Source organism: Balaenoptera borealis, assembly GCF_965194805.1.
Source record: "Balaenoptera borealis genome assembly, chromosome: 1".
Lineage (NCBI taxonomy): Eukaryota > Metazoa > Chordata > Mammalia > Artiodactyla > Balaenopteridae > Balaenoptera > Balaenoptera borealis.
In genome coordinates this window covers 168,605,780-168,810,906 of record NC_138860.1, presented here as the reverse complement: position 1 = coordinate 168,810,906, position 205,127 = coordinate 168,605,780, and the positions used below count along the sequence as shown (strand labels likewise).

Below are 205,127 nucleotides of genomic sequence, written 5' to 3'. Positions count from 1 at the left end.
AAGGTGGTGCCTGGGAGCTTGGGCTAGACTGCTAAGCCTAGAAAAAGAGGTTGCAGGTCCAAGTTTTGGGTTCACAACCACACCATTCTCCCTTGACACGGTGCTCAGGCCCTGGGTCCTGACTGTGAGAGTCCAGGATGCCCACTGAGCTGGATCTTGGGTCCTGGAGAAAAAACTTCACGGGTGCCCATAATTGTAAACCTACAGGGAGTTGTAGTATCTGAAAGGAGCAGTGTACACCAGCGCTAAGAGCGCAGGACCCAGACCCCCAGACTACCTGTGACACAATGTAAACTGAGTTTACCAATCTGTGGAACCTGTCCGGATTCATTACCTCATCAACAGTTATTGAGCACTTACTTCATGCTGGGCACTGTGGTAGGAGGAGGGGATACAACAGTGAAAAGGACATATCAGGATAGTGACCTCACTGGCCTTCCATTCCAGTGGGAAAGATAGATAGTAAATACGTTAACAAATGAATAAGATGAAGAGTGAATTGTGAAAAAAAATAGAAATAAGATAGAGAGTTATGGGGGCAGATACTCACAAAATGGCAGGGAATGGCTCTCCAGAGAGTACAGCAAGTGCAGAAGGTAGCAATAAGCTTGGTTTGCTCAAAGAGAGAAAGGCCAGGCTGGCTGAAGCATGGGGGCGAGGCAGAGAATGGTAGGAGATAAGTTGGAAGAGGTGGGCAGGGGCCAGATCATGGGTCTCTGTAACTGAGTGACAAAGTGAGAACTGGTAGCCAGTATCATTGCTGTTATCCTTGATATATGCCCTCTGGCTTGAGGATCTACCTTGTGTCGAGCCCTGCAGGAGGACGAAGAGGTCCCAACAGGACATCCTACTGTCGAAATCCACTCTGTGAGCCAGGATCCTCTGGGGGCTCAGGTGGGGGCCACACTTCCAGCGCATCAGTCACCAGTGTCCGTTCCCGCACCAGGTAAACTACTTTCTGTCTCTTGTGCCTCACTGTGGGCTCTCAGGAGCAATCTGGACAAAGCTCTCCCTGACTGGGCTCTAGGGTGTGATACCCCAGATGCCAGATGGGGGCTTAAAGGGTGGGGAGTGGCAGAAAAGTCCCAGAGGGTGGGCAGTGGGACAGATGCAGTGGGACATAGTGTAATAAACCCGAAGGCCTGGATTCCAGTTACAGTTCTGCTTCTGATTTGCTGGTGGCTTGGACAAGTTGTCTCCCCTCTCTGGGCCTCCTTTTCTTCATCTGTAAAGTGGACCTAACAATTCTTTCCTTCCTGGGGAATGTTGGAAAGCCTGAATAAACTTATGAATAGGAAGAGGCTCTGTCAGCTCCTTTGTGTGACAGGCCGGATTAGGAGGACTCCATCCTTGCCCTGAGCTGCTTTTCTGGTCCTGCTCCGCAATCCTGTGCCCTAGAAGCGCTTCTTGGTAGGGTTCTCAGGTCAGCTCCTGATGTTGTTCCCTCCCACCCCCAGGAGCAGTTCTGGGACGGGCCTCTCCAGCCCCCCACTGGCCACCCAGACGGTCGTGCCCCTGCAGCACTGCAAGATCCCCGAGCTGCCCGTCCAGGCCAGCATTCTGTTTGAGTTGCAGCTCTTCTTCTGCCAGCTCATAGCCCTCTTCGTCCACTACATCAACATCTACAAGACAGTGTGGTGGTATCCGCCCTCCCACCCGCCCTCCCACACCTCCCTGGTAGGTGCCCAGCTAGGACCTGCTGTGTGTGTGTGTGTGTGTGTGTGTGTGTGTGTGTGTGTGAGTGACATGTTTGGTTTTAGTTTAGCATAGCTTACCCAGAACCCTGTGTGTTTGGCCTCATGCTGGGCATGGGAGGTATAAAAAGAACAGGAAACTGATGATTCCTGAACGCTCACCCCTAGTGTGCTCAGCACCGCACTACACAGTGTAATGGTAGCAGAGATGAATCTGACTCAGATTTTGTCTAAAGGAGCACAGAGTCTTAAGTCCTGTGGGGGAGGTGAGCCACAGGCATACATGGCTATTTCAAGGAGAGGAAAGAGCTCTGTGCAGAAGGAGAGGTGCAGGGGCAGGGGCATGGGTGATCAGAGCAAGAGGGCTCACACACCACTCTCTTGTCTCCAGGGACTGTCCCACTTTCCTCCTCTGGGTCCTGTTCTACTCCTCTAGGTATTTTCCTGGTCTGACTCAGCTGGAGGCCTATGAAGGTCAGAGAGTGGGGACAGTCCTGATGGAAAGGACTGGGCAGGGGGAGGTGGGTATGCGAAAAGCCCGTACATGGGCAGGGGGCCCACGTGACCCCCAGCCTCTGCCCCCTGACAGAATTTCCACCTGATCGACTTCAACTTGCTGATGGTGACCACCATTGTTCTGGGCCGCCGCTTCATTGGGTCCATCGTGAAGGAGGTGATTGGGTCCCAGAGGCTGGCCGGGGAACTCTGGGACTCCCCTTTACCCATGGGGGTACCAAGGAGGTGTACCCAGCCCTTCAACCCTGAGGCATTTCCTTGGGGCTCCCATTGAACTTGGTTGAAGAGTATTACATCCCATCGGCTCTTGGAGTTTCCTGGGCGTCGAGGGAAAGGATTCGCCTTGCCAGGTTCTGCCCAGCCTGCTGCCCCACGTTTCCCCGGGCGGGATCACGGGCCATGCTGGGTGGGATTTGGGCACAGCCCCCATGACCTCCATCCAAGGCCCCATCCTGTCCTATCTCGCCCTGACCCAGGCTTCTCAGAGGGGGAAGGTCTCCCTCTTTCGCTCCATCATGCTGTTCCTCACCCGCTTCACCGTTCTCACGGCAACAGGCTGGAGTCTGTGCCGCTCCCTCATCCACCTCTTCAGGACCTACTCCTTCCTGAACCTCCTGTTCCTCTGCTATCCGTGAGTACCCCTCACTCCACCCCCTCACTGCCCAGCACCTGTTCCTGACCTCTGCCCTGAGTGTGGCTGGGCACCGGGCTCCCCTACCCAGTAGACTCACAGGCAGGCAGCAACAGTACCCTCTCACATTGTCTGACAATATCGTCCTGAGATCAGGACGATTAGCTTTCTTTTGCAGGAGCAGAAACTGAGACGGCAGGCATAATTTCCCCAAGGTGCCATCAAGGGGGAGGTCAGAAGGGGACTCAGATCTGAGTGTATATCCCACAGCTCCTGAGGGGGGATGCACGGGCTTCGTCTTCCTCTCTCTTCCTTTCCTCTATCTCTGGTTCTTTCTCTTTCTCTGTCTCTTTGTATATCTTAGTGTTTATGTAGTCTCTCGGTGCCTCCCCCAGGTCTGTATGCTTGCAAGCACCTGGGTGCGTGCATGTTTCTGTGTGGTGTCTGTGCATGAAGCGTATGTGTGTGTGTGTGTGTGTGTGTGTGTGTGTGTGTGTGTGTGTGTGTGTGTGTGTGTGTGTGTATCTTCACATGCATATCTGTATGTCTGTCTGTGTGTCTGCTTTGCTCACTCACTTCCTCCGTCTTGCCAGAACCCAGATTGTTGAGGATGGAAAGACAGTGTCTGGGAGGAGCACAGGCCTGCCCCTTTCTGGACTAGAATTGGGGAGAGCTTTGGCAAGATGTCCACTCTGGCTGTTTCTGGGGCAGGCTGCTGGCTGCCTGGGCATTAACAGTCATTTCCCAACCCCTGGGCTTTCTGAGTCATGAACTTCCTCAGTCTGGGTCACCTCTGTTCCCTGGGAAGCTTCAGAGCTGGGCACTCGTCTCTCCCCTGTGTGATCAAAAGGTCACTGTCATGGTAGGAGCCCAATCACACTTGCTTTAGTTATAACTAGTTTTTAATTATAAGAGTGATACATGTGTCATGTAACAATATTAAACTTTACAGAAGCTTTTAACATAGAAAATGGAAGTCCCACATAATCTCAGTTCTCCAGAAAACCATTATCTTGCAGCATGTCCTTCTAAATTTTTTCTGTGCAAGTACCCACACATATACATTTTTTAAAAACAGAAATAGGGGGACTTCCCTGGTGGCGCAGTGGTTGAGAATCTGCCTGCTAATGCGGGGGACACGGGTTCGAGCCCAGGTCTGGGAAGATCCCACATGCCGTGGAGCAACTGGGCCCATGAGCCACAGCTACTGAGCCTGCGTGTCTGGAGCCTGTGCTCCGTAACAAGAGAGGATAGTGAGAAGCCCGCGCACCACGACGAAGAGTGGCCCCTGCTTGCCACAGCTAGAGAAAGCCCTCGCACAGAAACGAAGACCCAACACAGCCAAAAATAAATAAATAAATAAATTTTTTTAAAAAACCCAACAGAAATAGGGTTAATCTCTATGCATGACAATGTATAATTTATTACATGTTCACATAGTCATATAACTTGGATATTTTCCCATGGCAGTATATATGGGTCTGCCTCAGTTGTTTAAATGGCCTCATAGTATTCCATTGAATAGACTTTTCACAATTTGTTTTGTTTGTCTTCTGTTGGTGGACTTTTGAGTTGTTTCTAGCTTTTCCCTATTGGAAACAATGAGGCAGGGAACATTCTTTTGCATACATCTTTGCACACTTGTCCAATATTTCTGTACAACAGATTCCCAGAAGTAGAATTATTGCACCAAAAGGTATGTTTTACATTTTTGATAGATATTAACAAATGGCCCTCCAAGATTGTACTGATTAGAAATGTCAGCAGTTGCCTTAATTTGACACTTTCTGGTTACTACTCAGACATCACTCAATGTTCATATTTTGCTTTATTTTATATTATTTAATCTTTAAATTTTTATTAATATAAGACAAGTATATCATAAAAAAATCAAATTCAATAGTGCTAAAAAACTTGATGATGGGAATTCTCTGGTGGTCCAATGGTTAGGACTCCGTGCTTTCACTGCTGAGGGTGCAGGTTCAAGCCCTAGTCAGGGATCTAAGATCCCACAAGGTGTGGTGTGGCCAAAAGAAAAAAAAAAAAAAGCTTACGATGAGAAACAGCCTTTAACCCCACCCTCCAGATTTTTAGTGCCACTTCTCAAAAGCAACCTCTTTTACTGTTTCTGGTTTTAAGTGTTCTCTGAGTTACCTCCATAATTCTAATATCCTTATGCTTTTGTTTATTTCTTTACACATTTATTTCTTGATTTTATAATTGGGTAATAGGTTCACATCGTTAAAACTGAAAAACAGATAAAAGAATGTAGAATGAAAAATTCTTCCCTTGACTCCTGTCTCCCAGCTACCCAGTTTCCCTTCCACTCTTAGAAGGAAGGGAACCTAACCACCACAAGAGGTAACCACCATGTTTCTGGTTTCTTGTATATCCTGGAAATGAATGTTCTGTGCATATACAAGCATACCACACACACACACGCACACACGCACACATGCACACATGCACATGTACATTGATTCCCTGCATTGACAGATGAAGATTTACTTCACCTTCCACCTGTACTGTTCCTAGTATTTGATAATTGTTATTATTTTTAGTTTTCTGTTGGGCCTCTTTTTCAATAATGTGAGTATGCCTATGTTTTTTTTTGCATCAGCAATAGTCAGTGTCTTAATCCCTTTTATGTAAGAACATAATATTAGGAGCCCTATCCATCGGCTTTTCCTCCCCTCTTCCTCCTATCACTTCCTGGCAGCTGTACTCTTATATTGTCATGCTTGACATTCACATTCTCCTATATAGCCACATTTAAGTCTTCCATTCTTTGTCAAAGGCTAATTCTAAAAATTAAAAACCCATAAGTGGCCTTGATATTATTATGAGTGTGAAAATATTATTCACTGCAGGACTGAGTAGTGTGCATAGATGATATTCCTTCTCTATATTTACCAAATTATAATCTTGGGCCTCTTAAAAAAAGAATGTTCCTAGTGTCAAGGTCAAATGGTTTCTCTTTTCTTATATTCCATCAGTTGCTTAAAACCATGCCACATTTTAGTTTGCTTCATATTTAGACTGTAACTTTCTTATATAGCTTTTTATTTTTCTTGGAGTTTCTAATTGCCTTTCTTTTTTCTTGTTGACAAAAGAATGATGGGCCTTCAACATATCCTCAAGTTTATCCAGCCTGTCAATCATACTACCTGTTGCCTGGAGTCCAGTTTCCCCCCAAAGACATCCCTCCTGGAGCCCTCCATCCTCCTGCTCCAGTCTGGAGTGGTTGCTCTTTAAGCCTGCTATACAGCTCTCAGCCTGGGGCTTCCTTTCGCTGCCCTCCTGGGTTGGATCCACTGTTTCTTGGATCCCATGTCTTCCTCTTTCTTGGTTTTCTTCCCTATTTTGCTGGAGTGCATTATGAGGTAATTTTCTTAACAAGGGGTATGTGGGAGGTATATACAGTCTTAGTCCTTGCGTGTCTGAAAATGTCTTTATTCTGCCCTCATACTTGATTGATGGTTTGGCCAAATGTCGATTTCTAAGTTCAAGTTCATATTCTCTCAGAATTTTGAAGATGTTGCTCCATTGTCTCTAGCATCCAATGTTTCTAATGAGAAGTCTGATGCTAGTTTGATTCCAGTTACTTTGTAGATGACTTGTTCTTTCCTTTCTGAAAGCTTTTGGGAGTATTCTGTTTATCTTTTGATTATTTGAAATTTCACAAGAATGTGTCTGATATGGAACTTTTGTCATTCATCTTATCAGTACTCTAGGACTTTTTTTTTTTTTTTTTTATGATATAACTGAATGTGCATGTATTTATTTAAATAATATACACATATAATCAAGAGAACCCTAAATACAAAACAGTTTTTAGACCAAAGTTCCTTAAATGTCCAGGATTTAATTTGTAACTTAATTCATAATAACTTTGCTATTTGGTCACATTTGATAACCTGTTTCACAGGCTGCATCTTGTAACTAAATTATAGAAATCAAAACTTGGCAACCATTATATCTAAATGGAACCTCTAAATGGGGATCAATTCTATTACCTATGAGAAAACTGGATTTTTCCCAAGTTTGTGTAGTCTACCTGAAATCTTTCAAAAGATTGACTTTAATAATTAATTGGACATCATGAAGACAATCTAGTCTACATAGCCAACAAAGATTCAACTCTACAAATAGACTAGGACTTTTTTGACCTGGAGATTTGTGTATTTCTTCTGGTCAGGGCAATTTTCTTCTATTATTTCTTTGATAATATCTTCCCTTTCATTTTTTCTGTTCTCTCTGGGACTTCTCTGCATCGGATGGTAGACCTCATAGATTGGTCATCTGTTTCTCTTATATTTTTCCTCATACTTTTCATCTTTCTCCCTTTCTTCCTCTCCATCCCTCCCTCCCTCCCTCCCTCCCCTCTTTCTTTCTCTCTCCGACTCTGTCTCTCTCTTTCTCTCTCTTTTTCTCTCTCTTTATTTTTACTTTGTCTTTAGGGGGATTTTCTCAACTTCATCTTCCAGCTTTTTTATTGAGATTTTTTTCAGCAATCATATTTTTCATCTCTAAGTCCTCTTTCTTGATTTCTGATTGTTCTTTTCTCATAGCATTCTGTTCTTGTTTTAAAAATCTCTTATGTTCCCTCAATGTTGTCTTTCCACCGGGTCAGTTTTTCTGTTTCATGCTGCTAGTTTTCTAAGTGTAGTTAGTTTCTTTGGTTGTCTGTTTACATTTAAGAGTGGAGGACTGAGTGGCTTGTAATGCATTTTCTCTCCCTCTGCCATTGTATACGTGAATGGGAGTTTTGACTGGGAATTCTAAGTATGTGGGCAGGGCACACTGACTGGTAGACTTTGCTTTAGGAAGAGTGAGTGAGGTGCTAATTGTCAGGCTGTGGGCACCCATAGACCAGAAAGGGGAGGTGGGTATTACTCTAGGGTGCCCCCATTAGAGACCTCAGTTCTCCTCAGTTTATTCAGTTTCTTTAGAGAAGAACCTTTCAGGGCAGATTGTGTCAGGTTTGTAGGAGAATAAAGGGAGTGACTCATAAATGAATACAGATCTGTGTTTAATCCCATTTGTTCAGCCCTGCTTCTCACTTCTACCCTCTATCAAATGTGCCCACTTCAAGCCAGTCTCTCTTGGGTCACTCTGGGCAGATAAGCTCCTACCCGCATTGTAACCCTCTCATGGCACATTGTAGACCTACGCTATCCAGTTTAGTAACTTCTAGCTGCCTATTGTTATTGAACATTTGAAATAGGCTAGTTTTAACTGAAATGTGCTGTTAGTGTAAAACGTACACTGGATTCTGAAGACTTAGTACAAAAAAAGAAAGTAAAATATCTCATTCATAAATAATGATTATATATTGAAACGATAATATTGTGCTTATATTGGGTTAAGTAAAATAGAGTATTAAAATTAATTTTTTCTTTTTTTTAATGCGGCTACCAGAAAATTTTAAATTACCTGTGTGACTCTCATCTTTCTATTAGCGCTGTTCTAGATGATGACCTCCTCATCTGTCGACATGTTTCCATCTGCTATCTAAATTTGTCAGAATCACTTATGTACTGATAACCCCCACTCCCATTCTCTTTGCTGATATGGATTTATTTTCTACTTTTATTTACTTTCTACATTGATACTGTCACATCTAGGATGGAGAGGATGAAAGAGGATCTGCCATCTTCCATGTGAAGTTGTTTCTAACTGATGACCTGTCAGAGCAGCTACTTACTGTTACCAAATAATTTAATTGTATCGGCAGTCCTTCTTAGTGGCAAAGCCAAGAAGATTCTTGAGTACTTGTCCTTAAGGTTGAGTCTGAAGCCCTTGTATGTTCATGTTGGTGCCCCACGCCCTCATTCCCACCGAGTGCCCTGAAGAGTGTTTTGGGAATCCCATTTCAGTGTTCTTTTCTGTCCCACAGAATCATTGACCTCTTTCCTTTCTAAACAAAATTGTACTGATCTTCTACTTTGGGCCAGACACCATGCTGGGCATTGTTGCAAAGATTAAAAGAGGGTATTTATAAAAACACTAGCGTAATGCCTGACTGAGCATAGAAAATCAGTACAAGCTAGGTAACTTAAGGCAAATTAAGGAAACTGAGGCTCTTAGAGATTATATAACTTGCCCTAAATCACAGCATTAGTAAGTGGCAGAGCTGGGATTTTAATCCTAGCCTCTTTGACCCCAAAGTTTATGCTCTTGACCAGAATTCTCTAAGTTATCTTACTTGAACCTTACCCTAGGAGAAGTGGAAGCATTCCCATTTTATAGGCCAGAAAGCAAAAACCCAAAGAGGCTAATTATATGAGTGCCCAAGAACACTCATATATCCCTTCCTGGAAGTTCAGAATAAAGAAAGAGAACATTACTATAGATAAGAAAATGTAGCATTCTCACTGGCTCTGGCTCCTGGCAGCAGCCAGGGACTCTTCTGCAGCTATGTCTGAGGGCCTGGGGAAATTGAGAGGCCCTAAGCTAAAACAAGGAATGCCTGTCAAGAGCACCTATCATGACGTTCCGTGTACTGTGCTTGGCACTTACCCACTTTAGAAGGTTTTTTTTTTTTTTTTTTTTTAATTTATTTATTTATTTATTTATTTTTGGCTGTGTTGGGTCTTCGCTTCTGTGCGAGGGCTTTCTCTAGTTGCGGCAAGCGGGGGCCACTCTTCATCGCGGTGCGCGGGCCTCACTATCACAGCCTCTCTTGTTGCGGAGCACAGGCTTCAGTCGCGCAGGCTCAGTAGTTGTGGCTCACGGGCCTAGTTGCTCCACGGCAACTAGGATCCGTGGGATCCTCCCAGACCAGGGCTCGAACCCGTGTCCCCTGCATTGGCAGGCAGATTCTCAACCACTGCGCCACCAGGGAAGCCCACTTACCCACTTTAATGATCTACTCTTCTGGGCTATGGGTCTGTCTAGTTTTCTCCTTAAATGATATCAGCCACACACTCCATCTCTTAACTAATTAGCTCTAGCCCTGACCTAGGGGTACTCCTCAGGGGAAGTGGTTTGTACTGTTCAAGGGCCCATTTCAGTGCCTGGCACATAATAGACACACAAGAAATATTGTTCCTGAACTGTCCTCCTCTGCAAGCTAAAGAGCTGCCTCCATGTGCACCCATGACAATGTCTACCTCTCCTTTGTGGTACCATGTATATTTTCAATTAATGAATTACTTGTAGTATTTGTGGAGTATCTGTCGTGATCACCGGTACCAGACAGTTCTGGATTTTAATCCCAGCTCTATTACCTCCTTACTAGTTGTGTGACCTTTCGGAATCCACTCCACCTGTCTGAGTCAAAGCTTCCTCAGCTGAAAAGGGCACAAACTAACAGTACCTAACACAGAGTTAGGAGAAACAAAAGAAGAGAAGGCACGTAAAGCACCTAGTACAGTATCTGGAGCACAGGTTGTGCCCAGTGAATGTGGACTGTTACGATTACTGCTGGGCAGCAATAGTCTGTGAGGGCCGGGACTCGTGTCTTGCTTCCTACTGTATACCTGCCGCTCAGCACAGTGCTTGGCATGCACTTAGTGCTAATACATGGTTTGAATGACTGATCATTGGCTGGGAGGCTGGATGGCTAGAGGGACCGGTAGAGTCTCCCCTCTGAACAGCCAGGAGAGCTAAAGCCCAGGAGGAAAGAAGATTCCCTTGGTGGTTAAGAGTTGGGATCCTGGCCCTTGGGCAGGCCTGCCCTCACCACTGTCTTCCCCAGCAGGTTTGGGATGTACATTCCGTTCCTGCAGCTGAACTGTGACCTCCGCAAGACAAACCTCTTCAGCCACATGGCCTCCATGGGTCCCCGGGAGGCGGTCAGTGGCCTGGCACGGAGCCGGGACTACCTGCTGACCCTGCGGGAGACGTGGAAGCAGCACACGCGGCAGCTGTACGGCCCGGACGCCATGCCCACCCACGCCTGCTGCCTGTCGCCCAGCCTCATCCGCAGTGAGGTGGAGTTCCTCAAGATGGACTTCAACTGGCGCATGAAGGAGGTGCTGGTCAGCTCCATGCTGAGCGCCTATTACGTGGCCTTTGTGCCTGTTTGGTTCGTGAAGGTGCGTAGCTTGACCCAGGGAGGGAAGGGGCCTCACCCTGCTGCCTGCCCCCCAGGAGCCCTCTTACTCGCATAAATAACTCTGCTGCTCTTGATGAGATTCCCATATGTGCTCTTGAGGGCCAGAGTGACTACTGCCTTCATTTTAGAGTGGAAAAAACAAGGCTCACTGAATGGATGTGGCCCACACGAGGTCACCCAGCCAGCAAGGGGGACTGGCATTGTTGTTTGTAATACTTGGTAACGGAAGGCAGTGACTTGGTGTTTCAGTGTGGTGGTTTTGGCACAGGCACGTCACAATGTCCTGCTTTGTCATTAAGTTCGAAAGGCAGGACTCATCCAGATCTGAGTGACTCCAAAGGCCTGTGCTCTCTCTCTGGCTTGTATGGCCATGTGGGAGGGTACCTCCCCAGCTGGCTTGACACATTTCTCTGAGGATGGGCTGCACTGAATGATTGGGGGTTGAGAGGACTTCATGTCCGTTGGGCACCTACAACCTGCTAGAGCTTTGATGAGTATTATAATCCTCCTCATGCCTCTCAGAGGTGGTTACTCTTATCCTCATTTAACAGATGAGGAAGCTAGCCCAGAGAAGTGAAATGACTTGCCCGAGGTCACATAGTGACTAAGCAGCAGAGCCAAGATTTGAACTCATTTCCGTTGAACCCCAGAGCCTGTTCTCTGGCTCAGAGTGGGAACAATTTTTCTTTGTAGAAAACTGAGTAGTGGGCATAGGGTTTAAGCCCATGGTTAAGCCACCTTTGTTAGGTGTTCAGTCCTTCATCTCAGGCCACCCCGAGGTCTCTCTAGGGCTGTCTTGATCTCCGAGACAGGTGGGATTAGGGATGGGGGAGGGAGTGAGGCCATTGTGGGTGTCCAAGGTCTCACCCACCTCCCGCTGCCCCCAGAACACACATTACTATGACAAGCGCTGGTCCTGCGAGCTCTTCCTGCTGGTGTCCATCAGCACCTCGGTGATCCTCATGCAGCACCTGCTGCCTGCCAGCTACTGCGACCTGCTGCATAAGGCCGCTGCCCACCTGGGCTGCTGGCAGAAGGTGGACCCAGCACTGTGCTCCAACGTGCTGCAGCACCCGTGAGTCTGCCCTTCTCTGCTCGACCCCAGCCCCCCCCCGGTCAGTGTCTGGAGTCACTCACCTCCCTGCTCATCAACTCATTCATTCAGTCAGCAAATAGTTATTGAGCCATGTCTTATATGCTAGGCCTTGTGGCCAGAGTGGGATATGGCAGGGCCCAGGAAGGACATGTCTCCTGTCCTTGGATAACTTGCAGTGTCTTGAAGATGGGAGGAAGGCAAGTGGTAAATTCATAGACTCATTGACTTTCTCATTCACTGTCTTAGTTACTTGCTCATTGGCTGATTTGCTCATGCATTCACTCATTGCTTCCCTCCTTCCACTCACTCATCCATCCAGTCATTGGCTCATCTGCTCTTTCAGAAAGCATTTACTTCTACCTAAGCTGTCCCAGGCCTGGTGCTGTGTATTGGACAAAGGAGCTTGGACTTTGACTTATAGGCAGAAGGGAGCTATGGAGGGTTTTGAACAGTGGAGGGATCCATTCCAAGGTGTGCCTTAGAAACATCAGTCTGGTAACAGGGTATGGTACTGTGTTAGTTGATAACATACCCTGGCCAGGGAAGAAAAGCCACAGGGAGGAAATGGCTAAGACGAGACCCCTTGAGGAGTTCACAGTCCGGTGCGGGTGATAGCCATGTACACAAAGAGTTAGGATGAGTGGGGTGAAAGAGGCCCAGCTGCAGGATGGCATTGCACTCAGAGCAGAGGCAGAAGTCACCCTGCTCAGGAGCCCTGAGGGACTGGGCTGTCCTCCCCTCAGCCTGACCCATCCTTCTTGGTGCCTAGCATTTCTACAGCCCTTCATCACCGTCTTTTTACCCCGGTTATGCTAATTTCCTGCCTGTATTCCCCCATTAGACTGGAAGCTCCTCAAGGCTGGGACCATCTCTGAATCACATCTGAGTCTTGGGCCCAGCACAAGGCCCAGCCGAGAAGAGGCCCCTAGGACAGGTTTGTAGAGGTAGGCCCACAGAGATGCAAAGGGAGGCCGCAGAGGCCAAGCCTCCTGATGTTGGCCCTCCATGCCAGTCAGGGTCCCTCTCAGGCTCTGTCCAGGTGGTCCAGAGAGGGGATGGATATTGCCAAATGGGCTGAAGTGGGGCTTGGCTTAGCCTAAGGCTCTGAGGGGAGGGGGGAGTAGAAAGAGAGTACATGGCTGAATATGAGGATAAACCTGCCCATGGCTCACCATGGTCCGCAGGTAAGATCCAGGCTCCTTCACGTGGCTTCCCATGGTGAACTGGCTCCTACCAGCCTTTCTGCTCCGTCTCTTCCCATGCCCCAACTCATACTCTGCTCTAGCCAGACCCAGCCTCTTCGGATCCTCCAATTCTGTATGTTCTTTTTTTTTTTTTTTGGCTGCATTGGGTCTTTGTTGCTGTGCACGGGCTTTCTCTAGTTGTGGCGAGTGGGGGCTGCTCTTTGTTGCGGTGTGCGGGCTTCCCATTACAGTGGTTTCTCTTGTTGCGGAGCATAGGCTTTAAGCACACGGGCTTCAGTAGTTGTGGCTCGTGGGCTCTAGAGCGCAGGCTCAGTAGTTGTGGCGCATGGGCTCAGTAGTCGTGGTGCACGGGCTTAGTTGCTCCGCGGCATGTGGGATCTTCCCTGCCCAGGGATTGAACCCGAGTCCCCTGCATTGACAGGTGGATTCTTAACCACTGCGCCACCAGGACGTCCCTGTATGTACTTTTGTATCTAGGTTTTTGCCTATGATGCATGTTTTGCATGGAATGACCTTTCCAACTTTCTTTTCCTGTTTAATTCCTATTCATCCTTTAGCACTTTGCGTCCTCCAGGAACACTTTCCTGACCACCCAGGATAGGTTCAGTGTCCCTGCCCTGCCTGTACTCCCCCTCTGCTGTGTTTGCTTAGTTACTTGCCTGTCATTCCAAGACTAAAGCTCCTGGAGGTCAGGGTCCTTGTCTGTCGAGCACTCGGCCATCTCCTCACTCCTGGCAAAATGCCTGGCTTGTGATGGGTCCAACAGCAAATTTTTTGTGTTTTTTGTATGTAAGCTTTTTTTAAGGTAAAATTTCCATACAGTGAAATTAACAGATCTTGAAATTTCCATACAGTGAAATTAACAGATCTTCCCCCATCAAGATACAGAACATTTCCAGCCCCTCAGAAAATTTCCTTATGGCCCTTCCCAGTGACCCCCTCCCCCTGGCAACCATCTTTTCATTTCATTTCACCATAGGTTAGTTTTGCCTATTCTACAGCTTCATGTAAATTAAATCATACAGTAGACATTCTTCTTGGGTCCAGCTTCTTTCATTCAGCATATTGTTTGTGAGGTTCATCCATGTTGTTGCATATGACATGGTAACTGTTTCTTAAATGAAGGAATCAACAGGACAGGAGCATGAGATTGAGCTTCTTGCGGACAGTGATTCTCAGTCCTCTGGCCCAGGACCCTTAGAGTTCCTGGGAGATCTCAGAGAACAATGGGAGAAAATTCACTGGTCCCACAACCTTATTCATGTGCTCTCTGGGGCATCTCTGTGCCAGGCCTTGTGGCATGCTCCGAGGACACAGAAATGAATTGGACACCATCCCTTCCCCTTCAGTGCTCCCAGACTAGTGAGGAATACAGGGAAATAAATAAGTGACAACACATTGGGGAAAGTGGACCAGTAGCAGGAGATTCAGGGAGCATTTAAAAGATGCTGAACTCTGTGGGATAAGGCATCTGGAAGAGCAGTCCAGCTGGAGCGAGCATCTTATGCAGAGACAGGAGCAGTCAGGTGTGCTGGAGGAACTAGAGGCAGTTCTGGGTGGCTTGAGCAGGCGCTGTGCGGTGGGGGTCATGGAAGGCCACACTGGGACTCGGAGGCCGTAACACATCGTTGGGGATTTGACTCCAGGGACACCAGAAAGCCTTCAAAGGGTTTTGAGGAGAGACTAGTCAGGCTCGGCTTGGTGTTTTACAAAGACCACTCGGGCAGCTGTGTGGTGGACTGCTGGGAGGCTAGAGGTGAGACTGATGGGAGCCCAGATGAAGAAAATGACCCCCTGGGAGGGAAAAGGGTTTTCTCCAAATCCCTCAGAGACATGAATGTCAGCCCTAAACCTTCCGACTCCCAGTGCAGTGAATTTCTTACAGTTCTTACCCATTTTACACAAAAGGCAACTAAGACCCAGAAAAGGAAAGTCACTGTGTCTAAGTGATAGAAATGGGAGTAGAGCCCTGGTGGTCACCCCATGCCCAGTCTTCTCGCATCCCCTTGTGTGGGTGAGCTGGGCATAAGGGGGTTCTGTCGGGCTGTGCCTCCAGGTGGACTGAAGAATGCATGTGGCCACAGGGTGTGCTGGTGAAGCACAGCAAGAACGTCTACAAAGCAGTGGGCCACTACAATGTGGCCATCCCCTCCGACGTCTCCCACTTCCGGTTCCACGTGAGTCTCCTCCCCTGGGAAGGAGGGGTGGGGCCTGATCTAGAGGGCAGGAGGATCAGCTGGGCAGGAAGGTGATGTCATAGCAAGAGGCGGCTATTTTCAATATTTCCCAAATCCAAAAGAAGACAATGCACATGTGCAGCCCAAGGACAGCCATACAAATGATCCCTTCATAACTGTAGCTCACTTGGTACCAGATCTTTGAAAGCATTGGGTGGAGGTAGAAAAGATGATACAACAGAAGGAGGGGTTCTTGGTGGTGAAAATAATTACACTCGTCATTCCTTATTGTGTGCCAGGTACTGTGGTAAACACTTCCCATGCACCCTCCCATTCAGTCTTCACCAGAACCTTGTGTATGAAAGAAATACCAGGGCTGTCCTGGTTTTCAGGTACTGAAATCAGCTTAGAGAGTTTAACTTGTTCCAAGGGTGCCTTACTGGGAAACTTGGGAACTAATGGTAATGGCTCATGGACTCAGTACTATGGAAAGGGCTGCTCAAAATCATCTGGGCTGGTGGTCTCCATTTTATTTACTTATTTTACTGTCAAAATCCTTTTTTCCAACTCAGTCAAACTAAAGTTCAGTATATAGGACCTCATGGCGCTGCTCTGTTTGAAAGGGTTGGAACTCCCCTCACTTCCTGCTTACCACTACGGTAGCCCCTAAAAGACCTCCTGGAACCTGGGGCTCTGAGGAACACAGTTTGAGAAATCATTGATCTGGGCTAACCTCTTCTTTTCCCAGTAGAGAAACCTGAGGTTCAGACAGGGAAGGGACTTGCCCAAGGTCCTGCAGCCTGTCAGGTGCAGAGCTGAGCCTGGCGTGCTGGTCTCTCGGACTCCTGTTTCCTGGCACTTGTCCTGCCATCCTATAATCAGCTCTTGAGGTTTAGGTACCTTGGCCCCTGCAGAATCAAGATCCCTGGACATCGATCATTCTTTTAAACTGACCAGAAAATTTTTCTTAGTCTCTACACTCTACCTTGCCCTGTAGACACCAGGTAAGAGTGATGTGTCTCCGTGTCCCCTGGAAGCTTCTGGCCTAGCGGGGGATGCTACACATGAAGTAGTAAATGACTCAGGCTGTAGAGTCTATAATAACTTTCCATGCCTCTGTCATAAGATTCTACTTTGTTCAGGCCTGACAGTACCCAGGAAGTCACATATAATAAGGTGTTGGTTTTCGACCAGCAAAAGTTTGAGAGAACAAGCAGGACCTCTCAAGAAAAGCTTCTGGGAGGAGGTGGAAGTTGATCCGGATCTTTTTTTTTTTTTTTTTTTGATCCGGATCTTAAACAGCTTCTGTGGGAAGCAGTAGTCTTGACAGAAGGAACACCACAAACAAAGGCAGAGAGATGGCAAGGTCCACGCCCAACCCTACGAAGTCTTCCTCCCCACCCAAGTCTGCATGGGGCCCAAGAGCTTGACCCCTTCACTGGCCTACCCAGAACCCCCTTCCAAGAGGCAGGTTTCTGGAGCCCACTTTCCAGTCCATGCCTACTCTTTCCTGGGCAGTTCTTTTTCAGCAAACCCCTGCGGATCCTCAACATCCTTTTGCTGCTGGAGGGCGCTGTCATCGTCTACCAGCTCTACTCCTTAATGTCCTCTGATAAGTGGCACCAGACCATCTCACTGGCACTCATCCTCTTCAGCAACTACTACGCCTTCTTCAAGCTGCTGCGAGACCGCCTGGTATTGGGCAAGGCCTACTCGTACTCGGTCAACCCCCAGAGGGACCTAGACCACCGGTTCTCCTGAGCCCCAGGGCGACCCAGGGACAGCATCCAGGCTTCAGCCAGGGGCTCCCTGGGAAGCGGCTGTGGGAGAGGGATGGGTGAGGGGCAAAAAAAAAACAAAAACAGACAAAAAAAAATCCACCAGAGCTTTGTATTTTTGTTACATACTGTTTCTTTCTTTGATAATTGATGTGATTATGAGGAGAAAAAAAAAGTCCTATTTTTATACTCCCAATAAGCCTGTGTCCTGTATTTCTTTCTCCTTTTCTTGCCTGTCAGGCAGAGAGCAGAGGTGTGGGATTCTTGGCCAGGACACCCCATGCGTGGCTTCTGGGGCCCCTGTGAGCTCTGCCTTCTCCGGTGGAGAAAAGATGAGACCCCCGAGGTCACCGGAGCATGGTAGCTGCTGCTGGCTGAATGCTCGCTGTGTGCCAGAGGCTGCTCTACGTGTATTACAGGCCTTGTCTTAATCCAGTTTTTATGACAACCCTAGGAGGTAGGTGCTGTCACTCCTATAGATGAAAACAGGAGCTCAGGGAGCTATCTATCATGACTTGCCCAAGGTAACACAGCTAGGAAGTGGTAGCGCTGGGTCCCAAAACCCTCTGAAAGATGACACTACCATCCCAGCAGAATGTGATGTACTGATTCCCAGCACGCAGTCACTGAGACCCTGCTCTGTGTCAGATGCCGTGGTAGATGGTGAAGATGCCAAGACACAGAAACAAGTCACTACACTGGGAGGGGTATAACAGTTACAAGGTACAGAATAGCACAGGGGAGAGAACATTTAATGCTCTCTGGACTTCTTGGAGGAGGGGATAGTCTGAGATGTATCGGCCACTTCCTAGGTGGACAAGAGGGGGTAAAGGCGCTTCAAGCCGAGCAGTAGCATTCTGGGGTATTTGGGGAAGGTAAGCAGAAAGTGGTTCCTAGAGCAAGAAAGATAAGGAAAGTTGGGGGGAGATGGGCTGGATCTGGAAAGGTCTGCAGGGACTGGATCAGGGAGGACCCATGGCTCTAGGCTAGAGAGGGTGTGTGAGCAAGGCCAAGGGCTTGAATGGAAACAAAGCCGCTTGGAAGGCCACCTGGCTCCTGTGGAGCATAGGATGGAGGGCTCAGGGGCTGGCAGGAGAGGAGACATGGTCATAGCCATTCATCTAGTCTGCCCATGTCCCCTGAGCCCTTGTTTGGCTACAAGTTATGCAGATGCTCCAATGGTGGTGTACAGGAGGCAGACACTGCAGCAAATGTTTGTGGTACCTCTGCTGAGGCAGGCATTGTGCCAGGCAGTGGGACAGAAAGATGAGGAAGATACTGTCCCTTCATAGACAACCAGGAGAGAGAGACACCTTGTGAACAACTTAGATTGCCAAGTGCTGAGGAAAATGTGTGTCCAGGGCACTGGGGAGCAGAGAGGACAGATAGTCTGACTCTGTCTGGAAAGACAGGCTTTTTCAAGAAGGTGAAAATTGCATTCGGTCTCGAAAGTGAGTAGTTCACCTCTAGTCAAGGGGGAAGGGAGGGCATTGCATTCCAAGCAGAGGAAAGAGCATATGCAAAGGCACGAAAGAAGATAGGAGCATATTTGGGGGAATGTGGTTCCCCAAATATGGATGGAGCCTGGGTTGCCTGGTAGGGAGTAGCCCAAGAAGCCAGTAAGGACCAGCCTAACTGTCAGATTGAAATGTTTGGTCATTACCTAAGGCCGTTAGTAGGAAATCACTAAGCAGAGGAGGGACATGATAAGGTCTCTGCTTTTAAAGAGATAATGGGTGCAAGTGGGAGAACCTGGAGGCACACCAGTGAGGAGGCAGGTAAAATAGACCAACGGAGAATGAAGAGGTCTGACCTTGAGCAGCGGCAGTAGGAAGAGAAAGATAACACTCCCTTTCCTGACCCTGAGTCCTAGAATTGGCTTTTTGAGTTGTTTCCCTCAGTGGGCCAGGTACACAACTAGAGGTGGCAATTTGTTATGACAGGACCTGGGCTTCCAAAAGATAGCTCCCTCTTGGGACCAGTGACTTGAAGACATAGCCTTCCTCTGTGTGTTGAGGTGGGGGACAGTAGGATCGGAATCCTATTATGCAAAAAGGGAGGTCTAATGTGTACCAGCCATAAGTTCCATGATTCAAAAGACACATGACGGGACTTCCCTGGTGGTCCAGTAGTTAAGAATCCGCCTTCCAATGCAGGGGACGTGGGTTCGATCCCTGGTTGGGGAACTAGATCTTGCATGCCGCAACTAAGAAGTCCACATGCTGCAACTAAGAAACCCACATGCCCCAACTAAAGATCCCGCGTGCCGCAATTAAGGACCTGGCACAGCCAAAATAAATAAATATTAAAAAAAAAAAAAAAGACGCATGAACCTCAGAGCCTCAATTTCCTCATCTCTAAAAAGGGAGATCATATCCCTTTTTTTGTGTAACTCACAGATCTGTTCATTCGTTTGTTTATTCATTCAACAATTATTCATGGAGCACATACCACGTGCCAGATGCTGTGCTAGGTGCTGGAGATCAGTGATGAACACTATAGAACCGACTTGTGCCCTCAGAGAGCTTGCAGTAAGGATAAATGAAATAGCTCTGTCAACTATAAAGCACTGCACCGGTCTCATTATTTTTCTACTTTTTATCTCCCAATAAGATTGTAATCGGGTTTACTCTAGACTTCTTCATTTCCTTATCGCTATATCCTTGAGCAAGTCACTTCACCTTTCCAGATGACTCCTTATTCATATCCAGCTCAGGGTCTATGGGTGGTTTTAATTACAAAAGGAAGGAATACCTTTCTGGAAGAAAAAGTTTCTAGGGGAGGAGACCTCACTACAAAAAGGAAATAGCAGAAAAAGCTGAGAAATCCTAAGCACACTTAACTTTCTTTAGTAGGTATCCCTCCCAGTTTTTCTCCACCCACTCCTTTCATATTCCATCCTTATTCCCCGCCTTTAGTAGCTGCGGTCTCTTTAAATGCGGTCGTCGCTGTGAACTAGGCGGTGGGGCCGAAAGCGCGTTTCTTCCCGGGATTGAATGTTAAGTTGTTTGTCCGTTTCGGGCTGCCGTCCTGCAGATCCGCCATATTGTCTGCTGAAGCTGCCGCCGAAGCTGCCGCCGCTGCCGCCGCCAAGTAGGAGCGAGCGGAGCCGCGATGGGTGAGTAAGGAAACCAGGCAATTGGGGACTCGGGCTGGGCAGTCTCGGGGCTTGGAGTCTGGCGAGAGCCTGTCTGCAGTCTGCAGAGGATGTCTGAATCGCCTCCAGATAGGTTTGAGGGGAGAAGCCAGGCCGGGAGCGCCGCTCAGGCCAGTTTGGGGCCAGGTTAGGGCCCAAGCGGGGAGCAGTCTTTGGGGGCTGGTTCCGGGAACACCTTGCCACTTCTGGAGCCCCCACGTGGTGGCCCTGGGCCGGATCGCACGCGTTCCCGGAGGTTAGAAAGGGGCTGACCCTCCGGTCTGGGCCGGGCTCCCGGGGGCAGGCCCGGGGGCCGGGCTCCCAGTGGCAGGCCCGGGAGGCGTTTAAGGCAACCCTCTCCAGGCGTGTGTCTGACCGACGCGCCTCTTAACTGGATTCACTGGTTCCCCTGAACTCAGGGAGATCCTCCCTACGTCGCAGAGAGAGTTCTCTGGCGAAGGGACGCCTGGCGAGCCAGCTCCAGGCCTGTAACCAGGGGCAGCCATGCCGAAGGCAGCCTGGGCCGCTGAAGGCCGGGAGAACTTCCCGAGCCGCGGCGGAAATGGGGTGGTTCGGTTGGGTTCAGAGTGACAGCCTTCGCAGTGGTAGAAAACCAGTGCCAAGATCTCGTAGTCATATATAGGTCGGGGGCTTTAGGTTTCTGGGCCTGGCCCTGGTTAGGAGAAAAGGAGCGACCTGTTGCTCTTTCTAAAGGGACTCCAGGTAGCAAGGCCTGTGCTCAGAGAGAATACGATGGCGAAGTCTTTGGACTTAGGGACAGAACCATCAGTGGTACTTCTTCTCCAGCAATGAGAACTATTAAATTTGCTAAGCTCTTCCTGTGTGCAGGCATCGCTCTGATTGCTTTACATGTCACGTTTTATTTCATATGCACAACCTGTTTATTGAGATAGATACTGCTGTTATCCCTATTTTACAGATAAGGAAACTGAAGCTTAGGGAGGTAAAGTAACTTACCCAAGGTCGCACAGTCAGTGACTTAAACCAGGTTGATCGCTCCAGAGCCCTAGTTTATAGCTGTTGTTCTTTATGGCCTGGCCCCAAGTGATTGGGCTGGAAAAGGGGGAAAGAAAGCTTTTAATCCTAGGCAGAGTTGTAAAGGTGTTTTGTATTTTTGCTCGTGGGCCCACTTTGAAATCTTTAATCTGAAAGAAACTGGAAAACTCCAAAGTGAATTGCTAACCCCAACTATTGTGGGTGTGTTGGGGGTGGGGATTGAGATTCTGGGATTGAGTTTTGTAAGAAACCTGATCCTGAGGAAACAAAAATTACTCCTTTGAGCTGCACGGCAATGACTTTAGAATCAGATCTGGTATTATAATCCTGCCTGCTACTTCCTAGCTCTCATCCGGAGAAGTCACTTAAATGTCAGATGCAGTGATGCATATGGAAAACATCCAGCACAGTCCACGATAAATGTTATTTTCCTTCCTTTCTGAGCCTTCCTTTCCTCATCTCTAGAAAGAGGGGAGGGGGCAGAGTTATCGAGGTGTTTGAGAATTAAATAAGATACCACAGTGTTTGGAGACCAGTAAGAGCTCTATAAATATCAGAACAGATTCTTTTCCACCTTCAATAATGTTTTCAGTAATGTTTGTTCCTTTCCTTTAAGCACTCTGGTTTCCAGAATCCTCCATTAAGACTGGTAGGCTTGTCTTTGTAGCTGCAACTTTATGTATCAATTAAAAATTTTAGGGGCTTTTATGTTATAGATTTTGTATTGGCCTTCAATTTCAGGAACACTGCTGCCTCAAAGGGAAGGGGCTAATATTTAGTTTATTAAGCCCAGTGAAATAAATTTGGCAGCGATTTACTCAGTTTTTACAGATGGGGAAGCCACCTCAGAGAATATAACACAGTTAGTTACGGCAAAGCCAGAAGTGAGATTCTTACCCATTTTGCTGCACATAAACCTCTAAGAAGACTTCAGGTGTGATTAAATTTAGTCCTTTTCTGGTAAACTTTGAAATGAAAGTACTTCAATAGAGCAACAGAACCTGACCAGGGTCCTGAAGGGGAGTTTTAGTCTAGAGTCAGGCAGCCTCCCCTCTTCTCTGCAGCTCCATTTCAGGTACCTCCCCGCCACCCCCATCCCACCTTGCACCTTGTCTTTCTGAACACCCGGCCATTGGGGTTTTTGTTCTGTGGGGGTTTTGTGTGTGGGTTGGTTATTTTTTGTTTTTTTCTCTGATCCTTATACTACAGGGGTGAAATGTATCCTTACATTTAATCCTAACATCAAATCCGAGATAATTTGGGTTATCCCCATTTATAAATGAGTAAACAGGCTTTGAGAAGATTAGGTGATTAAGTCCAAGGCTGGTGATCTAGGCCCTAGGGCTGGGGACACTAACATGGCCTGCATCACACCTCCGTGAATCTAGAACCTGCTGTGTTTCACTGCCTCTCAAGAGTACGCTCAGTCGAGCTCTGGCCTATATCCTATACTATTTCTCCTGTGCCAGACTTCACTAGCCTTAACAGACCTTTGCAGTGATTTCATTGCTCTTAGGAACCCTGTGGGGGTGAGGCTTGCAGCTCTGGAACTTACTTTTTCTAACCCTCCCTAGCAGAGACCACAGCCTCTCACGACTAAGTCTTGGCAGACATCGGTTGTTTTTATCACTGTTCCTGCCATCCTGCTAACCAGGAATCTGGCAGCACCTTCCCAGCCCCAGGGGGTATCTTGATTGATATAAACTAAACCAATCATTGTAATTCTATCTCCCTAGGCAGTGATTGATTTAGGTATGGGCATGTGATGCAGATTTTGGCTAATGAATGTGAAGGGAAGCCTGGAGGACTTCTGAAAAAGCCTTCCTTATTTGCCAAGTTTTATTCTGTTGTTTTTTGCCGGTTTATATTTTAACCCAGGTATCACCAAAGTGTGAGAGCTTCAAAAAAAGAGAGATGGGAAAGCTATAATAATAGCGAACACTTATATAGAACTTGCTATGTGCTAGGCAGTAAGTACTGTAATACTAATTCGTTTATTTCTCAGATTCTCACATTCTAGTTGAGAAAACTGAAGCACAGAGAGGTTCAGTAACTTAAGCAAGGTCAGAGCTAGTAAATAGAGGAAATACTCAGGTAGTATGGTTCTAATCAAAATATGGGCTATTAAGGGCAGTGTTCTGCCTCTGGAAAGGAAAGATCCCTTTTCTGACTCTGAAATTGCCATTAGCAATGCTGGGATCATGAGGCAGAATTTATAAATAAGAGCAGGCAGTTCTAAGGGTGAGGGTCGAGAAGACGGAAAGAATCTGATCTCTTCATGATGTTTTGGAACTGTGCTGTCACTGGGCTCTAGGATACTAAAAGCTGCTTCTGGTTTGCTGCAAGCAACAAAACCTTTCTGATAATGCCTCCAGGTCAGGAAGTAATTTAGCCCATTTCTTAGTTTCCCTCCAGCCTTGCCCACCCACCCCACAGTTCATAACAGCAACTTAGAGAACTACTAAACTAAGTGTCCCACAAGCATCAAACTCACTCCCCCTTCCTGGTGTACCTTTCCTACATTTTTGTTAATGGTGGGACCATTGGCCCAGACACTAGGGCATAAGATAGAAATCTTACCTATCTTTGGTTCCTTACTCTTTTCTTCCCTTCCTATATTGGCAGTTGTTGGATACTGTGATCCTGTTACTGATGTCTTCCCTAAATTGTTTTGTGTATGTTTTTCTCACAGCATAGTCCCACAAAGACTGTTAATTGTGTGGTCTTTAAACTTGCTGAGTCTCAGGCTCCTTGATGTGAAAATATGATAATACTATTTATTAATGTTGTTAGTGAAGTGTCAGTGAAGTACTAGATGTCAGAAAATATTGTAAATTGTAAAGGTGTTGTTATTTCAGGAGCCTTCTAAATCTGTTCTATAGCCTCCTTACCACGACCAATTCTGCTGCAGCAATGTTGCTAAAACACCCTTCTGGTCTTGTCACTCTTCTCCTTAGTTTAGGAACCTTCATGGACTCCTTATTGTCTACAGGATAAAATCATAACCCATAGGGTATGGTATTCAAGGCCTTCCTATTGACTTTACTAGTCTTATTCGATTTAATATTTATCCATATATCCTGCATTCCACTCAGACTACCTCCTTGGTATGTACTTCACCTTTCCTGGTAGAGAAAGTGACAAAAGCAATCCCTTCCCCACCCGTCTTTTCCTATGAAAATCTTGCCTCTTTTACAAGATTTAGTTTAAATGCTACCTCCCTCAGGGACCTTTCCCAAATATGTATGTTATGCCTTCCAAACTGGAAGTGAACTGTCCTTCTGAATTCTGTAGCACTTTGTTCTTGCCTTTCATATAGCTCTTTTCATATTTTATCTTGTGTTACAGTTATTTCATTCTGTAATACAATTAGAGCTTTGACCAATTGCTTAATCTCCAGAGATTCATTTTCCTTATCTCTTTTTTTTTTTTAATACTTTTTTTAAACTTTTTTTTTTTTTTTTTTTTTTTTTTTTGGGCTGTGTTGGGTCTTCGTTTCTGTGCGAGGGCTTCCTCCAGTTACGGCAAGTGGGGGCCACTCTTCATCGCGGCGCGCGGGCCTCTCACTATCGCGGCCTCTCTTGTTGCGGAGCACAGGCTCCAGACGCGCAGGCTCAGTAGTTGTGGCTCACGGGCCCAGTTGCTCCGCGGCATGTGGGATCTTCCCAGACCAGGGCTCGAACCCGTGTCCCCTGCATTGGCAGGCAGATTCTCAACCACTGCGCCACCAGGGAAGCCCCTAAAATGATAAATATTTTGAGTGGGGCAGTCCGCAGTACTATGGGTTTATAGAATAAGGGGGTCCACCCCAGCGTAGGGGGATCAGGGAAGGCCTTTAAGCTAATGAGAGCTGATCTGTGGATAGTTGTCAGTGGCAGGGTGAAATGATTATTTCACAAGCAAAAGATTGGTAGGCTAGGTGGGTTGGTAGCATGGGGGGAATGATATTTGGACCTTATCCTGATAACAGTGAAATGCCATTGAAAGGTTTTAATCTCAGAAGTGACGTGATCAAATTTATTTATTTATATTACTTGACTGCTCTGGGGAGAATGAATTAGACTGTGATAACATTCCAACCAGGAAGTTCTTTTTTTTTTTTTTTTTTAATAAATTTATTTTATTATTTATTTATTTATTTTTGGCTGCGTTGGGTCTTCGTTGCTGTGCGCGGGTTTCTCTAGTTGCAGCGAGTGGGGGCTACTCTTCGTTGTGGTGCGCGGGCTTCTCGTTGCAGTGGTTTCACTTGTTGCAGAACACGGGCTCTAGGCGCACGGGCTTCAGTAGTTGTGGCACGTGGGCTCATTAGTTGTGGCTCGCGGGCTCTAGAGCACAGGCTCAGTAGTTGTGGCGCACGGGCTTAGTTGCCCTGCAGCATGTGGGATCTTCCCAGACCAGGGCTTGAACCCATGTCCCCTGCCTTAGCAGGCGGATTCTTAACCACTGCGCCACCAGGGAAGTCCCAACCAGGAGGTTCTTGAAGTAGTTGGTTCTTAAGTAGTGTGGTAGTCCTAGCAAGAGATGTTGATGGAGATTGAGGTAGTAACAGTGGGGAATAAGAGTTAGGAATTTGAATTAGCAGGGCTTGGTTATTGGTTTCATCTGGAGGCTGAAAGTGGTTGGGGCAGGGTGGAATTAAGCATGACTCCTAGGCCTCTTGCCTTGAGCAGCAGAGTGGATAGTGATGCTTTTAACTGAGTTGAGTTTAAATCTGGACATTTTGAGATATCTCCGTGACCTCCAAGGGAAGGTGTCCAGAAAACAACTGGATAGAGAAGTCTGGGGCTCAAGCGTGGGGTCCGGGGATGGAGATAGAGGATTGATCATCTGTTTATATATGGTAACTAAGACCTTGGGAATCACTGATAGTGCCTATGAAAAATGTATATCATGGGAGATGGGCTGAAAAGAGAACCTCAAGTTTCATTAGCTTTAATGTGCAGGAAGAAGGGGATCAGCAGCCACAATTTGAAGAAAACAAGGAGTGATTGATGTCTCATAAAGCAACGGAAAAGAGTATTTCAAGAAGAAGGACATGGCTGTCAGGATTGAGTGCTGCCAAGAGGACCAGCAAAATAAGGATTGAAAAGGTCTATTGAATTTAGCATCTTGCACTTGATCAGTGTCTTACAAAAACAGTTTTGATAGCATGGAAGCAGATTGGAGTGGGCTAAGAAATAAGAGAGGCGAGACAAACTGTTTCAAGAAGTTTGGAATAAAGAGAAAAGGAACAGGTTAATGAGGCTCTTATAAAGTCTAGGCAAGAGATCATGAAGATCTGAGTTAGGGTAATGGCAGTAGGAATGGAGAAGAAGAGACAGAGACAGTCCAGAAATAGGAAATAAAGCTGACCATTACTAGTGATTGGATATGGGGATAAGGGGAAAGGAATTGTCAAGGGTGACGCCCAAGTTTCTGACTTGTACAGATCCCTAATCCCTTATATCATTGTTTCCTCAACCTTTCCATTCATTATCACCTTCCTAAGAAACCATTTTAGACATCTTTTTTCCCTAATGCATCCCTCCCATGAAATTTTAACATGCAGATATACTCTATATCTTTTTATGTACAGTAAGTATGTCTGTGCTTTATACATAAAATGAGTAAGCATAAAGCTTGCTTTTTATTCAGTGCAAGGTTAAGAGTGACTAAACAAGATTTTTAGGTTAAAAGTTAAATTAAAAAGCTATTTACATTTAACTAAGTTTTATAGCTATATTTGCTGAGTAACTTTTATTTACTTATATAAGTTGTAATGTATCAAATTGCATATGCAAACTGTTTCAATACTGTTTCACTGTATTTATAAATACAGAAACAGTGTAATCAGATTTTTAAAAATCATTTAAAGTTGTTCATTTTCCAGCAAAAACAAAACAATAGAAAAAAATCAGTTTCTTAAAATTATTTTTAGTAAACTTTTTAACTTTTGCCTGATACGAGAAAATAACTTTAGCTGCTAGATAGCTGTTCAGATATTGTTAACATTTTTCTTTTCGCACTTGGCATAATTAATTGGGACACATTTTAATTTGTAGAATTAAATAATAAAATGTAAATTTTAAATTTAATTATCAAAACCCATGTCACACACAAAAGCACTGAGGATCAAACATAAATAACATCCACAGGGCAAAACAGGCATGCTCAGGCCACCTCTTGTCATATGACTTCAAGATTCAGCCATCAGTCAAGAGAAAGTCCCCCAGTCATAGCTGTCTATTTGCCATAGCTTTGTAGTACAGTTCTTGCATACTTTTTGTCTGCCTTTTATGAAGTCAGTGTCAATGCTGCTCATGTAATACTCAAGAAAATCCAGCAAGAAAAATTAGATACTAGGGAATAAGTCTTTATTGATAAGGTTGAGCTTTGGAGGGCCACATACCATTGTAATATCTTAAGTTCTCCCCCTCCCCCATGAACCAGTTTCACCCTTTTGAGTGCATAACACCTCCAGCAGGGTCTGGGATAGAGCCCTGTATAGTCAAATAATACTAATATTTTCAGGCAAATCATTTGAATATTAATTGAGTGGGATTAATAAGGGCTATAAAGAGTCTCATGTTAATTTTGTTCAGGTTTTGTTGCTAAATGTATTTTGTGTTGTATATACTAAAAACCTTCTTATTTTCAGAGCTCTTTTGATTTCAGAATTCCAGATATGGGTTTGTGGATAATGAAATGTGTAAGGAATGTATGAGGAGCAGGTTTATGGAGATGATGACTTAAAAAAAAAATTTTTTTTTAAACCATTTGAGGTGCTTATGGAACATAGATAGAAGGAACCCCTTGAGTGTTAGATATGCACTGCAGATGTAGGTGTGAAAGTCATCAGCTTTTAAATCTTCCAAAGAAGCAATAATTGTAATGAGACGTGGTTAGAATTGCTTATCTTGGGGTGAGGTAAATGGTAGAGAACAGGCCCTTTCTTAAAACTCTGGCTTGGGACTTCCCTGGCGGTCCAGTGGTTACGACTCCATGTTTCCACTGCAGGGGGCACAGGTTTGATCCCTGTTTGGGGAACTAAGATCCTGCATGCCACACGGTGTGGCCTAAAAAAAAAAACAAAACAAAAAACTCTGGCTTATTGGTTCTTACAGCCTAGCTTTGGAGGGAATGAAGATGGAATAGAAGGATAAAGGTTAAGAGAAAGGAGCTACAGTGTTAGGAGAAAGGAAGAGGAAAGACCACCTGCTAATGGAGAGCAAGGAAATATAGTCATCCTCTTTGACTCTGACTTCTGGGAAATTGCCCTCATGGGGAATTGAAGCCTTTCAAAGTAGGTGCTGAGAAGAACAAGGAAATACCATTGATTCAGCATTTAGACCCTAGACACTTTCACGTTACCTCATCAATCATACTGGGCTATAAAGTTTATTATTCTCATTTTATAGGTAATGGAAGCAGAGACTCAAAATAGTGGGTAATTTGCCCATGGTTATTCAGTTGGGATTGGAACCAACTCACCTGACTCCCAAATCAGTGCTCTTTCTCACTACATCATATTGGAAGGAGCTGACAAGGTTTGAGGGGCAACATTGAGTGTCTGTCCATAGCATGTCTAATGAGGACAGAGAGGGTTCCCTTTGTGTGGCCTCTCAGTCTGGCTCTTCTTCCCCATATTGTCCTGGGCTCCTCAGAAGATTGCATCCCAAATCTAGCTCCTTCTTTTTGAATTAATATGTACAGGTTAGAGAAATCCTGCTTTTAATTTGTCACAAGGGCTGTTAGAAAAACCCTTTCTCCTATTACCAAAGGTTGAAATGAAGAGCCAGTCAGAGAGATTTGTGTAATTCGCCTACAGGCCATGCAGAACCCTCCTTGCCCGAAGACTGGGGATTGAGGGGCATAGTGCTGCACAGTAGGGGCCAGCAGTTCACTGTTACATCTCAGAGACATTTTGCTTGTGGGCCTTTGTATTTATACCTCTCTAACCAAACTGATCTTGTTCCTCAAACCAACCTTGGGCTTTCTGATCTCTAATCTTTGCTCCTGGTAAACTGCTGTCCCTCCCTACACCATTACCTTTAGAAATATTAACCATCTAGCCTTCAAAGACCACTCCAGAGCTCACCACACAGTAAAAATAGTTCTCACTTCCACTCTCTGACATCATTGCACACTTAGATTCATTATCTTTTTTGTTCTTGATGCTGCGAGACTAAACTAGGTTGTAAAGCTTCCTGAAGGCAGAAGCTTCTGCACAGTGCCTGGCACATACATTTTATTAAATGAATAATAAATCACTTGTCCATTTGAGTCAGTTTGGAGATAACAATTTGGATTTTTCTTTTCCCCTTGATTCCTTGAGCAGTGTGAGTGCTTGGGAGATATTCAGTGAATGTTTTTGCATTGACTGAAGTGGAAGGTAAGCGCTTTGGTTTTCCTACTTTAAGTGATTCATTTTAGTTCCTTGTAGCACCTAGTGGTAGTGGCAATGGGGTGTCCCTAGGAAGGTAAGAGCCTCCAGATTCTGCACAGTCTACAAGAGATATTTGGAATTTTTCTTTTGGAGAAATTTGACTGTAGCTATCCTGGGCCTCGCCTGTGTCTCTCACCACCCCTTACTTCCCCATTCCTAGGTCTGAGCATTGCATTTATATATAGATTCAAGGGCCAAAAGGACTAGTAAATCCTAGGAGAGAATTAGGATTAGAGAACTTGGACTATCAACTGTCTGGTTGATGCAGTACCTCAGTGTGCCATGCTTCACTTAGGCCTTGAGCTTTGAATATATAGTTGTGTGTACAGAAGATTGTTTTTCCCACATGATCTTTTAGCCAGACCTCCTGATTTATAGATTCAGCTTTGTTTCCTGGAGTGATCATTCTTCAGCCCAGTCCTGTGAGGATCTGCCAGAATATGAGCAGCCTTATTATGGCCCCATTATGGACTAATCCAGTTGTCCATAGAGAAGTTTCTCCCATTGTCTTGGTTATTGACAGTTCTGACAGGCTTACAAATAACACCCTGAGAACCTCATGCCGTCAGAACTGTTTCATATTGTTTCCTTGTTTGCAGTATTTCTTGGTCATAAAAAGCTCTGAGAGAAATTCCAGAAGTTTGAAAAACTATTACCAAACCGAATCCTACCTTACTAGCACAGCATTTTACTATTTACAAAGTGCTTTCATGTGTATTCTCATTTGATCTTCACTGTAACTCTGAGGTAGACAGGGCAAGGGTAGGAAAATTGAGATACAGATAAGTGACACCCAAGGCTGTACACTTGTTAAGTAGCAGACCAGAAATCAGATTGTCTGGCTTTGTAGCTCCTTTCACTGATACCACACTATTCCAGTGTGCCTGTTGATACTCTATCCAGCACAGTGCCTTCGCTCAGCCTAAGTATTTCCTTTTTTTAAAAAATTAATTAATTTATTTATTTCTGGCTGTGTTGGGTCTTCGTTGTTGCGCGCGGGCTTCCTCTAGTTGCGGCGAGCAGGGGCTACTCTTCATAGCACTGGCTTCTCTTGTTGCGGAGCACGGACTCTAGGCGCACGGGCTTCAGTAGTTGTGGCACACGGGCTCAGTAGTTGTGGCTCGCGGGCTCTAGAGCGCAGGCTCAGGAGTCTTGGCGCACGGGCTTAGTTGCTCCGCGACATGTGGGATTGAACCCGTGTCCCCTGCATTGGCAGGCGAATTCTTAACCGCTGCACCACCAGGGAAGTCCCAGTGTTAAACTTTTTAAAAAGATTTTCAAACCCTACACCAGAACAGGGAGGATTAACTCAAATGGTTGTTTTTGTTTTTCCTTTGAAGTGGCAAATAGCCTTCAAATGACTACCTAACTACTGCCAGTCCCTACAAAATTCTACTTCCAGTCATATTTGTGTTGATACCTTCTTTTATTCATTCATTCATTCATTCATTTAGGCTCTGCCGGGTCATAGTTGTGGCACGCGGGATCTTAGTGGCAGCATGCGGACTCTTAGTTGCAGCATGCGGGATCTAGTTCCCCGACCAGGGATTGAACCCAGGCCCCCTGCGTTGGGAGTGCAGAGTCTTACCCACTGTACCACCAGGGAAGTTCCTGTGTTGGTATCTTCTGATATTTGTATTCCCTTTTCTTGGCAAGAACTGGACCACATGTCATTGACAGATTGAGTCAGGCAATGGTTAGGGTGGTAGAATCCAAGAAGAAACATTGACACACTTCTTCCAAGAAATAACAAAGGAGTCCCCTGCGGCTAGTATGCTGTTGAGTAGAGTATATGTAATAGAGAGAGCTTTGGCTTTAGTCAGAAGGATCTGGATTAGAGTCTTCAAAGATCTGGATTAGAGTCTTCCACTTATTAGCTGGGTCCTTCTGCAAGTTATGCCTCAATTTTCTCACCTCTAAAATGGGGGTTCTAGGGACTTCCCTGGTGGTGCGGTGGTTAAGAATCCGCCTGCCAGTGCAGGGGACACGGGTTCGAGTCCTGGTCCGGGAAGATCCCCCATGCTGCAGAGTGATTAAGCCCGTGCTCCACAACTACTGAGCCCATGTGCCTAGAGCCTGTGCTCCGCAACAAAGAGAAACCACCGCAGTGAGAAGTCCGTGCACTGCAATGAAGAGTAGCCCCCACTCGCCGCAACTAGAGAAAGCCCGCGCACAGCAACAAAGACCCAATGCAGCCATAAACAAACAAACAAACAAATAAATATTTACAAAAAAGAATTTATAAAAAATAAATAAAATGGGGGTTCTGTATGAGCTTAGACTTAAAAGCTAAGCAAATTGTTTCTAAATCATTACCAATCAAATTTGAATTTTCCCTGGGAACATACCCTCTGCAGAGATTAGAGATTGACTTTGGCATTTTTTGTTTGTTTTGTTTTTTTAGGCCGCACCCTGTGGCATTCGGGATCTTAGTTCCCCAACCAGGGATTAAACCCATGCCCCTGCTTTGGGAGTGTGGAGTCTTAACCACTGGACCACCAGGGAAGTCCCTGACTGGCATTTTTGAAAGAGCTTTCAAAAGGCTTTTAGTAGATAAAAACTTTCCACCACGGCCAGAGACTTTGGAAAGCATTCTGGACTGGACTTGAGAAGACTGCTTCTTTTCACATCTAGCGGCAAGGACACAGATGTGTGATTTTTTTGGCAGGAGCATCATGATCCTTGCCTGCCTTGGTGCCTGACGGAGGTCTCCTAGCAGGACATGGAAATAAGTAACTTGACACAGGAAAGGAACTTATATACCACAAGAGTTTGTTAGTTTAGTAGATTGGTTCTATCATAAAAACTTTGAAGGCATCTCAATTAATGCTAAATTCATTAAGAAAGGACTTGTGTGAATCACTGGTTTATTTTGATTATCCTAATGTGCTATTGATATATATATTGCCTAAAAAGAATAAGTATGCATATGCAGAAGAATGAAGTTGGACTCCTGTCTTACATCATATATAAAAATTAACTTAGGGACTTCCCTGGTGGTCCAGTGGTTAAGACTCCTTGCTTCCACTGCAGGGGGTGCGGGTTCGATCCCTGGTTGGGGAAGTTCTGCATGCCGCGCGGTACAACCAAAAAATAAATAAAATAAAACAGTAAAAATAAAATTAAAAAAATTAACTTAGATCAAAAACTTAAATGTAAGGAGCTAAAACTATAAAACTTTTTTTTTTTTTAAATAAATTTATTTATTTATTTATTTTTGGCTGTGTTGGGTCTTCGTTGCGGTGTGCAGGCTTCTCATTGCGGTGTCCTCTCCCTCTGCGGAGCACGGGCTCTAGGCGCGTGGGCTTCAGTTGCTGTGGCACGTGGGCTCAGTAGTTGTGGCTCGCAGGCTCTAGAGCACAGGCTCAGTAGCTGTGGCGCACGGGCTTAGTTGCTCCGCGGCATGTGGGATCTTCCCAGACCAGGGCTCGAACCCTTGTCCCCTGCATTGGCAGGCGGATTCTTAACCACTGTGCCACTAGGGAAGTCCCTATAAAATTCTTTTAAGAAAACATAGGAGTAAATCTTCATGACCTTGGATTAGACAACAGTTTCTTAGATATGACACCAAAAGCACAAGCAGCCTCCCACACCCCAAAAAGAGATAAATTGGACTTAGTGAAAATTTAAAACTTTTGTGCTTCAAAGGACACCATCATGGATATTGAGAATTATGTAAGAGCTCACTCATATTGCTTTATTTTGGCTGACAGGTAGCTGACATGTCAAAATGCAAGTCAGTTTCAATAATTAAATGACTCTTGGGTTCTGCTGATCTGCATTCATCTTTCCCCATTTTCTATACAAATGTGTATATTCCTTTTCCAGATTTTTGGGTTTGATATTTTTTATTTTGTTGAATTTATTGTAAACCACTTCAGATCTTTTGGAAAACTGAAGTTTAAAAATGTTGAATAGAACATTTGAGAGTATGTATGTGCTGTGCACTGTGCTACACATTCTTGCTCTCAAAGAGTTAATGATCTAGAAGTGAGGTGATGAGTTGTGAACTAAAACAGGGCCATTGGAGGTTGTCAGTGGGAACCAGTTTGTAGTAACAGGTAAACAAAGATAAACACAGATAAAGTTGGACACCAAAGTGGTAAGGACAGATTTTAATCAGTAATATACTATTGCAATAGGGAAAAGTGTGAACTGATTTCAACTTTGTGCAGAGGTAACTGGGTGTCTTAAAGGAAGGATGAGGGAATGGAGGTGGGGGTGAGAGAGAGCTCAGTAAAGTCAGGGAAATGAAAAATTACAAAATGCAAGGAAGGAGGAGGTGGTCCACATGAAACCCAACTGGGTTTGCTACTGGGGCTTATTGAAGGTAGTCTCCTACCCTCCCACAGATCCTGGGAAACAGGAACCCTATATTCAGGTGTTGGCTGAAACAGTAAATTCACTTGGCAGCCTTGAGATTTTCTCAGTCAGGCACTTTAAGGGGGGCTAGGGTCATCTAGTGATGTGACCTTGAGCTGTTAGAAACTATGTTAGTGTTTTTTGTTCAAATCTTGATAGGCCAAGGTTGAACCTAGTTGAGAAAGGTCTCAGAGGAGCCTGGATAGAGTTTGGTTAAGGAGAGAATCTTTGGTATAGGTGAAGATCAGTTTGCCAACCTGTTGTCTTTGGGGAATAGAAAGTTCATGGCTTACTCTAAGACCAGGTGAATGGTAATGGCATTAACTCCTAACTAGGGAACCTAGGAGAAGAAACTGGTTTAAGGAGAGAGAAAGTGAGGTGGAGATAGCCAGTATGCATTTGGAAAAACACACAGGCAGAGGTTGTGACAACAGAGATTTGGTACTTAGTGTAAAAGTGGAGGTTGAAGCTAAGGGAGGTCACTTGGGAAAGGGGGCTGCTTCTGCTGAGGACCAGAAAGGTAGAATTTTGATACACACTGACATTGAGAGATTGGCGTTGGGAGAGGAACACAGTATGAAACCTGAGAAGGAGTGGTTAGAAAGGTGAGAGAACTGGGAGAGGGTGGTGCCTTCAGAATCATGGGTAGAGTTTCAAGAAGTCAAAAGTGATCATCAGTGGCAAATTAGAAAGTCAAATAGAATGAATACTGACAAGGCCACTGGATTTAGCTGTCTAAAATGTCTTTTTCTGAGCCATTTGTGTCCTGCAGTCTTTTTTTTTTTTAAAGTTTTTTATTTGTGTGTGTGTGTCCTTACAACAGAGCGTCTATTCAGTTTTCATACCAATTCTGGAGGAAACCTGTGCTTTCTGGGTTTCTAGGAAGAAATCTTTCTAAAATCTGCTTTTGGAAGTTCTGCTCCACTCCAGTCACAAGGAAGATTCCTTTGCTGTACATTTCTTCCCTTACCCTACACTTACTGGCAAACACTTGTTAAGCAACTTTTACAGCTACACCTTGTGTCTGGGACAGTGTAGGTGCTCAGTAAGTATTGAGTAGATATTTGAACAGTGATTCAGTCAACAAATATTTGTATATATCATAGATGCTGGGGATACAACAAAAGTTTTTTTGTTTGTTTTTTTTAACATCTTTATTGTAGTATAATTGCTTTACAATGGTGTGTTAGTTTCTGCTTTATAACAAAGTGAATCAGTTATACATATACATATGTTCCCATATCTCTTCCCACAACAAAAGTTTTTGTAGAACTTACACAGGAGGAGAAGAGATACAGATTGTAAATAGTGTAACGAAGGAAATAAAACGGGTGTTCTGACAAAAATGGAGTAGCTTACTTTGGGTTAGTGTGACAGAGGAAGGACCTAGCAATTCTAAGAGCTAGGGAAGAGCATTGTGGACAGAAAGAAAACAGGAAATGTGAAGACTGTATCCGGAAACAGCTTGATAGTTTCCAAATACTGAGAGAGCCATTGTGACAGGAGCATATGATGACTGAGGGTAAAAAGTTGAATGAGATGAGATGAAGATATAGGCAGCGCCTTAAATTGTGAAGAAGATTTTACTTCTACATGGGAGCAGTGCTATGCTCTGATTTTGTTGTGTGGTGATGGATTGGGGGTGAGTTGTCGTAGTAACCAGGCAAGAGGTGATAGTGACTTGGATGGGGTGAGAGAGAGGTAAATACATTCAAGATACATTCAGGATTTGTCAGTAGGTTAGATCAAAAAGGTGTGAGTAGGGAAGGAGTCAAGGATGATGTTTTTTGTTTTTGTTTTTGTTTTTCATATAATGTCTGAAACATTTATATTAACATATTTCCATACATATTTCCATACAAATACAAATATAAGATTTTTAGAAATTTCATGTAATGTCTGAAACATTTATATTAACATATTTCCATACAAATAACCCAATGAAAGTTTAGTATTAGTTGTTTTGTTTGTTTGTTTTTTTATACTGCCGGTTCTTATTAGGCATCAATTTTATACACATCAGTGTATACATGTCAATCCCAATCGCCCAATTCAGCACACCACCATCCCCACCCCACCGCAGTTTTCCCCCCTTGGTGTCCATATGTCCATTCTCTACATCTGTGTCTCAACTTCTGCCCTGCAAACCGGCTCATCTGTACCATTTTTCTAGGTTCCACATACATGCATTAATATACGATATTTGTTTTTCTCTTTCTGACTTACTTCACTCTGTATGACAGTCTCTAGATCCATCCACTTCTCAACAAATGACTCAATTTCGTTCCTTTTTATGGCTGAGTAATATTCCATTGTATATACGTACCACATCTCCTTTATCCATTCGTCTGTTGATGGGCATTTAGGTTGCTTCCATGACCTGGCTATTGTAAATAGTGCTGCAATGAACATTCGGGTGCATGTGTCTTTTTGAATTACGGTTTTCTCTGGGTATATGCCCAGTAGTGGGATTGCTGGGTCATATGGTAATTCTATTTTTAGTTTTTTAAGGAACCTCCATATTGTTCTCCATAGTGGCTGTATCAATTTACATTCCCACCAACAGTGCAAGAGGGTTCCCTTTTCTCCACACCCTCTCCAGCATTTGTTGTTTGTAGATTTTCTGATGATGCCCATTCTAACAGGAGTGAGGAGATACCTCATTGTAGTTTTGATTTGCATTTCTCTAATAATTAGTGATGTTGAGCATCTTTTCATGTGCTTCGTGGCCGTCTGTATGTCTTCTTTGGAGAAATGTCTATTTAGGTCTTCTGCCCATTTTTGGATTGGGGTGTTTGTTTCTTTAATATTGAGCTGAATGAGCTGTTTATATATTTTGGAGATTAATCCTTTGTCCGTTGATTCGTTTGCAAATATTTTCTCCCATTCTGAGGGTTGTCTTTTCGTCTTGTTTATGGTTTCCTTTGCTGTGCAAAAGCTTTGAAGTTTCATTAGGTCCCATTTGTTTATTTTTGTTTTTATCTCCATTACTCTAGGAGGTGGATCAAAAAAGATCTTGCTGTGATTTATGTCAAAGAGTGTTCTTCCTATGTTTTCCTCTAAGAGTTTTATAGTGTCCAGTCTTATATTTAGGTCTCTAATCCATTTTGAGTTTATTTTTGTGTATGGTGTTAGGGAGTGTTCTAATTTCATTCTTTTACATGTAGCTGTCCAGTTTTCCCAGCACCACTTATTGAAGAGACTGTCTTTTCTCCATTGTATATCTTTGCCTCCTTTGTCATAGATTAGTTGACCATAGGTGCGTGGGTTAATCTCTGGGCTTTCTATCTTGTTCCATTGATCTATGTTTCTGTTTTTGTGCCAGTACCATATTGTCTTGATTACTGTAGCTTTGTAGTAGAGTCTGAAGTCAGGGAGTCTGATTCCTCCAGCTCCATTTTTTTGCCTCAAGACTGCTTTGGCTATTCGGGGTCTTTTGTGTCTCCATACAAATTTTAAGATGATTTGTTCTAGCTCCGTAAAAAATGCCATTGGTAATTTGATAGGGATTGCATTGAATCTGTAGACTGCTTTGGGTAGTATGCTCATTTTCACAATGTTGATTCTTCCAATCCAAGAACATGGTATATCTCTCCATCTGTTGGTATCATCTTTAATTTCTTTCATCAGTGTCTTATAGTTTTCTGCATACAGGTCTTTTGTCTCCTAGGTAGGTTTATTCCTAGGTATTTTATTCTTTTTGTTGCAGTGGTAAATGGGAGTGTTGCCATAATTTCTCTTTCAGATTTTTCATCATTAGTGTATAGGAATGCAAGAGATTTCTGTGCATTAATTTTGTATCCTGCAACTTTACCATATTCATTAATTAGCTCTAGCAGTTTTCTGGTGGCAGTTTTAGGATTCTCTATGTATAGTATCATGTCAAAGGATGATGTTTTTTTTTAACCTAGGATTTGGATTAAGTAACTTGTAAATGCTGTTGCTCTTGGTATTGCTGGGGTGGGGGGCGGGGGGAGGGTGTAAGAAATTAAGTTAGTTTTGGATAAGAAAGTGAAGATTTCCATAGGTAGTTGAATATATGAGTTTGGAACTCAAGAGAAAGGACTGGGCTGGGGACATAAATTTGGGAGTTATGGGAATGGATGAAATCACCTCGAGAGAGTGAAGATAGAAACCAGTATGTAGATAATAGGGAGGAGGAGCCATCAAGAGAGACTGAGAAGATTGGATGAAGTTGGCAGTGGTGCCAAGAAAACTGAGTGTTTCGAGAGAAGGGATTAGTAACTACTATTGAGGGGTTAAGAAAGAGGACAGAAATTTCTATCCATTAGATAAGGCAATGTGGAGGTTATCGGTGACCTTGATAAAAGCAGTTTCTTTGGAGTAGAAGGAATGGAAGTCAGATTTGAAGAGTTAGAGTGAAACAGAGCACACAGAGATTCAACAATATTAGCAATGCCTATTTTTTAAAGTTGGTTATTTCATTATGTTATTATATCTTACACATAAAATGTGTAATAGTCAAGAAACATGTCACATTAACTTTATGTGAATGGAGACTTAGGGTACATAGATGACTTTCAAGAAGAGAGATCTGATTACCATCAGATTTAGTATCATCTGGGCAGCCTGCCATTAGATGCCTTCTGATGTGATGTAGTATGAAGCGCAGAACATCACCTATATGTATTCTTGCCAAAAATGTATTATTAACCTGAATCTGTTCTAGTCTCTAGACCCAACTTCCGTTTTGCAGGAAACACACAGGATAGGGGTATAAATTAACGGCACAAAACTAGAACGTGGGGCATTCTTTAAGACATTAAGGCATTCTTCAGAGAGTCAATATCACAAGTAAATAAAAGGGGGGAAAGGAGGACAAGGACATTGTAGATTAAAAGTGACCAAATGTTGGAATAATGATGTAATTTTAAAAAACGTTTTTATTGTTTGGAGTTACATACTGAAAAATATATGTTGTTGGAATGATATGCCAGGAATTTGCTTAAATAATACAGGGTCTGTGGAAGCATAGATGAATGGCAGCTAGTTGATCATTGAATCTGAATGATTGTTGCATTGAGTTTCATTTTATTTACTATTCTGTCTACTTTTGTATATATTTGACATTTTTCATAATAAAATGTTAAATAGAAGGTTAAATACAGTGGGTGAAACTTGACTAGATTCTGATTTGGGCAAAAAAACTAGCTATAAAAGCCATTTTGAAGTAAGGAAATTTGCATATGGACTAGATAATAGATGTTTTGTTAATTTTCTTAGGTTTGAAATGGTATTGTAGTTATGTAAGAAGGTCCTTATTATGAGACAATTACTAAAGTAATTAGGGTGCAGTGCCAAGTCATGACATTTGCAACTTTAAGTGTTTAAATAATTCATAATAAAGAGGGTAGGTAGTCCTCTTTAATAAAAAAAACTATTTTTCTGCTGAAAAAATAGTTTTCCTATTCATTAGAACAGAAAAATAGGGCAGTAGCTTGGGAGGGCAGGTAGTCAATGAAAAGATTCAGTGTCTGGCTGATTCTCAGTATGAAGAATTGGTAGGTGGTGAGATTCCTGGAACTAGTCCTACAGTGCTGATTTTAGCTAACAAAGTTATAAATCAATAGTGTCAAATCTGTTGTATACCTGAAACTTTTATAATATTGTATATCAACTATACCTCAATTTAAAAAATTTTAAAATGTACCAAAATTTTGCCATCAACTTTGTATGCATTCACAGTAGTTATCTACCAGGTAGACCAACAAGAAGACAGGCAAAATTTAAGCCAGTCTTTGTTGTCATCTTTGATAAGAAACTCGGCCATGTAAGTTTTAGAAGAACATCATTGAAAATGATTGCATTTATTAGTCTCTGTATCTGTCACTTGTATATTGTGTGTTATCTTCCTACCCTTCCAATCCGAGCGTCATAGCTGGTTTCATCCACTTTGGAGGAATTTTGATTTAATTAATTCTGATGGTATAGGTGTTCACAGAGGGTCAGATATACTTCAGTTTTGTGGTTGGTTGGATTTGTGGTCTAGGGAGAGAACTCACTGCAAAAGAAAAACCTGTATTATGAGGTTGAATTCCTAAAAAGTCAGATATGGTGGGTGGAGGGGGAAATCTCTTAGGCAAACGTCTTTGGTACTAGTTTTTGTTTTTGTTTTAAGATTTATTTATTATTTATTGATTTATTGATTTTATTGATTTTTGGCTGCGTCAGGTCTTAGTTGTGGCATGCGGGATCTTCCATTGCGGCTCATGGGCTCTTCGTTGTGGTGCACGGGCTTCTCTCTAGTTGTGGCATGCGGGTTTTCTCTCTCTAGTTGTGGTACGCAGGCTCCAGAGGGCCTGGGCTCTGTAGTTTGCAGCACGCGGGCTCTAGTTGAGGCACACGAGCTCAGTGGTGTGACGCGCGGGCTTAGTTGCCCCGCGGTATGTGGGATCGTAGTTCCCTGACCAGGGATCGAACCCAAGTCCCTTGCATTGCAAGGCGGATTCTTTACCGCTGGACCACCAGGGAAGTCCCAGTACTAGTTTTCAGTTGCTCCCAGTTCTTATGCACTAATTAGAAAATTGATTGCCAGTAACTGTTTGGTTTTTTTATGTTATTTCATTTTTTTTAACAAGATAAAAATTTAATGAAAATTAGTCAGTGGTCAGTAATTCTTAAGTTAAAATGACCGTGAGTAAATAGATCAAGATGGATAGAACCTAGTCTAAGGGCAGGAGCCAAATTGAATAGAATTATGTGTCTTATCAGAGGATAAAAAGAAGTAGTTCTCCGAGGTTGGATGAAAAGAGAAGGCCTATGGAATTACAGGGTCTAGATCTCAGTCCCAGCTTCACAACTTGATAGCTAAATGATCTTGTGCAAGTCACAGCACCTCTGAACCTGGTTCCCTAGCTGTTAAGTGGATATGCTCCTAATTGACTAATCTTTCTCATTGGTTGTTGTAGAGGTCAGCTAGATCTTGTGTATGAATACATTTTTTAAAAAGAGAGGCATGGTGCTGGGGTTTATGTAATTATTTAATTGTCCTCAAACCAAGGGCTGTTTAACAGCTGATTTCACCCTAGCCCTTGTTAAAATTAAATTTTGTTTGGCTGGCGCAATGTTATGAAAATTGAGTGTGAGCGCAATCCCTGTTGTTCTATTATAACTGTCCCATTAAAAATCATTAACTTCAGGACTTCCCTGGTGGTCCAGTGGTAAAGAATCCGCGTTACAATGCAGGGGACACGGGTTCAATCCCTGGTCAGGGAACTAAGATTCCACGTGCTGCGGGGCAACTAAGCCTGCACGCCACAACTACTGAGCTCGAGCACCTCAACTAGGGAGCCCGCGTGCCCTGGAGCCTGCGCGCCACAACTAGAGAAGAGGAAGCCCGCGCAGCACAACGAAGATCCCACGTGCTGCAACTAAGACCCGACGCAGCCCAAAATAAATTAAATAAATAAATAATAAATCTTAAAAAAAAAAAAAAAATCATTAACTTCTTGGGAATTCCCTGGCGGTCCAGTGGTTAGGACCCAGCGCTTTCATTCCCATGGCCCGGGTTCAATCCCTGGTTGGGGAACTAGGATCCCACAAGCAGTGAAGCACAGCCAAAACAAAAAAAAAACATTAACCTCTTTACCTTTTTTTTTTTTAACCTCTTTACCTTTTAAGGCATTTTGAGTTTGTGGTTAACTGAAATTCTGGAATGGGAGCAGATTTGTTTATTGGTAACAGAGCAGGCCCCAACCCAGAATTCTGATGGATTTGCTGTTGTGCTCCCTTTGGCAGCACATATATTGATGGATTTGCTGTTACCAATTGCTTCCCTTTTCAGGAAATGATAAGAACCTGGAGTTTGGGACCAACTAGATCAGGGTTGACTTATTAGCTTCTGGCTTGTCACTTAACCCCTGAGTCTCTTTTTTCTCGTCTGTAAAATGGATTCTCAGGATTGTTGTGAAGATTGGAGATTATATCTACACAGAGTTTGGCACATTATCAAACCTTACTAGGCTATAAGCTCTATATCCCAGTATACTCTTAGCTCTTCCTTTTTAATTAACTGGCATGTGGCCAGTGTTTTAACTCAGGAATCTTACACTGATGCATATTTGGTAGAGAATTCTTAGTGAGAAGCAAGAGAGGCCGGCTGAAAAAAGCCATTTCACTCTGGGAGGAATCAGGTTTCTTACATTCCTGAAGGAAGAGGCATTAAGTTTAGCTCATTTTCTGTGCCTGGGAAGGTACATTTTATTAGAAACTTGCCGTCTGCAAAGAGGAGCCCCCACTCAGTTTAGCACCAGGACAAGAGAATTTATTTGTTTGTTTGTTTGTTTATTTATTTGCCACATCGTGCGGCTTGTGGGATCTTAGTTCCCGGACCAGAGATTGAACCTGGGCCCTTGGCAGTGAAAGCATGGAGTCCTAACCACTGGACTGCCAGGGGATTCCCCTGAGAAATAATTTTAAAAGGCTGACTGACTGCTTCATAGTGTTAAATACAGACCATGAATGTAAGACTTTGGTTTGCAAAGTCCTAGAGCCAGCAGCTGTCGTAATATCATTCCCATCCCATACATAGGAAAGCTGGCTATATGTAGTATGCCTTTTTCTAAGAAAATGTGCATAATTTTTAAGATTTTATGAATCTTAAAATTTTAAACATACCATTGATTAAATGGAATACTGCAGTAATCTGGCTATTCCCTTAGTGTGTGACTTGAGACTCAGGTTATTCATCTGTCGATCAGGGCCTGTATTAATTTGCTAAGACTGCATAACAAGGTACCACTGACTGGGTGGCTTAAACAACAAAAATTTATTCTGTCATAGTTCTGGAGGCTAGAAATCGAAGATCAAGATTTTAGCAGGGTTGGCTTCTTCTGAGACCTCTCTCTTTGGTTTACAAATGGCTGTTTTCACGTTCACATGGTGTTCTCCCTCTAAGTGCATCTGTATCTTAATCTTCTCTCATATGGGCACTCGTCATATTGGATTACGCCTTACTCCAGTATCCTCATTTAACTGTAATCATCTTTTTAAAGACGCTATCTCCAAATACAGTCACATTTTGGGGTATTAGGGTTTAAGACTTCAACATATGAATCGGTGGGGGATGGAGTACAATTCAGGCCATAACAGGGTCCGTACTTATTTTGTATTTTTATTGCTTAGTCCCTTGGTTCTCAAAGCTTAGAAAATGCATGGCAACATTAGCCAGTTATTTCCTAGAAATGAGAGGTACAACTTCAGGGACCTATTCACTTTGAGAGAGTTCCTTGACTAAGAAAACTCAAATGCTACCTGAGACAGTCAGATGCTTGAAAAGGTATTGATATATTTGTATTGTGGATTTCTTGATCTGGGCTCAGCAAGTAAGGGAGAGCATGATGAAAAAAGCCCCTCTGCCTGATAGTCCCTGAATGAGAGTCCAGCATTCCTTTGGTTGCTGATTCCAGATGTGCTTCTGCAAATGTTCCTCCTTCCAGTCTAACCTCCTGCTTGGCTTCTCCAGTGAAGTCATAAGCAAATATTTGTGATAGTTTCTTGTCACCATGGTGACTAAAGAAGTACAGCCTGGTTCTCCTTCCAGCTTCACTGTCAGCTCTGCTTGAAGGAAGAGAGCCCTCTGGGAGAGCCCAGGCTCAGAGTTATGAAAAACCATGTGTCAGGTAATGGGGGAGAGCAGTCCACAGTGCTGCCTTTAGAAATTTGTCCTGTGCCTATTAGTTTCCAGGCATAGGGGTAATCAGGGACCCCAGAGAGAGGCCACTGCAACCCCCTAGAACTTTTAACAGTAAATGGACTTGAACTTTGCCAAGTGGATGTGGAAACTTGCACCTTGTAAGACTCTGCTGCTACTATTGGTTTGCCTAGCTACTTTCCAGAATGAACAGAGGCACCTTCTCTGAAGTTTCATTTCCTTATTTCAGCTGTCTCCTCAACTTCCATTCTATATCTCTTTTTCACTCAGATTCTCTTAATAGACTACTTTTCCCCCTCACATTTATGTACTTTCTTATTCCATTTGTGTCCTCAAGGTGATCTCCTGCTTAAAGAACCAGCCCTAATCTTGCCTTTGGGAGCTTTCTTTTTAAACTCTTCATCATGATCACCCCAACCACTCCAGAAAAGAGGCAATATTAGAGTTAATTATCCCTTTCTGTGTGCCTATAAAACTTATTTTTCATCCCTTTTGCAATACTTTTATTAACTGTTTCAGATGAGAAATGCCTATAAAGGGAGAAAGAAACAAGTTGGTAATGCTTCCTCTACTCATACTTCAACATTATCACCTTCACTTTTATCAGTTTTTTAAAATAATGAGATTGTTTTTAAAATGTAAATATTGAGTAAGGTATGATAAAGTCACTGAGGCCACAGGAGGAAACAAGAATGAGGTTTGTAAGGAAGAAGTTTATTATACTCACAGGTCTGGCTGGGGCGGGGTGGTCAGGGGGTGGGAAGTGGGTCACCACTGGCCACACAGGGTCACAGAGGAAGACACCAGGGTGGTCAGGAGGCAGAAGGGGCAGGAGCAAGCAGAAGGTTTTGGCCAGAGCCTGGAGTTTCAGAGGGAAAGTGAAGGCAGGGCAGAGTAAACAGTTTAGGATTCGTTAATTTGAATAATTCTGGAGGGCTTTGGGCTATGAGAGTAGTCTCTAGTTGCCTACTACTTTTTGGGCCCTGGGATGGTTGAAGCACAGGAATATTGCCTCCTGGGTGTACAGGCAAGATAAAGTAGATATGGCTCTGGATTGGTTCCTTTGCAAAGGCATGCTCTTAGGCACGATTGTTATCTGTGGGAATTAGCTAGCCATGGGAGTGGCAGTCTCTCCTGGGTTTGTAAGGCCCCCAAGTGCCAGAACATCAGGAACGCAGAAATAAGAAAATATATTTAATATAATTGGCCCTGAGATGAATGGATGCAAATAAACAAATACAGAATGTTAAAAAAAATTTTTAAAGTTAAAACTGGGATTGTATGTTAGATTTAAATGGAGGAGATATGCTGCAATTAAAAAAATTTTTGTGGTAAAATATAATTCACCATTTTGACCATTATTATTATTATATTTTATATATATATATAAATTTATTTATTTATTTATTTTTGGCTGCATTGGGTCTTCGTTGCTGTGCATGGCCTTTCTCTAGTTGTGGTGAGCAGGGGCTACTCTTCCTTGCGGTGTGCAGGCTTCTCATTGCGGTGGCTTCTCTTGTTGTGGAGCACAGGCTCTAGGGCGCACGGGCTTCAGTAGTTGTGGCACGCAGGCTCAGTAGTTGTGGCTCACGAGCTCTAGAGCACAGGCTCAGTAGTTGTGGCTCACGGGCCCAGTTGCTCCGTGGCATGTGAGATCTTCCCGGAACAGAGCTTGAGTCCGTGTTCCCTGCATTGGCAGGTGGATTCTTAACCACTGCGCCACCAGGGAAGTCTCACCCCTATGTTTTATTCTAAGAGTTTTACGGTCTTAGCTTGTATATTTAGGTTGTTGATCTATTTTGAGTTTTATGTATGGTGTAAGCTAGGGATCCAACTTCATTCTTTTGGATCTGAACATTTAGTTGTCCCAGCACCTTTTGTTGAAGAGACTGTTCTTACTACATTGAATGGACTTGACATCTTGTCAAAGATCAGTTGGCTGGCTGTGGATGTGTGAGTTTATTTCTGGACTCTGTTCTGTTCTGTCAGTTCTTTTTTTTTTTTTTTTTCTTTTCTATCAGTTCTATTCCATTGATCTATATGTTTATCCTTATGCCAGTACCACACTGTTTTGATTACTGTAGCTTTGTAGTGAGTTGTGAAATCAGGAAGTGTGAGTTCTCCAACTTTATTATTTAAGAATCTGTAGTTTCCACATACTTGTGAATTTTCTAGTTTCCTTCTGTTGTTATTTATTTCTAGCTTCATTCCATGTGGTGAAGGAAGATAATTTGTCTGATTTCAATCTTTTAGAATCTGTTGAGACTCTTTATGGCTTAATGTGGTCTGTCTTGGAGAACGTTCCATGCACACTTGAGAAGATGTTTTCTACTGTTGTTGGGTGGGAGTGTTCTATATATCTTTTGGGTCTACCTGATTTATAATGTTAAAGTCCTCTATTTCCTTATTAATCTTCTGTCTAGGTTCTATTCATTATTGAAAGTGGTGTACTGAAGTCTCCAAATGTTACTGTAGAACTATTTTTCCCTTCACTTCTGTCAGTGTTTGCTTTATATATTTTGGGGCTCTAGTTGGTGCATTTATAATTGTTATATCTTCTTGATGAATTGACACTTTTATCAGTATGTAATGTCCTCCTTTGACTCTTGTAACAGTTTTTGACTTAAAATTTTTTATCTGGTATTAGTATAGCCATCCCAGCTCTCTTTTGGTTACCATTTGCATAAATATCTGTTTTCATCCATTTACTTTCAACTTGTTTGCATGTTGGGATATACAGTAAGTCTTTGCAGGCAGCATATAGTTGGATCATGTTTTTTTAATCCTCTGCCAATCTCTGCCTTTTGACTGGAGAGTTTAATCCATTTAAGTATAATGTAATTACTCGGGAATTCCCTGGTGGTCCAGTGGTTAGGACTCTGTACTTCCACTGCTGGGGGCCCAGGTTTGATCCCTGGACGAGGAACTAAGACTCCTGAACTGTGTGGCGCAGCCAAAAAAAAAAAAGTATAATGTAATTACTGGTAAGGAAGGACTTCTGCCATTTTGTTCTTTTTTTCTATATGTCTTATGCTTTTTTAGTCCCTTTCTTCCTCTATTACTGCCTTTTGTATTTAGTTGGTTTCTTGTAGTGAATTGTTTTCATTCCCTTCTCATTTCCTTTGTTTTTAATTTTTCCTAATTCCTAAACATTTCCCTAAACATTTCCTAATGTTTTTAATTTTTATTTTGTGTGTGTATATGTATATGTATAGAGAGATTGTGGTTACCATGGAGATAACATTTAACATCCCAAATTTATAACAATGTAGTTTGGATTGATACCAACTTAACTTCAGTAGCATACAAAAACTTTGTTCCTGTACAGCTCCAATCCCCTCTTTATGTTGTTGCTGTCACAGATTGTATCTTTATATATTGTATGCCCAATAGCATTTGTTTATAATTATTTTATATATTTTTCTTTTAAATCATGTAGGAAATAAAAAGCGGCATTACAAACCAAAAATCCTATAATACTGGCTTTCGTATTTCCCCATGTAGTTAACCTTTACTGGCTTCAAGTTACTGTGTAGTGTCCTTTCATTTCCTTTCATTTTCAACTTGAAGGACTCCCTTTTAGCATTTCTTATAGAGCAAGTCTAGTGGTTAACAAACTCCCTCAGCTTTTATCTGAGAATGTCTTAGTTCCTCCCTTGTTTTTGAAGGACAGTTTTGTCAGATACAGGATTCTTTGACAGTTTTTTCTTTTAGCACTTTAAAAATCTCAGTGCCTTCTGGACTTCATGGTTTCTGATGAGAAGTTGGCTTGTATGTGATGAGTCACTTCTTCCTTACTGCTTTCAAGATTTTCTTTTTGTCTTTGGCTCTCAACAGTTTGATTATGTATCTAGATGTGGGTCTGAATTTTTCTCCTTATGATTAATTGGGTATCTTTATGTGTACATTCATGTCTTACATTAAATTTGGGAAATTTTCTGCCATTATTTCTTCAGAATTCTTTTTCCCTTTCCCTCCCATTTCTTTGACTCCCTAAATGTATATATTGTGATTTGCTTGTTGGAGTTCCATGGATCCCTAGGTTCTGTTCACTTTTCTTCATTCTTTTTCCCTTTCTGCTCAGACTGCATAATTTCAATTTTCTTGTCTTCAAGCCTGCTAGTTCTGTCTGATGCCTGCTCAGATCTGCTGTTGAACCCCTCTAGTGAATTCTTCATTTCAGTTATTATACTTTTCAACTCTAGAACTTCTCTTTGGTTCCTTTTCTATTTGTTGATATTCTCATTTTGTTCAGCATTGTTTTCCTGATTTCCTTTAGTTGTTTGTCCAAATTTTCCCCTTAGCTCTTGGAGTGTATTTAAGACAGTTGTTTGAAAGTCTTTGTCTTAGTTTGTCCAGTGTCTGGGCTTCCTCAGGAAAAGTTTCTGTCCATTTATTTTGTGCCTTTGAATGGACCATACTTCCTTCTTTCCTTGTATGCCTTGTAATTTTTTAAAAATTAAAAACTGGACATTTGAATATTATAATGTTGTAACTCTGGAAATCAGTTTGTTTTCTATTTGTCGTATGTTCTTGGTTCTTTTTTCCCTCTTTACCTGCTTTCTTTTGGATTATTTTTTATAATTCTCATTTTATCTTCTTAGGTTTAAGGAAATTTTTTTTTTTTTTTTTTTTAAACTTTGGGTTTATTTATTTATTTATTTATGGCTGTGTTGGGTCTTCGTTTCTGTGCGAGGGCCTTCTCTAGCTGCGGCAAGCGGGGGCCACTCTTCATCGCGGTGCGCGGGCCTCTCACTATCGTGGCCTCTCTTGTTGCGGAGCACAGGCTCCAGACGCGCAGGCTCAGCAGTTGTGGCTCACGGGCCCAGTCGCTCCGCGGCACGTGGGATCTTCCCAGACCAGGGCTCGAACCCGTGTCCCCTGCATTGGCAGGCAGATTCTCAACCACTGCACCACCAGGGAAGCCCTAAGGAAATTTTTTAAATGGGAAAGTTATTGTATCTGTACCTACTTCTTACCATTTCTAGTATTCTTCCTTTTGTGAAGATCTGAGTTACCTTCTGGTATCATTTCCTTTCTGCTTGAACAACTTTAGCATTTCTTTAGTGCAGGTCTGCTAGAGACAGAGTCTCAGCTTTTGTCTGAAAAAGTCTATTTCACTTTCATTTTTGAAAGTGTTTTCACTGGGCATAGAATTCTAGTTTGGCAGTTTTTTTCAGTACAGTTAATGATGTTATTTCATTATCTTTTTTAATTTTATTTTATTTTTTATTGAAGTATAGTTAATTTACAATGTTGTGTTAGTTTCAAGTGTACAGCAACGTGATTCAGTTATACATATATATATATGTATATTTTTTCTCAGATTCTTTTCCATTATAGGTTACTACAAAATACTGAGTGTAGTTCACTGCGCTATACAGTGAACTACAGGTCTTTGTTGTGTACCTACTTTATATATAGTAGTATGTATATGTTAATCCCAAACTCCTCATTTATCTCTCCCCTACCTCCCTCTAATATTATCTAGAATTTTTGTATCCTTGTTCATAAGTGATATAGGAAAAGTATAGGACCTTCTCATATTATCCTTCTTTGGTATTGTTATCAAAAGAATGTCCCTTCCGGTACTTCCCTGGTGGCACAGTGGTTAAGAATATGCCTGCCAGCGCAGGGGATACAGGTTCGATCCCTGATCCAGGAAGATCCCACATGCCGCGGAGCAACTAAGCCTGTGTGCCACAACTACTGAGCCTGTGCTCTAGAGCCCACAAGCCACAGCTGCTGAGCCCATGTGCCACAACTGCTGAAGCCTGCGCACCTAGAGCCCGTGCTCTGCAACAAGAGAAGCCACCTTAATGAGAGGCCTGCACACTGTAGTGAAGAGTAGCCCTGCTAACTGCAATTAAAAAGAAAGCCCGGGGGGCTTCCCTGGCGGCGCAGTGGTTGAGAATCTGCCTGCCAATGCAGGGGACACAGGTTCAATCCCTGGTCCGGGAAGATCCCACATGCCATGGAGTAACTAAGCCCGTGTGCCACAACTACTGAGCCTGTGCTCTAGAACCCGTGAGCCACAACTACTGAGCCCGCCTGCCACAACTACTGAAGCCTGCGCGCCTAGAGCCCATGCTCCACAATCACAATGAGAGAAGCCACCACAGTGAGAAGCCCGTGCACTGCAACAAAGAGTAGCCCCCACTCGCCACAACTAGAGAAAGCCCATGCGCAGCAACGGAGACCCAATACAGCCAAAAATAAATAAAATAAATAAATTTATGGAAAAAAAGAAAGCCCAGGACTTCCCTGGTGGCGCAGTGGTTAAGAATCCGCCTGCCAATGCAGGGGACATGGGTTCAAGCCCTGGTCTGGGAAGATCCCATATACCACGGAGCAACTAATCCCATGCGCCACAACTACTGAGCCTGCGCTCTAGAGCCTGTGAGCCACAACTACTGAGCCCACGTGCTACAACCACTGAAGCCCGCGCACCTAGAGCCCATGCTCCGCAACAAGAGAAGCCAGTGCAATGAGAAGCCTGCACACCGCAACAAAGAGTAGCCCCCATTCACCACAACTAGGGAAAGCCCATGTGCAGCAACGAAGACCCAACACTGCCAAAAATTAATTGATTAATTAATTAATTAATTTAAAAAAAAATAATCTGCCTGCCAATGCAGGGGACACAGGTTTCAGCCCTGGTCCCTGGTCCGGGAAGATCCCATATGCCACGGAGCACCTAAGCCCATGCGCCACAACTACTGAGCCTGCGCTCTAGAGCCTGTGAGCCACAACTACTGAGCCCATGTGCTACAACCACTGAAGCCCGCGCACCTAGAGCCCATGCTCCGCAACAAGAGAAGCCACTGCAATGAGAAGCCCGCGCACTGCAATGAAGAGTAGCCCCCTTTCGCCGCAACTAGAGAACGCCCGCACACAGCAACGAAGACCCAGTGCGGCCAAAAATAAATAAATAAATGTATTCATTTATTTTTTTTATTTTTATTTTTAAAAAACAACTATGAATGCAACTATGAACAGGTAGCAGCTGGAGGGAGTTCTTTGTGATGAAGGAAAAGTTTTGTATCTTGATAGTTGTGGTGGGTTCACAAATCCACAGGCGTGGTAAAATTGCATGGAATTACACACGTATGCACAAACACTCAAATGAGTACACGCAGAAGAACACATACACAAATGAGAACATGTGAAATCTGAATGAGGTCTGTAGATTGTACCAATGTCGATCTCTTTGTTTTGATATTGCACTGTAATTATGTAGAATATTATCATTGTGGTACATGAGATCACTACTATTTTTAAAACTCCAGGTGAGTCTATCATTATTACCATTATTTTATTATCACAATAATCAAACAAAATCAAATCATGAATTAGAAAGTAATCAAAGAGGGCTTCCCTGGTGGCGCAGTGGTTGAGAATCTGCCTGCCAACGCAGGGGACACGGGTTTGAGCCCTGGTCTGGGAAGATCCCACATGCCGCGGAGCAACTGGGCCCGTGAGCCACAACTACTGAGCCTGCGCGTCTGAAGCCTGTGCTTCACAACAAGAGAGGCCGCGACAGTGAGAGGCCCGCGCACTGCGATGAAGAGTGGCCCCCGCTCGCCGCAACTAGAGAAAGCCCTCGCACAGAAACGAAGACCCAACACAGCCAAAAATAAGTAAATAAATAAATAAGTAAATAAATTTATAAAAAAAAAAAAGAAAGTAATCAAAGAATAAGATGCATTTAAACATTGAGTTCACTAAAGGGACTAGTGAAATATCAACGCCTATCCAGAAATTGTTTCAATAAGAGGAATAAGAGTTATAAAAGTTATGTTCAGATTTCTCTCATGTTTCAAAGTTTTGTTTAAAATTAAAACTTAAAATTGAACTTAAAAACAGAAATTGCAGTGTTGATCCCTCTGGGGACTTCTAGTAGCACTGACAAGGGTTTTAGCTAAATATTCCAAATAAGATCTTCTCTGGAAGTTCTTCTCTTCAGGTCAGGGAGTTGATGTCTAGGGGCCAATCCATTCCCATGGATGCTTTGTGGAGTCATATATTTTCTGTTAAAACACTGAGAATCAGGGAATTTTACCAACATTGTTACTTAAATAACCCCTTTTCCATTAAATATTCACTTTGTCTTTCTCTGGCAAAAACAAAACAAAACAAACCAAAAAAAAACCTCATTTGTAAAACCATTTAAACCTGGCATTTTCTTTGTGGGAATATTCTTTAGTGCTGATTCAGTATATTTAATGGTTGTAAGGCTAGTCACATTCTGTTTGAGTCACTTTTGGCAAGTTATATTATTCTAGGAATTTGTCTTTTCAAACATGTTAGCTAGCATAAAGTTGTTCATATTTGCTTTTCAATCTCTTTAGTTACCTAACATTATTTGTGTCCTCTTTTGTTCTTGAGAAATCTCACCAGAGACTTGACTATTTTTCATCTTTTGAAAGTTCCAAGTTTTGCCTTGTTGATTCTCTCTGCTGTATGATTTCTCTCTCCTGTCTTTTTTTTTCCTAACCTGTGTACCTAAGTCATTAATGTTCAGACTTTGTGTTAACTTCCTAAAGCTTATACACAAATAATTAAATTTCAGGTATATGAAACACTGGCATGTAAAGGGCAAGCTTTAAAACTTTCAGAAGACATGAGAGGGTATCTTTCTGACCTTGGGAGCGTGAAAGGATTTATTAAACAAGACACACAGAAAAAGCTAAGTATTAAAGAAAAATTTAACTACATTATAATTAAGAACTTGTTAAAGAACTCCATAAAGTGAAAATTGCAAAAAATGAAAAGATACAAATTCCTAAAAGATATTTGTAATACAAATAACTAACAAATGGTTAATAACTAGAATATCTAAAGAACTATAAATCAATAAGAAAAGGACAAGTAATTCAATAGAAAAATATTCGAAGTACAGTAAACAGACATTTTTCACAGAAAGGGAAACATGGCTAATAAACATAAAATCTAACCCTATTAGTAATGCAAATCATTACCCCAGTGAAGTACCTCATACTCAGTAGATTGGCAGAAGTGATAATTCTGAGTAATAGGATATACATCAGTGGGAACCTGGTACGTATTGCTGAGCTAATGTGAATTGGCATCCCATTGGAGGGCAACGTGATATCTGGTGAAGTTTAACATTTACTTGCCTAAACCCAGCAATTCATTCCTTAGAGCAGGGGTTCTCAAAGTGTGATCTGCAGACTATTTCAGAGGGTCTGGGAAGTGAAGACTAAGATGTTATTTGCCAACTCAAAATAGATTAAAGACTTAATTGTAAGACCTGAAACTGTTAAAACTCCTAGAAGAAAACACAGGAAAAAAGACCTTAGTCTTGGCAATGATTTTTTTGGATATGACACCAAAAGCACAAGCAACAAAAGCAAAAATAAATAAGTGGGATCACATAAACGAGAAAGCTTGAACTAGAAAACTTAAAAGCTTCTGCACAGCAAAAGAAATGGTCGACAAAATGAAAAGGCAGCCTATGGGAGAAAATATTTGCCAACCATATATCTGATAAGGGATTAATATCCAAAATATGTAAGGAACTCACACAATTCAACAGCAAAAAAAAAACCAAATAATGCATTTAAAAATAGGCAAAGAACCTGAATAGACACTTTTACAAAGCAAACATATAAATGGCCAACAGGTTCATGAAAAAGATGCTCAACATCACTAATCATCAGGGAAATGCAAATAAATTATGATGTGTTTATTACAGTAAAATAATATGACATAGGAAAAATTAAAGAAATACAGCTCCATGCAAAAACATGGGTGAATCTTTTTTTTTTTTTTTTTAATTATTAGCACCTTTAATTATTATTTATTTATTTATTTTTGGCTGTGTTGGGTCTTCGTTTCTGTGCGAGGGCTTCCTCTAGTTACAGCAAGCGGGGGCCACTCTTCATCGCGGTGCGCGGGCCTCTCACTATCGTGGCCTCTCTTGTTGCGGAGCACAGGCTCCAGACGCGCAGGCTCAGTATTTGTGGCTCACGGGCCTAATTGCTCCGCAGCATGTGGGATCCTCCCAGACCAGGGCTCGAACCCGTGTCCCCTGCATTAGCAGGCAGATTCTCAACCACTGCGCCACCAGGGAAGCCCAAACATGGGTGAATCTTAAAAACCCAGTGGAGGGGCGACAATTCTCAGTACACTAAACATAGTATGATACAATATTTAGGAGTAAACATATATGTGATTAATAAAAACAAAAGCAAAGATAATGACAATTCATCATAGCAGTTTTCTTTTGGCTGGAATTGGAGTGGGGATGGAGGGGCCTGGGATAGGGAAAGACCCTACTACTAGATTCAGGCATATTAATAATCTAGTTCTTAGGTTTAGTGGTGAGTTGACAGATGCTCATTGTATTATTTTGCTTGGTAACTTTACATTATGTTTCATCTTTTTGTATGTAGCAAATATTACAGAATAAAATTTTAAATTTCTTTAATTTAAAATATAGATGGGTGGCCACATGAGTTATTAAAAAAAAATACATGGTATTCCACTGAATTGGGTACACTATAACGTATATCACCTGGGTAGGTTAAATATATTTGAGTTTATTGGGCAAGTCATATAACTTTTCTGTCTTGTCATAGAAGTGATCATAGCTTGTGAGCATTTACCATATGCCTGTTGTTCTAAATAGTACTTTGCATGTATTAAGCTATATAGTCCTTCTAACAACTCCGTGCTCATGTATTAAGCTATATAATCCTTCTAACAGCTCTATGAAATAGGAATTATTATATCCCTGTTTTAAAGATGAGCTCCTGAGGCATAGAGGTTAAAGCAACTTGTTGAAAGTTGCACAGCTAACAAGTAGAAGATCCGGTATATGAACCCACACAATCTGCCTCCAGGGCCTACACCTTTTAACTCCTCTGCTTATATCAATTGCTATAAAAGCACTTACTTAATAAGTTTGTTATGATTAAAGGAGACTGTGTTGTTTGTGTGGGGGTGGTACTAGAGATGTCAGGTGCAGTTACTGAGATTATTAGGCCTCCTTGGGAACCTGTGAGTCCCCCTGAGAAGGGGAGGGTGGGTAGGGAAAGAAGCCATTGAGAAGGAAATGCTGTCCTCCTAAGAGCCTTTGCCAGTATGTTTGTATCTTCCTTCTTCCAGAGACCATGGCGAGCCCAGGGAAAGACAATTATCGAATGAAGAGCTATAAGAACAATGCCCTAAACCCTGAGGAAATGAGGCGAAGAAGAGAGGAGGAGGGCATTCAGCTCCGGAAGCAGAAACGGGAGCAACAAGTGGGTTAGCCCAAGTATTCTCAAACGTGCTCTTCAGGGAGGCAGGCCAGCCACCACGGGTGACCTCCACCTTGCACTCTCACTTTCCTCTTGGGAAAGTAGCTTATCTCTGTGGGCCGCTCATCCAGCTTCCTTTGTTGTAAAGAAATTTTGGAAGCTTTGAGAAAGAACTGTCCCTTATTCCTTTTCCATAATTTAGAACAACTTGGACATCATTTATGTCTTCAATATAACATTCTAGTGCTAACCCCTTGTTTTTACCCAGTAGTCACTGTTAGGACTGGCCGTCAAGGCCCAGCCCCAAGCCTGGCCCTTTACGAATTTTGTCAGCCATCTGGGCTGCCTTACTTCTATTTCTTGAGTCCATTCTTTGTAAGTCTCCCTAGAACTGAGACTGTATTAATGCCTCATCGTCTACACTCTGCCATGCACCATGCACCACACGCCACCACCAAATTGGTTCCTTGCCCAGGTCTAGATGCTAACCTGCTTTTGCCCACCCTTTTGCTTTACCATTATTTCTTTCCTTCACAGCCTTTTATATGCATCACCTTTTATACAAAGGGCACAGGAATTTTAAAAGATTTTTTTTGCTTATAAAAATGTTCTCCAAAAATGTAAACAATCTATAACATAGAAAATAAAGCCCTTGAATATCTTTCCATATCAGTATATTAAGCTTGGCATTTCCTCATACAGTAGCATTTCCTTGACAGTTATGCCATAATTTAATATTGGGTCATACTTTGTTTTCTTTGTTTCGGTAAGAAGTCTTACCACCATCTCTTCTCTTTACTTTCAGCTTTTTAAACGGAGAAATGTGGAGCTGATTAATGAAGAAGCCGCCATGTTCGATAGTCTCCTCATGGACTCCTATGTGAGCTCTACCACTGGGGTAAGACCCTTGCAAGCTTCCCAGGCAAGCTTGGGAAGTACCTGCTTCTGCAGAACAGAAATTGGTCAGTTCACATCATCTAGTTAGCTTTACCAACAACCATGCTAAGCTCTTTATTCCATGGGCCCTTTTGTAGCTGGTCAGCTTAAGGAGTCAATAAGGATTCATCTCTGATGGAAACACCAGAGGAAACATTTAAGGGAAGCTGTCAGTTGCCTCAGAGGTTAAGAATCACTTCCAAATGTTCCAACTTGAAGCAGCTGTGGATTAAACACCTTCTGAGCCTGCTGTTACGCCTTCCTCTTGCCCTGAAGTCTTTAGAAAGCAGGATTCCAAACAGGATTATGGGCTCATATCTGGCTCTAGTATTGGTTTGCAAAGTCGTGAACCTGTTTTATGTTCTAGGAGAGCGTGATCACAAGAGAGATGGTAGAGATGCTCTTTTCTGACGATTCTGACCTGCAGTTAGCAACCACACAGAAATTCCGGAAACTGCTCTCCAAAGGTACAAAGCCTAGTCTTCCCCAGGGGGCCCTGCATGACTTTAGCATCTTGTTTCTTCTCACTGACCTCATCAACTACTCCCTTTCACTCATTCTGCTGTAGCCCTACTGGCTTTGGTGTCCTTGGACAAGCCAGGCACATTCGTACCTTTGCACTGTCTATTTCCTCTGCCTGATATCCTTTACTTGCAGATAACTGTGTGACAGCTGCTGCATTTCTATGATCAGATCCTACCTTCTCAGTAAAGCCTACCCTGACACGCTATCAGAAATTGCAGCTCCCCCCACCCCTGCAGCATTTTTAGTCTCCTTACCCCACCCTACGTATTCTTTTTTTTTCCTATTACACTTACTGCCTTCTAACATAACAGGATATTTCTCATCACGAGGATATAAGCTCTACGAGGGCAGAGACTTTTGGTTTTGTTTACTACTGTATCCTCAGTACCCAGAAACATGTCTGGCACATAGTTTGTGCCTAGTAAAAATTTGATGTATGATGGGAAAAATATTCCCTGACTTTTCTTCCTCCCAAGAAAAGAATGCTGGTCTTGGAAGGGAAGTGTTTAGACAAGGGTTGATCCTCCCTTGGTCTTCTCTCCCTTAATTCTTTACTTGCTTAGGTAAGTAAGGTTAGTTACTTGCTTAGGTTTAGGAAGCCAAAGGTGAGCATAGTTAAATTAGGATTGGCTTCACTCTTTGGCATCTCAGCTATTTTATACAGTTCAAAAATGACCAGCTATTGTTTTTTTTAATATATATTTATTTGTTTATTTATTTTTGGCTGTGTTGGGTCTTCGTTGATGCATGTGGGCTTTCTCTAGTTGCAGTGAGCAGAGGCTGCTCTTCGTTGCGGTGCGCGGGCTTCTCATTGCGGTGGCATCTCTCGTGGAGCACAGGCTCTAGGTGCGCAGGCTTCAGTAGTTGCGGTGCGCAGGCTTCAGTAGTTGCAGCACGCGGGCTCAGTAGTTGTGGCGCACGGGCTTAGTTGCTCCACGGCATGTGGGATCTTCCCGGACCAGGGATGGAACCCGTGTCCCCTTCATTGGCAGGCGGATTCTCAACCACTGCGCCACCAGGGAAGCCCCATGACCAGCTATTGTTACCTCACCAAAAGGGAGTTTGGGAATGTTTAGAAGGATTGTCAGGAGTATCTAGGAAGGATGGTGGACTTACCCCCATTAAAGCATTAGCCAAAGCCTCTCCTGACTTTTCCTCTACCTCTTCCAGAACCTAGTCCTCCAATAGATGAAGTTATCAATACTCCAGGAGTGGTGGATCGGTTTGTGGAGTTTCTGAAGAGGAATGAGAATTGTACATTACAGGTGAGGCCTGGGGTGGAGAGTTACCAGATGAAAGCCCTTTTGCCAAGAAATTGTAGTGGCATGTTTCTACAGACACATCTCTTAGGATATAGACAAGATATTGAGGGAATGTTTAAGAGATGCTGTTACCTCAGAGGTCTTGACCTCAATCAAATAAGAGGCCCACAAACTCTTCCCTAAAACAATCTCAAAGGAAAGATACCAGAATATGACAGACTGATTATTCAGAGGTTATATTATAAATTATAAATATAAATATATTGGGTTAGCCAAAAAGTTCGTTCGGGTTTTTCTGTAAGATGTTACAGAAAATCCCGAACGAACTTTTTGGCCAACCCTAGAGGTTCTAGTCCACTTCTAACCGTGAGATGAACCATTTTGCTTCTCTGGGTCTCTCTTCTCACAAATGGGTAATGAGTAATCCATTAGAACTTATTAGAAACTTGGCTGAAAGGGACTTTTAGAGACCCATCTCACTCTTATCCTGGTTTCAGAGATGAATAAAGTGAAGCTTGGGAAATAAAAATGTGACTTGCCAAAGGACTCATGGGTGCTGTGGTAGTGCAGGACTAGACCTGGGACCATGGAAGCCCAATTCTGTCTTCCCATTATGTTATATCACTGCCAGCACCTCTTCCTATCATTTAAAGGTGGAGAGGGAAAGGCTTGTGTGGTTTTTGTTTTTGTTTTTAAGTCAGGGGCAGGAGGCTTATTGCTCTGAGCCAGCTAGTAGGCACGGCTGCTCAACTGGAATGACCTCTCACTCATGGCTTTAATCTCACTTTCAGTTTGAAGCTGCCTGGGCTCTAACGAACATTGCCTCTGGAACCTCTCAGCAGACCAAAATTGTCATTGAAGCAGGGGCTGTCCCCATTTTTATAGAGCTGCTTAACTCGGACTTTGAGGATGTACAGGAACAGGTAATGCCCAAATTTGACTTAATTCTTGATGGTACCAGTGGTACTTATCCCCAGTTAAGAGGTTAAGAGCAAAGAGCTCCTGAAAACATTGGGATTTTCTTAGTGATAGAAGTGTCTTTTGTTATTCCTAAAGAGCCCCTTTGGGACACACTTGAGTCTGTGCTAATGCGGTGACCTAGATAGTTAGCTTCAGGAAGGGAGGTCTAGTCATCAGAAAGACCAAATTTAGGATTAGAGGATAGGAACCCTCAGCCCCACCCCACCCCCACTCTTCCCACCTCTCCACCCCACCCTCCCCAGGGAGGTTAGAGGGGCTAGGGATTGGGTTATAAAAAGGCTTGAACAGTGAGATTCAGAGAGCTTCTGGGTTGGTTAACACTCAGTGTGCTGGGAAGGTGATGTGCCTGGAGAGGGCTTGGAAGTTCTGTGCAACCCCACTCCTCAACCCACACCTTGCCCTGTGCATCTCTTCCATTTAGCTCTTCCTGAGTTGTATGTATTACAGTAAACTGGTAAACGTAAGTAAAGTGTTCTGAGTTCTGTGAATCATTCTAGTGAATTATTGAACCTGAGGAGGAGATTGTGGAACTCCTGAATTTATAGCCAGTTGGTAAGAAGTATGGGTAGCGCCTGGGAATTGCAGCTAGTATCTAAATTGAGGGCAGTCTTGTGGGACTGAGCCCCTAGCCTGTGGGATCTGCCCTAACTCCGAGTTAGTGTCAGAATTTAACTGAATTGACACAGTTGGTATCAGAGAATTAGTTGTTGGTGTAGAAAAAACTCCACACATTGGGCATCGGAGGTGGTGCTGGAAAAAAGACACCACAATACCCATTTCTCAGCACCTACAGATCATAAAAACCCAACTTCCATTTCTTCCACTGGTTGGATAGAAGTGGAGAGTGGTACTAGGGTTTTTTCCTATATTACTACATATAGGGTTGGTCCTATGAGGCTACAAGAATGCAGTTTTCCCATCATTTTCTCCTTTTCTGGGGGGGATAAAGAGGTCTTGGTTTGGCTTCTCTGGCTGCAGTACAATGTCAGCCTGCCTTCCCCAATGAACCAGGAACTCTCAGAGGAAAAGTCCTCATAGAGCAAGTGCTCAATAAGGATGTTAACAAGGAGGGTACCTGAGCTTATTTAGTGTGTTTCAGGTCTTGATGGGGTGTTTGTCCTGGTTACTGGTGGGTGTCACTCTGTAGTTGTGAGTATAAAGTACTCACAGAAGCCGCTAGGCTCTGTGGGTGACAGTTCCATCATCCCTTTTTTAGGCAGTCTGGGCACTGGGAAACATAGCTGGAGACAGCTCCGTTTGCCGAGATTACGTCTTGAACTGTTCCATTCTTAATCCTTTGCTAACGTGAGTAATTATTATCATCTGCACCTGGGGTATCTTTCCGGCAGCCATGTGGCAGATCTTTGGGGAGCAGTTTACCTTAAGACGATGAGTGAATACAAAAATGATAAAAGTGCATTCTCATTGCCAGAGTAAAAGATAGTATCTTTTGAGAGTAAGAAGATTGTGTCACTGGTCTGTGTCTTGTGCTTCCTCACTTTGTAGCACTGTAGAATCTCATGTTGGTCATACCTGTCATTGTTGAGCCAGAGGAGAGAGGAAGGACTAGCCCATCTGGAAGAATCTAACCTTCTCTACGGAATGCATTGATTTGCTATGGGTTTATGCCTAGTACATTGGAGAGCTCTGTTGTAAGCCACAGATCTAAGACCCCATGCAGAGTCATCTGGATGCTCCCATCCCTTCCTCTGTACCCTTATAGTAGAGCTACATCTAAACCAAAACAGAGGGAGGAGCTTTTCTTGAGAGGCCACAATCTCATAGGCTACTATTATAACTCCTTCTTGGGCCTGTCACAGAAAATCATTCCATACTGCATGGCTAAAGCCCGCACACTAAACCTTCAGCTTTTATTTCCAAACACAACAATACTCTTGTTTAGAACTTGTGGCCACAGTTAGGGGCACAGTATGTCCTATCTTAAACATTTAGCATGCTTACTCACGGTCCAGCCCTCTGTTTGTCCTTATTAGCTATGGTCTTAATAAGCCACAGCTGGTCCTAATCCTCTGTGAAGATGTAGGTCGGCCTCCTGGGCCAAACAGGCTCACTTAACTTAAATCTATGGGTAGGACGAAACAGGCTGCTAGAGTCTTAGGGGTCTGATTGGATTTGCTCCTGGGGGTCGTAGGCAACAGCTCTATGCAAAGAGCATCATTGCTCAGGATCTGGCTTTGCTGTCCCCTTCAGGCTGCTTACCAAGTCCACACGACTGACAATGACACGGAATGCAGTCTGGGCCCTGTCAAACCTGTGCCGAGGCAAGAACCCACCCCCAGAGTTTGCAAAGGTAAGACAGCTTCTCTTTTTTTTTTTTTTTTTTTTAATACTTATTTATTTATTTATCTGGTTGCACTGGGTCTTAGTTGCGGCAGGTGGGCTCCTTAGTTGTGGCATGCATGTGGGATCTAGTGCCCTGACCAGGGATTGAACCTGGGCCCCCTGCATTGGGAGCATGGAGTCTTATTCACTGCGCCACCAGGGAAGTCCCAAGAGAGCTTCTTACCAATTCCTGAGTGAAAGCAGTTTCCTTCATATGGAGGAATTTTGATATGGGAGTTTTCAAGTCTTTGGGGAACCCTCAGAGTCTCATCCTTGGGAAACTGAAAAAGGCAGTCATCAATGAAGTAGGTGATCTCATATGCCTGGATGGTAAAGTGAAAATGTGGGCCTGATGGTTTAATGTAGTAGAAATCTCCAGGTTTTAGACTTACTTAGTAGAGGAGGGCTCAGCGATGTCAGGGTTAGTGGTAGAGATGATGTAACCGTGTCCGCCTGAGTCCCTCTCTCTCTGCTTCCAACAGGTCTCCCCCTGTTTGCCTGTGCTGTCTCGCCTACTCTTCAGCAGCGACTCAGACTTGCTGGCAGATGCTTGCTGGGCCCTTTCTTATCTGTCTGATGGCCCCAACGAGAAGATCCAGGCAGTCATAGACTCTGGAGTCTGCCGGAGATTGGTCGAGCTTCTAATGTGAGTGATCTCAGTTAGAAAGGGTACAGATTCCCTAAGCTTCTCCAAGCTCAGAACTGCAGTCAGCAGTCTGCTGCCCTATCCAAAGGTCTGGAGCCATGAGTGCTGCTGGCCTTGGTGGTCAGCCGAGTTGAATGCCATGTGCTGGCCCTCTACTGATCAGATCACCCTCCTCTGTAGGCACAACGATAACAAAGTGGCTTCTCCTGCTCTGAGAGCTGTGGGTAACATCGTCACCGGGGATGACATCCAGACCCAGGTAAGGAGGAGGAGGAGGGCTGTCTATGGACAAAATCCTTCTCTGCCACAGACTTTGGTCCTGGTAGAAGGCAACATGATCTAGGAGAGAAAGCATAGGCTTGAGTGAAAAATTCCAGCTCTGCCACTTTCTATATTATTTGGGGGCAACTTGGTTGCCTTCATTTTTTTCTATAAATTGGAAGCAAGTCATCATCCATTGGGTGCTATTGAAGAAAAACTAAATGGAATAACCTGACTCACTACCTGGGACATTGTAAAGTAATTGTTAACAGATTTTGAGTTATGGTACCTTTGAAATACTAAAAGCTATGGAACCTCACCCCTACTTCCTAGACCTTTAGGATCCCATGTCTCGTGTTAGTCTCCTGTTAGTAACACTCCCACTGAGAGCACAGTATACAGTGTTTCTCTGTTCAAAGGCTAGAGATCTGAGTATTCTTTGCGTCTTGAGTAGTTTGCATAATTCTGTGGGATTCTTCACAAATTTCTTACAGGTGAGCAGTCTCACTCAAGCCCACACTCATTTTCTAGGTCATTCTTTGTGTGTGTGTGTGCACGCGTGTGCCTGTGTACAGATATTCATAACTTTTTCTGTTTTTACAATTTTTAAGTATAGTTCACTGGCATTAAGTACATTCATATTGTTATTCAACCATCACCGCCATCCATCTCCACCACTTTTGCATCATTCCAAACTGAAACTCTGTACCCTTTAAATAATAACTTCCCATTTCCCCCTCCCCTCATCCTTTGGTAACCACCATACTATTTTCTGTCTCTTAGGAGTTTGACTACTCTAGGTACCTCGTATAAGCCGAACCATATATATTTGTCCTTTTGTTTCAGCTTATTTCACTTAGCATAATGTTTTCAAGGTTCATCCATATTTTAGCATGTCACACCTTCATTCCTTTCTGTGGCTGGATAATATTCCAAGTGTGCATGTGCCACATTTGGTTTATTTATTCATCTATTGGTAGACACTTGGGTTGCTTCCACCTTTTGGCTAGGATGAATAATGCTGCATTGAGTATTGGCATACAAGTATCTGTTTGAGTCCCTGCTTTCAGTTCTTCTGGGTATATATCCAGAGGTGGAATTATTGGATCATATGGTAATTTTATGTTTAAGATTTTGAGGAACCACCATACTGTTTTGCACACAAAACAGTGCAGTGGCTGCGCCATTTTACATTCCCACCAGAAGTGTACCGGGTTCCCATTTCTCCGCATCTTTACCAACACTTGCATTGCCTGGATTTTTTAAGGATAACTATTCTAATAAGCGTGAAGTTGTATCTCACTGAGGTTTTGATTTGCATTTCCCTAATGATTAGTGATGTTTGGCATCTTTTCATGTGCCTATTGGCCACCTGCATTTAAAAAAATTTTTTTTGTATATTCTGGATATTAATCCTTATCAGATATACAATATGTATATACTTTCTCCCATTCTGTGATTTGTGTAATTCACTATGTTGGTGGTGTCTTTTGGTACCCAAAAGTTTTAAATTTTGATTAAGTCCAGTTTATCTAATTTTTCTTTTGTTGCCTGTGCTTTTGGTGTTCTAGGTCATTCTTAACTGTTCAGCCCTCCCTTGCCTCCTCCACTTGCTGAGCAGCTCCAAGGAGTCAATCCGAAAGGAAGCTTGTTGGACCATTTCAAATATCACTGCTGGCAACAGGGCTCAGATACAGGTAGAACAAGCAGGAGGGAAGTTGGGGGGGGCAGCAGGTAGAAAGGCCTGGGAACATGAGACATTGTGGGATATTGCCCTCTAGAAGAAAAAATTTATTTCCCTTTTGAAATTGGGGTCAATGGATGCTATCAGTCAAAGATTCTGTGTAACAGAAGCCAGGTTCCTCTGTAGCGTCTTACCTATGTGAAAAGAACTTTCAGGAAGGGGAAGATGTCTTAATCTTTTAGCTGATTTGGGGTCTGGATTTGCTTATTCTTCTTGAAGTGACTTTCTTTCCTCCCCCCACCCCACCCTCCACCCCCCAATTCTTCTCAGGCTGTCATAGATGCAAATATCTTCCCTGTGTTGATTGAAATCCTTCAGAAAGCAGAGTTCCGTACAAGGAAAGAGGCAGCCTGGGCCATCACCAATGCCACATCAGGAGGAACCCCTGAACAAATCAGGTATCTCAGTCCTTTCCCATTGTCTTGAGTGCTATGTGTACTCTACCTCTTGGCTCACAGTTTACATGTGACCTCTAAACTGCCTTTTCTGGGATAGGTCTGCCCCTGTCCAGTAGGGTTTAACTGGTAAGCTGCTAGAGTGTAGCATGGGAATCTGAAGTAGATTCCTATAAACCATGTACCTCTTTTCCCTCCTGGAGAATGGAAACTTATGACACAGACATCTCTCTCCTCTGCCTCTTTCTACCCTCAAGAGAATTTAAATCTATGTAATTCTCAATTATCCATACAAATGAAAGAGAACCATGCTATGGCTCTTTCAGAGCAGCTTCTTTGGGAAATCATTTTTGGCAGTGATACTTGGGAGAAGCAAATAGGAAAGCTATTTTGTGTGAGGATGCTCTTTGATTCTGGGTTCCATTATCAACTTGAGTAGGAGTGGTGGGAACTGGAGAAGTGCCTTGCCTTCAGCTTGTAGCTTAGGAAGGGGAATATATTCAGTATAAATAAAACCTTAGGAGAAAAGGATAGCCACTGAGTGAAGCTTTTGAGGATACAGGGTTGTAAATGGCATTTTGGACAGGAAAAAGCATAAGTAAGTAAAGGTACAAAAATCAGAAACCTGGAGACCTTTACTGTTTGACTGGAATGTGATATTCTCGGAAGGGAATAATGAGAGGGGAAGCTAGAAAAGGTTAGGAGCCAGATTGTATTGTTATGACTGTAGAGCTGGGACTACAGAAATTTTAGGCAGGGAAATGATGTGCTCAGAGTAGGTAATACTGCAGCAAGGAGACATTAGAGACAAAGAGGAGGAATCCATGGCAGCCTTCTACATGGAAATGAACTAAACCAGTAGCATTGGGAGGGTGATGAGATTGAGATAAAGGATGGGTGGTTATGAAAGCTCAGTCAGAGTGAATTGCTGAGAGCATTGATGTGTGTGAGGGAGACCCAGAGACCCCATAGCACCTGCCTGGCACCTCCCTTGCCTTGTCTTAATTTAGAACTTACCTGGTCTCTGCCCCTCAGGTACCTGGTCTCCCTGGGCTGCATCAAACCCCTGTGCGACTTGCTGACTGTGATGGATTCAAAGATTGTGCAAGTCGCCCTCAATGGACTGGAGAACATCCTTCGGCTCGGAGAGCAAGAGGGCAAGCGCAGTGGCTCAGGGGTCAATCCCTACTGTGGCCTCATCGAGGAAGCCTATGGTAGGTGCCCTCTCCCCAACCTCATGTCTGCTGTAAGTAGAGAGAAACTCTGAAATAGTATACATATGTGAGGGTGTGTGTTTTGAGGGGGTCATCATTGAATGCAAGGTTTTATCCCACCAGTTCCATTTCCTCTGAGGAGCAGTAGATGAGTTCTGTTTCTGATAGGCTCTACCTAGTAAGTAGGTTATGGTACAGATGCAAAAATAAAGCTCCAGAATTGATAATAGAATCAGGAGCTGGAAGGCATGTTTTCAGCTGAGTTTCTAGCAGCAAGTTCTTTTCTTTCTTTTGTTTTGTTTTTCCATTACAGTTTATTACAAGATGTTAAATATAGTTCCCTGTGCCATACAGGAGGTCCTTGTTGTTTATCTGTTTTGTTAATAGTAGTTTGTATCTGCTAATCCTAAACTCCTAATTTATCCCTCCCCACCCTTTTGCCTTTGGTAACCATAAGTTTGTTTTCTATGTCTGTGAGTCTTTTTTTGTTTTGTAAATAAGTTCATTTGTATCATTTTTTAGATTCCATGTAAGTGATATCATATGATACTTGTCTTTCTCTGTCTGACTTACTTCGCTTAGTATGATAATGTCTAGGTCCATCCATGTTGCTGCAAATGGCATTATTTTATTCTTACTTATGGCTGAGTAATATTCCATTATATATATGCACCACATCTTTATCCATTCATCTGTTGATGGATACTCCAGTTGCTTCCGTGTCTTGGCTATTGTAAATAGTGCTGCTATGAACACTGGGGTGTATGTATCTTTTCGAATTACAGTTTTCTCCAGATATATGCCCAGGAGTAGGCTCGCTGGATCATATGGTATCTCTATTTTTAGTTTTTTAAGAAATCTCCATAGTGGCTGCACCAGTTTACATTCCCACCAACAGTATAGGAGGGTTCCCTTTCTCCACACCCTCTCTAGCATTTATTATTTGTAGACTTTTTTATTTTTTTGGCTGCACCGCATGGCTTGCAGGATCTTAGTTCCCTGACCAGGGATCGAACCCAGGGCCCCGGTAGTGAGAACGCTGAGTCCTAACCACTGGACCACCAGGGAATTCCCTTATAGACTTTTTGATGATGGCCATTCTGACTGGTATAAGGTGTTACCTCATTGTAGTTTTGATTTGCATTTCTCTAATAATTAGTGATGTTGAGCATCTTTTCACATGCCTATTGGCCATCTGTATGTCTTCTTTAGAGAAATGTCTATTTAGTTTTCTGCCCTTTTTTTAAGATTCTGTACACCTACAACACACACATTTTTAAAAAATATTTATTTATTTTTTATTATTTATTTTTGGCTGCGCCGGGTCTTAGTTGCGGCATGCAGACTCTTAGTTGTGGCATGCAGACTCTTAGTTGTGGCATATATGCAGGAACTAGTTCCCCGACCAGGGGTCGAACCCTGGCCCCCTGCATTGGGAGCACAGAGTCTCACCCACTGGACCACCAGAGAAGTCCCTTCTGCCCATTTTTTTATTGGGTTGTTTTTTTTGTTATTGACCTATACAAGCTGTTTGTATATTTTGGAAATTAAGCCCTCATCGGTCTCATCGGTTGCAAACATTTCCTCCCATTTTGCAGGTTGTCTTTTCGTTTTGTTTATGGTTTCCTTAGCAAGGTCTGTTAGTGCTGGATTGACTCACCACTCATCTCCAAGAGATTCGGAACAGTTAACGGTTTGCCCAGGTTAAAAGCAGAATCGGGACTAGACTGTCCGGTTTATAACTGACATTTTGGTCTTTTTCCTTTGGGGTTATGTCATTTTAGGTAAAGATCTCGGCTCTCCTCTTTCAGATCAAAGAGAGATCTGATCATATTACTTGTGTTTATAAATGCTAACATAACTCAGGGAAGGAAAAAATAGATTGTTTCATGGACCCATAGAAAAGCACTCAAAGTTTACTCTTCTCCCTCCTTTCTTCTTGCCACCATAGGCTTGGATAAAATTGAGTTTCTCCAGAGCCATGAGAACCAGGAGATCTACCAGAAGGCCTTTGACCTCATTGAGCACTACTTTGGCGTAGAAGATGATGATAGCAGCCTGGCTCCCCAAGTGGATGAAACGCAACAGCAGTTTATCTTCCAGCAGCCTGAGGCCCCCATGGAGGGCTTCCAGCTATAATGTCTGCCTCCGGGGAGGGGAGGGGATGGGAAGCACCACCAACCAGCGGAAAAGCAGCCCTCTGGTGGGCGGGAAGCCAGCCCCCCCACCATCAGCCACCACACACCTCTGCTGCCCTGGAAACTGTGCTCTTGACCTGCTCCGCCCCCTTCCCTGGAGGGAGCACCCTCTGGACAGACAGAACCATCTGAGGCTCACATTTGGGTTTTGTGACAAGAAGGGGACGTGTTGGGTTTTTCTTCCTTACACTAGATTTTGGCTGCACATATGTCTTTAACCCAGGAGCCCAGGGGTAGACAAAGGAGGACTGAGGTAATCAATTTTGCACCTTTTTTATTTTTTATTTTTTTTCTTTAGTGGTGACTTCCTTCCCTTTTATCTTCCTTCATCCTTCCCAGTCCTCTGCCCTGATCTCTGTAACTCTTATCTTGGGTACTTGAGCAGATGGAATATTCCACAGGTCGGGGGTGGGAGGGGAGGGGAGAAATCCAAAACAAAGTGTTCTTGCTCTGACAGAATATTAATCTTGTATGCTTGGATTGCGTTATTTAATTTTTTTTTCTTTTGCACATTTTTCTTGTATTACGATTGCTCTTTCCCAGAGCCATGAGTTCCTGGTTTTAGGAATCCCAGCTGCCAGCATTGTCTGGGACTAGAGGCTGAGGGGGAGGTCACCATGAGACAAAGGCCCCTCCCTCCCTTTAACCCCTTGCCCAGACCTCTTAAGTTTGGGAGATCCCCTTCACTCTCTTGGGGCATGTACACCAGTGGGAGTGAGGGGAGAGGAACACAGGCCTTCAGACGGGGCTTCCCATGTGTCGCTACTGATCCCATGTTTCCTACCCACCTTCCAATGGTGCGACCCAACTTCATTTGTTTACTTGAAAATTCCCCTCAGAGTTGAGATGAACCTCTGGGGTAGCTGTATTTTCTCCTAAGCACGTGACAGAGGGCTGTGGTCCTTCCTTTCTCCTGAGGAGAAAGTCCTTGCTCTGGTGACCCATAAGTTGCAGAGGAGCTTGGAGTGAGAGTGTCATGTATTGGGATAGCCAGTGGATCCCTGCCTTTGGCCTTTCTTCTTATTCTTCCTCTTCCGTAGTTGGATCATGTATATTTTACTTCCAAAGGAGAGAATGTCAAAAAGTTCTGTATTTTTTTATATTCTATATATTACGTAGGTCAACCTTAATTGGTCTCAAGAGGAAGAACTGTCTCTGTAATTTCTGTGAGTAGGATACTGTGAGGAAGACCAAAAAGAGATGTGGAAGCTCTTTTGCTCAGGAAGCCTGACCTTGATCCTTCTCCTCTCTGCTTGGGTTCCGGGCCACCACCAGGGGCCAACCCTTAGCTCTGGAACCTTTATATAGCAGGGCAGCCTGGTCTGATTGTCCTAGTACCTGAATGGAGCAAGGATGGCCCCAGGGCCCGGTAAAGTCTACCACTCTAGTCCTTACCACTGAGCATCCTGCTTACATCAGGAAACCCAGAAAGCAGTCTGCCTCCTCAGATTCAGTCTCAAACGCCCTTGTCCACATAAGTTATCACAGATGGCTGCCGTGTCTCCTATCCGAGAAATTTAGCAGCCTCAGGACTTTTTTTGAGTGATTGATGTCTTCCCTGATTGGGATCCTTGTACATGGTTTGGATTTTACCCTTCCTGTGACAAATATAATCCTAATGGCTTTTCTTTCCCTTTTGAGTAGAGCTACTGCAGTGCCTCAATGGCTTGCCTGTGTGCTTCAATGGATTACATGTGGTAGTAAAGCCCAGGTGTTGGGGGTGGGGTGGAGGAAGTTGTTGGCTAAGTGTAGGCCAGTGGTGGAGCTGAAGGCACAATCTGCCCTGTCCCTGCTTCCTCACAGAGGTTGGGCAGAGGTGCCCTACTCCAAACTGTATTTTCCCTTCCCCAGAAACAATGCCATTCTTGCTCCCATTCCTACACATCCCCCTCTGGCTCAGGTGAAATCCATGCCACTCTGCTTACAGATAAAACGTTTAGTTGTTTTTGGCCACTGGTCTTGAATTTGCCCTCTGTTTCCAGTGTTGAGATCCAACTCCAGAGGCATTTTCTGAGAAAGGTGGTTGGGGCTGGTGGCTATCACTGAAAAGTGACGCCAGTGCTGTACCGCCTAAGTGAGTCAGATGCTGCTCTGCAGGTTGGGTATGGTAACTACCAACCCCACTTCCCCAGGCAGGCAAGGCGCAGGACCCTCTTCACTTGGCCTGCCGACTCCATTACAAAACCATTTTCCTACAGATCAAAAGAAAGCCACCCCCCACCCCTTGTCCTTGTCCAAAGGGCAGAGCATTTTATTTTAGTAAGATCTACTTTGTACATCTCTAGCAATAATTAAGTCCCTGACATTGGGGCCAAATTCTTATTGTGAGACATACACATCCTGCCTTCCCCAGCTGTTCCTCCCAAATCTACTTTTGCTTCAGATCCTGGGCCATGCACCAAAGAGAAGACTCTATTGATCATCGGCTACTGCTCGAAGCCTGTTTTCTACAAGGACTCCAAAGGCTGAAGTCTCCCAGGGCACATGAGGACAAATTTCTCTTCAGATAAACATGGCCTCTAGGAGCTTTCCTTTGCTAGTGTCTTCCTCAGACCGTGCTTTCCCATTGTATTCCTCTGACCCCCTCTTCAGTCAACAGGTGAAGTTCTTCCAGCCCACAGAGGCAGTAACATCATCTTTTGTGTCTCCTTCTCTCCTCTGGCCATCTTGGGAAGCAAAATACTATTTCTTTTTAGCCCAGGCTTGACAGCCACTCTTTGTGGGCAGTCCCTATCTGGACTCCAGACCCTGGCCTAGGTGAAGTCAGAGCTTTCTGACAGATTTCTGAATGGATGTTACAGGGATGGAGGGGCTCCCCAACCTGCTGTAGGGAGTAGCCTGAGAAGACTTGTGTTTGCAATCTTAACACTTTGGCACATAGCTATGTCCATTTTAAGATCTCTGGTGGGTTGGAGATACTTAGGTGTGGATTAAGGGGACAAGGAGCCTTTTTCTTAGCTAAAGTGCTCAAATACTGTTCTGAACCGTGTCAGCTATTCTTTATCGCCAGCCCTTCTGGGCATCCCACACCCACGTCTTCTTCTCTAGTATTAACAGGCTCTCTGGTCTTAGAAGCCTGCCTTCAGGTCTGAGCTATCCCCAGTGACTGACTGGCCATGGTATTGGCTGCAACCTTGTTAGAACCACATAGGTTCCACCCTTACCTGGCTAGCCTAGTTACTTGAGGCAGTGGGTACAAATGACCCTTCCAAGTAACAGGTGTTGATGACTTCAGCTTTCAGGGACCCTTTGTGTTCCTCCTTACCTAGAACCTTTAGATCTACTCCTGTTTTCTTTTCCCGGGAAGCCTCTTTCCAAGAGCCCTATTTAGAGCTGAACTGCACAGATTATAGCTGCTACCACACTTAAGGAAGAGCGAAAGAAGGCTTTCAGGCACTGACCTTCATTTTCTCTTAAGCCAAACCAGTTTAATATGAAAACTCTAGCAGAATGAACTAGATTTCCATTTTCTCATGTCTGCCTACCCCCCCCCTACACTGTACAATTACCCGTTTCCAGCAAAATAGAAGGGAAGGAGATGAACGCCTAGCAATACTTCCCTCCTTCTCCCACATGCCCTTCTTTGAAGGCCTCAGCTTATTTGTTCAGGCCACGTCTCTTCTCTCCAAGACTCACTCGGCTTGATAGCCATCATCTTGAATATTCCTCAGTAGATTCATCTTGTGGGCTTGGCTTCTGGATTCTCAGTTGAAGGCAAGGAGCCAGATTCTCCAGGTCCTTGCAGGCACTACAGGGACCCATAGGGAGAAGAGGCTGGCTGGGGACCTCAGGATTGTGTGTGCCTGTCTGCCTCCCTGGCAGGCTGAGGAAGGGTGCAAGGCTCAGCGCACTGAACCACAGGAAAGCCTCACAACCAGTAGCAACATCTTCCAGGTAGGACTATCCTAGAAATAAGTGCATGTGAGACTGAGAAATTGCTCAGAGTAGGTTTTTTCCATAGCCGTTTTAGGATTGCACATTTTAGACCAATCTTGTCCAGTGTTTTTTCTGTCTTGTCTTTTGTATTTTTTGTTAAGCCAACAAGCTGAGAATTTGGCCCTGCGGGGATCCATGTGGTAGGCAATAGCTGCTCTTTGGCCAAGGCCTTCATAAAGGATTCAGTCATCCCATTGGCTGTTCCCTAGCCCCACCCCCAGATGAAGACCATGGTAAGGGAAGAATTTTGAGGTCAGTACAAACCAAGTAAGTCTGTTAATTAAAGCTGTTAGTTTTCCTCTGAGAGGGCATTTTGCATCAGGCCTGGGCTACATGCAGAATCAAACCTGGCTGTGAGTTAGAAGAGGCACCATTAAATTTGGGGCCCAGAACACCCCAGGAGAAAGGTTTGTGTAGTGTGTCATAAAGGTCTGCAGTGCATTTGGGCGCACCTCACTACTTCTGGGCCAGCCTGACTGCTGATGTCCACATTAGCACATACCTGAACCCCTCCGCTAAACTCTAGCCCTGCTCCCCTGTGTAGGTCAGATGTTCGGCCTCTGGGTTTGGGAAGAGAAAACTCTGCCATGGCGACAATCCTCAGGCCCTGGAGTTGGGTATTGGCTCTTTTAGCCAGATTTGTGGGAATTGCCTTTGATTGAACCACTAAAGAAGCAAAGGGGTATGAGGTCCCAGTTACCCAAGACAGACCAGATGTCCCTCAAAAACAGCTTGGGTTCCCAGCTATAGACCTTAGGAAGGTGAATCAAACCTTTTCCCTCACTAGTTTTTCTTTCCAAATTTATTTGCTTTTAAGAACTATAAACTCTGGCTATTGTTTTCCATGTTCTCAGGGCCCCTGGGTAGACAGACAAAGCTTGATGATTTCAGAGCAGATACAGGCCAAGAAACCATGGCATTGAGTGTGCTGAGTCCAGACAAATGATATTTATATACACATCCAAATTTGAAGAGAAAATGTATTTCTTTAGGTTTCAAACACTGTAATAGATATAAAGCAAAAATAAAAACCTGTTGCAAAGTTCTAAATCGTGTTCTTTGGAGTGATCCTAGACTGGATTTTTTGGAAGTCAATGAAGTGAGGGTGTTTAAACTTTTGACCTGACAGTGGAATTAAGAATTGTTACAGCCTGCTTCTGCTATGAAGAATTTTTGAAATCAGCTTTATTGAAATATAATTGACGTACAGTAAATGGCACATATTTAAAATGAACAACTTGTTAAGTGTTGACATATTTGCATCCATGAAACCATTACCACAGTCAAGAAAATGAACATGTCCATCACCTCTAGAAGTTTCCACATGCCCCTTGGGAATCCCTCCTTTCTGCCTAACCCCCAGCAACCACTGATGAAAGCTCTGTCTCTCACTATGGTTTAATTTGCATTTTCTAGAGTTTCTGTAAGATTTTCACATTTCATCACCACTCCACAGCCCTTTGAGCCCAAAGTAGTTCACAAACTCCTCACTTTGGTTTAGATCAATTCCTAAAGCGGCGATTACAGACTAGCAGCCAAAAAGTTGATACAACCCAAAAGGAGAGTTTTGGTTGGCTGACAGAGTACGTTTTAAGTTTTAATTCGTCGCCAACATTAAAAGATGTGTCTATATTTTAAAAATATCTGGCACTCCTGGGCCTGAGTTTCTGCATGAAAACAATCTGCAAGAGCTCTATTACCGGTCACCATCACCACCATTCCCAACCACCACTCCCAGAGGGCTCCCTAACTGACTCTGGCAGGCGCTAATATTGTTGCCATTTTCTCTTACAGCAAAGAAGTAAGTAACTTTTTTAACCCATGTTTCTATCAAATTTTCTTACTCCTTGCCTGTCTGTTCTTCTCATTACCCAGCTGGCCCCTGGAGACCACCGTTGACCCTTCCTGGTGCACCACTCCACCTCTCACCCCATGTGTACCTTGTTATATTATGTTCTTTATCTCTGCCTAGAACACCCTCTTCCTATGGAAATCCATCAAGGCCTGATTCATATGTTACCTCCTCAAGAGATTTCCCACATGCTTTTCTGGAAATAATGAGGGCCTTGGTTTTGAGAGACTTGAATTCCAATGCTTTCTGAGCTTGAGTTCCACCTTTATACTGTTACACCAATATTGCCTCTCAGTGTCACCTGGTAGACACTGCCTAAGTGGCGGGAAAGAGCACTGCGCTGAAGTCTCTTCAACTAGGGGAAATATTTAACATCTTACGAGCCCTAAAACGATGCCCAATTTGCACAACAATTTAAAACATTCTCTGCCTTCTCAGCCCCCAGACTGTTGCTAGGCTTTAGGACTAGAGTATTTAGCCAACAGTTCTTGAACGTTCAGTGAGTTGTAAGTAAATAATTTCAACACCTCATCGCTAATGCTGTAATAGAACTCTGTCTAGACCCAGGGAGCTAGGACAGACTGCAGAGTACTGAAAAGGTTCTGAAGTGAACTTTGAGCTCAGTGGGCCTCAAAAGATTGTTTTACCAAGAAGGGAATTTTGGAAGGTAGAAAAGCACCTGCAAACACCTGGGAAGTCCTGGAGATAGTAAAAGTAGAGATGTAACAAAAAAGGCAGAGGGGTTGGGCAGGATTGGCTGGAAACAGAAGCCAAACCAACCATTTAGGCATTAAATTCCGGGCACATGGTTTGCTGGGTTTTATTCCATTATCTATAGACAAATAGATAAAGAATTGTGATCTTACATCTGGAGAAAAGCTTGGCTTTTTTTCCCCTTTAGCCCCAGTGCAATTGGGACTTTGTAGAGGGTGGGCCAGTCAGAAAAGGCTCAGGAATATGTTGAGACCAAAGTCCCCCTTGCAGGGCCCCCTCAGCACCTTCCAAAGAGGGGCTCAAGCTGGTAATGAAGATGGAAAAATACTTTCCCAAGTTATTTTGATTCATCCTCAAGGAAAGCCTACGGCGGTGGTTGTTTCTTCTGAGTAAGAGACAGGGTAGTCCAGTAGTTAAGATGGGTGCCAGACTTCCTAGCTTTGAACCTGCTCTAATCAGTCAACAGCGATGTGACCTTGGACAAGTTACCTAACCTTTGTCTTACAGTCCACAGCTGTAAATTGGGAATAACAAGTAGTCCAGTATTTACGAGGATACCGGGAAAGCTAGTGTTCAAGAAACTACTATTAAAACCTTCTATTTGCATACGGAAATTGAAGCCCTGGGAGGGAAAAGAAGGCCGTCACATAGCAAATTAGTGATGAAGTTGGGACTGGAATACAGGTCTGATGCCCAGCCCAGTGTATTCTCTCCCTCGTCCTCAGGGTTCCTAGATAGTCATAGATGTTCACAGCAGGAGGGAAGGGGTGGTGGAGGCGTATCGGAAAAAGCAGCCAGGCGCAAGGCTCTGGGAGCTGAATCATAGCTCCTTCGAGACAGAAACGAGGCTGACGTGAGTATTTGTGCAGAATGACTGGCTCCTTTCGGACCTCCTGGGTCTGCGGCTCCGAGGACTAAAAACCCTACTGCATCTTGGGAGTTGGGGTCAGCCCCGGTGCATGGAGGGAAGCGTAGTCCTTTCCCTCCCCTGCCTTCCCAACTCACCCGCCTCGGAGGCCGCCTTCGCTTCATCTTTCCCAGCAAGCCCCGCGCGAGCGCCGGCTATTGATTGGCTGCGGCGCTAGCAGGAGGCTCTGCCGGCAGCAGTTATCCAGGGTTTCCGGTACGAGGGCAGAGCGGGCGAAGCCGTTGGGGCGTCGGCGGTGAGGTGCGTACTGCGTCGGCTAGGGGTACGAAGCGAGCAGAGGGTCTGTGGTCCCAGACGCTTCTGGCCGGTGCGAGGAATCGCGCGGATTCCGTGTTAGGGCTCGGGCCGGGGGGGCAGGGCTGAGGCCTGTGCGCATGCGCGGGCGGTGCGCGCGCGGCTGGAGGGCGCGCGAGGCGTGGGAGGCTGCGCGCGGGGTGGGGGGGGGGGAGCGGCACGTGGGGCATGGGGGGCGGGGAGGGACCGGGAATCCAGCGTCCCGCCACGTCAGTCCCGGGCCCTGAACCTATCCCGCGCGCGGCCTGTGGTGAGAGGGTCGTGTTGTGCCGGGAAGTGGCTTCAGGAAAAAGGAGGCCTCTCCTCCCTCGCTCCTGGGCACACCAGGCGCCCGTGACCGACCAGAAACTGGGAGAACCGCTGGCTCCCTCCGTGGAAGGCCGGCCGGTTTGTTTCAAGAAGCTTTGCGCGCCCGGTGTTGGGATTTCTGATCCAGGCTGCGAAGAATTTTAAAGTCTGGAAAATAGCAAGTGTGTTTGTTTCTATAGGATCTGCTCCTAACCTAACATTGCAAACCACAATGAAGAACCAAGACAAAAAGAATGGGTCTGCCAAGCAATCAGGCAACACTTCCAACCCAAAAAACACCCCGGGGCAACCGGAAGCTGGACCCGAGGGAGCCCAGGGGCGGCCCAGCCAGTCGGCTCCTGCAACAGAAGCTGAAGGTTCCACCATCCAGGCTCCAGGGAAGGCTGAGGGTGTGTGCCAGCTCTGCTTTTCCAGCGGGCAGGGGGAGGAGTTTGTGGTGCGCCGGTCCAGCTTCTGGAGTTAGAGGCCAAGGCCACTGTTTACCCAGCAAGGAGGAAATGTAGAATGAGAGGAGGACAGCGCTGAGTCTGTGCAGTCCCCACCGGCTGCTGGGGAGTTGATAGAGGCTCCCACTCTAAGCACAGGGACAGAACTCTCTTGAGAGAAGGCTCTGACAGGATCAAGTCAGGTTGGCAGTCAAATGAGACACCCAACCAGCAAATCCAGGTTACAAACACGTCGTTCACCAGTGGGTAACTGCTGTTTATATTTGAGGCATTTCTGGGACGTTTTTTTCCCCCCACCAGAGAAGGAAGGATTTATTACTTGCAGCAAGTAAGGAGAACGCTTGCTTTCCCAAAGCAGTGTCTCCTCTGGAACTTTTTTTTTTTTTGGCGGCACCAGCAGCTTGCGGGATCCTAGTTCCCCAACCAGGAACTCATGCCTCCTGCAATGGAAGCATGGAGTCCTAACCACTGGACCGCCAGGGAATTCCCTGAAACTTTTTTAATGGCAAGAGGTGACACTGGCTGGGAGGAGAAGGGGATGGACTGGATGTAGAGTTCCTGCTACATGGTGCCACCCCTGTGTGTTGGATGGTCTACTTACTTGATTTCTTTTATACTCACAACAAGCGTGGTTGGGCAGTAGTGAGAAATAGTTACATCGTTTTACAGGGAAATAAACTGAGGCTTAGAGAAGTTAGACAACCCAAACCAGTACGTTTGGGCCTGAAAACTCCCAACCAGTGGCATAACATCTTATTTCTCTCTCTGCCCCTCATCCTCTCCTGCTGAAGGAGCACAAGCCAAAACTGCTCAGTCTGGGGCCCTCCGGGATGTCTCTGAGGAGCTGAGCCGCCAGTTGGAAGACATCCTCAGTACATACTGTGTTGACAACAATCAGGGTGGCCCAGGCGAGGATGGGGCACAGGGTGAGCCTGCTGAACCCGAAGATGCAGAGAAGTCCCGGACCTACGCCTCGAGGAATGGGGAGCCCGAGCCAGAGACCCCAGTAGTCAATGGTGAGAAAGAGACTTCCAAGGGGGAGCTGGGCACAGACGAGAGCCGGGCAAGTGACGAGGTCGTAGACCGAGACCACCGAAGGCCACAGGAGAAGAAGAAAGCCAAGGGTCTGGGTGAGCAGAGGGCAGCTACTTGTGAGGCTGGTGAGGGGAGGGAGTTTGGACCTGACATCCTGGGCTAGCCTGCTCTGCCAGGATTCAGAGGAAACCCTACTTCCAGAACTGTCAAACTACGTCGTTTAATCAAAGCCGGGACAGTGGTGCCATAGATAGAGGTGTACAGGTTGTTCACTGCACAAGGGTTTCTGGCCTTGGGAGCAAGCAGGAACCGAAGTCCAACCTGCTCTCTTTGAGAGATGGAAAGCAGGAGTCTTGAGTAGGCAGTCCTGTGCCGGCCAGCACCATTTCTAATCTGCTGTGTGACCTTGGGCAAGACCTTTCTCCTCTCTGGTCCTTAGTTTTCACTCCTCTGCACAGTAAGAGAATTGGACTAGACTGGGGTTGAAAATTCAAATAAGCCAAGCTAGCCAGAGGGCCCCATGAGACCAAGAGAATGCCTCCTTTATCCAAAAGCTTGACTGCCACCTGGTCCCAGTGAGTTGATAGCATGTAAAAACTGTAGCTGCCTTTTTTTTTTTTTTTTTTAAGCCAGAAATCTAGAGTTACTATGTGAAATCTCTAGATTTTAATAGTTGGCAACTAATACGATAGGAGCCAAACAGAACCCATCTGTGGGTTGGATTTGGCCTGTGTGCCCATGATTTGCATTCTCTGCATTGATCTCTCAGAGCCTCCCGGGGTTGACACTTAAGGAGCCTGGCACAGTGCTATGTATGGTGGCCCTCTCTTTGACTCAGGCACAGGCATGGGGGAGTCACTTGGGTGGGGATGGAGGGTTAGTGTGTGTCAGAGAATCAGAGGTGGTATTATCCCCACGTCTTAGTCGCTACTCTCCCACCCTCTACCTGTTGTCCTAATTTAAAGGGGTTGTTTTTTAGTTATTTTAATCTTAGGATCAAATATTGAAAGGTATATTTATTAATTGGGGAGGATAGTCATTTTAAAGTGCACTCTTGGCTGCCTCTGTTGACTGGAGTGCAGTGTTCTTAAGGAGACCTGTTTCTTTTGCATCCTTCCTCTTTCAGAAGGGCCTTCCTTGCATTGAAACAGCACTGACTTCGCAGGTGGAACACCTTTCTTTCACCTGTAGGTAGAGTAGGCAGTTTTCTTTCTCCCGCTCGTGGTGCTCACCACGGGGATTTGACAGAGACTCAGTCATTCATTTAATTAGTATTTATTGAGCATGTTCTCTGTGATGGGTACTGGAGAATAGGGGAGGTCTACCTCAAGGCAGAAGAGTGGGCCCAGACCTGAAGGGGGGCCCCCAGAGAAGGGGGTACATGCCTTTGCTCCCTGTGCTTTGCAGGAAAGGAGATCACGTTACTGATGCAGACGTTGAACACACTGAGTACCCCAGAGGAGAAGCTCGCGGCTCTGTGCAAGAAGTATGCTGAGCTGGTCAGTTCTCCCCCTTCTCCTCGTACCCTCCCTGCCCTGGGAGGTCAGCACATTTTTTTTTTTTTTTAATATATTTATTTATTTATTATTTATTTTTGGCTGCATTGGGTCTTTGTTGCTGCGTGCGGCTTTCTCTAGTTGCAGCGAGCGGGGGCTACTCTTCATTGCGGTGCGCAGGCTTCTCATTGCAGTGGCTTCTCTTGTTGCGGAGCTTGGGCTGTAGGTGTGCGGGCTTCAGTAGTTGTGGCACACGGGCTCAGTAGTTGTGGCTCGCAGGCTCAGTAGTTGTGGCACATGGGCTTAGTTGCTCCGTGGCATGTGGGATCTTCCTGGACCAGGGCTTGAACCCGTGTCCCCTGCATTGGCAGGCGGATTCTTAACCACTGCGCCACCAGGGAGGCCCAGCACATTTTTAATTACTCTGAGTCGCATTGTATTTCTCCTGTACAGTGCTGAATAGGCTCATGGGAGGGGACCTGAGCTGGGAGAGGACAGGGTCCGAGGAAGAGGTGAGGGTCTGTGAGGCCAGGGAGCCAGAAGGATTATCTGTCGATAATGAAAAGGCCAGCTTGATTCTAGGAATCATGTTGAGAGAAATGGTGAACGAGGGTCTGTTGCTGAGTAGAAGGAGGGGGGTAGCAGGTGGGCTCATCTGAGGGCATGGGTGTCCCGAGAGTTCGGGGAATGTCATGGTCTGAGAGTCTAGCGAGCTTTGAATCTGGAGTCAAAGCTCAGAGAGAAACTGGCATCTGCTGGCTGTGCACCTTTGCTTGCCCTTAGCGTCCATTTCTATATCCTTGAGCTGGGGCCCTTGGGGTTATTGGGGGCAGTGTGTGAAGCACCCTCATAGTGTCCAGCCTGAGCCATGGTGGCTAGAGTCGGGTCAGCTCAGGAGACCCTGGGTCCCCACGGCGCTCTTACCTGCCATCCCCATCCCCATCCCCAGCTGGAGGAGCACCGGAACTCCCAGAAGCAGATGAAGCTCCTGCAGAAGAAGCAGAGCCAGCTGGTGCAGGAGAAGGACCACCTGCGTGGCGAGCACAGCAAGGCTGTCCTGGCCCGCAGCAAGCTCGAGAGCCTGTGCCGAGAGCTGCAGCGCCACAACCGCTCCCTCAAGGTGGGCCAGCCGCTTTCCCTGACCTCACTTGTCTTTGGTGGCTTTCCCCCTAACAGCAGCACAGGCTTTCAGCATAGAAAGAGATTTCCCCAATGATGCTGTACTTTAGAGAGCTACTTGTAACCACTTGACATGCACTTGTATTAGATGAGGTAAAGGCTAAGGTGCTGAAGGAACCTGGATGCAAGGCTTCAGGTTTCTCCATCCCATAGCAGTCCCAGGTGAGCAGCTGGAGGGCGGGGGCCCATCAGTCAGGAGTGCCGGGGCCTTTCTCCGACCTCTGCTTCTCCTAGGGTGGGGTCAGTCTGGTTAAGGCCTGGTCATTACTGTGATCTCCAGATAGCTTTTGTATACATATCCTTTATATTTCTTTAAAAATTTGCATCAGTAAATATAAGATATTTTGCAACTTGTTTTGCTCAATTGTATTTTATTTTTTAAAACATTATAAATTTAATATAAATGTGATGTAAGAGATACAGAGGTGACAAAAGTCTAACAAATCAAAGGTAATTGTTGCCCACCCTCCTTACCCCGGTCACAGCAGAAACTAATGGGAAGTAAACCTACTTATATGTAAGTTTAAGTGCAGCCTTCTAACTTTCCTGTCTACATATAAAAGCTTACATAAAGTTTTTTTAATGAAATTATTATACATGTATTTCATAGCCTATTCCATTTTCTAACTTTACACAATGCCTTATCTTTCTCTGTCAGTTTATATAAGCCTATCTTATTCTTTTTAACAGCGTCATTGTATGGATATACTGCATCTGATCAGTACCCTAGTTAATGTGTTTTGTGTCGTTTCCAATTTTTCACTGTTACATGTATAGAGCTACAGTGAAAATTCTTTTTTTTTTTTAAATTAATTAATTTATTTATTTTTGGCTGCGTTGGGTCTTCATTGCTGTGTGCGGGCTTTCTCTAGTTGCGGCGAGCGGGGGCTACTCTTCCTTGTGGTGCGCAGGCCCCTCATTGCGGTGGCTTCTCTTGCTGCGGAGCCCGGGCTCTAGGCACGCGGGCTTCATTAGTTGTGGCACGTGGGCTCAGTAGTTGTGGCTCACGGGCTCTAGAGCGCAGGCTCAGTAGTTGTGGCGCACGGGCTTAGTTGCTCTGTGGCATGTGGGATCTTCCCGGACCAGGGCTCGAACCCGTGTCCCCTGCATTGGCAGGCGGATTCTTAACCACTGTGCCACCAGGGAAGCCCGAAAATTCTTGTTATATATATCCCTGGCTAATTACATGGAATTTATCCATAGGATAAATCTTAGAAGTGAAATGTCTGGGTCGAAGAATATGCAAATTTTAATAGATGTTGCCAGATTGCCTTCCCACCAACAGTGTCTGAGTGCCTAATTCTGCGCAACCCTGCCAACCGTGGGAATTACTGAATTTTAACTACTTGGTCAGGGGAGGGGGTGTGGGTCAGAGATAGAAGCACATTAAACTGAGACTAATAGGTCTTCCAAATCCTATTCTGAGGCCTGGAAGAGTAGGCCTCAGGAAATCCTGATTTCTTTAGAAAAGCACTTACATGTATGCCTGCATTTTTCTAGGGAGTCTCTGGCTCGATGTCACCTGATATACAGAGGGGTCCATTAGGAGCCCCCATTGCATGACATCTTGGATCCTGGCTACTCCTCACTTGGAGAGCAGGGAGGGCTACTGGGAGAGAACATCCCTGAACTGGTGGGGGAGCCTTGTGAGTCTGGCCAGGGGACAGTGGATGATGGAGCTGGGGCTGACTTCTCTGCCCAGGAAGAAGGCGTGCAGCGGGCCCGGGAGGAGGAGGAGAAACGCAAGGAGGTGACCTCGCACTTCCAGGTGACTCTGAATGACATCCAGCTGCAGATGGAACAGCACAATGAGCGCAATTCCAAGCTGCGCCAGGAGAATGTGGAGCTGGCTGAGAGGCTCAAGAAGCTGATTGAGCAGTACGAGCTACGGGAGGAGGTGAGGGGTCGCCAGGGGACTGTGGGTTCTGGGTGGGTGCCAGTGCCAGGCAGCGCTTTCTAGGCTTCATCCCTTCACCCATTCTCCCTCCTTTCCTCGGGAGGGGAGTGATGTTGTACATCCTCATGTAGATGAGGGCTGAGGTGTTGAGAAGAGACTCGCCTGTGGCCACACAATCGTGGGTCCACAGCGCCTCGTCCTAAACGGTAGGGCCAGGTGTCTTTTGGAATTAGAACTGTCCACGTTTTAGACTAGAGTTATGTTCATGGACTGGGTATTACGTAGCGCCCCCAGCAGGGCCTTGTGGCAGCACCCCCAAATCAGACACGTTAATGCTTACGCAATTAAACTTCTGAGTATTCTCGCCTAGGTTTATAATTAACCTTACAATGCTTATTAGCCTTACAAGTTTATCTGCTTGCTTAGGGCAATTTCAGTTTTCAGAGTATTTTAGAATTTGAGGAGCTGGAACTGTGTTCGGTGATCGACTCTAGGGGCTGTGTCCTCTGGTTACTTGCTGCTCTGCTGCCCCTGCCACCTGAAAGGGCAGGATATCACTCCCTTGGCTGGTGTTGGTTGCTGCCCCAGGCGCTCAGATCCCTCTCTTTGGGTCCCCACACACCAGTCACTTGGTGTTCTGGGCTTCTGTTTCTTTGTTGTGAACAGGGAGATTGGCAGCTACCTTACAGGGCTGGACCAGGCCCCTTCCTAGACCCTGGGGTGTGGTGGTGGGTGGGATGGGCAAGACGCTGCCCTCTTGGGCTCACCGTCCAGTGTAGTGATCCTGTGTGCAGGGCCTGGAGGGGCCTTCCCCAACCCACCTCTTCTCCTGTGCTTCATCCTCTGGGATGAAGCCTGGTTTGAGAGGAGTTGGTTTGGTTCTTGTCCCTCAGCGCTGAGAGACATGGAGGCTTCCTGAGCCACCAGAGTGAGGCACCTACTTCAAGAAGCTGAGGCCCCTCTTCCTCTTCCCTCTCCTTTCCCCCTGGTTCTCCCTGTGGGGCTGGAGGTGCACCCCGTCCCCAGTCAGATTCAGGCACTCCCATCCTGCCCCATCCAAAAAATACATCCCATTCTCCACCTCCCTGTTTTCAATTGCTTTGATCTTTGAAGTAGCACTCACGTTCATCACCTTCTCTCCGTCACTGTTTTGTCACCTGGTCTCAGTTCCCGGGGCTCCTCCAGCAGTCAGGACAGCCATTCCTCGGGATCCACACATCTAATCTTCACCTACAGATACAGCAGATTTCTGCCAACTGAACTAAGCTGTTAACGTTGGTAGAGATGTCGTGTTTGCCCTTTCTTCTCATTTACAAGGGGGTTGGGCTCCAGAAGTAAGGGTTCTCAGTCCAATGGAGTACGTAATCTTTCTTAAGGCTAGAGATTTGAGTGTATTTATTACTTGGCTTCCTGGGAGCTGATCTCATCCTTAAACCCCTGTGCTCACTCTAGACTGACTCAATGGGAAAGACACAAGGTGAGGTTGGGCAGTAGACCTTCCAGGGACTTGGGGCCCACATCCTATGGGACACGTGGGAGTCCAGCATGTCAGACTGAGGTGGCAGGCTGGCAGTGCCCTGGTCTCTGCACATGGGGCATCCCTGAAGCCACTGGGCCTCCCTGAGAAAGGGAGCTCCTGACAGATGGACCCCTCCCATGATGCTTTCCTGCAGCACATTGACAAAGTCTTCAAACACAAGGACCTACAGCAGCAGCTGGTGGACGCCAAGCTCCAGCAGGCCCAGGAGATGCTGAAGGAGGCAGAGGAGAGGCACCAGCGGGAGAAGGATTTTGTGAGGCTCAGGCCCCAGGGGTGGGGGGCTGGGAGGAGGCAGGTTGGGTTCTGGCTCAGCTTATAGTCAAGTTTGTACGGGAGAGGTTGCGGTCTGGTCAGACCAGGGCACTGCTTCCTCAGACACCAGTCTGAGAGCAGGAAGCCTCGATGGGTTATGGTGCGTGTGGCGAAGAAAATCCAGATGTAGCCTCTGGGGGCTTCTGATGGGATCTGGGGTCCTGTCTCGGAACTAGCTCCTCAAAGAGGCTGTGGAGTCCCAGAGGATGTGCGAGCTGATGAAGCAGCAGGAGACCCACCTGAAACAGCAGGTGAGACTGTGTAGCCTCCCCCTGTGCCTTCGTGGTCCCCACGCTGAGCCCCATCCTGTGGGGAGGGAGATGGAACCCTCATTCTAGGACCACCTTGACTCCTGTGTGACCTTCCTAAGCCTTTGTTCTCTCTGGACCCGCCCAGCACCTGTGTGGTGGTGACCAGGTGGCTAGGTGAGCTCGAAGTACTCGGCTCCTAGTCAGAATTGTTGTGATGCTTTTGAGGAGGTGGGGACGGAATGGGTGATTTCAATTACATAAGTTAGACTTCATTCTGGAAGAAAAGTTTGAAAACAAACGTAAAAGAAAATACAAGTCACCCCCAAATCCTACTTTTTAGTCTTAACATCTTAGATTATATCCTTCCAAATATATGGTTTTTGTTTTGTTTTAAAGAAAACTGGTATCTCAGCAGAGTTGGGTCACAGGGCCAAGGGTGAGTGTGAGTGTGTTGACCAGAAGTGCCCGCCAGAGAAACCCAGTCTTACTTGTGGGCTTCTTTCTCACCCAGCTTGCCCTGTACACGGAGAAGTTTGAAGAGTTCCAGAACACTCTTTCCAAAAGCAGTGAGGTGTTCACCACATTCAAACAGGAGATGGAAAAGGTAACAGTGGTCCAGACTGGGTGTGGCTGCAGGGGCATAAGCAGCTTCATTCAGAGTTGAACACTGGGCCTGCCTTCAGGAAGCCCCCTCCCTGGAGTGCTTCACGGGGTGCTGTTTACAGTAATAGTATGATTGAGACCATAAGTAGGGTCTGGGTGGGCTGTATTTAACTGGAGACACCCTGGGGTGGCACAGAAGGCACTGACCACGCCCAGTAATACCTTGCCCCCTTGGGATCGTTCCCCACTTTGGAGACACAGATGCACAGACAGCCTGGCCCCCTGACCATTTCCTTTTATGTGTCACATAACCCAGATGACTAAGAAGATCAAGAAGCTGGAAAAAGAAACCACCATGTACCGGTCCCGGTGGGAGAGCAGCAACAAGGCCTTGCTTGAGATGGCCGAGGAGGTGCGCTGAGTGTGACCTGCATCTGGGGTGGGGGTGTGCGGCTGTTGAGTGCTGGGCCCTCTCCTCTACGTTCTACTGAGAAGTGATGCAGCTGCCATGAGGTGGAGCTGGAATTCACGTACACGTCCATCCAAGTCCAGAGGCACTGTCGGCTGTCTCCCCAAGGGAGGTGGTGAGCTTAGTGATAGGTCTGTAGGGGAAGCAAAGAGAGCAGATGGAAGAAAGGAGGAAAGGAGCAGAAAAAACAAGGGGTGCCAGTGATGCGCATAGCTTGCATGCAGATGCAGAGCCGCCCAGATAATTTGATTTTGTGGCTTGAGATGTAGGAGGAGAAAATAACTAATTGATGGAGAGGCTGCTGTGTGCCAGACCCTGCTGAGTGTTTAGATGTGCCAGTTCATTGAGCTCTCTTGAGATCTGTGAGGGTGACATTAGTAGTCCAGTTTAACAGATAAGGCAGTAGGCTCAAAAGCCAAGTACTTTGCTAAGGCCATCTGGTGGATAAACAGAGGAATCCATTGTCTCCAAGCCATGCCCCTTCTCTACACCACACTGCCCCCAACCGACAGCCAAGTCTCAGCATAAACCAGGGCTGTTTACTTGAAAGGGGCCAGCTTTTTTACTCTGGTTGGTGCCCAGCGTTGTTAAAGTGTGAATGTTTTCTACCAAATGGGAGTGTTGGGTGGGGCGTTGATGACATGGAACTGAAGGCCGTATTTCTCTCCCTAGAAAACACTCCGGGACAAAGAGCTGGAGGGCCTGCAGGTGAAAATACAGCGGCTGGAGAAGCTGTGTCGGGCACTGCAGTCAGAGCGCAATGACCTGAACAAGAGGGTGCAGGACCTAAGTGCTGGAGGCCAGGCTCCCCTCACTGACAGCGGCCCTGAGCGAAGGCCAGAGGCTGCCAATACCTCCAAGGAACAGGGTGGCGAGGGGCCCAGGGTCCAAGCACCTAGCTCCCCAAGGGTCACAGAAGCTCCTTGCTGCCCCGGAGCACCGAGCATGGAAGCATCAGGCCAAACGGGGCCCCAGGAACCCGCCTCCATCACTGCCTAGGGAGCTGGGAAGGGAGCGAGCAGCACAGCCAGGCCTGGCCCACATGAGGCTCCCGCCGCTGAGGCCCAGGGTGCTGTGACCTGGCTGGCATCTGACTCTTTGCAGTTTTGGATTTTGTGGGTCAGTTTTACGTACATATGGCATATGTGCAAGGCCTCATACATTTATATCTGTAAGTGTAAAACGGGCTTGCATCGGAGGTGGGGGTGTGTACAGATGAAGTCAGTGGCTCTTCTGTGAGCTGAAGAGTCTTAAAGCGGAGTTGTCGTCTGTGGCTGCCGTCACAGTAAGCTGGCAGGAGAAGTGATTTGAGCGTTTCCCTGCCCAATTTGAGGCTCAGCCCCTCCCTCCCTGTTACCTTCAGGGCTCATGACAGGTGACACGCCCAGGCCATGACTATGTTCTCCTGTTAGCGGGACTTGGGCAGCTCTGGCTCTCCTAGCTCTCCTGGGAACTCCTTTGCTTCTCTTAACCTGGAAAAGGGGTCGCCAGGCAGAGCATTGACAAGGCACTCAGAGCCAGCGATCAGACTGCTTCCCTACCTAGGACAAGGGACCTGGAGCATGTTCTGTGCGGGATGATGTGCTGGTAGGGAGCCCCTCAGCTTCCCCTGCGCTCCGGTAGTGCCAGGACCAGGCCAATGATGCTTCGCAGTAGCCTTATCATTCACAGGTGCCTCTCTAGCCTGCACAAATGATTGACAAGAGATCACCAAAAGGATTCTTTCTGAAGGTTTTTGGGTTTTGTTCTGTTTCCTTTGTTTTTGTTTTGGTTTTGCACATGACAGTGTTTTGAGGATCTTCTGAGGAAGAAGGGGTGCTATGGTGGTGGTGCCTGGGTCCCTGGCCTCCAGTGCCCCACCACCCCACCTGGCACCTTTGCCATGTTGGTGCTCAGGTTTCCTGCTTGATGAAGTCAGATTGTTTGTTTATAGTAAGAGAAAGGAAAGGGCTTCTGATGGCTTTGTCACAAGCTTACAATCCTGGGAGGCCACTGCTGATGCCACCACCACTGTCTCCATGCAGCAGTTGCTGGGCCCCAGGTCCAACTGTCCCTTTGGCTTCATGAGTCTGTTTCTGCTTCCTGCACCCACACCACCAATGTGCATTCTTTTGAGGTTTGCCGTGATTTTGTTGCCCGAGTAGTAAGAGCTGTGATATGTCCCCCTTGGCATCCCACTTCTTCCTGTGTGGGAGCCCCCAGCTCTTTTCTGACAGCTAATGGATAAGAATGAGACTCAGCCATTGACTGAGCCCCAGAAGTCCACAGAATGGCTGCAGATAGTTGTGTCTGTTTTCTTCTCTACCCCCACTCCCACTCCTCATACATGCTACTCTATACTCTGAAAGTCCTGCTGGTGGCAGACTTGCCAGTGTATTAGTCTTTGTACAGAACAATGTTCTGGAACAGCAGAATGAGTCTTGGGTCAGGAAGCAGGGCTATGCTGCGTTTGGGGTTCTATAACCCCATCTCCAGCTGGGCCTCAGCTTCAGTGTAGCTGAGGGAGCCACAGACCAAGATGGATCGGAGGGTTGAGTTTTTGCTTCTTGCTGTATTTCCTTGAAGTTAATTCATTATCTTATAAGTCCCTTCATCTTCCACAAATAGCCCGCTCTTTTCAGCCCTTAACTTAAATCCCTCGGATAATTAGGTTCATGAAGAGTGTTAAGTACTCCTGAATTATGTTAGGACTTAGACCAGAGATGGCAAATGAATGGCACAGCATTTCCCCTCTTCCCCCCATGGTAGGTACCACTAATCTGCTTTGGAGTATTTCCTGCTAAATCCCTGGTATATCCTCATTTCTCAAGATTCCCCCAGCAACCAGTATAAGTGCTGAGACCTATTTGCCATACCTGGCTGAGATACTATGCTGAGGAACATAAGAGCTGCCAACCCCATACGGGGTTTGCTGGGCTAAGGAAGTACAGGGAAGAGATGGAAGTTTCTGCCTGCCCCCTTCAAAACGAGCAGGAAGGCCTGCAGTGACCCACATGATTGCCTGCCCCCCTTCAGCTACCTCTTAAAGCCCATAGTGTTGGTGGGGAGGGGACTGTTGGAGCCCAGTGTGGTGTGGGAAATTATAGCCCTCAGAAACCAAGTCTAGCTGCTGAGGATCTACAGTGAGCACGGTGGCCCCAGCTGTGCAGGGTAGAACCTCTGCTCTCACCTCCAGCTGCCTGTCTCTAAGCATCCAGGCTAGGCTATAACTGGGGATCCCATTCTTCTTCCTGTCCGTTGACCAAATCTTAACCGATCACTACAGCTGCTTTGCTTGCTCTGCTTTCCAAAGTCAGCCCAGGTTCCTTGGTGCTGCCCACACCGGCCAGGGTCCTGGGCCAGATGAAGAGGTGGCCTATCCATGAGTGAAGACCAGTTCCGTCCTCCCTGGAGCAGGTCTCATGCCCATGACCTCAGTTTTAGGACCAAGAGCTGTGTTGGTTTCTTAGATTGCTAGCTTTTCCTCCAGGGGACCACAGCAGGTGAGGCTCTGCTGACGGTAATTTGTGCTCAGGGTCTTGTCCAGCTGAGAGCTTCATGTACACCAGATTCTGAGAGGTGTCAGCAGCACTTTTAAAAAATTTTGTTTTCCGTGAGGTTTTTGGACCATGGGCTGCGCTCAGGCACTTTCTATAAGAGAATGTTATGTCTGTAAAAATGGTTATTTCCCCTCCTCCACCCCCACCCTGGTGGCCCTTCGGAGGGCTGACCAAAAGGCCAGTGGAGCTGCCCTGGTGTCTGTGGGGGAGGGCCGAGGCCTGCTGAGTTGTTTCTCCAGCTGCTGCTCCAGCCCTCCCACCTTGCACAGCACAGAGGAGGTCATCCTAGGGACATCCAGGCACCCGCCTGGGGGAAGGGTGCTGCCTTCTGTCCCTGCAACTGCTTCCCTTATGGCCCAACCTGGCTGTCCAGATTTGTTTGAAGCTGTGCTGACAGCTTTTTTTGTCTCCGTTTGGTATTCACAACAGCCAGGGACTTGATTTTGATGTATTTTAAAACCACATTAAATAAAGAGTCTGTTGCCTTAACTTTTTTCTCTCCTGACCTTTGTGGTCATTTGCTGCTTCTGGATCCATCCAGCTACACTGATGTGTCTACATCTGCTACGAAGTCTCTGGCTCTGCCTTCCAGCAGTCACCGCAGGCTCAGGACACTAGCAAATCCACTTCAGCTGCCTGAGTGGAACCTTTGGCAAAGTTGGTGTGATGCTCATCATATATATATGATTTTTCTCAATCGAAAGTTCCCTGTCAAAAACAAAAAATTGTCCTTGTTCCCTGAGGGTTTACAGGCTAGTGAGGGGGAAAGGTGCTTTTAGATACAGAAAGGTTGGTTGTGCTATGGGAGCATGGGAGAGGTCCTGTTCCCTTCAGCAAGGGGATAGAATTGGATCCTGGAAGGGCCTTAGGACCCAAAGGGCAAGTGGAAGTTTGACATTTAGTGAGGAAGTGGTTGACTTAATGCAGGTGCACGGGAGGGTGGTGGGAGATGAGGCAGGGGCCAAATCACCACGAGCCTGTGTGCCAGGTTAAGGAATTCAGGCTAGATCCAGGGGACACGGGGAACCGCATAAGTTGTTTAAATAGGAAATCGGTCGAGTCCATGAGGAAGGCATAAAGCAAGGAGACCAGAGAGTTGGGCATACGCCAATGGGGGCCCAAATTAAGATGAGGGGACACTGTCATCACTGCCACTGGGGGCTGTCTGCCATGCATAGCATCCTTTTGGCACTGGACCACCCAAGGGAATACACAGGCACCTCCAGGTTCCTTTGATTCCTTTCCTTGTCATTCCATGACAAGACCCAAACTGCACGTAGTCCTTAAGAATGGGCTGTTTCTAACTCCTGCTCACCCACCCCAAGGCTAGGTGTAAAAGTTGAGACTCCTTTAAGGCAGACATCCTACTGGTGGCCTCACCCAGCACCCTGTTCTCTGTCCTCCCTGGGCTGATCTGGCACAAAGGATTATATATGAATGACCCCCAAATGGCAGAGACAAACTGCCTTTCCCTCCAGGCCTCCACAGGCAGATATGTCCACGCTGGCTGTGACAATCCCCACAAAACCTCTGCCCCTTCAGGCCAGGATCCTAATGGGTTGATATGTTTCTGTGCCGGCCACATGGGTTGGTTCCAGTTAAATATCCTTTGGAGGAGGTCCGGGGAGACTGCCACAATTCTTGGAGCTCCAGATGAAAGCAGCTCTGAGAATAACTTCACCCTAGAGGTGCTCCTGGACTCTCTGCCACTTTCCTGGAGGAGCCTTTGTGCCACTCTCTAGCAGCCCTGGTAGGGGAGGAGAGGGACTTCCCAGCTGTCCCCTCTGCCTACCTATGCAGACCCCTCCCTCAGACCCCTGGTTGTGGAAGTCCCAAAGTAATGTCTCCCCTTCTGGAGCAGTCTAGGTGTTGGAAGCATCTGGGAAAGAGCCCTGTTCAGGTGCCTTTGGAAAGAGTGCCCAGCCCTCTGGAACTCAGGGAGGCCCAGGCCCAGGGAAGCTCTGCTCCTGCCCAGTGGGAGGGGAAGGTAGGTAGGGTCACTGTGCGCTGGCCCCCGGGGCAGTCATCTGAGACTGCAGGGCAGCCTCCTGTTGCATCAGATGCTTCTCTGGGGACCTGAGCTGGGAGCCTCTGCCAGGTCTTTTGTTAGCTGCCCCATTGGTCTGGCCTCCTGGGGTGGCACCAGCAGCGCTGGGTCAGCCTCCCATTAGGCATGCAAGTTTCCCTCCTGGGGGTCGGTGTCAAGCGCTGGGTAATCACACTGGTTTTGCTCTGACCTGATGCTCCCCACACGTGTCCCCTAGGCCTGGGTGTGGGGAGAGGGTCGGTTTGGTCTTGTCATTTCATGAGTGACTGAATACAGCCCTCACCACCGACCAGCAAAGAGTGTCTGGGTGCTGTGGGGCAATGGTGTTAGAAGACTACTGTTGGGACTTCCGTGGTGGTTCAGCGGCTCCCAGCGCGGGGGGGTCCCGGGTTTGATCTGTAATCAGGGAACTAGATCCCACATGACACAACTAGAGTTTGTATACCGCAACTGAAGATCCCGCATATCGCAATGAAGACCGGGTGCAGCCAAATAAATATTTTTTAAAAAAAGACTATTGTTGACTTTCAGTAAAATGACTACCTTCCTTCAGGGTTGTTTATGAGGATTAAATGTACGTAAAATGCTTAACAGGGGACTGGGACTCACTTGAAAGATGGTTGTCTTCTCTTGCAGTTTCTTCCTGCTGCTGCTGCTTCTTGTGCTTCTTATATGCTGTATATATATATATATATATATATATATTCATTCATTCTCTACCCCTCACCTCCTCCTCCCCTCCATTTCTGACAAAGCTGCCACCATTTGGTAAGGGACTGTAACTTCTCTCCAAAACTGATAGGAAAGTGAAAGGGTTTTTTTTAGATTGCCATCACACCCAATGTCATCACCTTAGCTCAGCTGGGGAGGTAAAGTCGAGTGAAAGGGACAGCTTAATAAATGTGGGGATGTTCCTCCCATCTTACTCCATCACACTCTAAAAAAGGTCACTTTCTCTTTAAATGCAAATTACCTCCTGCGAGCTCAGCTTCCACCCTTTCCGTTCCCGAGTTGGAAGAGTGCTGCGGAGGGCGGAGGGAACCCCCCACGGAAGCATCACTCCAGACCCCAAACCTCCAGGTCAGTTACCCACTTCGGGGGTGGGTGCAGAGGCGCAGTGACGCGGGTCTGATGCTCCATTTCGGATCCTGGCTCCCGAGCTGAGCGATCCATTTGGCACACGGCTTTGGAGATTGTGGGAAATAGATCCCAGGTCGCCCCCAGCCATTCCTGGGGAGCCGGGACTCCCGCTGCAGTTTTTCTATCGAGTCCCTAATTGAACCAAGCCGCTGCTGGGCCAGGCATTTGACGCGCTCCTGTCTCCCCTCCACCACCGCCCTCCCACACCAGTGCCAGCCAGCCCGGTACCAATTTAAATGCTTATGCCCCCAGCGCCACCGCCATCCCAGAGTGCGGAGTCGGGCTTGGTGGTGGAAGCTGGGAGTAAGCAGCTTGAGGAAACCCCGTAAAGGGCCTTCAGACCTCCATCTGGGGGGGCCTCCGCGGACCTGGGGCTGAAGGGGCGGGGCCGGGCGGGAGATCCAGCGGTGCCAGCCTCGGGCGCAGCCTTTGTTGGAGGCCCAGGCTGCCTGCTACGTGCCCGACCACCCGGCCCTCTCTGGCTGCAGCTGAAGCCAAGCGGGAACTTCCTGACTGGGGAGGGTGAAGCGGCTGGAAGTCTGTCCCAGGGAACTTCTGGGAGTCTCCTGGTGTTTGCCATTGGGGGTGGGGTGGAAGAGGAGGGATGCCAGTGCGGGGAAACCACACTGAGCCCTGCCAGCGTGCCACGGCTTCTGCCATTGTTGCCCATCCTCAGGGGGTTACTGCCTGACACTGGGGTCTTCCCAGGTGATGCCATCCACATCTCTGTCACCTTCCATGCTGAGGTTTGTCAGCGTCTGTCCAGGCAGTTGTTAAATAGAACGGAGCCTAGTTAAGACACTCCTAATCCTCAGCCGGGCTCCTGCCAGCTCACATCCACCCTGTCTCCCCCTGCATTTCCTCTGCCAGCTCCGCCCCCTCAGCTACAGGGACAGGAAACCCCAGGAGCAGCAGCAGCAGGAAAAGAGTGTCTGGTCCAGCCCTTTGAGGCAGGGCCTAGGTTTTCAGGCTAAAACTGGAAGGCAAGGAGGACGTGGGGTGGGCCACAGAAGGTCCTTCAAATACACATCTATGACCCCAGCAGTAGGTGCTGGCACCTGGCCTTGCCCATACTGGGCAAGCTGAGGGGAGAGTTAGGAAGGTCTGGGGGCCATCCTTTGCAGCTCTCAGGGATGGCTGGGTGGAGAGATGGCTTTGCCCCCCACTATCTCAGTGGGACTGCCTCCCTCTCAGGGCCTGAGGCCTAGCCAGCATCCAATGGAGGACAAGAAGAAGAAAAGGAGTCCCAAGCCCTGCCTGACCCAGCCAGCCCAGCCCCCAGGCACACTACGCAGGGTCCCAGTGCCCACCAGCCACAGCGGCTCCTTGGCCCTGGGACTCCCTCATCTGCCATCCCCTAAGCAGCGGGCCAAGTTCAAGAGGTGGGTACAGAAGGGAAGCAGGGCAAGGAGGGAGGGACCCTAACTCTGGGCTGAGCCCTGTGGGCAGGAAGGTAAAGGGGGCCTTAGCCTACAGTTACTAAGCAGTAATCCATGCCTTCCCTGGGGCTCCTCCCACCCCCACTGGCCCCTGAGAACTCAGACCCAGTTCCTACTCTCAAGTGTGTTGGGAAAAGGCCAGGTGGGTCACTGGGATCACACAGTGTGATGATGCACCTCAGAGCAGGGAGTGAGCAAACTTCCAGGAAGTGAGTCAGAGAAGGCTGTTGGGCACACTGGAGAGGGAGAATGTTCTAAGCTGAGGGGTTTGCCTGGCAGAAGTATGGTAGAAAAATATTGCCTGGAAGGTTCCAGGAACCACAGGTGATTTGGTGGTCCTGGAGTGTCATGGGGTAGGAAATGGTGAGGGGATACTCGGGTGAACAATTTGAATTCTCCGGTTAATTTTTTTAATGATTGAAAATTTGCCTCCTACCCTATAGTGTCTGTGTTTGTTTCCACTACCCATGCGTTCTTTCTCTGATTACTGTGTTTCCCTGTGCCTTTGGCACCACCTGCCTGAGAGGCATGTTTGGAGATGGCCAAGTGGGGGTAGCTGAGCTGAAGCTCAGGGCTGGGGCAGGGATAGTAGGAGACGCAACTGGAGAGGCAGGGGGGCCAAGCTGGAAAGATCATTCAGTGTTATCCCGAAGGCAATGGAAAATTCAAAAAAAAGGTTTTTACAAACAAGAGGGGCAGAAAGATATTTTTGGAAGAGGTAAGATGGCTTTCATGGTAATAAGGGAGTAACTGTCCCTGAGTTCACTGAGGACCGCTGAGGACAAGTGATTCACCTGGGGTCACAGGAAGAATGAGTGAGGTGCTCAGACTGGAACCCAGGAGCCCCATTCCAGGCATGGTTCTGGATGTATCACTGGCAGAAAAGGACTTCTTTTGACCTCTCACCCTCACCCTTCTTCATCCACTCCCTTCCCTTTACCCATCCCGGTGCCCAGAACAGGGCGAAACATCCATTTACGTTGGTGGGTGGATAGAAGGGTGAATTAGTGCATAGACAAATGGCACAGAAGACCCAGGGTTACCTGGCTGCCACTCACCCTGTGACCATGGCCATGCCCACCCACCCAGGGTCGGCAAGGAGAAATGCCGCCCAGTGCTGGCAGGAGGTGGGGGTGGCTCTGCAGGCACCCCCCTGCAGCACTCGTTCCTGACGGAGGTGACCGACGTCTATGAGATGGAAGGCGGGCTGCTGAACCTGCTCAATGATTTCCACTCAGGCCGGCTGCAGGCCTTCGGTGAGTCCAGGGGGCGGGGCTTAGAGGGCATGTAGGTGGGACTGGAGGGCTGGGTCTCTGGGGCATGGCTGGGTCTCTGGGGCGTGGCTGGGACCAGGGTCCCAAGCTTGCTCCCAGAGCTGACAGGTGCTGTCCAGGGAAAGAATGCTCCTTTGAGCAGTTGGAACACGTGCGGGAGATGCAGGAGAAGCTGGCCCGGCTGCACTTCAGCCTGGACGTGTGTGGAGAGGAGGAGGAGGAGGAGGAGGAGGAGGACGGGGTCACTGAGGGGCTACCTGAGGAGCAGAAGAAGACGATGGCTGACCGCAACCTGGACCAGCTGCTCAGCAATGTGGGTCAGGGCTGGGTGCTTCAGTTCCTGGGGGCACCAGAGGGTGTGTGGAGGGGTACATGCTTCTAAGACCATTCCTGGCCCCTGGGTGAAAAGCTGGGGGTGCATGGAGCCAAAAGCTCTGGGCCTCTCAACCCCCCACCAGAAGATGAGCCCCAGAGCATCTGGAGTTTGACCTGGTGCCCCTCCTTACAAAAACTTCCCTTTCTCTCTCTGTTGACAGCTGGAAGATCTTAGTAATTCTATGTATCCTTTCTAGGGGACTTGACAGTGTGTGAGTGTGTGCACGCCTCCCAGAGATAAAATCAGCTTCGGCCTCCCCACCACCTTGCAGGAATCTTTACAGATAACCAACATCCTCACCCCTCTCAGTCCTACAGAATTAGCCACAAACTCCCCCTACCCAGGTAGAGGGTGCAGAAAGAATTCCCCAAATATTAGGAGAAAGAAAGGTGGTTGCAGGGAATATGTTCTACTTGCTTATCAAAATCTTTGCAAGTACTTTAGCTGACACCAATCCATGGCAAAGCTTGTCTGATGTCTTCCTATTCTTTCAGCACTGAACAATTCTTTTTACTGACTTAAATTATCTCCGCATCTAGTTCTATCAGAAGTAGTGCGGGTGCACGCTCCTGCATGATCTAAACCGAAAGCGAAGGGGGTAAGGCACCTAGCAAGAAGGGCAGGCGAGGGCTTCCCTGGTGGCGCAGTGGTTGAGAATCCGCCTGCTAATGCAGGGGACACGGGTTCGAGCCCTGGTCTGGGAAGATCCCACATGCCACGGAGCAGCTGGGCCCGTGAGCCACAACTACTGAGCCTGCGCGTCTGGAGCCTGTGCCCCGCGACGGGAGGGGCCGCGATAGTGAAAGGCCCGCGCACCGCGATGAAGAGCGGTCCCCGCACCGCGATGAAGAGTGGCCCCCACTTGCCTCAACTAGAGAAAGCCCTCGCATGAACCGAAGACCCAACACAGCCAAAAATAAAATAAAATAAATAAATAAAGTAGCTATAAAAAAGAAAAGTGCTTTAAAAAAAAAAAAAAAAAAGAGGGTTGGTCTTATATATCCTCATATTAGTCAAAAAAAAATAAAAAGAGTCAGGAAACCTGGGAAAAAAAAAAAAAAGAAGGGCAGGCGAGGACTGCAACCCCAGATCACGGAGCACTCCAGAGTCCCTGGCCCCCACCCCTTTGCGCAGTCGGGGAAACTGAGCCTGTGCAGGTTGGGAAAATAGGGCTGCAAGGACCCGGGTCCAGAGCATCACAATCCTTGACCGGCACAGACAGAAGCTGCACCTGGCTGAGAACGCCGAGCCTGAAGAGCCGTCAGCTGTGTAGGTGTCGGACCCAGGCTCAGACTGCCCCTTCTCATTCCCTTCAAACTGTGACTTTTTACGGACTCGATTGGGTGTTCCGCGGCCCCCCCAGGTGCTATGGGGGAGGGGGGCATTGGATGGAATTAAACCATAATGAAAGAAAGCGGCTCTGTGTCCTCCCTCCCCTCCTCGCGCCTTTACTCGGCAGGGGCGCCCGGGCCCCAGCTCTCGCGGGGACGCCCCTTTGCAACAAACTTCTGGTTTGGGAGGTCCCGCTCGGGGGGCTGGATTCCCCTGTGCTGCTCTGGGAGTGGGAGCTGGGGACAGGTGCCAGTTCGCCGCCAGCCCCGGGCAGGAGCCGAAAGGTTGCCGTGGAGACTGCGGGGCGGGGCCTGAGCAGGCCAGCACGGCGCAGACTGGTAACGCACTGCGCAGGCGCCGGGCGGGTCAGTTTGCGCCCGGATGGAGCGGGAACGGTTGGATCGGAAGGTGACGGCGCTGCAGGTGTGGTGCGGGGCGGGCGGGGGTGCGCATGATTCCTCCCCCCCACGGGATCTCGGACTGGGACCTTTGGACAAGATGAGGCTGTCACGTCTAGTAACCTGCCCGCGTGCCCACCTCTGAACCTACCGACCCAGCCTCACTGGCCTGAAGAATGCGGGGACCCCACGGACCCTCACGCGCCCCCCACTCCCACCACACACTCCTACGGGATCAGGGAAATGAAGGGAAGGGCCTTCAATCGAAGAGGTGGATCCAGTCCAGCACGCTCCCTCGAACCCCCAGAGCGCCAACACACAGCGTCACCTGTCCTCTCCCCGGGGCAGAGTCCTCTCTTGCAGACCTCTCCAGGAGAATCCCCCAAGATGCCCCCATGTTGCAGTGATAAGGGTTTTCTTTCCCGTCGTTCTCCACACCAGGCCTGCGTCCGGGGCTTCTTGGTCCGACGCCAGTTCCAGAGTCTTCGAGCTGAATATGAGGCTATTGTACGAGAGATCGAGGGTGATCTGGGCACGCTTCAGTGGACTGAGGGCTGGATTCCCAGGCCCCGATTTCTCCCAAAGGTACTACACACCCTAGAGGTAGAAGAGAGGGGGAAGAGGGACCTGGGCAAGGGATTCCACCCTTCATGCTGACAAGCTATTCTCATTGGAAAAGGCAGCAGACTCAACCTCCTCACACCCCAGTCCTTAATCCTTATCAACTTGTATGCTAAATCATGGCACCCAGACACTTGGAGGGTTTAGACTTGGGGCTCTCATACCTTTCTGACTGATTTCTCAGAAGGCAAAATCCCATCAGACCTGGAAAGCCGGAGAGAGGGTACCAAATCCAGAGCAGGAACTATGGAGCTGCTTCCCATGTAAAGAGCCTGAGAAAGAGGCCATCTGGGAGGAGATGATACTGAAGAAGTCAGGAGAGAGCTCAGCAAACTCAGGCAGTCTTCCCTGCAGAGATGATAGCCTATGGCTTCAGGATGAGCAGAGCAGGAGGACCAGGAAACCGAGCCAAGAGGAGACCAGAGACATGTCAAAGATGGAGAACCCAGGTACCTCTCTGCCTAGATCAGGGCAAGCCCCTGACCCTCTCTGGGCGTCAGCTTTCCCATCTGAAAAGTGAAAGGCTTCTGCTAGATAAGCTGCATCCCTTTCCTTCTTCCCTCTGCTTGGTTGGGGGCAACTCATGGGTGGGTAGGGGGAGGGTGCCAGGGTCTAATGCTAGGCCAGTGCCCACTGTCTGCCCCCTCAAGGCTTTCTCCCTTCGTTCTTCCCTCCTTCACAGAAGCTGCAGGTCCAGGACTGCCCCACAGCCAGACTGAGCTCCAGGAGCTCCAGTACCACCGCAGCCACTTGGCTATGGAGCTGCTGTGGCTACAACAGGCCATCAATAGCCGTAAGGAGGTAGGCACTAATTTGGAGCCCTCTCTGCACATTTAGGGCCAAGGGTGGGGGTTAGGGAAAAGCCTCCTGCCATGCCCAAGCAGGCCTCTCTGGTACAGTGTTCTCTTCTCCAACAGTACCTAATTCTCAAACAAACACTGAGATCCCCAGAGGCGAACCAGGCCAGAGACGAGCCCAGCTTGTGCCCAGACCATGGGGGACAGGGCTGTGAGAAAGCTGGGTCACGACCAGGCCCACCACTGGAAGACCAGTCCTACAGAACTACTAGAGAGCCAGACCACGTGGATGACTCCTGCTGGAGACTCAGGTCACAACCCCATAAAACCCCAGAAATACTGGCCACTACAGACAAAACCACTGCTGGGGCTAAGTACAGGGACCTATGCTACAGACAGGCAGGACCACAGCTGCCCACACCATCGGATAATCAGGCCATAGGGAAAAGGCTCACCAAAGAGCCAGAGTGTGGAGAACAGACCTTTGGAGGGACCTGCCTGCAGCTGACAAAACTACTAGAGGACGAGACCCACAAAGGCCTCAAATCTAGGGGCTACTGTTCTGGAAAGGCCAGGACACAGCTGCGCACACTCCGTGAGGACCCAGACATTGAAGACAACTCTCCCAGAGGGCCAGGCCAAAAAGATCCTGATTGCCAAAGAGCTGGGCCACGAGAGTTGGGCCTCTCGGAGGACCATGTCATCTGTGATGGGTCTTTGGCAGAGCATGGTGGCCTGGATCTCCGGAAGACTAAACCACCCAAGGGCCAGACTCCCAGTGATAAAAGCTCCACAGGTAGAACCTCCAATGAATCTAGCCATGAAGGATGGAAAAACCAGAGGACTGTACCATGGAGATCAAGGCCACCTGAGAAACTGTCTTCCACAGGGTCAGACCACACAGGAGAGGATCACTGGAGGGGGTGACTGTGGAAAACAGGACCACCGGGCTAGACCCTGGGGAACCAGGGAAGACCAGGTTCCAAAGGGGGATTCTATGAAAGGGCAATGAGGGAGACAGGACCTCATTGTAGCTCCCTGGTACCAGCTCTACCTCCTGCCCCTGCCCGTGGGTACTGGTGGCTAATGAGGCCAAGAGAAGCTGGAGCACAGAGCTGGCACCAGTAGAGGTAGGAGGATACTTTCATCCTCTGCCTGTGGCTCAACCCAAATTTTGGGATAGGGCGCCACCTGGGGTGAGTAAAGTTGGGGGGCTGATGGAGAATAAAGGTTTTCCTTAGATTCTGAGCCTGGTTGTATTTGTCTTCTGCCTCTGGTCAGGACAGACTCTGGGACCTCCTGTTCACTTCCTGCTGACATGGGGCATCTTCCCCAGAGCTGGCTGGGAGCCACAGCCCAGGAGCAGACTAGCCGTCCTTGGGGAACAGTCCCCAAAGCTGATCTTCCTTTTAGCTCAGCCCTTGGGCTGCAGAGTGGCAAGGAGGCTGAGAATCCCTCCCTCCACCCAGTACTGGAACATCTGTGTTTCAGTGTGATCTCTGCCACTGCCTCTCTCACTGAGCCCCAGGCTCTTTCTTCATATATAGTGATCAGACCCACCGTACTCTTGTGAGGCCCCACCAAGAGCAGATTGGGTGAGACCCTGAATGCAGATAGAAGCTCCTATGGAGGCTCTCCCTGCCTTTCTGGGTGAGAGGGCAGGACTCCACCTCTGATTGGCACTGCTCCCAGCCCTGCCTTAGTTGCCTGGCAACAGCTCTGCGTCTCTAGCCGGGGACACGCTATGGCAGGTGGCAGTCCAAAAGCCAAGAGGGTAGTGGTGTACCAGAATGGGGACCCTTTCTCCCCAGGCCACCAGCTGGTGGTGACTCAACGCTGCTTCCCCACCCTGGAGACCTTCCTCTGTGAGGTGACATCAGCTGTGCAGGCCCCATTGGCCGTGCATGCTCTCTACATGTCTTGTCATGGCCACCCTGTCACCGACCTGGCAGACCTGCAGAACGGAGGGCAGTATGTGGCTGCTGGCTTTGAACGATTCTGCAAGCTCCCGTGAGTGGGCTGGGGCTGGTCAAAGAGCCTGGGGAGGGAGGTAATAGCAATAGCAACAGCATGTGTTCAGTACTTCCTATGTATCTCACGGAATACAGCAATCCTATGAAGAGGGTGGTCTTATCCCCATTTTTTGGAAGGGGAAATCAAGATAGTGAAATAACCTGCCTAAGAGTACATAAATAACACAAGTGGAGCCACAGTTCAAGTCAAAGTCTCACACTGATGTTCATGCCCATCCAGCCAGGACCAACCAGTGGGAAGAAGAACATTCTCCTGCTGGTTGAGCCCCTTTTTCCAAAGGCTCTTCCTGATTGGGTCCTTACCACCACCATGACCATCACCACCACCACTAAACACTCTAAATCCATCCATCACTTCCTCCCTGCTGTGTTTAGGCATCCCGTGCTCTCCATTAGGCTGGGATTATCCTTTACAGGGTGGGGCTATGCTTTCCAAGATGGGAGAATAAATAGTTTGAGTGTCTGAGCTTCCAGCTCAGATCTGGCTTCCAGGTCCTCCTCCGCTCTCAGCTGAGGTTGCTTGCTGTAACATTAAGGAGCCAGGAGTTGGGAGCTAGACAGACTTAGAGTCTGGGCTCTGTCACTTCCATGTTGCTTAGGTGAGTCACTTAACTTGCCCTCAGTCTCATACAAAATGAGATGAAACTGCACACCTCATGAATGAGAAAATTTCTGAGATACAGGAGGATCTCAACCTTTAATCTTGTGGTTTGTGTCTGAGACCCCAGACTGGATGTTCAGCCTGATACATAACCTAAGGCAGGTTCAAGTGTCAGCATCTGTTTCCGGACCGAGATGACTGAGGCTATTCCAGTGGGAAGGAAGACTTGGTGAACTGGGCCCCAGCCCCACACTCTGGCAGCTGCCGGGCTGTTGAGGACCCAGGCTCCCCAAGATGACCAGTGACCTATCTGTCCTTTCAGCTCTTTACACCCTAGAGGGGAGGATCCAAGTAGGAAGAGCAGCAGCCTACCAGTAAGTCCTGGGGCCTACCAGCCCCCAGCCCTCTGTTCTCCCATCCCCCTGGGGCTGCCCCCAATTTGGTCTGGGAAGTCAGGAGCCCTGGAAGCAGCAGGATCTGCCACTCTCCACACCTACTCTGGAGCCAGCTGCTAGCCTTCCCGGGGTGCAGGATTTCAAGACACTGTTCCTTGCACCGTTCCCAAACTTTTACTTTACTTTAGCTCCAGGCTATGGTCCTCAGAGGAAAGAGGAAGCTATAAAACAGAGAGATGGGAGGGGGTTAAGAATGTGACCTAGGGGAGGTAGAAGTACCCTTTGGTAAAAGGTGTGACCAGTCCCATCCCTCCTTGCCCCCTCTTCTGCCCCAGTCTGGTTTCTTTCCCTCACCCTACCCACTTTGGACTGACCTATCCCTGACAAAAGGCCTCAACTCGCTCCTGATCTGGGGGCCTGATGGGTTTCAGGGCCCTCCTGTGGTTCAGCAGCCATGTGATGGGGCCCTTGGACAGCGGCTACCTGCAGGTTCCCCCTGCTATATCCAGTGAGTGCCCTTGTTGGGGAGCAGGGGCAGAGATTTTTGTTTCAGTGAGACCAAGGAAAAGTGGGTGGATTTGTTCCAGGAGCCCCTGGTGACTGAGATATAAAAAGTCTAACATGCTTAATGGGTGAAAACCAACGCACTGGTTCTTGGCCCATCTTCTGGCCACTGTGCCATCCTTCTTCCTCTCACACGTAGGTAGTTCTGGGGACCCTTCCCCTTACCAGGCTGCTCTTTGTCCCAGTGTGTTCAGGAATGGGGATCTGTTAAGCCCCCCATTTAGCCTGAAGCTGTCCCAGGCTGCCAGCAAGGACTGGGAAGCAGTGTTGAAACTCCTGACTGAGAAGGTGAAATTACAGACCAGGGCTGCGCGCAAGTGAGTTTGGGGACTGCGGAGACCTGAATGTCCCCAAAGGGAGCCTCCCTACTGCTTTTCGCTGCCCTTGAGGATGAAAAGGCAAAAGGAAAGCATGTTTCCCCAAATGGGACTTCTTTCTGTGCCTCAGGGAGAGGCCCCTCCAGCCCAGCCCTCGGAGCCAGGGCAGAGCCTGGGTGACTGGCCCTGGTGCCCAGAGGGCCAGCAGCCAAAGGGCACCTTGAAATGGCTGTACCCACCCCCTTGTAGTCTGCTGAATATGAAGATCCATCTTGTTCACCGGCCCTTATGTACTCACCTCTCTCTCCCAGACTCTGCACCCTGGATGGGCTCCCACTGTCAGCAAGGGAGGCTCTGGTGAGCGGCCATTACTATGTGGCTGTTGGAGAGGATGGTTCAAGGCCCTCCCCTATCTGGTGCCTCGCCCCTCACTGCCCAGGGGCTGCTGGTATGTATGTGTGAGGTGGAGGGGTAGCAGGTTAGAGCAGAGGAAGCCACCCTGACGCCATGTCCTGCTCTGCCTCCTACAAGCCTTCTCCTTTTTCGCTGCAGGCAACCCCCAGACCCAAAGTCCAGGCTCCACAAGCAGGAGGTAGGTGAGGCAGGGGGTCATGGGGGGTGGGAAAGAAAAGGGGTGACTAGCTGAGTCCTCTTCCAGCTCAGCCTCTGAACTTATCTCACTGCATCCTCTCAATAATCTTGTGAAACAGAGATTATTATTCCCGTTTTCCAGAGGAGAAGCTGAAGTTCAGAGGAGTGAAGTGATTCGTTCAGGGTAACACAGTTATTGACAGGGGCCAGACCAGAAACGGGTCTGAAAGCCAGCTTATCTGGGCTCTGTGAAGATCTTCAGTACTCTGAGTTGCTGGACCTAATGCCAGGTTGGATGCTGGGAGAGGGAATCAGCATATCTGGCATAACAGGGTCCAAAGATGCTTATCAGCTCCCCATCTTATCCCAAGCCTGAGCCCTCCCAAGAGATGAGCCAGTGGGCATCGAGTGGGGGTAGGGGGATGCGGCCTGGTTTCACTGGGCATCTAGAATACCAGGCACCATCTGCCGTGTCCCTGGATAAGGCAGCCTGATGGAAGAGGGAGCAGGGAGGGAGGAGGCAGGCTATGAAGATGGATGGCATCTCCTCTTCCAAGCTCCCACCAGAAGCATTCAAACCTGGACTGGGAGTGGAGAAGGTAAGGACAGCCTGCACCCACGGCTCAAGCCCAGTGTTCCCTCTGCAGGCCATGGCCGCAGAGCGCAGGCAACCCAGTCCTCTCCAAAGGAAGCCAGGCAAATTGAGCCACCTGCTTTTTATGCCAGCCCCCAGCAAGCTTTTCAGCATGCTCCCCACTCTCTTGAGGGGATCCAAGAATCCAAGGCCTTCTTTGCCAGCCTCTAACAGTGACATAGGATGGTGCCTGCTATGCTGAGGGAGTTCCATGGGGGCAGAATGCCCAGGTTCAGAGCTGGTCCTGACTTCAGCACAACTGTCTCCTACTCCCCCATGTGCACGGCCAGTCCCTGCCTCTTCACAGGGACCTGGTTTATGAAAAGAAGCACATGGAAACTCAAAGCCATGACATTTCAGGGGTGGCATTTGGAAGGGGTGGGGGTGGGGCCAAAGGCCTGCCTCTGAGCTAACCTGCCATCCTCTGAGGTCCTGGGTGAGGGGGAGGGGGAGGGGAGGGGAGGGGGCTGGTAGAGAGGGTCAAGGGAAAGAATGTGAGGGCTCCTCAGCCTGGGCATCGGCCTGTTACTTCCCACATCAGGAGTCAAGGGAGTGTATGGGGCTCCCCATGCAAGGACGGAGACAGCAGGGGCCCAGGGAGTAGCACATGATGAAGCCACCTGGACAGAGGAGCCCCTGGATCAGGTGGGCTGGGGCCGGAAGCCACATGTTGGGACAGGAGTTCTTTTTTTTTTTTGGAGTATAATTGCTTTACAATGGTGTGTTAGTTTCTACTTTATAACAAAGTGAATCAGTTATACATATACATATGTTCCCATATCTCTTCCCTCTTTTATCTCCCTCCCTCCCACCCTCCCTATCCGACCCCTCTAGGTGGTCACAAAGCACCGAGCTAATCTCCCTGTGCTATGCGGTTGCTTCCCACTAGCTATCTACTTTACGTTTGGTAGTGTATATGTGTCCATGCCACTCTCTCACTTTGTCACAGCTTACCCTTCCCCCTCCCCATATCCTCAAGTCCATTCTCTAGTAGGTCTGTGTCTTTATTCCCATCTTGCCACTAGGTTCTTCATGACCTTTTTTTTTTTTTCCTTAGATTCCATATATATGTGTTAGCATACTATATTTGTTTTTCTCTTTCTGACTTACTTCACTCTGTATGACAGACTCTAGCTCCATCCACCTCACTACAAATAACTCCATTTCTTTTCTTTTTATGGCTGAGTAATAATATTCCATGTATATATGTGCCACATCTTCTTTATCCATTCATCCAATGATGGACACTTAGGTTGCTTCCATGTCCTGGCTATTGTAAATAGAGCTGCAATGAACATTTTGGTACATGACTCCTTTTGATTTCTCAGGGTATATGCCCAGTAGTGGGATTGCTGGGTCGTATGGTAGTTCTATTTTTAGTTTTTTAAGGAACCTCCATACTGTTCTCCATAGTGGCTGTTATCAATTTACATTCCCACCAACAGTGCAAGAGTGTTCCCTTTTCTCCACACCCTCTCCAGCATTTATTGTTTCTAGATTTTTTGATGATGGCCATTCTGACCGGTATGAGATGATATCTCAGTGTAGTTTTGATTTGCATTTCTCTAATGATTAATGATGTTGAGCATTCTTTCATGTGTTTGTTGGCAATCTGTATATCTTCTTTGGAGAAATGTCTATTTAGGTCTTCTGCCCATTTTTGGATTGGGTTGTTTTTTTGTTGTTGAGCTGCATGAGCTGCTTGTAAATTTTGGAGATTAATCCTTTGTCAGTTGTTTCATTTGCAAATATTTTCTCCCATTCTGAGGGTTGTCTTTTGGTCTTGTTTATGGTTTCCTTTGCTGTGCAAAAGCTCCGAAGTTTCATTAGGTCCCATTTGTTTATTTTTGTTAGGGACAGGAGTTCTGAGCTGGAAACGGGCAGCTCTGGGTCCCAGAAACGGTTCTTCTCCCTTGTGACTGTGAGCAAATCTCCTAACCTCTCAGAGCCCGACTTCCTACCTTGTTGAATGAGAGGGCAGATGCTAATTTCTGGTCTCTTCCTTTCCTGGGGTGGGCAAACCCCAGGCTGAGGACTGGAGGCTGGACATGGGGTGCTAATGGCTCTGTTCTGTGTGGCCTTCTGCCTCCTCCAGAGGGCAGCACAGGTAGTGGAAGAGGCCCTGATCCTGGAAAGCCGGCCGGAGCTGGGGCAGCTCTCTCGGCCTCGGCCTCGGCCCCTGCTCCACCATCTTCAGAGCCAGTAGCTGCAGCCAGGAACTGGGGACCGCCACTCTGCGGCCACCATTTATCCTCAGCCTCCAGCGGCCGGTTCTCGAGGAGCCAGGGCCTCCCCTGGGCTCACAGGGTGCGCTGCAGCCCCTCAGTCCCTCTTCTGCCCCTAAACCCACAGCCCAGCCTCCTTTCCGCTCCGAGCAGAGCAGCCCAGCCACAGAGGCCATTTCCTTATGAGGTTCTCCGGCCAGAGAGATGAGTAGCCAACGGAGCTTCAGGGAAAGAACACCAACTGGGGAGCGGGTCATCCCAATAAAAGAATACTTACTAACCTCCATCTGTTTACTACACATTTATTACAGACTACTGCTCGCCTGGCATTGCTCCATACGTTGGGGTCTGGCAGTGCAGGGGCCCATAGATGTCGATCTGTTTGAGAGGGGCCGGCACCCACCTCACGGGAGGGACAGGCAAGGCTAACAGCAAAGTCCTCTCCCTAACGTCTGCTGTTCTTATGCACCTTCCTCTCAGTTCCCTCCTCAGCCAGCCAAGGCTGAGCCCTGGAGCCCTCCTGTTTGCATTTCTGGCTCAAAGACTGTAGCTGGCTCTCTTCTTGCAGCTGGAGTTCTGCCGTCCACCAACCAGCTGCTGGGATAGTCTGGGTCAGGCACAGGAACAGTGGCAGGCCTGGGGGCCTGGGGCCTGACATGACAGCAGAAAGAGTGCTGCTGGGGCAGAAAGGTTGCTCAGGGTGAGGGTGAATGTGAAGTCTCTTGTGCTAAATCCGAGCAGGTGAACAGCACGTGGAAGTTACAGAACCCTTTCACTTTTGTTCTCTTACTACGATCCATGAGGTAGCTATTATCCCAAGAGATGAGGAAGCTGAGGCTGGGGGGTGGAGGGGGGTGGGAGGGCTAAGTCCGCATGCTCACTGCCTCTACCTCATGGCCCAGGGGCTTCCTGGAGACAGCAGAGCCGGAGGGTGGCCTTGGTCCACTCAAGGCGTAGATGGTTGCCCCTGGGTCTTGGTCACTGAGCTTGTGATGCAGAGTGTAATTCCTGCCACGGTGAGCACCATGCCTGCGAATGCTCCTGGGATAATGGGCAAAAATTGAGAGGCTCTGAGACCAGCCATGCCAGGAGGAGCTGGTGCAGGGCTGAGGGAAGGGCTCAGACAGGGTCTGTCCCCAGACTACCCAGGGGAAGGAAACTCTGATGGCCACAAGGAAGCAGTGGAGCTGTAGAGGAAAGGGGCAGGATCGGGGAAGATCCTCTCCTCACCGGGCCAAGGGAGATGGCTCTGGAAAAAACTAACCCAGGGGTGTCAAAGCCCAAGTAGTGGCTCCCCAAACTTGCAGTGGCCAGACTTACGTTTTCCACCAATATCTTCTCCAAGGACCTTCCCAACAATCAGTGTAAAGATGATGGCCAGAGAGTTACTGATGGGCACAGCTAGGGTCAGATCTGAGTGATCAGAATGAAAAGAATCTCTGAGATGCAAAAAAAAAAAAATGTCTTTCTAGGCACAAAACACTTTCATTACATCATCAAGACAGTCTTTTAAAAAGGGTATCTCATGACCCCATTTTCCAGATGAAGTCACAGCAAAGCTCAGGATTCAAACTCAGGTCTCCCGACTCTAAATTCAGTGCTCCCTCAGGATTCCAGCATGAAGACCTGAACTACAAGGTCTGGGACCACCTTGGTTTGCTGGTAAGGATGAGATCTTTGCTCTCAAGGAGAACTTCTGAGATCTCAAGGACATCTGGACAGACAAGTACCCAAAACCCAAAGGATGCAGTAGCTATTAACACCAAACACATTTATCAAGTATACATTATGTGCCGGGTGCTTTGTGCACACATCTCATTAATCTTCACAAAAACACTGCAGGAAGAGCATTAGCATCATTCTGCATAAATAAAAGAATCAAAGGCTCAAAGACATCACATAAATTGAGGCAAATTGAGGATTTAAACCAAGGTCTGCCTGACTCCAAAGCCTGTGCCCTTATTGAATCTATTTAGATGGATAAGGACAAACCAAAACTGCAGGTGAAGCACATTTTGTTTGTTTCAGCTCAGACTTGGGCCTTACGGAATTACAGAAGAGAAAAAATGTCAGCGATAGGAAGCCAGGTACAGGGCAGGCCCCACAAGGCTGGGCCTTAAGTAGAGGTCACCACAGTCCAGGGTCTGTTCCTTAGTTTTTTGTTTTTTTTTAAGAACATGTTTTTTTTGTTTTGTTTTGTTTTTTAAATTTATTGATTTATTTATTTTTGGCTGTGTTGGGTCTTCGTTTCTGTGTGAGGGCTTTCTCTGGTTGCGGCAAGCGCGGACCTCTCACTATCGCGGCCTCTCTTTGTTGTGGAGCACAGGCTCCAGACGCGCAGGCTCAGTAGTTGTGGCTCACGGGCCTAGTTGCTCCACGGCATGTGGGATCTTCCCAGACCGGGGCTCAAACCCGTGTCCCCTGCATTGGCAGGCAGATTCTCAACCACTGCGCCACCAGGGAAGCCTGTTCCTTAGTTTTGAAGCCCCAAGGGACTGACTTGCAAGAAACAAGCTTCAAAAAGACTAATGGAGTTAGTTAAGAACACCGTTAACTTAAAATTTATTACACTTAAATTTTGTACACCTAAAGCTTTTTAAGAAGATAGATTTTACGTTAAGTGTTCTTAAACACATACAAAAAAACAAAACAAAAAACGAAATCAGAAGCTGAGTTACTAGTTTACAAGACTCATAACTGCCAGGCAGACCGTGCATGTTGGCTTCTCAGCACACTCCTTCCCAGCCCTCCCGGGCCTCACCTGCTTCAGGTGGCGGAGGAGAGAACTGTGCAGCTCCTCATCCCCTGCGAGGCCCCACCAAGGCTAGCATTAGCCATTCAAGAAACTGACACAACTGCTACCTACTCAGAGCTCCTTCCTTAAGCTTTCACACTTTACATAGAGTGCAGTGGCTGCTGAAGTCTGGTTTGCAACAGTAGATTGGGGAGGGAAGCAGCATGGTACAGGGAAGAGCAAGGGCACTGGAGTGAGGCTGACCCAGGTTTCCCTATGTCACCTTGGTTAGGTCATTCAAACACTCTGAGCCTGTGCCCTACATGAAAAACCGTGATCGCAAGATAACAACATCACCTTACAACAGGGTTGTAAGATGAAATATGATAACGTGTGCATATCCTTGGCTGAATATATCCTTAATAAATAGAGACCACTGTTCTGATTATTAGAATGGGTGGGTGTTAAAGGATACAGAGTAGGTGGTGAGATAATAGGATCCTAAAATTCCAATTTGCTCACAACTTGGTAGATGGCTAACTGCAGTCAGCTGACCAGAGGGCTCAGCATTCTGGGCAGCAGGGAGTGCCAGAGGCTTTCAAACTTTCTTTTAAATGAAGTCTTATGAGAAGCCCAAAATGTAGGACAGATGAAAGCGGAGTGACTCTAGCTGAAGCTGACGTGGCAGGTCTGGAGGTCGGCCTATCCGCTCACCCTCCTATGGCCTCTGAGGGGTTTCCCAGGGCTATGTGGGACCCAAACTCCCGTCAAGTCCCTGGGGTGCCTAGGTGAGACTCCAGGAAAGGTGAAATTCTCATAGCAAAGTTCAAGAGCATAAACTTTAGTAATATATGGCTTCAAATCCTTCTGCACGGACATGCAATGGGACTTAAAGAGAGATGCAATAAGTTGCCCAAAGTTCTGTAACTTCATCTCCTAGGTGGAGACGATCATGCCTACTTCATAGGATCGAGATGAGAATTTTTTAAAATGTGTAAAACTAGAACAGTATCTGACACAGTAGAGGGCAGTTAACAACAGTGGGGGAAAGGCAATTTATATTTATTGAGCTCCTCCTGGTACAGTGTGCACCAGGTACTCTGCCAAATGCTTTTCATACACTGAATTTAATGCTCTCAGTGCTATGAAGCCAGTTGTAAAAAATCAAGGTTCAAATAAGGGACTTGCTCAAGGTTAGGCAGGTAGCAAGCAGTGGAAGCAAGAGTGTCAAAGCCAGCCCTTGGCACAGCAGAATGAACCTTCTTTCTTCCTCTGCCACTGCATGAGACTGCCAGGCTTCAAACCAACCCTCGTGCCTGGCAGCATACTCGTAACCAGCCCACCATGCCCTACTGCCCAGAGAAGAGGGTGCAACTCAGGAACCAGAGACAGTGGGCTCTCCCTCACTCACGGCAACAAGGTGTTTTAGACACCCTCCCCGCAGTGACTCTCCGGGTGGCCTCCACCACTAAGCATAGCAGTTCTAACCCAGAGACCCACCTGTTGATGCCAAGGTGAGGTAGTAGAGAAGGGAGCCACACTGGTTGAGGGAAAAGGGCATCAGGTACTGGAAACAGAAGAAAACTGCAGTCAGTGTGATTGCTTAACTGAGCAGTGCTGCCTTCTTTGAGCTTTGAGATATGCCTTTCCTCGGAGGGAGGGGTAGCTATAAGGGCCTAGGGCCTAAGCCCTCTGAAAAGAACCCTTCCGGGGCAGAGGGAACGTCACTGACTGAATTCCATGCCTTTGCCCTGAATGCCCTCCCCCTCAGCCCTGCTGGTTCCTATCCTCCCCATCCTGCAAGTCCCTGAATGCCAGCGTTACTCTCTCCAAGAAGCCTTCCCCCGGTCCCCTAGCTCCAGCCTCCCTCCTGTGAACTCACGCAGCACTTATCTGTACCTCTCTCAAAGCCCTTAGCCCTAAGAGGCAGTTGTGTCTATGTCTTGTCTTTCCCACTAGCCTAGACTGGCAGCGTTGGGGTCACAGGTAGTTCTCCATATCCTGCCTCCCCAGGGCCAATTTGAGCCCTAAGCCCTCCCTCCGGAAAGGTCTGTTGGAGGGATCACCATAATAAAATATTAATAATAGCAGCTCAAAACATCATAGATCTGAGCCCTAATTATGTACTAGGCCCAATGCTAAGTGCTTTATGTGCCTGACCTCACTTAATCCTCACAACTGCCCCATGAGATGGTTACATTATTCCCATTTTACAGATGAGGAAACTGAGGCTCATGGCAGACAAGGGACTCATCCAAGAGCTTCTAGCGAGTAAGTGGTGGAGCGCAGATTCTGACCCTGACCTGTTTGACTCCAGAGACCAAATTCTTAGCGGCTACCCCTGAGAGAGGGGTCATTCACCGACGCACCTCAGTATTCAGGAAGAGGGTCTTCGTCTCCTGCAGCAACTGCCGGGCCCAGGTCCGCTCATGAACCTGCTGCAGGTGCGAGGAGGCCCGCTTCAGCAGCGGCTGTGTGCCACCCCACAGAGCGGCCACCAGCACCAGAGCCAGCACCTGCCCTGGATGGAGATGCGAGTGACGCCCCACCCTCCCCCGCCGCCCCACCGCACGGCCCCAGCCCTCCTCCGGCCTCCCATCCCCAGCCCGCCGACCCCACAGCCCTCCTTTGCTCTCCAACGCCCCGGGTGTGATTGGCGGGTAGGACAGACCCCGGGAGGCCGGGGAGGTGGATCCAGGAGCCCAGGTTCGGGGTTGCAGCAGTGGTCGGGGTTAGGTGGTGGAGGTGGAGCAGAAATGAATTCCGGGTGGGAGTCTGGAAGCCCGGGGAGGGGCGGGGCCCGCCTACCCAGGGTCGCCGCCATGGCAACGCCGCTCCTTTCCACTTCCGGGAACGAAGGGGCGGATACCCGTAATCCGGAAGTGGTGCCAAAGCCTCTTCCGGTTCTGCTCGCGTTGCGTTTTTCCTCGCGTCACCGCCGGCATGGTGAGTTCCTCTGAGTTAGAGTTGTTGCCCTGGGCGTCCGGGCCGGGGCCGATTCTGGGCGCTGACACTCCCGTCCTGTCCCCACAGAAGCCGATCCTGCTGCAGGGCCATGAGCGGTCCATTACGCAGATTAAGTACAACCGCGAGGGAGACCTCCTCTTCACGGTGGCCAAGGACCCTGTGAGCGTCGGCCGGAGGGCGGGCCGCCGGGACAGTGCGGAGGGGGCCCGGGAGGGGGCGAGTTCATGCTGGCGGGGCGAAGGGTGGACAGGCCAGTTTTGCCGCGAGAGAGAACCCAAAGAGCGCCCCATTCTGAGAAGTAGGGAGAGACCATCCCGGGATTAGGAGGGCGAGAACATTAAACCTGGAGAGGTGGGAAAGGACTCAGTTGTTGGTAGAAGGAAGGACTAGCTGGGGAGAAGAAAAGCAAGGGACCTTGTGGAAGGGGAAGGGGGACGAGGGTCAGCTTGCTCAGGGAGCGGAGAGGAGACCATTCTGGGGAAGAACAAAACTATTCTACAAGGATAGGGGAACAGACCACCTGAAGAAAGGGAAAGTTGATCCTTGGGTGGCGAGGGACACAGAGGCCTTAATGAAGATGTCCCTGGTATCATTTCAGTCAGCCCTTTCCTGCCGCTCACTGACTGCAAACAGCCCCTCACCGTACTGCCTTTTGAGGCACCTCCATATGGAGGAAGTTAACTCGAGTGACTAAAAGTGAGGGCTCTGAAACCAAACAGACCTGATTTGAATCCTGAGTGCTGCGTTCACTAGCAGTGTGACTTTGAGCATGTCGTTTAACCTTTATAAACTTAAAGTGTCCCTTTTTACAAAATATGGGTAGTAATAGTGCTTCTTTCTGGGGTTGTCTTTAAGATTAATGAGATTATTCAAGTAAGGAGCTTAGTGTGTGTGAGTGCCTAATTAATGTTAGTCACTTATATTTTAAATTCCTTAGACAGTATTTTATTGGAGCTACCCTTTGAAGAAGGCGTTACTGTCTTGACCATTTTACAGACGGGAAAACTGAAGTTCAGAGGGGAGAAGCACTAATTTTGAGATAATACAGTGAGATAGTAGCAGAGCAGGGATGGGAACCCAGGCTTCCCTACTACCAACTGCTCCCATTTGGACAGAACACCAAAGCTGCTGTTTTGCTAGGCTGGCACCCGACTTGACCTTTTATTTTTCTGAGGGCTTAGGAGTCTGGGAAAGGGCCGGTGTAGTGGCAAATGGAGACTTTTTGCGAGCCTCCTGACTCCCTTGCTGCTTACCTGCTGGAAGGAGGAGAATCCAGGAGTTGGTCTTTTTACCAGCAACCTGCTGTTTCCCAAGAGATGAGCAGGAGAGGGCAGAATCTGGCCTGGGTAGAAGCTGCTGGGGGCTCCTGGGGCAAAATAGGAGGCCATTGCTCTGCCTGAGATGCCTATCATCCTGTCATATTGTCATTGACTCCTCCAGATTGTCAATGTATGGTACTCGGTGAATGGTGAGAGGCTGGGCACCTATATGGGCCATACCGGAGCTGTGTGGTGTGTGGACGCTGACTGTATCCTTGTCTTTGCTCTGAGTCTGTGCTCCCAGGGTCTGCCAGCAATGGAGAGGCCACTGACTTGGAGTTGGGAGTTTGGGATGCTCATGTGGGTCTAGAGAATGATGCTACCTACCTCCTTGGTCTGTTCATTGGTTGGGGGAGCATTTAGGACAAGCTCCAGTTCTGGATGAGGAGGTTAGGATGAGAGAAGAAGGAAGGCTCTCTGGTGCTGAACAGGGAGGTGATTCAGTTGGCCTTCCAAGAGGACAAGGGCTCAGGTGAACTCTGTCATGCTTCTTAACACCTTCTTCAGGGGACACCAAGCATGTCCTCACCGGCTCAGCTGACAACAGCTGTCGTCTCTGGGACTGTGAAACAGGTAGGCCTGGATCCTTCACTTTTACAGCAAACAGTGAGGACCTACAGGTTTCCCAAGAACCTGTTCACCTTGTTGAGGTGAACAGGTTCTGGGGAAATAGAGATAAATCCAGAGATGGTTCTTAGTCTAGGGAAAGAGACAGACAAGAAAATAAAGAAGACAGAGGAGAAAAGAGGCATACAGTGAGACATAAGCCATGTTAGAGGAAGCAAAGAGCACTGTGGAAGGCCAGAGGGGGGCAACTGAATGCCTGGAATGGGGGTGGGAACAGCCTGGGAAGGTTTCCCAAAGTAAATGTCATATGAGCTGGGGCTTGAAGGATGAGGAAGAGGTCATCGCTCTGGAACATGCAGGAATGAAAGCAGGGCGAGTATCATATCCAAGCCATCTGATCTGGCGGGAGTTTCTGCTTCTTGGGGGATGAAATAGACAGCAGTGGGGAAGCTGAGGCAGGCTAGGGCCAGAACAGGCCTTGAATGCAAACTCAGGAGCATGGCTTTGTTCTGTAGGATTTGGCATGCCGTGGAGGTCCCTGAGCAGGGAAGAGCGTGTTTAGCTTTAGCAAGCCCAGATAGCAGTGGGGAGCACTGGAGGAACAGACAGAAGACAGGGGAGCCTATTAAGCTGCTCCATTTAGTAAATATTTACTGGTAATCCAGATCTCTCCCAGGTCTTTGCTGGGCACTGGGGACACACAGAGAAATTAGAGCAGGACTTTGCTGTGGAAGAGTGCATTCTGAGGCAGAGACAGATAGAATGCAGTCCACTGTGAATGCCACAGTGGCAGGTGTCTGAGGAGGGACTGTGGGGAGAAGTTAAAAGACTTGAGCCAAAGCACAGCAGCGAGGAAAAAAGGGGGGGAGGGCACTAGAGTCAGTAGTGCAGGAGAAACAGTGCAACGTGACGATAGGCAAGTGTATTTTTTTGTTTGTTTGTTTTGCTTTTTAAAAATATTTATTTATTTATTTGGTTGCACCAGCTCCTTAGTTGCAGCACATGGGCTCCTTAGTTGTGGCATACGAACTCTTAGTTGCAGCATGCATGTGGGATCTAGTTCCCAGACCAGGGATCGAACCCGGGCCCCCTGCATTGGGAGCGCCGAGTCTTATCCACTGTGCCATGAGGGAAGTCCCAATAGGCAAGTGTAGAGAGAGTCCTCCCTGCAGTGGGCAAGGGCTAGCCCACACTCTGCCTGTCTCCAGGGAAGCAGCTGGCCCTACTCAACACCAATTCAGCAGTCCGGACCTGTGGCTTTGACTTCGGGGGCAACATCATCATGTTCTCCACGGACAAGCAGATGGGCTACCAGTGCTTCGTGAGCTTCTTCGACCTGCGGGATCCGAGCCAGATTGGTGAGCCGGTGCTGGGGCTCAGGGCTAGGGTTGAGGTGAAGGGCTCGACTCCAGAGCCCAGGGCCTGACATCTGCTGCCCCACACAGACAACAACGAGCCCTACATGAAGATCCCTTGCAACGACTCCAAGATCACCAGTGCTGTTTGGGGACCCCTTGGCGAGTGCATCATTGCAGGCCACGAGGGCGGAGAGCTCAACCAGTATAGCGCCAAGGTAAGGGGGTGGGTGAGGCCTAAGCCCATCAGAATGATTCTCTATGAGAGGCAGGATAAGCCCAGTGGTTAAGAGGGCTGGATTCACATACAGATTTCACCCCTTTCTCATTATGTGATCTTGGGCGTATTGCATAGCTTCACGGAGCCTATTTATCTGTAAGATGTTTCAAGGATCAGATGACATCAGGTGTTTGAAAAACTTGTCATAGAGTACTCAGGATATGTTACTAATGATCACGATTAAGCATTCTCCTGCCACTACTGAGTGCCAGGCCCCCTGCTAGCCTCTGAGGACAAAGAAGTGAATCAGACATGGGCCCTGCCCCGGGGGAGACAGACTGGCAACCAGCTAGCACATGGGTCAGATTGTGAGTTTTGCCACCACAGAGGTCTCAGCCAAGTACAGAAAGTGCCCTCTGTCGCAGAGGAGGTGGCATGTACATTAATCTGTGAAGAATAAATGGAGCTTCAAGCCGGAAGAGAGGGACGTTCCACAGACAAATGGAGCAGCGTTTGCGAAGGCACAGAGTTAAGGGAATAGGCAGATTCTTCAGGAAGAGAGTTTCTTATCATTGGAGTGTGGTATTGGGGGAGGTGGACCAGGACTAGATAGTTTTCGGGTCAGGAGACAAAGGAGTTGTAATTTTCCCTTAGGCAGGAGGGAATCTTCAAATGGTTATGGATGATCAGGTTTTCTCTTTAGAAAACTCTTGCAGGCTAGTTTGGAGAATGGACATAAACTAGGCAGTAGTCATGGGGATGTGGACTACCTGACAGTCAGGAGACATTCAGAGGTGACTGATGAGATGGAGGGTTAGGAAAAGGGTAAAGTCCAGGCTGTCTCAGATTTCAGATGTGGATGCCTGGGTTTCTGAATAATACTGGACTATAATACCATAAAGGTTAGTCAGTCACTCAACAAGCACTGACTATGGTCCACTAAAGTACCAGGCCTACCTGCAGGAAGGGAATGGGAACCAAGGGCAAAGACGTAAATTACAACGCTTGATGATAGCAAACAGTGAGCTGATCTGTGCCCCCAGGTAGGCCTGACTGCAAAGCTGGCACTTGTTCCCTGAAGTGTAAGAGCCAGATACATCCCTACCATGTGTCCAAGTTAATGGAGGAGACAGAAATACATTCTTCCCTCAGAATAGGTGAAAGTAACTCAGGAAAGGAAATGACAGTCTTCTGAGGGTCTCTGTTTGAGGCCCAATGCTTGAGGCCTTTTAGTCATCTAACAAATGTTTACAGAGCACAGGCCAGGTGCCTGTCATTCAAAGTCAAGTAAGACCCAGTCCCAGTATCCTTACAGTGACCCTGAGGGCTTTTTTTTTTTTTTTGGCCACGCCATGCAGCTTGTGGAATCTTAGTTCCCGGACCAGGGATCTGCAGTGAGAATGCCAGTGAGAGGCCAAGTCCTAACCACTGGACCGCCAGGGAATTACCCCTGGGGGCTTTTTTTAAGATTAATTTATTTTATTTATTTATTTTTGGCTGCGTCGGGTCTTCGTTGCTGCACATGGGCTTTCTCTAGCTGTGGAGAGTGGGGGCTCCTCTTCGTTGTGGTGCGCGGGCTTCTCATTGCAGTGGCTTCTCTTTGTTGTGGAGCAGAGGCTCTAGGCGCTTGGGCTTCAGTAGTTGTGGCACGTGGGCTCATTAGTTGTGGCTTATAGGCTCTACAGCGCAGGCTCAGTAGTTGTGGTGCACGGGCTTAGTTGTTCCACGGCATGTGGGATCTTCCTGGACTAGGGCTCGAACCCGTGTCCCCTGCATTGGCAGGCAGATTCTTAACCACTGGGCCACCAGGGAAGTCCCCCCTCAGGGCTTTTAATAATCTTGTTTTCTAGATAGAGAAATTGAGGCACAGAGAAGTTTTGTTTGTTTGTTTTTGGCCATGCTGCTTGGCTTGCAGGATCTTAGTTCCCTGCCCAGGGATTGAACCCGGGCCCTTGGCAGTGAAAGCGCAGAATCCTAACCACTGGACTGCCAGGGAACTCCCACAGAGAGGTACTTTTAAGGGCAGACTCTAAAACTGTACTACATAGTCTAGCAGGTTCTTTTAGTGGGAAGGGAAATCAGGAGATGAGACGGCCTTTTGAAAAGACCTAAGAAAAGGATGGACGAGCAGTGGTCCTCATGACCTGTGACCAAGACCCTACGAGGGAAGGAGATGGGAGCGGATTCTGCCTCTTACTGATTTTAGGATCTCCAGTCACACCACCTCTCTGAACCTTAGTTTCTTCCTTTTAAAATTTCTGTTAAAATACCTACTTCATAGGATTGTTGTGAGGATTAAAGGAAATAGGTGTTGTTAAGTGTTTAGCACAATGCTTGGCAAATAGTAGCCATTCAATAAATATTTGTTGGAAGGATTAAACGGAAACTTCTCTACTGTTACATGATGATTAATTAATAGGTCTGTAGATTTGTCACCATAAGTGTGTGTTTTCCTAGGTAGGCTAGCAGTGTTTACGAAACCTGCACACTTGGGCCGGGTTGGGCTTGGGAGTGGGAGTAAATGTTGATTCAGGGGACACTGAGGCAGGCCCAACCCAGACCCCTCCCCTTCATGGGACAAGAAACAGTCCAGAACGCTGGCTGAGCAGCGGGGTAGTGAGGATCGGGTTGGTCAGAGCCTCACTCTTCTTCCTTTTGCAGTCTGGGGAGGTATTGGTGACTGTTAAGGAGCACTCCCGGCAGATCAATGACATCCAGTTATCCAGGGACATGACCATGTTTGTCACTGCATCCAAGGACAACACAGCCAAGGTGAGCCCGGGCAAGGGGTCTGGTGGGGCTGATCCCACCCTCCAGCCTGGCTCTCGATTTCCCCTCAAGAAGGCTCCTTTTACGGATTTCTCCCCTGCCTTCTCTCTCTAGCTCTTTGACTCCACAACCCTTGAACACCAGAAGACTTTCCGGACAGAACGTCCCGTCAACTCAGCTGCCCTCTCTCCCAACTATGACCATGTAAGGGACCCCACCCGAGCTTCTTGCTAAAGCCTCAGAATGTTTCCAGGATCTAGTTGTTTGTCTAGCAATTAAGAAAAGATCTCTGGGGGAAAATGGTGTCAGGCAGAGAGGAGATTCTCAGAGCAGCAACAAGGCTGAATGATTGGGAAGCCCCAGGGGACAGGGTAGGCGGTGGCTGAAGGATGTTTGTTCCTTACCCTTAATATATTCCTAGTCTGACGTGGGAGATAATTAAAGGCTTATGGGGTGGGGGGAAAAAAACAGAAAATGGATTTGCCCGCCCTTTGGGCCTGTCTAGAATTTCTTCTTCCCTTCAGGTGGTGCTGGGCGGTGGTCAGGAAGCAATGGATGTAACCACCACTTCCACCAGGATTGGCAAGTTCGAGGCCAGGTAAAGGGGGAAGGAGCTCTTCCAAACTGAAACTTCATGAAATGTCTTTCATGATGGACACAAACCATATAACTGAAGAGATTTCCCTTAATTCATTGGCTGCTAGGAAGTGCAGCCAGATCTGTGGCCCTCCTGTGACAAGTGTATAATACAGCAGTTAAGGGCATGAACTCTTGGGCTCGCTCTGAAGCTCTACACATCACTGTAGTTCTCTGTGCCCAATTGCCCTTGACTGTATAATGAGGACAATGGTAATATACTTACCTCATAAAACTGTGCAGATTAAATAAATGACTTAATAGTTGTTAAGCTCTTAGAGCACTGCGCAGCACACAGTAAGGAAGACGTTTGGGTCCAATCTTCCCCCCGCTTTGTCTTGTTCTGTTCACATTCATTTCCCCTTTTCCCAGTTTCCCCACTTTACAGTTTGTGTTTGGGGAGTGGTACCTCTTGACATGTTTTGGAAGGAGATGGAAAATGAATGAACTGTCACTTCCCACCCCGCTCTCTCCTCCAGGTTCTTCCACTTGGCCATTGAAGAAGAGTTTGGAAGAGTTAAGGGTCACTTTGGACCTATCAACAGTGTTGCCTTCCATCCTGATGGCAAGAGGTAGGGCCCAGTGAAGGGAGCTGAGCTCAGCCCTGGTCTGCCCGCTTCTGCCCCTTTCCCGTGCCCTGCCCCCTAGGCCTGCCTCCCCCAGGGCAGGCCTCTGACTGGGCCCTGCCTGTCTCTTTCCAGCTACAGCAGCGGCGGAGAAGATGGTTATGTCCGCATCCACTACTTCGACCCGCAGTACTTTGAATTTGAGTTTGAGGCTTAAGAAGCCGGATCTCTGGGAATTCCCTGGCTATCCAGTGATTAGGACTCTGAGCTTCCACTGCAGGGGGCATGGGTTCCATCCCTGGTCGGGGAAGTAAGATCCCACATGCCGCACGGCGTGGACACACGCACACACACACACACACACACCACAAAAAGAAGCCGGATCTCCATATGGGCCAGGTTCACAGAAGGCTTTGGACTCTGAGAAATAAATTAGTTTGGAAATAAATGGTTTCTGGTCAGAAATTTCATCAGTTTCATTACTTTCCCTTCTCAGTGATGCCCCAGCAAGCTCATACCAGTCATGGATACCTTTATTATTTGGACCTTCTCCCTACACTTTGGACACTTCAAACCTGGAACTTCAGTATTATGGGCTAGGCTGGGTTGCAGGCACTGTCATTCAAGGTCCAACGGTGCTGAGGGGCCTGGAGAAGTTTCAGGAACATCTCAACCACCATCCAAGGACCAGTACTTAGGGTTGGGGCTCAGAGGCTGAATCTATTGGCTGAGAGCCTTCTGTCTTCTCCTGATCTGTTGCTATTTGCCACACCTTCTCCCATGCTACCTCTGAAGGCTCAGGTGGATGGGTCCAGCGCAGAAACAGGCCTGAGGAAGAGGAGGAGGACAGCTAAGGAAGCTGAGCAGAGGGGAGAACTCCCCCAGGGAGGAGGAGGGAGAGGGGGTCACCTTGCCACAGTCGCAGGCTCTGGGGCTCCACAGAGGGCCAGATGGCCAAGGGATTGGGGGCGTAGAGCGGGTTCCGGAGTTTTCGTTGCTCTTTTGGCTGATTGAGCCCAGACCACAAGGAGTGTGTTCGCGTCCTCACTTCACACAGGCATCTGGAGGGGGTGAGAGAGTGAGATTCCAGGCTCAGCTATGCCCTCTGGGACTCCGCGTGAGGGCCCTGGTTAGTAGGGTGACAGCTCCCCCAGGGCAGTGATACCCTCTCCCGCAGATGTTACTGCGAGTCAGATCCTGAACTGGGCACTACAATAAAGCAGGAACAAGACAAAGTCCTAGTTCTTAAGGAGGTCTGCTTAGCTTTGCTTTGAAAGGATCAGGGAAGGCTAATTAAGAGTGTGCCATTTGAGCTGGGTCTAGCATCAGAAGTTCACCAGGTGTGCAAAAACATGGAAATACTTAGGAGGGGGAACTGCAGGAGCAAAAGCAAGAAAGTGGGAAAGAGCCCAAGGTGAATATTGATAGGTCTAGACTGATGAGTTAAAAAAAAAAAAAAAAGATGAAAGTGGAGATAATAAGAGCAGTGAGGAAGCTGTTCCAGTGGTCCACATGGAAAGGAAAGTCTGGATTAGGGTAGTAGGAGGGGCCTTGGACAGGAAAGGACTAAGCTAAGACATTCTTAGTAGAGGGACTTCCCTGGTGGCGCAATGGTTAGGACTCCGTGCTCTCAATGCAGGGGGCCCAGGTTCGATCCCTGGTCAGGGAACTAGATCCCACATACATGCTACAACTAAGGGTTTGCATGCCACAACTAAGGAGCCGGTGAGCCGCAACTAAGACCTGGCACAACCAAATAAATATTTTTAAAAAATTAATTCTTAGAAGGAAAGCTAAATATGAAGGATGGGGGAAAGGGGGGTAAAAATAAGTTTCTAACCTGGATGATAAGCAGAGTTAGTGAAAACAACATGGTGGAGAGGAGGCCACTGGGCAACAAAAGATAACTAAATATGAGCTCTACCTTCTTAGGAGTGAACCCTCCCTCCCCTCATCTCAGTCTGATGAGAGAAAGATGGCTAATGGGAGCTCATTGGCGGCATATGCAACAAGCCAACCAAATAATAAAAATAACTACCACTCGCGTGCCCACTGTGTGCCAGTCACTGTGCTAAGCACTTTCTATGCTTTAACTGAGCTAATCCTCACACATGCCCCCACCTCACCTCTAGGCTATGGTGACTATTATGATCCTTTGCTTGCTACTGATGAAACATATTCAGCGTTGCTTTTGATCACCCAGCAGGTGAGTGGTGAAGCCAGAACTTGAGCCCAAACAATTTGACTCAGCATTCAACCTCTACTCTATTGCTTCACTAGAATCAGCCCTGCAAAGTGGTAGAGAGCCCCAGAAACGATTTTGGCAGCAACTTTCCCCTTCAGTCCTTGTTTTTAAGCTAGGAGAGCACTTGTTCTTGGCTATGGACAGAGTGGGGGTAGGTCTAAAGGATTGGCCATGGACCCATTTATTTCTGGCTTTGCAGAAGTTAGGGGGAAGTGTGAGCTCTGGAGGTAGGAGAGGAGAGGACACTCCGAGTTTTTCTAAGAGAGAAACTCGTTTGAAAGGGAAAGATGTCTTTTTTTTTTTTTTTTTTGGCTGCGCCTTGCGGCTTGCGGGATCCTAGTTCCCCGACCAGGGATCAAACCGGGCCCCAGCAGTGAAAGCGCTGTGTCCTAACCACGGTCCACCAGCAAATTCCCGAAGATGTCTTCTAAGAAAGTAGGCTGCCAATGCAGCAGGTACCCGCCCCTGTCCTGTGCCTGCCCTCTGACCCACCTTGACACCCCCTTAGCTCACCTCTCCTTTTCACTGTTGCAGAGGAAGGTGCCGAAAGGGGAGGCATAGGAGTGATCAAACAGCGCCAACAGCATCCCCTCCCCAAACTCCAGCGACAGCGGGAACTGGCGGCCCAGCTGCCACACGCAGTCCAGGAAGAGGAGAAAGATGGGTGCCTCGTGCTTGGGGCGGGTGTGGGAGAAGGCCGAGTGAGCACAGCGCAGCTGGAAGGGGTGGCCGGCCTGGGAAGGGGGCAGAGCGATGGGCACAAGGAAGTGGGGATTCTGGATGGAGGGCTAGGGCTGGGCTGGGCAGCCACTTACCTGGATCCACTCTCGCTCTATCAGTTCCTGGAATCCAGCCATGGTTCGGCTCAAGGGGTCTAGGATGAGTTGGGCCAGTGAAGTCACTAGCAGGGTGCTGTCCGTGCCTTCAGCCCCATGCACCAGGATACAGGCCCCTTCCCTGTGGGCCCAGGGCTTATCAACAGTGGCCTGTCCTTCCCTGCCTGGGGTGGCCAGGCCAGGAATAGAAAGGGCCCATTTGAAACCTGTATTTGCTTACTGAGATGTGGTTTCGTGCCCAGACATTGAGAGCCCTGCCCACCCTGCTCTCTTCTCTGTCTTGTAGGGTGTGGGGGGGGCCTTACCACTCCATGCCCTGGGCTGCTAGGCAGGCTGTGCTTAGTGCCTCCTTCACATGTGATAGCCAGCGGCAGCCATCTAGTCGACTAAGCCAGCGGTCCATGCTCTGCTCCAGGTCCCCACAGGCTTCCACCAGGTGCACGAAGCTCTCCTGCAGGGGCCGCCCCCTGCACAAGTGGGAGTCTGGTCATACCTTCTCCAGCCCAAGCTCTGGTGAGCATAGCCTAGGAACAAATGCTCCAGACCAGTGAGGGAGACATAGAGCCCTCAGAGGAGCCCATCTGACAAGAGGGACACAGGGCCCTTTGGAGAGCCCACCTAATCTGATGGAAATGTCTCCCCAATCTTGAGGATTCCCCAATCTGGTGGAGGAGACCCGAGACCCTTTGGGGAGACCTAGTCTGTTGGGGAAGCATAGCAATGACTGGGGAGGGGTCACATAGCCCCCTGGAGAAACAGAATGCCCTGGGAAACCCCAATTTGATGAAGGTGTCACAGTACCCTTGACGTACCCTAGTCTGATGGGAGCAACACAGTACCCCCTGGGGAGAACCAGTCTGACAAGCCTCTGAGATTCTGGTATCTGCTCCTACTTCCCAGGAACTGTTCTGCTCTAGATCACCAGTAACCTCCTGCCAGAAAATCTAACTGAGACTTTTTCAGGCTTGTTTAAAAGCCTTCAGTGGCTCCTCACTGCCTTTAGGATAAGCTCTGAGCTCATAATCATGGCATTCAAGACCTTTGCTCTGGCCCCTGTCACCCCTTTAGCCTCTCTACCTCCATCTCTCTTTCCCTGCCTCCACCTCACACTCCTCACTCCCACCTCACTGAAATGCTTGCAGTTCCAAAACAACAAGTGACTAGGCTCCCTGCTCCTGCACACCTGCAGTGCCTTCACCTGGAATGTCTTCTCATCCTCTGACTTACTCCTCCTCTCTTTCAGGTCTCAGCTAAAGCATCCTGTTCTCAGGGAAGCTTTCTTAGGATGACCTATTCTAAGAGAGGGGTGCGCCTCTTCTGTGCTGCTACTTATCACACTGAATTCTAATTGCCCATTTACTGCTGATCTTCCAACCGTGTCTGGGCTGGCCACCGTCTCAGCCTCTGTGCTGGGTCAATGTTGGCCGAATCAATGAATAAACAGAGTTTTGTATTCTGGATAGGGGAGCAGTCCACTCTCAAAGCACAAAAGTCCCTCAGGACTTTCTCTTGGTTCTACCAGCACCTGGAGACAGAGGGAGCAGATAACGACTGTGCGGGTACAGCCCTCAAGGGCAGGGCTGGGACCAGTGCAGAGTGTGTGTGTGTGTGTGTGTGTGTGTGTGTGTGTGTGTGTGTGTGTGTGTGGTGAGGTTGTTCCTGGAAGAGAAATTTCAGTTCAATGTAAAGAAGTGCTTTTTCTACCCAGGCAGAGTTGGGGTGCCTAGAGAGGAATGAGCTCTGTCAGTGGGGGCATGCCCACCTGGCAGGATGGCTACCAGGAAAGACCTAACAGTCCTGGACGTTCCTAGAAGACAGCCCTCCCCCTGCCCCCATCCATGAAGAGTCCTGCAGGAAAGAACCTAGGAGAGGATGGGAAGACCCCTTACCTCTCCAGGGGCCGGTGCAGCCGTTTCCAGCCCGGGTAGGCGGACTTGGCCTCGGTGCCACCGCCAGTCATGCGGGCCTGTTTGGCGGCCTGGGCCGAGCGCGTGTCCACGATGAAGCCCCGGGCCCCCGGGCGAGCCCCCGCCAGCACAGCTTGCAGCAGCTCCTCGTCCTCAGCGCAACGCCGCTTCTGGGGCCCGGTCAGGGGCTGGCTGGAACGTAGCAGCACCTGCGGACAGGGACTCAGCTCGGAAACTGTACCCACGCGGCCCCGGTTCAGGGACTTCGCTCAGGGGATCCCTAGGCCGGGTTTACACACTGGAGCGGGTCTAGAGTTGTCTGGGGCGGGGTGGGGGGGGGGTAGCTCAGGAGCCCTGGGGGCGTCGGACCGGGTCTGGGTGGGTTGTGGCCAGAGGGGGGAGGGACCCGCTGGGTAGAACGTGGGCGGGTCATGGGTTGATAAAAGAGGGACAAGGCTTCAGGGGGCCCAGACCAGCCGGAGGTGGGGCCAGAGATTGGCGAGACTCGGAAACCAGGGAGAGGGGCGGGGTCAGAATCGATGAAGGCAGGGTTGAGCCGAGTGGGCTCAAGAATAGGGCCGGAGCCCGGGCCGCATCCCGACAACCAACAGGCCGGCCAGTGCAGAGAAGAGCCAAGAAGGGCCGCAGAGGGTCCTAGTGGCGGGCTCTGGGGAGGGGTGGGGCTCACGGTTCCGCTGGGAGCGTGGTAGTAGCTGAGCACAGGGAAGCGGCCTCCCTGGCGGAAGCGGGCGCTGCGCGCCAGGGCATCGTCGTCCACGGTGCGAGGCACGATCACCGCGCGGGGGTAACTGGGGCACAAGCTGAAGTCCTCGTTCGCCTCGCTCAGCCGCCACGCTCTGGTCTGCGGCACAGGGAGGGGCGAAGACCAGGTCTAGGGCACCCAATGAGTGCCCTGTCCCCGCGCCCCTTCCAGACCCGGCTCTCCCACATCCCCAGGCCCCCACGACCGCGCCGACCTCGCGAGCTACTCGCTTGTAGTAGCGTTCGGGTGGGTGGAAGTGCCAGGATTCGCCCAATCTCAAGCCCTTGGGACGGTAGAAGAACGGAAAGGAGGTGATGACCGATTCCAGGGAGGACAGCGCCTGGGGAACGAAGGCAAGGGATCTGGGAAAGGTCGGAATCCAGCCCTCCGCTCCGCAGCTCCCGCCTCTCCACGCACTCTAGACCACCCTGCATCCCCTTGCCATTAGCTATGCTCCGGGATAACACTGGATGCTGAGTCCCCTTGTTACGGGATAGGGTAGCTTAAGTGCCCCTGGTGCACCCCTGGCGTACCTCAATGGAGCGGGCGATGTCCAGCGTCGCTTCCACGCCCTCTATGTCCAGCTGCAGCACTCGCAGGTCCTTACAGCGCAGCGTGATGGTGCCGGCGTCACCCGCGACCCTGGGGATGGATAAACTTAGGCTTAATGTCCCCTGACCTCTACCAGAGGGGAGGAGAAAGGAGTTTCTTAGGATTGTACGTTATGCAGGGGGGGCACCAGCTCCAACTGCGCTTGCCCTTCCCCCTCTCCCTGCGGAGCCACGCGCTCCCAGACTACGGGGATGTCCCCGCCACGTCTCACCGCTTCTCGATGGAGTCGACACTACGCAACAGCAGCAGCCACAGGTCTGGAGTCGCCTGGGGCCCTGGCGACAGCAGCAGGTGGTGGCCGGTGACGCAAAGCGTGCCGCGCAGCGGGGGCATCTCCGGGCCCCGCAGGAGCTCGGCTTGGGCCTGGCCCGTACGGATCAGCTCCGAGAACTCCATTCCTCCAGCGGTGGGCCTGGGGCCCGGCAGAAGGACAGACTCTAGGAGCGTCAGGCGGGGTGAGCGCGGGCTCCGAAAGGGACAGGAACTGGCTGGGCAGCTGGCGACACCGGCAGGACAGCTGTTAAGGAGGCCCCTTGGAGGAAGGGATCGCACAGTTTCACAGGAATTTCCCCCTCCTATTGCCAGCACTTCTTAGTGAAGACCCCGGGGCTAGAACCTGTTAAGGAAACCTCAATTTCATCATCTGTGAAATAGGGAGAATATTCTTGTTAAAGCCCTTTACCTCCTGCCTGGGTCGCAGGAGGCACTCACATTTTTGGTTTTTTTAACTGTGGGGTGCTGGCACTCTCACCGATTAAAAAAAAAGAAAGAAAAATACCGTCTCTTCTCCTGTACCCTGGTGGAAGGGGTGGAAAGGGTGGGTGTGAAACTGGGAACTGTCTGCATCCTCCCCTACATCGGAGGCTGGGTGGGGGAAATCCCTTGGTCCACCTTAAATGCAAGCAGCTGTGTAGCAGGCACCCCTCCCCCACCACAGCTGGAAGTCCCTGCCTGAGGGCGCCCTCTATGGGGGCCACTTCTGCTATAGTGCTGCCCTCAGGAGCTCCATCCCTCATCACTCCATCCTTTGCCCAAACATGAATTGCCTGTACACTGAGCTGGGCCCTCCACTGGGTGTTGGGACCCAAGAATGGCTGAGGAAGGTTCTGTTCACAGGGTTTTCAGTCTGGCAAGAGACACACTTAAGCTGGTAAATTACTAGAGTTTAAGTCTATTTGCTGGAGGACCCATCCATCCAAGTATTCTTTTATTTCTTAAACACTGATGCCTACACTGTGTTAAGTGCTGATTACTAAGAAAAATAAGATGTACTCCTGCCTTTAAAGAGCCTTCTGGTCTACTAGGTTCCAGGCTTCCATGTGTGTGCAAAAGCCTTCCATCAAATAATGAAATCATAGGTGCCCCCCCGATAATATAACATAAAGTTGGAACTGCTCTATGAAAGGAACCAGACATAAAAGAGTATAAATTATAAAATTCCAGTCCAACAGCATCAGCTGGGATGGGAATTCGTTAGAAATGCAAATTATTGGGCCCTACCCCAAACATACTGAATCTGAAGCTCTGGGAACGGGGCAATCTATTTTAACAAGTTTTCCAGATGATTCTGATCCATGCTAAAGATTGAGAACCACTAGAAAGTATACAAAAAGGCAAAACTAATCTATGCTGTCAAATTAGGGTAGTATTACTGAAACCAAGTCCCCCTAAAACCAAGATTCCTTACTGAGTTTATGATTAATCTCTCTGTCCAAAACTTTACTCTCTTTTATGTCCCCTCTGACCTCAATCCTGTGCTAAATGAACACTAATCAACCAGAATCAGGGACTTCCCTGGAGGTCCAGTGGTTAAGACTCTGTGCTTCCAGGTTTCCCTGGTGGCGCAGTGGTTAAGAATCTGCCTGCCAATTCAGGGGACACGGGTTCGAGCCCTGGTCTGGGAAGATCCCACATGCTGCAGAGCAACTAAGCCTGTGCGCCACAACTGCTGAGCCTGCACTCTAGAGCCCGCTAGCCACAACTACTGAAGCCCGCGTGCCTAGTGTCCATGCTCCACAACAAAGAGAAGCCACTGCAATGAGAAGCCTGCACACCACAACAACTAGAGAAAGCCCGCGTGCGCAGCAACGAAGACCCAACACAGCCGAAAATAAAATAAATAGAATAAAAAAAAAAAGACTCCGCACTTCCACTGTAGGAAGCACGGGTTCTATCACTGGTAGGGAACTAAAATCCCACATGCCTTGTGGCATGGCCAAAAAGACAAAAGCAAACAAACACAGAGTCAGAAGTCTAAAATTGCTGCTGTCAATAACATCATTAATGTACTGAAACTGCCATTCTAGATATCATCATTAACATACAAATTCAAGTTGTTTCTCTAAGACAAGATGAGGTAACAACTCATCAGCCCCTAGCTGTGGACCACCTGGCCAGATAATCATAAACCAGAGACATTCTGACTCCTGAAACTATGATTAAGAAATGTCACAGAAACGATTATGAAATGTCACAGAAACGTCACAAGATGATGGTTAATCTCAGCCTCTTTGTTCTTCCCCTGTTTTTTTTTTTTTGTTTTTGGTTTTTTTTTTTTGGTCACACCACACAGCATGCAGAACTTCCCCCACCAGGGATTGAACCTGTGCCTGCTGCAGTGGAAATGTGGAGTCTTAACCACTGCACCACCAGGGAAGTCCGGTTCTTCCCCTTTTTTATTTTTTTACTTTATTTTTTATTTATTTAAAATTTTTTTGTCTTCCCCTTTTTTAAAAACAACCCCAACATTCAAAGACCAAGTTGGAGTGGAGCTGAGGCTTGGCTCTTACTCCCCTGCTTGGCTCCCTGAAATAAACCCTTACTTTGCTGCAAACACCCTGTCAGAGCTTGGCTTTTTGCACTGCAGGCACATGGGCGAGCCCTATGCTTGGTTACATTACCCTTAAGAGAGTTGTGATAGGCCAGGAGCACAAAAGAGGCTTCCTGGATGATAGTAATACTCCTTTGCTTGATCTAGGTACCACTTACATAAGTGTGTTCAGTTTGGGAGAATTCATCAAGCCATGTATTTACGACATGTAAATTTTTCTGTGTGTGTTATATTTCAGTACAAAGTTTTAAAAAGGAAACTGTTCTGGTTGAAGCCCTGGGCGGGGCAGGGAGAGGAAGGTCTAGCAGCCCATCCACAGCTGTGCCCTTACCCTGCACATAGTCCTTGAGGGATTTCCAAGGGAACCAAAAGTTCCTTAGAATATAGCTCGAAATCATTGATCTGTCCCAACAGAGAGTCAGTGACTTGTCCAAGGTCCCACAGATCTAGCACCAGAACCCAGTTCTCCTGACTCCTGAGCCAGGGATCTGGACCCTATTCCTTTGCTGAAGGGCCAGCGTCACGAGTGAGGACAGGGGGCAGCTTGTCAGCCTCCTATCCCCTCCCCAATCCTTTAACTTGGGTCTTGGGAAGAGGGCCAAGACTCTGGTGTGGGTGATGCTTTTCTTATCCTGGAGCAACTTCCTTTCTGGGAACTGGGTGTCTCCTTCTGGGCAAAGACAATAAATTTTATCCAAGGGGCCAGAGGAGCAGGGCTTCTCCTGCCCCCACCCGAACAGGCATCACGTGGCTCTCGGGTTAGCAGTGCAGGAAAATCCCAGCCCTTGCACACTCAGCCTCCCACACTCACCTACCTACCCACTCTGACACACTCAAGCCTCCCTGGCCCACCTTGAACATTCACCAGCGCACACTCCCTGCACATTTCTTTCACCCTCAGCTTCTGCCACCTCTTCCTGGGTAATATTGCCAGCCTCTCCCTAATCCCAGAGCTGCAGACTTGCCCTGTCCCTCATCCCCAACCATGTCCCTGGAGCCACTGAAATTCCAGGCAGTGGGTGAAGAAGATGAGGAGGATGAAGAAGAAGAGAGCCTGGACTCTGTAAAGGCGCTGACGGCCAAGCTGCAGCTGCAGACACGGCGGCCCTCATATGTGGAGTGGACAGCCCAGGTCCAGAGCCAGGCCTGGCGCAGGGCCCAAGCTAGACCCGAGCCCGGGGGACCTGGGACCATTTGCGGCTTCGACTCAATGGACTCTGCCCTTGAGTGGCTCCGACGGGAGCTGGTGAGTCTGGTGGGAAGGGCAGCCTTGCAGAGGGCCTTGAGGGCAGTCCTTAGGGCCCAAGACACTGGGTATGGGGAGGGGATGAGAATGACCCTGCCTCTAGCAAATGCCCACTCCTGTGGCTTTGTCCCAGGGCTGAGGAGCCAGGAATGGACTTGCCCAGTGTTTTATTCAGGGAGCCTTGCTGAAGAAGGAGTCCATCCAATCTACTGACCTTGTGGTCCTGTGGCTCAGGGGACAGAGTCTGCCCTTGTGGGACAACCCGTTATAGCTGGGGAAGGCATGGCCTCCCATACTCTGGGAATTGCTATACCCCAAAGATACAAAGGAGGTACTGACCACGCTGTACAAGAGGCCAGTGTTGAATAGGTGGTTCAATCCAATATGTGCAAATATAAAAATGTCCAGCCTCCAAATTGGAGATTCCATTCAGTTGATCTAGGATTGGGCCCCAGGTACCTGTATTTGTTTAGCTTGGTTTTAGAGCAAGATCTATGAGATGGGATGGATAGAACTGGGGTGTGAGGGTGTGGGGAGGACATAGCCAGTGCAGAGACCCAGGGTGTTGACCAGGAGGGAAAAATGGGAGGTTCAGCAGGCTCACGCCCCCTCTCGGCCGCAGCGGGAGATGCAGGCACAGGACCGGCAGCTGGCAGGGCAGCTGCTTCGGCTGCGGGCCCAGCTGCACCGGCTGAAGGTGGACCAAGTCTGTCACCTGCACCAAGAGCTGCTGAACGAGGCCGAGATGGAGCTGGAGCTGGAGCCGGGAGCCGGCCTGGCCCTGGCCCCGCCACTGCGGCACCTGGGCCTCACGCGCATGAACATCAGCGCCCGGCGCTTCACCCTCTGCTGAGGGGCACCCGCGTGCCTGCCTCGCCACCCGCTACCCATTCCCCACCCCAGCTGGGAAGAAGGAAAGGAGGGGTGCCCCAGAGGAGCCAGCACCTGGAGAGCGGTGGGGGGAGAGTCCGGGAGATGCTCAGAGCTCTGGGAGCTTAAAGCCCCTGCATCCTGTTGCCCCTGCTGCCCCAGATGGGGGAGGGGGGACGGTGTGGAGGAAGGGGAGGAGTTCACAGACTCCCAGGCTCCTCAATAAACCTCTGCTTCCCATCAAGGTCTCTGCAGTCATTTATTCAGTCCCAAGGTGGCTGTATGTCACTTGTTGCTGGGACCAGGGATTCTATTGCCGGAGAGAAGGCTGGCCTTGGGGGTGGAGATGGACAGATGGATCCCCGTCTTCCCCACAGCTCCACTTCTGTTGCTCTATCTTATCAAGATCAGAACTGGAAAAGAACTTAAAATTCTAAATCACCCCCATGGAAGGTGACTTAGGTAAATGGGCAGCTGAAGAACGCAGGATCTGGTAGACCTGGGTTCAATGCCAGCTCCACCACTGATTTCTATTGATATTAGACTCTGAGGAGGTCCCTTAACCCCTGCATCTGTTTCTTTATCTTTAAAATGGAAATGCTAATTCTCACTCCACAAGTAGTTGGATACATCTGAAGTGAGATAATGCACTGTAAGCCCTCAATAAATGTGCATTATTATGTATTACTACCAGCCCCAGTGGTGTTCTTGCTGTTGTGCTGAGGCCCAGAGATGAACTGTGAAGTGCTCAGGTTCACAGCAAGAGGAGCTGGGGCCCACAGCTGGGACCCTGGGCTCTGTGTCATTCGGTAGGTTTTTGTTGTTTTGTTTTTTGTATTTCTCGGCTTTTGTTTCTGCGTTACCCTCTTTGTCTGAGTTTCCAGCTCAGGCTTCCTCTTCCCCCCACCCATTTCCTGTCTCCCCCTTTCCTCCGCGCAGCTGAGGTTCACACAGCCTCGGCTTCCACCTCGCAAACCCCAACAATGCTCTGTGGGCTCCCCTCCCCCAGCCCGCTCCCCCAGGGCAGGCTCAGGCGGTGGCAACATATTTATGCTTTCCGCCGGGTGGGATCAAGGCCCAGCTCTTGGGCCTGAGAGAGGCCACCTAGAGCTTCTCATAACGCTGGTGACCTGGCCCTCAGCCTCTGACGGGTGTCACCCTCAGCCTGGCCCCTGAGGAAAGGGAGATTGTTGGCTTGCTTGCTGCTGTGACAAGGTCCCAGTCTCCTGCCTATAACGGAAGGCGCGGCCAGTCTGCTGCCTGCACCTGGGTGCCTGGGCAGGAGTGTCTGTTCTGTCTCCCACCTGTTGCAGGAGGTGGTGTCAGGCCCTGTGCCTCTGACAGGAGCTGTGGTCTCGCCTCTACCTGGTTAGAAGGGTTGCCCTACTCTCCAACCATAATTAGGGGGGGTTGTCCTGCCCTCTGCCCCCAACAGAGGCTGTTACTCTGCCCCCTTAAAGACAAGAGGTTGTCTTGCCCGCTTTCTTAAACAGCCTGTTGTCCAGTGTTCTGTCCGTAAGAGGGGTGTTAGCCTACCCTCTGCGTATAATAAACTATCGTCCTGAGCCCTGAGATGGCACAGCTGTTGTTCCGCTGCTGTGTCTAGCAGCTGTGTGAGCCCGGTATCTATCTGACTGGAACACGGGTGTCTGCTCTCCAGTGATGTTACAGGGATGCTGTCCTCTCCTCAGACTCTGAAGTGATGTTAGTTTTGCCCTCCGACTGTAATGAAAGGGTCACCCTGCTCTCAGACTGTGACAGCAGTGCTACTTGCCCTTCCCTGAAAGCTGAGTGGGCGTCTGTTTGCCTCCCGCTCAGTGGGGTTTCAAGGCTGCCCTTGAATCTCTTGTCCAGGTGCACCCTGGGAGGGCGGGGGGAAGTTCTATCAAATATCCTCCCTCACCTCCAAGTGCCACCCTCAGGGTGAGTAGGGCCTGGACTGAAGACGTATAGGACCCCTGAGGGCTGAGAGGTGGGGGGCTATGGCAGCAGGAAGCTTGGGGTGCTGGAGGCTTGTGGTTGGGCTGCTGGGGCCCTCAGGAGGCGGCAGGAAGTCAGGGTGGGACGTGGGCGCGGGGAGACACGCAGTGGCTACGACGGAGAGGGGAGCCGAAGCTGTGTCTGGGCAGCCAGGCTAGGCCAGGAAGACCATGTGAATGGGGCCAGAGGGCTCCTGGGCTGGGCAGGTAAGGAGGACTGGGAACAGGGGTCTAGGGGCTGCGGTGGGGGGGCCTGATAGCAGAGGGCTGCAGCTGGGCCTGGGGCCAGGCCCCCCAGGTATGCAGCAGCCCTTCAGGCTGGGGGACAGAAAAACCTGGCTGGAGGTCAGGTGGAAGACAGGCAGAACAGCTGGATCACCTCTTTCCTGCGTAGTTGTTACCTCTTGCCTCTGTCACACTGCCTGCCATCAGGCCCCACCTCACTGGGAGCATTTTTTTGGGGGATCTGGCACATGGACTGTCAGGTACTAAAAAGGCCTTCAGAAATCCCTAAATCCAGTCCCTCATCCCATGATGGATGAGCCTCCTGAGGCCCAGACTGGGGCAAAGCACTCCCTCCCTGCAGTCCGTCAGCAAGGCAGAGGCAGAGAGGGTGATGGCCCTGAGAGAGGGTGATGGCCTAGGGTGTGACACAACCGCCCTATGGAGCAAGGTGATGGGCAGGTTTGAGTCAGGGGTCCCAAGAATCCTTCCAGTTGCTGGGGCAGACCCCAATGACAAGACTCTCCTGAGAGAGAGAGAGGAGTCACCCAGAGCATCCACATGGACACATGAGAAGTGATTTTAGCCTCAGTGACCAACATTTTTTGAGAGAAGGAGGAGTCTTCCTTTGGGAACGGATGGGCATGTGAAGGGATATTTATCGTCGGGCATGTGAAGGGATATTTATCGTCTGGCATGGGGCCTCCCGGGTGGAAGTATCTGACCGGACTCTGGGAAGTTGGGGGGTGAGAGAATGATGGGAGACGGGAAGAGGAAGGGCTATTTTTACCCCGGACAGGGGTGTAGTTGGCCCTGGGCAAGGACCGCGTGGACTTCCATCTGGAAAGTTGCCATTGTGTCCGCAGGAAGTCCTCCCCTCTTCCCTTTGCTCCCTCCCGCTCTAGCCCCCCTCCCACTGCTGCTGTATGTGTAGGGCCAGTGGGTCCTGCTGATTCCTGCTTCAAACCCCAGGAGGGTGGAGGCCCAGGGAAGCAGAGTCAGCTCCCTGCCCACCCCCTCACTTTCTAGCTCTCAGCCTGCTGTTTATGGGGCAAATCCCCACCTGAGCCACACTTTGCAGGTTTCCCCTGCCTCCCTCTCCGCCTTTGGAGTTTTTCTTGAAACACAGTTTCCACTGAGTCATCATGTCCCAACCTCTCTTTTGTCCCCAGCTCCAAGGCCTGCAGCCTCTTGTGGGGCCTGAAAAACATGCTGGGTCTCCCTACCCTCATCCAGACTCTGGACCGGCATAAGCCGTCCCGTCTCCCACCCAGCCTGTGCTGATAGATGATTCAGGGTCCCTCGCCCTCGGGGCTCAGGGACAGAGATTCTTCTCTAAGGGAAAAAGGGCCAAGTGATGGAGCAAGAGAATAGGCGGAGGGTTCAGAGGACGGGAGAAGGCTTCCCTTAGGTGATCTGGAAGGCTTCCTGGAAGAGTCAAGGTAGTTCTGAGAAGGATAAAGGCCCATTCTGCAGAGTACCTAGGACATGAAGCCAAGGTCGCTGTCCCTGGGTTGTTTCTTGGGTCCCAGGAGGGCAGAGGCCTCAGGGCAAGACCAAACACAAGAGAGCCAGTGGGTTTGGTGTAGCGTGAGGGACATGCATTTCAGAGCCAGGCGGACCCAGGCACAGTTCCAGTTCTGCCATTTCCTTGAACAAATGGCTTCATTTCTCCGAACTCCAGTTTACTTATTGGTAAAGAGACAATAATAAATCCCTCCTTACAGAGTGCCTGTGGGCAATCAAAGAGAAAATAATGGCTGTGATGTGCCCTGGGTAGTACCTGGCATGCAGTAGGTGCTTAACAGAGGTTAGGCACCCCCTTCTCCTGCAAATTGTGCACCAAAGGGTGGGGGGGATGTCTACACCAGAATTACTCCTACTCAGCACCTTGGGCAGGCCAGTGAGCCACCCATTCCCTCACACTTGTGGTGTGGCTTTGCAAATGAGCTTGTTTCCTGTGTGTACTAGTGGGTGTGAGAACTCTAGATTGGGCCACAGGGTCTGTCTTAGAGGAGGGTCCCACACACAGCTTCACACAGACACACACATGAACCCTCCCTCCCTAGCCAAAACACCATCCGTATCATCATTGGAAAATGTATGTGTGCATGTATGTTCAGAGGCAGAGGCAGGGACCGCAGATACATCATACACTGGATCTTACAAATCCATCCACACACCCACAAGCTGATGGCTTCAAGGCCAAGCTCAACGTAGTGAAAGCGATGCTGAGGGGAGCTGAGTATGTGGGTGGGATGGGGGCAGGTGGGACAAAGATACCATCCAGGTGTTGGTTTGAAAGCACCTGGAGCTGCATTTCCAATGTTTGTTCTAAAGAACGCTAGTCCCATGAGGCACCTGGAAAGAAAACGGTCTGAGGCCAAATCAACATGGCCTAAGCTACAAAATGTCCCACATTAACTTCACCATCAGCATTAGCTTGTTGAAGCTCTGAAAGTCTCCCCAGCGAAGGTGGCTGTTTGATTTTGTCTAACCCAGTGTTTTTCAGACTTCTGTGGTCGCAGAACCTTTTTTCCTGTATCCCCTATTCCATGCCTACACCTCTTGAGACAAGGAGAGGAGTGGAGGGGCAAGCTGTACAGTTGATTCTCCTCAAATGCTTGTGTCTCTTAGCAGAGTTTTTGCATTCGTGGGGGCTTTGTTGTTTTTTGTTTTTCAACTACAAAATTAGCACATGGCTGTTTTTAAAATTTTAAACAGTACAGAGACATACAAAGGCATATAAGAAATACAGCTCCCTCCAATCTCACTCCTGGGCTATGCTCATTGTGGACAATTTGGTGCACGTCCTTCAAGATTTTCCTATGTGTGGCCGCTGGAAAGCATACTGGTTAAGAGTCTAATCTCTGGAGGCAGGTAGACGGAGGTTCAGCTCGCCTCTCCACCACTTACTTGTTTTTTATGAGGCCTCAGACAAATACCTTTACCCCATTTGGGCCTCAATTTTTGCATCTGTAAAATGGGGGTAATAATAGCACTTACTTCATAGGATTATTATGAGAATTACATGAAGTCATGCAAATGAAGGCTTAGCACAGAGCCTGGCTTAAAAGAATCCCCTATATATCCATATTTAAATGCAAATAGACTTAAACTCTACATTCTGTTCTGTAACTTGCTTGCCGTGTTATATCTGGGACGTCTTTCCATGTCAACACATGGAGATCTACCTCATCTTTTCAGCGGTTTTGGCTAAATGTCGTTAACTTGGTTAATGGGTGATGGTGGTGATTTTGAGATGCTACTTCCTGGCAAATACTGCTGTTTTGTGTTGTCAGTTTGTCAGGGTCACAGACGTTACCGATCAGTGAGCTGAAGACAGGCCTTACTGCCTCCTGTGAAAATGGAGTGACCCGCCAGAGGGGCACCCACCTCTAACACAGCAGGCAGGGCCAAGTGGACGAGAGCCTCTCTGACTGCTCACCTCTGTGTCCCCAGCTCTAGATCAGAGCCTGGCATATAAGACATACCCATTAAATTTTTGTCGATAGACTGGCCAAGTAGGAAGAAAGTCATGTCTCCTCTAACTTACCAACAGAGGCCTAAGCCCAGAGTTCTGTCTCACAGTGTGGCATTTCCCTAGATATGGCCTGTGCATCACTGATGTGGGTGAGTGATTTTAGGGGGGTAATGAATGAACATTTACAAATGTGAATTTAGGTATTATAGTATGTGTTTATTTTAATATATACAGATTTCTATTTATGGCTGGTGATACTGGTTTTCCTTTTTTTTTTTTAATTGAAGTATAGTTGATTTACAATGTTGTGTTCTAGTTTTCCATTTATGGTAGTGAAGTTTCCATTTGAGGTAAATATATTAAAGGTGAAAAAGTGGTTCGTGGAAATGCCAAAAATCAGAAAGGAAAATGAATGTATTTAAGGCTGGGGTAATGAAATACCCATGCAGGCCTCAAATAACTATTTTCATTTACTTAGTCCTTACTATGTACCAAGCACCATGTTAAGTACTTTATTATATGAGATCATCTACATATCACATATTATGTTCACAACAGCCCTAGACGCATGTCCCTTTTTTATTCCCATTTTGAAGATAAAGGAACTGAGGGAGGTTCAGAGAGGTGTAGTAACCTGCCCAAAGGCCCTCTGTCAGTGAGTGACTGGGAGGCCTTGGGAATGAACTTGGTTCACTATGTTATGGATATGATGAGCTGAGCCTCCCTGACCTGCAGACTTCCAGAAACTTTAATAAAGTGGTGAGGATCGCCAAACTGTAAGTAAGGCTTCCTCCTGATAAAACCCCCATGATGCAAAATACAGACAGAGGTACATGAGGAAGGGGGCTCAATAAAAGAAATTACTAGGTACATACAAGTTACTAGTTGGAGGGCCTCTATCAAAAATACCAGCTTTAGAATAATTGCTCTATAGCCCTTGTTTATGGCAATAACTAACTAGCAGAATCAGTTCTATGTTTAAACCACTCCCAGTTTGTGAGAATAAATCCATCTTGTTTGCATATAAGAGAAGGCTTATCTTTTTGTTCTCTGTTTTTGTGAACTCTGTGAATTCACAGAGTTTATTCCAAAGTGGTATTATATCAAAGAGGAACACACGAAAAAGGAGGGAATTCAGGAGACATCCTTGTTTTACCCACTAGAAATTATTTACCATGCCTGTCAACACTGATTCTCAAGTACCATGGTGAGGGTTCTGTGCAGGCATCCACAGCCAAGGCTATTCATTGAACATATGCAACTTTGCCAATAACCAAATCTTGGCCAAAGAAAAAGGCCAAGAAAATGTTTAAAATTATTCCTGACAGATTTTGCCACAGGGTGGCCCAGAGTACAACAGTGGTCTGCAGTAGAAAAGCCTGCCTGCCCTTGACATAAAGCGTTAGCCCAAGAAACCCAGGCAAGAAGCTGGCACACATTTTGGACAGAATGTTCAATAAATGAATCGGGGGCTTCCCTGGTGGTGCAGTGGTTGAGAATCTGCTTGCTAATGCAGGGGACACGGGTTCGAGCCCTGGTCTGGGAAGATCCCACATGCCGCGAAGCAACTAGGCCCGTGACCCACAACTACTGAGCCTGCGCGTCTGGAGCCTGTGCTCCGCAACAAACGAGGTCATGATAGTGAGAGGCCTGCACACCGCGATGAAGAGTGGCCCCCGCTTGCAGCAACTAGAGAAAGCCCTCGCACAGAAACAAAGACCCAACACAGCCAAAAAAAAAAAAAAAAAAAACAAAAACCAAAAAACCAAAAAAACACACTCAAAGGTTTTAAAGTCTAGTCTGAGACTCATTATTAAAAAAAAATAAAGGAATCGGTTTACAGTTTAGGGGAGGAAAAGTGTTACATTTTTTTTTAAGGGGACAAAACACATTCTAGGCCCAGCCAGGCGAGACGTCTATGGAGTTGATAAAAGTGAACAAGTTGGCAAGAATCAGAGCTCATTGTGATATGATTCCTAAACAACCCTGGGATCAGAAACTCTAGTCCAGGAGCTTCACGCAGCCTGGGATTTTTGATCAATTCTACACAGAGTGAGAAGGGCCACTCTGTGTGTTGGGCTCTGTGCAAAGAGACAAGAGGAATGGTACCTGAAATCTAGCTCTCACTCCACTCTCCAAGTTTGAAACCCCAGGGAGGGGTGGCCCTTTATAACTGGCACAAAGTGCTCTGTGAACCATGGACAGATCTTGAGTTTGACCGAGAACATTTCAGACGCTAGTCAGAGGAGGTCTAGAATCTACAAAATTCCACCTATTGACCTTGAATTCCTGAGTTGGGAGAAGAGAATGTCCCGTTTCATTCACCACAGAATCTGCCTTTGTTACTGGTTCTGAGAGTCCTGGGGATTCTCCGGATCTGTTTCCTCTTTCTTTTTCTTTCTTCCTTCCTTCCTTCTCTCCCTCCCACCTTTCTTTCTTTCTTTCTTTCTTTCTTTCTTTCTTTCTTTCTTTCTTTCTTTCTTTTTCTTTCTTTCTTTCTTTCTTTCTTTCTTTCTTTCTTCCTTTCTTTCTTTCTTTCTCTCTCTCTTTCTTTCTTTCTCTCTCTCTTTTTCTTTCTTTCTTTCCTTCCTTCTTCCTTCCTTCCTTCCTTCCTTTCTTTCTATGAGAAATTTATATTAAGCTTTAATTTTTTTAAATTTATTTATTTTCTTTATCTTTTTGGCTGCGTTGGGTCTTACTTGCAGCACGTGGGATCTTTTGTTGCGGCGCGCGGGTTTCTCCAGTTGTGGTGTGTGAGCTTCTCTCTAGTTGTGGTGTGCGGGTTTTCTCTCTCCATTTGTGGCACGCAGGCTCCAGGGCACGTGGGCTCTGTAGTTTGCAGCACGTGGGCTCTCTAGTTGAGGTGCACGAACATAGTAGTTGCTCCCACGGGCTTAGTTGCCCTGCGGAATGTGGGATCTTAGTTCCCAGACCAGGGATCCAACCCACATCCCCTGCATTGGAAGGTGGATTCTTTACCACTGGACCACCAGGGAAGCCCATAAGCTTTAATTTTGATTTTCTTTTTGCCAACCTCATTTATTAACCTGGTTGAATCAGACTAGGATGGGATCCACATTTTGTACAAATAAATACATGCATATATGACCTCACAATTACATAGGGACACGCACAAACTATACATGCCCCCATTTTGTTGCACATCCATCTGCACACAGGGGCTCCTACATACCCACGGGTATGTACACATAAGCATGATGCTCAATGATTCACATGCCTCAATATGTGCAGACTTGTATTCACCAAGCAGGTAAATGTACACTCAGAAACATGCATTCCAGATAGAGGGAGAATTGCCTTAGAGAGAAAGGCCTTTGTTAACAGCACAATGATCACATCTTGATGGAGAGTGGACCCCACTCTGTCAGACCTCCCTCCCTGCTCCATTGTCTGCATGACCTCTCAGGATTCCCTGCCCACTTTAGTCTCCAGGGAGGGAAGAATAGAGCAGAGTACCTTGAAAAAGGAAGTGGGGCCTGATTGGAGTCCCGCCTCTGCCAAGAGCCTTCATGTGCTATTGGGAAAATCACTTACCTTCTCTGATCCGCCACCTTCTCCATCTTTAAAATGAGGCTGGTGACTTACATGAGTGCTTCTCAACTCTTCCCTCCAAGGACTCCTTTGCCCTTCCCCTGTTGTACTTTTCCCCTCTTCCCCCACGGATCTCATGATTTTGAGGGTTTTGCTGACTGAACGACCTCATTTAGGTACTAATTTTTTTGTTTTCTAGTTCAAATTTTCATCAGAGACTTAAGTATGCATTGAAGAAACGATAATGCAATTTGTCATACTGAGAAACAAATCATAGTACCATTTCCCTTCAGATTTTTGAAATATTGAAATAACCTTCAACATTATCCTCGGGCCTCATAGGAGCATGTAGCTCCCAGTGGCTGAGAGCCACTCACCAAAATAACCTCTGGCATTGCCAGGTCTTGGGGTCTTCTGATTGCTGCCAGGCCCTATACTCCAAAACTCACACTTTTGTATAGGGCAGGGCCTGCTACCTGCAGCTGGAGGGCTCCAGGAGCACTAAATAAGCCACAAAGGAAACACTAGGGGTCAGATACCCAGCAGAGTTACTGAGTACCTTTTGGCTTAATTTAACACAGCTTAACTTTTTCTCGCTCCTGGCCCCAGTCCTTTTATTTATTTAGTTTTTTAATTGACGTATAGTTGATTTACAATATTTTGTTAGTTTCAGGTGTATAGCAAAGTGATTCAGTTATGCATATATACATTTTTCTTTCTGATTCTTTTCAATTATAGGTTATTATAAGACACTGAACATAGTTCCCTGTGCTATACAGTAAATCCTTGTTGTTTCTGTGCTATACAGTAAATCCTTATTGTTTATCTATTTTATATACAGTGGTGTGTATCTGTTAATCACATACTCTTAATTTATCCCCCCTCACTTTCCCCTTTGGTAGCCATAAGTTTGTTTTCTATGTCTGTGAGTCTGTTTCTGTTTTGTAAATAAGTTCATTTGTATTATTTTTTAGATTCCACATATAAGTGATATCATATAATATTTGTCCTTCTGTATCTGGCTTACTTCACTCAGTATGATAATCTTAGGTCCATCCATGTTGCTGCAAATGGCAATATTTATTCTTTTATATCTGGCCCCAGTCCTTTCTGGCAGGCCGAGATTTATCCAGGATATAGGTTCTGCCTGCATGCTCTCCTGGCCCCTGGCCCAAGGCGTTGTGGCCCCTTTTCCCTCCCCACATGACCCCAGCCTGGACAGGTACAGTTTCCAGCCCTACGAGCTTCAGCCTTCAGAAGGTTCCTTCTGCCCTGTCTACCAGCCTCCCCTCACTGCTGCACCCCAGTTCATCCCATTTTCTCAACCCCAAACTTTTCTCATCTTTCTCTTACCCTTTTTCAAAGCCTCTGAGAATGTCAAGCCTGAAAGGGACCTTACTGATCTAAGTTGACACCTCATCTGATGTTGGTGTTCTCTGTGTAATATAACCAACCTGTGGTTTTCCAAGGCCTATTTGAATATCACAAACAATGGGTTGCTCAGGACCTTACTAGACAGCTCAGCTCATCTTAGGCTGGTTCCAGGTTGTTATCAGTTCTTTTCTGGAGGCTTTTGCTGCTGATCAGTTCTTAGCCATAATAAAATTAGCAATCAAAAAAAATAAAAAAGCCATTTGCAGCCACAGAGCCGAGCAAGATTTCTCAAATGTCTCCCCAGGACTCCTAAAGTAGGGGGAAGAGTATATGCGTGTACACCTTTCCTTGAAAGTCTCTTGATTTGGCTTAAAATTCCATGTACATTTTGTATTTTCCTCTATTTGTAATAGATCTATGTCTGTTTAACTACGTGAATAAGGTTTAACTATGTGTTTAACACTCATGCTTTGGGAGGTACACACCCGTGACTTCCGGCACCCATGAAAGGTTATAAGTATCTCAGTTTAAAAAACATAAGCTTAGGGCTTCCCTGGTGGCGCAGTGGTTGAGAATCTGCCTGCCAATGCAGGGGACACGGGTTCGAGCCCTGGTCTGGGAAGATCCCACGTGCCACAGAGCAACTGGGCCCGTGAGCCACAACTACTGAGCCTGCGCATCTGGAGCCTGTGCTCCGCAACAAGAAAGGCCACGATAGTGAGAGGCCCACGCACCGCGATGAAGAGCGGCCCCCACTTGCCGCGACTGGAGAAAGCCCTCGCACAGAAATGAAGACCCAACACAGCCAAAAATAAAAATAAATAAATAAATAAAAATATTTAAAAAATTAAAAAAAACAACAACAACAAAAAAAATAAGCTTATCAACTATACTCCAATATAAAATAAAACTTAAATTAAAAAAAAAAAGAAACGTGAGCTTAAAGCCAAGAGGATTATTTACCAGTCCCATTCTCCCACCCTCCAAAGCAGGGGTTGGTAGGGCAGAATGGACACTGGTATAAGTCTTTCTCAGCTCTAAATCAAGCCAACATTCATCTAAGCTTATGAGAAAGGGATGACGATCCCCAGTTGACAGAAAAGGCAAAGTGAGGCTGGGTAAGAATGATTTCAGCAAAGAGACACAATAAGTATCAGAACCAGAATTTGAACATAACTCCGGGGCTCATCCTTGAATCTTTTTTTTCTTTCTTTAATTAAGATATAATTGACATAGGTCCTTAAGTCTTTTTTTTTTTTAAATTAATTTATTTATTTTTGGCTGCGTTGGGTCCTTGTTGCTGCGTGCGGGCTTTCTTTAGTTGCGGCGAGCGGGGGCTACTCTTCGTTGTGGTGCACGGGCTTCTCATGGCGGTGGCTTCTCTCGTTGTGGAGCACAGGCTCTAGGCGCACAGGCTTCAGTAGTTGCAGCACGCGGGCTCAGTAGTTGTGGCGCACGGGCTTAGTTGCTCCACAGCATGTGGGATCTTCCCAGACCAGGGATCGAACCAGTGTCCCCTGCATTGGCAGGTGGATTCTTAACCACTGAGCCACCAGGGAAGCCCCGGACCTTAAGTCTTGCTAACCAAAAAAGCACCACTGGTCCCCACTTCTACTTGGTCCCAGCATGTATTAGCAACTCTAGCTTTATTCTGCCCCAAACAGTTGTGTGAGTTTAAGCAGGCCTTTCTGGTCCTCTGTTTGCTCATCTAAAATCGGAGGTTAGACTTGGTGGTTTCTAAGACCTCTGTAGATGGGAGAATCTGTGCATCAACCCTCCACATACCAGTCAACATTTATTAACAAGAATAGTTCTGGGTGCTGGGACATTCAGACAAATAAAACACAGCTTCTGCTCTTGATAAATCCCCCATCTCATCAAGGGGGTAGGAGAGGCAGGGGGACTGACACATAAATTAGCGTAATCATGGCACTCAGTGCCTAAGTTGATGATTGTGGTCTAAGTGGAATGCTGTAGGAGCAAAGAGCATTGGGCATTGGGAAGGCTTCACAGAGAAGGTGATATCTGAGTTGAGGCTGGAAGGTTGAGTTAGAGTTCAACAGATGGGCAAAAGCATTCCAAGGCAGGCGAACCACATAAACAAAGGCACGTTGTAAGAAAAGAGCGTGAAGTTTTTGGGAAGACTAGCTCAGAACACAGGCTGTGTGAATGTGTGTGTGTGTGTGTGTGCGTGTGTGTGTGTGTGCGTGTGTGTGTGTAGCAGAATAGACTGAGGAGGTGGATTTGATTCCGATATTAAAGGTTCTTGAATGCACGGTAAATTAAATTAAACTTTACCTGAGGACTACTGTTTCCAAGCGGTCCTGAGGAGCAGCCCTGGGGGAGGAGGTGCTGCAGGGACTCCCAGGAGCTTCAGAGTGAGGTCGCACCACACTCTGCTTCAGGCAGAACAGCCCCACTTTTACCTGCTTTATCTATGAGGTTCTGCTTGATTTCATCTGACAAAAAGTTTCCACTGCTAAAGCAAGCAAACAAGTAAAAGTTATGGCCAAGAGGGCCGCTGAAGTGTTTTCTGCTGGGGAGAAGCAGAAAGAAGCCTCTGAAGGAGACTTTGTGTGTGGGGGCTTTGGGGCAACAGAGGCCTGATGGCTGACATTCGGGAGAAAGGGTCTCTTATCCAGCTTCCTCGTCTGGAAAGGGGAATTGTAATTAGGAGGTGGGGCGCACACACCCCTCTGGTAGGGGAGGATCAAAACTTAGGTCTTCCCTAGGGCTTGGGGAAGTGTATGCGATCTCTAGTAGGTAGTCTCCCAACTTGGGGGATGGGCAGAGAGAGCGGGAGGGGGGAGAGGCAGGAAGTGGGCAACTAGACTAACAAAGGTGCCTGTGGCGGTTTGCCCAGCCCAGGTGGGAGGGCGGGGCCTAGGCCTCAGCAGGAGGGCATGTGTGACTTTACTGGGAGCTAGGACCCCACTCCAGCTTTTCTGTGGCTGGTGAATGGGGGCTGGGGGGCTGACAATCTTGGGTCCTTCTGGAAGTTCCCAGGGCTAGGCCTTAGCATGTCTGATGTTACAGGGGTAGATCTTGGGGGAGCCCTTTCATTCCCCTCTCCATTCCCCCAGGTACCATGGGCTGTAGCTGCAGCTCAAACCCTGAAGATGACTGGATGGAAAACATCGATGTATGTGAGAACTGCCATTACCCCATAGTCCCACTGGATGGCAAGGCCATGGTAAGAGGCAAGACAGGGGGCTTGGTGAGGGAGTCGGGTGGGGTGTACAACCCGGAAGAGAGAAACGGACCACCACTATAGGTCCTTGAAATAACAGCGAGCCCTCTCCCCTACAACAGAAAGGAAAAGAACCCCGGAGAGGGAAAGGGGTTCTCATAAGGTCACGCAGCAAGTGGTTGGTAAATTCAGTGATAAGACCCAGCCAAGCCAAAGTGAAGGAGAGCAGGGCAGTGGGGAGGCAAGCCAGGGTCTGACCCAGCCTCCAGCTCTCTGACTCCACTCATTCCCCACCCCTCAGCTGTCCATCTGGAATGGCTCTGAAGTGCGGGATCCACTGGTCACCTACGAGGGCTCCAACCCCCCAGCTTCTCCACTGCAAGGTGACTTCAACCAGCAGGGCCTGGAAGATAAGTCCTGTGGACCCTTGGCTGTCAGCCTCCATCTCCTCCTCACCTACTCACCACCTGTCCTTCCTCCTTCCCCCTCAGTCGTGTGGGCTACCATGTAACTCCTGAACTCGTGCTCCCAGCCTATTCCAAGCAGGTTCTCCCTGACTCCCCCTGTCTTTACAGACAACCTGGTTATCGCCCTGCACAGCTATGAGCCTTCCCACGATGGAGACCTGGGCTTCGAGAAGGGTGAACAGCTACGTATCCTGGAGCAGTGAGTGTCCCCTTCACCCCATCCATCCTTGCCCTGCCGTAGAGTGTGAGGGAGCAGGGATCTCCGGTACTGCAGCCCCCCTGTGGCCCCTGATCTGGCTTGCAGTGGGTGCCCTTAAGACAAAATGGGAGGCTCCGGAGTGTTGAGCTGGAGGGTGGGGTGGCATGGCCTAACTGGGGGCTCTGAGGGAGGGTTTCCAGCCAAGTCCAAGGCTGAGCAGACCGTGCTAACCGCCGCTGTCGCGCAGGAACGGCGAGTGGTGGAAGGCGCAGTCCGTGACCACGGGCCAGGAAGGTTACATCCCCTTCAACTTTGTGGCCAGAGCGAACAGCCTGGAGCCCGAACCGTGAGTGGGGACTCGTCGTGGGGGATTGCTGGGCGTAGATCCAGGGACCTCGGAGCAAAGGAGAGATGCTAGGGGTGTGTGAATGCTGGAGGGTGATGGAGGAAGAACGGACCAACAGACGAAAGAAGCCCTCGCTTCTGCCTTGCGCAGCTGGTTCTTCAAGACCCTGAGCCGCAAGGACGCGGAGAGGCAGCTCCTGGCGCCCGGGAACACGCACGGCTCCTTCCTGATCCGAGAGAGTGAAAGCACCACGGGTGAGCGGCTGGGCTGGCCGGGGGGCTGTGGGCGGGGCCTCGGGCTGGGGCAGCGAGCAGAGGTCCGGGCGCGAGGAGCCCGCGGGGTTGGTGTGGAATGTGGGGGTGGGGCGCGTCGGCGGAGGTGCGATTCGCTGGAGGCCACCGCTCCCCTCTTTTGCGTTCCTTCATCCTTTCTTTTTTTCAGGATCGTTTTCACTGTCCATCCGGGACTTCGACCAGACCCAGGGAGAAGTGGTGAAACATTACAAGATCCGTAACCTGGACAAAGGCGGCTTCTACATCTCCCCCCGCATCACTTTTCCTGGCTTGCATGAGCTGGTCCGCCATTACATGAGTGAGCACGGCAGGGTTAGGGTTAGACCGTGTGCCCTATCAGCCTGCCTCCCCCAGTTCCTCTCGGGGTACCCTCCACCCATCTCTCAGTATGCTCCTTCATTACCCCGCAGCGGGTGAGGTGCGGTACCTTGGAGCCCCAGGGATCAGGTGACAGCTCCACACACCTCCCCTGCCCGTCCATTTCCCCAGGTGGGGACTGGGTGGGCCCCCACCCGTGGGCCCCCACCCCCAGTCCCGCCTTATTGACAGCCTTACCCTCCTCCCTTGTCCTCACAGATTCTTCGGACGGGCTGTGCACGAGGTTGAGCCGCCCCTGCCAGACCCAGAAGCCCCAGAAGCCGTGGTGGGAGGATGAGTGGGAGGTTCCCAGGGAGACGCTGAAGCTGGTGGAGCGTCTGGGGGCTGGCCAGTTCGGAGAGGTGTGGATGGGTGAGTGAGGCCCTCCAGGACTGCGGGGAGGAGAGGCGTCTACGGAGGTCGTGAGAGTCCCACGACAGTGCCCTGTTTCGGGGCAGCTGCCTGGCTCTGGGGGCATGGGCTCCGAGTGACTCCCCCAACCCCTCCCTGCCCCAGGGTACTACAACGGGCACACGAAGGTGGCAGTGAAGAGCCTGAAGCAGGGCAGCATGTCCCCCGATGCCTTCCTGGCCGAGGCCAACCTCATGAAGCAGCTGCAACACCAGCGGCTTGTCCGGCTCTACGCGGTGGTCACCCAGGAGCCCATCTATATCATCACGGAATACATGGAGAATGGTGGGCGCCGCCGCCGTGCGCGGCCGCTGGGGGGCACTGCCGTCTCCTCTGCCCCTGCTGGAGGGCGGAGGAGATAGGCCTGGCTCAGCACTGAGGTTATTTAGAGGAATTTTCCTGAGCCCCCAAAGACTCACTTCCAGGGGCGACTGTAGGGCGTGTGGAGAAGAGGGTGTGTTGTTCGAGCCCTGTCTGGGAGCCCAGCTTGAGGTGGCAGGCTCTGGAAGAGCATTCACCCCACCCCCCCCACCCCCCCCACCCCCCTTCTTCTCTAACCTGCAGTCAGTCCTATTTGCCTTCTTCAAACCCCACCTTGATCTAAGGATGCTTGATCTCAGGAGATGAGTAGGTCCCTGGCCCCATCTCTCTCCCTTCTGCCCCTGAGCCTTGGGAGTGCTCCAAAGCCCTCTTTTTCAGTTCTGGGTGAGCCCCTCCCCCTCCCTCGGTCCACTGTCGGACAGATTGAGAGACCCAGGAAGGTAAATAGGAATTTCTAGGCCCAGCTTTGGGCCAAGTCCCTGTGCCACCTCTGATGCTCAGTTCCCCCAAGAATAACAGCAGAAATCTAAACAGGCTTATCCAGAAATAAGAGTAGTCATTAAGGGCTCTAGAGTCTGACTGCCTGGGTTAGAATCCTGGCTTCAGGACTGTGTGGCCTTGGGCTTGGTCACTTCACTTCCCTCTGCCATGGTTTCCTCATCTGTAAAATGGTGATAATAATGCAATAGCAACTTTCTTACAGGGTCTTTTTTTTTTTTTAATTTATTTTTGGCTGTGTTGGGTCGTTGTTGCTGCTTGCGGGCTTTCTCTACTTGCGGCGAGCGGGGGCTACTCTTCGTTGTGGCGCGTGGGCTTCTCATTGCAGTGGCTTCTCTTGTTGCGGAGCATGGGCTCTAGGCGCGTGGGCTTCAGTAGCTGTGGCACACAGGCTTCAGTAGTTGTGGCTCACGGGCTCTAGAGTGCAGGCTCAGTAGTTGTGACACATGGGCTTAGTTGCTCTGCAGCATGTGGGATCTTCCCAGACCAGGGCTCGAACCTGTGTCCCCTGCATTGGCAGGCGGATTCTTAACCACAGGGAAGTCCCCTTATAGGGTTTTTGTGAGGATGAAAGTTAATGCATATAGAGCAGTTAGAACAGGGCCTGCCATATAGTAACAGCTTAGTAAGTTTGTTGTTATCTGGCTCTGATTCTTGGGGAGTATAAGATCTGTCCCTCTTTCAGGAAGGGAAAAAAGCTGTTAATTGGCTAATGGATTCTGGAAATGGCAAATAGCGGACCACCTTCAATTGGTAGTTGCTTGGAGTTCTGTGTTGAGAAGGATTCTGAGGTTCCTTGGAAGTGAGCACTGGGATTGATTAGCAACATCTGCCATGGATACAATGAAGGAATAGCAGTTTATGTCCACATATTTGCTGCCTCTGGGTGAGGTCTTTGCCTTCAGTGACTAATTCAGCACTCATAGTGGAGACACTCAAGTTGTTGTCATCTTCATATAGGGTTTTAGTCTCTTGAGAAGGACGAGTGGTCGCTAGCTCTGCTCCAGCCACTCCCATCCCTGGTCTTCTCCTAGTTACCCTCTGCTACCAGAAAGGTGGTCTCTCAGTCCTCCAGGACACCTCTTTCCATATTCCATTTACTACATTCAGCATACATTTATTGCTGCTTACTGTGGGCTGGGAACATTGATTGATTGCTGCTATCAGTTATGCATACTAGGAAAACCAGAGTTTGTGCCATAGGAAAGTTCCAGTATACCATGGGGAAGGTAAATGATGATGTAATTTATTATGCTTGGTAGGATCTAGAGAGGTTTTCTAGAGGAATTGTCTAGCTGGGCCATGAACAAAAAGAATTTTTAGCATGAGACATGGGACAAAGAGACCTTGGGGTGAGAACCCAGGGGTCTATGTGGAAAATCTCTCAATTGTCTAGGATGGGTGGAGTAAAAGAGGCAGGAGTGGAGGGAAGAGAAGAAACTACAGATGTGGACCATGCAGGGCTTTGGATGACTGGCTGAAGAGTTTGGGCTCCACCCCACTGGTGACAAGAAGCTTGCAGACCCCTGCAAGTAGCCCCCTAGTCCCCGGGAAAAGGGCATCACACATCCCGGGCATCCTCACTCTGAACACACACTCCTCCTGTTTCAGCTTTTACTCTTCCTTTCCACACATCAGACACTGCTTCTAGACTCCCAGTTAGGGGAGAAGGGTCTGGGGGCTTTCCCCTGGGGCAGCTTGGGTCAGCAACTCTGGCTTCTGCCCACAGGGAGCCTGGTGGATTTTCTCAAGACCTCCGCAGGCATCAAGCTGACCATCAACAAACTCTTGGACATGGCAGCCCAAGTAAGGAGACTGGGGAGGGGCTGGGCATGGGCACAGGGCAGTGGGATAAGGATGTCTGGCCCAGGACTGCTGACCTGTACCTGGCCTGCAGATTGCAGAGGGCATGGCATTCATTGAAGAGCGGAATTACATCCACCGTGACTTGAGGGCCGCCAACATCCTGGTGTCTGACACCCTGAGCTGCAAGATCGCAGACTTTGGCCTAGCACGCCTCATTGAGGACAATGAGTACACAGCCAGGGAGGGTAGGTATGGGATATGAGGGAAGTCTGGGGCCTGCAGGGTCTGGCCAAGCAGACCCAGGTGACCTCACTTCCTCCCTCCAGGGGCCAAGTTTCCCATTAAGTGGACAGCACCAGAAGCCATTAACTATGGGACATTCACCATCAAGTCGGACGTGTGGTCTTTTGGGATCCTGCTGACGGAGATTGTCACTCATGGCCGCATCCCTTACCCAGGTCAGGGTCAAGGGCAGGAGCTGAAAGGGTGATGGGGAAGGGCAGCAAATTCATGTCTTTCCACTTACTTCTTCCCAGGCTAAGAATCTGAAACTCTCTAGCTGTTTCTCCTCCATCATCTCAGGGGTGGCACTCTTACATCCCCAATTAGGTGCACATCTCCCAGGCCTGGCTTCCATCTCTGTCTCTGGATCTCTCTTCCCTCAACAATCCCAGCTCTTTTCTTTAGTTCTAACACAGGCAGCCTAATATGTAGAAGAGGATCTGGCCTGGGAGGCAAGAGGCCTGCTTCTTATTACCAGGTCTGCCACTGATGCTTTCTGTTTGGCTTTGATCAGATCATTCCTTTTTTCTCCAGTTGTAAAACGTGAGGTTAGAACAGTACCTGACCCATACGAAGCACTCAAGAGTGTTAGGTTTTATTATTAATCACTATGGGCAAGTGACTTGGGCAGGTGACTTTACCTCTCTGAGCCTCAGTTTCATGATATGAGAAACAAGATTATTTGTGAAAGAGCTTGACTCATAGTAGGTGTTCACTAAACACTGACTTCCCGTCCCTCTGAAGCCTTCCATGTAGAGTGAGAGAGATGTGTAAACAGCTAATTCCCACCCTCTCCCATTCCTCCCTCTATCTCCTGGACAGTCCTTTACTCTTGAATTCAGCCAAGACAGGAATGAAATTTTTTTTGGAAGGAACTTGCTAGGAAACTCTGGGGAAAGGAAATAGAATACAAAGACAGGGTAAGGAGGTCATGGAGCACAGTGGTCGGACTTGCAGAAGCTTCCCACATCCCCATCAGTGTGCACAGAACTTTGCTCCTGGGAAGGTAAAGACACCTTAGAATCAGGTGAGGGTATGCAGGCCTTCCCTGCCCTGGACTTGCCCCATCACAGAGTCCAGCGGCAGCGCCGGGGCTAGAAACACACTCGTTGTCCTGCCAAGAGCTCACACTGCTCCCTTAGAGAATTTTTCTATTAGAAGAATAAAGGCAGTGAAAGCATGATGATAAATGGCAACTGACACATGGCTTCAGGGTCAGGGAAACTATGGGGAGTAATGGGGACCTGGGTGAACTTGCATCTGCTCTAGCAGATGGTTGCTATTAAGACATGGGGGCCCAAAAAACAGATCTTTGTTTTTTCAAGAGAAGCCAAAACTTGGAGTTTTAGGAAAATTTTCCCATTTCCAAATATTGGTGATGATTCAGATTGTTTAAAAATGCCAAAAGGGGGGACATCCCTGGTGGTCCAGCAGTTAAGATTCCATGCTCCCAATGCAGGGGGCATGGGTTCGATCCCTGGTTGGGGAACTAAGACCCCGCATGCCAAAAATAATAATAATAATAATAATAATAATACACACACACACACACACACACACACACACACACACACAAACAAAAAAAACACTATAAGGGGCGAAGCCAAAGTAGGTCTGTGGGCTGTGGGCTGTATTTAGGCTGGGTGTAGCCAATAGGTTTGTACCCTTGTTCCCTGGCCTATGTCCTTCAGTGTCCTGATTTTGAAATCTGAGTGACACATAGCTAGAGGCCCCCCAGGGGAAAGGCCTGGGGAAGAGAGGTCTCTATTGACTAGGGTCCAGTCTGAAGCTTTGTAGGAGTAAAACTTCTGTTTTGCTAGGACCCTCTAGGGGTTAGGCTCTGGGGACTGCCTGTCACAGTCTCTTCTCAGGAGAATGAAGGAGAAACCAGAGGCCATACGGGTAATTTAGAAACAGGAAGCTATATTTCTGCTGTGCCCATGCAGTTCTCCAGAGCAGCTCCTCTTGGGGTCTACATGCAAAGAGCCTACTATGGGGGCCAGGATCAGCACCAAGGGAGGGAAGTGGCCCAAAGATGATTTCATCTGGGTCATGGAGGGGCCTAGTGAATCTTCTCTGCCCCATGCAGGGTCTGCCTTGCTGCGGTCCAGGGTCCATCTGGATTCCTGATGCAGCATCTCGTGTGCCTGTTCTCAAAGCTGGAGAAGCCTCCCCATTGTCCTGGCTGTGGGCCCCCATCCTGCCCTGGGCCCTGACCACTCCATCCTTCCCTACCAAATAATCATCATTACAGGTACTCTTTATGCTGCATCTCCTCTTCCAGGCAGCATCCTCAATGCTATATATACACTTTCTCTTTCAATCCTGATAACACCTCTATGAGGTAGGAGCTACTGTTATCCCATTTTCCAGATGAGGAAACTGAGGCTCAGAGAGGTGCCATGGCTCACCCAAAGTCTCACAGCCACATGTGTGCGTTATTGAGTGTTTAAGCCATAGCAGACACTACAAGTGGCACGACTGACATTTAGCAGGTACCGCGAGATGAATACCTTACCATTGATGAAGACCAAGATCCCTTTGGATTGGTGTTCACACCATACCAGTTGTCAAATATCTTGACCATCACCCCTGCCTGTGGGCTTCCAAAGCCTGGAGGCTTGATGTCAGTTCTCCCATCAACCTCTAGGGATGACCAATCCTGAGGTGATTCAGAACCTGGAGCAAGGCTACCGCATGGTACGACCTGACAACTGTCCAGATGAGTTGTACCACCTTATGATGCTGTGCTGGAAGGAGCTCCCGGAGGACCGGCCCACCTTTGACTACCTGCGCAGCGTGCTGGAGGACTTCTTCACAGCCACAGAGGGCCAGTACCAGCCGCAGCCCTGAGGAGCCTAGCTGGCTGGGGCTTGGAGCCCTCCCCCTACCTAGCCAACCTGGCTCGGGGAGATGCAGTTCCTGTGTTACACCCATGTGGCCTATGCACATATGGACTCTGCATGTGAATCCCACCCACGTGTGACACATACACTTCTCCTGTCCTGTACACGGGTTCTGTAGTTGGGTGGGCTCTGCACATGTGTCTTGTACATGTGTGGCCTGTGCATATATGTCTTGGACACTTGTCCAAGTTGTCCCCTTCTGGGCCCGCCCACTTCTGAGACCACCAAAGAGGGGAGAGAGGCCTGTGATTGACACCAGCTTCTCCCCACCCCTTTTTCCTTTCCCCTGGTCATCAAGAAGCTCCTTGAGGGCTGGGACCTTATCTAATACCTCTGTGCGCTCCTCTTTGGTGCCTGGCACCCATAAGGAGCTCAATAAATGTCTGTTGGTGAAGATTGCACATCTTTCTGCTCCCCACTCCAATCTCCTTTTCCTTGGGAGTGGGGAGTGAGCGTTCAGAAGATGGAAACTGGGGCACCCTGAATTGGGGTGAAAGATGGGATGAAGGGGTGTCTGAACTTTTTCCAGCCCTGCTGATGTTGGGGGCCAAGAGGAGGTCCCTATACTTTGCTGTATGGGTTCTTTGAACCCCTTCAAACGCCCACCCCAAAGGATTATGGGCAACCCCTACCCAGAACCTCCTAGAGAGTAGATGTGTCCCAAGACACTCCCCCCTCCCATTATATAAATGCAACAGCATTTTTGAGAGCTACTGATTCAAGGACTATATTTGACCTTAGATATGTTCTGATTCACCTTCAAGGTGTTTTTAAACATTGAGTTTATTCACTCACTTAACAAATATTTATTGAACTGTGTGCTAGGCATGATTCTGGGCTCATAGGATATGCAGTAGATAAAATCTCTGGAGCTTACACTCCGTAAAGGAAGATAGACAATAAGCATCACAAAGAAGTAAATGGTATGGTATGCTACAAGGTGATAGTGCTAAAGGGAAAAAAGAGCAAGGTAAGAGGAATTAGGAATGTCATGTTTGGGGGAGGTTTGTAGTTTTAAAGAGAGTGGTCTGGGAAGGTCTCATTGAGCAGGTGAATTTTGAGCAAAGATTTGAAGGTGAGGGAGTGAGCCACGTGGTATGCAGGATGAGCAGTCAGGCAGAGGGAACAGCCTGAGGCAGAAGCTTGCCTGGCAAGCTCTGAGAGGTAAAGGTAGCCTGAGGGAGGGGGATACATCCTATGGGGCCTGGGGCAGTGTGGCCTTTGCAGGAGCCATTTTGAGGAGCCTTTGCAGGGTGCTGAGCCGTGACATGATCTGACTTACATTTTAAAAGGATGGCTCTTACTGCTGTCTTGAAAGTAGACTGAGTTAGCAGTCAGTTTATAAAACTGGGGTAGTTTTGCATAAAACTCCAGATTTCTGCCTTCTCTTGAAAAAAATAGGAAGATTTGGCTCTTTTGGGCTTACCTGTCCTCATGGAGCTGAGTAAGTGGCCAATGCCTTCAGGTGGGGTATGAGCTCTCCCATTGCCAGAGTCCCCTTCGCACTCTATTGCTCCCAGACAATGAACCTGAGTGTTAGTGGTTACTTATCATCATGTTCGGGCTGTTGTTTTTATAAAAAGAGGAAAATGAAAAAATTTTTGCACCCATATTTCCATTAAGAAGTGGGAAAATTAAAGATCCCTGAAGATGGCAGTGTGTTTGAAGAAAGATGGGGAGAAGGACATATTTCTTTAGAAAGTGAAAAAGAATGCAATATTAAAAACAAGCAAAGTACTTGAATCGAACTAATATAAATATAAATCCACTCATTTACATCACCTGCGTGACCTCTGCAGGCGTCTGAGTTTGTGATTCCTGTTCTGCATTTTATAAAATGCTGCCACACCCATGACCTCATCTGATCCCCACCCTCCTCCTCCTTTGGACACTGCTGCAGCCACAGAGTTGGTGAACTTTGTTTTCTTACACTCTCCATTTTACTAAGAGGGAAATGGGGGCCCAGAAATGTTCCTGGCTAGGAAGCAGCAACACAGAACTGGGAATAGGGTTTATTCCCTGGTCTTTTGCTGCTTCTATAATAGAAGTGCCCAGTCTTAGGTCTGTTACGTTTGTAATTAGTGGCCCAAATGCAGTTCCCAGGTGAGGAACACAAGTGCCCAAGCAGTCTTTAAGCTGTAAAGGGCGTAAAAAAATGTATCTATTGACTATAGGATCATGAGTAACTTACTTGGCACATAGTAAGCACTCACTAAATATTAATATTGTTGTAGTTGTTATTTTAATAGCCCATCACAGTGCTTTTCAATCTGTAGCTTTCAATAATGATTAGTTGATGACTGATCTAGTGCAGTGGTTCTCAAGGGTAGGGTGGGGGGCACTTTTACACTCCCTCCAATCCCCTCCCCCTTGCCCTGGAGACATTTTGCCACGTCTGAGGACAATTTCTGTTGTCACAGCTGGGGGTGGGGGCAGGGTACTACTGGCATCTAATAAGTAGAGGCCAAGGATGCTGTTAAAAATCCTACAGTGCACAGGACGGTCCCCTACAACAAAGAATTATCCAAAATATCAATAGCTTCAGTATCCTGAGAAACTCTGCTCCCAGTATAAGGGGACAATCAGTTTCGTCCCATCTAAAGGCACTCAGTTCTCCTAGGTGACTGCATCAGGGACGTAGGCTTTGGAGTAAGAAAGGCTGGGTTCTGCCACTTTTTTTTTTAAATTTATTTTTATGTTTTTTTATTATTTTTGGCTGTGTTGGGTCTTCGTTTCTGTGCGAGGGCTTTCTCTAGTTGCGGCAAGCGGGGGCAACTCTTCATCGCGATGCACGGGCCTCTCAATATCGCGGCCTCTCTTGTTGTGGAGCACAGGCTCCAGACGCGCAGGCTCAGTAGTTGTGGCTCACGGGCCCAGTTGCTCCGCGGCATGTGGGATCTTCCCAGACCAGGGCTCGAACCCGTGTCCCCTGCATTCGCAGGCAGATTCTCAACCACTGCGCCACCAGGGAAGCCCCCTGCCACTTTTTTAATGTGCCTCTGGTGCATAGTAGGCATTCAAAAAATTACGATTGAAAATTGAACGTAATTACTGTGTGACTCTGAGGAAGCCACAAAGTTCCGAACTTCGTTATCTTTGTTAAATGGTGATAAAAAGCCCCCCTCCACGGGCTTCCCTGGTGGCGCAGTGGTTGAGAATCCGCCTGCCAATGCAGGGGACACGGGTTCAGGCCCTGGTCTGGGAAGATCCCACATGCCGCGGAGCAACTGGGCCCGTGAGCCACAATTACTGAGCCTGCGCGTCTGGAGCCTGTGCTCCGCAACGGGAGAGGCCGCGATAGTGAGAGGCCCGCGCACCGCGATGAAGAGTGGCCTCCACTTGCCGCAACTGGAGAAAGCCCTCGCACGGAAACGAAGATCCAACACAGCCATAAATAAATTAAATAAATAAATAAATAAATAAAAATTAAAAAAAAAAAGCCCCCCTCCAAAGCCGTCGTGAAGAATAACGGAGATGACTGAGATAATGTCGGTAAAGCTATTGCACAGCGTTTGGCCTACAGCAGTTTCCTGTCCTTTGTCAATTTATTTCTCCTGCTCCAAACTCAGCTGAGTGACCTTGCGCAAGTCACTTTCCACCGTAGGCCTCTGTCAAATGACAAAGTTGGTCTCTGATCTCCAAGCACTCTCCCAAAGCCGAATGGGACAGCAAAGTTTGCAGTCCGGCTTTCTTCCCCCGGGACGAATGGTACGGTCCTAGGGCAGCCCCACCCCCTGTCGCGGACCTTGGTACAGGCCCAAGGGGCCCTCCGAGGCCTCGCCGGGCTGCCCTTGCCCCCCGCCGAGTTCCGGGCCGTCCCGCCGCCTCTGATTGGCTGGAGCGGTGCCCGGGCTGCGCGGCTATAGGTGAGCCCGGGCGGGGACGGGCGGAACGCGCTGGAGGCCCGCCCCCTCTCTGTTGGGTCGGACGCTGAGCGGAGCCGGCGGCGGGCGGGAGGGTGGACGGACAGACTGACGGGAGGGACGGGAGGCGAGCAAGATGGCGCAGACTCAGGGCACCAGAAGGAAAGTCTGTTACTACTACGACGGTGAGTACAGTCCTCGCGCCGGGGGCGGGGGCGGGGCCGGGCTAGGCGGGATCTGGGAGAGGGAGCCGAGGAGATCTGAGGGGGGGAGGCTGAGGCGTTGGGGAAAGACTGAGGGAGGAGGCTGAGAGAAGGAGGCTGAGAGGAGGTCGAGGCTGAGGGCGGAGGCTGAAAAAAGGTGGTCGGGGCTGAGGGAGGAGGCTAAGAGGAAAGGAGGTGGAGCCTGAGGGAGGAGGCTGAGGGGAAGGAGGTCGAGGCTGAGAGGGTCGCCTGGGGAAACCTGAGGTCACTTTGGAGGGGACTTATGAAGTCTGATGTGGAGTTTGCGGCGGCCTCCCAGAGGGGAGGCTGAGTCCGAGGGGGGAGGCAGAATCTGGTGGAGAAGGTTTCAGGGTTACATGTTACTGCTGAGAATCCGAAGGTCTCTCACTGCCCCTTTCCTTCCTCATCTGTTCTGGTGAGAGGCCATCAGAGCTCACCAGCATCCCTCCCCATCTCCTAGCAGGCCCTGCAGTTGCTGCTGGGAAATGGGACCCCTGAGGTTGGAAGGAGAAGGATGCAACTTGTTACAACAAACTTTTTCATTGAACAGAGATCTGTGGAGCAGCAACTTCCTCTGTTCTAGGTAGCATTTAGGGGCTGGGGCCATGGGAAGACCAAAGCACTTGTCACCTTCCTCTCAGTCTGGAGGAGCAGGTAGACATTGACAAAGAATTGCTCTCCACTATCAGGCTGGGAGGAAGGACAGCTCAGAGTGTTCTGGGAGCACAGAGAAGAAACACCCGCCCAGCCTGAGGAGTCAGGCAAGGAGGTGCCGTCTCAGTTAGGACCTGATGAACAGGAGTTATTAGCCAGGCCCAGGAAGGGCAAAAATAAGAGCAAGTTGAGAGGTAAGAGAGAGGACAGCACGTTTGAAAAACGGCAGGTGTATGTACAGAATGGTGGAGGCATAGATTTGAGGGCACAGTGTTAGAAGGTAGAGAGCAGGGGTGAGAGAAAGGTTGCAAGTGATGAGGCTGGAGAAGTAAATGGGGACCAGATCATGAAGGGCTGGGCATAACACCCTAAGGAAGTTGGACTTTATTCTGAGGGCACTTGTGAATCATTCAAGTTGTATGCAGGTTAGTGACATCATCAGATTTATACCTTGGAACTATCACTCTGTGACAGAAATTAAACTCATGAATGGAGAAGTAAGGAAGAAGACAAGGATCCCAAGTTTCTGGTTTGGGCAGTTTGATGCTGAGTGTTTGTAGAAGGCAGTATCAGTTGATAACTTTGGGTTTTGTTTTATTTATTTATTTACTTATTTGGCTGCTTTGGGTCTTCGTTGCTGTGCGCCAGCTTTCTTGAGTTGCGGTGAGCGGGGGCTACTCTTCGTTCGGTGCACGGGCTTCTCACTGCGGTGGCTTCTCCTGCTGCGGAGCACGGGCTCTAGGCGCGGGCTCAGTAGTTGTGGCTTGCGGGCTCTAGAGCGCAGGCTCAGTAGTTGTGGCGCACGGGCTTGGTTGCTCCGCGGCATGTGGGATCTTCCCGGACCAGGGCTCGAGCCTGTGTCCCCTGCATTGGCAGGTGGATTCTTAACCACTGCGCCACCAGGGAAGTTCCGGGTTTTGTTTTTTAAAGAAATATTTGTTGAGATGTCTGGGGGGTATCCAAGTAGAGGTGTCCAGTAGGCAGTTGGCCATTCATTCAGGTCTGCAGTTTAGAAGACAAACAAGAAGATAGAGATTTTTGGTGATTGTCAGAATACATACATACAGGTGATAATTTTATTTATAGAAGAGGATGCAGTCACCCTCGCATCCCATGTAAGAAGTTGTATAGGTTGAAAAGAGAAGAGGGTCCAGGGCGGAATTCTAAGGAAGTGGACTGAGAAAAAGTCTAGCGTTCTTCATGCTCTGCACTCCCTTGCCATAGCGTTTGTCACTGTGTATTGGAATTGCCCATTTACTTGTTCATACTTCTTAAAGACAGTAAGCTCCTTAGGGAAAGGGATCATGTTTTGTCTACCTTTGTACGCTCAGTCCCCAAAACAGTGCCTAGCTCATAGTAGGCACATATTTTCTCAAGAAATACTTGTTGATTAAATGAATAAAGATACAAAGGGAATGACCAGGGATGTAAGTGAACCAAAAAGTGTTGGGTTACAGTAGCCAAAAGAGGGAGGGAGTGGCCGAGTGTTGGCAACAGCTGTTTCCTGTGCAGGGTTTGGAACTGAAGCTGAATTGCAGTAGATTGAAGAATGAATGGATGGGTTAAGAGGAGACATTAGGTTGAACTTTTTTTATTTTTATTTTTTTATATTATTTTTGGCAGCGCTGCGCAGCATGCGGGATCTTAGTTCCCTGACCAGGGATTGAACCCGTGCCCCCTGCAGTGGAAACACGGAGTCCTAACCATTGGACTGCCAGGGAAGTTCCTAGGCCGATCTTCTAAAGGAAGCTTGTTGGGGCAGAGAGAGAGGGTTGTTGATAAAGGGGAGATGTAGTGGCTGAGAGTTGAGTATATGCAAATTCTTATGGAAAATAGCCAGATATTGGAGAGAGGAGCTAGTAATGATGCAGATCCCTGAGAAGAGACCAGGTGAGATGGAAACCAGAGCACAGGTAGGGACGCTAGTCTTGCAAGGGGAAGTTCCTCTGGGACGAGAGGTTAAGTGGCAAGGAAAAGTTCAGAGATAGATAAGTTTGAAGGGGAGATGATGGGGAGAAAGTGGAGGGAGTTTTCAAGATGAGGTAAGAGAATATTCCTTTTCCTGAGAGTGGGGGAGGGCAGTTGGTAGAGTAGGAATCTTGAAGAGAGATAGCTGTTATGAAAGAGGGAGCCAGGAAAAAAAATTGGAAGGATTGCTGAACAGTGATGAGGGCTGGCGTCTGTGACTTTGTAGCCTTATCAGTTTGCACAGTTTTGTGACCTCTACACTCTCAGTTTAAACAGAGAAAAAGTGGAAAGACATCAGTCTTTAGAGAAGGGAGATTTCTTACTTTTTGAGAAACTACTTGTGAGTTTTGCAGTGAGGTCACTAGTTTGGGGCTCAGATTTGGCTCTGCCACTCAGAAGCTTTGAAGTATTGGGCAAGTCATTTTACCTTTCCGGGCCTCAGGTCACTCCCCTATAAAATTGAGAAACTATGAGAACAGTGCAAAAAGCTCTTTTTAAAAAAGTTTTAAAAAGTTTAAAAAAGCTGGATTGGTTCCACGACCCCAGTGCAAATATCAAAAGGATGCTCAAATTCCTTACATAAAATTGCATAGTATAGTAGGCCCTCCTTAGCCAGGGTTAGTGGATGGGGAGGGCCAATTCTATATAAAAGCATTATTTCTTTTTAAAGTCTCTCAGCAACCTGATTAAAAACTGTTAAGGAAAATGGTATCTTTGGGCCCCACCCTCAGGTACTCCCTTAGCTTTCTAGATAAGTTATCTTAGTTCCCCAAGTCTAAACCTTGGCTGGATTCTGGGTTGATAGGCCAGAGATATGGGTAAGCAGGAAGCCAGTTATATCGCATAGTAATGACCTTGTGACTCCTGACTGCCCACAAGTTGGGTCTGCATCTGGATGTCTCTGCCAATGCCTTGAGAACCTGTTCTACCCCCCACCATGGCTGATAAGGTTGTCTGAGGAGCCCTGGGAACAAACTTTTCTGCCTGCCTTCCCTGCTACTGCGTCTCAAAATCTGTGTCTGCATGGGACAAGCGTCCCCCTTGAATGCCACTGCATGCTGTGCTCTGGCTGAGAGCACAGGCCTCACTAAGATTAAGAGAAGAGGATGAAAGGACATTAGGTAAAAACTAAGGAAATCTAAATAAAGTATGGACTTTTAGTTAATGATAATGTATCAATATTCCTTCATTAATTGTAACAAATACTTTTTATTTTACTAATGTAAAATATTAGTAGTAGGGGAAATAGTAGTGTAGTATCTAAGAATTCTGTACTTCTTTGCAATTTTTCTGTAAATCTAAAATTGTTCTATAAAATAAGGTTTATTTAAAAAGAGAGCGAAGAGGATGAGATCCTAAATATCCAACTGTTTAGAAGTTTCCCATTATCCCAGGCCATGTCTGTGCCAAAGAGAATTGGAGTGTGGCTTGGATGCTGTTGGTGGCATTCCCCGCAGTGCATTGCTCCCTGGAATGAAGCCTGTTTCTGGCACTACCGATCAATGATTAAGAGGTTGGGGCCTTTTTTTCACTGGTGCTGAAAGATCTGCCTCATCCTGATGGACTTCCAAAGAGAGAACTTTGGGTGTGCAATTCACGTGATTTTGAAATATTGTTCCAAGAACTTTCTACCAAGTAGACTCACAGAGCCCTTTAGATTAAGTGCGAACTGAAGTAGGTACCTGGGAAACCCAATGTAGTTTTTAGCATTCCGGATTCGGAGTTAGAAGGGTTGACTCCCAGATCATTCATTAGCTGTGTGATCTTGAGCAGGCACATAACTTCTCTGAGTCTCACCTCAGTTCCTTGAATCTTTATTGAGCCTTTATGATGTACAGGGCATATTTGTCCTTGCCTTCAAGGAGCTAGTCTTGTAGGCATAAAATAGATATGTAAATAATTTAGATACAAAGCAAAATTACATGCCATATATAAATTGCATGCAGAGGAAGAGACCATTTATTCTGATCAGGACTATGGTTGGAGCTTGAGCTGGGCTTTGTAGTATGAGGATCATCAGAGAAGGAATGACATTCCAGGTCAAAGGAACAGTCTGAACAAAGGATACTTTGGTGTGAAGGTGAATGCCATGTTCAGGAAGCTGATAATAATCTAGTGCGTTTATAGCAGAGATTGGCAAACTTTCTGTAAAGGGCCAGATAGTAAATATTTTAGGCTTTGTGTACCATATAGGTGGTCTCTGTGGTAACTATTTAACTGCTCAATTCTGCCATTATAATGTGAAAGTAATCATAGATAATATGTAAACTAATGGGCATTGTTGTGTTCCATAACATCTTATATACAAAAAACAGGCAGCTAGTTGTATTTGGCCCAAGGGCCATAATTTGCCTGCTCAGGTCTAGAACAGAGAGAGAGAAAGAGAGCGCGAGAGAGAGAGTGCGTGTGTGCGTGTGTGTGCACGCGCACGCGCATGTGTGTGCTGGGGCAGGGTGGTGGTGGTAGGAAGTTGGAAAAGTAGATTAAGAAACTCCTTTAATGCCAGGCTACTGAAGTTGTTCTTTATTCTTTATCCTGTAGGGGATGGGGAACCATTAAGGATTTTTGAGTAGGCGAGTGATGTTATCAAAGCTGTATATTAGGAAAATAACTGGTAACCGTATGGCAGATAGTTTGAATTGAAGGCAGAGGGACCAATTAGAAGGTTATTGCTATCGATGAATCAAGAGATGGTGAGTTTAGTCTTCTTATCTATAAACTGGGAATAATACTCCCTGTCCTAACTGTTTTACAGGGTTTTTGTGAGAATCCAGTAGGAAAATGAATGTGAGTGTACGTTGACACCGTAAAGTGTCATGATGTGCAAGAGGTGAACTGTGGCTTACAGTAATTCTAAGTAGTGATGGTTATTTTGGGAGTTGTGGGAGTTGAATACCTTGGAGATATAGTGAGGTGAGTCACCTCACTCGCTGCTGTTCCCCAGTAGCTTTGGAATGACCTCCTCACACTATCCTAGTGCCTGTAGGCTCCAGGGGAAAAAACTGGGCTAGACAGACATCCTTAAGTGCTCATCTCACCAAGGTCCCCTGCTTTTTGTTTGTTTTTTCTTTTGGAGTTACCCTTCCTTGAGGTGGGAGAGAATCTTGGAGCCTAGGATGAACCAGAAAGAGAGTTTGCCTAGAAATTTGTTGTAAAAATTCATGGGTTCTCCTGGGAGTGTATGTCTAACTGTGTCACTGAAACTGTCACTCTTTCTTCTTCAGGGGATGTTGGAAATTACTATTATGGACAAGGCCACCCAATGAAGCCTCACCGAATCCGCATGACTCACAATTTGCTCCTTAACTATGGTCTCTACCGAAAGATGGAAATCTATGTGAGTTACTGGGAATGTCACCCCTCCCTAACCTCGTCAGCTCTGGTTCCCCATATGTCATTCATTATCTCATTTTTTCAACTACTCATTTATCAAATGTGTTGAGTGACTGTTATGTGGCAGGCACTGTAAATGATAGAGATTCTCTGTTTTTAAGTGCTGGTGCTGGTTTTTAAGTGCTCACTCTAGTGCTGGTGACTAACATGTACACAAATAAATTGTACTACAGTGTGTAAGTGCAACAGTGAAAAAATGTATAAGGTGCAGAGATAATAAAGTATGAAGGTGGAAGGGAGCCTTGGAATGTTTTCTAGAGGTGATATCTGAGCAGTGTTTTAAAGATTGAATAGAATTTAGCCTGGAGTTCAGGAGGGGACTGGCATTCTAGGCCGAGGAAAGAACATATACAAAAAGGCAGAGAGGTAAGAACAATATGGTGTGTTTGGGGAAAATATGAGTAGTTCAGTGTGCAGGTATTGCTGTAGTATAAAGTTCACAGGTGTGAGAGAGGGGAGCTAGAGCTGGAGAGGTCAGCAAGGATTGGATGTACTAAGCAACTCTGTGGCGCCAGGGTCAAAAAATCCAATGGCTGGAGAAAAAAAAAAAAAAAAGAGTGATTGGAACTGTGTTGAACTAGATGCCAAGTCTCTAGTTACTAGAGAGTAAGGACTGTCTAACATCTTGACTCAGCTCCAGCTGATGACTTTTGCCCCATCTATCAGTTTTTAAAGAGAAGCCAGAACTTTAGATTATTATGTAAAATCTCCCAGGTTTAAAATGTTGGCCCAAGTTTGTTTGTTTGTTTGTTTTAAATGTGTACAAACAAAAGCACATGAGCATATCTGTGGACCAAATTTGGTCCAAAGGTTCCCAGTCTGAACCTCTTCTGGAAGCTGTGAGGAACAAGTGAAGTATTTTATTTATTTATTTATTTTTTATTATTTATTTAATTTATTTATTTAATTAATTTATTTAATTTATTTATTTTTGGCTGTGTTGGGTCTTCGTTGCTGCGCACGGGCTTTCTCTAGTTGCGGTGAGCGGAGGCTACTCTTCGTCGTGGGGCGCAGGCTTCTCATTGCAGTGGCTTCTCTTGTTGGGGAGCACGGGCTCTAGGCATGCGGGTTTCAGTAGTTGTGGCACACGGGCTCAGTAGTTGTGGCTTGCGGACTCTAGAGTGCAGGCTCAGTAGTTGTGGCACACGGGCTTAGTTGCTCCGCGGCATGTGGCATCTTCCCGGACCAGGGCTCGAACCCATGTCTCCTGCATTGGCGGGTGGATTCTTAACCACTGCACCACCAAGGAAGTTCCACAAGTGAAGTATTTTAAATGAGAGATAGGAACAGGCATGCATTTTAGAAACAGGGAGGCCAGTTAGGAGGCTGTCACAAGGGTCCAAATGAGAAAATAAAGAGAGGCTGGAGGCCTATGTTGTCTTTTTTTTTTTTTTTTTTAATTTATTTATTTTTGGCTGCGTTGGGCTGCGCGAGGGCTTTCTCTAGTTGCGGCGAGCAGGGGCTACTCTTCGTTGCAGTGCGTGGGCATCTCGTTGCGGTGGCTTCTCTTGTTGCAGAGCACAGGCTCTAGGCGTGTGGGCTTCAGTAGTTGTGGCACACGGGCTCAGTAGTTGTGGTGCACAGGCATAGTTGCTCTGTGGCATGTGGGATCTTCCTGGACCAGGGCTCAAACACGTGTCCCCTGCATTGGCAGGCGGATTCTTAACTACTGCGCCACCAGGGAAGGCCCCTATGTTGTCTTACAGTTAGAGCATAAGAGTCTTGTTAAAAGTCTGTGCTGACAGCTTAAGTAACCTAGCAACAGCAGTATCCTTCCTCACCATTCCAGAGACTGAAAGGAGATAAGTCTCTGTCCCAGATGGCCGTGTCATGTCTCTAGAGCCACTGGAGGAGGCAGCTGGGGAAGCAAGGAGGGAAGGTAGACAGAGGAGCAGACGGATCTTGGGACTAGAGCATTTTCAGGTGTGAAGGGCATCTGGGAATGAGAAACATAAAAGGTAGCAGAGGTTTCCAGGAACTCTAGGGGGTAGACTAGCATTTAGATAAAGAGACGTTACCTGAATGTGGAATAGTAAGCATCAAGGCCTTATGGCGCTCCCTGTTGCACACCTACACCATGCTGACCTGACCTCAGCTTGCCTCCTTTCCTGCCACTCCCCTCCTCAGAACCCCTCCAAGTCAGCCAGATCAGATTCTGCCTCTTTCCACCCCATCCTGATTGGGAGGATTATTTACTCTGTCCAGTTATATCTTACCCATTTTCAAGTGTTACCTTAAGCACTATTTCTTTTTTTCATTTAACAGATTTTTGTTGAGTACTTGTCATACCCCAGGGACTATATCAACCTCCATGAGTGATATTGAGGTATTAAGAAATGGATCCTGGGCTTCCCTGGTGGCGCAGTGGTTAAGAATCCGCCTGCCAGTGCAGGGGACATGGGTTCAAGCCCTGGTCCAGGAAGATCCCACGTGTGGCGGAGCAACTAGGCCTGTGCGCCACAACTACTGAGCCTGCGCTCTAGAGCCTGGGAGCCACAACTACTGAAGCTCACGTGCCTAGAGCCCATGCTCCGCAACAGGAGAAGCCACTGCAATGAGAAGCCCGTGCAACCACAATGTAAAGTAGCCTCCCCAGCCCCCACCCCTCCAAGGGGCGAAGAAACAAAGACCCAATGCAGCCAAAAATAAATAATAAATTAATAAATTAAAAAAAAAAAAAAAAAAGAAATGGATCCTGGGACGTCCCTGGCGGTCCAGTGGTTAAGACTCCACGCTTCCAATGCAAGAGGCAAGGGTTCTATCCCTAGTCGGGGAACTAAGATCCCACGTGTCGCACGGCGCGGCCAAGGAAAAAAAAAGAAAAAAAAAATATATTTATATATATTTTTAAAATTTATTTATGGCTGTGTTGGGTCTTCGTTGCTGTGCGTGGGCTTTCTCTAGTTGCAGCGAGCAGGGGCAACTCTTCGTTGTGGTGTGCGGGCTTCTCATTGCAGTGGCTTCTCTTGTTGTAGAGCATGGGCTCTAGGCACGCGGGCTTCAGTATTTGCAGCACGCAGGCCCTAGAGCATGGGGGCTTCAGTAGTTGTGGCTCACAGGCTCTAGAGTGTAGACTCAGTAGTTGTGGCGCATGGGCTTAGTTGCTCCACGGCATGTGGTATCTTCCTGGACCAGGGCTCGAACCCATGTCCCCTGCATTGGCAGGCAGATTCTTAACCACTGCACCACCAGGGAAGTCCCCCAAGAAAATATTAAAAAAAAAAAAAAAAATTGATCCTATCTTTAAGTGAGAGGAAAAATTAACTAACATTTATTGGTAATTGCTAGGTACCAAGCCAGAGCTACTTGTTATTTCCTTAATCTTTACAGCAACCCTAATTTGGATCACTCTCCACTGTCCTCACCCCACACTCTATTTGTTTTTTTTGTTTTTTTTTTAATTTATGGCTGTGTTAGGTCTTCATTTCTGTGCAAGGGCTTTCTCTAGTTGTCGCAAGCGGGGGCCACTCCTCATCGCAGTGCGCGGGCCTCTCACTATCGCGGCCTCTCTTGTTGCGGAGCACAGGCTCCAGACGCGCAGGCTCAGCAATTGCGGCTCACGGGCCCAGCTGCTCCGCGGCATGTGGGATCTTCCCAGACCAGGGCTCGAACCCGTGTCCCCTGCATTGGCAGGCAGACTCTCAACCACTGCGCCACCAGGGAAGCCCCTCTATTTTTTATTAAAGAGGAAAACTCATCCTAGAAGCTTCCTCACAGATTTCCCTTTAAATCTCCTTGGGTCATTTGCTGTCCTTAGACCATCCACCAGCAATTTGATTCTTGGGGCTGGGTACACGCAACCAAATTGAGATCTCTTAACAAGAAAGAAGGGAAAGAATGGCTCTTTGGGAAGCAACCAACAGTAGCTATCACAGGAGATAATAATACCTTATTGGAGATTACTTCATCTGTGTGGTATTCTTATTGTAAACTTCTAAAGCAAAACCCTAGTATAATCTCTTTCTGAAATCTCTAGACCTTGTTCTCTTTCATGTGATCTTTTTCCTTCTCTGGCTCTACCTCTTTATTGAGTATGAATCGGTAGTCCTCTTCCCCTCAGTAGTGTTTCTTTGCATTCATCCCTTCTTTCTTCTCCTTTCTCTGGGCTATGATTCTAGCATCCCTTTCCCAAAGCACAAAGAGCCATTTATTTTAGTGTCCTGAAATTAATGGCTTTTGAGAGTCAGTCTTGAAAGAAGTTCCCTAGACTGCTCATAGAAGTTTCTGTACCTGAAGGAGACACATTGAAGTTTTTTTTTTTTTTTTTTTTTTTTCATTGAAGTTTTTTTCACACCATTTCACCCTCTTTGGTTCCTTCTCCAATTCTGTCTCTACATGTCTAATTAATCTGTCCCAGAGTCTAAATCTTCACTTTTCATCCAGGCATCTTCCTATTTACATAATAAAAATCCTGCTCTCTTCCTTGCCTTGGATGCTAATTTTGTATAGTCCCAGTCTTCTTATTCATTGCCTTCTGTTCTTTTTTTAATGTTTTTATAAAATATTGAAAGGATATGAAAGAATTTTTATAAAATATATGTAGGGTATAAAGAATCACATTATTATTAATACCACCTAGTTTAAGAAAAGGAGTATTTCCATGACTGCTAAAGCTCCTGTATGCCCTTCCCTGATCCTGTCTTCTTCCCCAGAGTTAACCTCTGCCGTGAACTTGGGATTTATTATTTCCTCGCTTGTCTTTATAAATTTACCATTATGTATTCTTTTTTTTTCTTTTTAAAATATTTATTTATTTATTTATTTAATTTGGCTGCGCCGGGTCTTAGTTGCGTTACTCGGGGTCTTTAGTTGCGGCATGTGGGATTTGGTAATACGGGATCTAGTTCCCTGACCAGGGATCAAACCTGGGCCCCCTGCATTGGGAGTGTGGAGTCCTAACCGCTGGACCACCAGGGAAGTCCCTACCCGTATGTATTCTTAAATAATACATGTTTTACTTTTACATGTTTGAATGTTACGTAAATGGAGCCATACAGTATTTATTATGTGACTTGCCTTTTTTGCTCAGCATGTTCCTAAGAGTCATTCATGTTGATACATGTAGCTGTATTTATTTTCACTGTATTTCTTTGAAAGAATATACTACAAGTTGTCTATTTTATTATTATTGGTGGGCATTTGGTTTGTTTCTAGTTTTGAGCTACTACAAACACTGCTGCTGTGAACATTCTTGAGCATGTTTCTTGGATGCATATATGCTACAGTTTCACAAGGGGATGTACTAGGAGTAGAATTGCTGGGTCAGGACATAGGTACACAGTCACCCTTATTAAATAATGCCAGAATGGTTTCCAGTTGCCACCAGTGTAGAAGAATTACAGTTGCTCCTAGTCCTTGCCAACACTTGATTTTGTTATATTTAAATTTTTTTGCCAGTTTATGTTTCTCTTGTTACTGGTGAGGTTGAGGATCTTTTTACAGGTTTCCCTATTGAAGTTCCTATTCAAGCCTTCTGCCCATTTTTCTTTTTGATTGTCTGGTTATTGTTTTGTTTCTGTTTTAATTGGACCTTGGATACACAGAATTGGGTTAATCATTATCCTTGGCTTATAAGCATCCAAAGAAGGTTCATGCTTGGCCTTCTTTTTAAAAATTTTATTTTATTGTTTATTCATTCATTTTACTTAAATATTTTAATAATGCAGTGAACTTCCATATTCCTACGACCCAATCACTCTTCTAAATTTCATGTTTATCATTCTCTTGCCTATCATATTGTTATGTTTATCATGTATTATGTGCCTAAACAAGTAATAGTATTTATTTACTTGTTTTTGAATTCTTTAAAAAAGGTATCATGCTACGTGTAGTCTTTGGGGACTTGCTTATCTCTCACAATATTATAACTACTAAAATCCATCCACCTTGTTGCATATAGCTATAATTCTTTAATTTTTCTCTGCTGAATAATATTTCGTGATGTCAGTATACTGCAATTTATCCATTCTCCTGTGGTCTTAATTTGTATCTAGGTTTTTTTTTTTTTTTTAATTTTTTGGCTGTGTTGGGTCTTTGTTTCTGTGCAAGGGCTTTCTTTAGTTGCGGCAAGCGGGGGCCACTCTTTGTCGCAGTGCGCTGGCCTCTCAATATCACGGCCTCTCTTGTTGGGAGCACAGGCTCCAGACGCGCAGGCTCAGTAGTTGTGGCTCACGGGCCTAGTTGCTCCGTGGCATGTGGGATCTTCCCAGAACAGGGCTCGAACCCGTGTCCCCTGTATTGGCAGGCAGATTCTCAACCACTGCGCCACCAGGGAAGCCCATCTAGGTTTTTAATGTTAGGACCAGTGCTACTATGAATATTCTTGTACATGTCTGTTCGTGCATATAGGCAAAATTTTCTTACGGCTCTTTCTCTGGGAGTGGAATTGCTGGACTGTAGAATATGTGCATATTAAATGCCAAGTTGGTTTTCAGTGTGGTTGAATGAACTGTCAATATATAAGAGATACCGTGATTCACATCCTCTCCTACACTTAGAATTAGACTTTAAATTTTGCTAATCAAATGGATGTAAAAAAACCAATATGTAATTATGGTCTTGATTTGCATTTTGCTAGTGACCAGTGAAACTGAGCATCTGTTTATATATTTATTAGTCATTTGTATGTCCTCTCCTGTGAAATGTCTTTTCATGTCTTTTGCCCATTTTCCTCTTGGGTTGTTTGACTTTCTTTTTCTTAACAATTTGTAGAAGTTCTTTATATATTCTGGTATATATAGTTCATTGTCAGTATATTGCTGTAAGTATTTTCTACACTTGGTTTTGTTTTTTCAATCTAATGTATCTTTAATGAACAGAGATTGTTAATTGTTTTAAAAAATTTATTCATTTATTTATTTTTGGCTGTGTTGGGTCTTCGTTGCTGTGCGGGCTTTCTCTAGTTGAGGAGAGGGGGCTACTCTTCGTTATGGTGCACAAGCTTCTCATTGAGGTTGCTACTCTTGTTGCGGAGCTCGGGCTCTAGGCCCGTGGGCTTCAGTGGTTGTGGCACATGGGCTTAGTAGTTGTGGCTCGTGGGCTCTAGAGCACAGGCTCAGTAGTTGTGGCGCATGGGCCTAGTTGCTCCGTGGCATGTGGGATCTTCCCGGACCAGGGCTCGAACGTGTGTACCCTGCATTGGCAGGCACATTCTTAATCACTGCGCCACCAGGGAAGTCCGGAGATTTTTAATTTTAACATAGTCATATTTGTTGTTTCTTTATAAGTGCTTTTTATGTCTTAATAAATCCTTTCCAACCCTTAAAGTATTCTCCTATGTTAATCTTTTAAAATCTTTATAGGTTTACCTTTCACATATAGATATGTACTGTTTCTAGAATTGATTATGTAATATGGTTTGTTATGTATCTTTTTTTTTTTTTTTTTGGCTGCACTGCGCGGCATGCAAGATCTTAGTTCCTCAACCAGGAGTGCTGCCTGCAGTGAAAGCGTGGGATCCTAACCCATGGATTGCCAGGGAATTCCCTAATATGATTTGAAGTAGGGAATCCACTGAAATTTTTTCCCCCATATTGTCCCAGCTGATTGGTTGAAAAGTCTGTTTTCTCCCTGCTAAGTGCCACCACTTTTGTGTCTGAAATGTCCGTATTTATTCATTTATTCCACAAATACTTATTAAACACCTACTTAGTGCCAGGTACTATGTTTGAGTCTGTTTCTGGGCTCTCTGTTCTCTTGACTTGGTCTGTTTATTGCCCTATATGCCATTGCCACAGTGGCTTAATTATAATAGCTTTTTATGAAGTCTTGATATCTAGTATTAAGTCTTCCCACTTTGTTGTTCTTTAAAAGAAAAAAAAGTGACTTGCTCCTTGCGCTTTGTACTTTTGTATAAATTTTAGAATTAACTCATCAAGTGCTACAAATAAATCTACTAGGATTTTTGTTGAAATTTCAATGACTCTATGCCTCAGCTTAGGGAAAATTGATATCTTGAGAATATTAAGTCTTTGAATCCATGAACATGGTATATCTCCATTTATTTAGGTCTTTTATTTATTTATTTATTTGTGCCAAGTCTTAGTTGCAGCACGTGGCCTCCTTAGTTGTGGCATGTGAACTCTCAGTTGCGGCATGCATGTGGTGTCTAGTTCCCCGACCAGGGATAGAACCCAGGCCCCCTGCACTGGGAGCGCAGAGCCTTATCCACTGTGCCACGAGGGAAGTCCCTATTTAGGTCTTTTTAAATGTCTCACATAAAGATTTCCTTTAGCTTCTTTATTGTGAAATATAACACATGCACAGAAAAGTGCATAAAACAAATATGCAGTTTAACAAATTGATATAAAGTAAACATACATGTAAACAGAAACTAGTTCAAGAAATAGAACATTGCCAGTACCTCAGAAACCTACATATGTCCCTTCCTGATCACAGCCTCTTCTCTTCCCCCAGAGGTAACTAGAATCCTGACTTTTCTGTTAATGCTTCCTTGCTCTTCATCATAATTGAACTACCTAATTATCCATCCCTAAATAATATAGTTCAATTTTGCTGAACTTGATATAAATGGAGTTATACAATATACATTTTTGTGTGTAGCTGTAGCTTATTCATATTAATTGCTGTGTACTATTTAATTGTAGAATATACTATCTTTATCCATTCCACTGTTGATGGGCAGTTGAGATTTTGGCTATCAATATAAAGTTTTGTAATTTTCTCTATAAAGGTGATGTACATCTTTTATTAGATTTTTTCCAAGTACTTCCTTTCTTTAATGCTATCATAAATTGTATCTTTTGAATTTTTTATTTTTTAATTGCTTACTGGTGTATAGAAATTCAGTGCTGTTCTTTTTTATTTAAACTTATATCCAAGGTCCCTGAGGATCTGATTCTGCTATTAGTTGTTTCTATGGGCTCTTACCTCTGGTGCTTTGTTTCCTTGTGGTTTTTGATTGTGAGGTCATATTTCTTGGAACTTTGTGGCCTGGGATGAAGATGGGTTCTTAGGGTGAGATTTGCTTTTACTTTGTAAAAGAGGCAGTTTTTGAGATGGGCTTTGTCCTTCAGAGATTTGGGATAGGGATGAATTTCAAATAGTAGGAAGGCTTGATTACAGTCACTGTGGTGGGAAACTCTGTAGGTCTTGTTGCGGGAGAGTTGTTTGTCTGGAGTATAATATTATGAAAGAGGGTAGGGGGAGAATTAGATTGGAAAAGGAACCTTGCAGAGTTCCTTGATTACTATGTTGGTCTTTAGAATGTTTTCTTTTGTCCTTGAATGTTCTAGAGGAGGGCATTGACTTTTTTAAAGATTTCTGTGACACCGTTATGGAAGATGGATTGGAACAGGGTAAGGCTGGATATAAATGGAACCAATAAGGAAACCAAAAACTAATCTAAATTAGAGTTCATTTATTATGACAACAGATTTTTATTGAGCACCTACTAAGTGCTGGGCATCTGTGCACAAGCCACGCGGGATCTCAGTTCCCCGTCCAGGGATTGAACCCGGGCCATGGCAGTGAAAGCCCAGAATCCTAACCACTAAGCCACGTGTGAACTCCCCTGTGCTATTTTCTTAGAATAAAGATAGACCTGCTCCTGGCCTCCCGGAGTAGAACAAGCAAGCACAATTTCTGTGCAGTTTGAATGTGATGACAAGAGAAGTACAGGGTTCTCAGGGGAGCACTTCAGAGAGTTACTTAACTGAGACTCTGGGGGTCAAGGACAGCTTTCTGGGGAAATTAACCTTTCAGTTGCAACTTAAAGGTTGAATATAGGGTGTGAAGAGAACAGTATTCTAGGCCATAGCATGTGCAAAGGCCTAAAGATGGGAGAGAATTCCCTTAGAGAATTGCTAGTAAAATTGTGCTCGGTAGATTGGTACAATTAATTCATGAGATAAATTCAGCCCCTCAAACATTTTTGTTTAACCCACAAAGTATTTTTTTTGAATTTTATTTATTTCTTTATACAGCAGGTTCTTATTAGTTAATATCATATTAACTATATTAATAACATATTAATATATAACATACTAATATCATATATGATACATATAATGTATCATATTACACATATTAGTGTATATGTGTCAATCCCAATCTCCCAATTCATCCCACCACCACCACTCCCCCGTGCCACTTTCCCCCCTTGGTGTCCATACGTTTGTTCTCTACATCTGTGTCTCTATTTCTGCCCTGCAAACCGGTTCATCTGTACCATTTTTCTAGGTTCCACATATATGCGTTAATGTACGATATTTGTTTTTCTCTTTCTGACTTACTTCACTCTGTATGACAGTCTCTAGATCCATCCACGTCTCTACAAATGACCCAATTTCGTTCCTTTTTATGGCTGAGTAATATTCCATTGTATATATGTACCACATCTTCTTTATCCATTCTTCTGTTGATGGGCATTTAGGTTGCTTCCATGACCTGGCTATTGCAAATAGTGCTGCAATGAACATTGGGGTGCATGTGTCTTTTTGAGTTATGGTTTTCTCTGGGTATATGCCCGGTAGTGGGATTGCTGGGCCATCTGGTAATTCTATTTTTAGTTTTTTAAGGAACCTCCTTATTGTTCTCCATAGTGGCTGTATCAATTTACATTCCCACCAACAGTGCAAGAGGGTTCCCTTTTCTCCACACCCTCTCCAGCATTTGTTGTTTGTAGATTTTCTTTTTTTTTTTTTTTAATTAATTAATTAATTAATTTATTTATGGCTGTGTTGGGTCTTCGCTTCTGTGTGAAGGCTTTCTCCAGTTGCGGCAAGTGGGGACCACTCCTCATCGCGGTGTGCGGGCCTCTCACCATCGCGGCCTCTCCCGTTGCGGAGCACAGGCTCCAGACGCGCAGGCTCAGCAATTGTGGCTCACGGGCCCAGTCGCTCCGCGGCATGTGGGATCCTCCCAGACCAGGGCTCGAACCCGTGTCCCCTGCACCGGCAGGCAGACTCTCAACCACTGCGCCACCAGGGAAGCCCCTGTAGATTTTCTAATGATGCCCATTCTAACTGGTGTGAGGTGGATACCTGACTGTAGTTTTGGTTTGCATTTCTCTAATAATTAGTGATGTTGAGCAGCTTGTTATGTGCTTCTTCTCTCTTCTTTGGGGAAATGTCTATTTAGGTCTTCTGCCCATTTTTTGATTGAGTTGTTTGTTTTTTTAATATTGAGCTGCATGAGCTGTTTATATATTTTGGAGATTAATCCTTTGTCCGTTGATCTGTTTGCAAATATTTTCTCCCATTCTGAGAGTTGTCTTTTCGTCTTGTTCATAGGTTCCTTTGCTGTGCAAAAGCTTTTAAGTTTCATTAGGTCCCATTTGTTTATTTTTGTTTTTATTTCCATTTCTCTAGGAGGTGGGTCAAAAAAGATCTCACTGTGATTTATGTCAAAGAGTGTTCTTCCTATGTTTTCCTCTAAGAGTTTTATAGTGTCCAGTCTTACATTTAGGTCTCTAATCCATTTTGAGTTTATTTTTGTGTATGGTGTTAGGGAGTGTTCTAGTTTCATTCTTTTACATGTAGCTGTCCAGTTTTCCCAGCACCACTTATTGAAGAGACTCTCTTTTCTCCATTGTATATCCTTGCCTCCTTTGTTATAGATTAGTTGACCATAGGTGCGTGGGTTTATCTCTGGGCTTTCTATCCTGTTCCATTGATCTATATTTCTGTTCTTGTGCCAGTACCATATTGTCTTGATTACTGTAGCTTTGCAGTATAGTCTGAAGTCAGGGAGTCTGATTCCTCCAGCTCCGTTTTTTTCCCTCAAGACTGCTTTGGCTATTCGGGGTCTTTTGTGGCTCCATACAAATTTTAAGATTTTACGTTCTAGTTCTGTAAAAAATGCCACTGGTAATATGATAGGGATTGCACTGAATCTGTGGGTTGCTTTGGATAGTATAGTCATCTTCACAATATTGATTCTTCCAATCCAAGAACATGGTATGGTATATCTCTCCATCTGTTTGTGTCATCTTTGATTTCTTTCATCAGTGTCTTATAGTTTTCTGCGTACAGGTCTTTTGTCTCCCTAGGTAGGTTTATTCCTAGGTATTTTATTCTTTTTGTTGCAGTAGTAAATGGGAGTGGTTCCTTAATTTCTCTTTCAGATTTTTCATCATTAGTGTATAGGAATGCAAGAGATTTCTGTGCATTAATTTTGTATCCTGCAACTTTGCCAAATTCATTGATTAGCTCTAGTAGTTTTCTGGTGGCATGTTTAGGATTCTCTATGTATAGTATCATGTCATCTGCAAACAGTGACAGTTTTACTTCTTCTTTTCCAATTTGTATTCCTTTTATTTCTATTTCTTATCTGATTGCCGTGGCTAGGACTTCCAAAACTATGTTGAATAATAGTGGCGAGAGTGGACATCCTTGTCCTTTTCCTGATCTTAGAGGAAATGCTTTCAGTTTTTCACTATTGAGAATGATGTTTGCTGTGGGTTTGTCATATATGGCCTTTATTATGTTGAGGTAGGTTCCCTCTATGCCCACTTTCTGGAGAGTTTTTATCATAAATGGGTGTTGAAATTTGTCAAAAGCTTTTTCTGCATGTACTGAGGTGATCATATGGTTTTTCTTCTTCAGTTTGTTAATACGGTGTATCACATTAATTGATTTGCGTATATTGAAGAATCCTTGCATCCCTGGGATAAATCCCACTTGATCATGGTGTATGATCCTTTTAATCTGTTGTTGGATTCTGTTTGCTAGTATTTTGTTTAGGATTTTTGCATCTATATTCAACAGTGATATTGGTCTGTAATTTTCTTTTTTTGTAGTATCTTTGTCTGGTTTTGGTATCAGGGTAATGGTGGCCTCATAGAATGAGTTTGGGAGTGTTCTTTCCTCTGCAATTTTTTGGAAGAGTTTGAGAAGGATGGGTGTTAGCTCTTCTCTAAATGTTTGACAGAATTCACCTGTGAAGCCATCTGGTCGTGGACTTTTGTTTGTTGGAAGACTTTTAATCACAGTTTCAATTTTATTACTTGTGATTGGTCTGTTCATATTTTCTGTTTCTTCCTGGTTCAGTCTTGGAAGGTTATACCTTTCAAAGAATGTCCATTTCTTCCAAGTTGTCCATTTTATTGTCATAGAGTTGCTTGTAGTACTCTCTTAGGATGCTTTGTATTTCTGCAGTGTCTGTTGTAACTTTTCCTTTTTCATTTTTAATTTTATTGATATGAGTCCTCTCCCTCTTTTTCTTGATGAGTCTGGCTAATGGTCTATCAATTTTGCTTATCTTCTCAAAGAACCAGTTTTTAGTTTTATTGATCTTTGCTATTGTTTTCTTTGTTTCTATTTCATTTATTTCTGCTCTGAGATTTATGATTTCTTTCCTTCTACTAACTGGGTTTTGTTTGTTCTTCTTCCTCTAGTTCCTTTAGGTGTATGGTTAGATTGTTTATTTGAGATTTTTCTTGTTTCTTGAGGTAGGCTTGTATTGCTATAAACTTCCCTCTTAGAACTGCTTTTGCTGCATCCTATAGGTTTTGCATAGTCGTGTTTTCGTTGTCATTTGTCTCTTGGTATTTTTTGATTTCCTCTTTGATTTCTTCAGTGATCTCTTGGTTATTTAGTAACGTATTGTTTAGCCTCCATGTGTTTGTGTTTTTTACGTATTTTCCCCTGTAATTGATTTCTAATCTCAGTGTTGTGGTCAGAAAAGATGCTTGATATGATTTCAATTTTCTTAAATTTACCAAGGCTTGATTTGTGACCCAAGATGTGATCTATCCTGGAGAATGTTCCGTGCTCGCTTGAGAAGAAAGTGTAATCTGCTGTTTTTGGATGGAATGTCCTATAAATATCAATTAAATCTGTCTGGTCTATTGTGTCATTTAAAGCTTGTGTTTCCTTATTAATTTTCTGTTTGGATGAGCTGTCTGTTGGTGTAAGTGAGACATTAAAGTCCCCCACTATTTCTGTGTTACTATCGATTTCCTCTTTTATAGCTGTTAGCAGTTGCCTTATGTATTGAGGTGCTCCTATGTTGGGTGCATATATATCTATAATTGTTTTTGTTTTTTTTTTGAAACATCTTTATTGAAGTATAATTACCTTACAATGGTGTGTTAGCTTCTGCTTTATAACAAAGTGAGTCAGTTATACATATACAATATGTTCCCATTTCTCTTCCCTCTTGCATCTCCCTCCCTCCCACCCTCCCCGTATAATTGTTATATCTTCTTCTTGGTTTGATCCCTTGATCATTAGGTAGTGTCCTTCCTTGTCTCTTGTAACATTCTTTATTTTAAAGTCTATTTTATCTGATATGAGTATTGCTACTCCAGCTTTCTTTTGATTTCCATTTGCATGGAATATCTTTTTGCATCCCCTCACTTTCAGTCTGTATGTGTCCCTAGGTCTGAAGTGGGTTTCTTGTAGACAGCATATATATGGGTCTTGTTTTTGTATCCATTCAGCGAGCCTGTGTCTTTTGGTTGGAGCATTTAATCCATTCACGTTTAAGGTAATTATCGATATGTATTTTCCTATGACCATTTTCTTAATTGTTATGGGTTTGTTTTTTGTAGGTCCTTTTCTTCTCTTGTGTTTCCCACTTAGAGAAGTTCCTTTAGCATTTGTTGTAGAGCTGGTTTGGTGGTGCTGAATTCTCTTAGCTTTTGCTTGTCTGTAAAGTTTTTGATTTCTCCATCGAATCTGAATGAGATCCTTGCCAGGTAGAGTAATCTTGGTTGTAGGTTCTTCCTTTTCATCACTTTAAATATATCCTACCACTCCCTTCTGGCTTGTAGAGTTTCTGCTGAGAAATCAGCTGTTAACCTTATGGGAGTTCCCTTGTATGTCATTTGTCATTTTTCCTTTGCTGCTTTCAATAATTTTTGTCTTTAATTTTTGTCAATTTGATTACTATGTGTTTCGGCGTGTTTCTCCTTGGGTTTATCCTGCCTGGGTTTATCCCGCGCTTCCTGGACTTGGGTGGCTATTTCCTTTCCCATGTTTGGGAAGTTTTCGACTATAATCTCTTCAAATATTTTCTTGGGTCCTTTCCCTCTCTCTTCTCCTTCTAGGACCCCTATAATGCAAATGTTGTTGCGTTTAATGTTGTCCCAGAGGTCTCTTAGGCTATCTTCATTTCTTTTCATTCTTTTTTCTTTATTCTGTTCTGCGGCAGTGAATTCCACCATTCTGTCTTCCAGGTCATTTATCCGTTCTTCTGCCTCAGTTATTCTGCTATTGATTCCTTCTAGTGTATTTTTCATTTCAGTTATTGTATTGTTCATCTCTGTTTGTTTGTTCTTTAATTCTTCTAGGTCTTTGTTAAACATTTCTTGCATCTTCTCGATCTTTGCCTCCATTCTTTTTCCGAGGTGCTGGATCATCTTCACTATCATTATTCTGAATTCTTTTTCTGGAAGGTTGCCTATCTCTACTTCATTTAGTTGTTTTTCTGGGGTTTTATCTTGTTCCTTCACCTGGTACAAAGTCCTCTGCCTTTTCATTTTGTCTGTCTTTCTATGAATGTGGTTTTTGTTCCACAGGCTGCAGGATTGTAGTTCTTCTTGCTTCTGCTGTCTGCCCTCTGGTGGATGAGGTTATCTAAGAGGCTTGTGCAAGTTTCCTGATGGGAGGGACTGGTGGTGGGTAGAGCTGGGTGTTGCTCTGGTGGGCAGGGCTCAGTAAAACTTTAATCTGCTTTTCTGCTGATGGGTGGGGCTGGGTTCCCTCCCTATTTGTTGTTTGGCCTGAGGCGACCCAACACTGTGGAGCCTACCTGGCTCTTTGGTGGGACTAATGGCGGGCTCTGGGAGGGCTCACGCCAAGGAGTACTTCCCAGAACTTCTACTGCCAGTGTCCTTGTCCCCATGGTGAGCCACAGCCACCACCTGCCTCTGCAGGAGAACCTCCAGCACTAGCAGGTAGGTCTGGTTCAGTCTCCTGTGGGGTCACTGCTCCTTCCCCTGGGTCCCCATGCACATACTACTTTCTGTGTGCCCTCCAAGAGTGGAGTCTCTGTTTCCCCCAGTCCTGTGGAAGTCCTGCGATCAAATCCCGCTAGCCTTCAAAGTCTGATTCTCTAGGAGTTCCTCCTCCCGTTGCCAGACCCCCAGGTTGGGAAGCCTGACATGGGGCTCAGAACCTTTACTCCAGTGGGTGGACTTCTGTGGTATAAGTGTTCTCCAGTTTGTGAGTCACCCACCCACCAGTTATGGGATTTGATTTTATTGTGATTGCGCCCCTCCTGCCATCTCATTGTGGCTTCTCCTTTGTCTTTGGATGTGAGGTATCTTTTTTGGTGAGTTCCAGTGTCTTCCTGTCAATGATTGTTCAGCAGTTAGTTGTGATTCCAATGCTCTCGCAAGAGGGAGTGAGCGCGTGTCTTTCTACTCCGCCATCTTGAACCAATCCCCTAACCCACAAAGTATTTTTAAGAACTTTATGTTAGTATCCAACCTTTGAAAACAATGAAATTTAACCTGAAGGACTCTGGCAATTGGGCCCAAATTCTTTCATGGCAGCAATCAGCTAGAGCTGTGCAAAACCTTGTCCTCTGCTCACTAGTTTTTTGTTTGTTTTAAGTATCAAGTTAGCTAAACTGCCTGGCCCTTATAAGTGCTCTGAATTTGGTGTTCCCTAGGCTAGAGCATAGAATATTTAGAGGGAGTCTAGAGAGGTGAGCAGGGACCCGATTATTTTGGTTTTTCAAGCCAGGCTAAAGAGTTTGGGCTTGATCTTTTGAGTAATGAAGCCACTGAAGGGTTTTTAGAGGGGAGTGACATGATTAGTTTGAATTTTAGACAGATTACTCTGGCTGTAGGATTGAGAATAGATTCACGATTGTTAAGGTTGAGGGTGGGATACCAGTTAGGAGATTGTTGCCACAATCCAAGCCAAAAATGTGTGGCCTGGGGATGGAAGTGGACAGGTTTGACAGATACGTTGGCAGTAGTTTCAAGAGAAGTTGAATGTAGTAGATGAGGAAAGAGGAATCAAGGGTGATGCTCTCACTTCTGTCTTGAGCAGCAGAGTGGATGGTGGGGAGAATAGGAAACCTGGGAAAGAGGGGCATAGGAGAAATAAGGTAGTGGATACAGTCAAGATTATGGAGGTATAATGAAAGGGATTGGCAATGGATTGAAATGGAAGGCAAGCAAGGGCAGAGTTAAAGATGACACTTATGTTTTCAGTCAGAGTGGATGTTCGCATCATTAACAAAAATAGCATAAGAGAAGTTCTGGAAGTAAAGTTAAATTTGAATGCCTCTAGGCTCTCAACAAGTTGTTATGTCCAGTTGAATTTGAAGTGCCTGTAGGATTCGTGAGTGGAGCTGGCTGAGAAGCTGTTGGAATTGTGAATCTGAAGCTCAGAACATCAAGATGGAGTGAAAGTCTGGGCAGTCACCTATCTAGAAGGGAGTAGTCAAAGCAGAGCTTTGACGACATTGCCAAGAGGGTAAAGGGCTTCGTATAGTGAAAACAACTTAGTATTGGAACCACTACTTGCTTCTGTCACTATGGGTGTGTTTGTTTTTTATAAATTTATTTACTTTATTTATTTATTTTTGGCTGCGTCGGGTCTTCATTGCTGCGCGTGGGCCTTCTCTAGTTGCAGCGAGCGGGGCCTACTCTTTGTTGCAGTGTGCGGGCTTCTCATTGCGGTGGCGTCCCTTGTTGCAGAGCACGGGCTCTAGGTGCGCGGGCTTCAGTAGTTGTGGCTTGCAGGCTCAATAGTTGCAGCGCACGGGCTTAGTTGCTCCATGGCATGTGGGCTTTTCCCAGACCAGGGCTCAAACCCGTGTCCCCTGCATTGGCAGGCGGATTCTTAACCACTGCACCACCAGGGAAGCCCTCTGTGGGTGTTTTTTAATAAAACAGTATCTGTCATTCAATCTCAATATTTCTCATTATATTAAGTGAGGATTAAATGAGAGTCAAATAGTACCTGGAGCCAGACCTCTTGAGTTCTTATTCCGTCTTACTAGCCGTGTAACCTTGGGCAAATTATGTTTAACCGCTCTATGCTGTAGTTTCCTTACTGCAAAGTGAAGATAATAATAGTATGAACTTTAAAAGGTTGTGCCTGAAACAGTGACTGGCACAGAGTAAATAATTAATGTTAGCTGTATTGAAAATGCTTTATAAAAGTATTGATTATTAGAAAAGAAGAGGGTTGTCTTTGAAGGAGACCCACCTTTAAGGGAGGAGAGGACGAGAATTTTTAAAAAGAGGACAGGCTGAATCAGAATGTTGGGATAACCAGGAAATTACTATGTCAAGGAAGTTTTCATGGGGAGGATGTGATCAGAATTGTCGGTGTGATGATGATTCATAAAGGATTTCCCATCTATTTCAGTTATTACTAATCATCCCTTCTTCTTGAACTCTTAGAGCCATTTGGCCCATAATTATATATTGTTATATTTAATATTAAAAAGAAAGTGATTTGTAAAACAATTTACAAAGAGATTTAACAGTCTCATCCAATTCTCACAACTTCCCTGTGAAGTAGATGTTGTTATCCCTATTTGGTAAATGAGGAAATTGAGGCTCAAGAGATAGACTTGCCACCACAATTAAAAACTTAAAACAATTTTTTAAATTAAAAAATGGAAAAAAAAAGATAGACTTGCCTAGGCAATAGAGCTTGAGTTGCCATCTAGGTCTTGAGATACGGAATCTCTTTTGATAATCTTATTTGCTTAACTAGATTGTGAGTTTCTTGAGGCCTGAATCTAATCAGTCATTTCTTTTTATTCTGTACAGCACCTAGCTCAATGCTGAGTGAAGACTGGCAGTAGTCAAGAATAACATGCTCTTTTCTCCCCTCTGCCCTCTAGCGCCCTCACAAAGCCAATGCTGAGGAGATGACCAAGTATCACAGTGATGACTACATCAAATTCTTGCGCTCCATCCGCCCAGATAACATGTCTGAGTACAGCAAGCAGATGCAGAGATGTAAGTCCATTCTGTTCCCTCCCTACTGTCAAGCCCCCAGTTGGATCTCCCTTCAAGTTGGAGAGACTCACCCTACCTTCCCTTGTATGCCCCATTCAGCTGACACCTGATTTCCCCTGCTTCCTGAGGGTACCAAAGTGTTTCTTTTGTCTCAAGACTGGTTTTCTTTGTTTCCTGATTGTAAGGAATAGATTGAACTTTGTCCAGTTAGATTCACAACATTATCCCCCCCAAACTGTAATTGTTGTAATGGAAAAAGCACTGACCTGGGTGGGGGAGACAGGCAGTATAGGTCCCAGCTCTGACTCTTAACTGACTGGGGCAAGTCACTTCCCCTCAGATTTTTCTTTTGTAAAATGGACTGGATGTCATCCCATGCAACTGTAACTGCTCTCACTATGTGAGTATTAGTTAAGAACTTAGCAGCCACTTAGACTCTAGGTGATGTAATCTTTGAGTTAAGGTGATTCTGCCCCTGCCCCTTGGGACTTGAAACTCAGAACAGGTCACATCTCAGAAGCCACACTCAGCTTATAGGAATTATGGGGATTGTTTTAGCTGTGGGGAAAAATTATGTTCAAATTTGGGAAGAAACTATCATCCCTGATTTCTCACTTGTGTTATTTTAGAAATTATCCCTTAGCACCTAAGATCTCATAATAAAACAATGTAACAGTATTGTCTAGAAGAAGTTTTGAATAGTTTGTGACAACTTATTTTGAAATACCAGGAAATCTGTGGCACTTTTTTGTTGCTACTGGCCACAAGGTAGTCTGATTCCCAAGGCAGAAATTTATTTGTTACAATAATTGTGCACTGGTAATGATTAGAGAACCACAGAGACCTTTTTTGAAGCATTAAGCTTCTTTGCCACCCACAACTCCAGGAGCTGCTACCCCATCTAAGTGAGGTATTTACTGTCTGAATTGACAGGGTCTTATTTCCTTCCAAGGTGAGACAGATTCATTCCTTTGCTTTAGATGGCTTTAGGGCCATTCCATAACTTATTTAGGCTAGCGATCAGGCTCCACTCTCAGTAGAGAGGGCTCTCATTAGAGAAGCAGCTTGGTATTAAAGCAAGAGAATGAGCTTTGATGTCTTGGTTTGAATCCCATAGCTCTGCTACTTAGCTCTGTGTTCTTGAGTAAGTCCCCTAGCCTTTCTGAGCCTTGTTTTACCTTCTTTAAAAGGAAGACAGTAGTGCCTATTTCATAATGGAGTTTGGGGGGATGAGTAAGATAATGTATTTATTTATTTATTTTTGGCTGTGTTTGGTCTTCGTTGCTGCATGAGGGCTTTCTCTAGTTGTGGCGAGTGGGGGCTACTCTTCGTTGTGGTGTGCAGGCTTCTCGTGGCAGTGGCTTCTCTTATTGCCGAGCACGGGCTCTAGGAGTATGGGCTTCAGTAGTTGTGGCTCGCGGGCTCTAGAGCACAGGCTCAGTAGTTGTGGTGCACGGGCTTAGTTGCTCCGTGGCATGTGGGATCTTCCTGGACCAGGGCTCGAACCTGTGTCCTCTGCATTGGCAGGCGGATTCTTAACCACCGCGCCACCAGGGAAGCCCAAGATAATGTATTTAAAGCACTGACTTTCGGTGAATAGTAGCTTTTGCTGTTATAGCTTATTGCTTTTATTTTCAAATCTTTCAAGGCAGACAACATATTAGGCCCTCGGGAGTGCGCAGGTTTGGTTCTGGCTCCCAGTTTGCTCCAGTTTTCCTGAAACCAGCATTCTAAAGTTGTGCATTGAAAAATGAGGTCTGAGATTTTTTGTCATTGAAGGTGGGGGTAAAAAGGATGAGGCTCTCTACAGATTCAGTGCAATCCCTATCAAACTACCAATGGCATTTTTCACAGAACTAGAACAAAAAATCGCACAATTTGTACGGAAATACAAAAGACCCTGAGTAGCCAAAGCAATCTTGAGAAAGAAAAACGGAGCTGGAGAAATCAGGCTCCTGGACCTCAGACTATACTACAAAGCTACAGTAATCAAGACAGTATGGTACTGGCACAAAAACAGAAATATAGATCAATGGAAAAGGATAGAAAGCCCAGAGATTAACCTACACACATATGGTCACCTTATTTTTTATTTATTTATTTATTTATTTATTTATTTACTTATGGCTGTGTTGGGTCTTTGTTTCTGTGCGAGGGCTTTCTCTAGTTGTGGCAAGTGGGGGCCACTCTTCATCGCGGTGCGCGGGCCTCTCACCATAGTGGCCTCTCTTGTTGCAGAGCACAGGCTCCAGACGCGCAGGCTCAGTAATTATGGCTCACGGGCCCAGTCGCTCCGCAGCATGTGGGATCTTCCCAGACCAGGGCTCGAACCCGTGTCCCCTGCATTGGCAGGCAGATTCTCAACCACTGCGCCACCAGGGAAGCCCTGGTCACCTTATTTTTGATAAAGGAGGCAAGAATATACAATGGAGAAAAGACAGCCTCTTCATTAAGTGGTGCTGGGAAAACTGGACAGCTACATGTAAAAGAATCAAATTAGAACCATACCCAAAAATAAACTCAAAATGGATTAAAGACCTAAATGTAAGGCCAGACACTATAAAACTCTTAGAAGAAAACATAGGCAGAACACTCTATGACATAAATCACAGGAGGATCCTTTTTGACCCACCTCCTAGAGAAATGGAAATAAAAACAAAAATAAACAAATGGGACCTAATGAAACTTAAAAGCTTTTGCACAGCAAAGGAAAACATAAGACAAAAAGACAACCCTCAGAATGGGAGGAGATATTTACAAATGAAGCAACTGACAAAGGATTAATCTCCAAAATTTACAAGCAGCTCATGCAGCTCAATATCAAAAAAACAAACAACCCAGTCCAAAAATAGGCAGAAGACCTAAATAGACATTTCTCCAAAGAAGATATACAGATTGCCAACAAACACATGAAAAGATGCTCAACATCACTAATCATTAGAGAAATGCAAATCAAAACTACAATGAGGTATCACCTCACACCAGTCAGAATGGCCACCATCAAAAAATCTACAAACAATAAATGCTGGAGAGGGTATGGAGAAAAGGGAACCCTCTTGCACTGTTGGTGGAAATGTAAATTGATACAGCCACTATGGAGAACAGTATGGAGGTTCCTTAAAAAACTAAAAATAGAACTACCATACAACCCAGCAATCCCACTACTGGGCATATACCCTGAGAAAACCATAATTCAAAAAGAGTCATGTACCACAATGTTCATTGCAGCTCTATCTACAATAGCCAGGACATGGAAGCAACCTAAGTGTCCATCGACAAAGAAGATGTGGCACATATAAACAATGGAATATTACTCAGCCATAAAAAGAAACGAAATTGAGTTATTTGTAGTGAGGTGGGTGGACCTAGAGTCTGTCATACAGAGTGAAGTAAGTTAGAAAGAGAAAAACAAATACCGTATGCTAACACATATATATGGAATCTAAAAAAAAAAAAAAAATGGTTCTGAAGAAACTAGGGGCAGGACAGGAATAAAGGAGCAGACATAGAGAATGGACTTGAGGACACGGGGAGGGGGAAGGGTATGCTGGGATGAAGTGAGAGAGTGGCATTGACATATATACACTACCAAATGTAAAATAGATAGCTAGTGTGAAGCAGCTGCATAGCACAGGGAGATCAGCTCGGTGCTTTGTGACCACCTAGAGGGGTGGGATACGGAGGATGGGAGGGCGACGCGAGAGGGAGGAGATATGGGGATACATTTATATGTATAGCTCATTCACTTTGTTATAAAGCAGAAACTAACACAACATTGTAAAGCAATTACACTCCCATAAAGATGTTAAAAAAAAAAAAAAGATGAGGCTGTCTTGATAAACCTTTAGCCAGACACATCAAGAAAAAGAGGGAGAAGACTCAAATCAATAAAATTAGAAATGGAAAAGGAGAAGTTACAACAGACACCGCAGAAATACAAAGCATCATAAGAGACTACTACAAGCAGCTCAGTGCCAATAAAATGGACAACCTGGAAGAAATGGACAAATTCTTAGAAAGGTATAACCTTCCAAGACTGAACCAGGAAGAAATAGAAAATATGAACAGACCAATCACAAGTAATAAAATTGAAACTGTGATTAAAAATCTTCCAACAGGGGCTTCCCTGGTGGCACAGTGGTTAAGAATCTGCCTGCCAATGCAGGGACACAGGTTCGACCCCTGGTCTGGGAAGATCCCACATGGCGTGGAGCAGTGAAGCCCATGCGCCACAACTGCTGAAGCCCACGCGCCTAGAGCCCATGCTCCGCAACAAAGAACAGCCCCTGCTCGCTGCAGCTAGAGAAAGCCTGCGTGCAGCAATGAACACCCAACGCAGCCAAAAATAAATGAGAAAAAAATACACAAAAGAACCACATATTAAAAAAAATGTATATCTTCCAACAAACAAAAGTCCACGACCAGATGGCTTCACAGGTGAATTCTGTCAAACATTTAGCAAAGAGCTAACACCCATCCTTCTCAAACTCTTCCAAAAAATTGCAGAGGAAAGAACACTCTCAAACTCATTCTATGAGGCCACCATTACCCTGATAACAAAACCAGATAAAGATGTCACAAAAAAAGAAAACTACAGGCCAATATCACTGATGAATATAGATGCAAAATCCTCAACAAAATACTAGCAAACAGAATCCAACAACACATGAAAAGAATCACACACCATGATCATGTGGGATTTATCCCAGGGATGCAAGGATTCTTCAATATACGCAAATCAATTAATGTGATACACCATATTAACAAACTGAAGAAGAAAAACCATATGATCACCTCAGTACATGCAGAAAAAGCTTTTGACAAATTTCAACACCCATTTATGATAAAAACTCTCCAGAAAGTGGGCATAGAGGGAACCTACCTCAACATAATAAAGGCCATATATGACAAACCCACAGCAAACATCATTCTCAATAGTGAAAAACTGAAAGCATTTCCTCTAAGATCAGGAAAAGGACAAGGATGTCCACTCTCGCCACTATTATTCAACATAGTTTTGGAAGTCCTAGCCACGGCAATCAGATAAGAAATAGAAATAAAAGGAATACAAATTGGAAAAGAAGAAGTAAAACTGTCACTGTTTGCAGATGACATGATACTATACATAGAGAATCCTAAACATGCCACCAGAAAACTACTAGAGCTAATCAATGAATTTGGCAAAGTTGCAGGATACAAAATTAATGCACAGAAATCTCTTGCATTCCTATACACTAATGATGAAAAATCTGAAAGAGAAATTAAGGAACCACTCCCATTTACTACTGCAACAAAAAGAATAAAATACCTAGGAATAAACCTACCTAGGGAGACAAAAGACCTGTACGCAGAAAACTATAAGACACTGATGAAAGAAATCAAAGATGACACAAACAGATGGAGAGATATACCATACCATGTTCTTGGATTGGAAGAATCAATATTGTGAAGATGACTATACTATCCAAAGCAACCCACAGATTCAGTGCAATCCCTATCATATTACCAGTGGCATTTTTTACAGAACTAGAACGTAAAATCTTAAAATTTGTATGGAGCCACAAAAGACCCCGAATAGCCAAAGCAGTCTTGAGGGGAAAAAAACGGAGCTGGAGGAATCAGACTCCCTGACTTCAGACTATACTGCAAAGCTACAGTAATCAAGACAATATGGTACTGGCACAAAAACAGAAACATAGATCAACGGAACAAGATAGAAAGCCCAGAGATAAACCCACGCACCTATGGTCAACTAATCTATGACAAAGGAGGCAAGGATATACAATGGAGAAAAGAGAGTCTCTTCAATAAGTGGTGCTGGGAAAACTGGACAGCTACATGTAAAAGAATGAAACTAGAACACTCCCTAACACCATACACAAAAATAAACAAAATGGATTAGAGACCTAAATGTAAGACTGGACACTATAAAACTCTTAGAGGAAAACATAGGAAGAACACTCTTTGACATAAATCACAGTGAGATCTTTTTTGACCCACCTCCTAGAGAAATGGAAATAAAAACAAAAATAAACAAATGGGACCTAATGAAACTTAAAAGCTTTTGCACAGCAAAGGAACCTATGAACAAGACGAAAAGACAACTCTCAGAATGGGAGAAAATATTTGCAAACAGATCAACGGACAAAGGATTAATCTCCAAAATATATAAACAGCTCATGCAGCTCAATATTAAAAAAACAAACAACTCAATCAAAAAATGGGCAGAAGACCTAAATAGACATTTCCCCAAAGAAGAGAGAAGAAGCACATGACAAGCTGCTCAACATCACTAATTATTAGAGAAATGCAAACCAAAACTACAGTCAGGTATCCACCTCACACCAGTTAGAATGGGCATCATTAGAAAATCTACAAACAACAAATGCTGGAGAGGGTGTGGAGAAAAGGGAACCCTCTTGCACTGTTGGTGGGAATGTAAATTGATACAGCCACTATGGAGAACAGTATGGAGGTTCCTTAAAAAACTAAAAATAGAATTACCAGATGGCCCAGCAATCCCACTACCGGGCATATACCCAGAGAAAACCATAACTCAAAAAGACACATGCACCCCAATGTTCATTGCAGCACTATTTGCAATAGCCAGGTCATGGAAGCAACCTAAATGCCCATCAACAGAAGAATGGATAAAGAAGATGTGGTACATATATACAATGGAATATTACTCAGCCATAAAAAGGAACGAAATTGGGTCATTTGTAGAGACGTGGATGGATCTAGAGACTGTCATACAGAGTGAAGTAAGTCAGAAAGAGAAAAACAAATATCGTACATTAACACATATATGTGGAACCTAGAAAAATGGTACAGATGAACCGGTTTGCAGGGCAGAAATAGAGACACAGATGTAGAGAACAAACGTATGGACACCAAGGGGGGAAAGTGGCACGGGGGAGTGGTGGTGGTGGGATGAATTGGGAGATTGGGATTGACATATATACACTAATATGTATAAAATAGATAACTGATAAGAACCTGCTGTATAAAAAAATAGAATAGGGCTTCCCTGGTGGCGCAGTGGTTGAGAATCCGCCTGCCAAGGCAGGGGATACAGGTTCGAGCCTTGGTCTTGCAGGATCCCACATGCCGAGGAGCAACTAAGCCTGTGTGCCACAACTGCTGAGCCTGCACTCTAGAGCCCACGAGCCACAACTACTGAAGCCCACGTGCCGCAACTACTGAGCCCGCGTGCCTAGAGCCTGTGCTCCACAGCAGGAGAGACCACCGCAATGAGAGGCCTGCACACCACAACGAAGAGTAGCCCCCACTCACCACAACTGGAGAAAGCCTGCACATAGCAACGAAGACCCAACACAGCCAAAAATAAATAAATAAAATAAATTTTTTTAAAAAAGAGCCCTCTTTAAAAGTCATGAGGGACACAAAATAATTTTAAAAAAAAGAAAAAGAAAATATTTTAAAAAATAGAATAAAATTCAAAAATTAAAAAAAAAAAAAGGATGAGGCTCTCTAAGGACTTCGAGACACCTTACTGACTTGATTCAGAGAGATGTCACTAGTGCAGTGCTTTATAACCAGGGGTGTCTACAGGGACAATAACAGAGATGAAGAGCTGAGCTCTTTTTTCAGTATTTACCAACACCTAACCTAGGAAGTTAATACCTGTAATAAGACCAAATAAGTCAGGTTTCCTTGCTCTTGGCTAGAATGTAATTTAAATGCTTTGTGGTCACTTTGAGAATTTGAGAATCTTAATCAGAAGTTCTGACATAATTTTTAATAATTAAAAATGGGAACATAAATAAATGCAATTTTTATTTTTGGCAGATAGTCTATCAAAACATGAGGCTTATGGTAGAAACATGATAAAAGGGACTTGTGCTGGTAAAATTTGGAGGCATTCTTGTCCATTTTGTAGATGTATAAACTGAAACCCAGGGAGGTGAAATGACTTTCCCAGGGTCACACAGCAAGATAGTGGTAGAATGGAGAATGGAACTCCGGTTTCCTGATTCTGGACTATTTTAAAATATGTTGCACATAGAATATTTCAGACACACACACAAAAAATATAAAAAATAATGCAATGATCATCCATGTCCCTACAACCAGCCTAAGAAAGAAAACATTGCCAGTACAGTTGAAGCCCCCCGGGCACCTCTTTTTGATCACATGCCCCTTCTCTTCTACTCCCCTCTCCACCCCATTCCCACCACCACCAAGGTGTAAGCACTATCCTGAAGTCAGTGTTTAATCCCATGTGTCTCTTTCTGCAGTATGCTTTTTAGTGCCTTCTTGACCTACGTCTGCCTCCCCATCTCTCACCCAGTATTGCTCCCCGTCAGTCTAAAGCCAGCCTAAGAATGAGAGAAGTATTTATAGTGGGAAGAGGGAAAACCCATAGAAAAGTCCTCCCTAGTCTCACAGATTAGTCCCAAGTGAGGGTCTGCTCTCCCATTTTACGCCTTTTCCATCTGTAATCACACAGCTCCCTTGAGCTGGGAATAATGGACTGGCCATTTGAGCCACATGTTGGTTTGGGGCCTGAAGGAATATATTTTTTCTCATTTCTAAAATACCAATTTCTTGTCATGGGAGCTCCACATCTCAAATAGGAGTATAAGCAAAGCTTGGAAACCCAGACAGCCCAAACCCACTGAAGGAGGAAGCAGCCAGAGAGGGAAATCAATTGCCGATGGATAAATAAATAGCCTGGCTTCAGGGACCAAAGTTCTTATTGACACAGCCTCCCAGTGTTTACCTGGGAAGTGGGGGAGAGAACCACCTACTGCCTACCCCCATACGCACGCCACCCTTCCTCGGAGCACTGTGCTTGGCAGGGCACCAGATCAGAGCACCCTCCAAGTTTAGGGCAGTGCCAGAGGTGGTAACTCTTGTGGTTATTGCAAACCTTGAGCTTCAGCTGTGTCTCAAGAGGTCACCACAGTCTAAGCTGGGCTCTCCTACCCTCCTCACCCTAGGGCTCCTCCTCCTTGCTCTACTTTGGGAACCCCTGTTGATAATAGTGCATGCAATGGGAAGGCTGGGACAAGAGAACAAGGATTTAGCCCCGCCCCTGCCTCTAACGTCTGTGTATCATTGATGTCTCAGCAGTTTCCTTTTCTGTGAGAGCAGACTTGGAGCCATAAGGTTCCTCTGTAGCTCTGAGTCTACAGCCTTCAGGTGTGCTTCCCTTCCTGTCTTTTTCATTTTATTTGCATTATTGTTCGCATGTGTTTCCACATTATGTGTTAGTTTGTACTTTTACCCCTTAGGCCTGAAATAACTTTCCTCCAGTTGTCACTTGGTATAGTAGAAAGAGCACTGGACTGTGGGAGTCAAGACACCTGGACTCTGGTTCTACCACTGCCTGGTTATATAACCTTGGGCAAGTCACTTAACTTCTCCACATCCGTTTGTTCCTCTGCTCAGTGGGGTTGATATTTGTCTCGTCCAGCTTTTATGGGGTTGTTAGGAGGATCAAATGAGACTGTGTATGTGAAATTACTGGGGAAGAGGCCAGAGTATATTTTCGTAGGCTTTTAGGACAGGCAGACCAATCCTTGAATACCGCCTGCCATTTACTGACAGTTGACCTCTTTGAGCCTGTTTCCCCATTTATAAAATAGGACCAAATCCTACCTCAGGTGTGTGAGGATAAACGACACCAGGTACTTAAAGCACTGAGCATAGTGTCTGGCACGTTGTTAAGCATCCAGTGGATGACAGTATAGGTCTCTGTTCTTCACTTCCTTGTTGGCCAGCTGGAGTGAGGTCCAGGAACAAACCCAGGCTGGAATAAGAGTCTATATTTTTCTCCCTCAGGAATGAACCAACATTTTCCAAGTACTTACTTGCTAAATGCTTCCCCATATAAGATTTCTATCAATCTTCTCAACAATTGGGTAAGGTGGATGTCATTATTGCTAGTTACAGATAATGAACCAAAGCTCAAGAAAGTTAAATGACTGGACCCAGTCACACAGCCAGTAAGTAGTAGAGCCTGGACAAGAACCCAAGCCTTCTGAATCCAAATTCTGCATTTTTTTCCATCAGCTCATAAATATGTAAACAAAAACTAAAGGAAATTGTGGAAACTAATCTTTTCCTATGTTTTTTCAAGTTAACGTTGGTGAGGACTGTCCGGTATTTGATGGCCTCTTTGAGTTCTGTCAGCTATCTACTGGTGGCTCTGTGGGTAAGGAATATACATCCCTCCTTAAAGGCTGTGCTGGGTTGTACTAGTGAGGTCTGTCTTTTAGGCCACTGTCCCAGTGAGGCTGACCTGTGACCATGTAAAATGGTCCTGTGAGTTTTTACCTTAGGTCTTGGAAATGTCCTTCTGGTTTAGTCCCAGCCCAGGTTCAATCTGACATGGTACAGACAGGTGTCCTTGGCTGTCCTCTCCTACCAAGACATCCTATATACAGGAACTCTCTGCAGACCTCATGGGCTTGTTGAGATGCTGTACATAAAAGTAACTTGTGAACTGTACAGTGCTATAAAAATGGGAAGTGTCATCATCTGTGTCTTACAAAAGAGCATGGTAATTACCTTTAGAGGTCAGAAATACTCCCCACACATCTCCCACTTCCATTAGTAATGTCTAGATTACCTCCAGGATCACTCTACGCTTTCTTTTTTTTCTTTTAAAATATAGGAAGTTTTTTTGTTTTTTTTTTTTAATTAATTAATTAATTTTGGCTGCACTGGGTCTTAGTTGCAGCGTGTGGGATCTTTAGTTACGACGTGCATGCGAGATCTAGTTCCCCAACAGGTGATCGAACCTGGGCCCCCTGCATTGGGAGAGCGGAGTCTTACCCACTGGACCACCAGGGAAGTCCCACTCTACCCTTTCTTAACAAATGTTTATTTTTCTATGATCATTGTTTTTTCTTCTCCCCCCTCGCTACCACCTCCTAATATAATCTCAGAAAACAGAGAAGTGCACAGGGAAAAAAACTGACTACAATCACACTGTCAACAGATAACCATCGTTACCATTTTGGTGTTTGTACATCCATGCTTTTTTCTGTGTGCATATATTTGGACATAACATATATACATCTATATTTTACAAAAAACGTGTCATATGTATAGTTTTGTGCCTACATTTTTTACTCAGTAAATCTTTTTATTTATTTAATTTTTAAATTTATTTATTTTTGGCCACTCCATGCGGCTTGGGGGATCTTAGTTCCCCGACCAGGAATTGAACCCCGGCCCCCGGCAGTGGAAGCGTGGAGTCCTAACCACTGAACTGCCAGGGAATTCCCTCTATGTTTTTATTGCTGTTAAAGTTATATTGCCACAAAGGCACTTGCACACATAGTGTGTATTTCTCTCTCACTTCTTCTTGGACCTATTTGTACTTTAAGCCTCTACTACATTTGATATCTTCAAAATATTTTGACCATGAACCACATTTAGAAGTATTTACACTTGCAATCCAGGTTATGCATGCACGTGCACAACACCCTCTCTCACTGAAGCCAGTTTCACAAAACAGTGGTTACCTTTACTGTTATTCCGATATTTTTATTCTAGTCTGTCTCATTTAAAAATATATATACTAATCATAACCCACTAAACCAATTTTAAGGCCTACTAGTGAGTTACCACCTTCAGTTCAGAAAACAGTTTTTTTAGAGTAGCCAATATCATGTTTATTCCTGTTGGAATAGGGTAGGGGGAGAGGACTGGCTTGTGAATTGTACAATACAGCTGTTGAATAGGCAGGTCCTACCTCTCACTGGGTTCCCTTGGCTTCTTGGGGGAAAGGGAGAGAGTGGCTTGATAACAGGCTTGTGTTCTTTCTTCCCACGTCCAGCAAGTGCCGTGAAACTTAATAAGCAGCAGACGGACATCGCTGTGAATTGGGCTGGGGGCCTACACCATGCAAAGAAGTCCGAGGCATCTGGCTTCTGTTACGTCAATGATATCGTCTTGGCCATCCTGGAACTGCTAAAGTATGCCTTCCTGGCCTTGTCTCTTGGAGGAGCACCTTAGGCCAGGTTCCCATTTCCCTCTCCCCTGGGCTTGCCTCCCTAGTTTGCTTTTCCTAGCAGTGTGCTGGCTAGGATGTGTTCGGTGAGTGTCTCTGGCCATCTTCTCCTTGACGGGGTCTTGATTTGATCTGAGCCCACGGCAAGATCAGGGGCAGGCGCTGCTCAGATCCTGCCTCCAGAGTGTCCTTGTGTGGCTGGAGTTGACCCTGGCTGTAGAGTAGGAAGATCGGACTTGATCGGCTTGGTCAGGCCTCTGGAGACACCCTGCCGCTCTTCCACCTTCCTTCAGCCAGTTTCCACGTCTCTGGTGCTTAGAGATACCTGAGGGAGGCAGCCAGCCCGGTAAGCTGGGACCTGGCGCCCTTGGCGCGTCCCACTCCCAAAGAGCCCCCAGAACCCCCTGACCCCCTTCTGATCCTAGGTATCACCAGAGGGTGCTGTATATTGACATTGATATTCACCACGGCGATGGCGTGGAAGAGGCCTTCTATACCACAGACCGAGTCATGACTGTGTCCTTTCATAAATATGGAGAGTACTTCCCAGGAACTGGGGACCTACGGGTGAGAACTCCCTTCAGGGGCCAACCAGCTCACCCTCAGCTGCCAGCTCTTAACTCTCCTATCTCATGTCACCAAAAACCACTTCCTGCGTCTTCTGCCATTCAGAATACCACACCCCCGCCTGGGACACCTGCCATGGTCTCTTCCCCTCTCTTATTCTGGTAGAAGGGAATGATGGTACATAAAGGGTTGGAAGGGATGGGGGTCTCCTGACTATTGCACTTCCCTCCTGGCCACAGCTGAGTTGCATTACACTATTCACCTGTCCCAGACAGCTTGAATTTTAGGCTAGAAACATCAGGTTCTCTCTCATGGGCTAGGAATTGGGACCTTTATGGACCATCTCAAGGGTCCTTAATATTTTTAGGTTACCCTCCCCTTTGACCATCTGACTGAAAGCTACGTACTCTCTCCCCATAAGTACATGAAATTTTACATTTGATATCAAATAGTTAATAGACACCTCCTCCTACTGAAGCCCATCCATGGACCTCAGGATAAGAATCCCTGGAAGCTGATTCATTAAACTGTTCTGCTTGTGAGAGCATGAATACAATGAAACCAGCCATTTTGCCATGCCAGTGGCCTTGGGTGAAAAAGTGGCACTAATTCAGTTGTTTGCTATGGCAAGCATTATAATAACTGAGCCTTTACAATTTTGAAGAATTCTTCCATTTCTGCTTTCCTTCCACACCTCCCTAGAGAGGAGAGTGGTGGGTAGAGGAGTGAGCAGTAAAGCGCTCTCGAAAGGAAAGGGTTGTTGTGGGGTAGGTGTTATTTCTATGGTCCAGCCCCCAGCCACCTTTAACCCAGTCCAGAGGGAGAGGTCTCATGCTGTGTGGTAGGATATTCAGTCTCTGGTCCCATAAATGATTCTCAGCCTGGGTGCAGACTCAGTGGTGTGTCCAGAGACGTGAGTGAGACTTGTTCCACTAGTGAGGGAAATGGTGCTAACCTGCTCTGTCCCTGGCCCACCTCATGGGCCCAGCTTATCTCTCTTAGAACCACTGCTTCTTTCCTTAGCCTTCCAGCCCTCATCCTTGAACTTCCTCCTAGCTTCATCATCTTTCAGTTTTACTTTAATGTGCTTCTTGATTAGGATATTGGGGCTGGCAAAGGCAAGTATTATGCTGTTAACTACCCGCTCCGAGATGGGATTGATGACGAGTCCTATGAGGCCATTTTCAAGCCGGTAAGTGGCTTAGGCTTATCCACCACTGGGCTATAAACAGGATTGATCTAAGGGAGGGGTAGCAAAGCACCTCCAGTGTACTTCGGGAATTCTCCCCACTGAGAGGCTGGCTGGAAATGAGATGTGTTTGAACCCTGGATTGCATGCTGTATGGCCAGTTAGGGGAACAAAATTCATCCAGATATTTACTGATGCCTTCTGTGGGTCAGGCTTTCTGCTGGATACAAGAATAGTTAAGACATGATCCATGCCCTTGAAGACCTCACAGTCTGTGGTGTGGGAGGCAAGCACGTCCCCAACAGCATGTGGTCAGTGCTGTTTTTGAGGGATGAACCGAGGAGCGAGAGAGAAACTGCTGCCTGGGCTGGGGAAAGGGTAGTCAGAGATGATTTCACAGAGGTGGTGACATTTGAGGTGGACTTTGAGAAATGAGGAGTTACCCATGTGAAGGAGGCGGGGGCTGGAGGGGAGGGTGGGCATTCAGCAGAGGGAACAGCACCAGCAGAAGCATAGAGGTGCCAATACGTAGTATGTAGGCCAGTATGATGTGGGGGAGGAATGTTGAAGGATGTGGTAGGAAATGTTTGTCGGGGTCAGTATTTCAAAGGGAGCCTTGAATGCCATGCTGAGGAGTTAAATGTTCACCTGTAAGCAATAAGGAACCATTACTAGAGTAGTAACCTAGTTAGGTTAGGTTAGGTAGTCGTTTAGCAAACACCAGGTGCCTACTATGTACCTTGTAGTAAGGGCGACAGAAAAGCCTAAGTTATGGTCTCTGTCCTCAGTTACATTAGAATCTAGTTGTGAGAATGAGATAAACAAAAGTGAAGCGCCTCCTCACAGTATAAGGCTCAAAGTCTGTAGGACCAAACGCATAGAGCAGATGCAGCTAAGGGTCAGAAGGGCTTCTTGGAGCAGCAAAAGAAGGGAAAGATCTAGGGAATTGATAAGGAGGCTGTTTTAGGCTCCTTATTAGAGCTAGAAGCCTCTTGGAGATCCTCTCAAATTGGAAAACTGAACAAATTGGGGAAATGAGAAGCCCAGGCTGGTACTCCCTTTTCTCTACCGCTCAGCCTGAGGGAGAGTGGAAAGGTAGGAGTGAGTGATAAGGAACCGAAGAAAGTGCTCCACCTACACTTTTCAGCCTGAACCTCAAATAGCTTTTCTTGAGGTTGGTAATGACCAGGTTGTGTCCTTTCAGGTCATGTCCAAAGTAATGGAGATGTTCCAGCCCAGTGCAGTCGTCTTACAGTGTGGCTCTGACTCCTTGTCTGGCGATCGGTTAGGTTGCTTCAATTTGACCATCAAAGGTGAGACCAGGTAGCATAGAGACCCGGGGGCAGGGTCCTGCTGGGTGCTCCTGTAACTTGGCACACCTTCTCCCACCAAAGGGCACGCCAAGTGTGTGGAATTTGTGAAGAGCTTCAACCTGCCTATGCTGATGCTGGGAGGAGGTGGCTACACCATTCGTAATGTCGCCCGGTGCTGGACATACGAAACAGCTGTGGCCCTGGACACGGAGATCCCTAATGGTAATAGCTGCAGGGCCAGATTGGGCTGGGCAGCGTGGGAGCTTACGTGTCCTTGAGTTCACAGCCCCTTTCCCATTGGCTCTACAACCTCTCCTCTTCAGACTCTGATTCTCCTGCTGTCCTCTTGTGGTTTTCAGACCATAGCTGTCAGTTTTTTCTGAGTCCTTTAGTTGACCGTGTCCCCTGTCCCTCAGCTGCTAGTCTGGACAAAATTATCAGTGCTTATCTATAGCTTTGGAATTCATACTCTGTAGGGTAACTGGGGTAGTAAGTGAGGGAGTGCTCGCAATGAATATTGCCTAAATTTTTCTAAACCAGGGGCTTCAGCCTGCTCCATACACACACACACACACACACACACACACACACACACACACACACACACACACACACACACACGCGTGCACATGCACACAAACACACCACTGGTGTGGACACTGGAGAATGGCTTTAAAAAAAATTGAAATCCTATAGGTACCCAAGCCTCACCCTATCTTGGAGGCATGCTTCTCTGTTTGATAGCTGGGCTCACAGGTCCACATAAACCTCCAAATGCTTTTCTCAGGGTCCCATGGCAGCCAGGTCTCTTAACTCTCTCACCTTCCGCCCCAATTAGAGCTTCCATACAACGACTACTTCGAATACTTTGGACCAGATTTCAAACTTCACATCAGTCCTTCCAATATGACTAACCAGAACACTAATGAGTACCTGGAAAAGATCAAGTGAGTATATCCTCCCCCACACCCCAATTGAACATTCCAGGCTCTGGTTGGTCCCTGAACAGAGCCCAGCCACCTCTCTACCATTGGCCATAGACAGCGACTGTTTGAGAACCTGAGAATGCTGCCCCACGCACCTGGGGTCCAAATGCAGGCCATTCCTGAGGATGCCATTCCAGAGGAGAGTGGCGATGAGGATGAAGAAGACCCTGACAAGCGCATTTCAAGTAAGACCCAGACCCAGGGGCCTCTACCTTCCCACTCTGCAGGCAGTTCTGACTTCCCTCCACTGTTCCTGGCTCCACATTCTCCCCAAGCTGCCCACCTGTTGAGAAACCCAAGTACCTGTGCCTGTAGGGATAATTTATAGAGAGTCCAGGTCCCCTTCCCTTGGTGTCTTTTGGGGGAACATGCAAGAAAGCGCTGGGCAGACCCTGAGATAAAGAATCTGCTCTCCCACCCATATTTCCCATTACCTCCCAGTCTGTTCCTCGGACAAACGAATTGCCTGTGAGGAAGAGTTCTCCGACTCTGACGAGGAGGGAGAAGGCGGTCGCAAGAACTCTTCCAACTTCAAAAAAGCCAAGAGAGTCAAAACAGAAGATGAGAAAGAGAAAGACCCAGAAGAGAAGAAAGGTGGGTTTGGGTTGGGCCAGGACTTGGATCTTGAGCCCCAGGCCCTGGAGGAGGAATTTATGTAGGGCACTGGGAGGAGGGAGCTGACTCAGGCCCTGCCAGCTCCTTAGGGCTCTTCCTTAGCTACTTGGGCCTTTCACTGGTTCCCAGAAGTGGCAGGGCCCACAAAAGAATGAAACTCAATTCGTCATCTTCACTGGCTGATTGAGCCCTGCCAGGCTCCAGAGCCAGGGACATGCCTGGGCTCCCTGTGGTCAGGAGCGTGGCTCTCACATACCACCCAAGCCCTTTTCTCAGTGCTTCACCCGTTTCCCAGGGGGCTGCCTCCACCCACCGGGTTCAGGCTCTAGCAGGCTGGGAAACCGGTCCAACCTGTTTGTCCTCTGCAGGGCTCGCTGGGAGGGCCTGGAATGGGCTTTTCTCTCTTTTGTATGTCCAGTGAGCTGTAGTGTTGGGGAAGGGGTTTCAGAGTAAGTGGAGATCCCATGGGTCTTTCCAGAGGGGCTGCCCTTGGCCATCCCTGCACTCTTATGTTCTAGAAGCCACAGAAGAGGAGAAAACCAAGGAGGAGAAGCAAGAAGCCAAAGGGTGAGGAAGGAGCTGTCTGTCATCTCCCTGGCATTGGAGCACCAGCCCCTTTGTCCCACCACGCTGAGAGGGAAGGCGCAGGGACAGCTGGTCCAGCTTACAAAGGCCTCTTTCAGGGACCAGTCTGTCTGTCTCTGCAGTTCTAGGCAGAGCTAGGAAGCCCCAGCCTTTAGCAGTCACCTGGGCAGCCGGGGTCCTGTGGAAGTCATTGTACCCACACTTTTGCCTCAAAGCCTCTAGGGTGGGTTATCTCATGCCAATCTCTGTTCTCTCCACAGGGTCAAGGAGGAGGTCAAGTTGGCCTGAACAGACCTCTCCAGTTCTGGCTGCTTGCCAAGTTGCCCACCTTTATCCCACAACCCCTCAGATTTTATATTTTCTATTTCTCTGTGTATTTATATAAAAATATATTAAATATAAATATCCCCAGGGACTAGACAGGAACCAGGGCCCTGAGCTCAGGGCACACGTGTTAGGTGAGCTTTTCTAGTAGCTGCCTCGCCACCCATCCCTCCCAAACTCTTAATTTTGAACCATAACGGATGCCAGACCTGGGTGGAAGGGATACACTTAAAGCAGCCATAGGACAAAATCTTGAAGCGCCTGCTTAGTAGCTTTGAAAAGGTGCCCTTATTGAGCATTTTAGAAGGGGTGGCTGGGTCTTCAGGGACTCCCTGTTGTTCTCAGGCTCTTGTCATCAGCCATTTTTAGATTGATTCTGTTCTCATACCTTCCCACTGGCCCCCAGTGAGCCAAGAAACTCACACTGCCTGCCCTCTCTGTCCTCCCCCCAATTCTGCAGATGAAGATTGGTAGTCTAGTTTCCTTTTTGAGATACTATTTTCGTTTTTGTGAGAATCTTTGTAATAAAATGGTACATTTCTACACCCTCCTGAGCTTGTCTCCTAGTAGTATCCCTGGGTTCATTTCGACTCCACTTCTCTGCCCTTCTGGTGTCCATGAGGATCTGGGCAACCCCTCAAAAACAAAAGAACCCCACAAACTTACCTGTCTCAATCCCCCCTCAAGGTCTGAGGTAGACCAATCTTCTCACCCTACCCCAGAAGACCACTCATTAAAAAGCACCACTAAAGGGACAACATTTATTCCTTTTCCAAATGTTACAGTAAAACCAGGTGGAAGAGAATGGTTTTAGCAGTTAGAAAAAAAAAAAAAAATTACAAATCTGGGGTTTGGCCATTAAAAGTTATTTACAACAATGGGAGGGGAAAAAAAAAAAAGACAACAAGAAGTTGTTTCACATTACATACCTCCCCCCCACCCCAAAGCTTAATACTTGCTTACCAAGTCAAAAAAGAGACACAGTTGATTCACAAGCTGGAGGTTCGAACTTGAGTAAGACATTTAGAAAAACCTAGACAGGGGCAGTGTCCTCCCCAGCCCAGGGGCCACTAGGCCCAGCACAGGAGACTACAAACAACGGGAAGGTGGACACTCAGGGCGTGGGAGTAGGCACCCCCACCTCTGGCTCAGGGATTTGGGGAGTAAACAAAGCCTACTTGGAAAAGAATTGGGGAAGAAAACCAGCAATTGCCTTCTGGACAGGTGGGGACAGGGAAGGAGGCAGGGACAGGAGCAGGAGCATTTCACATCACTAACCTAACTTGGGAAACTGCAAGGGACCATCTTCGACTGGCCTTAAGAGGAAGACCAGATGGATGATGGGAGAATCCACAGGAGGGAGAGGAGAGGGAACGTGGCTAGGGGGCAACAGCCCCTTCCTTTCTGGGCACAGGAAGGCAGCCAGGGCACCAGGTCCAGGCAGTGACCTCACAAGGACAGCACAGTTTTTGCAGCTTAGAGATCACCCACCTGCCCCCACCCAGCTACTCATTCTGCTCGCTCGCTGGTGTAGGGCCACTCTCCGGCCCCGAGGGAGTGGATGGCTCTGCGGCCTGGGGCCCTGCCTCTTCTGTGTCTCCTCCCTTGGAGGCAGCGCTAGCCTCTGCCCCTTTGGCCTGGGGCTCCTGGCTCTCAGGGGTGGCGGCAGCCTTCCCTTCCAGGGCAGTGCCTTCCTCGCTGCAGGCACCGATCTCCCCCTGCTCCTGCTCTTCCTCTGTGGGTGAGGAGGCAGACGAATCACCCCCTCCCTCCTTCCGATTTCTCTTGAAGGACAGGCCACTCAATTTGAAAGGCTTCTTGAAAGAGAATTTCTTCTTCTTCTTGGGGGTCTCCTTGGGGGGGACCTCCCCCTTGGCCTCAGCGCCCTGGCTAGGGGGTGCCGGCTCGATGGCATCGCCAGTGGCCCCGGCTGCCTCCTCTGTTCCGTTCACGGGGGTCGACTCCCCTTCACCTTTGGGGGATAAGTCTCCATTGCTTTTCACGTGGCCGTTCTCCTGCAGGGCAGAGGAGACAGCAATGAGGGCCGGGGCTCTTACTCCCCTCCCCCAGCCCGCCTCTGACCTCTTCCACGCAACGGGGTCCCGACTCATTCCGCCGCACCCCCAGAGCCTGGTTGTAGCCTCACCCCACAGCCGGCATCCCGTCAAACCTCTCCCTCCTGCCCCGCACAGGCGCGCAGGGGCCGCGGCCAGCAGGAGGCGCTGGGGTCCCGGGGCCCCCACCCACTTCCCCGGGGGCGCGCTCTCTATTCCACGCAGGGCCGCCCGCGGCCGCGTATCCCGGGCTGGCGGGCGAGCCGTGCAGCCGATATTGGGCGGGAAGCCGCCCCGGGGCGCTGTTCCCCGCACCCGGACGGCCTATTTTCCCAGCCTCCTGCTTTGTGTAAACGGCCCCCACCCACCTCAGGCTCTCCCCACCTCGCGGCTCCTCCCTAAAAAAAAGCCGTGGGCTATCGAGGTCGAGTCTGCGGGGGGAGTGCCCTCCCCTCCGGCCCCCGCCCCGCGGCCCCCGGGCGCCCCCTTGGCGCGGCCCAGCAGCGCCTTTGTTCCCCGCGCGGCACTCCGGGCGGCCGGGGGGCAGCGCCGGGGACCGGGGCCGCGAACAAAGAAGGCGGCGGGGCCCGGCCGGCGCCCCCTCCCCGCCCCTCCCCTCGCTTCGCCCGCGGGGGCTGCGGCGCCGAGAACAAAGGGACCGGGCGGGGGAGGGGGCGCCGCGTGTCCCGGGCCGGACAAAGCGCGCGGCCCCGGCCCGAGGCCCTAGAGGGGGCGAGGTACGAGAGGAGGGGGCCGAGTCGGGCCGTGCCGAGCGCACCCACCTGTCCGTTGACCTTAGCGGGGGAAGCGCCTGCTGCCTCCTCGGCGGTCACGTCGCCCCGGGGAGCCTTGGAGCTCTGGCTGCCCATGGTGGGGGTTCTGCTGGGGGGCGCCCGGAGCCGCCCCGGGCTCGCGCCGCAGGGGATAGTTCGGTCGGGTGGGCCTGGCCGCCGGAGGGGTGGGGCTCGCGCCTGAGGGGGAGGGGTGTCGGGGGGAAACCGAGCTGCACCCCCGCTCCGCGCCCAACCCGCTAGCTGCACCCGCCGCCGCTCCGCTCCGCGCCAGAATGCCGCCCGCCGCCCGCCGAGCCGCCTATATATATGCGCCCGGAGCTCGGGGCGGAGCCGGACATTTAAATGAGCGCCCAATCGAGGGGCGGAGGCGGGCTCAAGTCGTGGGCCCCACTTGAGCGGTGGGCGACGCTGGCGGTCTGGTCCCCCCAACCCACACGGCTCCCGGGGGCAGGTGGGGTCCAGGGTGGGAAGGAGAGCGGCGGGTCCCTGAGGCGAGCCCAGAGGCGAGCTGGGTGGAGGGGGGCTCCTAGAGGAAAGAGGACAGAGCAGTCATCCCCTCCTCTCACCGCTCACCTCTCAGGTGGACGCCCCAGCTCCTGGAGTGGCCCCCATCGCCTTGGTCCCGCATTGGCAGCCCCTGTCAGTCTCCCCCTAGAACTCTTCGAAGGGCTCACATGCCCAGACTCGTCAGCCGGCTGGTCCCGAGTTATGCTCCAGAGAATGTGGTCATGGAAGTCGCAGGGCCCTAGCTGGGTTTTGTGCCCCCTCAGGCCGGGAGACCGGTCCGAGGTCCCGCCAACGTGCCTGCCTGTCCCGGCCAGCTTGGGAGGTCTGACCCACCGCAGGGTCACTCTGGTCAGACTGGTGAGGTTGTCCCTCATCCCTCCTCTCAGTCTCTTGGTGGCCCGTCACACTAAGCCCCCACAGATAAGCTCACCTTTGGTCCCTCCTGCTCTCAGCCTGGACCATGACAAAGTCCCATCTGGGGTGGTGCCGTGATCTTGAGGGGCATCTCCATCCCCATGTGAAAGCCGAGGAGCCTGAGGCTCAGAGACCTGGACATAACCTGTCTGACTTCGGTGCTCTCCCTTCACATCTGCTCCCCTACATCAGGGTTCCCCGAAGCCGGCAGAGGAGGCCCGCGGGTTGCGGGGGGCGCTCAACAAACCTTAAAACACTCCAGTTCCTGAGGAGGAGGAGCCTTGGATGGCCCCTTCAGGACAGCCCCCAAGCTGCCCAGTCCAGCCATCAGCCCCACCTGAGTAGGGGAGCCCGGGGACAGGGGCAGGGTGGAGGAGGCTGGGGACTCTCCAGCTGGAGTCTCCTGCCACTCCCCCTAGTCCGGGCCAGGGGGAATCCCAGAGTCCTGGCTGGCCCCGGTTGTGTGTCTGGCTGCCTGCCCTCGGCCCCCAGGAGGAAGGGGATGGGGGCTGGAGGAAGCAAAGTGTTGCAAAAGCAAGGCTGTGTCCTGGACAGCTCAGCACGTCCCTCCCTTGCCCCCTCCCTCCTACAAGTATGGCCTCCTGGGAGGCCTGAGGCTGTGAGGTGTGGAGACACCCCAGGGCCTGAGAAATCAGGAACTCCCACAGATCTGACAACAGAGGGGCGGGGAGAGCTGAGGTGGCTTCTACACACCAACTCATTCCTGTAGCCTCCATCCCCACCCCCACTCTGAGACTACAGAATACTCTCGGCTTCATTAGCACCCCCCATTTTACAAACTAGGACACTGAGGTTCAGAAAGGGAAAGTGACATGTCCAAGGGCACATAGCAGATACCAGTAGTTGAGGGTAAGAAAGAGTTTGGAGAGACCTGCAAAAAGGGGCTGGGGGCTGTAAGGAAAGTCCTGGAAGGAGTCTCTGTTGAGATCTGGGGCTGCCTGGTCAGCGTGGGAGGCGAGAAGAGCTAGCTTTGGGGAGAGGAAGGGGCACTATGCCCCACTGCAACTCACTGACAGGACGGTGACTTCTCTACCCACCGCCACTAAGGGATGGACGTTGTGACCCGCATCTCTGTCTCGGCCACAATAGGGAGCCCACAATGCTGCCAGGCGCGGCCCGCACTGGCTGGCAGGGCTCAGATGGAGGGTGTGTGAGTCCTGGAGGAGTTGGAGTCCGAGGTTAGGAGCAGATGCTAAGGCTCCCGATTTCCAGGCGCTGCCCCGTGGGGATGAGAGGCAAATCGCCGGGATGATTCCAGGAGGACAGAGAAGCATCAGGGCTAAAGGACCCCGAGTCCCCAGAGCCCCAGAGGGAGGCTGGTCCACAGGGGAGCCCAAGCGTCCCCCACCAGACATTGAAGGAGGCTGGGGAGGGGGGCACCTGGGAGCTGAATCCCTCAGCAAATCCAGGTCCCAGCCGAATCCGGCTTCTGGAAGAGGGAAGAGGCTTAGGATGCTGCGGGTGTGAGTGGGGGTGGTATAGCAGACCCCATGGCCTCCTCCATCCACACTCGGCTCCTTCTTCCCCAGCTGCTGCCCGCCCAGACAATGCGCCCATTGTTCTGTATCTCCAGGGGCCTGTGTGCAACTGTGTGCGTCTGTTTTTCTCTGTGTGTGACTGTGTATTGCTCGGTATCTGTCTGTGTGTGAGAGACTTTGTGACTCTGTGTATGTGTGTGTGTGTGACCAGGTGTGTACTTTTGTAGTTGTGTGAGTCTGCATCTTTGTTTGGCGATGTGTATTTAGGGTGAGAGAGAGAGACTTGGTGACTCTCGATGACTTTCTGAGTCTTTCTGGGTATGTGCCTGTCCGTCCTTGAGGTTGTGTTGGTGACTGTGTCTGGCTGTGATCGGGTGTGTAACTATGAGTTATGTGCATAAGAGAGTGGCTACTTGGTGTTTGTGTGAGTGGCTGTGTGTGCCTCAGCCAGGCAGGTCGTGATGCTCAGGACCTTTGAGATGTGAGCTTTTGCCAGGGCAGAGTGGCAGGGGAAGGAGGAGTGGGCAAGACAGGGGGACTCTAGGATGGATGGGGGAAGCTGCAGAGTCTAGACTGTTTCGCACATCCCCCATCTGTCCCAGTTCTCCAGTGAAGGCTCAGACGCTGGTCCTGGCCTGAGATGCTCCTAGTCCCCATGGACAGAAGGGAATGGGACCCTGGGAGAGCACTGGGTGGGGCTGAAGGAGGGCAGAAGAGAGCACCGCCTCATCGAGAAGGCTGTGGGGACACTTTGAGGCCTCTGAGGACGGCCCTGTGGTGGTGATCAGGTTAGACGCGAGGTGAGGGGTGAGGGCAGTATCTTGTCAGAAATGGAGGATGGGACTTCCTAGGGGAGGGACCAGCATATGCCAAGGCCTAGAGAGGGGAGGAGACACCAGGGGATGGCCAGGTCCCAGTGGAGGCCTCAGGAACGGTGACTTGGCACAGCACAGTTCCCAGCCCCAGGGTCCCCATCTCCTTCCCGGGAGCATCAGCTGGACTCGGAGACCTTAGTTCTGGCCCCAGGTCTGCCTCCTGCTTTAACCGTAAGCCAGTCCTCTCTCCTCTTGGGCCTCAGTTTATTCATCTGCACAGTGACAGCTTGGCCTCTGTGATTCATACTCATGGAGACTGGAGTTCCTCCTTCTGCTCCTGCATGGCAGAGCGCCAGCTGTGAGTCACGCAGGGCCCCTGCCCTCAGGGCTTTCCTGGCAATGCCTTCCGAGGAAAAGAAAGAGCCAGAGCAGGGTCAGATGAGGGGCCTGTGGGGCGGGGGGGGGGGGGGGGGGGGCGCTGGGGATGGAGGAAGGGCTCCGAGGGCACAAAGGGGAACAGCAAATGGTTTGTATGGGGTGGGGATGAAGGTAGAGGCCTTGTCTGGAGCAAGATTTAAGGGACAGGATCCTAGGATTTGGGGACTGGCTGGCACCGGGATGGGGGTGGGGATATGGGAGTGATGATGTTGTAGCCCACATTTCTGTTTTGGGTGACACCTGCCAAAATGGATTCATGACTGAGATAGGGCATCAGAGGAAAAACAAACTTGGGAGGGAGTTGCTGAATCTAGCCTTGCTGAGTTGGAGGTGCCCAGGGAATATTTGCGGGGGACATCCAGGAGGAAGTCTGAAGTCTATATGTTTCAGCACATAGACATGTGATCATGTTTCCTGAGCCAAAGGCCAGGGCCCAAAGGCTAGGGTCTGGCTGGTGACCTTAAAGGGATAACAGATAGAAGTTTTTCAGTCAGAACTGACCCCAGGAAATCTGGATCTCTGGTTGCTGCTAGTAAGAGGGTGACTGGAGCCAAGCAGTGCATGAGGTCACCCAGGAAGTCCCCGGGCGGTGGGAGCTCTGCCACTGGTGGGGCCAGCAGCAAGAGAGGGCCCCAGGAAGGGAGCCAGCAGGGAGGAGGAGGAAAAACCCTAGAGGACAGAATCATGAGATCCTTGACCACACGGGAGAGTTTTAAAAAGGTAGGAATGGGGACTTCCCTGGTGGCGCAGTGGTTAAGAATCCGCCTGCCAATGCAGGGGACAG

General features: G+C 47.3%; 13 protein-coding genes and 1 long non-coding RNA gene across 27 annotated transcripts in view; 10 read left to right on the top strand and 4 right to left on the bottom strand.

Annotated features, from left to right (window-relative positions):
* The window catches only part of TMEM39B (transmembrane protein 39B), an 18,350-nt gene extending 992 nt beyond the window's left edge, over positions 1-17,358 (top strand). Inside the window, exons 2-9 of one of the 2 annotated variants that reach the window (XM_082345587.1) lie at positions 820-946; positions 1,458-1,677; positions 2,284-2,367; positions 2,687-2,841; positions 10,547-10,883; positions 11,791-11,978; positions 15,261-15,381; positions 16,900-17,358. In XM_082345587.1, coding sequence (XP_082201713.1) covers positions 820-946; positions 1,458-1,677; positions 2,284-2,367; positions 2,687-2,841; positions 10,547-10,883; positions 11,791-11,978; positions 15,261-15,381; positions 16,900-17,142 — 1,475 coding nt within the window. In that variant the 3' untranslated portion in view covers positions 17,143-17,358. Of the gene's footprint in view, positions 947-1,457; positions 1,678-2,283; positions 2,368-2,686; positions 2,842-10,546; positions 10,884-11,790; positions 11,979-15,260; positions 15,382-16,899 lie in introns of both variants that reach the window. The other variant, XM_082345586.1, reaches the window with a different exon arrangement.
* Positions 17,359-20,195: 2,837 nt separating this feature from the next.
* Positions 20,196-72,626, top strand: KPNA6 (karyopherin subunit alpha 6). 2 transcript variants are annotated; one of them, XM_082345501.1, is made up of 14 exons: positions 20,196-20,277; positions 54,906-55,039; positions 55,842-55,934; positions 56,340-56,439; positions 57,668-57,762; positions 58,551-58,682; positions 59,957-60,045; positions 60,952-61,051; positions 61,566-61,729; positions 61,910-61,988; positions 63,562-63,687; positions 64,005-64,132; positions 65,165-65,343; positions 67,295-72,626. In XM_082345501.1, the coding sequence occupies exons 1-14, from the start codon at positions 20,274-20,276 to the stop codon at positions 67,480-67,482; spliced, it is 1,611 nt and encodes a 536-aa protein (XP_082201627.1). In that variant the 5' UTR covers positions 20,196-20,273; the 3' UTR covers positions 67,483-72,626. The 2 variants fall into 2 exon arrangements, with proteins under 2 accessions (XP_082201627.1, XP_082201628.1); XM_082345502.1 differs by lacking the exon at positions 20,196-20,277 and adding an exon at positions 26,269-26,402.
* Positions 72,627-75,074: 2,448 nt separating this feature from the next.
* On the top strand, positions 75,075-88,830 carry TXLNA (taxilin alpha). Of its 2 annotated transcripts, none has more exons than XM_082345462.1 (11): positions 75,075-75,211; positions 75,754-75,963; positions 76,812-77,150; positions 78,463-78,554; positions 79,501-79,671; positions 81,433-81,627; positions 83,301-83,420; positions 83,656-83,730; positions 84,242-84,334; positions 84,650-84,745; positions 85,475-88,830. In XM_082345462.1, the coding sequence occupies exons 2-11, from the start codon at positions 75,786-75,788 to the stop codon at positions 85,799-85,801; spliced, it is 1,686 nt and encodes a 561-aa protein (XP_082201588.1). In that variant the 5' UTR covers positions 75,075-75,211; positions 75,754-75,785; the 3' UTR covers positions 85,802-88,830. The 2 variants fall into 2 exon arrangements, with proteins under 2 accessions (XP_082201588.1, XP_082201589.1); XM_082345463.1 differs by having other exon boundaries at positions 75,130-75,233.
* A 2,506-nt stretch (positions 88,831-91,336) lies between these two features.
* CCDC28B (coiled-coil domain containing 28B) lies at positions 91,337-96,031 on the top strand. 5 transcript variants are annotated; one of them, XR_014232383.1, is made up of 6 exons: positions 91,337-91,468; positions 92,723-92,910; positions 94,057-94,223; positions 94,361-94,554; positions 95,157-95,240; positions 95,688-95,829. XR_014232383.1 is itself a non-coding variant. In XM_082345834.1 (6 exons), exons 2-6 carry the CDS (start codon positions 92,747-92,749, stop codon positions 95,888-95,890), a joined length of 603 nt encoding a protein of 200 aa, XP_082201960.1. In that variant the 5' UTR covers positions 91,337-91,468; positions 92,723-92,746; the 3' UTR covers positions 95,891-96,031. The 5 variants fall into 5 exon arrangements, 4 of the variants coding, with proteins under 4 accessions (XP_082201960.1, XP_082201961.1, XP_082201963.1 ...); XM_082345834.1 differs by lacking the exons at positions 95,157-95,240; positions 95,688-95,829 and adding exons at positions 94,778-94,800; positions 95,836-96,031; XM_082345837.1 differs by lacking the exons at positions 91,337-91,468; positions 95,157-95,240; positions 95,688-95,829 and adding exons at positions 92,313-92,511; positions 94,778-94,800; positions 95,836-96,031.
* A 299-nt stretch (positions 96,032-96,330) lies between these two features.
* IQCC (IQ motif containing C) lies at positions 96,331-99,007 on the top strand (the record flags this gene model as incomplete). The annotated part of the gene is given in 7 exon segments (XM_082378370.1): positions 96,331-96,377; positions 96,597-96,772; positions 96,775-96,932; positions 97,153-97,417; positions 97,651-97,769; positions 97,886-98,689; positions 98,693-99,007. Coding segments are annotated over 7 exon segments (1,596 nt in total). The 3' UTR covers positions 98,720-99,007.
* Positions 99,008-99,139: 132 nt separating this feature from the next.
* Positions 99,140-105,411, top strand: DCDC2B (doublecortin domain containing 2B). Its single transcript, XM_082378366.1, is given in 11 exon segments — positions 99,140-99,775; positions 100,722-100,773; positions 101,226-101,302; positions 101,544-101,675; positions 101,987-102,066; positions 102,069-102,123; positions 102,228-102,271; positions 102,914-103,010; positions 103,012-103,073; positions 103,397-103,545; positions 105,253-105,411. Coding segments are annotated over 11 exon segments (1,095 nt in total). The 5' UTR covers positions 99,140-99,509; the 3' UTR covers positions 105,334-105,411.
* On the bottom strand, positions 105,411-110,773 carry TMEM234 (transmembrane protein 234). Its single transcript, XM_082346137.1, has 5 exons — positions 110,668-110,773; positions 110,229-110,380; positions 109,360-109,426; positions 106,446-106,538; positions 105,411-106,166 (listed from the first exon to the last, which is right to left on the bottom strand). The coding sequence occupies exons 1-5, from the start codon at positions 110,681-110,683 to the stop codon at positions 106,072-106,074; spliced, it is 423 nt and encodes a 140-aa protein (XP_082202263.1). The 5' UTR covers positions 110,684-110,773; the 3' UTR covers positions 105,411-106,071.
* EIF3I (eukaryotic translation initiation factor 3 subunit I) lies at positions 110,682-118,723 on the top strand (the record flags this gene model as incomplete). Its single annotated transcript, XM_082345806.1, is given in 12 exon segments — positions 110,682-110,753; positions 110,755-110,805; positions 110,893-110,985; positions 112,267-112,354; positions 112,653-112,718; positions 113,921-114,070; positions 114,158-114,285; positions 116,949-117,059; positions 117,171-117,260; positions 117,581-117,654; positions 118,172-118,264; positions 118,394-118,723. Coding segments are annotated over 12 exon segments (1,098 nt in total). The 3' UTR covers positions 118,476-118,723.
* Positions 118,724-118,773: 50 nt separating this feature from the next.
* Positions 118,774-125,382, bottom strand: LOC309607203 (myotubularin-related protein 9-like). Of its 3 annotated transcripts, none has more exons than XM_082345474.1 (10): positions 124,833-125,380; positions 124,543-124,651; positions 124,224-124,349; positions 123,935-124,108; positions 123,229-123,455; positions 121,645-121,806; positions 121,319-121,460; positions 121,017-121,177; positions 119,168-119,319; positions 118,774-119,086 (listed from the first exon to the last, which is right to left on the bottom strand). In XM_082345474.1, the coding sequence occupies exons 1-10, from the start codon at positions 125,015-125,017 to the stop codon at positions 118,953-118,955; spliced, it is 1,572 nt and encodes a 523-aa protein (XP_082201600.1). In that variant the 5' UTR covers positions 125,018-125,380; the 3' UTR covers positions 118,774-118,952. The 3 variants fall into 3 exon arrangements, with proteins under 3 accessions (XP_082201600.1, XP_082201599.1, XP_082201601.1); XM_082345473.1 differs by having other exon boundaries at positions 121,017-121,237; positions 124,833-125,379; XM_082345475.1 differs by lacking the exon at positions 119,168-119,319 and having other exon boundaries at positions 121,017-121,237; positions 124,833-125,382.
* A 2,756-nt stretch (positions 125,383-128,138) lies between these two features.
* Positions 128,139-129,807, top strand: FAM167B (family with sequence similarity 167 member B). Its single transcript, XM_082346129.1, has 2 exons — positions 128,139-128,697; positions 129,320-129,807. The coding sequence occupies exons 1-2, from the start codon at positions 128,437-128,439 to the stop codon at positions 129,548-129,550; spliced, it is 492 nt and encodes a 163-aa protein (XP_082202255.1). The 5' UTR covers positions 128,139-128,436; the 3' UTR covers positions 129,551-129,807.
* A 1,863-nt stretch (positions 129,808-131,670) lies between these two features.
* LCK (LCK proto-oncogene, Src family tyrosine kinase) lies at positions 131,671-151,648 on the top strand. Of its 3 annotated transcripts, none has more exons than XM_082345549.1 (13): positions 131,671-131,753; positions 143,262-143,371; positions 143,670-143,751; positions 143,944-144,034; positions 144,282-144,380; positions 144,531-144,634; positions 144,822-144,971; positions 145,250-145,402; positions 145,547-145,726; positions 147,990-148,066; positions 148,158-148,311; positions 148,393-148,524; positions 150,999-151,648. In XM_082345549.1, the coding sequence occupies exons 2-13, from the start codon at positions 143,267-143,269 to the stop codon at positions 151,199-151,201; spliced, it is 1,530 nt and encodes a 509-aa protein (XP_082201675.1). In that variant the 5' UTR covers positions 131,671-131,753; positions 143,262-143,266; the 3' UTR covers positions 151,202-151,648. The 3 variants fall into 3 exon arrangements, with proteins under 3 accessions (XP_082201675.1, XP_082201677.1, XP_082201676.1); XM_082345551.1 differs by lacking the exon at positions 131,671-131,753 and adding an exon at positions 142,652-142,855; XM_082345550.1 differs by lacking the exon at positions 131,671-131,753 and adding an exon at positions 142,652-142,937.
* On the bottom strand, positions 137,681-145,312 carry LOC309623690. 2 transcript variants are annotated; one of them, XR_014241460.1, is made up of 2 exons: positions 145,229-145,312; positions 137,681-142,657 (listed from the first exon to the last, which is right to left on the bottom strand). It is a non-coding gene; the product is annotated as an uncharacterized lncRNA (long non-coding RNA). The 2 variants fall into 2 exon arrangements; XR_014241461.1 differs by lacking the exon at positions 145,229-145,312 and adding an exon at positions 144,266-144,379.
* A 3,498-nt stretch (positions 151,649-155,146) lies between the features above and the next one.
* HDAC1 (histone deacetylase 1) lies at positions 155,147-198,376 on the top strand. Of its 2 annotated transcripts, XM_082345631.1 has the most exons (14): positions 155,147-155,302; positions 161,188-161,300; positions 180,137-180,254; positions 190,363-190,437; positions 192,070-192,208; positions 192,669-192,810; positions 193,910-194,002; positions 195,204-195,312; positions 195,394-195,534; positions 196,151-196,259; positions 196,353-196,483; positions 196,740-196,892; positions 197,432-197,480; positions 197,759-198,376. In XM_082345631.1, exons 1-14 carry the CDS (start codon positions 155,254-155,256, stop codon positions 197,784-197,786), a joined length of 1,449 nt encoding a protein of 482 aa, XP_082201757.1. In that variant the 5' UTR covers positions 155,147-155,253; the 3' UTR covers positions 197,787-198,376. The 2 variants fall into 2 exon arrangements, with proteins under 2 accessions (XP_082201757.1, XP_082201758.1); XM_082345632.1 differs by lacking the exon at positions 190,363-190,437.
* Positions 198,377-198,569: 193 nt separating this feature from the next.
* MARCKSL1 (MARCKS like 1) lies at positions 198,570-200,961 on the bottom strand. The gene is made up of 2 exons (XM_082346010.1): positions 200,659-200,961; positions 198,570-199,837 (listed from the first exon to the last, which is right to left on the bottom strand). The coding sequence occupies exons 1-2, from the start codon at positions 200,743-200,745 to the stop codon at positions 199,328-199,330; spliced, it is 597 nt and encodes a 198-aa protein (XP_082202136.1). The 5' UTR covers positions 200,746-200,961; the 3' UTR covers positions 198,570-199,327.
* Between the last annotated feature and the right edge of the window lie 4,166 nt (positions 200,962-205,127).

Bases quoted from the DNA above. Each gene is read 5' to 3' on its own strand.
- KPNA6 (XM_082345501.1), top strand. The intron at 55,935-56,339 runs GTAAGACCCTTG...TTTATGTTCTAG, and splicing joins ATGTGAGCTCTACCACTGGG to GAGAGCGTGATCACAAGAGA. The intron at 61,989-63,561 runs GTAAGGAGGAGG...TTGGTGTTCTAG, and splicing joins GGGATGACATCCAGACCCAG to GTCATTCTTAACTGTTCAGC.
- TXLNA (XM_082345462.1), top strand. From the start codon at position 75,786: ATGAAGAACCAAGACAAAAAGAATGGGTCTGCCAAGCAATCAGGCAAC. The intron at 75,964-76,811 runs GTGTGTGCCAGC...CTCCTGCTGAAG, and splicing joins GGCTCCAGGGAAGGCTGAGG to GAGCACAAGCCAAAACTGCT. The intron at 79,672-81,432 runs GTGGGCCAGCCG...TTCTCTGCCCAG, and splicing joins GCCACAACCGCTCCCTCAAG to GAAGAAGGCGTGCAGCGGGC.
- CCDC28B (XM_082345834.1), top strand. From the start codon at position 92,747: ATGGAGGACAAGAAGAAGAAAAGGAGTCCCAAGCCCTGCCTGACCCAG. The intron at 94,224-94,360 runs GTGAGTCCAGGG...GGTGCTGTCCAG, and splicing joins AGGCCGGCTGCAGGCCTTCG to GGAAAGAATGCTCCTTTGAG. The intron at 94,555-94,777 runs GTGGGTCAGGGC...CTCTGTTGACAG, and splicing joins TGGACCAGCTGCTCAGCAAT to CTGGAAGATCTTAGTAATTC.
- TMEM234 (XM_082346137.1), bottom strand. The intron at 109,427-110,228 runs GTGCGTCGGTGA...TTCTGTTTCCAG, and splicing joins CCCTCTTCCTGAATACTGAG to TACCTGATGCCCTTTTCCCT. The intron at 106,539-109,359 runs GTGGGTCTCTGG...CTGATCACTCAG, and splicing joins CCTCACCTTGGCATCAACAG to ATCTGACCCTAGCTGTGCCC.
- LOC309607203 (XM_082345473.1), bottom strand. From the start codon at position 125,017: ATGGAGTTCTCGGAGCTGATCCGTACGGGCCAGGCCCAAGCCGAGCTC. The intron at 124,652-124,832 runs GTGAGACGTGGC...ATCCATCCCCAG, and splicing joins GTCGACTCCATCGAGAAGCG to GGTCGCGGGTGACGCCGGCA. The intron at 119,320-121,016 runs GTGAGCTAAGGG...CACCCCCTCCAG, and splicing joins TGCAACAGTGAAAAGGAGAG to ATGCCTGTGTGAAGTGAGGA.
- FAM167B (XM_082346129.1), top strand. From the start codon at position 128,437: ATGTCCCTGGAGCCACTGAAATTCCAGGCAGTGGGTGAAGAAGATGAG. The intron at 128,698-129,319 runs GTGAGTCTGGTG...TCTCGGCCGCAG, and splicing joins AGTGGCTCCGACGGGAGCTG to CGGGAGATGCAGGCACAGGA.
- LCK (XM_082345549.1), top strand. From the start codon at position 143,267: ATGGGCTGTAGCTGCAGCTCAAACCCTGAAGATGACTGGATGGAAAAC. The intron at 143,752-143,943 runs GTGACTTCAACC...CTGTCTTTACAG, and splicing joins CCCAGCTTCTCCACTGCAAG to ACAACCTGGTTATCGCCCTG. The intron at 144,381-144,530 runs GTGAGTGGGGAC...TGCCTTGCGCAG, and splicing joins AACAGCCTGGAGCCCGAACC to CTGGTTCTTCAAGACCCTGA.
- HDAC1 (XM_082345631.1), top strand. From the start codon at position 155,254: ATGGCGCAGACTCAGGGCACCAGAAGGAAAGTCTGTTACTACTACGAC. The intron at 195,535-196,150 runs GTAATAGCTGCA...CGCCCCAATTAG, and splicing joins GGACACGGAGATCCCTAATG to AGCTTCCATACAACGACTAC. The intron at 196,893-197,431 runs GTGGGTTTGGGT...CTTATGTTCTAG, and splicing joins AGACCCAGAAGAGAAGAAAG to AAGCCACAGAAGAGGAGAAA.
- MARCKSL1 (XM_082346010.1), bottom strand. From the start codon at position 200,745: ATGGGCAGCCAGAGCTCCAAGGCTCCCCGGGGCGACGTGACCGCCGAG. The intron at 199,838-200,658 runs GTGGGTGCGCTC...TCTGCCCTGCAG, and splicing joins CCGCTAAGGTCAACGGACAG to GAGAACGGCCACGTGAAAAG.